The sequence below is a fragment of the Crinia signifera genome, chromosome 12, assembly GCF_055691185.1.
Source record: "Crinia signifera chromosome 12, ASM5569118v1, whole genome shotgun sequence".
In the NCBI taxonomy this organism is placed as follows: domain Eukaryota; kingdom Metazoa; phylum Chordata; class Amphibia; order Anura; family Myobatrachidae; genus Crinia; species Crinia signifera.
The window spans coordinates 21,121,054-21,409,411 of NC_139228.1; the positions used below are offsets into that span (position 1 = coordinate 21,121,054).

The following is a 288,358-nucleotide window of genomic DNA, read 5'->3' on the forward strand; positions in this document are numbered from 1 at the left end:
TAATGCTAACCATTACACCATCCGTACTGCCAACCATATGTAAGGAAACGGAAAATGCAGTATATCTGGGAGTACTGGGAAGAAGCTCAGCAGATGATCAGCAGGTGGAGAGTATCCAGCACTCAGGATAAATTGTGTTACCTAGGGGATGCATTCCTGCACTGTAAAGGTGAGGCCACCTCGTGGAATCTGCTGGGGGAGCCAGAGTTTGTAGAATTCACAGAGGAAGTGATTGCTACAGTGACCCAAATGCTACAAAGAGGACAATATTCTGAGGCTGAAGGACAAGTCCATATTAAATTGATGTCCCAGATAGAGCCAGAGGAAAGGTCCAGAATGGGGCTACTGCAATCTGGGCAGACAACCGAGGGGTCCGCCACAGACTTATCTGGTACCATGAGAGAAGGGTCGTTTTTAGGGGGCCCCTAACTGCCCTTGAAGAAATGAGTATGGAGGAGCTGATAGCAGAATGTCAGCTGCGAGGTATACCCATCCAATCCTGCACGAGCAGGAAAATCATCCAGCAGATCCTTCAAGATCAGGGGGATCCTACAAAAGCATTTGCCGATTATCGGGCATGGATCCTTAATTTCAGTGCACAGCTGAGTGTGTGGGAACAATTGGAGTGTCTGGAGGAGTGCTTTATTTTGGCAGAGGAAGAGGCGGTTGATCACGGGCTCCTGGACACCCCAGCATGGCAAGACCAGTGTCACAGGGTGGCTGATGAAAGGCACCGCCTGCAACAGCTTCTCCCACAGCCTAGGGAAGAAGCTGCTCAGTGTTCTATACAGGGGGAGGTTATCCCCAAAGTGAAGAAAGTGAGGCCTCTGATCCGGGGTGGGCATCGTACTACGCTATTGTGTGGACTTATACAGGTTTCTGCTATCACTGCTGTGTGTAGAGAGATAGTTTTGTGATTTGGAACTGCGATGCTAAAAGGACTTGGACTGCTACCTGGATGTTTCTATGCTACATTTTGCCTCTTGTTCCTGTCTTTATCTACTTGTGTGTGCTGTGAAAAAATAAACCGTATTTTGGTTTGATCTGCTCGGTGTCTGAGTGATTAGGGACCCCCGTAACCTCACATGTACAATGGAGCATCAAGTTGTGGGGCATATGTATAATGGAGCATCATGTGTGTGGCATATGTATAATGGGCATCACAGTGTCCAGCATATGTATAATGGGCATCAGGGTGTGTGGCATATCTATAATGGAGCATCACAGTGTGGGGCATATGTATAATGGAGCATCACGTTGTGTAGCATATGTATAATGGAGCATCACGGTGTGTGGCATATGTATAATGGGCATCAGGGTGTGTGACATATGTATAATGGTGCATCACGGTGTGCGGCATATGTATAATGGAGCATCACGCTGTGTAGCATATGTATTATGGAGCATCACGGTGTGTGGCATATGTATAATGGGCATCAGGGTGTGTGGCATATGTATAATGGAGCAATCACGTTGTGTGGCATATGTAATAATGGAGCAATCACGTTGTGGGGCATATGTATAATGGACATCATGTGTGTGGCATATGTATAATGGAGCAATCACGTTGTGTGGCATATGTATAATGGAGCAATCACGTTGTGGGGCATATGTATAATGGAGCATTATGTTGTGGGGCATATGTATAATGGACATCATGTGTGTGGCATATGTATAATGGGCATCACGGACTGCACTATTGGGGTCATATGTGTATCTGGCACTATTTGGATATGTTGAATAAGAGTGTCCTTAATAGAGATGTGCGGTGGCCACTTTTTCGGGTTTTGGATCTGGATCTCCCTTCGTGTTTTGGATCTGGATTGGTTTTGGCAAAACCACCCTTGTGGGTATTGGTTTTGGATCTGGATTTTTATGAAAAAATGCTAAAAATGGCTAAAATACCAGAATGTGGGCCTGTTTTTGCCCCTAAAGTATTATTGACCTCAATAACATTAGTTTCCACTCATTTCTAGTCAATTTTGATCACTTCACAGCTTACAAAATTGTTTAAATTTACTGTAGTTGGGCCAAAAGGGTATACTGAGGTAGCTGGATGACTAAGCTAAGCGACAGCAGTCGGCATCACATACATGTGGACCTTACACTTCCAACCTGGCAGAGCGGCACTGCAGGGGCGGACAGGGTGGCAGTTTAATAAACTATTCCAAAAAAAGAGAAATGCTCCAAAGAGCAAATACAAAGAGGTATCTGCATTGTCATGACTGGTGGTAGAAGCTTCAGCACTTTTATCAGGTTGCTGATCTCCCACTATTTCCTCCTCCATCATCCTCCAAAAATGTGTTTTTATTTTATTTATTACTTTTATTTATTTTTCTTACTTTACACTGGACACAGCCTGTCACACTGGACACAGCCCCTTGGACACTGGACACTGCCCCTGGACACAGCCCCTTGACAATGGACACAGCCTCTGGTTACAGCTCTTGTACACTGGACACAGCCCGTCACCCTGGACAAAGCCTCTGGACACAGCTCTTGTACACTGGACATAGCCCCTGGACAATGGACACAGCCTCTGGACACAGCTCCTGTACACTGGACATAGCCTTCACACTGGACACTGCCCCTGGACACTGGACACAGCCCGTCACCCTGGACACAGCCCCTGGACAATGGACACCGCCCGTTACCCTGGACATAGCCGTCACACTGGACACAGCCTCTGGACACAGCTCCTGTACACTGGACATAGCCTTCACACTGGACACTGCCCCTGGACAATGGACACAGCCCGTCATCCTGGACACAGCCCCTGGACAATGGACACAGCCCGTTACCCTGGACACAGCCCCTGGACAATGGACACAGCCCGTTACCCTGGACACAGCCCCTGTACACTGGACACAGCCCCTGTCACACTGGACAATGGATATATGTGACACTGGACACTGGATATATGTTGTGAGTGACTCGTGACACTGGACAATGGATAAGATATAGGCCGTCACACTGGACACAGCCCCTTGTATTACTGCAGCCCCTGTACACAGTGTACTACTCAGCAGCACTGCAGCCCCTGCGTGTGAGCACTGCAGCACTGAGTTAGTTAGTTAAATCACAAAAACCTGACCCGCTCATCTCTAGTCCTTAAGGATGTTGTGATATCTCTATCTTTATGGGGTGAATATGAAGGGCGGGTAGTACGTGGAGGTAAGGGGGAGATAAGCTCTGAAAATTCATGTGACACAGAGTAACAATAGGCATGGGGGTGAACCTCGGTGGTGGCCATTAGTTGATTGCCCTCCGGGTTAGGGAGAAGGAAGAAGAAAGGAAAACCGGTGACTATATTGTTTTTACTCTGAGATGCAACGGCGAGGCAACAGCTTGACTCTGAGCTGCAACGGCTTGACTCAGAACCGCAACGGTGAAGCAACGGCTTGACTCAGAACCGCAACGGTGATGCAACGGCTTGACTCAGAACCGCAACGGTGAAGCAACGGCTTGACTCAGAACCGCAACGGTGAAGCAACAGCTTGACTCAGAACCGCAACGGTGAAGCAACAGCTTGACTCAGAACCGCAACGGTGATTCAACAGCTTGACTCAGAACCGCAACGGTGAAGCAACGGCTTGACTCAAAACCGCAACGGTGAAGCAACGGCTTGACTCAGAACCGCAACGGTGATACAACGGCTTGACTCAGAACCGCAACGGTGAAGCAACGGCTTGACTCAGAACCGCAACGGTGAAGCAACAGCTTGACTCAAAACCGCAACGGTGATGCAACAGCTTGACTCAGAACCGCAACGGTGATACAACGGCTTGACTCAGAACCGCAACGGTGAAGCAACGGCTTGACTCAGAACCGCAACGGTGATGCAACAGCTTGACTCAGAACCACAACGGTGATACAACGGCTTGACTCAGAACCGCAACGGTGAAGCAACGGCTGGACTCAGAACCGCAACAGTGATGCAACAGCTTGACTCAGAACCGCAACGGTGATGCAACGGCTTGACTCTGAGATGCTAAAAGGACTAGGACTGCTACCTGGATGTTTCTATGCTACATTTTGCCTCTTGTTCCTGTCTTTATCTACTTGTGTGTGCTGTGAAAAAAATAAACCGTATTTTGGTTTGATCTGCTCGGTGTCTGAGTGATTGAGGACCCCCCTAACCTCCCATTTGGGGGCAGCGACAGTGGGATCATTCAGACACCAACCATCGATCACAGAAAGCACAGAGAACAGAGGATCAGACCATATGTAAGGAAACGGAAAATGCAGTATATCTGGGAGTACTGGGAAGAAGCTCAGCAGATGATCAGCATTCCTGCACTGTAAAGGTGAGGCCACCTCGTGGAATCTGCTGGGGGAGCCAGAGTTTGTAGAATTCACAGAGGAAGTGATTGCTACAGTGACCCAAATGCTACAAAGAGGACAATATTCTGAGGCTGAAGGACAAGTCCATATTAAATTGATGTCCCAGATAGAGCCAGAGGAAAGGTCCAGAATGGGGCTACTGCAATCTGGGCAGACAACCGAGGGGTCCGCCACAGACTTATCTGGTACCATGAGAGAAGGGTCGTTTTTAGGGGGCCCCTAACTGCCCTTGAAGAAATGAGTATGGAGGAGCTGATAGCAGAATGTCAGCTGCGAGGTATACCCATCCAATCCTGCACGAGCAGGAAAATCATCCAGCAGATCCTTCAAGATCAGGGGGATCCTACAAAAGCATTTGCCGATTATCGGGCATGGATCCTTAATTTCAGTGCACAGCTGAGTGTGTGGCAACAATTGGAGTGTCTGGAGGAGTGCTTTATTTTGGCAGAGGAAGAGGCGGTTGATCACGGGCTCCTGGACACCCCAGCATGGCAAGGCCAGTGTCACAGGGTGGCTGATGAAAGGCACCGCCTGCAACAGCTTCTCCCACAGCCTAGGGAAGAAGCTGCTCAGTGTTCTATACAGGGGGAGGTTATCCCCAAAGTGAAGGAAGTGAGGCCTCTGATCCGGGGTGGGCATCGTACTACGCTATTGTGTGGACTTATACAGGTTTCTGCTATCACTGCTGTGTGTAGAGAGATAGTTTTGTGATTTGGAACTGCGATGCTAAAAGGACTTGGACTGCTACCTGGATGTTTCTATGCTACATTTTGCCTCTTGTTCCTGTCTTTATCTACTTGTGTGTGCTGTGAAAAAATAAACCGTATTTTGGTTTGATCTGCTCGGTGTCTGAGTGATTAGGGACCCCCGTAACCTCACATGTACAATGGAGCATCAAGTTGTGGGGCATATGTATAATGGAGCATCATGTGTGTGGCATATGTATAATGGGCATCACAGTGTCCAGCATATGTATAATGGGCATCAGGGTGTGTGGCATATCTATAATGGAGCATCACAGTGTGGGGCATATGTATAATGGAGCATCACGTTGTGTAGCATATGTATAATGGAGCATCACGGTGTGTGGCATATGTATAATGGGCATCAGGGTGTGTGACATATGTATAATGGTGCATCACGGTGTGGGGCATATGTATAATGGAGCATCACGTTGTGTAGCATATGTATAATGGAGCATCACGGTGTGTGGCATATGTATAATGGGCATCAGGGTGTGTGACATATGTATAATGGAGCATCACGGTGTAGGGCATATGTATAATGGAGCAATCACGTTGTGTGGCATATGTAATAATGGAGCAATCACGTTGTGGGGCATATGTATAATGGACATCATGTGTGTGGCATATGTATAATGGAGCAATCACGTTGTGTGGCATATGTATAATGGAGCAATCACGTTGTGGGGCATATGTATAATGGAGCATTATGTTGTGGGGCATATGTATAATGGACATCATGTGTGTGGCATATGTATAATGGGCATCACGGACTGCACTATTGGGGTCATATGTGTATCTGGCACTATTTGGATATGTTGAATAAGATAATAATAATAGAGATGTGCGGTGGCCACTTTTTCGGGTTTTGGTTTTGGATCTGGATCTCCCTTCGTGTTTTGGATCTGGATTGGTTTTGGCAAAACCACCCTTGTGGGTATTGGTTTTGGATCTGGATTTTTATGAAAAAATGCTAAAAATGGCTAAAATACCAGAATGTGGGCCTGTTTTTGCCCCTAAAGTATTATTGACCTCAATAACATTAGTTTCCACTCATTTCTAGTCAATTTTGATCACTTCACAGCTTACAAAATTGTTTAAATTTACTGTAGTTGGGCCAAAAGGGTATACCGAGGTAGCTGGATGACTAAGCTAAGCGACAGCAGTCGGCATCACATACATGTGGACCTTACACTTCCAACCTGGCAGAGCGGCACTGCAGGGGCAGACAGGGTGGCAGTTTAATAAACTATTCCAAAAAAAGAGAAATGCTCCAAAGAGCAAATACAAAGAGGTATCGGCATTGTCATGACTGGTGGTAGAAGCTTCAGCACTTTTATCAGGTTGCTGATCTCCCACTATTTCCTCCTCCATCATCCTCCAAAAATGTGTTTTTATTTTATTTATTACTTTTATTTATTTTTCTTACTTTACACTGGACACAGCCCCTTGGACACTGGACACTGCCCCTGGACACAGCCCCTTGACACTGGACACAGCCTCTGGTTACAGCTCTTGTACACTGGACACAGCCCGTCACCCTGGACAAAGCCTCTGGACACAGCTCTTGTACACTGGACATAGCCCCTGGACAATGGACACAGCCTCTGGACACAGCTCCTGTACACTGGACATAGCCTTCACACTGGACACTGGACACAGCCCGTCACCCTGGACACAGCCCCTGGACAATGGACACCGCCCGTTACCCTGGACATAGCCGTCACACTGGACACAGCCTCTGGACACAGCTCCTGTACACTGGACATAGCCTTCACACTGGACACTGCCCCTGGACAATGGACACAGCCCGTCATCCTGGACACAGCCCCTGGACAATGGACACAGCCCGTTACCCTGGACACAGCCCCTGGACAATGGACACAGCCCGTTACCCTGGACACAGCCCCTGTACACTGGACACAGCCCCTGTCACACTGGACAATGGATATATGTGACACTGGACACTGGATATATGTTGTGAGTGACTCGTGACACTGGACAATGGATAAGATATAGGCCGTCACACTGGACACAGCCCCTTGTATTACTGCAGCCCCTGTACACAGTGTACTACTCAGCAGCACTGCAGCCCCTGCGTGTGAGCACTGCAGCACTGAGTTAGTTAGTTAAATCACAAAAACCTGACCCGCTCATCTCTAGTCCTTAAGGATTTTGTGATATCTCTATCTTTATGGGGTGAATATGAAGGGCGGGTAGTACGTGGAGGTAAGGGGGAGATAAGCTCTGAAAATTCATGTGACACAGAGTAACAATAGGCATGGGGGTGAACCTCGGTGGTGGCCATTAGTTGATTGCCCTCCGGGTTAGGGAGAAGGAAGAAGAAAGGAAAACCGGTGACTATATTGTTTTTACTCTGAGATGCAACGGCGAGGCAACAGCTTGACTCTGAGCTGCAACGGCTTGACTCAGAACCGCAACGGTGATGCAACGGCTTGACTCAGAACCGCAACGGTGAAGCAACGGCTTGACTCAGAACCGCAACGGTGATGCAACGGCTTGACTCAGAACCGCAACGGTGATGCAACGGCTTGACTCAGAACCGCAACGGTGATGCAACGGCTTGACTCAGAACCGCAACGGTGATGCAACGGCTTGACTCAGAACCGCAACGGTGAAGCAACGGCTTGACTCAGAACCGCAACGGGGTGATGCAACAGCTTGACTCAGAACTGCAACGGTGAAGCAACGGCTTGACTCAGAACCGCAACGGTGAAGCAACGGCTTGACTCAGAACCGCAACGGTGAAGCAACGGCTTGACTCAGAACCGCAACGGTGAAGCAACGGCTTGACTCAGAACCGCAACAGTGATACAACGGCTTGACTCAGAACCGCAACGGTGAAGCAACGGCTTGACTCAGAACCGCAACGGTGATGCAACAGCTTGACTCAGAACCGCAACGGTGACACAACGGCTTGACTCAGAACCGCAACGGTGTAGCAACGGCTTGACTCAGAACCGCAACGGTGATGCAACGGCTTGACTCAGAACCGCAACGGTGATGCAACAGCTTGACTCAGAACCGCAACGGTGATGCAACAGCTTGACTCAGAACCGCAACGGTGAAGCGACGGCTTGACTCAGAACCGCAACGGTGAAGCAACGGCTGGACTCAGAACCGCAACAGTGATGCAACAGCTTGACTCAGAACCGCAACGGTGATGCAACGGCTTGACTCTGAGATGCTAAAAGGACTAGGACTGCTACCTGGATGTTTCTATGCTACATTTTGCCTCTTGTTCCTGTCTTTATCTACTTGTGTGTGCTGTGAAAAAAATAAACCGTATTTTGGTTTGATCTGCTCGGTGTCTGAGTGATTGAGGACCCCCGTAACCTCCCATTTGGGGGCAGCGACAGTGGGATCATTCAGACACCAACCATCGATCACAGAAAGCACAGAGAACAGAGGATCAGACCATATTATTATTATTATTAACAGTTTCTTATATAGCGCATACATATTCCGCAGCGCTTTACAGAGAATATTTGATCATTCACATCAGTCCCTGCCCCAGTGGAGCTTACATTCTATATTCCCTACCACATGTACATGCACATGCACACACAGACATTCTAGAGTTAATTTTTTTAGCAGCCAATTAACCTACCAGTATATTTTTGGATTGTGGGAGGAAACCGGAGTACCCGGAGGAAACCCACGCAAGTACGGGGAGAATATACAAACTCCGCACAGTTAGAACCATGGTGGGGATCGAACCCATGACCTCAGCGCTGTGAGGTGGTAATGCTAACCATTACACCATCCGTACTGCCAACCATATGTAAGGAAACGGAAAATGCAGACACCAACCATCGATCACAGAAAGCACAGAGAACAGAGGATCAGACCATATGTAAGGAAACGGAAAATGCAGTATATCTGGGAGTACTGGGAAGAAGCTCAGCAGATGATCAGCGGGTGGAGAGTATCCAGCACACAGGATAAATTGTGTTACCTAGGGGATGCATTCCTGCACTGTAAAGGTGAGGCCACCTCGTGGAATCTGCTGGGGGAGCCAGAGTTTGTAGAATTCACAGAGGAAGTGATTGCTACAGTGACCCAAATGCTACAAAGAGGACAATATTCTGAGGCTGAAGGACAAGTCCATATTAAATTGATGTCCCAGATAGAGCCAGAGGAAAGGTCCAGAATGGGGCTACTGCAATCTGGGCAGACAACCGAGGGGTCCGCCACAGACTTATCTGGTACCATGAGAGAAGGGTCGTTTTTAGGGGGCCCCTAACTGCCCTTGAAGAAATGAGTATGGAGGAGCTGATAGCAGAATGTCAGCTGCGAGGTATACCCATCCAATCCTGCACGAGCAGGAAAATCATCCAGCAGATCCTTCAAGATCAGGGGGATACTACAAAAGCATTTGCCGATTATCGGGCATGGATCCTTAATTTCAGTGCACAGCTGAGTGTGTGGGAACAATTGGAGTGTCTGGAGGAGTGCTTTATTTTGGCAGAGGAAGAGGCGGTTGATCACGGGCTCCTGGACACCCCAGCATGGCAAGACCAGTGTCACAGGGTGGCTGATGAAAGGCACCGTCTGCAACAGCTTCTCCCACAGCCTAGGGAAGAAGCTGCTCAGTGTTCTATACAGGGGGAGGTTATCCCCAAAGTGAAGGGCCTCTGATCCGGGGTGGGCATCGTACTACGCTATTGTGTGGACTTATACAGGTTTCTGCTATCACTGCTGTGTGTAGAGAGATAGTTTTGTGATTTGGAACTGCGATGCTAAAAGGACTTGGACTGCTACCTGGATGTTTCTATGCTACATTTTGCCTCTTGTTCCTGTCTTTATCTACTTGTGTGTGCTGTGAAAAAATAAACCGTATTTTGGTTTGATCTGCTCGGTGTCTGAGTGATTAGGGACCCCCGTAACCTCACATGTACAATGGAGCATCAAGTTGTGGGGCATATGTATAATGGAGCATCATGTGTGTGGCATATGTATAATGGGCATCACAGTGTCCAGCATATGTATAATGGGCATCAGGGTGTGTGGCATATCTATAATGGAGCATCACAGTGTGGGGCATATGTATAATGGAGCATCACGTTGTGTAGCATATGTATAATGGAGCATCACGGTGTGTGGCATATGTATAATGGGCATCAGGGTGTGTGACATATGTATAATGGTGCATCACGGTGTGGGGCATATGTATAATGGAGCATCACGTTGTGTAGCATATGTATAATGGAGCATCACGGTGTGTGGCATATGTATAATGGGCATCAGGGTGTGTGACATATGTATAATGGAGCATCACGGTGTGGGGCATATGTATAATGGGCATCAGAGTGTGTGGCATATGTATAATGGAGCAATCACGTTGTGTGGCATATGTAATAATGGAGCAATCACGTTGTGGGGCATATGTATAATGGACATCATGTGTGTGGCATATGTATAATGGAACAATCACGTTGTGTGGCATATGTATAATGGAGCAATCACGTTGTGGGGCATATGTATAATGGAGCATTATGTTGTGGGGCATATGTATAATGGACATCATGTGTGTGGCATATGTATAATGGGCATCACGGACTGCACTATTGGGGTCATATGTGTATCTGGCACTATTTGGATATGTTGAATAAGAGTGTCCTTAATAGAGATGTGCGGTGGCCACTTTTTCGGGTTTTGGTTTTGGATCTGGATCTCCCTTCGTGTTTTGGATCTGGATTGGTTTTGGCAAAACCACCCTTGTGGGTATTGGTTTTGGATCTGGATTTTTATGAAAAAATGCTAAAAATGGCTAAAATACCAGAATGTGGGCCTGTTTTTGCCCCTAAAGTATTATTGACCTCAATAACATTAGTTTCCACTCATTTCTAGTCAATTCTGATCACTTCACAGCTTACAAAATTGTTTAAATTTACTGTAGTTGGGCCAAAAGGGTATACCGAGGTAGCTGGATGACTAAGCTAAGCAACAGCAGTTGGCATCACATACATGTGGACCTTACACTTCCAACCTGGCAGAGCGGCACTGCAGGGGCAAACAGGGTGGCAGTTTAATAAACTATTCCAAAAAAAGAGAAATGCTCCAAAGAGCAAATACAAAGAGGTATCTGCATTGTCATGACTGGTGGTAGAAGCTTCAGCACTTTTATCAGGTTGCTGATCTCCCACTATTTCCTCCTCCATCATCCTCCAAAAATGTGTTTTTATTTTATTTATTACTTTTATTTATTTTTCTTACTTTACACTGGACACTGCCCCTGGACACAGCCCCTTGACAATGGACACAGCCTCTGGTTACAGCTCTTGTACACTGGACACAGCCCGTCACCCTGGACAAAGCCTCTGGACACAGCTCTTGTACACTGGACATAGCCCCTGGACAATGGACACAGCCTCTGGACACAGCTCCTGTACACTGGACATAGCCTTCACACTGGACACTGCCCCTGGACACTGGACACAGCCCGTCACCCTGGACACAGCCCCTGGACAATGGACACCGCCCGTTACCCTGGACATAGCCGTCACACTGGACACAGCCTCTGGACACAGCTCCTGTACACTGGACATAGCCTTCACACTGGACACTGCCCCTGGACAATGGACACAGCCCGTCATCCTGGACACAGCCCCTGGACAATGGACACAGCCCGTCATCCTGGACACAGCCCCTGGACAATGGACACAGCCCGTTACCCTGGACACAGCCCCTGGACAATGGACACAGCCCGTTACCCTGGACACAGCCCCTGTACACTGGACACAGCCCCTGTCACACTGGACAATGGATATATGTGACACTGGATATATGTTGTGAGTGACTCGTGACACTGGACAATGGATAAGATATAGGCCGTCACACTGGACACAGCCCCTTGTAGTACTGCAGCCCCTGTACACAGTGTACACAGCACTGCAGCCCCTGCGTGTGAGCACTGCAGCACTGAGTTAGTTAGTTAAATCACAAAAACCTGACCCGCTCATCTCTAGTCCTTAAGGATGTTGTGATATCTCTATCTTTATGGGGTGAATATGAAGGGCGGGTAGTACGTGGAGGTAAGGGGGAGATAAGCTCTGAAAATTCATGTGACACAGAGTAACAATAGGCATGGGGGTGAACCTCGGTGGTGGCCATTAGTTGATTGCCCTCCGGGTTAGGGAGAAGGAAGAAGAAAGGAAAACCGGTGACTATATTGTTTTTACTCTGAGATGCAACGGCGAGGCAACAGCTCGACTCTGAGCTGCAACGGCTTGACTCAGAACCGCAACGGTGATACAACGGCTTGACTCAGAACCGCAACGGTGAAGCAACGGCTTGACTCAGAACCGCAACGGTGATGCAACAGCTTGACTCAGAACCGCAACGGTGATGCAACAGCTTGACTCAGAACCGCAACGGTGATACAACGGCTTGACTCAGAACCGCAACGGTGAAGCAACGGCTTGACTCAGAACTGCAACGGTGATGCAACGGCTGGACTCAGAACCGCAACAGTGATGCAACAGCTTGACTCAGAACCGCAACGGTGATGCAACGGCTTGACTCGGAGATGCTAAAAGGACTAGGACTGCTACCTGGATGTTTCTATGCTACATTTTGCCTCTTGTTCCTGTCTTTATCTACTTGTGTGTGCTGTGAAAAAAATAAACCGTATTTTGGTTTGATCTGCTCGGTGTCTGAGTGATTGAGGACCCCGTAACCTCCCATTTGGGGGCAGCGACAGTGGGATCATTCAGACACCAACCATCGATCACAGAAAGCACAGAGAACAGAGGATCAGACCATATGTAAGGAAACGGAAAATGCAGTATATCTGGGAGTACTGGGAAGAAGCTCAGCAGATGATCAGCGGGTGGAGAGTATCCAGCACACAGGATAAATTGTGTTACCTAGGGGATGCATTCCTGCACTGTAAAGGTGAGGCCACCTCGTGGAATCTGCTGGGGGAGCCAGAGTTTGTAGAATTCACAGAGGAAGTGATTGCTACAGTGACCCAAATGCTACAAAGAGGACAATATTCTGAGGCTGAAGGACAAGTCCATATTAAATTGATGTCCCAGATAGAGCCAGAGGAAAGGTCCAGAATGGGGCTACTGCAATCTGGGCAGACAACCGAGGGGTCCGCCACAGACTTATCTGGTACCATGAGAGAAGGGTCGTTTTTAGGGGGCCCCTAACTGCCCTTGAAGAAATGAGTATGGAGGAGCTGATAGCAGAATGTCAGCTGCGAGGTATACCCATCCAATCCTGCACGAGCAGGAAAATCATCCAGCAGATCCTTCAAGATCAGGGGGATCCTACAAAAGCATTTGCCGATTATCGGGCATGGATCCTTAATTTCAGTGCACAGCTGAGTGTGTGGGAACAATTGGAGTGTCTGGAGGAGTGCTTTATTTTGGCAGAGGAAGAGGCGGTTGATCACGGGCTCCTGGACACCCCAGCATGGCAAGACCAGTGTCACAGGGTGGCTGATGAAAGGCACCGCCTGCAACAGCTTCTCCCACAGCCTAGGGAAGAAGCTGCTCAGTGTTCTATACAGGGGGAGGTTATCCCCAAAGTGAAGGAAGTGAGGCCTCTGATCCGGGGTGGGCATCGTACTACGCTATTGTGTGGACTTATACAGGTTTCTGCTATCACTGCTGTGTGTAGAGAGATAGTTTTGTGATTTGGAACTGCGATGCTAAAAGGACTTGGACTGCTACCTGGATGTTTCTATGCTACATTTTGCCTCTTGTTCCTGTCTTTATCTACTTGTGTGTGCTGTGAAAAAATAAACCGTATTTTGGTTTGATCTGCTCGGTGTCTGAGTGATTAGGGACCCCCGTAACCTCACATGTACAATGGAGCATCAAGTTGTGGGGCATATGTATAATGGAGCATCATGTGTGTGGCATATGTATAATGGGCATCACAGTGTCCAGCATATGTATAATGGGCATCAGGGTGTGTGGCATATCTATAATGGAGCATCACAGTGTGGGGCATATGTATAATGGAGCATCACGTTGTGTAGCATATGTATAATGGAGCATCACGGTGTGTGGCATATGTATAATGGGCATCAGGGTGTGTGACATATGTATAATGGTGCATCACGGTGTGAAGCATATGTATAATGGAGCATCACGCTGTGTAGCATATGTATTATGGAGCATCACGGTGTGGCATATGTATAATGGGCATCAGGGTGTGTGGCATATGTATAATGGAGCAATCACGTTGTGTGGCATATGTAATAATGGAGCAATCACGTTGTGGGGCATATGTATAATGGACATCATGTGTGTGGCATATGTATAATGGAGCAATCACGTTGTGTGGCATATGTATAATGGAGCAATCACGTTGTGGGGCATATGTATAATGGAGCATTATGTTGTGGGGCATATGTATAATGGACATCATGTGTGTGGCATATGTATAATGGGCATCACGGACTGCACTATTGGGGTCATATGTGTATCTGGCACTATTTGGATATGTTGAATAAGAGTGTCCTTAATAGAGATGTGCGGTGGCCACTTTTTCGGGTTTTGGTTTTGGATCTGGATCACCCTTCGTGTTTTGGATCTGGATTGGTTTTGGCAAAACCACCCTTGTGGGTATTGGTTTTGGATCTGGATTTTTATGAAAAAATGCTAAAAATGGCTAAAATACCAGAATGTGGGCCTGTTTTTGCCCCTAAAGTATTATTGACCTCAATAACATTAGTTTCCACTCATTTCTAGTCAATTTTGATCACTTCACAGCTTACAAAATTGTTTAAATTTACTGTAGTTGGGCCAAAAGGGTATACTGAGGTAGCTGGATGACTAAGCTAAGCGACAGCAGTCGGCATCACATACATGTGGACCTTACACTTCCAACCTGGCAGAGCGGCACTGCAGGGGCGGACAGGGTGGCAGTTTAATAAACTATTCCAAAAAAAGAGAAATGCTCCAAAGAGCAAATACAAAGAGGTATCTGCATTGTCATGACTGGTGGTAGAAGCTTCAGCACTTTTATCAGGTTGCTGATCTCCCACTATTTCCTCCTCCATCATCCTCCAAAAATGTGTTTTTATTTTATTTATTACTTTTATTTATTTTTCTTACTTTACACTGGACACAGCCTGTCACACTGGACACAGCCCCTTGGACACTGGACACTGCCCCTGGACACAGCCCCTTGACAATGGACACAGCCTCTGGTTACAGCTCTTGTACACTGGACACAGCCCGTCACCCTGGACAAAGCCTCTGGACACAGCTCTTGTACACTGGACATAGCCCCTGGACAATGGACACAGCCTCTGGACACAGCTCCTGTACACTGGACATAGCCTTCACACTGGACACTGCCCCTGGACACTGGACACAGCCCGTCACCCTGGACACAGCCCCTGGACAATGGACACCGCCCGTTACCCTGGACATAGCCGTCACACTGGACACAGCCTCTGGACACAGCTCCTGTACACTGGACATAGCCTTCACACTGGACACTGCCCCTGGACAATGGACACAGCCCGTCATCCTGGACACAGCCCCTGGACAATGGACACAGCCCGTTACCCTGGACACAGCCCCTGTACACTGGACACAGCCCCTGTCACACTGGACAATGGATATATGTGACACTGGACACTGGATATATGTTGTGAGTGACTCGTGACACTGGACAATGGATAAGATATAGGCCGTCACACTGGACACAGCCCCTTGTATTACTGCAGCCCCTGTACACAGTGTACTACTCAGCAGCACTGCAGCCCCTGCGTGTGAGCACTGCAGCACTGAGTTAGTTAGTTAAATCACAAAAACCTGACCCGCTCATCTCTAGTCCTTAAGGATGTTGTGATATCTCTATCTTTATGGGGTGAATATGAAGGGCGGGTAGTACGTGGAGGTAAGGGGGAGATAAGCTCTGAAAATTCATGTGACACAGAGTAACAATAGGCATGGGGGTGAACCTCGGTGGTGGCCATTAGTTGATTGCCCTCCGGGTTAGGGAGAAGGAAGAAGAAAGGAAAACCGGTGACTATATTGTTTTTACTCTGAGATGCAACGGCGAGGCAACAGCTTGACTCTGAGCTGCATCGGCTTGACTCAGAACCGCAACGGTGAAGCAACGGCTTGACTCAGAACCGCAACGGTGATGCAACGGCTTGACTCAGAACCGCAACGGTGAAGCAACGGCTTGACTCAGAACCGCAACGGTGAAGCAACGGCTTGACTCAGAACCGCAACGGTGAAGCAACAGCTTGACTCAGAACCGCAACGGTGATTCAACAGCTTGACTCAGAACCGCAACGGTGAAGCAACGGCTTGACTCAAAACCGCAACGGTGAAGCAACGGCTTGACTCAGAACCGCAACGGTGATACAACGGCTTGACTCAGAACCGCAACGGTGAAGCAACGGCTTGACTCAGAACCGCAACGGTGATGCAACAGCTTGACTCAGAACCGCAACGGTGATGCAACAGCTTGACTCAGAACCGCAACGGTGATACAACGGCTTGACTCAGAACCGCAACGGTGAAGCAACGGCTTGACTCAGAACCGCAACGGTGAAGCAACGGCTTGACTCAGAACCGCAACAGTGATGCAACAGCTTGACTCAGAACCGCAACGGTGATGCAACGGCTTGACTCTGAGATGCTAAAAGGACTAGGACTGCTACCTGGATGTTTCTATGCTACATTTTGCCTCTTGTTCCTGTCTTTATCTACTTGTGTGTGCTGTGAAAAAAATAAACCGTATTTTGGTTTGATCTGCTCGGTGTCTGAGTGATTGAGGACCCCCGTAACCTCCCATTTGGGGGCAGCGACAGTGGGATCATTCAGACACCAACCATCGATCACAGAAAGCACAGAGAACAGAGGATCAGACCATATGTAAGGAAACGGAAAATGCAGTATATCTGGGAGTACTGGGAAGAAGCTCAGCAGATGATCAGCGGGTGGAGAGTATCCAGCACACAGGATAAATTGTGTTACCTAGGGGATGCATTCCTGCACTGTAAAGGTGAGGCCACCTCGTGGAATCTGCTGGGGGAGCCAGAGTTTGTAGAATTCACAGAGGAAGTGATTGCTACAGTGACCCAAATGCTACAAAGAGGACAATATTCTGAGGCTGAAGGACAAGTCCATATTAAATTGATGTCCCAGATAGAGCCAGAGGAAAGGTCCAGAATGGGGCTACTGCAATCTGGGCAGACAACCGAGGGGTCCGCCACAGACTTATCTGGTACCATGAGAGAAGGGTCGTTTTTAGAGGGCCCCTAACTGCCCTTGAAGAAATGAGTATGGAGGAGCTGATAGCAGAATGTCAGCTGCGAGGTATACCCATCCAATCCTGCACGAGCAGGAAAATCATCCAGCAGATCCTTCAAGATCAGGGGGATACTACAAAAGCATTTGCCGATTATCGGGCATGGATCCTTAATTTCAGTGCACAGCTGAGTGTGTGGGAACAATTGGAGTGTCTGGAGGAGTGCTTTATTTTGGCAGAGGAAGAGGCGGTTGATCACGGGCTCCTGGACACCCCAGCATGGCAAGACCAGTGTCACAGGGTGGCTGATGAAAGGCACCGCCTGCAACAGCTTCTCCCACAGCCTAGGGAAGAAGCTGCTCAGTGTTCTATACAGGGGGAGGTTATCCCCAAAGTGAAGGAAATGAGGCCTCTGATCCGGGGTGGGCATCGTACTACGCTATTGTGTGGACTTATACAGGTTTCTGCTATCACTGCTGTGTGTAGAGAGATAGTTTTGTGATTTGGAACTGCGATGCTAAAAGGACTTGGACTGCTACCTGGATGTTTCTATGCTACATTTTGCCTCTTGTTCCTGTCTTTATCTACTTGTGTGTGCTGTGAAAAAATAAACCGTATTTTGGTTTGATCTGCTCGGTGTCTGAGTGATTAGGGACCCCCGTAACCTCACATGTACAATGGAGCATCAAGTTGTGGGGCATATGTATAATGGAGCATCATGTGTGTGGCATATGTATAATGGGCATCACAGTGTCCAGCATATGTATAATGGGCATCAGGGTGTGTGGCATATCTATAATGGAGCATCACAGTGTGGGGCATATGTATAATGGAGCATCACGTTGTGTAGCATATGTATAATGGAGCATCACGGTGTGTGGCATATGTATAATGGGCATCAGGGTGTGTGACATATGTATAATGGTGCATCACGGTGTGGGGCATATGTATAATGGAGCATCACGTTGTGTAGCATATGTATAATGGAGCATCACGGTGTGTGGCATATGTATAATGGGCATCAGGGTGTGTGACATATGTATAATGGAGCATCACGGTGTGGGGCATATGTATAATGGAGCAATCACGTTGTGTGGCATATGTAATAATGGAGCAATCACGTTGTGGGGCATATGTATAATGGACATCATGTGTGTGGCATATGTATAATGGAGCAATCACGTTGTGTGGCATATGTATAATGGAGCAATCACGTTGTGGGGCATATGTATAATGGAGCATTATGTTGTGGGGCATATGTATAATGGACATCATGTGTGTGGCATATGTATAATGGGCATCACGGACTGCACTATTGGGGTCATATGTGTATCTGGCACTATTTGGATATGTTGAATAAGAGTGTCCTTAATAGAGATGTGCGGTGGCCACTTTTTCGGGTTTTGGTTTTGGATCTGGATCTCCCTTCGTGTTTTGGATCTGGATTGGTTTTGGCAAAACCACCCTTGTGGGTATTGGTTTTGGATCTGGATTTTTATGAAAAAATGCTAAAAATGGCTAAAATACCAGAATGTGGGCCTGTTTTTGCCCCTAAAGTATTATTGACCTCAATAACATTAGTTTCCACTCATTTCTAGTCAATTCTGATCACTTCACAGCTTACAAAATTGTTTAAATTTACTGTAGTTGGGCCAAAAGGGTATACCGAGGTAGCTGGATGACTAAGCTAAGCAACAGCAGTTGGCATCACATACATGTGGACCTTACACTTCCAACCTGGCAGAGCGGCACTGCAGGGGCAAACAGGGTGGCAGTTTAATAAACTATTCCAAAAAAAGAGAAATGCTCCAAAAAAACAAATACAAAGAGGTATCGGCATTGTCATGACTGGTGGTAGAAGCTTCAGCACTTTTATCAGGTTGCTGATCTCCCACTATTTCCTCCTCCATCATCCTCCAAAAATGTGTTTTTATTTTATTTATTACTTTTATTTATTTTTCTTACTTTACACTGGACACAGCCCCTTGGACACTGGACACTGCCCCTGGACACAGCCCCTTGACAATGGACACAGCCTCTGGTTACAGCTCTTGTACACTGGACACAGCCCGTCACCCTGGACAAAGCCTCTGGACACAGCTCTTGTACACTGGACATAGCCCCTGGACAATGGACACAGCCTCTGGACACAGCTCCTGTACACTGGACATAGCCTTCACACTGGACACTGCCCCTGGACACTGGACACAGCCCGTCACCCTGGACACAGCCCCTGGACAATGGACACCGCCCGTTACCCTGGACATAGCCGTCACACTGGACACAGCCTCTGGACACAGCTCCTGTACACTGGACATAGCCTTCACACTGGACACTGCCCCTGGACAATGGACACAGCCCGTCATCCTGGACACAGCCCCTGGACAATGGACACAGCCCGTTACCCTGGACACAGCCCCTGGACAATGGACACAGCCCGTTACCCTGGACACAGCCCCTGTACACTGGACACAGCCCCTGTCACACTGGACAATGGATATATGTGACACTGGACACTGGATATATGTTGTGAGTGACTCGTGACACTGGACAATGGATAAGATATAGGCCGTCACACTGGACACAGCCCCTTGTATTACTGCAGCCCCTGTACACAGTGTACTACTCAGCAGCACTGCAGCCCCTGCGTGTGAGCACTGCAGCACTGAGTTAGTCATACCCCTTTCACATCGCACTTTTAAAACGGTATATTGCCGTTTTTTTCCCTTTTTAAAACGTTTAAGGGTGCACTGTGAATGCACCACAGGCAATTTACCGTTTTAAATTAACTGGCATTTCGAACCGTGTAAAAAGCAGAGTCCTACACGGTTCCGTGCCGTTTTTTGTGCAATGTGAATGTGTACAGTTTGTCTGAAACGGTATTTCAGGCAAACTTCACAAGCACAAGCACAATCCCACTGCTATACAATAGGTGCGCGCCAGTGGTGTCCAGGTGTGCACCACTGGCGCAGCACCTCTACGGGACACCCCCGTGACCAGCTTCTGTCCCCCCAGTCGTTGTCCCCCCCCCTGTACCTGTGCTCCGGCGATCGGTTATCGTCCGTACAGGGCTGCTCCTTCTCATCCGTGCCCAGCACACTGCCATCCTCTGGGGCTTTGCCAGAGGAGAAGTTTGTGTGGCCGCTCCTCCTAAAGGCCCCGTCCCGGTACTGGGGGGACGAGGTGTCATTCTTCTCCTTCTCACCCACTTGGCACTTGTTGGTGTCCATGGTGTGAGTGCAGGAGGCGGCGAACATGCAGTCTCCCCTCTGCGCCTCTGCCCCTGCGCTCAGCTGCTCCAGCGCCTCCATGCTCAGCCCCAGGGACACGGACACCGCTTTGCAGATCTCCTTGGCACTGTCAGAGATGCCCTCCACGGCCAGCGGGTAGCCTTCCTTGGTGGCGTGCTCTGAGCCGACCTCCTCGGTCTCCAGCATCCCTTCCCGGTCACCCAGGATCTCCTTCAGCTCCGTGGAGCAGCCGCTGAGCTGAGGGTACTGAGAGACCTCGCTGCGGGGAGCTGCCTCTGGCTGCGCTCTCCAGCCGGGTGATTGGCTGCCTCGGGGTTCGGACCAGGCGGAGAGGGGCTGTGGCTCCGGGTGTTCGCTCCAGCTGGAATGTGGGTAAGTGGCTGCTGGCTCTCCCCAGATTGGAGCCGGCTGGGACGCCTCAGGTGCGGCTGCTGCTCTGCGCTCACCTTGCAGCGCCTCCCGCACGCTCAGAAAGAGGTTCTCAAAGGCTCCCCGTATCATCTTACCGGGCGGCTGCTTGTATACCCCCCCGAGCCCGATGTGCACCTCCATCGCCCTCCCGGGGTCAGGGTGAGTGCCAAGGAGAGTGCCCGCCCACCCCTCTGCTACTGCTGCTTCCCCCGTATAGTGGCCGCCGGCTCCCCCCCCCCCCCCCCCCCCCCACACACACACAACCCACAGTGGCTCTCACATAGCACTTGAAACGTGTTCTGGATGAAACGTTTCAAGTGCTATGTGAATGACACTTAACCGGTATTTGAAACGGTAATCTGGGTCACTGTTAAGGCTCTGACCCGTTTTAATTACCGTTTTAAAATACCGGTTTTTAAACCGTGTCTGCGATGTGAAAGGGGTATTAGTTAAATCACAAAAACCTGACCCGCTCATCTCTAGTCCTTAAGGATGTTGTGATATCTCTATCTTTATGGGGTGAATATGAAGGGCGGGTAGTACGTGGAGGTAAGGGGGAGATAAGCTCTGAAAATTCATGTGACACAGAGTAACAATAGGCATGGGGGTGAACCTCGGTGGTGGCCATTAGTTGATTGCCCTCCGGGTTAGGGAGAAGGAAGAAGAAAGGAAAACCGGTGACTATATTGTTTTTACTCTGAGATGCAACGGCGAGGCAACAGCTTGACTCTGAGCTGCAACGGCTTGACTCAGAACCGCAACAGTGATGCAACGGCTTGACTCAGAACCGCAACGGCGAAGCAACGGCTTGACTCAGAACGGCAACGGTGAAGCAACGGCTTGACTCAGAACCGCAACGGTGAAGCAACGGCTTGACTCAGAACCGCAACGGTGAAGCAACGGCTTGACTCAGAACCGCAAAGGTGATGCAACAGCTTGACTCAGAACCGCAACGGTGATGCAACAGCTTGACTCAGAACCGCAACGGTGAAGCAACGGCTTGACTCAGAACCGCAACGGTAAAGCAACGGCTTGACTCAGAACCGCAACGGTGATGCAACAGCTTGACTCAGAACCGCAACGGTGATACAACGGCTAACCGCAACGGTGATACAACGGCTTGACTCAGAACCGCAACGGTGAAGCAACGGCTTGACTCAGAACCGCAACGGTGATGCAACGGCTTGACTCAGAACCGCAACGGTGATGCAACGGCTTGACTCAGAACCGCAACGGTGAAGCAACGGCTTGACTCAGAACCGCAATGGTGATGCAACGGCTTGACTCAAAACCGCAACGGTGAAGCAACGGCTGGACTCAGAACCGCAACAGTGATGCAACAGCTTGACTCAGAACCGCAACGGTGATGCAACGGCTTGACTCTGAGATGCTAAAAGGACTAGGACTGCTACCTGGATGTTTCTATGCTACATTTTGCCTCTTGTTCCTGTCTTTATCTACTTGTGTGTGCTGTGAAAAAAATAAACCGTATTTTGGTTTGATCTGCTCGGTGTCTGAGTGATTGAGGACCCCCGTAACCTCCCATTTGGGGGCAGCGACAGTGGGATCATTCAGACACCAACCATCGATCACAGAAAGCACAGAGAACAGAGGATCAGACCATATGTAAGGAAACGGAAAATGCAGTATATCTGGGAGTACTGGGAAGAAGCTCAGCAGATGATCAGCATTCCTGCACTGTAAAGGTGAGGCCACCTCGTGGAATCTGCTGGGGGAGCCAGAGTTTGTAGAATTCACAGAGGAAGTGATTGCTACAGTGACCCAAATGCTACAAAGAGGACAATATTCTGAGGCTGAAGGACAAGTCCATATTAAATTGATGTCCCAGATAGAGCCAGAGGAAAGGTCCAGAATGGGGCTACTGCAATCTGGGCAGACAACCGAGGGGTCCGCCACAGACTTATCTGGTACCATGAGAGAAGGGTCGTTTTTAGGGGGCCCCTAACTGCCCTTGAAGAAATGAGTATGGAGGAGCTGATAGCAGAATGTCAGCTGCGAGGTATACCCATCCAATCCTGCACGAGCAGGAAAATCATCCAGCAGATCCTTCAAGATCAGGGGGATCCTACAAAAGCATTTGCCGATTATCGGGCATGTATCCTTAATTTCAGTGCACAGCTGAGTGTGTGGGAACAATTGGAGTGTCTGGAGGAGTGCTTTATTTTGGCAGAGGAAGAGGCGGTTGATCACGGGCTCCTGGACACCCCAGCATGGCAAGACCAGTGTCACAGGGTGGCTGATGAAAGGCACCGCCTGCAACAGCTTCTCCCACAGCCTAGGGAAGAAGCTGCTCAGTGTTCTATACAGGGGGAGGTTATCCCCAAAGTGAAGGAAGTGAGGCCTCTGATCCGGGGTGGGCATCGTACTACGCTATTGTGTGGACTTATACAGGTTTCTGCTATCACTGCTGTGTGTAGAGAGATAGTTTTGTGATTTGGAACTGCGATGCTAAAAGGACTTGGACTGCTACCTGGATGTTTCTATGCTACATTTTGCCTCTTGTTCCTGTCTTTATCTACTTGTGTGTGCTGTGAAAAAATAAACCGTATTTTGGTTTGATCTGCTCGGTGTCTGAGTGATTAGGGACCCCCGTAACCTCACATGTACAATGGAGCATCAAGTTGTGGGGCATATGTATAATGGAGCATCATGTGTGTGGCATATGTATAATGGGCATCACAGTGTCCAGCATATGTATAATGGGCATCAGGGTGTGTGGCATATCTATAATGGAGCATCACAGTGTGGGGCATATGTATAATGGAGCATCACGTTGTGTAGCATATGTATAATGGAGCATCACGGTGTGTGGCATATGTATAATGGGCATCAGGGTGTGTGACATATGTATAATGGTGCATCACGGTGTGGGGCATATGTATAATGGAGCATCACGTTGTGTAGCATATTTATAATGGAGCATCACGGTGTGTGGCATATGTATAATGGGCATCAGGGTGTGTGACATATGTATAATGGAGCATCACGGTGTGGGGCATATGTATAATGGGCATCAGGGTGTGTGGCATATGTATAATGGAGCAATCACGTTGTGTGGCATATGTAATAATGGAGCAATCACGTTGTGGGGCATATGTATAATGGACATCATGTGTGTGGCATATGTATAATGGAGCAATCACGTTGTGTGGCATATGTATAATGGAGCAATCACGTTGTGGGGCATATGTATAATGGAGCATTATGTTGTGGGGCATATGTATAATGGACATCATGTGTGTGGCATATGTATAATGGGCATCACGGACTGCACTATTGGGGTCATATGTGTATCTGGCACTATTTGGATATGTTGAATAAGAGTGTCCTTAATAGAGATGTGCGGTGGCCACTTTTTCGGGTTTTGGTTTTGGATCTGGATCTCCCTTCGTGTTTTGGATCTGGATTGGTTTTGGCAAAACCACCCTTGTGGGTATTGGTTTTGGATCTGGATTTTTATGAAAAAATGCTAAAAATGGCTAAAATACCAGAATGTGGGCCTGTTTTTGCCCCTAAAGTATTATTGACCTCAATAACATTAGTTTCCACTCATTTCGAGTCAATTTTGATCACTTCACAGCTTACAAAATTGTTTAAATTTACTGTAGTTGGGCCAAAAGGGTATACCGAGGTAGCTGGATGACTAAGCTAAGCGACAGCAGTCGGCATCACATACATGTGGACCTTACACTTCCAACCTGGCAGAGCGGCACTGCAGGGGCAGACAGGGTGGCAGTTTAATAAACTATTCCAAAAAAAGAGAAATGCTCCAAAGAGCAAATACAAAGAGGTATCTGCATTGTCATGACTGGTGGTAGAAGCTTCAGCACTTTTATCAGGTTGCTGATCTCCCACTATTTCCTCCTCCATCATCCTCCAAAAATGTGTTTTTATTTTATTTATTACTTTTATTTATTTTTCTTACTTTACACTGGACACAGCCCCTTGGACACTGGACACTGCCCCTGGACACAGCCCCTTGACAATGGACACAGCCTCTGGTTACAGCTCTTGTACACTGGACACAGCCCGTCACCCTGGACAAAGCCTCTGGACACAGCTCTTGTACACTGGACATAGCCCCTGGACAATGGACACAGCCTCTGGACACAGCTCCTGTACACTGGACATAGCCTTCACACTGGACACTGCCCCTGGACACTGGACACAGCCCGTCACCCTGGACACAGCCCCTGGACAATGGACACCGCCCGTTACCCTGGACATAGCCGTCACACTGGACACAGCCTCTGGACACAGCTCCTGTACACTGGACATAGCCTTCACACTGGACACTGCCCCTGGACAATGGACACAGCCCGTCATCCTGGACACAGCCCCTGGACAATGGACACAGCCCGTTACCCTGGACACAGCCCCTGTACACTGGACACAGCCCCTGTCACACTGGACAATGGATATATGTGACACTGGACACTGGATATATGTTGTGAGTGACTCGTGACACTGGACAATGGATAAGATATAGGCCGTCACACTGGACACAGCCCCTTGTAGTACTGCAGCCCCTGTACACAGTGTACACAGCACTGCAGCCCCTGCGTGTGAGCACTGCAGCACTGAGTTAGTTAGTTAAATCACAAAAACCTGACCCGCTCATCTCTAGTCCTTAAGGATGTTGTGATATCTCTATCTTTATGGGGTGAATATGAAGGGCGGGTAGTACGTGGAGGTAAGGGGGAGATAAGCTCTGAAAATTCATGTGACACAGAGTAACAATAGGCATGGGGGTGAACCTCGGTGGTGGCCATTAGTTGATTGCCCTCCGGGTTAGGGAGAAGGAAGAAGAAAGGAAAACCGGTGACTATATTGTTTTTACTCTGAGATGCAACGGCGAGGCAACAGCTTGACTCTGAGCTGCAACGGCTTGACTCAGAACCGCAACGGTGATACAACGGCTTGACTCAGAACCGCAACGGTGAAGCAACGGCTTGACTCAGAACCGCAACGGTGATGCAACAGCTTGACTCAGAACCGCAACGGTGATGCAACAGCTTGACTCAGAACCGCAACGGTGATACAACGGCTTGACTCAGAACCGCAACGGTGAAGCAACGGCTTGACTCAGAACTGCAACGGTGATGCAACGGCTGGACTCAGAACCGCAACAGTGATGCAACAGCTTGACTCAGAACCGCAACGGTGATGCAACGGCTTGACTCGGAGATGCTAAAAGGACTAGGACTGCTACCTGGATGTTTCTATGCTACATTTTGCCTCTTGTTCCTGTCTTTATCTACTTGTGTGTGCTGTGAAAAAAATAAACCGTATTTTGGTTTGATCTGCTCGGTGTCTGAGTGATTGAGGACCCCGTAACCTCCCATTTGGGGGCAGCGACAGTGGGATCATTCAGACACCAACCATCGATCACAGAAAGCACAGAGAACAGAGGATCAGACCATATGTAAGGAAACGGAAAATGCAGTATATCTGGGAGTACTGGGAAGAAGCTCAGCAGATGATCAGCGGGTGGAGAGTATCCAGCACACAGGATAAATTGTGTTACCTAGGGGATGCATTCCTGCACTGTAAAGGTGAGGCCACCTCGTGGAATCTGCTGGGGGAGCCAGAGTTTGTAGAATTCACAGAGGAAGTGATTGCTACAGTGACCCAAATGCTACAAAGAGGACAATATTCTGAGGCTGAAGGACAAGTCCATATTAAATTGATGTCCCAGATAGAGCCAGAGGAAAGGTCCAGAATGGGGCTACTGCAATCTGGGCAGACAACCGAGGGGTCCGCCACAGACTTATCTGGTACCATGAGAGAAGGGTCGTTTTTAGGGGGCCCCTAACTGCCCTTGAAGAAATGAGTATGGAGGAGCTGATAGCAGAATGTCAGCTGCGAGGTATACCCATCCAATCCTGCACGAGCAGGAAAATCATCCAGCAGATCCTTCAAGATCAGGGGGATCCTACAAAAGCATTTGCCGATTATCGGGCATGGATCCTTAATTTCAGTGCACAGCTGAGTGTGTGGGAACAATTGGAGTGTCTGGAGGAGTGCTTTATTTTGGCAGAGGAAGAGGCGGTTGATCACGGGCTCCTGGACACCCCAGCATGGCAAGACCAGTGTCACAGGGTGGCTGATGAAAGGCACCACCTGCAACAGCTTCTCCCACAGCCTAGGGAAGAAGCTGCTCAGTGTTCTATACAGGGGGAGGTTATCCCCAAAGTGAAGGAAGTGAGGCCTCTGATCCGGGGTGGGCATCGTACTACGCTATTGTGTGGACTTATACAGGTTTCTGCTATCACTGCTGTGTGTAGAGAGATAGTTTTGTGATTTGGAACTGCGATGCTAAAAGGACTTGGACTGCTACCTGGATGTTTCTATGCTACATTTTGCCTCTTGTTCCTGTCTTTATCTACTTGTGTGTGCTGTGAAAAAATAAACCGTATTTTGGTTTGATCTGCTCGGTGTCTGAGTGATTAGGGACCCCCGTAACCTCACATGTACAATGGAGCATCAAGTTGTGGGGCATATGTATAATGGAGCATCATGTGTGTGGCATATGTATAATGGGCATCACAGTGTCCAGCATATGTATAATGGGCATCAGGGTGTGTGGCATATCTATAATGGAGCATCACAGTGTGGGGCATATGTATAATGGAGCATCACGTTGTGTAGCATATGTATAATGGAGCATCACGGTGTGTGGCATATGTATAATGGGCATCAGGGTGTGTGACATATGTATAATGGTGCATCACGGTGTGAAGCATATGTATAATGGAGCATCACGCTGTGTAGCATATGTATTATGGAGCATCACGGTGTGTGGCATATGTATAATGGGCATCAGGGTGTGTGGCATATGTATAATGGAGCAATCACGTTGTGTGGCATATGTAATAATGGAGCAATCACGTTGTGGGGCATATGTATAATGGACATCATGTGTGTGGCATATGTATAATGGAGCAATCACGTTGTGTGGCATATGTATAATGGAGCAATCACGTTGTGGGGCATATGTATAATGGAGCATTATGTTGTGGGGCATATGTATAATGGACATCATGTGTGTGGCATATGTATAATGGGCATCACGGACTGCACTATTGGGGTCATATGTGTATCTGGCACTATTTGGATATGTTGAATAAGAGTGTCCTTAATAGAGATGTGCGGTGGCCACTTTTTCGGGTTTTGGTTTTGGATCTGGATCACCCTTCGTGTTTTGGATCTGGATTGGTTTTGGCAAAACCACCCTTGTGGGTATTGGTTTTGGATCTGGATTTTTATGAAAAAATGCTAAAAATGGCTAAAATACCAGAATGTGGGCCTGTTTTTGCCCCTAAAGTATTATTGACCTCAATAACATTAGTTTCCACTCATTTCTAGTCAATTTTGATCACTTCACAGCTTACAAAATTGTTTAAATTTACTGTAGTTGGGCCAAAAGGGTATACTGAGGTAGCTGGATGACTAAGCTAAGCGACAGCAGTCGGCATCACATACATGTGGACCTTACACTTCCAACCTGGCAGAGCGGCACTGCAGGGGCGGACAGGGTGGCAGTTTAATAAACTATTCCAAAAAAAGAGAAATGCTCCAAAGAGCAAATACAAAGAGGTATCTGCATTGTCATGACTGGTGGTAGAAGCTTCAGCACTTTTATCAGGTTGCTGATCTCCCACTATTTCCTCCTCCATCATCCTCCAAAAATGTGTTTTTATTTTATTTATTACTTTTATTTATTTTTCTTACTTTACACTGGACACAGCCTGTCACACTGGACACAGCCCCTTGGACACTGGACACTGCCCCTGGACACAGCCCCTTGACAATGGACACAGCCTCTGGTTACAGCTCTTGTACACTGGACACAGCCCGTCACCCTGGACAAAGCCTCTGGACACAGCTCTTGTACACTGGACATAGCCCCTGGACAATGGACACAGCCTCTGGACACAGCTCCTGTACACTGGACATAGCCTTCACACTGGACACTGCCCCTGGACACTGGACACAGCCCGTCACCCTGGACACAGCCCCTGGACAATGGACACCGCCCGTTACCCTGGACATAGCCGTCACACTGGACACAGCCTCTGGACACAGCTCCTGTACACTGGACATAGCCTTCACACTGGACACTGCCCCTGGACAATGGACACAGCCCGTCATCCTGGACACAGCCCCTGGACAATGGACACAGCCCGTTACCCTGGACACAGCCCCTGTACACTGGACACAGCCCCTGTCACACTGGACAATGGATATATGTGACACTGGACACTGGATATATGTTGTGAGTGACTCGTGACACTGGACAATGGATAAGATATAGGCCGTCACACTGGACACAGCCCCTTGTATTACTGCAGCCCCTGTACACAGTGTACTACTCAGCAGCACTGCAGCCCCTGCGTGTGAGCACTGCAGCACTGAGTTAGTTAGTTAAATCACAAAAACCTGACCCGCTCATCTCTAGTCCTTAATGATGTTGTGATATCTCTATCTTTATGGGGTGAATATGAAGGGCGGGTAGTACGTGGAGGTAAGGGGGAGATAAGCTCTGAAAATTCATGTGACACAGAGTAACAATAGGCATGGGGGTGAACCTCGGTGGTGGCCATTAGTTGATTGCCCTCCGGGTTAGGGAGAAGGAAGAAGAAAGGAAAACCGGTGACTATATTGTTTTTACTCTGAGATGCAACGGCGAGGCAACAGCTTGACTCTGAGCTGCAACGGCTTGACTCAGAACCGCAACGGTGAAGCAACGGCTTGACTCAGAACCGCAACGGTGATGCAACGGCTTGACTCAGAACCGCAACGGTGAAGCAACGGCTTGACTCAGAACCGCAACGGTGAAGCAACGGCTTGACTCAGAACCGCAACGGTGAAGCAACAGCTTGACTCAGAACCGCAACGGTGATTCAACAGCTTGACTCAGAACCGCAACGGTGAAGCAACGGCTTGACTCAAAACCGCAACGGTGAAGCAACGGCTTGACTCAGAACCGCAACGGTGATACAACGGCTTGACTCAGAACCGCAACGGTGAAGCAACGGCTTGACTCAGAACCGCAACGGTGATGCAACAGCTTGACTCAGAACCGCAACGGTGATGCAACAGCTTGACTCAGAACCGCAACGGTGATACAACGGCTTGACTCAGAACCGCAACGGTGAAGCAACGGCTTGACTCAGAACCGCAACAGTGATGCAACAGCTTGACTCAGAACCGCAACGGTGATGCAACGGCTTGACTCTGAGATGCTAAAAGGACTAGGACTGCTACCTGGATGTTTCTATGCTACATTTTGCCTCTTGTTCCTGTCTTTATCTACTTGTGTGTGCTGTGAAAAAAATAAACCGTATTTTGGTTTGATCTGCTCGGTGTCTGAGTGATTGAGGACCCCCGTAACCTCCCATTTGGGGGCAGCGACAGTGGGATCATTCAGACACCAACCATCGATCACAGAAAGCACAGAGAACAGAGGATCAGACCATATGTAAGGAAACGGAAAATGCAGTATATCTGGGAGTACTGGGAAGAAGCTCAGCAGATGATCAGCGGGTGGAGAGTATCCAGCACACAGGATAAATTGTGTTACCTAGGGGATGCATTCCTGCACTGTAAAGGTGAGGCCACCTCGTGGAATCTGCTGGGGGAGCCAGAGTTTGTAGAATTCACAGAGGAAGTGATTGCTACAGTGACCCAAATGCTACAAAGAGGACAATATTCTGAGGCTGAAGGACAAGTCCATATTAAATTGATGTCCCAGATAGAGCCAGAGGAAAGGTCCAGAATGGGGCTACTGCAATCTGGGCAGACAACCGAGGGGTCCGCCACAGACTTATCTGGTACCATGAGAGAAGGGTCGTTTTTAGGGGGCCCCTAACTGCCCTTGAAGAAATGAGTATGGAGGAGCTGATAGCAGAATGTCAGCTGCGAGGTATACCCATCCAATCCTGCACGAGCAGGAAAATCATCCAGCAGATCCTTCAAGATCAGGGGGATACTACAAAAGCATTTGCCGATTATCGGGCATGGATCCTTAATTTCAGTGCACAGCTGAGTGTGTGGGAACAATTGGAGTGTCTGGAGGAGTGCTTTATTTTGGCAGAGGAAGAGGCGGTTGATCACGGGCTCCTGGACACCCCAGCATGGCAAGACCAGTGTCACAGGGTGGCTGATGAAAGGCACCGCCTGCAACAGCTTCTCCCACAGCCTAGGGAAGAAGCTGCTCAGTGTTCTATACAGGGGGAGGTTATCCCCAAAGTGAAGGAAATGAGGCCTCTGATCCGGGGTGGGCATCGTACTACGCTATTGTGTGGACTTATACAGGTTTCTGCTATCACTGCTGTGTGTAGAGAGATAGTTTTGTGATTTGGAACTGCGATGCTAAAAGGACTTGGACTGCTACCTGGATGTTTCTATGCTACATTTTGCCTCTTGTTCCTGTCTTTATCTACTTGTGTGTGCTGTGAAAAAATAAACCGTATTTTGGTTTGATCTGCTCGGTGTCTGAGTGATTAGGGACCCCCGTAACCTCACATGTACAATGGAGCATCAAGTTGTGGGGCATATGTATAATGGAGCATCATGTGTGTGGCATATGTATAATGGGCATCACAGTGTCCAGCATATGTATAATGGGCATCAGGGTGTGTGGCATATTTATAATGGAGCATCACAGTGTGGGGCATATGTATAATGGAGCATCACGTTGTGTAGCATATGTATAATGGAGCATCACGGTGTGTGGCATATGTATAATGGGCATCAGGGTGTGTGACATATGTATAATGGTGCATCACGGTGTGGGGCATATGTATAATGGAGCATCACGTTGTGTAGCATATGTATAATGGAGCATCACGGTGTGTGGCATATGTATAATGGGCATCAGGGTGTGTGACATATGTATAATGGAGCATCACGGTGTGGGGCATATGTATAATGGGCATCAGGGTGTGTGGCATATGTATAATGGAGCAATCACGTTGTGTGGCATATGTAATAATGGAGCAATCACGTTGTGGGGCATATGTATAATGGACATCATGTGTGTGGCATATGTATAATGGAGCAATCACGTTGTGTGGCATATGTATAATGGAGCAATCACGTTGTGGGACATATGTATAATGGAGCATTATGTTGTGGGGCATATGTATAATGGACATCATGTGTGTGGCATATGTATAATGGGCATCACGGACTGCACTATTGGGGTCATATGTGTATCTGGCACTATTTGGATATGTTGAATAAGAGTGTCCTTAATAGAGATGTGCGGTGGCCACTTTTTCGGGTTTTGGTTTTGGATCTGGATCTCCCTTCGTGTTTTGGATCTGGATTGGTTTTGGCAAAACCACCCTTGTGGGTATTGGTTTTGGATCTGGATTTTTATGAAAAAATGCTAAAAATGGCTAAAATACCAGAATGTGGGCCTGTTTTTGCCCCTAAAGTATTATTGACCTCAATAACATTAGTTTCCACTCATTTCTAGTCAATTTTGATCACTTCACAGCTTACAAAATTGTTTAAATTTACTGTAGTTGGGCCAAAAGGGTATACCGAGGTAGCTGGATGACTAAGCTAAGCGACAGCAGTCGGCATCACATACATGTGGACCTTACACTTCCAACCTGGCAGAGCGGCACTGCAGGGGCAGACAGGGTGGCAGTTTAATAAACTATTCCAAAAAAAGAGAAATGCTCCAAAGAGCAAATACAAAGAGGTATCTGCATTGTCATGACTGGTGGTAGAAGCTTCAGCACTTTTATCAGGTTGCTGATCTCCCACTATTTCCTCCTCCATCATCCTCCAAAAATGTGTTTTTATTTTATTTATTACTTTTATTTATTTTTCTTACTTTACACTGGACACAGCCTGTCACACTGGACACAGCCCCTTGGACACTGGACACTGCCCCTTGACAATGGACACAGCCTCTGGTTACAGCTCTTGTACACTGGACACAGCCCGTCACCCTGGACAAAGCCTCTGGACACAGCTCTTGTACACTGGACATAGCCCCTGGACAATGGACACAGCCTCTGGACACAGCTCCTGTACACTGGACATAGCCTTCACACTGGACACTGCCCCTGGACACTGGACACAGCCCGTCACCCTGGACACAGCCCCTGGACAATGGACACCGCCCGTTACCCTGGACATAGCCGTCACACTGGACACAGCCTCTGGACACAGCTCCTGTACACTGGACATAGCCTTCACACTGGACACTGCCCCTGGACAATGGACACAGCCCGTCATCCTGGACACAGCCCCTGGACAATGGACACAGCCCGTTACCCTGGACACAGCCCCTGGACAATGGACACAGCCCGTTACCCTGGACACAGCCCCTGTACACTGGACACAGCCCCTGTCACACTGGACAATGGATATATGTCACACTGGACACTGGATATATGTTGTGAGTGACTCGTGACACTGGATAATGGATAAGATATAGGCCGTCACACTGGACACAGCCCCTTGTAGTACTGCAGCCCCTGTACACAGTGTACTACTCAGCAGCACTGCAGCCCCTGCGTGTGAGCACTGCAGCACTGAGTTAGTTAAATCACAAAAACCTGACCCGCTCATCTCTAGTCCTTAAGGATGTTGTGATATCTCTATCTTTATGGGGTGAATATGAAGGGCGGGTAGTACGTGGAGGTAAGGGGGAGATAAGCTCTGAAAATTCATGTGACACAGAGTAACAATAGGCATGGGGGTGAACCTCGGTGGTGGCCATTAGTTGATTGCCCTCCGGGTTAGGGAGAAGGAAGAAGAAAGGAAAACCGGTGACTATATTGTTTTTACTCTGAGATGCAACGGCGAGGCAACAGCTTGACTCTGAGCTGCAACGGCTTGACTCAGAACCGCAACGGTGATGCAACGGCTTGACTCAGAACCGCAACGGTGAAGCAACGGCTTGACTCAGAACCGCAACGGTGATGCAACAGCTTGACTCAGAACCGCAACGGTGATACAACGGCTTGACTCAGAACCGCAACGGTGAAGCAACGGCTTGACTCAGAACCGCAACGGTGAAGCAACGGCTTGACTCAGAACCGCAACGGTGATGCAACAGCTTGACTCAGAACCGCAACGGTGATGCAACAGCTTGACTCAGAACCGCAACGGTGATACAACGGCTTGACTCAGAACCGCAACGGTGAAGCAACGGCTTGACTCAGAACCGCAACGGTGAAGCAACGGCTTGACTCAGAACCGCAACGGTGATGCAACAGCTTGACTCAGAACCGCAACGGTGATGCAACAGCTTGACTCAGAACCGCAACGGTGAAGCAACGGCTTGACTCAGAACCGCAACGGTGATGCAACAGCTTGACTCAGAACCGCAACGGTGATGCAACAGCTTGACTCAGAACCGCAACGGTGATGCAACAGCTTGACTCAGAACCGCAACGGTGATGCAACGGCTTGACTCAGAACCGCAACGGTGAAGCAACGGCTTGACTCAGAACCGCAACGGTGAAGCAACGGCTTGACTCAGAACCGCAACGGTGATGCAACAGCTTGACTCAGAACCGCAACGGTGTTGCAACAGCTTGACTCAGAACCGCAACGGTGATGCAACAGCTTGACTCAGAACCGCAACGGTGATGCAACAGCTTGACTCAGAACCGCAACGGTGATGCAACAGCTTGACTCAGAACCGCAACGGTGATGCAACAGCTTGACTCAGAACCGCAACGGTGATGCAACAGCTTGACTCAGAACCGCAACGGTGAAGCAACGGCTTGACTCAGAACCGCAACGGTGAAGCAACGGCTTGACTCAGAACCGCAACGGTGAAGCGACGACTTGACTCAGAACCGCAACGGTGAAGCAACGGCGTGACTCAGAACCGCAACGGTGATGCAACGGCTTGACTCAAAACCGCAACGGTGAAGCAACGGCTGGACTCAGAACCGCAACAGTGATGCAACAGCTTGACTCAGAACCGCAACGGTGATGCAACGGCTTGACTCGGAGATGCTAAAAGGACTAGGACTGCTACCTGGATGTTTCTATGCTACATTTTGCCTCTTGTTCCTGTCTTTATCTACTTGTGTGTGCTGTGAAAAAATAAACCGTATTTTGGTTTGATCTGCTCGGTGTCTGAGTGATTAGGGACCCCCGTAACCTCACATGTACAATGGAGCATCAAGTTGTGGGGCATATGTATCTGTCTTTATCTACTTGTGTGTGCTGTGAAAAAATAAACCGTATTTTGGTTTGATCTGCTCGGTGTCTGAGTGATTAGGGACCCCCGTAACCTCACATGTACAATGGAGCATCAAGTTGTGGGGCATATGTATCTGTCTTTATCTACTTGTGTGTGCTGTGAAAAAATAAACCGTATTTTGGTTTGATCTGCTTGGTGTCTGAGTGATTAGGGACCCCCGTAACCTCACATGTACAATGGAGCATCAAGTTGTGGGGCATATGTATAATGGAGCATCATGTGTGTGGCATATGTATAATGGGCATCACAGTGTCCAGCATATGTATAATGGGCATCAGGGTGTGTGGCATATCTATAATGGAGCATCATGATGTGGGGCATATGTATAATGGAGCATCACGGTGTGGGGCATATGTATAATGGAGCATCACGTTGTGTAGCATATGTATAATGGAGCATCACGTGTGTGGCATATGTATAATGGGCATCAGGGTGTGTGACATATGTATAATGGAGCATCACGGTGTGGGGCATATGTATAATGGAGCAACATGTGTGTGGTATATGTATAATGGGCATCACAGTGTGTGACATATGTATAATGGGCATCACGGTGTGTGGCATATGTATAAAGGAGCAATCACGTTGTGTGGCATATGTATAATGGAGCAATCACGTTGTGGGGCATATGTATAATGGAGCATCATGTTGTGGGGCATATGTATAATGGACATCATGTGTGTGGCATATGTATAATGGGCATCACGGACTGCACTATTGGGGTCATATGTGTATCTGGCACTATTGGGATATGTTGAATAAGAGTGTCCTTAATAGAGATGTGCGGCGGCCACTTTTTCGGGTTTTGGTTTTGGATCTGGATCTCCCTTCGTGTTTTGGATCTGGATTGGTTTTGGCAAAACCACCCTTGCGGGTTTTGGTTTTGGATCTGGATTTTTATGAAAAAATGCTAAAAATGGCTAAAATACCAGAATGTGGGCCTGTTTTTGCCCCTAAAGTATTATTGACCTCAATAACATTAGTTTCCACTCATTTCTAGTCATTTTTGATCACTTCACAGCTTACAAAATTGTTTTAATTTACTGTAGTTGGGCCAAAAGGGTATACCGAGGTAGCTGGATGACTAAGCTAAGCGACAGCAGTCGGCATCACATACATGTGGACCTTACACTTCCAACCTGGCAGAGCGGCACTGCAGGGGCAGACAGGGTGGCAGTTTAATAAACTATTCCAAAAAAAGAGAAATGCTCCAAAGAGCAAATACAAAGAGGTATCGGCATTGTCATGACTGGTGGTAGAAGCTTCAGCACTTCTATCAGGTTGCTGATCTCCCACTATTTCCTCCTCCATCATCCTCCAAAAATGTGTTTTTATTTTATTTATTACTTTTATTTATTTTTCTTACTTTACACTGGACACAGCCTGTCACACTGGACACAGCCCCTTGGACACTGGACACTGCCCCTGGACACAGCCCCTGGACACTGGACACAGCCCGTCACCCTGGACACAGCCTCTGGTTACAGCTCTTGTACACTGGACACAGCCTGTCACCCTGGACACAGCCCCTGGACAATGGACACAGCCTCTGGACACAGCTCTTGTACACTGGAGACAGCCCCTGGACAATGGACACAGCCGTCACACTGGACACAGCTCCTGTACACTGGACATAGCCTTCACACTGGACACTGCCCCTGGACAATGGACACAGCCCGTCATCCTGGACACAGCCCCTGGACAATGGACACAGCCCGTTACCCTGGACACAGCCCCTGGACAATGGACACAGCCCGTTACCCTGGACACAGCCCCTGGACAATGGGCACAGCCTCTGGACACCACCCCGGGACGCAGCTCCTGTACACTGGACACAGCCGTCACACTGCCCCTGGACACAGCTCCTGTACACAGCTCCTGTATACTGGACACAACCCCTGTACACAGCCCCTGTACACTGGACACAGCCCCTGTACACTGGACACAGCCCCGTCACACTGGACAATGGATATATGTCACACTGGACACTGGATATATGTTGTGAGTGACTCGTGACACTGGACAATGGATAAGATATAGGCCGTCACACTGGACACAGCCCCTTGTATTACAGCCGCCCCTGTACACAGTGTACTACTCAGCAGCACTGCAGCCCCTGCGTGTGAGCACTGCAGCACGGAGTTAGTTAGTTAAATCACAAAAACCTGACCCGCTCATCTCTAGTCCTTAAGGATGTTGTGATATCTCTATCTTTATGGGGTGAATATGAAGGGCGGGTAGTACGTGGAGGTAAGGGGGAGATAAGCTCTGAAAATTCATGTGACACAGAGTAACAATAGGCATGGGGGTGAACCTCGGTGGTGGCCATTAGTTGATTGCCCTCCGGGTTAGGGAGAAGGAAGAAGAAAGAAAAAACCGGTGACTATATTGTTTTTACTCTGAGATGCAACGGCGAGGCAACAGCTTGACTCTGAGCTGCAACGGCTTGACTCAGAACCGCAATGGTGATGCAACAGCTTGACTCTGAGCCGCAAAGGTGATGCTACAGCTTGACTCTGAGCCGCAACGGTGAAGCAACGGCTTGACTCTGAGCCGCAACGGTGAAGCAACGGCTTGACTCTGAGCCGCAACGGTGAAGCAACGGCTTGACTCAGAACCGCAACAGTGAAGCAACGGCTTGACTCAGAACCGCAACGGTGATACAACGGCTTGACTCAGAACCGCAACGGTGAAGCAACGGCTTGACTCAGAACCGCAACGGTGATGCAATAGCTTGACTCAGAACCGCAACGGTGATACAACGGCTTGACTCAGAACCGCAACGGTGTAGCAACGGCTTGACTCAGAACCGCAACGGTGATGCAACGGCTTGACTCAGAACCGCAACGGTGAAGCAACGGCTTGACTCAGAACCGCAACGGTGATGCAACAGCTTGACTCAGAACCGCAACGGTGATGCAACAGCTTGACTCAGAACCGCAACGGTGAAGCAACGGCTTGACTCAGAACCGCAACGGTGAAGCAACGGCTTGACTCAGAACCGCAACGGTGATGCAACAGCTTGACTCAGAACCGCAACGGTGATACAACGGCTTGACCCAGAACCGCAACGGTGATGCAACGGCTTGACTCAGAACCGCAACGGTGATGCAACAGCTTGACTCAGAACCGCAACGGTGAAGCAACGGCTTGTCTCAGAACCGCAACGGTGACGCAACGGCTTGACTCAGAACCGCAACGGTGAAGCAACAGCTTGACTCAGAACCGCAACGGTGAAGCGACGGCTTGACTCAGAACCGCAACGGTGATGCAACGGCTTGACTCAAAACCGCAACGGTGAAGCAACGGCTGGACTCAAAACCGCAACAGTGATGCAACAGCTTGACTCAGAACCGCAACGGTGATGCAACGGCTTGACTCTGAGATGCTAAAAGGACTAGGACTGCTACCTGGATGTTTCTATGCTACATTTTGCCTCTTGTTCCTGTCTTTATCTACTTGTGTGTGCTGTGAAAAAAATAAACCGTATTTTGGTTTGATCTGCTCGGTGTCTGAGTGATTGAGGACCCCCGTAACCTCCCATTTGGGGGCAGCGACAGTGGGATCATTCAGACACCAACCATCGATCACAGAAAGCACAGAGAACAGAGGATCAGACCATATGTAAGGAAACGGAAAATGCAGTATATCTGGGAGTACTGGGAAGAAGCTCAGCAGATGATCAGCGGGTGGAGAGTATCCAGCACACAGGATAAATTGTGTTACCTAGGGGATGCATTCCTGCACTGTAAAGGTGAGGCCACCTCGTGGAATCTGCTGGGGGAGCCAGAGTTTGTAGAATTCACAGAGGAAGTGATTGCTACAGTGACCCAAATGCTACAAAGAGGACAATATTCTGAGGCTGAAGGACAAGTCCATATTAAATTGATGTCCCAGATAGAGCCAGAGGAAAGGTCCAGAATGGGGCTACTGCAATCTGGGCAGACAACCGAGGGGTCCGCCACAGACTTATCTGGTACCATGAGAGAAGGGTCGTTTTTAGGGGGCCCCTAACTGCCCTTGAAGAAATGAGTATGGAGGAGCTGATAGCAGAATGTCAGCTGCGAGGTATACCCATCCAATCCTGCACGCGCAGGAAAATCATCCAGCAGATCCTTCAAGATCAGGGGGATCCTACAAAAGCATTTGCCGATTATCGGGCATGGATCCTTAATTTCAGTGCACAGCTGAGTGTGTGGGAACAATTGGAGTGTCTGGAGGAGTGCTTTATTTTGGCAGAGGAAGAGGCGGTTGATCACGGGCTCCTGGACACCCCAGCATGGCAAGACCAGTGTCACAGGGTGGCTGATGAAAGGCACCGCCTGCAACAGCTTCTCCCACAGCCTAGGGAAGAAGCTGCTCAGTGTTCTATACAGGGGGAGGTTATCCCCAAAGTGAAGGGCCTCTGATCCGGGGTGGGCATCGTACTACGCTATTGTGTGGACTTATACAGGTTTCTGCTATCACTGCTGTGTGTAGAGAGATAGTTTTGTGATTTGGAACTGCGATGCTAAAAGGACTTGGACTGCTACCTGGATGTTTCTATGCTACATTTTGCCTCTTGTTCCTGTCTTTATCTACTTGTTTGTGCTGTGAAAAAATAAACCGTATTTTGGTTTGATCTGCTCGGTGTCTGAGTGATTAGGGACCCCCGTAACCTCACATGTACAATGGAGCATCAAGTTGTGGGGCATATGTATCTGTCTTTATCTACTTGTGTGTGCTGTGAAAAAATAAACCGTATTTTGGTTTGATCTGCTCGGTGTCTGAGTGATTAGGGACCCCCGTAACCTCACATGTACAATGGAGCATCAAGTTGTGGGGCATATGTATCTGTCTTTATCTACTTGTGTGTGCTGTGAAAAAATAAACCGTATTTTGGTTTGATCTGCTTGGTGTCTGAGTGATTAGGGACCCCCGTAACCTCACATGTACAATGGAGCATCAAGTTGTGGGGCATATGTATAATGGAGCATCATGTGTGTGGCATATGTATAATGGGCATCACAGTGTCCAGCATATGTATAATGGGCATCAGGGTGTGTGGCATATCTATAATGGAGCATCATGATGTGGGGCATATGTATAATGGAGCATCACGGTGTGGGGCATATGTATAATGGAGCATCACGTTGTGTAGCATATGTATAATGGAGCATCACGTGTGTGGCATATGTATAATGGGCATCAGGGTGTGTGACATATGTATAATGGAGCATCACGGTGTGGGGCATATGTATAATGGAGCAACATGTGTGTGGTATATGTATAATGGGCATCACAGTGTGTGACATATGTATAATGGGCATCACGGTGTGTGGCATATGTATAAAGGAGCAATCACGTTGTGTGGCATATGTATAATGGAGCAATCACGTTGTGGGGCATATGTATAATGGAGCATCATGTTGTGGGGCATATGTATAATGGACATCATGTGTGTGGCATATGTATAATGGGCATCACAGACTGCACTATTGGGGTCATATGTGTATCTGGCACTATTGGGATATGTTGAATAAGAGTGTCCTTAATAGAGATGTGCGGCGGCCACTTTTTCGGGTTTTGGATCTGGATCTCCCTTCGTGTTTTGGATCTGGATTGGTTTTGGCAAAACCACCCTTGCGGGTTTTGGTTTTGGATCTGGATTTTTATGAAAAAATGCTAAAAATGGCTAAAATACCAGAATGTGGGCCTGTTTTTGCCCCTAAAGTATTATTGACCTCAATAACATTAGTTTCCACTCATTTCTAGTCATTTTTGATCACTTCACAGCTTACAAAATTGTTTTAATTTACTGTAGTTGGGCCAAAAGGGTATACCGAGGTAGCTGGATGACTAAGCTAAGCGACAGCAGTCGGCATCACATACATGTGGACCTTACACTTCCAACCTGGCAGAGCGGCACTGCAGGGGCAGACAGGGTGGCAGTTTAATAAACTATTCCAAAAAAAGAGAAATGCTCCAAAGAGCAAATACAAAGAGGTATCGGCATTGTCATGACTGGTGGTAGAAGCTTCAGCACTTCTATCAGGTTGCTGATCTCCCACTATTTCCTCCTCCATCATCCTCCAAAAATGTGTTTTTATTTTATTTATTACTTTTATTTATTTTTCTTACTTTACACTGGACACAGCCTGTCACACTTGACACAGCCCCTTGGACACTGGACACAGCCCCTGGACACTGGACACAGCCCGTCACCCTGGACACAGCCCCTGGACAATGGACACAGCCTCTGGTTACAGCTCTTGTACACTGGACACAGCCTGTCACCCTGGACACAGCCCCTTGGACAATGGACACAGCCTCTGGACACAGCTCTTGTACACTGGACACAGCCCCTGGACAATGGACACAGCCGTCACACTGGACACAGCCTCTGGACACAGCTCCTGTACACTGGACATAGCCTTCACACTGGACACTGCCCCTGGACACTGGACACTGCCCGTTACCCAGGACATAGCCGTCACACTGGACACAGCCTCTGGACACAGCTCCTGTACACTGGACATAGCCTTCACACTGGACACTGCCCCTGGACAATGGACACAGCACGTCATCCTGGACACAGCCCCTGGACAATGGACACAGCCCGTTACCCTGGACACAGCCCCTGGACAATGGACACAGCCCGTTACCCTGGACACAGCCCCTGGACAATGGGCAGAGCCTCTGGACACCACCCGGGACGCAGCTCCTGTACACTGGACACAGCCGTCACACTGGACACTGCCCCTGGACACAGCTCCTGTATACTGGACACAACCCCTGTACACAGCCCCTGTACACTGGACACAGCCCCTGTGTACTGGACACAGCCCCTGTCACACTGGACAATGGATATATGTCACACTGGACACTGGATATATGTTGTGAGTGACTCGTGACACTGGACAATGGATAAGATATAGGCCGTCACACCGGACACAGCCCCTTGTATTACTGCCGCCCCTGTACACAGTGTACTACTCGGCAGCACTGCAGCCCCTGCGTGTGAGCACTGCAGCACGGAGTTAGTTAGTTAAATCATAAAAACCTGACCCGCTCATCTCTAGTCCTTAAGGATGTTGTGATATCTCTATCTTTATGGGGTGAATATGAAGGGCGGGTAGTACGTGGAGGTAAGGGGGAGATAAGCTCTGAAAATTCATGTGACACAGAGTAACAATAGGCATGGGGGTGAACCTCGGTGGTGGCCATTAGTTGATTGCCCTCCGGGTTAGGGAGAAGGGAGAAGGAATAAGAAAGGAAAACCGGTGACTATATTGTTTTTACTCTGAGATGCAACGGCGAGGCAACAGCTTGACTCTGAGCTGCAACGGCGATGAAACGCAGGGCTCTGAGCTGCAACGGCTTGACTCAGAACCGCAACGGTGATGCAACAGCTTGACTCTGAGCCGCAACGGTGATACAACGGCTTGACTCAACAACTTGACTCTGAACCGCAACGGTGATGCAACGGCTTGACTCAGAACCGCAACGGTGAAGAAACGGCTTGACTCAGAACCGCAACGGTGATACAACGGCTTGACTCAACAGCTTGACTCAGAACCGCAACGGTGATGCCACAGCTTGACTCAGAACCGCAATGGTGATACAACGGCTTGACTCAACAGCTTGACTCAGAACCGCAACGGTGAAGCAACGGCTTGACTCTGAGATGCAACGGCGAGGCAACAGCTTGACTCTGAGCTGCAACGGCGATGAAACGCGGGACTCTGAGCTGCAACGGCTTGACTCTGAGATGCAACATCGAGACAACAGCTTGACTCTGAGCTGCAACGGCGATGAAACGCGGGACTCTGAGCTGCGACGGCTTGACTCAGAACCGCAACGGTGATGCAACGGCTTGACTCTGAGCCGCAACGGTGAAGCAACGGCTTGACTCTGAACCGTAACGGTGAAGCAACGGCTTGACTCAGAACCGCAACGGTGTTACAACGGCTTGACTCAACAGCTTGACTCAGAACCGCAACGGTGATGCAACGGCTTGACTCAGAACCGCAACGGTGAAGCAACGGCTTGACTCAGAACCGCAACGGTGATGCAACGGCTTGACTCAGAACCGCAACAGTGATGCAACAGCTTGTCTCAGAACCGCAAAAGTGATGCAACGGCTTGACTCTGAGATGCTAAAAGGACTAGGACTGCTACCTGGATGTTTCTATGCTACATTTTGCCTCTTGTTCCTGTCTTTATCTACTTGTGTGTGCTATGAAAAAAATAAACCGTATTTTGGTTTGATCTGCTCGGTGTCTGAGTGATTGAGGACCCCCGTAACCTCCCATTTGGGGGCAGCGACAGTGGGATCATTCAGACACCAACCATCGATCACAGAAAGCACAGAGAACAGAGGATCAGACCATATGTAAGGAAACGGAAAATGCAGTATATCTGGGAGTACTGGGAAGAAGCTCAGCAGATGATCAGCGGGTGAAGAGTATCCAGCACACAGGATAAATTGTGTTACCTGGGGGATGCATTCCTGCACTGTAAAGGTGAGGCCACCTCATGGAATCTGCTGGGGGAGCCAGAGTTTGTAGAATTTACAGAGGAAGTGATTGCTACAGTGACCCAAATGCTACAAAGAGGACAATATTCTGAGGCTGAAGGACAAGTCCATATTAAATTGATGTCCCAGATAGAGCCAGAGGAAAGGTCCAGAATGGGGCTACTGCAATCTGGGCAGACAACCGAGGGGTCCGCCACAGACTTATCTGGTACCATGAGAGAAGGGTCGTTTTTAGGGGGCCCCTAACTGCCCTTGAAGAAATGAGTATGGAGGAGCTGATAGCAGAATGTCAGCTGCGAGGTATACCCATCCAATCCTGCACGCGCAGGAAAATCATCCAGCAGATCCTTCAAGATCAGGGGGATCCTACAAAAGCATTTGCCGATTATCGGGCATGGATCTTCAATTTCAGTGCACAGCTGAGTGTGTGGGAACAATTGGAGTGTCTGGAGGAGTGCTTTATTGTGGCAGAGGAAGAGGCGGTTGATCACGGGCTCCTGGACACCCCAGCATGGCAAGACCAGTGTCACAGGGTGGCTGATGAAAGGCACCGCCTGCAACAGCTTCTCCCACAGCCTAGGGAAGAAGCTGCTCAGTGTTCTATACAGGGGGAGGTTATCCCCAAAGTGAAGGAAGTGAGGCCTCTGATCCGGGGTGGGCATCGTACTACGCTATTGTGTGGACTTATACAGGTTTCTGCTATCACTGCTGTGGAGAGTGATATTTTTGTGATTTGGAACTGCGATGCTAAAAGGACTTGGACTGCTACCTGGATGTTTCTATGCTACATTTTGCCTCTTGTTCCTGTCTTTATCTACTTGTGTGTGCTGTGAAAAAATAAACCGTATTTTGGTTTGATCTGCTCGGTGTCTGAGTGATTAGGGACCCCCGTAACCTCACATGTACAATGGAGCATCAAGTTGTGGGGCATATGTATAATGGAGTATCATGTGTGTGGCATATGTATAATGGGCATCACAGTGTCCAGCATATGTATAATGGGCATCAGGGTGTGTGGCATATCTATAATGGAGCATCATGGTGTGGGGCATATGTATAATGGAGCATCACGTTGTGTAGCATATGTATAATGGAGCATCACGGTGTGTGGCATATTTATAATGGGCATCAGGGTGTGTGACATATGTATAATGGAGCATCACGGTGTGGGGCATATGTATAATGGAGCATCACGTTGTGTAGCATATGTATAATGGAGCATCATGGTGTGGGGCATATGTATAATGGGCATCAGGGTGTGTGACATATGTATAATGGAGCATCACGGTGTGGGGCATATGTATAATGGGCATCAGGGTGTGTGACATATGTATAATGGAGCATCACGGTGTGTGACATATGTATAATGGAGCATCACGGTGTGTGGCATATGTATAATGGGCATCAGGGTGTGTGACATATGTATAATGGAGCATCACGGTGTGGGGCATATGTATAATGGAGCAACATGTGTGTGGTATATGTATAATGGGCATCACAGTGTGTGACATATGTATAATGGGCATCACGGTGTGTGGCATATGTATAATGGAGCAATCACGTTGTGTGGCATATGTATAATTATTTATTTATTAACAGTTTCTTATATAGCGCATACATATTAATGTATTAATTACATATTAATTACAATTAAACATATAATGGAGCAATCACGTTGTGGGGCATATGTATAATGGAGCATCATGTTGTGGGTCATATGTATAATGGACATCATGTGTGTGGCATATGTATAATGGGCATCACGGACTGAACTATTGGGGTCATATGTGTATCTGGCACTATTGGGATATGTTGAATAAGAGTGTCCTTAATAGAGATGTGCGGCGGCCACTTTTTTGGGTTTTGGATCTGGATCTCCCTTCGTGTGTTGGATCTGGATTGGTTTTGGCAAAACCACCCTTGTGGGTTTTGGTTTTGGATCTGGATTTTTATGAAAAAATGCTAAAAATGGCTAAAATACCAGAATGTGGGCCTGTTTTTGCCCCTAAAGTATTATTGACCTCAATAACATTAGTTTCCACTCATTTCTAGTCAATTTTGATCACTTCACAACTTACAAAATTGTTTTAATTTACTGTAGTTGGGCCAAAAGGGTATACTGAGGTAGCTGGATGACTAAGCTAAGCGACAGCAGTCGGCATCACATACATGTGAACCTTACACTTCCAACCTGGCAGAGCGGCACTGCAGGGGCAGACAGGGTGGCAGTTTAATAAACTATTCCAAAAAAAGAGAAATGCTCCAAAGAGCAAATACAAAGAGGTATCGGCATTGTCATGACTGGTGGTAGAAGCTTCAGCACTTCTATCAGGTTGCTGATCTCCCACTATTTCCTCCTCCATCATCCTCCAAAAATGTGTTTTTATTTTATTTATTACTTTTATTTATTTTTCTTACTTTACACTGGACACAGCCTGTCACACTGGACACAGCCCCTTGGACACTGGACACTGCCCCTGGACACAGCCCCTGGACACTGGACACAGCCCGTCACCCTGGACACAGCCCCTGGACAATGGACACAGCCTCTGGTTACAGCTCTTGTACACTGGACACAGCCCGTCACCCTGGACACAGCCCGTGGACAATGGACACAGCCTCTGGACACAGCTCTTGTACACTGGACACAGCCCCTGGACAATGGACACAGCTGTCACACTGGACACAGCCTCTGGACACAGCTCCTGTACACTGGACATAGCCTTCACACTGGACACTGCCCCTGGACACTGGACACAGCCTGTCACCCTGGACACAGCCCCTGGACAATGGACACCGCCCGTTACCCTGGACATAGCCGTCACACTGGACATAGCCTCTGGACACAGCTCCTGTACACTGGACATAGCCTTCACACTGGACACTGCCCCTGGACAATGGACACAGCCCGTCATCCTGGACACAGCCCCTGGACAATGGACACAGCCCGTTAACCTGGACACAGCCCCTGGACAATGGACACAGCCCGTTACCCTGGACACAGCCCCTGGACACCACCCCGGGACGCAGCTCCTGTACACTGGACACAGCCGTCACACTGGACACTGCCCCTGGACACAGCTCCTGTACATAGGCAGTGATGACCGGAGCATCAATTGGCTATACAGGCAAGGATGACCGGAGCATTGATTGGCTGTATAGGCAGTGATGACAGGAGCACTGATTGGCTGTACAGGCAATAATGACTGGAGCACCGATTGGCTATACAGACATTAATGACCGGAGCATCAATTGGCTGAACAGGCAGGGTGCCTATCTGATACATCTCTTAAGTAAAGTTCCTAGCTGCATAGTGCCATTCCAAGCATCCTGCTAGACAGAAGCAAGAGCCATAGGACTGACAAGTGCCATGTTGTCTTGGTGGCAGCACCCCTAAGATTAAATGTATTGCATTCCTGCCTACTCTCCTGGAATGGCTGGGAGGCTCTCAAAAATCGTGTCTTCCTCTCAGGCCCCCAGAAAGGTGGACTACCCCCTCCTTCCCCCTTGGCAAATTGTGTCATTGTGGTCCTGACCCCCACTGTGCAATGCCTGTCATACCAACAATAGAACCTGGAACCATCGTTCTACTTGGAAAACTCCTATATCATACATGGCCAATCAGCCACTGCCGGTCAGGTGCCCTTATATTGGTTCTAATCCAATTCTCCAGGGACCAGTGACATCACCAATGCATTAGAACCAGTGGTGGTTTTTAGCTATGGGCTGCAGGGCTGCTTGTCAGTCCCCCAAGGCAGTCACATTGGGAGGTGTTTCTTCCCTCCCTCCCTCCGTGATGCCTCTATATGCGCAGCTGTGGGGCAGCCTGTAAAAATGGGTTCTTTGCATGCGCAGTACCGCAGACTCTACTGCGCATGCGCCGGACCCGGGACGTCAATACGATTCTATGGGTCTGCTCCCGAAGCAACCCATAGATCTTGGGGTCAGCATGCGCAGTACCGAAGAGGCTAATGTGCATGCGCCAGTCATGATCGGGACAAGCAGGTGGCAGCGGCGGTGTTGGACCTGCAGGGACCAGCTGGGGCGGCAACGAAGGGGGGGGGGATCGCGGCAGCAGCTCCCCTCCGCCGAAGGAAGAGCCGACACTGATTAGAACCTATGTAGTCACTAGGTCTCCATGACATCATACAGTCATAAATACTGGCATGCCAAATGATACATTTTATCACCATGGGCTCATCATGCAGATTAAGATGTGGATGGGATCTCAAATCAAGAGATGCATTTCCAGCTTGCTAAGCAGATAGATAGGAAGCTGTAGGCATTTCAGGCATTTAGAGTATATAATTAGTTTTTGCTTAGCATTTTCAGAGCTAAATAAGCTTCTTTTTTCTCTCGTATAGATAAAAATAAACATGAATTAATGACATCCTTTGAATACTGAGAGAGCCTGGAGGATTATTTGTTGCAAACTGATTGACTGTGTGGACACCACAAAATATCAGTAGGTTGCTCTTGATATGGAAATTTGTTTTTACTCTGTGCATACGGTGTCGTGCTATAGTACCTAACATGCATTTCTGGTGGTGAAAAAAATGATTTCCGTATTTTCGGCAAAGGTTCTGAGCTCAAAACTAGGGCTCCCCCTCCGAATCATAAATTCACCGTAAAGCTGTGCACACAGATTAGACCATAAAATGACCGATTTTGCACATCCCAAAGATCAGGTATTTGCAGCCCTGCCAGAGTGAAATCTGGCCCGATGCAAGCCTGCAAAATCCTTAGAACGACTTGAAAAAAAAAGGATTGCAGTCCTGCGAATAGTTGCAAATCCAAATATTTTTTGCCAGTGTGTACAGTCTGAGCGTACTCAGTGGCTGCGATAAAAATAGGCTAATCGGGGCTGTCACACCCCTTCCACTCAATCAATTGGGTATGCCTGTGTTTTTCCTGGCACTCCCAGAAAACGGTCAGTTACAACCTACAAACGCCGGCTTCATGTCAAGAAGGGGTGAGCGGTTGGATGCAGGAGATTTGCCCACTTTTCCAGGTGGTTGGGAGTGACCCCTGATTTTTGTGAGCCTCCTGGACATTCCAGGAAATTTGGCAAGTGTGTTTTATAGGAGATGGAATAATAAAGGATTACCATACTTTACAACTTTAGAATCCCACTAGTCAGGATGCCTGTGCCCAAAAAAGGGTGCGGCCTCTCACAGGGATGCTGTGGCAACGAGCCACCCCCCCATTTTTCATCACTACAGGGGCATGGCGCCCCATCCCCTTTGTCTCAGTGAACAGATGCTGTGCACATGCATACAGCCTCTATTCCCCACTGCTCTGCTGAGCAGAGCAGTGGTGGCAGGCACCGGTGACTCCTAACTTGCCCCGCACCGCGTGACCCTGTCGGCCCCTGGCGGGACCATCCAAAGAAAACCAGGACAGTTGGGAGGTATGAGTTTACTATTCAATCAAACTCAGCATCAGTGATGGTCAGATGTGACAACACCTGCGTATGACATTGCCGACGTAAGCCTTTATTCCGCGCATGTGCGCCCTACAAATGCATTTTTTTTTGCACAGACTACAAATAATGCATCCATCCAACCCATCCAAGTCCTTAGATGCTGCAATCTCACCACAAAGAGAGGGACGGCAGCTCAGCGGCTTGTCAGAGGTCCCTGATATCACTGTTGGGTATTGTTGACTGTTCAGGCATTAAAACGAAGCTGGCTGATGCTAAACAATTTACCCAGGAAGCGTCTAGACAGTGACAGCTTCTATTCCCAGCATGAAAGGCGCTGTAACACTCTGTAATGAAGTCTAAAATCTACTTGGTGCTGCGCCAATGCATAACCACATGTTAGGCAAATTCTGTTCCTAACAGAACCAGTGAAGCTTAGCAGGTAAAGAAAAACATTTCCTCGCCCCGCGACTGAATGACAAGTCTGTGTGTTGTCAGTAGGCTTCCGGTGCCAGAGGACGATCATATAGTGATGTCACTGAAGATGTGCACAACGGCCTTTATCAAGAGCAGGGCCTAGGCAATGTGAATGCACAGCGTTACCGCAATGTTAATGACAGGAACCACAGTTATGTCCTCACGACCAACTGCAATGTGCAATATTTGGATATGGGGCAGAATTCTATTTACTTCATTTGTTTTGTTGGTTTCTCTGCTCAGATCTCAGGCATGGGGCAGACGTTCTCATAGACTATGGGGGAGATGTATCAAATGTTGCAGGGAGGTAATGTACCTGCCAATCAGCTTCTATCTGCCATGCTGCAGGTTGTGGTTGAAATAGGATAGTTAGGAGCTGATTACTTGGAATTTTCTCTCCCGATTTACAAGATTTGATACATCTCCTTTTATGGTGTGTACACAGAGTCAGATGTGCCTTAAGATGCGATCCACGATCCAATCTGATCGGGATCGGAACGCAAGGCACATCCGATTTGCATACAAGTCTGACTATATAGTGCAGATCTGCACTATATAGTCAAGGCAGACAAGACTTTCTGCTTTGCGATACGTGAATGGGCATCGGGATCGCAAGGGTTAAAACCCTTGCGATCTGCATCCAATTCCGATCCGATGTTGACTATATCGTCAACATCGGAAGGCAAATTGTACCGTGTGTACACACTATTAGATTTCCATTGCTAAGGCTTCCTTTACTGGGAAACGATTGTAGATAGGTAAAAGACCAACGCAACGATTGTAGATCGGTAAAAGACCAACGCAACGATTGTAGATAGGTAAAAGACCAACGCAACGATTGTAGATAGGTAAAAGACCAACACTTGAACAATCTATTGGTAGCACACATGTATGCATAAGACATAGGTTTCAATAGGGTGTTTGAAATGCTGTGTTTGTAAAATTACAGGAGCTGATTGGTAGGTACTTTCAGCGGCATCATCCGCAGCACAGCTTCTCTCCCCAGCTCAGCACACGCTGCTCAGTGCTGTGTGCTGAGCTGGGGAGAGAGACCCCTGCACCGGCAGCCTGTCCTCTCTCTCTCTCTCTGCCTTCCTTGGTTTTTATTTTTATTTCACAGGGGCGTGACCATGCTCCATCCCAAAGGCCTGCCCCCACCCAACAGCCACGCTCTCTCCATTTTTACCAGTGCTAAGGCGACCTGTCAGCATCCCTGGGAACTTAATGCCAACTGTCCCGAATTTCTTGGGACTGTCCCATTTATTTGGGCAGCAGTGTCCAGCTTTCGATGGGTGGGGACAGTCTGGAGTTCCCCCAGCCCCCCACCCCCCCCCCCCACCCCCGCCCTCCTCGACCTTTTATGAAATGCCGCCACATTCTATTTGTCAGTTTGTGTATACCTTTTTTCTGCACCTGCTGTCTCACAATGCCCCAGTAACACATATATATTTATTCTGATCGTAAACAAATAAATGTATTTTGGAAAGTGTGTAATAGGAGAACACTTTTTTAACATGGAATTTGTCATTACAACACCACACCACCATCTAGTGGCATTTCTAAGAACTGCATCTTTTTAAATGTCATCGTTACCATACTGGAATATTGTCACTTGTGACAGCCCAGCACCATCTAGCTGCATTTGTTAGAATTGCATGGTTTTTTTTTTTTTGTAGGGGAATGTTTTTTTTGTTTTTTTTTTTAAACTGCACAGAGTTGGGCACAACACTGGTGAGGGAGGTCAAGTGAGGCCTCCTCACCTTGTGGTGGGGTTTGGCCTGAGTAGCCTAAAACTAGCTATCTGATAGATCTGATCCCTAATGTGGGAAGGAGTTTTTATGTTGGTGGTGCTCCCCTGGTGTCCAAATGTACATACAAATATGGAAAGAAAAAAAAGAAGACTCTTTTGCGGGGGGCACTCTTGAGATGTTTGTAACGTTATCTTAAAACGTTACTTTTACTAGATATTATTAAAAAGAATGTGCTTGAGACGAAACAGGGCAGTCTTAGTTAACCAACCTATATAATTACCAATACGAACTGTGAGCTTGAAAGTATATAGGCTGTGTTCTGGTGGTTTGGTTCTAAGATTGGGTTACCAGTTTGTAGTGAGCTTGTGAATATACTCTGTGCAACTGGCAATGTTGGTTCAAAGGTTTAGAACCTTGGACAGATGGTGCACCTAGCGCAGCTAAAAGCTTAATTAGCTAGGGCCCTTTAAGGCAAATGATAGAAAAAATATTATCTTGGTTTTATTACCCTATGAAGGCTGCAGATGTAAAAGCACTTGAGCAGAAGGTGTACACATAGTTTATCTCTCTACACACCTACCTGACCCTGTTTGGATACAAACTGCCAAAGAACAAGCATACTGAGCCGTAACAATCAGGTCCCTCAGTTATCCTATGTATGCAGCAGATTCTTTGATAAGTGCATATTATACATTACCCCTGTAGCTTCTGACACTGAAGCTACTTAATTACTCTACCTACTAAATTCATTTTCTGACTATCTACTAAAGTGCAGTCTCGAGGGGGAATAGGGAGAGGGGAGTTGGTAATCCGCACACAAATCACCATAGCAGTGGAGCTTTCAGGCGGCGGGACTTCGCAGCAGCAGTGACTTTGAAACACTGGATGGCCCTCTGATTGGCTGAGAGAGCTCTCAGCGGCCTCAGCCAAACAGAGGGCCATCCAGTGTTTCAGTCATCTACTGCCGCTGCCGAGTCCTGCCGCCTAAAAGCTCCACCACACCAGTCCCCGCTACACAGCTGCCATGCCTCCCCAGCATTAAGGTACCGGCTCCCTGCCAGCGCTCTGGTTCCCATCCCGGCCCCGCTCCCCGAACCCACCGCTGATTGCATTCGAGCAATCACATGTGGTTAAAAACCACATGTGATTGCTCATGCAATTCGATAAATATTATGTACAGCTCATAATATCTATCGATGCGACATTTGACGGCGTGCCTGCGCATCGCGTCGAATGTCAGCTTAAAAGTGCATGCAATCATTTGATTTAATGGCCAGATGTGGCCGAAATGAAATGATTGCATGCGATATCTCACATATGCATGGGCAGCATTCCTGTCGCTGCACTTTGATAATATGTTTCTGCGCTTCTTCTACAAGCCTAGTGTGTTTGAATGATACACTGTTTCAAATTGATGGCAATTAGTTCAGACAGATATCTGTTGTATTATTCATTTATTTTGATACACTTTTGTAGAGGCTGTTGTTACTTTTTATTTGTAACAATTTACCTGCACAGTATATTCAGTTCTTATTAAGCTTTTAGCTCCACTAGGCGCAAATCTATTCATGGTTCTAAACCTTTGAACCAACATTTCCAGTTGCACAGCATATATTCACAAGCTCACTACAAACTGGTAACCCAATCTTAGAACCAAACCACCAGAACACAGCCTATATACTTTCAAGCTCACAGTTCGTATTGGTAATTATAGAAGTTGGTTAACTAAGACTGCCCTGTTTCGTCCCAAGCACATTCTTTTTAATAATATCTAATAAAAGTTAAGTTTTAAGATGACAACGTTACACACATCTCAAGAGTGCCCCCACAAAAGAGTCTTCTTTTTTTCTTTCCATATTTGTATGGGTTTTTTTTAAATGGGGCTTAATTCAGACCTTATTGCAAAGGTTTTTTTTTTTTGCAAATGGATAAAACCCTGTTGCACTGCAGGTGGGGCAGATGTAACAAGTGATGAGAGAGTGAGAGTTGTGTGGGGTGTGTTTGAACTAAAATCTAAATCGCAGTGTAAAACTAAAGCAGTTAGTATTTACCCTGCACAGTATCACACTAACTCAAACAGATCTAACTCTCTAACATGTTACCATCTGCCCCACCTGCAGTGCAGCATGGTTTTGTCTTTTTTGCTTAAACAGCAGCTTTCAATCAGGTCTGAATTAGGCCCATGGTCACTTGTATCAGCCCTCGGTGCTTGGGTAGAGCATACGAAGTATCAAAATGTCCGTGACACGTCAGCATTTTTGTCACCTCCCTGAAACAGTCCCTTCCTGTCAATCACTCTGCTTTTATATTCTCACTGCAAGTGGTAATACAAAGTTACATTGGGGCATGTAAATGGTTGTCTACGTACTCTCAGCACTGCATACCAACATGAATTAGGCCTTATGTCTACAGTGGAGAACCTTACAGTTTCTACCCATAGGTTGGTTAATTGGCACCAGTGTATGCTGGGGTGTAGGCTCCTCCCCCTCCTCAGGCCACGAAGAGGGTGTACGGTCGTTGGACCGATGCACCAAAGGTCGACATGCATTGCGTCAACCACTGAAGTTCGACATAGCTTAGGTCAACATGGCTAGGGTCCACATGAATGAAAGGTCAACACCAGCATTAGGTCAACAGTCAAAAAGGTCAACATGGGTTCTTCACCTTTATTTTTTATTTTTTTTCAGCTGATTGACAGGCGGCATTTCATGCCCTACCATCCACTAGGGCATGGAGGGAGAATATAATAGTGTGCCCGAAGCATGGCAAGTGAAGAATTTAGCTCCACCTGTGGATCTTTTAAACTATACCAGTGAGTAATGAGTGCACCTGTGCACCTGCTGGGTCAGCTGGAAAATGTGAACTGTTGGTAGCTCTTGAGGACTGGAGGTGGCTACCACTGATCTAGTGTATATGGGGCCAGAGCCGGTGCTAGGGTGTCCGGCGCCCTCCTGCAAACCATACATTTTGCGCCCTTTCACATTGTAACAAGCTGCAGCCCGATTGTGGGAGCGTATGCAACATGCGATCCTATGGAGGATCTCGGTTGCACGTACATGTATGCAATGCATACACCATCTCAGTGCTGTGTCTGCAATATTTTGCAGGCACTAAAGGTGCCCATACACGCTACGAGAATCGCATACGTTATGGGCTAGATCGCCTCGCATCACACGGCATGCATGCAATGTGTTGCGATATGAAAGCAGTACATATTTTTTGTACTGTGCGATGCGATGCCCGCAGGAGCACACATCGCATTGCATGCTGCTATTGCAGTGTGTATGGCCACCTTTAGGCACATAACCCAGCCCATTATTTAAAAAGTGTCTAAATTAATATTAAAAAAATCTACAATTATTTAAAAAATTGTTATAAACATGTATAATAAAAGACTCACTGTTCTTTTGCTGTTTAACTCTTGTGCAGTCCCTCCTCTTCAATCTGCGTAGGCAGGACACTGAGGACATCATTACACCCCTCTCGTGACTGAGGGGGAATGGAGGGGAGAGAAGGAAAAGATGGAAGAAGAGGGGAGGAGATAGAGGGGGCGGAGTGTTGAGGACTGGCAGTGGCACAGCACACTGAGAAGAGGGAAGGAAGGGAAGGCGGCACTGGTGCTTGTTTGTCATTTGATTGACAGCTGACAGGCGCAGGGAGCAATGGGTAGGGGGCGGATCTGTACATGACATGTCGTACAGGCATTCACAGACAGCACTACATGCAGAGGCGTAGGGAGGGCGGAGCCACCGGAGCTCATGCTCCGGGCGACAGTTGGTGGAATGGCGCCGCCGGCCCGTCCCCCCTCCGAAAATGATACCTGCAAGTATATCATACAGTAACGCCGGGCAGCTTGTGCCGGTGGCTGCCCTGGCCGGCGCCTGCCTCCTGCTGCCCTGCTGCTGCTTGGTCCGGCTTCCGGGCAGTGCAGCAGCACTCCAGACCCCTCAGGCTCCCCTATCAGTTTGTCTCTGAAGTAGCTCCGACCCCAACTGTGCTCTCTAGTTCCTTCCTCCCTTCTCGACGTCCTCCTCCTCCATCCTGCCTGCTTCTTCCACTGGCACTGCAAGGCAGGCACTGCAACTACATGCGGAGCACAAGACAGAGGTACTCCCAAATCAAACCACCTGCAGTCTCTCACTTTCCATTAAATTTTGCTTCAGCCCCCTCCCCCACATGTGCTTATGTGAAGACATGCTGGGTGCTGCTGCAGCTTCTCTTTGACGAGCAGCAGCAATATTATTATACTGAAATAACTTGTTTCAAATGTTTTATTTTCTTTTAATATGTGTTTATCTGTCTTAGCTGTAGAAAAGTAGTATTTGCTGAAAAATGGCTTGCTGCGCCACGTTGTAACCATTCATAGGTGGTGATTATGGTGTGTCACATTGTATAAGGGCATTATGGTGTGTCGCATAACGTGTAATGGCATTGTGGTGTGCGCATAATGGGGGGGAGGCATTATAAATTTTGCTATGGGGCCCACAAAGTTGTAGTTAAGCCACTGCCTGGAGGAGAGTAATAAACTTGAGGTTTGGGGGATTCGTGGGGCCAGGGGGAGGGGGTGGGGGGGATGTTACAGTGTCTTATATATCGCAGCAGATTCCTTTACAGCGTCTTATATAGCGCAGCAGATTCCGTTAAAGCGTCTTATATAGCGCAGCAGATTCCGTTACAGCGTCTTATATAGCGCAGCAGATTCTGTAACAGTGTCTTATATAGTGCAGCAGATTCCGTTACAGTGTCTTATATAGCGCAGCAGATTCCGTTACAGCGTCTTATATAGTGTAGCAGATTCCGTTACAGCGTCTTATATAGCGCAGCAGATTCTGTAACAGTGTCTTATATAGTGCAGCAGATTCCGTTACAGCATCTTATATAGCGCAGCAGATTCCGTTACAGCGTCTTATATAGCGCAGCAGATTCTGTAACAGTGTCTTATATAGCGCAGCAGATTCCGTTACAGTTTCTTATATAGTGCAGCAGATTCCGTTACAACATCTTATATAGCGCAGCAGATTCCGTTACAGCGTCTTATATAGCGCAGCAGATTCTGTAACAGTGTCTTATATAGCGCAGCAGATTGCGTTACAGCGTCTTATATAGCGCAGCAGATTCCGTTACAGCGTCTTATATAGCGCAGCGGATTCCGTTACAGTTTCTTATATAGCGCAGCAGATTCCGTTACAGTTTCTTATATAGAGCAGCGGATTCCGTTACAGTGTCTTATATAGCGCAGCAGATTCCTTTACAGGGTCTTATATAGCGCAGCAGATTCCGTTAGTGTGTCTTTTATATAGCGCAGCGAATTCCATTACAGTGTCTTATATAGCGCAGCAGATTCCGTTACAGTGTCTTATATAGCGCGGCAGATTCCGTTACAGTGTCTTATATAGCGCAGCAGATTCCGTTACAGTGTCTTATATAGTGCAGCAGATTCCGTTACGGTGTCTTATATAGCGCAGCGAATTCCATTACAGTAACTTATATAGCGCAGCAGATTCCGTTACAGTGTCTTATATAGCGCGACAGAGAGCGTTACAGCGTCTTATATAGCGCAGCGGATTCCGTTACAGCGTCTTATATAGCGCAGCAGATTCCGTTACAGGGTCTTATATAGAGCAGCGGATTCCGTTACAGTGTGTTATATAGCGCAGCAGATTCCGTTAGTGGCTTATATAGCTCAGCAGATTCCGTTACAGTGTCTTATATAGCGCAGCAGATTCCGTTACAGTGTGTTATATAGCGCAGCGGATTCCGTTACAGCGTCTTATATAGAGCAGCAGATTCCGTTACAGTTTCTTATATAGAGCAGCAGATTCCGTTACAGTGTCTTATATAGCGCAGCAGATTCCATTACACTGTCTTATATATTTCAAATGTAACATGCCAACACATGTTAGCCACGCCCCCAATTCATTACCGGAAGGAGGGGGGGGGCGCGAAATATGCCCTTGCTCCGGGCACCATGGCACCTAGCTACACAGCTGACTACATGCCTCAGTGCAAGTGTCCGTGAGGAAGAGGGGGCAGGTCGCAGAAGGTGGACAGTGTGTGTGCGGTGCAGGGAGCTGCCCAGCCTCTCCATACTGCTGCCTGCTGTCAGACAGGCACTGCGGGTGGCATGTAAACAAGAGAACCAACCTAGGTTGGTATGGAGCGCCTGCTAAGAGTGGTTTAATCAGACCAGCAGCTGCTTTAGGGAGTAGTCAGCTCCCAAATGCATAAGAAAAAACAATAGAAAAATAAAGCAGCGCTGAAATTACAATGTAAGATTTATTGTACACAATAATGAAAACATATATTAAACATTAAAAATTGAACCATTGGCATGTGCAGATATAAAGATATTGTTGGACCCAATAAGTATAATCACCGGTAATTGAATGGTGTTTTTGACCTGCTCTGATCCTGGGAAAAGGCTGGAGAGTCCTTATTTGCCACTTGGTGGTTTCCTGATGCTGTTATCACGGACTACAACTGATGGCATAGGTGGAATTAGCCTATCAGGAGTCCCACTTCTGCGAGTGGTCAGGTATCCAACGGAATTGATGTGGCTTGAGACTTCCAAGATGGTGGGCATCCGATCAGGTGATTGGGCAGGTGGGACAGTCCTTTGGCAGGAAAGGTTAAAGTCCTTGGGTGATTGGGGTCCAAACAAAGGGTCACCAACGCGTTTCGCAGTGCCTACTGACTGCTTTGTCAAGGTGTCCATTGGGGTCTGTGGATGCCATTTATATACCTGGCTTCCCTTAGGTTCATTTGCATACCGAATTGGTTCAATATCACACAAAATATAAAAAAAACATAAAATAAACCTACTCGGAGACAATAGAATTAATCACTTATCTAAGATATATATTTATGACACAATTCGATTATGGCAAAGATGAGAAAAAGAGAGAATAAGATATATTAACGTTTATATCACTACCGGGTCAGTGCCCTGTCATGGACTGATCCAATTACTTCCGGGTCAGAATTTATTATTGATAATAGTTATATGTTTCCCAGTGTACTGGGCGGCGTTTAAGCACTCATTATGTAGGATAGGTAAAGACAATCTTTTCAGATGTTGTTATTCCTCCCGATCGCACACAAAATGTGTGTTACGGGGGTATTGTTTATCTCTGCCCGGAAGTGATGTCACATCTAGCATCCTGGTTGTCATGGATGCAGATGCATGAACCCGGAAGTTTGTCGGTGCGCACGCCACATCCGGCTCATGCGGCGTCACGACACCCATTAGGTCAGGACGTGAATACTCCGGCAGGTAATACCGGAAGTATCGCTGCGTTGTTATGGAGTTATCCGCGTCATTTCCTGCGTGTGACACGCAGAGGGATTGACTATATCCTGGTTTTTGGAACGCAAATAGAATTTGGATCATATATCGACCTGTTACTTAGAGCAAAGTTACTATAAACAGTTATATTACAAATCAGTGTTCAATTTTCTATGCATTTCTATACATAAATATAAGAGGGAGTTTAATCAAGGTAATTCATTTCTTAGTTATTTCGTAGATGGTATAGACGATATTATATACACATTATATACAGAGAAAAAGATATGGAGAGAAAGATATATTTATCCATTTTATTATTTATTATAATTTCATATATACATTTTTACATTAAGAAAGGAGCAAAGAGGAACATAGAGGAACATCTCAGACTGAGCAGACTGATATGGATAATGTAATTGTACAATATTTATTTATTGACTTCATTATATTTTTAATTGCATGATGTTAAAAAATGGGAAAAAAAATAGAAATGCGGATGCGATGACCCGATTTTTCCATAGGAATCAATGTTAAAATGGACTGAGTCCATTTTAACATGGAATTCAATGGGAAAAAGGGGTCCTTTTCATACCCCTACTATCCAAGTGGGCATGGAGTTGGATATAAACCTGTGGCGAGCGTAGCGAGCCACCGAGCCCGAAGCGTGGCGAGCGAAGCGAGCCCCGCGAGGGGACGGTATTCCGTGTCCGCTCGCCACGCTTCAGGCTCGGTGGCTCGCTACGCTCGCCACAGGTTTATATCCAACTCCATGCCCACTTGGATAGTAGGGGTATGAAAAGGACCCCTTTTTCCCATTGAATTCCATGTTAAAATGGACTCAGTCCATTTTAACATTGATTCCTATGGAAAAATCGGGTCATCGCATCGCATCGCATCCGATGGTCGCATGCGATGCGATGCGATGTCCCGATCCGACCCGATTTAAAAATCGGATGCCCGGATAACTCACAAGTACCCAATATATTAATGGAGCAATGGGTGATATTTCTCATAGAACTACATTCAACTCTAGCGAGTCATTCAGTCCTTTCGGATAGAGGGAATTAAATTTGAATATCCAATAGATCTCTTGATTACATAAAATCTTAAATCTATTCCCACCCCGTTTGGAGATATCAATTTGTTCTATACCCACAATACTTAACCCCTTCCTGACACAGCATGTTTTTGCCTTCCTGACAGAGCCCTTTTTTTCAAATCTGACATGTATCACTTAAGTGGGGATAACTTTTTTTTGCTTTTACTTATCCCAGTGATTTTGAGATTGTTTTTTCGTGACACATTGTACTTCAAGTTAGTGGTAAATTTTCGTCGATACAGTCTGTGTTTTTTTGTGAAAAATACCAAAATGTCGGAAAAAAATGGAAAATTTAGCAATTTGCAAAATGTTAAATTTTCTGCTTGTGAGACAAATAATCATACCACTCAAAATAGTTAATAACTAACATAGACCATATGTCTACTTTATGTTTCCATCATTATTTCAACTTCCTTTTAATTTTTTTGGACACTAGGAGGCTTACAATATGAATAGCAAATTTTCAAATTTTCAAGAAAATTTCAAACACTGTTTTTTTTAGGGACCAGTTCAGTTCTGATGTGACTTTGAGGGACTTGTATGTGAGACACCCCCATAAATGATGCCATTTCAAAAACTGCAACCCTCACAGTATTCAAAACAGCATTTTGGAAGTTTGTTAACCCTTTAGGTGTTTCACAGGAATTAAAACAAAGTGTAGGTGAAATTTCAAAATTTCATTTTTTTTTTGCAGATTTGCAATTTTAATACATTTTTCTAAGGAACACAGTACATTTTACTAGAGAAATGTGACTAAAAATTGATTCCCCCAATTCTTTTGTTTTCATAAATATCCTATATGTGGCCCTAGTGTGCACGTTGACCAAACCACAGGCTTCATAATAGAAGGAGCACCTACTTGATTTTGGAGCCTCCTTTTTAGGAGATTATTTTTTAGGCACCATGTAGGTTTCTAGGCACCATAAGATGCTAAAAGTTAGGAACCCCCCCACAAGTGACCCCATTTTGCAAACTACACCCCTCAGGGAATTCATCTAGGGGTATAGTGTACATTTCAAACCCCCAGGGGTTTCACCAATTTTGATACAACTGGGCTGTGCAACTGAAAAATTACATTTTTTACACAAAAATGCAGTTCTGGCTCAAAATTTTTCATTTTCACAAGGAATGAAGGAGACAAAGCACCCCAAAATCTGTGCCCCGATTTCTCCCGAGTACGGCAATGCCTCACATGTGACCAAAAAATACCAGTTGGGTGCATGGCAGGACTCAGAAGGGAAGGAGTGATTTTGGGATTTTGCAGCTCAGATTCTGGTGGAATTTTGGTGGGTGCTATGTCGCATTAGCAAGACCCCCAAAGCACCAATACAGTGGAACCCCCCCACAAGTGACCCCATTTTGCAAACTACACCCCTCAGGGAATTCATCTAGGGGTATAGTGTACATTTCAAACCCCCAGGGGTTTCACCAATTTTGATACAACTGGGCAGTGAAAATGAAAAGTTACATTTTTTTACACAAAAATGCAGTTCTAGCTCAAAATTTTTCATTTTCATAAGGTATGAAGGAGAAAAAGCACCCCAAAATCTGTGCCCCAATTTCTCCCGAGTACGGCAATGCTTCACATGTGACCAAAAAATACCAGTTGGGTGCATGGCAGGACTCAGAAGGGAAGGAGTGATTTTTGGATTTTGCAGCTCAGATTCTGGTGGAATTTTGGTGGGTGCTATGTCGCATTAGCAAGACCCCCGAAGCACCAATACAGTGGAACCCCCCCACAAGTGACCCCATTTTGCAAACTACACCCCTCAGGGAATTCATCTAGGGGTATAGTGTACATTTCAAACCCCCAGGGGTTTCACCAATTTTGATACAACTGGGCAGTGAAAATGAAACGTTACATTTTTTTACACAAAAATGCAGTTCTGGCTCAAAATTTTTCATTTTCATAAGGTATGAAGGAGAAAAAGCACCCCAAAATCTGTGCCCCAATTTCTCCCGAGTACGGCAATGCCTCACATGTGACCAAAAAATACCAGTTAGGTGCATGGCAGGACTCAGAAGGGAAGGAGTGATTTTTTGGATTTTGCAGCTCAGATTCTGGTGGAATTTTGGTGGGTGCTATGTCGCATTAGCAAGACCCCCGAAGCATCAATACAGTGGAACCCCCCCACAAGTGACCCCATTTTGCAAACTACACCCCTCAGGGAATTCATCTAGGGGTATAGTGTACATTTCAAACCCCCAGGGGTTTCACCAATTTTGATACAACTGGGCAGTGAAAATGAAAAGTTACATTTTTTTACACAAAAATGCAGTTCTGGCTCAAAATTTTTCATTTTCATAAGGTATGAAGGAGAAAAAGCACCCCAAAATCTGTGCCCCAATTTCTCCCGAGTACGGCAATGCTTCATGTGTGACCAAAAAATGGCAGGACTCAGAAGGGAAGGAGTGATATTTGGATTTTGCAGCTCAGATTCTGGTGGAATTTTGGTGGGTGCTATGTCGCATTAGCAAGACCCCCGAAGCACCAATACAGTGGAAGCCCCCCACAAGTGACCCCATTTTGCAAACTACACCCCTCAGGGAATTCATCTAGGGGTATAGTGTACATTTCAAACCCCCAGGGGTTTCACCAATTTTGATACAACTGGGCAGTGAAAATGAAAAGTTAAATTTTTTTACACAAAAATGCAGTTCTGGCTCAAAATTTTTCATTTTCATAAGGTATGAAGGAGAAAAAGCACCCCAAAATCTGTGCCCCAATTTCTCCCGAGTACGGCAATGCTTCATGTGTGACCAAAAAGTGGCAGGACTCAGAAGGGAAGGAGTGATATTTGGATTTTGCAGCTCAGATTCTGGTGGAATTTTGGTGGGTGCTATGTCGCATTAGCAAGACCCCCGAAGCACCAATACAGTGGAACCCCCCCACAAATGACCCCATTTTGCAAACTACACCCCTCAGGGAATTCATCTAGGGGTATAGTGTACATTTCAAACCCCCAGGGGTTTCACCAATTTTGATACAACTGGGCAGTGAAAATGAAAAATTAAATTTTTTTACACAAAAATGCAGTTCTGGCTCAAAATTTTTCATTTTCATAAGGTATGAAGGAGAAAAAGCACCCCAAAATCTGTGCCCCAATTTCTCCCGAGTACGGCAATGCCTCACATGTGACCAAAAATACCAGTTGGGTGCATGGCAGGACTCAGAAGGTAAGGAGTGATTTTTGGATTTTGCGGCTCAGATTCTGGTCGAATGAATGGTGGGTGCTATGTGGCATTAGCAAGACCCCCGAAGCACGGTAAAATGATGAACCTAATAATCCATAGATGTGTGGTATATTTTAAAACACTCCTTTATACATAGGCCGGGTTTGTCGGGGCAAGTGTCACACTGGAAAATAGTTTGCTTTCTTATTCCCTTTTTATGGCAAACTTTGCACCTTTTTTGTGTCCTGCCCTTTTTTCCAGTGGAGGGGATTTCATCAGGAAAATGCTGCCCTGGTACAATACGGGGGCCAGTACTAGAAGTACTGGGGCCCTCTGCCTGCTGGTTCCCAAATATTAGGCCCTTTATGACTTCCTCTTGAAAGTGCATAAATGTCCCCCTCTGGCTGGTAGAACGGAATAGCACGTAAGCGTTATACAGTGCCATCTGGATGATATACACGGCCAGCTTCTTGTACCAGATTTTTGTTTTCCGCAGGGCACTGTACGGCTTCAGTACCTGATCTGAAAGATCCACTCCGCCCATGTACCTATTGTAATCCAGGATACAATTAGGTTTTGAGGTGTGGGTACTGGTACCTCGTACAGGGACGGAGGTGGTACTGTCTCCGTGAATTGTTGTCAGTATAAGGACATCCCTCTTGTCCTTATATTTGACCAACAACATATTTTCGGTGCATATTCCCCTGCTTTCACCCCTTCTCATTACTTGGGCAATGTGCGTTTTTGGGAGGCCTCTTTGGTTCTTGCGCACAGTACCGCAAGCTGCTGTACCTCTTGAACCAAGGGCCTTAAACAGGGGGATGCTGGTGTAAAAGTTATCCACATAGAGGTGATAACCTTTATCCAGGAAGGGGTGCACTAAATCCCAGACAATTTTTCCACTAACACCTACGAGGGAGGGGGGGCATTCTGGCGGTTCAATTCTTAATTCCTTCCCTTCATATACCCTAAACCTGTGGGTGTACCCTGAGGTGCTTTCACACAGCTTATACATTTTTATGCCATACCTTGCCCTCTTACTGGGAAGGTACTGGCGGAATTTAACCCTTCCTTTAAAATGTATAAGGGACTCGTCTATGCAAATGAATTTATCTGGGATGTACATCTCTTCAAATTTGGCACTGAAGTGATCAATGACCGGCCTGACTTTGAATAGCCGGTCAAAGGTGGGATCATCTCTGGGTGGGCACTGTGCATTATCGTTGTAATGCAAAAATTTAAGGATTAACTCAAAACGATTCCGGGTCATGGCCATACGGTAAAGTGGGGTGCTGTACAGAACATCTGTACTCCAATATTGCCTAATTTCTGGCTTTTTTACTATGCCCATATGAAACACCAGACCCCAAAACGTCATCATCTCTACTGCATCTACAGGGGTCCACCTAGCAAATGATGACGTGGGGTTTTGAGCAATAAACTGCTGGGCATATAAATTAGTTTGGTCCACCATTAAATTTATAAAATCATCAGAGAAAAATAATTTGAAAAAGTCAATTTCTCTGAGACCTGTGGAATCAAATTGGATTCCTGGAATGGCCAAAAACTCAGGAACCTGGGGCTCAAAATTGTCTGGTGGTGGGGTCCATACGAGATCAATTATTGGGGGGGGGTCTCAGCTGCTCTACGGGGGCGTCTTTGAGGGGGTCCCTCATCACTAGAGGAGGAAGAGGAGCTTAAGATGAATCCTTCAAATTCCCTGCTTGCCTCACTGGCTGTGTCAGAGTCAGAGGCAAGCATGGCATATGCCTCCTCCGCTGAATACATTCTTCTGGATGACTGGGATGACATTTGGGATGACATTTGGGATGCCATTTTTATTTTTGTGTTTCTGGTAGTGAAATGTTTCAACACGTGTATAGTGTAGGGGGGGTACAAACTTTATTTCAATGTAGTATGTAGTGTGTAGTGTGTATGTAGTGCAAAAAAAAAAAAAAAAAAAAGGTCCTGCGCCAAAAATTGAGCACAGATGTTGGTCAGTAACGTCCGTCACTGAACAGCGCTCAAAGGCAACAGGAATTTGATCAAAAAAATTTGATAAAAAAAATTAAAAAAAGACCCCACAGCACCCTCAAAAAAAAAAAAAAGGTGATCAGTGATGCGACACTGATTACCAGTGAGGGGCAGCAGGTGCACAACCTTTGGTGCAACTGACAGTGCAACTGGCAGGTATATATAAAAAAAAAACCTCTGCACCCCCAAAAAGTTGCTGATCACCTCAGATATAGTGATCAGCACAAAAGGGGGGGGCAGCAGACACAAAATATAGCACTCTCTATCACTCTCTGTCACTATCTCTCTCTATCTCTCTCTATCTCTCACTATCTATCACTATCTATCACTATCTATCACTATCTATCACTATCTATCACTATCTATCACTCTATGACACTGCAGCAGCAGCAATGACAGTTATATATATAAAAAATAACCCCTGCACCCCCAAAAAGTTGCTGGGGGTGCACAAAAAGGGGGCAGCAGACACAAAATATAGCACTTTCTATCACTATCTCTCTCTATCTCTCACTATCTACCACTCTATGACACTGCAGCAGCACTGGTATATATATAAAAAAAAAACCTGTGCCCCCAAAAAGTTGCTGATCAGTTAATTTATACTGATCAGCACAAAAGGGGGGGCAGCAGTCAGTTGCACACGCAGTACAGCTGTATATATATAAAAAATATATAGCACAATCTGTCACTATCTCTCTATCTCTCTCTATCTCTCTATCTATAACTCTATCACACTGCAGCAGCACAAAATGTAGCACTCTCTGTCACTAGCCCTCTCTATCTCTCTCTATCTCTCTCTCTCTATCTCTCTCTATCTATAACTGGAACACACTGCAGCAGCACAGCAGCACAACACAGCACAGCACAACACAGGAAGTCACAAGCTCCAGGAACGCTACAAGCTGTGATCAGGTAAGTATTTTGCAAGGATCAGGTCAGTAAAACGGCAGATTGGCACGGTGACCGCACTGCACGCAATTCCAGACCGGAATGGCGTCTGCAGTGCAGTCACCGTTAGTTTAAATCCCCCTCCATGGCTGTGATTGGTCCGTCGGTCCGACGAACCAATCACGGCCTTTGGGGGCGGGTTGGGTGAGGTGGGGGTGACACCAGTGTCACCCTTACACCCCGTGGTGATTGGTGCTGTACTTTACAGCACCAATCACCACCGATCCCTGTGTCACCGGCGAACGTTATTCGCCGGTGACACAGAAAACGCTGTAATTGGCTGTTCACACTGAACAGCCAATCACAGCGATCGCCGACGGGGGGGCGGCATCGCAGCCCCCCCTGGGCATGCAGGGACATGTCTGCTGTCAGGGACAGCAGACATGTTTAAACTGTCACCGCGTCTATAGACGCGGTGACAGTTAAATGGCATGACGTACATTTATGCCATGTGTCGGGAAGTACATCCCGGCCATGACGTAAATGTACGTCAAATGTTGGGAAGGGGTTAAATCTTTAGGATCGCTCCTATGATGCTCAGCAAAATGGCGGACACACGATGTAGTAAATTCTTGTTTATGATATTTCTACGATGCTCGAGGAACCTCACCCTCATGGGTCTAGTGGTTCTACCCACATAGTGTAACCCGCATGTGCAAGTCAATAAATAGATGACATAATCACTATTGCAATTTATAAAGTTTTTAATGGTATAGGGATTTTTTTCCCCTTCTATAGGGATCAGTTTTGTTTTGTTTAATAAAAATATAAACGTTAATATATCTTATTCTCTCTTTTTCTCATCTTTGCCATAATCGAATTGTGTCATAAATATATATCTTAGATAAGTGATTAATTCTATTGTCTCCGAGTAGGTTTATTTTATGTTTTTTTTTTATATTTTGTGTGATATTGAACCAATTCGGTATGCAAATGAACCTAAGGGAAGCCAGGTATATAAATGGCATCCACAGACCCCAATGGACACCTTGACAAAGCAGTCAGTAGGCACTGCGAAACGCGTTGGTGACCCTTTGTTTGGACCCCAATCACCCAAGGACTTTAACCTTTCCTGCCAAAGGACTGTCCCACCTGCCCAATCACCTGATCGGATGCCCACCATCTTGGAAGTCTCAAGCCACATCAATTCCGTTGGATACCTGACCACTCGCAGAAGTGGGACTCCTGATAGGCTAATTCCACCTATGCCATCAGTTATAGTCCGTGATAACAGCATCAGGAAACCACCAAGTGGCAAATAAGGACTCTCCAGCCTTTTCCCAGGATCAGAGCAGGTCAAAAACACCATTCAATTACCGGTGATTATACTTATTGGGTCCAACAATATCTTTATATCTGCACATGCCAATGGTTCAATTTTTAATGTTTAATATATGTTTTTATTATTGTGTACAATAAATCTTACATTGTAATTTCAGCGCTGCTTTATTTTTCTACTGCGGGTGGCATGTAGGCTGTGTGCTCTCGCGGTGCAGGGAGCAGCTCTTTATACTGCCGCCCACCCGCTGTCAGACAGGTGCTGCGGGCGGCGTGCAGGAGGCAGTGACAGTGAGGGCTGAGGCAGCTTTAGCAGATCAGGGAGGGAGACAACGCCTTTTCAGCATGGCGCCTCCCTGCTTTGCAGGAGCTGCTGTGTGTAGCGCCGGCCCTGTATGGGGCTTTACTCTGTCAGAGAAACGGGGTCTGTTCTGTTTGTATTGTAAGTGCAATGCTGCCATCTACTGTGAAATAATATATTGCAATGCAAAGCATTCGTCTATATTTTTGTCTAGTGTCCATTTGTGTGTCTCCAAAACACTGCCATCTGTTGGCAGCGAGTGAAACTACATCTCTTTCTCTCTCACCACAAGTGGTACTTGTGGTGCAGTCTTTGGGGCATATGTAACAAGGTCCAAGTTTGCTGTAGGTGCACGATGCCAGAAAATCTTGGACTTTTTTTTTTTTAAGTGACAATCATTTACAAGGCAAGTCCATGCCTTGTAAATAATTGCCATTTAAAAAAAAAAAATAATTCATCAGGCCCTATTACATATGCCACTTTGTCTACAGACTGAGATAACTTCCAATATGATTGTAGAAACAGCTATTGTCTATACCGTATGCATGATACCCATTATGACAATGTTACTGAATTTAAATAAATAAGTAAACGTTATTGACAAATATAAAGTATTGTTATATTTACTATTTGACTTAAGGTTTGTTTCTACAGACTACCCTTAATGATTGACAATTCTTCAGCTTTTCCAATGCTATATGTATCCATGGCAACCACAGTCATATAATCAGGGGACTTGAGCTCTGTTTTCACTGTGAAATCATCCCACTCTGTCATATTTGTTTGCCCTCCAGAGAGGTATTGTAAATGACATGAGGATAGCTAAGAAAAACTACCCCTATTCATGGTCAAATATACTTACAGTAACTTGCTATTTCCATAAAAATGTATTTCTGATGCTGACAGTGTACATCTCAGACAACCCCATGTGTATGGTCCTTAACTCTAGCTGCGCTCAACAGCGAGCTTTGTAAATAAGGTGTACTGAGTTTAGGCAACAAATACACTCTAATTTACATAACTCTTATAAAATAAGGTTTATAGCTGGCCAAATCACAAGAAAAGTCACAGTGAAGTTGATTTAAGCCACCGTCCGGCTAGAGTGAAATCCTGCCTTGCGGATGTGCCTTGGATGTGTACAGCTACACATCCATTTGCATTCATGCCAGTATGTCCAAAACCTATATCGTAACAGGCTCACCATCGGATGCTTTTTACACTAGGCACAAGTCATCGCAGATGCCGCGCAGCCGTGGACTTACTCGGCAGTGCGATGGAAAAAGGCAAATCCGGCCTGGAGCTTACGTCACACACCCTTCTCTAACCGCCTTTGGCACGCCTGCCTATTCCTGGTCACTCCCTGCATTTTTTCGGCACACCCAGCGTTTTACTAAGCAATCCAATGAAACCTACAGTTACCTCGAGGACTGGAGTTGGCTACCACTGGTCTAGTGTGTATGGGGCTTTACTCTGTCGGAGAAACGGGTTCTGTTCTGCTTGGATTGTAAGTGCAATGCTGCCATCTACTGTGAAATAATATATTGCAATGTAAAGCATTATCTTTATATTTGTCTAGTGTCCATTTGTGTGTCTCTGAAACACTGCCATCTGTTGGCAGCGAGGGAAACCACATCTCTTTCTCACTCACGCTTGCACAAACACAGAGGCAATCACAAGGTAGCAGACTAGCTTTCGAAGCATTAGCTTCAAGCGGGCTTACTAGTTATTTATAACATGACACAATTAAGGCCTTGTATGCGATACCTCGGCAACTGCCTGGTGGGCAGCTGGACCGCACACAATACATCAAATGTATCATATGCAACCCACAGCAAGTGATGCCGTATACTCCCGTATCCAATTAACAATATGTGCAGCACTTGCGAACACCAGATCCAATCAGATGCACACGGGACCACGCATCGAATCTGATAGGATGTCAAACACATCCGATATGGCCGATCTGTCGGAATCCGGTGAAAGGTGGCCACATCAGACAAGTGTATGGCCAGCTTAAGAATACTTATAATCATTGTCCTGCCCTGGCAGCATAATATATATTTTCAAGGTGAGGGTTTCTGAAGCAAGTCCAGGCATTCTTACTATAAAATGCATAAATATTGGCGGGCACCACGTTTCCGGAGACTTGAGCATGGGCAGTAGACTGACACAATGCCAGAGTCAATGGTACAGCGGAGAGAAGAGAGACCACCCGGACTCTGCACACAGGCCACCTCCTATGTTAAGGTGCCCCTGGGTAGAGGATGACAGTAAGAGGACAGGAGGAGGACAGAGAGTGACAGGGAAAAACAGTGGGTGGCAGGGGCAGCAGTGGAAATCCTCAGGGGCCCTGGTGCACTGCACCTGCTGCACCAATGGAGCTCCGCCTCTGGGCAATTCTATCAACATGGTCAGCATGAAATTAAAGGGGGCATTTAAATTGTGGTCAAAGAAAGGAAATTGCCGCTGCCCCAGCATTTATACGCCAGCAGCTGCACTGCATCTCGCAACCTTCGCTTGCCTGTGACCAAGTCCCGAATTTGGTGTCAAAATGCTCGCTACCCTATAGGGCTGTTCTGTGCCAGTTATGTCTGCTGTAAAGTGCAGCTGTTGCAACGCTGATTTGGCTGAACAGAATTCCCCTCAAGGATCTACATTGGTTTTACAATTACTTTCACTGTAAAATACCACGCCAAGCACCAGCTATGCCCACTGATCACTGTTAATAGTGGATAGCCGCCACAGCATGTGAAGTGCCGGAGCCCCCTTCATTGCGGCACCCGGTGAACGTGACACCCTAGCCCCCTTATTGCAGCCCTGTTCCTAGTGCAGGGCTGGGCAATAGTGGCCCTCCAGCTGTTGATGAACTACACATCCCAGGATGCTTTGCATTAGTTTTGCTATGTGGCCATGCTGAAACTGATGCAAGGCATGCTGGTATGTGTAGTTCATCAACATCTGGAGGGCCGCTATTGCCCAGCCCTGTCCTATTGGCTACAGGATGCCGAATCCCGTAGAACACCTGCACATTGACTTTGCACACCTGAGTTTTCCCGGTCGCTCCCTGCATTTTTTCAGCCCACCCAGCGTTTTACTCAGCACGCCCACGAAACCTCCAGTTTCCACCCCCACCTGCCCACTGCATTTCCATCACCTTGTGAACGGACAGTGATCAGAAAAAGTTGCAGAAGTTCATCGCTGTCAGGTGTAAGACAGGCGCATACACATACGCAGTCTATTTGTAATTAGCAAACGTGCGAATTCGTGCCCATGGGGGTCAGGTATGAATGACCCCCCTCATATTATAATTATGTTCCATATTATATGAATTGTTATATCAATTGTATGTGCTGCAAAATACAAATCTTAAATCCTCACTATTCATCTGTCAGAGAAATGGGTCTGTCCTGTTTGTATTGTAAGTGTAATGCTGCCATCTACTGGGAAATAATATATTGCAATGCAAAGCATTATTTATAACATGACAGAGTAAAGGCACTACACTACTCCGGGCAGCTGGGCTGCAGGGCAGGTGGGCCACATATGATACATCGTATGTGGTCCTCTAGCATATGATGTATTGTATGCAACCCACAGCAAGTGCTGCCGGACCCTTTCTGATCCGATTAATCTAATGCATACCTCCCAACTTTCCGACTCCATTGAGCAGAACATCTGCGCGTGGCGTAGACGCATGCCCGACATTTGGGGGTGTGGAGTGATGTCTACAATTTGCATCATGCCCCCGTTTTGACGCTGTTGGGGAGTCTAGACATGCCCCCAGCCCCTCTGGCTGACTCTGTGACAGGGGAGACTCCCAAAAATGGGACGTTGCCGTGGAAAGCTGGACAGTTGGGAGGTATGCTTCTGTGCAGCCCAGAGAGGAGACTTACGCCCCGCCCCATGAAGAAAAATGACCCGATATGCCAATCTCCGCAGAGGGGCGGGGCTAAACGACAGATATTTTGACACTTTAGCCCCGCCCTGGAGATCGGCAGGTAAGGGTATTTAAACGCTGCGGTCAGGGGGGAGGAAGCCGCAATCAGGGGGGGAGCAGGGGTCCCCCAGAATCAGGGAGGGTTGCCCACCTTTCTGGGGGGCCGGGAGGGTGACCTGATTTTCGGGACCCTCCCGGCCATTCCGGGAGGGTAAGCAACCTTGGTGTATGGCCAGCTTAAGAATACTTATAATCAAAAAGTTCTGGAATAAGATTGTAAATTTCATTAACACCGCATTTGATATACGTGTTACGTTACACCCCTTTCCCTTATTTGCTTAGATAGGCATTATAACCACCATGTCCCCTTATTAACTATCTTGTCCCCCCCCACCCCCCCCCCCCCCTCGACAGCATTACTCCTCTTTCTAACCCGAACTATGTCATATGATAAATACATTGTCCAGCTACACTCCTCTAACCCGTTCAACTTCAGAAGACGATGGGGCCCTTTTGAAGAAGATCATATCACGCGACCCTCACCTTGAGCTCTCCTTTTTATAATGTTTACAATATGTGATTACTTTCTATGTGTCATACTCTCTCCAAGATGTTTCAAAAACAACAAACCAATGCTAATATGTACTATATCCAACCCCCTATCCCCCCTCCCCACCATACTCTGATTAATATCATTGCAAATGTTTATTTGTTCACTTTTTGCTATATAATCATTGTCACTACAGAATATGTGTTCTATGTCTGACCGACTTTGACATGCAGCGTGGAGGCACTCTGGTATCTCGATATGGGTCTACGTCAACTAAATACCCAGAGTGATGATTTTAGTACCAGAGACTTATGACCCGGCTTATTATGATATTTTCTGTCTCAACATATTGACATTGATATTTAAAGTTCCATTTTCATTTGTAATGTTGGAAAACTCAATAAATATATATTAAAAAATAAAATAAAAACTTGTATAATCATTGTCCTGTCCTGGCAGCATATAGATTTTTAAGGTGAGAGTTTCTGAAGCAAGTCCAGGCATTCTTACTATAAAATATATATTTTGCATACCTTTTTCCACCCTCAGGTCACGCACCCCCCCAACAAATTACCTCCGAAAAATCAATGCTAGTTTGTAATTGTAAGAGTGCAAGGGAAATTCACAGGGCAAAATTGTTGTAAAAATGCCTCGAGTTGGACTAATGGGATTTATCAATCCAGTAAGTCAAGTGGACAATGTGCATGGGCAGTAAATTATGACACAATTCCAGAGTCTAAGGCACAGCGGAGAGGAAGGGGCTCTCCCGTACTCTGCACACAGGCCCCCTCCTCTGTTAAAGTGCCCCTGGGTAGAGGGCAGAGGCGGATTGGCCCACCGGGAAACCAGGCCATTTCCCGGTGGGCCGGACCAGATTTCACACTGGCTGGACCGTTTACCTTGGTTCCAAGCGGCCACAGCCAAGCCTGGTCACAAACGGCAGCATTGCCCAAAACAAATATGGGTGCCACATATATTGTATGCAGCGGCCATATTTGTTTTGGGCTATGCTGCACTGTGTGAGCAGCTGCGGCCGCTGGATGTCGACAGAAGTGCGGCAGTGGTGAGTAGTGTCCGCACCCCCACCCCCGACCCCCCGACCTGTACTGTCAGCACCCGCAGTACCCCCCCGGGCTGTAGCGGCAGCAACCCCCGCCGCGCTCCCCCCCCCCGTGAGTGTTGTCCGCGCCCCCCTACCCGGGCTGTACTGTCAGCACATCCCCCCCCCCGGGGGCTGTAGCGTCCCCCCTTCCCGGGCCGGATTTCAATCCCAATCCACCCCTGGTAGAGGGTAACAGTAAAAGGCCAGGGGAGGCAGAGTGTGATAGGGGGGGGGGGGGGGGGAGTGGGTGACTCAGGGGTACCAGTGCACTGCACCTGCTGCACCAATAGAAGTTCCGCCTCTGGGCAAATCTATCAACATGATCACAAGAAACTAGGGGGGCAATTCAATTGTGGTAAAAGAAAGGAAATTGCCGCTGCCCCAGCATTTATACGCCAGCAGCTGCACTCATCTCGCAACCTTCGCTTGCCTGTGACCAAGTCCCGAATTTGCACAAAAGTGCTCGCTACCCTATGGGCACCAGCTATGCCCACTGATCATTGTCAATAGTGGACACAGCATGTGAAGTGCTGGTGCCCACAGGTAATTGCATTCCCCTTCATTTCGGCACCTGGCACACGTGACCCCCTAGCCCCCCCTTGTTACGGCCCTGTTCCTAGTGGCTACAGGATGCCGAACCCCCTAAAAAACACCTGCAGATTGACTTTGCTTGATATCAACCTATGTTTGCAGAGCATTGTGGGGTAACTTTAATAAGATGAGACTTCTATTGAATAACAAAATGCCCAATTATCTTCTAGAAGGTGCAGAATAAATAAGAAGTAGAACTGTCATCTTTGTAAATATACCCATGACTCTTACAAAAAAAAAGTTTTAGTATAATCGGACTCCTATTCACATTCAATCAGTTTACTGTCGAAACTGTCTTACAGATACTACGGGTCGGTGGGAATAGTATTCGATCATAGATACGATGGAATGACAGAAAGACTTTCCATAACGCGGGTCATCACACATGGAGAGATCCAGACAGGATAGGCATAGCATTGTAAATGAGGTATTATCGCAGTCCCTTAGGTTACAGACATATTAGAATACATTTATTAAGGGTAGTGTTAATTATGGACATTATTAATAAGAATAATGTTGATCATAGTTCTTATTATGAATATTATTACGATTATTATTATTCACTTACAGTATAAGCAATATTGTACTATGGAATTTCCTAAATTCACCACTAGATGGATTCTTCTCATTTCCCTGTTCTTTCTATGTGATCAAAGTTGTGATATCTACAGTAAACTCTACTTAAAGTGAGTGACTCTAAAGGCCGATACACAATAGCTTACCTCCCAACTGTCCTGATTTTCACAGGACCATCCCATTTTTGGGATGGTCCCACTATGCGTCTATTCACGGCAGGCAGGTGGACAAGGGGATAACCCCAAGGTAGCAAAATAGGTGTGTGGCCTCACAAGGCCATTATGCGCACTAATACTGCTTTCACACCGCAAAACCTGCTTAGACCCGGTATTTAAAACGTTGTTTTTTTTAAACGGGTCAGAGCAAGTTTAACCCCTTTCAAATACCTGGTCTAAAGAAGGTTTGCGGTGTGAAAGCAGCATCAGATTCAACCCGTTTCACCCATATAAACCTGGTACCTGGGCAGCTTGGTCCCCCCCTCCCATAGTACCTGGGCAGTTCGGTCCCCCCTCCGCTAGTACCTGGGTGGCACAGTCCAACCTCCCCCCCCCCTCCCTTGGTACCTGGGCAGCTCAGTCCACTCCACTATGCTCTGCCTGGATCAAGGCAGCCCTCCCCGCCCCCCCCGGTACCTGGACAGCCAGCCGGTAATCCAGGCAACATGTGTCAATGCCTTGCTGTGGACAGGGGAGCCGGGATCAGATGCTGCAGCAGGGGAGATGAGACCCTGGTCCAGGGGTGATGAAAGGGGCTGCAGGGGGCAGGCACTCCTCCAGTCTCCCCAGTGCCACACAGCGCAGGGTCCCTTCGGGGAATGTGAAATGAGCGGCGGGTCCCTGCGGCGGATGGAAACTAGTACCACAGGGACCCCGCCGCTTATTTCACTTTCCCCGAAGAAGCGTGAATCATTAACAATATATAGGGTACCCTTCTGAGCGAAAGCTTTTACTTTCTTATCTAATGTGTATGTGGCTTTACTGTATACATACTGTACATACATACATACACACATACAAACAGTATTTACATATGCTTTAAAACAAATGATATTTTGTCCTCAGATTAATTAGATAACTGGAGGTAAAGGATATGCTGACATTATGTTTAATAATTCAGCCTAAGCTGCAGCAGGATAATATATAAATGTAGTGGACTCAGGGTCGGCGCCACCACTAGGCAAATCTAGGCATTTGCCTAGGGCGCCAGCCACTGGAGTGCGGCACTTCGCCCCTCGCCTCTCGCATGGAGGCTGCAGGGGTGTCCGTGCCGGGTACCTGCGGCACTGTGTGATCTGGCGGTGGGGTCCCTGCAGTGATGCACGCTATCCGGCAGCCAGGCGGCGGCGCGGGAAGCGCTGCTGTGTTTGAAAACATTCCGCATGCTGATTGGCTGAGATTCAGCCAATCAACGTGCGGCGAGTTTTCAAACCCATCAGCGCTTCTTGCGCCGCCACCTGGCTGCCGGATAGCGCGCATCACTGCAGGGACCCCGCCGCCAGATCACACAGCGCCGCAGGTAGCCTCCCCCCCGTAGGCACCGGGGCGCCTCACCCCCCCTCGCCTGGGGCGCTCCGGTGCCTTGCACCGGCCCTGAGTGGGCTTTTACGAGCATATCTATCAATATTATTTTTAATAAAATAATACCACACCCTTTTCAAAATTATTTCAGTAGCACAGATGGAGGAACATTCAAATAAATCTCCCGAAGTCCTTAAATTTGCATTTTCTTTAGTAAAGAGATCACATTTCCCATACTTGTAAAAGGTAAAATTGATCTACTCAAATGATCTAAAATATAATTGTGAAAAAATCCCGAAGGGAGCCCTGCGATAATAATGCCATCTTCAGATGGTCAAATTATGGCTGCCCCCGATTCACCTACTCTAGCTCAGCCTAGCCGCATGTCCGGCCATAGTTTTAGGGTATTATACCCCGAGAAGAACTGGGAGAGGAGTCACAGGGACAGAGCTTTCTCACAAGAGTCCCTGCATTCAATAACCGATACATCCTTGCCATGTATTAAAATCTCTGTGAATTTGGGCAATTATAGGACACAGCCTACCGACAATGGAGATGCAGATTGTGATAAATATGCCCCTTAATGAGACCAGAAGTGCAAATTGGGAAAAGGATTCTGAAATGTACATTCTGCATTCTACTATACAACAGTAGGTGTCTACATAACTCCATACTTATCTCCTGTACAAAATAAAAAGACTGTATGCAGCAATTCAGAATATGGATGGGAAAGAAACGGTCATATATTCTATTAAATTTATATCCACCAGTAGATAATAAGACGTTTGTGCTATATGTTGTATAAAGCACTTACTGAGGTGGCCTTAAATACATGCATTTGGCTGAAGAAAACTTCATTCATCTTGGCTTTTCCTTACGCTCAAGTGCCTCATTCAGACCGGTTAGCAAGGCTGCAAGTTTTTCAGATGGACAAAACCATGCTGCACTGCAGGTGTGGCAGATGTAAGATGTGCAGAGAGATAGATTTGAGGAGTTATTTTGTCTTTGTGCAGTATAAATATTGGCAGCTTTATTCTTGAGCCGGGTACACACTAGTAGATATATCTACAGACGGATCAGACTGCGTGTTCTCCATACACACTGCCCCATCCGTCGGCACTGACATCCCAAATGGGTGGGCGCATTTGGTTTTGCCCATCGGAACTCATCCTCTACAGCAGAGCATGGTGGTAGGTTCATTCATCTCGCTATGGATACTTTGTACAATAAAGCCGCTCTAACAGGCAGTGGAGGGCCTGTGCATGTACAGCGTACCAAACATTGGTACGTTGTGTGATGCCCGCTACTATCAGGCCTGATGGGCGGAAGCGGTCAGGACCTGTTCTGGTGAAAGAGTGAAACTACATCTCTTGCTTACACACAGAAGGGAGAAGACTAGCTTTCTAAGCTTTTGCTTTGAGCGGGTTTTCTAGTTTTTATATATTGGATATATTTTATTAATTTTTTTTTGTTAATTTTGATCCAATTTTAATTTTAGAACCTGTAGAGTGCTCATATTGATTGTTTTTAACCCTAATAATCACTCTGGTGCCTTCGTAGGATTTACTAATAGTGTACCATATACAGCCGCATGCAAGCGGCACCTGGTAAACAGCATCACAATAGTAGCAGAGGTGAATTCAACATTTTAAAAATTTGTCATAAGGGTAAAAATACATATATTGAACATACCTTAAATAAGTCACCACACCACGGGTAATTACCTGAACAATAGGAACCGGTGTGCAGGCATCCACAAATGATGTCATCACCTGGCGCAGTTGTCACGTCTGCAATAATAACAAAAGATCAAACCTTGAATAAAAATAAATAATAAAACATAATGCACTGTAAAAATATAGATGCAGATACACTACTGAGTTCCTGTGCCACTAGCAGACAACCATATTGCTAACCATAGGTGTGTGCACCTTGAGTGTTAGAGGTGCACAGGCACCCCCTAATGCTGTGCCCCACCCTTATGAACACCTCTGCCGCTAACAATACCAGCAATACCCTTAACCAAAGACTTTTGCTTTTTAGAACTGTATTCCATTTAAAGAAGCGCCCATCAATTATATGTGTGTTTGCATTGGTAATTGTACTAGACCATTGTCATATCACTAAATACCTGCGTCATCCATATATGTTTAGGACTGTATTTGCAGTACTGTTACACAGAGTAATTAGAAGAATACAACTGAAATAGGCAGGAGATTTTGGTGCGATTTGGAGTGCCAATAGATGATGGAAGACACATCTGATTGGCGGAGTTAGACACGCCCAATAGGTGGAGCTATGCACACTCCTTTGACGGTGCACCACCTAATAAAATGTGCTGCGATAGCCTGTGTTGCTAACGCATACCTCCCAACTGTCCCGCTTTCCGTGGGAAAGTCCCCTTTTAAGGGGACGTTCCTGCATCCCGCACGGGGTCGGCAGTGTCCCACGCCGCAGGGGGGCAGTTGAGTCCCCCCCGATTGCCCATGAATAGACGCTGTGCGAATGGTCTACAGTGAGGAAAACAGGGCATGGCCTCATGGGGTGGGGTGACACGCATATAGGTCACGCCCCTTTTCTGCTAGGCCACACCCAAAAAATTTCCAGCGGGCGTGAGCGTCCCTCCTCCTCCCTCCTCAAAGTTGGGAGGTACACAAGAAACAGCGGAGACCTAAAGACTCATTAAGTCCCTTATTAAGGGTCATAGGGGGTTATTCACAGTTGATCGCTGTTGTGGTCATTTGCAATCCTATCGATTATCGAACGACTGTGCGTAGATATGGATTGTAAAATAGCAGAAAAAATTGCGTATGTATCAAACAGCAATCCCCTCTCAATTTGACTGACAGGAAGTCGCGTTTGGTGGTGGAAACTGCCCGTTTTCTGACAGTATCCGAAAAAATGCAGGCGTGTCCAGGCGTTTTGAGGGAGGGTCTGTGACATCAGCACCGGCCTCGATCAACCTGTCTCTGGCGCAGAGTTGTGGAAGGGTCAGAGTTCCTCATATTTGCACAGACTGGAAAAATCATTTGATGGGGAGGGAACTGCGTATGGATTTGCAGATGAATGGTGAGGTTTTTGCCAAAATCTTAAAATTAGCCTCTTGTCTCTATTGCCACTGTACATTAGCAGAGTGGTGAGCAATGGGCCCATTACATGAATGCACGAGTGCATAAGGCGACCATTGTGTCAGGCTTGAGCGAACATCCCTCGATCTTGTCACTTGTGTACTGAGAATACCGCATGGAAGGCATTACCAGCAGCATCTGGCCAAAACTGTCCTAGACAAACCACACTGGCTCAAATCACATCCAAATGCAGGAGGCTCCAGATGCATATCCATAAGGTCAGTGCACAAACGTCCATGGAATATGGGAGCAGAGGAGCCACTAGACTCAAAACCTCACTTGGGGCGAGATGTACTAAGCCATGAAAAGTGATAAAATGGATAGTTATAAACCACCAACCAATCAGCTCCTACCTGTCATTTTTCAAACACAGCCTGTGACATGGCAGGTGGGAGCTGATTGGCTGGTGGTTTATCACTCTCCATTTTATCACTTTTCAAGCTTAGTACATCTGGCCCTTGGGCCGGTATCATCATTAATTGGACACACCACAACACTTTGCCAATGCCAGCCACCTATCCAATGACTTAAGGTACGTCAGTGTATATAAAATTGTATTTATATATATTTGTTTTAGGAGATTGGGGTATGGGTGCCCTATCCTGGATTAGATGGGAGCTTCCAAACACACAGCAGCCAGGAAAACCACCCCATCCCAGAGCTTTGATGCAAATAAATCCTAGCCCATCTAGGCACAAACTACACAAAACAGATTCCTTCTTTCAGGGTGACAGTGGCGTAAGTTCGTCCCAGTTGCCCGGAGGCAAGATAAATATTGGTGCCCCCTCAACACACACATACACACCACCTTATATAAATATATGTATGCAAGTTATCTGTAAAGCGCTGCGGAATATGTATGCGCTATATAAGAAACTGTTAATAAATAAATGTTATGGATATTATGTTTAGAATAAAGAGAGTGTGGCATCTATGGTCCTGCTAGGAGGAGGAGACAGCCACAGAAGTGATATAAGCGGCTTTCAGTTAACTGATTCAAACTCACAGTGCAGGAGAGGTGCCCCCTTGGGAGCAGGAGCCCGGTGGCAGATGACTCCATTGTCTCCCAGAGTTCTGCCTCTGGGGCCTAATGCCCCTACTCATCTCAGAATGCCCTGCAACAGTTTTAGCATGGTCAAATAGCAAAAATGCAGCAGGGCATGCTGGGATAAGTAGTTCAACAACAACTAGAGAGACAAAGGTTCCCCAACCCTGCCCTAAACCAAGCCCTGGCACAACTGTTATCAACCTATTACATGAGCAGCCACTGATTAGCCTGCTCTCCAGCTTAAAGCCTAAAGACCCAAAATGGGACTTGAGAATAGAGACCTCCCTTCTTTCTCACATCCATGCCCCAATGACCCTTATCCGGCTTTTACAAAAAGTCCAAAATCTCTCAGCTGATATAAATATAATATATATTACAATATATGACATATGCATGTAACACAGTTTACCCATTTAAGGAAAAATACATGATAAAGATATATTTTCTTTAACAATTTTCAACATTTGAAACTTTAGGCAGAAAAATGAAAAAAAAAAATGAAACTTTACAAGACACCTGACGGATTAGATCTAACTTGGAGCAATTTTTGCCAAGAAGAAAAAAGATTTTAATGAACAGTCATGGCCCAATTTTATTTCGTTTGGAAGGTATACGTAGATGTAAGATGGGAAGGCTTGTTGACCGCATAATTCCCAACTAATCGGCATGACAATAAAAAACTAAAACAAGTTTAATATATAATTAACAATATTTGATCGAAACAGAACAATTTTGTAGTTCAAAGTAAGGTGCAGAAGAAATTGGGATACTGATTAGACTTCTGATTTCTTTTTTATTTCACCGACGTGGCAGCAAAAGACCCCGTGGGTTAGTTTATAGCCTGCGTGCGCACTGTGTAATCTAACCAACAAGATTGATCCAGGTCAGGTATTAAGAGCTAAAATGGATTAAACAAAAGGCATTCCCCTTTTAACAAGAAGGAAAAAAACTTCAAAGACGGGATTTGTTTCTGTTAGGACAAAGGAAGTGGATTTACAAACTGCCTTGAGGCACACCCCTCTGTGGCTTTCAATTTGCTCAACTCGGAATTAAGAGGTTGGGTTCGCAAAAAGAAAGAAAAAAAAATCCCTTGGGCAAGAACTTTAGGTTAACAAGATAAAATTGAAAATGTTTCCTCCTTATTAAAAAGACAAATGAGGGTTCTGTATAGTTTATTACCGAAAAACACAATATATCCAAGAGGTCCTTTACAGAAAACTATGGCCTGTAATACCCTTGGAAGAAGAGTTTTTTTTTTATTGCTTTTTTTTTACTTACCCTATCTACTCACACGGCCAGTTACAGTATAATGCACCTCATTTTAGGAAAATAATCACCCATGAGTTACTGAGTTATTGAGTAACACTAAATACAGAGGAGAGTTCTTAGGTTGCTCTCCAGGCATTGGATGTTGATGGAGGGTTTTGGGATTTTGAGATGTGTTTTGGGCTTAAATGGTATTTGGGTAAATTGACATTACAGAGTTGGCTTATGGAGCCTTACCTGCACCATACACCTCCCCCAACATGACCCATTCCAGGAGGGACAAGATGCTCTGTTCCTGGACTTTTGTTGCAGCACAGTCAAAAATTCAGATAAGGGGCCCCCCACCAACTGCCACCTCAAACACCACAGTCCGGGACTCACTGGCAGGTGTGGCTCCCCTATTTGAATTTTGGATAGTGGTGCAGTCCCAATTATGCAACTGCCACAGAAGTCCAGGAGCAGAGCATTCTGTCCCTCCTGGAATGGGTCATTTTGGGAGGTATGCCTATTGGGTATGCGGTTGATAGGGTAAACAGGGGTTTATTTACGAAGGTGGAAGTTCTATTTAAGATGGGATGTTGCCCATAGCAACAAAACAGAATCTACTTCATTATTATTTAGCACAGGGCCGGTGCTAGGGTGTTCGGCGCCCCCCTGCAAACTAAAAATTTGCGCCCTCAATGCTTGCTGAAGGCGCACAATGAAAAAAAACATAATGGGCTTAGTAGCAGCAATGCCATATGTAGACATTTTGGTGCCCTGTGTTAGAAAACTAATTGGTACCCCCCCCCCCCCACACACACACACACATGCAGACACCAAAACTAGTGATAGCGTGCGCCTTAGGCGCGCAGGAACATTTACAACGTAAATCCTATTACACATGATTGCCACACACTGTAGTGCCCAGAACACATTGTCACACACTATAATTCCTATTACGTTTTAACCCACTGTAATGCCTATTACATATTATGCCACAACCGTAATGCCTATTATATATTATACCACACGCCAAAATGCCTATTACATATTATACCACATACCGTAATGCCTATTATATATTATGCCACATAAGTGGCGCTTGCCTATATGCTCATTGCCAGGAGTTACATGCTCATTGCCAGGGGTTTCTTGCTCAAATACAGGGGTTACATGCTCCTTTCTAGGGGTTTCATGCTCGTTGCCATAGAGTTACCATTAAACGCTTATATGGTAAAGGTAGATAGCAGTTTTGGCAGTACTGGGGCAAGGAGGGGGTTAGGGTCAGGCAATATATATTATATATCTATCCTACATTTAATTTGTGTGGTTTTAGATAAGCCTATTTACTTGCTTTTAAAATAAGCAGCTTATCAATTATAACTCTGCTTTCCCTGGTGGTCTAGGGCATGGGTCCTCAAACTGCGGCCCTCCAGATGTTGTGAAACTACAAATCCCAGCATGCCTTGCCACAGTTTTGCTATAAGGGAGTGTAAAAACTGTTGTAAGGCATGCTGGGATTTGTAGTTTCACAACATCTGGAGGGCTGCAGTTTGAGGATCCATGGTCTAGCAAGTGTTTATTACCAGACAACCTACCCCTCCCCCCTTTCCCAGCAGTTTTGGGGTTGGTGGCAGCCAGCCCAGTACACCTACCCTAGGCAGTGAAGCGAAAGCAGGGCTGGTCCATGCAGGGCCGGCGCTACCCGCTCAGCAAAGCCTGCAAAGCAGGTAGGCGCCGGCGCCTGAAGGCGCTACCCCCCCCTCCTCCGATACTGTAGCTTAGCTCCCAGCTGCCGCAGCCTGCGCCTGTCAAAGTATATGACAGGCAGCAGTGCCGGCAGCAGAGCAGAAACATGGTCTGGACAGGAGGGAAATTGAATTCAATTTGAGCAGCAGCCGCGGACCTACCCGCTGAATGACGCTGCCCGACGTCATTTCACTGTGCCGGCGCGCACAGCATTGGGGGGCATCGGGCGGCCGCAGCTGGAGTACTGGAGCAGGTTGACTCGTCGATGGCTGGATGCAATGCGGGAGCCAGGACAGAAGGCCACGCTGGCAGGCACCTACAGTACCTTAGGTGAGAGACACCATCTGTATACAGAGGTGGCAGTGGCACTCACAGGGTTAATTAGAATCGGTTGAGAAGTGTCTATGAGTGTTTATTCTGTGAGTGCCACTGCCACCTCTGTGTTATGTAGGCTTGTCTGGCATCATCATCTGAAGCAAGCAATGAGTTAGAACTGGAATGAAGTTTTCAAACCATCTCTCATCTCCTCTGTACAGGTACATGAATGCCATTTTCCAAAAACCTGATGCTTTTCATTTAAAAGAACAGTCTGCAATGGAAATGTGTTTTGCTACTGGGAGCCTACAACATCCCCCACCTTTAATCAGATAAGCTGAGCAATGTGTGCAAACACCAACCCCACCCCCTGTACCAGCTGACCTAACTTTCCTTTAAAATGGGAAATTTGGAGAAGCCTGGCAAAGGCTTGCCTGGCATCATTGGAAGCAAGTCATCGAAAGCAAGCAATGAGTTAGAACTGGAGTTTGGACTGGATTTGGACATAAACCGAAACACTGCCACATTTTATTTTGCTTTTCCCAAATTACTATCTGTCTCCGCCTCTGAGCTGAGGAAAGCTATGTATTACTCTTTGTTTTACTGTTTCTTTACAATGATCTTCATCATATACCTCTACCCCCACTGTATGCAAAGCCTGTATGCTGTTCCTTCACTGATTGCACACCCCGCCAGCAACAAGCTGGCAGGGTGTGTCAGCTTTGGAAGAAAAGTGGTTCATAAATACAAATATTATTATTACTGCTGCCTTTGAGCAGCATGATCAAGATGGCGCCGCTGATGGCTGCCTAGGAGCTGTGCAGCTCAGTCAAATATATTCCCTGTGTTATAACTGTACTGTCTGCTTGTATTGTTACCTACCTGGCTGTTTCAGCGACCAGTGGCGCCGCTGATGGCTGCCTAGGCACTGTTCAGCTTGGTGGGTATGTGTTCCCTGTGTGATAACTGTACTGTCTCTGCTTAATGTTACCTACCTGGCTGTAGCAGTGACCAGTGGCGCCGCTGATGGCTGCCTAGGCGCTGTGCAACTCGGTGGGCATGTGTTCCCCACATGTAATGTCTTAATGAAATGTATGTAATGCCTTCTCCCCCCCCCCCCTTAATCCCTGCTTGATGCTGCACTGTAAATCCACAAAAAAATCCTAGTGTGCGCAAGCATACATGGCCAATAAAGTTGATTCTATTCTATATATATATATATGTCCCCCTATCCACAAACATAGTTTTTCAGGCAGTGCTTGCTTAAAAGGGTTTTGTATATTTTCAAAGTGAATCCAAAACTGCATGCATGGACCAGTATAAACATTAGGGCGGAGTGAAAAAACTGAAATTGAGAAATTCAAAATCGGCTAGAGTGGAAAAGTTGTGACTTGACTTGAATAAGAAACGTGCAAAAGCATTTTGATCTGAGTCAACATCTTCTGTTCTGGCAAGAGGCCTGAAGTTTCACTTTTTTGGTGAAAATGATGAAAACTATGAAGATGCTCCGATCTAGTTAAAATTATGTCAGGATGTCTTAGAGTGGTTCATTAATATACTTTAGCATAGTAAAAGAGAGTACGAGATTGTCCTAGTGCAAAGTGACTGACTTTGGTGGGAGAAAAAATCCCTAATAATTGACCCATTTTCATGGTCACAATTGTGAATATTGTGTGTTTTCTCCTGAACGTGTTTATAATAGAAGAAGCACAAATACTCTAAATGGAATTTCGGTGACACTGTGTGAAATATAACACTGCATAATAGCCCTTAATCAGACCTGATCCCAGTACAAATTTGTTCTCAAAATGGGCAAAACAAATGCTGCATTGCAGGTGGGGCAGATGTAAAGTGCTGAGAGAGTTAAATTTGGGTGGTGTGTGTTGAAACCGAAATCTAAATTACAGTGTAAAAATAATGCAGCAGGTATTTACCTTGCACAGAAACAAAATAACTCACACAAATCTAAAGGTGGCCATACATCTACAGATCGATTGTCAGATTGGGCCGGTTGGAACAAACAGATGGTAATATCGGAATGACAGTTTTTCAGCATTTCAAAGCAAATGGTCAACTGTCATTTGCTCTCATCTTTTACCAGGATTTTGTTCCAACCAGACAGATCGGACAATAAATCTGTAGATGTATGGCCACCTTAAATCTCTCTGCACATGATACATCCACCTGCAGTCCAGCATTTTTTTGCCCATTTTGAAAACAAATTTGTACTGCGATCAGGTCTGATTAAGGGCCATTGTGCAGTGTTATTTTTCACACAGTGTCACTGAAATACATGAAATTGGATTTATGCTGCTCTCTTTGCAGTGCATATACAAAGATAGACAATCCTGTGTATATAAATAAGAAATAACTGTTGCAGTCTGTTATTGAAAAACAGTAACTGTTACAATAAGTATTACAAGTAAGTGTAAACTGTCTAATGTATCATTTTACATATCAATTCTGTTTATTGACAGAAAAACAGTGTTGCATCCCCTATGCTGGGAACATGAATGGGCTGCATTACAGCATATAATTATGCCAAAGATAAGCCAATATATTAACTGTTAAATACGTTGAAGTGTATTATGATGTAATAAATTGTAAGCTTGCAGCAGGGCCCTCTAACCCCCAAGTCTGTCTGTCATTACCCAGTTTGTTTTATCACTGTCTACTATTGTAAAGCGCAACGGAATCTGCTGAGCTATATAAGAAACTGTAAATAAATAAATAAATAAATAAATAAATAAACAAATACATCTAATGTTTAGGGGGAAAAAAAACAAGAACATTGATTCAAAAAATAACAGGTTAATCATTCTATGAGTGGTGTCCAGCAGTACATATATGCCAATCACTGTGTTCATTTCTAGGCAGCAGGGCCGTCTTAACAGCAGTGTGGTGTCAATGTCGAGTTTTATACACGCCATTTTAGGATAGTATGGCCGCCATTTTGGTTCGCAGAGTTGCGCAAATAAAGTATACATACCCGAGTCTGTGTGACAAAGTGGACCAGAAGCGCAGCCATACTATTACACATAAATTCACAATACCATATTTACACCAAATAAAATATAGTTAATTAAAGGTTTAGAGCACTACACATAGTTTAGTCAGCATTACATACTTCTGTCTGTATAATGTTTGGTACCGTTACGTTCCGTTTCCCCTGCGCAGTATTCCGGTCATTGCGAATAATTCGCAATACATACGGTCCGATAATTACGGACAAAATCCATATTCCCAAGACTGTTTCTGTTAAAATGTGTGTTACAAAAGAGTCTAGTTATAACCGGTTCTTGCTGCTATTTACGACCCCTGGCGACGATGCCAACACACAAAGGACTCCAAAGTTCACTCCCCCCCTGCACCTTTACAAACCAGTTGTATTACTTTGCCCCAATCACAGAGGACTGGACATTCGAACCCTGACCAATAGGAACGGCCTTTGACCTCCCCCTTCTGACCCTATAAGTTAGGTAACCCAGGGCAGCCTCGGTCACTTCGGCACAGCTTCTTTCCCTGACCATTGACCGGGCTATAGTTCAAAATTGAACATAGCGAGCTCCGACCGGACTGCGCTGCGCTATTTTCCCTGACGGTAAACATTTGTATTCCCCTTTTATGTAATGTGGCTGATTATGATTGTATCTGTTTCTGCATCTTTGTAAGTGTTTTAAAGTACTTATTATTGTTAGAGAATTGCATCACGTGTTACCCTGTGTTATTCCTGTTTCTGTAATCCCCTTTTGTCCATTAGGGACTAAATACACTATTTACGGAGTTCCTATCTCCTCACCTTTATACTGTGGTCCTGTCTATTATTCGCATCTAGCGATAAGGTATATTACGGACACTGTCCTTAAAGGTGTATTCGCAGATTAGAGACAAAGTACTGCGAAGGGATCTCTTATTAATGCATTGGTTCTTCCGTGTATAATACACGATAAAGGTACGCTACGCTGCGCTACGTTTTGTTCGCACGTAGCTAGGAATAAAGGGTACACAGGTTACGGACATAATACGTAACCTACGCTTTTCACTTATTGTTCTTTGATCATAATAAATCAGTATTGAGAATTGGGGGCTGCGTCCGGCCGTTTCACACTCTAGAGCTCGGTACCAAACGCGCGGCTTGACCTATACCAGCAAAAGGGTGGAAGTATTTATTATCCATTGCTGGATCGGCCAGGTCCGCGGCGGTGCAGGGTTCGAGAGGTGCTAGCGTTTGAACTCGGAGTACAATAAGTGAAATCCAAGGAAACATTAAGTCACGTGTTTTAAAGTATATTTAAGTGTTTAGTAAACTGTACTTCTGCCTGCCACAAGTAGTTTAACGGGGTATAGTGTCTTGAGTTGCTTGTTTATCACAGTATATGTGCCACGTGCAATAAGGTTCGCACACGTGGAGACAAAGGCCTGTGTTTATTATAGTACATAGAGGATCCCTTCTGTGCAAAACTATAACTTTTATTGTTAGTTACTGCAGGGCCAGGGACTCTGCCACGTGGCGATAAGTTCTGGGCCTTCTACAGTAACGTGAAGTGTCTATTGTGTATTACGCAAGGTGCGCGCGCACGTGCTTGCATTGGGAAATTTTCGCATCTTTGTACGTAATTTACGGATTGAGTGCGGGATTTATTTCGCATCTTTATACGTAACTTTCGGACGGAGTTAAGGGATTTATTCCATATTTATGCGCAATCACTGCGTATAGCGAAACCCGAGCGCTACCTTGGAAATACACTATAGAACACGTGGGTGGCCGATTCATCGGCGGCCTGTGAACAGGTTTAACAAAACAAACGTACACACGTGGCGGTTCACTGGCACTGCACATGCAGCACACATAGGAACCCAATGGTGAACAGTATTGAATCACTAGCTTTATTTAAAACAGTATAGTAATATACTGTGGATAAGGCGGGGATTAATAAGAGAAAATAAGTTTTTCTTTTATTGTTCATTTTCTCAGAAACAAGCAACTCAAACATTATTTTAATAGATTCCTATAGCCATTTAAAAGGGATTTATACCTGCATAAGTATCTAGTGAGAAACTACCAACCTGGGAAGATTTTTCTGTACAGAAATATTTCAAGTTTAAGCATAAGACCAAGGTGTAACTAGCACCCAGTGTGAAACAAAACTGAGGTGAACGGGTGTGTGACGCAGTCCAGGGTAGGACAGGAATCGCAGTCCAGTGTAGGACAGTCCGGTGTAGGACAAGGTGCACGTGACGACGTGCCCATAAGAACTGCCCCTCCCGTGGAACTACCTATTTTGATCCACCGGGAGGGTACAAGAAGCTAAATCGGAACCCAGTGATCCGATCAGCTGCTTTAGAAATACCAGTTTTTGGGGATACAGGAAAAAACAGTTTTGTTGTGTCCTGGAAAAATTTGGCCGCACCTTGCAAGTTGACTAGTAGTTCGCTACTAGCCGAAAGACTTGGTGATTGAGTATATTACCTCGTACCCTTCGCGCCTCACTTGATTGTGGCACCGCTCTAGGTCGCTGAGGAGGAGTGTCTTGGGAGCTACTCACGATATAAACGACCCACCGGTGTCTACTAGTTGTGAACGTTTATTCCTGTAACCATGGGTAATAACGGGTCGCACAGGGATGCCGTGCTAGTTAGGGAGGAATCTAGTCGACCCAAAGGGTCGGCAGCTTCCATAATGTGTTGGAGCACAGTGAACGAGCAGTTGTTTACCAAAAGAAATGAAAAAAGATTGACACAAGGCAGCAAGTTAGAATTTCCCAGTGTTGGTGGTTTCGATCCAGAAGTCTTATCAGCAGTTAGAGATCAGAAATGTTTGCTCTTGCCATTTGAGGAAAGAGTTGAACAGAATGAATGTCTAAAATTGTGGCAGAAGGAAAGTACAATCCAAAAGGAACATAGTTATCTGTCAGATGCAAGTATAATCAGCCACAGGAATACGAATGTTTCCACTCCCCAATATGTAAAAAAGGGAACAATTCAAGTCCGAAGTGAAACCAAAAATAACCTGAAAATGAATGTCAGCAACTCGGGGGTTTGTTGTGTTCCCGGCTGTGACCGTGGTGGACCAGTGGAGGGCGCTGTGTAGCAGAATACAGGGGGTTTGACGATTGACATGCACCAAGGGACAGGAGCACAGCAAACCAGAGTGTTGGCGGAGACCAGGAACAGGGGCGCGGAGTCTAACCTGCCAGCGGTGTTCACCAGGGAGTCCCGCAAGGAACTTTGGGCTTAGCTGCGTCTGACAGGCAGGTCGCGGCCCCCTGCCCTGGTCCTCTGGACGCAGGCTGGGAGTGAGGTCACAGAAGGTATGAGAGAATGTCTTTTGAGACGGCTTGAGAGCCGGTGATGACAGTTGGCAGCCTGGGAGCTGCAGGATGGCCTGGAAGCCAGAGGTGACGACCTGGGAGTCGTTGTTATACGATGTCGATGACCAGGAGAGAATAACAAAGTCTCTGGGGGCACTTGTGGTAAACAGTTGACACGGGATGTTGACAACAGATAAGCCTGCGACAATACTTAGAAGCAGCAACTGATGGATGTCCGGGATGACACGGATGTTGTTAGTCAATGGAGGACGACAGAAGCTGAGTGTCGACTGTGGTGTAGACAGTATCTGTCGACAGATCAGGACAAGATGGTGTAAGTCTCTGATGGTGATAGCTGGCTTAGGAGCCAGAGAGGTGCTCAGCAAAACACCTGATACTCGACTGCAGGGATGATATCGCAGGAGTCTTCTGGAGATGGAATGAACCAGGTAAAACAATAACAATAGCTGGAGAAACGCTGGAGACAAGGACACAGGTAAACCTGGATATCCTAGAGCCTTGGGAACTTCCTCTGAACACAGGAGAACTCTGTAACAGGTAAAACAGTTGTTCAAGGCAAGGAATGAAGGCCCAGGGCCTGAGTTATATCCCCCTTGCCTTTCTGTGATTGGCTGCCAGCCGCAGCACTAATCAACACTGGGGAAAGACAGACACACCTGATTACTGCACAGGTGTGTGTGGGTCAGGGATCAGGCTGCAGAACTCAGGGAAGTTCGCTGGAGACTTAATCACTGGGAATGCAGGGCAGCTGCAACAGCAGCAGCTAGGAGCAAACAGGCATAGAAACCTCAGAAACTGACTGAACCAAGTCAGGTTCATGACAATAAATAACTTGTGTACTGTTTTTACCCCCTATAAGCAAGATACAGAAGATCCACAGGAGGGATTCCTGATTCCTGACATCAGCCATCCCTTGCGAAGCTAGCGGAAAGGAGAGAGAGGCTGAGATAGCCCAAGCTGCTGCTGCCAATCTGGTCGAGGAGATGGCTGATGCCAGGAACACAATTGGAGACACAGGTAAGTACACACAACACAGCACAGAGATAGTTATTCCTGGGATGTTGTCCAATGGTGCAGGGGGGATACAGATCCACCCTCTGCACACAGTGGAACCTCCTTGTGGACGGGGAGACAGGGATGAGGTAATGCCTGTAAAGGATAGTGACATGCACAATACGTGGACACGATTGGAACGTCATTCAATCATCAAAAATTTCCCTGATCCCAGCAAAGATCTGGCAAAGTGTCAGAAATTTGTAAGGGAACGGGGAAATTCAGATGAGCCCACCAATAAGGATTGGCGATGCATGTTGAGAGCTTGCCTCTCTTCACACATAGATGTCCAGAAATTCATTCGAGACAGTGGTGTGGAGGGCGATAAGATTTTAACTGAACAGGGCAACCAGGAAAATATACGCCTAATAAATATACAATTGGGTGTATGTTTCCCAGCGACGGTTGAAAATACTCTGATGTTCACCATCAAACAAAAAGATGGTGAGTCTGCCAGCGGATATTTCAACCGTGCTTTGCAGGCGTTGCCAAAACACTCTGGTATCCCCAACCCCAGGGACAACATACATCTCAAGGGAGTGATTGTCTCTGTGCTGATACAAGGTCTTAGGGAAAATCTGAGAACCAACATAGAAACCATTCACCCCAACTGCAGACAGATGACAATACATACTTTAAAGAAATCTGCTGTTGATCTGGACAAACGATTTATGACAGAAAGACAGACTAACGGCAAGCAGAAACTGACAACAGCCGATAGTCACACTTTTAGTAAGGATCCAACCAATAACATACCACACCCAAGGCAAGACACGGTGAGGCAAAAACAAACCGTATGTTTCAACTGTGGAAACAAAGGACACATAGCCAGACATTGCAGGGTAAGTAACCATAGGAAACATAACACATATGTAAGTAACTGGGAGACACAATGGGAGAAGACAGGTAGGTCTCAACACATAGCCATAGCCCCACCTAGTAGCCAACGCCGCCCTAAGCATGACACATATATGCAAACAGGGAGTAGGACACACATACACCCTACAACCAGGTAACGTGAGACAATATCTGAGGGAGGAGCCTCAGATATGGGTAAGTGAAATGGTTTAAATGTAAAAGTTTTTTTTAATTAAACCCGTTAACAACATTCCCTCCTGATCTAGGTTGTGCCAAGCAAATGGCAGTTACAATTGGGGTAACAGGAAAAGTGCAGCATTACCATTGGTAAAAAAAAATAGAGATCATAATCGGGCCCTTGCATATCAAATGCTCTGTCTTATTGACTGCAGCGGCTACGATTGACCTTCAAATTACAGAACTACCTTGAAATATAAGCTATGTCTGCTGCTGGACTCCAGAGAATTCATAACTTAGAGACAACAGGACCAGTATGCATGAACTAGATGCAAAATTGTTAGATATACCCCCATGACTAATGCTGCACTGTACTGTTATAGATTTTTTTTTACCCATCTAAGGTAGCTAAAAACTACAGCACAAATACCGAGTTCCCTTTGAACTAAAGATGGGCAGGACACAGGATTAATGGCAACGATAGCTTCAAATAGAAACCCATTTAAAAACAAAGAGCATAGCGCCCCAAAGTACAGCTTCACCATTTGAAACCTGAGGTTGAGCTGGAAAAATACCAAGTGAAATAACAAGGTTCCCAAAAGAGAACTTTTAGCTAAATACCCCTAGACACAGCCCATAGTCACAACCACACTGGGAAAGAGAAAGAAAGGGAGGGCTTACAAATCAGAACAGGAGTTGAAAAGGGTAAGAACCGAATAGTTGAGAGCCAATTCCCCCATAGTGCCAAATCCTGGTGTCATCCAAATAAAAGAGAAATTTTCTGTTGAAATAAATGTACACATAACTGTCATTAATTTTTTCTACCCTTTTGAGTTTCTCTCTCTCTCTTTTTCCATTTTTTTCCTTCCCCTACTCTTCTGTACCAGAAACTTTAGAGAGCCACCAATCCCCTCCCCCGAGTCTTGCAAGATCGCACACTGTCCTTACGGCCCACCAATGGGTTGTTACCAATACAATGGGTTAATGATCTATTGTTATGTCCTTTTCTCATCCACAACACCAGCAGATGGCGATAGACAACTTCTGGTGTATCCTCCTGAGGCAGGACATAAGGTATCTCAGGACGGATTGCGGTTGTGCCTGAACAGGGGGGGGTGGAGGGGAAAATCTGGGACACATTAGTAACCATAAACCCACAAATCATAGAAAAATAGTTAGAAAAATCTGTCGCACTCCCAGCAGAGAAATACAATTGTGAATATGCGGTACCCCATAAAGCGAGTAGTCACAATATATATATTTTTCAGTAAATTTTGAACAAAGTCCCAGTAACCGTAAGCATTGCTCCTTATGTTACCCAGGGCAACCACAGCCACCATCTTGTGAAAAAGCAGTCCAAGAAATGCACAAAGCATTCCCCTTCTACAAAGGAAAAGGGTTGTAAAACGCATTTACATATAAATAGGTGCAATCCCAAAACCCATGTCTTCACAGACAGATGTGGAGAGTAAAGAAGGAGAAACAGGCCTGATTACAGCCTTTTGCCATGGGTATGACTGACACAAGAGACCATGTGATTTAGAATATTAGACCTGCTGAGGGGGCGACAGATATAGTGACGTAAGAAACCTGGTGATGCCAGCCTGACCAATGTCGTACTGCAGTGTACAATTAAACCCAATTACTCGAGCACTTCCTACTTGTCTACACAGTGTAGTTGCCATAGCACTACCAGTAAACAAAACTGAGAATGTGGTGTTGGGGTGTGTTTTAACTGGTTATGCTCCTCATATAGTCTGGACACTCCTAAAATTCTGCCTAAACATGTGAAAAATATTCATCAGCCAAGTTCACTAAATGGGAACTTGCATTGATGAATTCTATAAATGTTACCAGTAAAATGGGTAATATTGTAAACCCAGCAATACTCTTACCAGGTGTTCCCCCCAAGGCACAAAGGGTGGATTGGTGCTGAGGTTGCTGGAATGGTGGAGTTTAGTGGGAGCCGAGACGAATATGATTGCATGACATGTTTGAATCAGACCTTTGCAGCATGCCCCCAAAGGGTGGTAACAACCCATTGGAAGAGGTAATTCATTTTTTTTCTCTCCCTCGTTCTTTCCACAACACTGAGAGGGGAAAATTGTACACTGGCTATACCGTAATAGATGGAAAAGGCATAGTAGAGGCTGAACCCATTGGACGTCTCACTCAGCAACAGCAGCCTCATTAGTAGTACTGCGGGCTGAGAGAAAAACAGCCAATATTCATGCCGACTCCAAGTACGTTTGTTGGGGTAATGCAGAAGATCTTAGGCCCTATGGCGCCTCAGAGATGTTTTGTTTCAGTAGCTGGCACTCCAGTGGCGCAAGCATTGTAAGTTTAAAGGATTCCTGACAGCCACACAGCTGCCGGACAGAGTGGCTGTTAGTGTAAAGTCCACACCTTCGATAAGGATTCAGTGTCACTTGATAATGAACATGCTGGCAAGGCAGCTGGGTGAGCCATGCGCTCTGCGGATAATGTTTGTGTTCCCCCTGTAAAAATCAGTGTATTCACATAGAAATACAAGATTTGTGTCCCCTGCAGGAGAAGCAGTCTGGAAGCCGAAGGGATGTGGACAGGAATAGAAAAATGGACAAGGAAAACCAATGACTCTGAGAACATGCCAAACTGTAGAGATAGCCCAACTGTAGAGATAGCCCATGGCCTGACTTGTCTTGACAGGGAAGGTATGTGGAAAATTAGTCCGAAATTACTGGTGTGCCCACAGACAGGTAAGACGACAGGATCATGCCTTACTTGTCTGGGGAAAGAAACTGGAACGGCTGTTCCCACAGAGCCATCTCCACATCCCTCCTCCAGCAGGATCCTCTGCAGGTAATACAAAATTGGCTTTGTACAGTCCACTCTAGAAGCGTTCTAGTTATTTATTTACTTATTTTATATATATATATATATATATATGTGTTGACGTTTGTGTGTATAGATATGGCAGCCCAGAAGCACCCCTGAGTATGCAAATATATATGAAAGGTTTTAAGTCATGTGTAAACCTCTAGGGACTGATGGTACACCCCACAATCTCTTTTGTAGTAGTAGAATCACTCTCAGAACTCCACCTCATTTGTCCCCATCGAAACATTGCTTGGCGGGCAGCCACACGTTATGGTAATCACACAAGGAGATCCTAGACCACACCACGGAAAAAAGTAATGCAAGTGATGTATCCACACCTGGAAAACTGCAGCAAAAGGACTTTGTTGACACCTGTTGTGAACTGTCATAACCATGAACCAGGAGATGTTGTTGTTTCCCCTGCTTTGCCATATACAGGTTGCTTGATAGACCTTTGGAAAGAACCACCCCAAGTCTTGTTGACCAGCACTACCTCAATAACAAAGTTGCAGAGAGAGAGATTCGGGTACGTTCGTCCTACTGCCGAAAGACCAGAAACCCAGAAGGTCCTTACATTCAAGGGCGAAAGAAAGAAATCGCTAGAGGCACCATTTCGGGAGGACTGGAGAGCAGCTAAGGTCAAGCAACCTGTACAAGCTACAAAAGGGACTGTGACACACCCCACTGGTAACAGGTTGGAAGGATCACTAACAAGTTTTTTTCCTTTCTCAGTTTTCTCTATTATTTTGGGTCCTATTCTTGCCCCCCCACTATCCGTTCTTATCTTCAAAGTCAAGGATACTGCTGTCGCACTGCTGCCAGGTATTGGACAGACGATACAGAGTTCTGAGAGTGTGTTACCCGTCCCAGTTTAGGTCAAGGTAGAATCTATAAGCTTGACACGTTACCCAGGACCGGATGTTTGATAGTGATAATACCAGCATACTTAAAAGCATACCAAAAAAAAAGAGAGACAACAAAGAGTTCAAGGGTCCGTTGTCACAAACAACACCTACCAAAGGATGCCATATCTGAAAAACAATTGTATATAGTGTAACCTCCCCTGTTTTTATTTTTATCCCAAGATTTGTACATTATCCTTCGTCACCCTGAGTAGATTGTTCGATAAATGTGGCCCATCATTTATCCATGATCCTGGATCGGCCAAAGAGCAGATGGTTTACTCCCCTTATATGTTTAATAACTGATCCCAATTTCTCTGTTAGGATTATGAATTTCTGTGTTGTTATGAAAAATGTTTGTACTGTGACAGTTTTATATTTACTGTCAAAGGGTGTACTGTCAATGTCGAGTTTTATACACGCCATTTTAGGATAGTATGGCCGCCATTTTGGTTCGCAGAGTTGCGCAAATAAAGTATACATACCCGAGTCTGTGTGACAAAGTGGACCAGAAGCGCAGCCATACTATTACACATAAATTCACAATACCATATTTACACCAAATAAAATATAGTTAATTATAGGTTTAGAGCACTACACATAGTTTAGTCAGCATTACATACTTCTGTCTGTATAATGTTTGGTACCGTTACGTTCCGTTTCCCCTGAGCAGTATTCCGGTCATTGCGAATAATTCGCAATACATACGGTCCGATAATTACGGATAAAATCCATATTCCCAAGACTGTTTCTGTTAAAATGTGTGTTACAAAAGAGTCTAGTTATAACCGGTTCTTGCTGCTATTTACGACCCCTGACGACGATGCCAACACACAAAGGACTCCAAAGTTCACTCCCCCCCTGCACCTTTACAAACCAGTTGTATTACTTTGCCCCAATCACAGAGGACTGGACATTCGAACCCTGATCAATAGGAACGGCCTTTGACCTCCCCCTTCTGACCCTTTAAGTTAGGTAACCCAGGGCAGCCTCGGTCACTTCGGCACAGCTTCCTTCCCTGACCATTGACCGGGCTATAGTTCAATTCTGAACATAGCGAGCTCCGACCGGACTGCGCTGCGCTGTTTTCCCTGACGGTAAACATTTGTATTCCCCTTTTATGTAATGTGGCTGATTATGATTGTATCTGTTTCTGCATCTTTGTAAGTGTTTTAAAGTACTTATGATTGTTACAGAATTGCATCACGTGTTACCCTGTGTTATTCCTGTTTCTGTAATCCCCTTTTGTCCATTAGGGACTAAATACACTATTTACGGAGTTCCTATCTCCTCACCTTTATACTGTGGTCCTGTCTATTATTCGCATCTAGCGATAAGGTATATTACGGACACTGTCCTTAAAGGTGTATTCGCAGATTAGAGACAAAGTACTGCGAAGGGATCTCTTATTAATGCATTGGTTCTTCCGTGTATAATACACGATAAAGGTACGCTACGCTGCGCTACGTTTTGTTCGCACGTAGCTAGGAATAAAGGGTACACAGGTTACGGACATAATACGTAACCTACGCTTTTCACTTATTGTTCTTTGATCATAATAAATCAGTATTGATAGTGGGCACCTGGGCAAAGCAATGCACTGGGGCCCTTATCCATTCTCGCCTCCTAGGGGTGGGGGGTGGTATCAGCAGCAGCTTTGATGTCCCACACTCTATCTAAATACACTCTATCTAAATTTCAAAACACAGAAAATGATGTGGAAGATAGATCTGATGTGGAAGATAGATATGATGTGGAAGATAGATATGATGTGGCAGATAGATATGATGTGGCAGATAAATATCATGTGGAAGATGAATATTATGTGGAAGATGAAGTTCAGCATTACCAGATACATCATGATGTGATACACCATCATCATGAATACCAGCACAGAGAACATGAGGCTGAACACCACCACAGAGAGCACCAGCACGGAGAACATGAGGCTGGACACCACCATAAAGAGCACCAGCACGGAGAACACAAGGCTGAACACCATACAGAGCATGGCAAGAAAGACCAAAAGCCAGCAAAAAAAGAAAAAAAGCCTGTGACAAGCAAGATGGTCAAGAAGCCCGTGCAGAAGCGACCCATAAAACAAGCAGCACCAAAGAAACCAACAAAAGCAAAGGTCTCCAAAACCGCCAAAAAATCCAGGCGCTAAACAAAGAGCCAAGGGGTCAAAAGAACAACCAGCCCCTCTGTACTATCTAGGTGCAATATTTTATACAATAATGTATACAAAAGTTGTAACGTTAATGGACACCTTTATTCCTAATGCTGCTGCCGCTCCCTAGAGCTGGTATTGGTGAGACTGGTCACCTGCTTCTAACTCCAGCAAGCCGATACCATAGCCTAGATCCTGCGGCTGATTCTGATGCTGGGCCTGCTACTCATCTGTGATAATACCTGCTCAGATTGAACTGGAATGCCAACTGGGGATTAGGGCTACTGGCGACACCCCAAAAACAAAAACGACACCAGGCAGCCACCTCACGGGTGTTTTGGAAGAGCTGCTAATTATTCTGAAAATGATGACTGACATAAGTTGAACTAAGTTTATTACCTTGAAGATTTAAACCCGGGCAACGCCGGGTACATCAGCTGGCCAATAAATGAGCCTTGGCCAATAAATGAGCCTTGGCCAATAAATGTGATTCTGTTTTGGGGCACTCGGATCTACTTGCAGAATGGATTGTAAATGTAAAACTTATACAGTGTTTCCCATTTAAAAAAATCAGGGCATAAATCTACTTAAATGGTCTGCTCAAAACACAACAACATAACACGATACAAATGTGGTGTTGTGGTGCAATTAATACCAAAGACTAAATATTACTACAGCCAGGACACAACCTTGTGTCTTATCTGTAATCTAAAGGGCAAGGAGTGTAACCTAAGCCAGCCGAAGTACAATATTACATTCACTGTATCACATCAGATTGGAATAAGGTTTTATAGTCTGTTTCATAATTAAATACCATATAAACAGTGAGTAACGCTGCTATGGGTCCACCTTCACTGTCACAGTTACATGTGTTATATACAGGGGTGTAGCTACCATATGTGCAGGGAGTGCAGCTGCTATGGGGCCCAGAGCTGAGAGGGGCCACCTTCCCTTTCACAGTTACATGTGCAATAGAAATGTTTTGCCATTGGGCGATACATAGAGGCCTTTACACGCTTTTTCCTGGGGGCCTTCAGTATATCTCATTTTTAACTGTTCACACCTGTTGGGATAAGTGGTGTCCTCAGTGCCCTTTACAATTTAATATATAATTATTAGATATCATTCAGTAATGATATATTTCAGGAAGCATCTTCAAGACACACACATACCTGGAACAGTATGTCTACTGGCACAGTGTGTCTAATGGGCTCTACCAGGCACAGTGTGTACAAGTGGCACTGTGTTGTATAATGTGAATAACAGACACTACTGTATGGTGTAATGTGAATTGTTACTATTATGTGGCCACAGCCCTTTCCCTATGAAGCCACGCTCCCCATGAAGCTATGCCCAAGGCATTTTTGATGCCTTGGGCGTCCACTCGCCCTATTTTGAGTATGGGGAGGGCACCAGTATGTCTAGTTACGGCACTACCCATCAATGCTGGTCTGGGGTCAGGTGGATGAGACAGTAAAGAAAGAGAATATATTTGAGGACTGTACAGTGGGGATGTGATTGGATAGGAAAGGTTTATGAAGGTTAATTGGGCGGTTCTGGAATATAAAAAGCTGCCTGAAGAGGTGAGTTTTCAGTGAAAGCTTAAAAGGTGTGAAGACTAGAGGAGAGTCTTATTGTTTGTGGGAGGGCATTCCACAAATAGGTAGAATGAGAACCAAGAAAGGTACTGTATGTGTGCTGTAAACAGAGAAGAGAGTGGTAAACAGATTTGCATATTGGTACAAAGGTTAACGGCCAGGATTATTATTATATTTGTATAGTAGATACTGGTTTGGTGGACTAGAATAACAGTCATCTGCCTTGGGACGCTTGCAGGCTTGGCTGGGGGCCCGGAAGTTACTGGGAGGGAGGAGGAAAAGCTTCTTCCTCTAGCAATTTCCAGAAGCGAACAGTGGCCCTGGTGGTGCGCATCTGACGGCCACACACTGATTGTGCTTATACAGTCAGTCAACCGCGCACCACTGGCGCTGTTATTAGCTTCCGAAACTTATTACTAGAAGTAGTGGCTTCTCCTTCTCCTTCCCAGCAAGTAATGGCCAGGCCTGAAACTGTTAGTTACGCCACTGATCATGGGATAATTCTTGGTCTTCCTAAAACGGACAGTCACGAATGGCTCTGGTGACTACAAGATGGCTGCCTACACTATGCGTGTGGACTCCAATCTGCTTATAAAACATCACCTGGATCACACATCTTTACACTATTTGTTATTGTGACATCACTGTTGGTCAAAGTGCCTCCTAGCCAATTATGGGCTATTGTAGCTAACAACTTCTAGAACAATAATTATTTTCTATTCCTTCACCAACAGATTGTTATCCAGAGGTGTTTTAAGAGAGGAGGGGGCCCATGTGCAGGCTCCGATTGGGTCTCCAGCGGTGCGGTAAACTGGCATTGTGCCAGAGTCTACTGAGCATGCACAGGCCTCTTAGAACATGGCACCCATACAACATTTCTGGGGACAACTCTATTGCACATACGAGAATCACAACCATTCTCCAACAACCTTTGCAGCCAGCGCCGGACTGACTGAGAGGTAAGTATAATTAAATGGATGCCGCGTGTGTGATCAGTGGGCCCCCTAGACTCAGGGGCCCTTGTCCCCGGCACCCTTTATAAAATAGGCCAGTGCAGTTATCCATGCTCTATAAATGTAGGTCCGTAAGACTCAATCCAACAGGTGCAGTTCCTGGGAGGCAAAAGTTAAATATTACCGGTCACGTTATAATTGTGTTGTTTAGATGTAATTATATCCATATCACAGACAGTAAATAATAAATGTATTTTCCCTAACATTTTATTCATGTTCATTTTTAATACGGCAAACTTAGAAGTCATTTAATCTCTCAGCAAATTGAGCTGGTAGGGGGTTCTCTGCATAGTGGATAGCAACTTATTAATTCTAGTCAGCCCCGATCGTACAATTAGTCACTGTTTGCAGCTGGAAATGTTTTATTAATTTTCCTCAGTTTTCTCAGTTTAAATTAAACAGTATGAAATAGTGTTTTCCCCCCACCCTCAAACACACTTCCTGCCCACAAAAATACATGCTTCTGGCTATGTCAATTTTCCTTCTTGATTAAAGTACCAGCGGGCAATTAATAATTTAATGCATTTTAAAGTACTTTTTTTTGGAGAAGTCATTTGACTAGTCAGACCTGTACATTGAAATTGATTGTGGGAGAAGATTTAAAGGCACTTCTCCTGTAAATCACGGAACCATACAGAAAGAAGAAGAAATAAAAACAGTTAAATGTGTTTGTTGGACTGTAGAGCCCTCCCGTCTTGGCAAATAAACCAGAACTTATCTTCTGCCTCTGAGGACAGTTGCAATATGGAAGAGCAGGCACCCGTAATGTCTTTATATAGACAGGTCTGTTCCATCAAATGTATAGGAGCTTAAAGTGGCTTATCTCTAAACGGTAATCCTGGGACAAGATGGCCTCTCTCTGCATTACAAAAGCAGCTCGCTAATCAAGAATGAAATTTGTTGGAGTGTGTTAAGTTGCAGAGAAAGGTTGAATATCGGAATTCTGCAATTTATGCAATGTTTTTTTCTAGATGACAGACATTTATGAAAAAATAAAAAAAACACAAGTGCAGGGAAAAGTAATGCAGCCAGTGTAGAAGGTTTTAAAGTCTGAAGCATGGGGACTTCTCTCTCTGTCAAAACAGGTGGGCCAATATTCGTAGAGGTAAATAGTAAATGATGTGGATCTTTAAACGGGGTACGTACTGAAGGAGTGGCGGTAGGTCTGCACCGGCAACCCAATCGAGGGAATCCCTACAGGGGTTGGGTAAGGTATACTTATCATTACCCCCCCTCCAAATCCCTGATACTCCCTATCCACAGCCTAATGCTCCCCCCTGCAGTCTAACCCTAATGAAATATGCTCATGCCAGACTGGGCTTTCCCATTGCAGCAAATAGCGGGACTGTGGAGAGGAGGAGGGGCTACATGAGTCTCCAGTACCATTCATGAGAGTAGGCAAGTAAAGTATGGATTACGTCAGTAGGCCCATTTACTACTATTGGAATTAGGTGCAACATTTGCATTGGGCTACAGCAGCTAGAGTGAGAGCCGACTTCCAGATTTTGCCAAGACCACCAAATGTGTTTTAGGTCTGGATTTTTTTTTTCAAAAAATTGATAAAAACAGCTTAAGGTGCCCATACACTAGTAAGATTTATCTTCAGATTTGGCTGGTTGGAACAAAAACATGGTTATGGATGAGTGACAGTTTGACAGTTTTCCAGCATTTCCAAGCAAATGGTCAACTGTCATTTGCTCTCATCCATACCCCTGTTTTTGTTCCAACCAGACAGATCTGCAGATAAATCTGCGTGTGTATAGCAACATTTATATGACCAAATGCAGAGGTGGTCCAGCACACACAAGTTGCACATAAAAAAACAAAACACACACACTTTTTTAAATATTTTACACAAATGACACTGTGGGGAGTCACACCTGATATATTTATGTGAATAAAGGTACAGTGGGGTACAGAGCACACAGGCAGGGCCGCCGAGAGGGGGGGAGCAGGTACTAAATACCCGGGCTTGCTGGTCCGACCCCCCCCCCCCTTCCCCCTTCACCTCTACAGCATGTGCTGTGCTGACAGCAGGCTCAGCATGAGCGTCTCACTGACAGCGTGAGAGCTCAGAGTCATGCTGAGCTTGTTGTCAGCACAGCACAAGCTGTAGGTATGTGTACTGCTGCTGAGGAGGGGTGGACAATAACATTGCCCCCTCGACTTTAGAGTGTTTTTCACCCCCTCTAAACAATTTGGCGGGGTGTTGCCTATTCGCGGGAGGTGGTCATGCCCCCGTGGTTAGGCCATGCCCCCAAAATTTTACCAGGGCCCGGCATACCTCTAGGCGGCCCTGCACACAGGTTATCAGTTTTTCTTTTACCGTTTAACCTTTTTTTATTTTCTTGCAAATAACTCACACTGCAGAGACGCAGCACTTAAATTTATATGAGCGTAGTTGGAAACAGCACTTAGGGACACAGCGCAGCACCAGTGTGACGTACTTTGCTTCCAAGCTCCAGCAACAACAAAAAAACCCAATGACTTGCTAACTGCCTGTTCTGTATCTAGCTTGAGCAATATTAACAATAAGGGAACTGCAGTGGACAGATAGGTCAGCTCAGCCACTGGAATGAAGTTTGCTTGGATTCAGCACAGACTGTAGGAGCATACACCTCTCCATTAGTCTTATGTGACATGGCACCTAAATAATTGTGGGAGGGACTTATATCGAATCCAAAACCCATGCAAATCCTACACCGGGATGGTGACACTTTGCCTCGATTTGGAATCCAAGGTGGAAAAAACCAAACTGCAGCTCATATTGTCCTGGAGCCCAGCGGTTCGGGTCTCCAGGGGCAACAGAGAATCTCTCACTAGTGGAATAATTAAAATCGGGGGTGTGCCACAAGGCCTGCTCTGCCTTACCATCAGCTCACAGCCCTTCTTAGGGGCTCTATCTGGTGCATAAGGTGTCCCAACATCCAGTGATGCCTTTTATTAAACTAGCCTTAGTGACTAGAGATTTACAAGGATCTTTTAGGGATATATATTGACTTTCATTAAGCAGCACCCACCCTATGGAATGCCCTCCCATGCACAACTCTCCTCCAGCCTCTAAACTTTCAAGCGTTCCCTGAAAACTCACCTCTTCAGGCAAGCTTATCAAATTCCTGAACCACCCACATAACCTTCAAAAGCTTCCATTCTAATTACATCCCACCTGGACTGTTCTTGTTAGTTTGCTAGGACTGCCTATAGATTGCGAGCAGGGCCCTCCAACCTCTATGTCTGTCTGTAATCACCCAGTTTGCCTTATCACTGTGGATTCCAATTGTAAAGCGTAACGGAACATGCTGCGCTATACATAAGAAACTGTAAATAAATATATAACAAGCAGTAAGCAACTACTGAATCATTTCTAACTATATAGACCTTCTGGGTTTTATTAATGGAGGTGGGAGTTCTATTTAAGATGGAACGTTGCTGTGGGAAACTAATCAGAATCTATTTATTTAGCACATTCTAGAAGATATTAGATAGAATCTGATTGGTTGCCCATAGAACTCCAATCTTAGTAAATAAACCCATACCTCCCAACTTCTGATGACATGAAATAGGGACACTAGGGGCTTTGCCGCGCGAGCGCCCGAAAAGCGGGTGGGGCGTATGCAAATGAGGGTGCAGCTTATGCTAATTAGCCGCAACCTCATTTTCATACGAGAATAGATGCTGTGCGCATGCGCACAGCGTCTATTCTATTAGATTGGGGGGTCTCCCAACTGCCACCCCCCGCAGCGGGACAATGCCTGCCACGGGTGGGACAGCGGGACAGGACCCGAAATCGGGACTGTCCCGCTGTAATCGTGACAGTTGGGAGGTATGTAAACCCCTTTGAGAGACAATACAGTTACATATAGAAATGCTCAATCCCGGGATTCGACTCCCAATTTTATAAAAAGCCCCCTCCCCCACAAGCATCCGTGCCACATTACATGTGCAGTGGCAGGCGGTGCAGTCGGGAGGCAGCAATGGCGCGGCCTGTGATCACGTCATGCTGCGCAGAGCCGCACGTCCGGGTCAGGATAGCCAGATAAGCGGATGCTCATACACTGCTGGCATTAGACTGTGTATTCATATATATTATAAAACAAACTATTTTTAAACCTCATTAATAAAACATAATTGTCGCATGACTTAAGGTCAAGATCTTCCCAGTCCGTTCAAAGGAGTAAAAAGTCAAAGCATTTCCTTACTAAGAGGTTTTGGTCACAAAGAAGCGAGAATTTGCAAACAAGGTTTTTATGCTTAAGAGATGTTGCTGGGATTATACAGCATGACACTGAGCTAATATATCCTGACAGCACTAATGTAGATATTGAAGCGACTGGCTATTCTCAGGAGAACGCAGCGGCCAGTGGTGTGGGCTGAGTATCACTGTCTGTTTCACACATCTAAGAGAGTGGTGTGTACACCAACTAGGCACCTCAATTCACTTAGTGCAAGATGAAATGGCAGCTGCTTCGGCTAGATAAAACATGGAGTAATAGGATTAATGCTGACTATGACTGTGTAACAAAAAGGTCATTTTAACAAATGTCATTCCGTGGGGAAGCGGTAAAACAGAAGGTGCATTTCATTTGCATTTGCTAGGAACCAAATTTTTAAAAAAAAATCAAATATTTATTGTATTTCTTTTGATTATTATATTTGATACGGTTTTGTAGATTTATCCAATTTATGCTTGTGTTGTTCGTTTATAAAGAGAGGACTTAAAGTGACGGCAGCAAAGTTTCTGGGAGAGTGCACTCAGAAGCGGAGATGATAGCGTGGGGCGTTTCACAGTGCAGCTTTATTGACAATGCAGGCTGGCGGTATACAAAAGGTATCCATGGCAACTGCACTATCACTGAAAAGTAAATAAACAGAATAATTGAAAAAAAAAAAAGAGGGGGGCAACTAGAACCACAAAAAAAGGAACTGGTAAAACAACAACATTACCGAGAATAAATCTATCATAAACATTTGGATGGTTTTAATTTTATTTCAACAAAATGTCCTACTCTGTTTGAGATAGTTCCAAATAGGGTGGCTAATCCCGGGATCGGGATTGGTGGGATCCTGGGATCTGGGGCCAAAATTGCTGGTATTTTGGGATTAGACTGCGGATGCGCAAATGCCGGGCAGTATCTAAGCATTCGCTAAGACGCTGCCTGGCTTTTCCCGTGTATGACTGTGCGGCTCTGTGCAGCATGACATGTAAAAGGTCACACTGCACAGGCCGCTCAGACCCCCCGGCCACATTGCTTGCCCTCCATGGCTCAGCCCCCTCCTCCCGCACTGCCCGCGCCCTGCAATCTGTCAGCTGCATGCCGCTCCTCCTGCTCGCCCGCCCTTCCGGCGCCCAGCCACACCCGCCCATGTAAGTGAATATGAGGGGCCTGTGGGTGTTTTTTTTTAATTAGTGAAATCAATCCCGGGATCCCAGGACTGAGCATTTTTCAATCCCGAAATCCGGAAAATGAAATAGGTCCACATAGCTAAGGCAGACTGGGTTGGAATGTCGACATTAGGTCGGCAATGGGAAGATCTGCCGTCATAAGGTCAACATGAGTTTGTCATGTTTCTTTGGAGCCGATGGGCAGCATTTCATACCCTACCATCCACTTCAGTGTGGTGGAAGAATATGCCCAAAAGCATGGCCAGCGCAGCGAGGGGATGCGATACACTTAGACAGTGTCCATGTTGACTATGTCAACATCCGGCCCAAAAAACCCTGACCACCTTCAGTGGTCCACCCAATGCATGTTGACCTAAATAGGCTCAACCGAATTACCCATAACCCCCTTCAACATTGAGCAAAAGCAATACTGAATACATACTGCCTGCACCAAAACACAGTCCTCCTACAATATATATATTACCAATGAGCGGAGCTTGAAGAATTGAACTGGAAGATAAGACATTGAGTGATCTTGGTTTTATTAATCAGCGCCGTTCTAAAATCACTAGCATCCTCCTAATTACCATATTAATGAGGACACACAGACTATTTTGCTATGTAGGCACTCATCCAGAATACTTTCAAGGCCTAATTGCTTGACACTATGATGCGCCGTACAACTGTTCTTTTTGGACATGTTACAATATGAGTTAATTGCTGAATTTTCGAATATTCAGAAGGACTTTTAGGTTATTCACGCTAGTTCAGAGGAGTCTGATGAGCAGAAGTGTATAATAAAGGGACTCGATTGCTTATTGCACTGCTAGCTGCTAAACTCCATAAAAATATAGTAAAACAATATTTATGTGTTACAGATATAGGTACTTGAGTATTATAGCGGCGCCCACGATTTCCATCGCGCAATGTTTTCATCGCATTGCATGCCATGCACCTGATGGCATGCGATGCGATGCGATTTTTGCCCCTATACGATGAAAGATTGTATAAGCACCCTAAAGGGTGCTTTTAAGCACCGTAATGGATGCTTACAATGTTAAATGCACCCCCACGCCACCCCCCCCCCCACTATAAACGTGAACCCGAAGCGCGGCGAGCCGGCGAGGGGCAGCGGTACGCGTCATTCGACCTTTTCATACCCCCACTATCCACGTCAGCGTGGAGTTGAGAATAGAAAGTGTGGCGAGCGCAGCGAGCCAGGGAGCCCGAAGCGTGGCGAGCGCAGCGAGGGGACGCGGATACCTTCACAGGTATCGGAGTCTCCTCGCGGCCTTCACAGGTATCCGCGTCCGCTCACCACGCTTCGGGCTCGGTGGCTCGCTGCGCTCGCCACACTTTCTGTTCTCAACTCCACGCCGACGTGGATAGCGGGAGTATGAAAAGATTGGAGGACGCGTACCGCCGCCCCTCGCGGGCTCGCTGCGCTCGCCACGCTTCAGGTTCACGTTTTTAGTGGGGGGGGGTGCATTTAACATTGTAAGAACCCATTAGGGTGCTTATACAATGTTTAATCGCATCGCATTGTATGCCATTGTATGCCATATACAATTTTAAAATTGTATGGCATTGTACAATATCGCATCGCATACCATCGTATGCCTTATGGTATGCGATGCGATGGGTGCCGCCAAAATACACAAGTACCCAGATATACATACACACACAAATAAGCTCTCTGTACTGTTGTAAGCAGGGGGACTTCAGTGACGCCATGACCTCTAACTATTTAGCCACACACCCTTTTTGGTCTCTTGGCTATACGCACACACAAACACACACACACACACACAATGCATTTGAATCGCACTGAGCTTGCCTACTACGGGGAGTATCCAATCCGGGATTCGGACTGTTGGTATACCGTGCCGTTTTCGGTTCTTCTGACTGTAACAACAGCCGGTATTCAATGTTCCGGTTGGCCAGTGTCGGCAAGTCAGCGGATGGGCGAAAACAGCAGTGGATTGTCAGAAAAAAACATCTGACGGCCTTAACTGTAGCATTGAATAGGTGAGTGCCAATATTTTCCCTGTTGGGAAATACCGGCACCGATTGAATACCACCCAAAATCTCTAAGGGGTAAATTTTCTAAAACGGGCGTTCTGTTAAAGATAGGATTTTGTGACCAATCAGTATCTATCATCTTCTAGACGGTGCTAAAAAATAATAAGTAGAATCTAATTCAGGCATGTCCAACGTTGGCCCTCCAGATGTCGTGAAACTACACATCCCAGCATGCTTTGCCACAGTTTTGCTATTAGAGAATGCTAAAACTATTGCAAAGCATGCTGGGATGTGTAGTTTCAAAACATCTGGAGGGCCAACGTTGGACATGCCTGATCTAATTGGTTGCTATGAGCAACATCCTTTTTTCAATATAACTCCCATCTTAGTAAATTTACCCTTAAATGTCCAGGAAGCTACAATATTTTGAGGAGTCCTCCCAGACCCATGGGAGAGTAGACCCATGGTCCTGGATTATTTCCAACTCCACACTGAAGTGGATGGGGTTTGTTTGATATGTATTATCATGGCACGGGCATTCTGATGTGTGGTGCCATGAAACATGGCATTCGGCAGTAGCGGGCAGGTTGGCCAACCTACACTTACTCCTTGGACATCTTCTGGAGGATGACCATAATAAGGAAGCAAGTATGGTCTGACTCATTTCAATATTGACAGACACTTAATATTGATTACTAAACAATAGGAGTAAACCTTCCATTGTAGATAGGAGTTAGAAGGTTCTTATATGACATGACCTTGAGGTCCAACTGAAGAGAGAGAGGTTACACCACGGTCTAAGACACTACGGGGTCAGAGGTGGATGATGTTTGTACAGTTGTGAGATAATTTGCTTTTGTGTATGAGCAAAACATTCTGTAAAACCGGACAGTGCATGCTTTCTATTGGCTGTAGGCAGGGACTGGCCTTGCGTATGGAGTCCACCAAACCCCGCTCGGCAAACGACCGCCCCCCTGCCGCCCCCTCAAAGTGCGGCTTCGCCCGAACAGCTGCAAATGGATGTTTTGCATAAACATCCATTCGCATGGCTCGGGTAACCGCCCACATCTTTCGATGGTCACCGACCATCGAATGATGTTTAGCGTGCACGCATATATAAGTGACTTTTCAGTTGCGGATATATGCGTGCACGCTGGCGTGGATACGGCCGGGCAGCTGACATCCGGTGATGTCAGCCACCCGCCCCCCACACCCGCGTCACTGCCTTATTACCATGAGAACGCCCAGCGTTCTCATGGGAACGCCCATGGAACGCTGGGCGTTCCCATATGGTAATGGGGCAGCCTGGCGCCCCCCGCCCATCTCCGCCTCCCCCCCACGCCGGCATGGGTGCGTGCACCCGGCGACCCGAAAGGTCGCCGTGGGTGCACGCACCATACGCCTGCACATGCGCAGATACCCGCCTGCGCATGCGCAGACGCCCAACATTGGTACTGCGTGCGTACCGATTGGATCTGAATCAGGCCCGGAGTCTATTATAAGCACGGTTGCCGCAAAACTGGTGCCTACTAATCATCTCTTTTGGAGGCCTAACCCACCCAATTGTGACTAAACCTTACAAAAACTTAAATCATGTGTTGACCTTTTTTGTGTAGACCTTATGACAATTTAGGTCAACGTTTTGACTCGGTCGGTCGACCACCTAGCGTTGACTTTCTATCTACGTACCCTCTGCTATCCGGATAACTTGGAAAATGGTCATAAAGGCACAGAATAAATTGACGGGAATGAGGTTAAGGGGACAGGTGACTAAGTGGGTGCTAAAAAATATTTTAGGAAAACCCTTAAGTATACGAGGGTAAAAGAAGAACAGAGTAAAGGGAAAAGGGGGGCGGTGATGTAGAAATTGGCCAACTGCTGGGTGGAAATCTCTCTTCTTAATCTTCATTCTTACTGCGTTCCGTGCGGCAGATATTTCCATTTCTCACGCGGGGTGCTTTCTACGCATAAAAGACAATTGACCAAAACACTTTTGTGCTTTGTCAGTTAAATGAATTTTTGCCCTTTTCTGCAACATTTCTGATCACATTTCATGGTATTCAGAACGTTATGTAATGTCTTTATCATTTTGTTATGTACATTTGGAAATAACTTACTGTGAGCTTTTCTGGTTTAATACAGCGCCTTGAGCGGTAGTAAGTTAATTATCTCTCCTTTTGGTGTTATAAATGGCTGTTCAATGACACTGTCAGTAAGTGGAATGATCCAAATTACTTTAATTATGGAGTAATTGCACAAAGTGATGGTAATTAAATCTTGATCAGTTTAAGTAAGTGAGAGAATTAATTGCTCCAACTTAGAATGCAGAACACAACAGTTTAGTTCTTATCGTTGATATAATGCAGACAGTTAATGAGTTTTCTGTGTTGCTGTCACCTTAGAGGAAGGTAGGACGGAGAGCATGCTGGGAGAAGATTGTTTTTATAACAGGATGACATCAGACAAATCCTTTGTGTGCATCTAGCGGACTTAATTGTTGCAAACATATCACATTTGTGTGTAGGAATATAAAATGACAGTTAACATGGATCTCAGAGCACATTTGTAATATAGTTATTCAGTCACTTATGTTTTAAACAGAGCTTAAATAGGCTAACAGTGTTCTCAAAATCTTATGTGAATCTTATGTAAGGAGCCCATACACGGTCCGTTGTGTATGGCTCCGTTCTGTACTATGCGATGCGCGCTCCCGCGCATCACATAGTACGGTACAAAAAGTATGTGCTGCACATACTTTTTGTACTAGCTATACATCGGATCGGATCGCAGTGCATGCACACTGCATGCACTAGGGATGCGATCCGATGTGTGCTGTTTAAGCACACAACGGATCCGATTAACGGACCGTGTATGGGGGGCTTAAGATTATCTCAATAATAATAATAATAATAATAATAATAATCTACCAGTAATGCACTAAACAGATTATTCTAGCACACACTGCTGTTACGTGTAATTTATTAATCACCGGTTGGGCAACAAGTTAATATTTACTAAACTACTATGTTACTTTATAGTGCTGGCCAATCCAGTCCTTGTTTTCCAGACCACCTAGTTGGTGCGTAGGTATAGTGATTACTAACGGTCACATTTTTCAAACATGCTGCATTCATCCTGTCCGACACATTCTACAGATCCACAGGTGGTCAGACACTGTTGGTAGATCATGAGGGCCACATCTGCAGTATATAAATGGAAAAACTCCACAGTTCTGTCCATTGTAAGTAAGCAATTTATAAACCCCAAAAGTCAGCGAGACGTAACACAACATCTCTGTGGTTGTTTTATGAATTTTATGTTCTCTGCAGTAATGAAAAGTATCTATAAACCCAACGTAGAACATTTTAATCTCAGGTACAGTAATCTGCAAATTAAAAACTTGTTTGGGGGCTGCTTCCTCCCCTTCCACCTGCTAGGATACATCAGTTTAAACTTTAATAAACCCATAAATGACAATAAATTAGAGACTGAACCAGAATGGTACCCAAAAAAAAAAAAAACCTGTATGGAAACACCACGCTAATACAGTATCCCTCAGATGGATTGTGAAAAATGAATTAATGGTGAACACCAGAAATACTGTCTTTGCCTTCTGCATGGTCCTGGTATCCAGTGTCCCCCAGATTGCACAGTGGCGCTTTAAGAGAGGAGGAGAATCGTGTGCAGCCTCCTTCATTTGGGCCACAGCCCACTTTCTTCTGGCCACAGCTTCCCAGCATGCAGTGCAGTAGCTCAGACTCTACTGCTCATGCACGGACCTCTGAAAAAATGGCACGGCAGCCATTTTTTGGGCGATTCTGCCAGCGCTGCTGCCTTCATCGCAGGACTCAGGTAAGTATTAAAAATGGGTGCAGCGTGTGCGGTGTGGGCCCCCATGGAACTCAGGGCCCCATGTGCGCTATACACATTACACCCTATCTGAAATTTTGCACTTGCTCTCCTGCGTATGAATAAGAATGGGTTGTGAGGTTGACAGTTAATTGGTCGACAGGCAATCGGTTGACACTTGAATATGTTGACATGGTCAAAAGGTCGTCACAAGCAATAGGCTAACATGCATAAGGTCGACATGAGGTTTTTTTTCTCATTATTTTGGGTGTCTTTGTCAACATAGGTTGACATGAACTCTGTATAAGTATACCGTGTCCGCTCACCATGGTTCGTGCACCCTACCTCGCTGCGCACACTATTATTTTCCCCGTATATGTCCACTGGGAAGGGAAAGTATAAAAAAACTCATATCAACCTATTGCTTGTCCTTTACACCATGTGGACCTATGCATGTCGGCCATTTTTCATGTGTCAAACTATTGCCTGTCTCCCAATAGTACTCAACTTAATGGCTGTCAACCGAACGACTGCATCCCTCATGAATCTGGGATGCACCGGTGAGCATGCCTATCATAAAATTAAGTACGTTTCTATTTAGGGCATGATTCAGTAGCGCCCGCTAAGCAGCGTACATTCACTGCTTAGCGAGCAGGTAAATGCCACCCATTGAGTGAATGATTGCCTACACCCCGCCACCCCTAAATCCCCTCAGTAGCATGCCAAGGGATGTGTCTACTTACACATCCATTCACATATGAGTGTACAGGGTAAAAATCATTCGATGGTCACCGATCATCGAATTATTTGTTGTCCGTTCGAAGACCTCACTGAAGACGGGCTGACATGTGCCATTGGCCGCCCGCCACATGCAGGCTTCGCCACGCCTGCGTTCGCACAGCAGCCCCCTGTCCACCCCCCGCTGTGCGAATGCCTCACCGACAGTGATAGTTGCCGATGGCTTTCGCACAGCGGCCCAGCACATGGGTTATATTCGCAGATACGTATACACAGAGCTGCGCAACGTTGCCTGGACTGAATACACTACATATACAAAAAGAGGGAAATGAGTGTGACACTTCTTCTGGCGCAGCAGCCGAAGACAATCTCAATGTTTGGTGAGGAGACACCCCTCCCCCAACAACATATACAAAGAAAGAATTTCAAACAGAGATATCTTGGCGCTTATACAGGTTATTACTTCCCTTTGGGTGGGTAATTCTTTTCAAGATTGGATCTTCTGATGTAGGTAGGTCCAATTCTTTAATAGAGAGTCCTCATATTCACAAATCCCGTGTTAAATATGGGGGAAAAAAAAATACATGAAACAATGTTTTTAGGAAAAGTTCCAAAACACATGTGTTAGAATCTTGAGCTGTTTTTTTCACCCATGTGATTGGGCCTATGGAGCTTGTGTTGACAGACCCGTCACCAATATATGAGGGTTTTCGTACCCAACTCACATGGATGATGAACAACAAACACCTATCAAGGTATCTTTATGTATGGAATGATTCCCAAATGATATATATTCAAATTGGACAGTGCAAAAATGAGGTGCATACCCCAACTCACTCAGCAGGGTGTTATTATGTTCCCATCAAGGTATCTTTTAAGGAGACCAGGGCAATGGAATTACCACAAGACACTTTATTCAAATCGGACAGTGCAAAATGAGGTGCATACCCCAACTCACTCAGCAAGGTGTTAGTACGTTCCCATCAAGGTATCTTTTAAGGAGACCAGGGCAATGGAATTTCCACAAGACACTTTATTAACAACGGTCCTCCAACAACAGGATACACCGTAAAATAAACAATAAAAAATGGTGAGGACCACAAATGGTTCCAGATTTTTCGATTAGGCAGATGTTTAAAAAACAAAGTCTACAACCTGGGGTGGTATCCGGACTCGCTTCCCAGGCCGCCTTGACTTAGAGCCGTGTTCTCCAAACTGGATCCAAATGGTGTCCTTCTTCTCTGCTCCCCTACGCGTTTCGACCCTACCTGGGTCTTTATCACCTTGATAAAGACCCAGGTAGGGTCGAAACGCGTAGGGGAGCAGAGAAGAAGGACACCATTTGGATCCAGTTTGGAGAACACGGCTCTAAGTCAAGGCGGCCTGGGAAGCGAGTCCGGATACCACCCCAGGTTGTAGACTTTGTTTTTTAAACATCTGCCTAATCGAAAAATCTGGAACCATTTGTGGTCCTCACCATTTTTTATTGTTTATTTTACGGTGTATCCTGTTGTTGGAGGACCGTTGTTAATAAAGTGTCTTGTGGAAATTCCATTGCCCTGGTCTCCTTAAAAGATACCTTGATGGGAACGTACTAACACCTTGCTGAGTGAGTTGGGGTATGCACCTCATTTTGCACTGTCCGATTTGAATAAAGTGTCTTGTGGTAATTCCATTGCCCTGGTCTCCTTAAAAGATACCTTGATGGGAACATAATAACACCCTGCTGAGTGAGTTGGGGTATGCACCTCATTTTTGCACTGTCCAATTTGAATATATATCATTTGGGAATCATTCCATACATAAAGATACCTTGATAGGTGTTTGTTGTTCATCATCCATGTGAGTTGGGTACGAAAACCCTCATATATTGGTGACGGGTCTGTCAACACAAGCTCCATAGGCCCAATCACATGGGTGAAAAAAACAGCTCAAGATTCTAACACATGTGTTTTGGAACTTTTCCTAAAAACATTGTTTCATGTATTTTTTTTTCCCCCATATTTAACACGGGATTTGTGAATATGAGGACTCTCTATTAAAGAATTGGACCTACCTACATCAGAAGATCCAATCTTGAAAAGAATTACCCACCCAAAGGGAAGTAATAACCTGTATAAGCGCCAAGATATCTCTGTTTGAAATTCTTTCTTTGAATACACTACATAGTGTATGATCCCGAATCAGACCCTTAATTCACGTTGTGGCTATGAATTGCTAATTATTCCATCTCCGCACTTTCACCTGAAGGGCTGGGATTTGTGTATTGGTCGTGGTGGAGACAGCAGACGAAAGTTTTGCCTGGTACTGAGAAACCTTGTACCAACCTCAATCTCATTCCCTCCCTCACTCTCCCCCTCTCTCCCATTCTCTCTCCCTCTCCCCCATTCTCTCTCCCCTCTCATTATCTCTCTCTCTCTCTCTCTACTAGTAGAGTGCAATAAATATTAGTCCATTTTAGGAGATTACGTTCTGCTAAACTAAAACAGATTCCGTAGGTTGGTAACCCCTCTGATCTAACAACAAAAAGGCTCACTTCAACCTGCAACGTGCTAATACTCAGCCAGAAGGTCCCTTATCCTTTCCCATGTTTTCCAATGCAGAATGGATTATATCTGTATTAATCTGACATTAGTATTAAAAGTAGTATTTAATGCATTATTCTCCATTAAGGGGGCATTAGGTTGGAGGGCTTTCTTTGTTTTTAATAGTAAAGCATATGTTAAGTTTGCCTCGAGCACAAATGTACGAGAGAAAAAAATCCGCGTAGATAAAGAGATGGCAGATTATCGATGGCACCGCCGTATTTTTCCTCTTACATTTCGGAGCGCAGCTTTGACGGATATACATGTACTGATCAGAAGGACGAGAGATTAAAGAAATGGACGGGACAAGTGACAAACAGGCTTCACGATGACACTTTGTCTGATCTGATGGTGCACTGTAATGCATCGGTCACATCTGCTCGGCTAAAGGCGAAGCTTACAGATTTTAAAATAAGTATTATTTTAGCCCTAATAGGCTAATTAATTAAATGAGGATATAAAATGATTCACCGTTGTTTCTGTATGAAAATACCATGCTTTATATTCTATCGCTCTTAATTCATACACATTTTAGAAATAGTGTAAAGATTTTGGAGGGGTTTAAGGTTAGAAATGTGGGGAAGGGTCAATGAAGAATAACGATGCATAAAACGGACATTTCCATTCTGGTAGGAGTTCATGAAGCTAAACAATAATACGGAGTATTACTTACCTGAGGTCAGGTGTTCTTCCAGATCTGGTGAGCCCCCTGTAGTACCATGGGTGCTCTCCTTGCTTCATGCCAATGGGAAGTTCACATAGGAAGGACACGGACAACAGGTGTTCCTCCAGATCTGGTGAGTCCCCTGTAGTACCATGGGTGCTCTCCTTGCTTCATGCCAATGGGACATTCACGGACAACAGGTGTTCCTCCAGATCTGGTGTGTCCCCTGTAGTACCATGGGTGCTCTCCTTGCTTCATGCCAATGGGAAGTTCGCAGAGGAAGGACACGGACAACAGATGTTCCTCCAGATCTGGCAAGTCCCTGTAGTACATGGATGCTCTCTTTGCTTCATGCCAATGGAAGTTCACATGGGAAGGACACGGACAACAGGTGTTCCTCCAGATCTGGTAAGTCCCCTGTAGTACATGGATGCTCTCTTTGCTTAATGCCAATGGAAGTTCACATGGAAAGGACATGGACACCAGATGTTCCTCCAGATCTGGTAAGTCCCCTGTAGTACATGGATGCTCTTCTTGCTTCATGCCAATGGAAGTTCACATGGGAAGGACATGGACACCAGATGTTCCTCCAGATCTTGCGAGTCCCTGTAGTACATGGATGCTCTCTTTGCTTCATGCCAATGGAAGTTCACATGGAAAGGACACCAACAACAGGTGTTCCATCAGATGTGGTGGGTCCCCTGTAGTACATGGTGCTCGCATTGCTTCATGCCAATGGGAAGTTCACATGGTAAGGACCCAGACAACAGGAGTGCAGAAAAGTCCATCTTAGCAGCAATTCTGGTTCGCTGATACAGGAAATGGTGGACACAGTTGGGATGGAGCGGTTCCTGGAGCACAGGAAAATTCAAGAGATAGTATATTTGAAATCTACAAACCAAGAAACATAGGGAAGAGATGTAGCAATCACTGCAAATGCCATTATCAGCCTACACTAAAAGAGGTGATGAGCCACCTGCTTGTGTGGAACACACAAGCTCAGAACGTGTTGCTACAAATGAAGGTTTTCCCCTGACACATGTGCAGCACAAACTGTAACCCACAAACCATCCCTGTCAATCAATCTGCATATAAATGCAGCGGCATAACAGAGGCATCAAGACTCATACGCTGTGCTACTGAGAAACATGTGAAGTATAAAAAGAAAACCCCTTATCAACGGTGTAAATATTGAACATACAGCTCTGAATCAGGCCTCAGAATAAAAAATATCCAAATAAATCACCCTACAAGAGTAAAGAATCCATTCTGCGGTACAAACATTTTTACTAATAACATTACAATAATAAACAATTGATATCAAACAACTTCTTTGATAGTCTGGGTCACAGGTTCTCAAAGTCGGTCCTCAGGACCCCACACAGTGCATGTTTTGCAGGTCTCCCCACAGAATCACAAGTGAAATAATTAGCTCCACCTGTGGATCTTTTTAAATGTGTCAGTGAGTAATGAGTGCACCTGCTGAGTGCCATGGACACCGTGAACTGTGTGGCGTCCTGAGCAGGGCCGCCAAGAGAAATCCTGGGCCCGGTAAAACAATCTCCTGGGGCCCCCACGGACAGAGCTCCCCACACACTGTGCTGGTGCTGCCTCCCCCAAGCCATCGCAGGGTCTGCAGACCTGTTGTTCCGCTGTTGCTCCAAAGGCGTTTACAGGGACAGTGCGTGCCAAAGGCGCGCACCAAAAATGTATGCAATAATGCCTATTACACGTCACACACCCATTACATATTATACTACATGCCATAATGCCCATTACACGTTATGCCACACACCGTAGTGCCCAGTACACATTATGCCATACACCGTAATACCTATTGCATATTTTACCACATGCCATAATGCCCATTACATGTTATTCCATGCACCATAATGCTCATAACATATTATGCAACACACTGTAATGCCTATTACATATAATACCACACATTTTATGCCACATAAGTTCCGCTTAGGGGTTACATGCTCTGCCATGGGATACATGCTTTGCCAGGGGTTAACATGCTCATTGTCATGGAGTTGCAGTACATGCACTGTCAGGGGTTACATGCTGACTTCCAGAGTTGGATCTCAGCCCAGCAGCATGCAGGGAGGCAGCAGACACAGAGCACCCAGCCACCCACCTTCTACCTTGGAACACAGTGACCTGGACAAGGGTGGGGAACAAGGTCTGGGACTGCTGGGCTGGAGACATGGCACTGGCATCTACTGCAGCTGGCATTTTTCTGTTCCAGCTCCTACCGGCACCCAGGGACTACATACTCAAAGTATTTAAGTATCCTCCTATTGCCGAGCCACGGTAAACTCCTGAGTCACATAATGGGCTCTCAGCAGGCCCTGGAGCCAGAGAGCAGAATGGTTCATAGAAGGACCTCTGTAATGCTGCCGCCCCCACGCCAGCCCACGTCCGTGCTCCCTCTGCCTCCGCTACACAGCTCTGGTGCACTGGGCCCCCCCTGACAGGCCTGGGTGAACTGTACCTGCTCCCCACCCCCCACCCCCCCTCTCGGCAGCCCTGGTCCTGAGGACCAAGTTTGAGAACCACTGGTCTAGATCAAATCGCTACAAATCGGCATATCCATACTTTTGGATACAATCAAAATGTACTTGATTATAAATATCAATATATATTACTTGAGTATTTGTCAACATATTTCTCTATAATCCATGTACAGTATACTGCACACTTGGAACCTCACCATCGATGGCAAAATGAATAACCATTGTAACCAAACCTTCAATGGTTCTGATGTTTCAGTATTGGATTCCCACCCCTAGTCTGTAGTGGGAATATCATACAAATAGAGAACTCACCAGATGAGACCGCAGCAGGGAACTTGACTCAGGTGGACTGTACATACACCGATTACAAATCTATAAAAACTAAGTAGAACAACAATATTTTTTTTAATATGGACTAGATACATCCAAGTCTTCCTTTATAGCCAAACATAAGTACAGAAAGTGGAACAAAAAAACCAAAACATTTTATTTGCACCCCTCTCACTATGGCCCTTATTCTGATCTGTGCGGATATTCCCGCATTCTTACGGTGCGGTCCGCACGCCACGGTGTTCTGCCGCGTGCGGCCATCGTCCGTAGAAACGCCCACGGGTCCTCCGCATTCGGACGGACTCACTCTTTAAGAACAGGGCGTGTTTACGGACGACATACAAACCATGCGTGTGCGGGAGAAACACTCAGATTCTGCACGGTATTACAGAGTATTACAGAGTATGCTCGGGAATACCGCATCCGAACGGGAGCCAAGCGGTGCTACCGCACGTAAGCGGAGTATTTACGCCAAACAACCCACTATTATGTATCTTCTGCAATACATCACATGACCCACTTATTCAATTACCTATCCTCATAAAAAACTTCTTATTTGGAATTGGAATCAATTAGATGCCAATATATCCTTACAAGCATGCCTAACACATGCATTGCACACATTAACCCTTACAGCAATTGAAGTGCAATGGTTTCAATTAAAGCACTGACAAGCGTCCTATTAGTGAGTAATGCGTAAAGGAGTCGATTCTATTGGGTTCAGGTGTTAATGCTTGTAGTCATTAGGCGTACGTTCGCCTACCGCATGAACGAGTGGTGTCCGCTAAGCAATAGTACACTTGTGGACACCGCACATTTCTGCCCTTTTTGATCGCGTGCATTCGGAGTGCTATCCGAATGTACGCCCCCCAACATAAGTGTACTCCCCCGTATCCGCCCATGTTTCCGCCCCGTTTTGCCCACTTTGAAACTACGCCCATGTGTCATTCCGCATGACGCCCATAATACGCCCATATTTCCCGACTGATTGCGGGGAACAGTTTTGGACGGGATTTGGCCGAACTGGTACGGAGTCAAGGCGTGGCACATGCGCGTTGCGTTCTCCACGCATGCGCAGACGCCGAAAACACGCGATCCGAAAGTATGCGGTAAAGTCCGCGTCAATCAGAATAAGGGCCTATTTGAGGACCTTAGGGCAGTCGCGCAGTGGGGGGTGTTTACAAATACAGCCTAGCAGCCAGGTGTGAATCAGGCCCTTAGTTTTATGTTCTCAGAACCTCACATATACCCCCCCCCTCTCAAATAGAAGATATTGCTCTTTGAAGCACAAGCATTGTTTCCCTCTACACATATTAGATTAAACATGCACTTAGTATCCTCGCTGAGAAATGCCATGGTTATTGAATAAATTTAATGTATAAATAGTTCTAACATTATATTGTTCCTTTTTTCTCTCTTCTTTGATCACTGTTACATTTTACATAACAATCAATTTTACTGTATGGAATGTGTAAGGCTTAGCTCTCTTCTACTAACAAAGTTACAGAATCTAACTGTATTTAAAATGAATTAGTTACGTAAATGCCGTCAAAACCTCTCCCCCTCCCCCCCACATGGCAAATGAGTTATTTTTTGTATTATTCTTATCAATAAAGAAGCAAAGTAAAGTTTGACTAAAGCTTACAGCTAATTGAATAGTATTTTCTCAGTCAGAATTGGTTCTGGAACATTGTTTGTATTTATTTACAATAACTGTGCTCATTCAACTTTGTAATGACACTGCTACGGGTGAGCAGAATTTGCTTTAAGTATTACCACCCAAATAAAGTCTCACAGGAGTAAATATGCGAAAAAGCACATTAAAAAAAGCACTTCACTAATGACTAGGATTAGAAAACTCAGTTTCTTTATGTTGTCAACCATATTGCTCATGAATTTATAGAAGTTCATTTCTCTTTTAGAGGAACGATTTAAAATGTGTGCGCTCATTATACAAATTTCCATCCAAATACAATTAATGTTAATTAAAAAAAAAAAATGTTGGAAATGTATTGTTAGGATGACTGGGAAGAATAACGCATTCACGAGTATTTTAATATTTTACAAGTGCGTAAGGTGAATTGTGCAATGGATGAATACATTAGGAGATGCTTTTAATTAATGCAAAAGTGTGGAACGGGTCCTTGCAGTGGGGGGGGGGATGGGGGACTGTGTGTAGGAAAATAGGGGGTGTCACCCCCATTTTCTGTCCGTGGAAAGACTAAGGAGTGTGTTGCAAAGTGGGTTTACTTGGCTGCAGAATGTCCTCTACAACTGCAGTATCAGAATGGTCGGACTTTACTCAGGCTTGCAGTCAACAGAGGAACATCTACCCTAAGGTGTCAGTGGGGCAACTCAGAGGATGGGGAAACAGAGGAGAAATTACCGGCTTACTAGAGGTTGTTCAGGTTTTCAGTAGTTAATCCTTCAAAGGGCTTCAACATTTATATAACCTACCTGTGGTTGTATGGTGCACAGGGCATTAGGTCAACCACTATTGGTCAACAGGCCAAAGGTTGACACAACAAAAAGGTCAACATGCATTATGTCGACATAGGCAAAAGGTCGACCTGATTTTTTCGCATTTTTTTTTCTTTTTAAATACTTTTTTAATATATTACCATCCCAGTCGACATGGAGGTGGAATAGAATAGTGCACTCGGCACAGTTACCAATGCATGGCGTGGTGTCCATGTCAACATACAAGAAAAAATGCACATCAACCATTTTCATGTTGACATTTTGCGTGTGTCAATCTTTTGTGTAAAGCGACCAATAGTGGTTAACCTAATGACTGACGACCTTTGTACTGTCTACAAGTGGGATGCAGTTAATTTGCCGGCGGTCGGGATCCCGACACTGGAATCCCGACCGCCGAAATCCCGAAACTTTCTCCCTCTGTGGGTGTCCACGACACCCATAGAGGGAGAATAAAATAGCGTGCCGAGCGTAGCGAGGCACCGGGCCCGCTGCGTGGCGAGCGCAGCGAGCCCGCAAGGGGGGGCGATCCATGTCCCCCCCTTGTCGGGATTTCGGCGGTCGGGATTCCAGTGTCGGGATTCCGACCGCCGGGATCCCGACCGCCGGCAAATCGTATCGGATCCCTACAAGTCAACCCATACCCTTACAGAAACGTGATCCCATTTTACAGTATAAGGTTCTCTTATATATTTTGCATTGAACTTTCTAAATACACCCTACACTTATCCCCACAGGTTTGTATTGTATAAGAGGAGACAATGTTCCAGAATCTCTTGTTCTGCGAATACAGAAATCAGTTTATGCGGCGTCTCCTTCACAAATCTCACTAGTCAGATACTGATTAACACAACGGCGGTCAAGTAGAGACTGTTGGGACTGGCAGGTCTGTTTGTTGCCAGTCAACATGCCCATGGTCAGGCGAGGCATGGCAGATTCATTAATATCCAATGGGGCCTACACACGAGGAGATTTCAGGGCATTTTCTAAGCGACATCACTTTATCGCTTAGAAAATGCCCCATACATCGCGCCGTGCGTAGGGCCATAGTGATAGCGATGCGCAGCTCCTTACGTCGCTAACGCCCGGCGATTAACCCCTTGAGTGGTACGCCCAGAGATTTTCCGGGCTCAGCTGCGCTGCTGCAGCGGGCTGTCCCGGAAAATCTCCGGGCATACCACTAATATACAATAGGTGCGCGCCAGTGGTGTCCAGGTGTGCACCACTGGCGCAGCACCTCTAGAGCCCACCCCCTCCGCCACAAACCTGCAGTCCCCCCGTCCCCCCCATCACCTTTGCTCCGGCGATCGGAACGCCGGAGCTCCCCTGACCCGCCCATCACTTCTTTTACAGTGACGACGGCGGCAGGCTCGGGTATGGTCGGCGCAGCTCGGGGGGGACTCGGGAGCGATCAGGCACCCGAGTCCTCCCGAGCCACGCGAACATCCCCCAGCCTGCCGCTGACGTCACTGCTGAATAACGCCGGAGCAGAGATGAGGGAGGGGGGCTTCCGCAAAACCCACCACTCAAGGGGTTAATATCCAGCATGCAGGATATATCTATAATCACCAGCCAGGGCTCACCGGAGAACACCGGTCCTGACAGATCGCTCAGCACACATCACTGTGCAACATTGATGAGATCGATCCACAGTCACCCCGCATGTAGGCCCCTTCAGTCATGTTCTGTGTCACATGCAAATACATAAGATTAAAGAAAGCCACATTGGTAGACAAGAGATTAAAGCAGCGATAACACGGTTTAAGATGATGCTTTTAATGCAACATATTGACTGAAGGGAGAGTATATATTTTCAATATTCTGATACTGTGCCAACTCCGTGTGTGTATTGGATCTGCTATTGGATACAGCTTCAGTGTGTCCCCGCATGCCTGTGCTATGACCCACTCTGTAGTTTCCTGCAAACAGCAGTCACTACAGTACTTGTGCCTATTTGGATTAGAAGATGAATTAAGCTGGGAAGAATTCACAGTTCTCAACAGCGCCATCTGCTGGCAGCCTGCAGAGTCCACTTCTATAACTCAAAGGTATACTACTCTTTAATTGAAGTTTTCAATGGCAAATTAACTAAACTAGCGCTAATCTTGTGACTGAATAATGACAGCTGACGTTAGAATCACCTTAGGGCCTTGATGGCTAACCTTGACACTCCAGATGTTGTTGAAGTACACATCCCAGCATCAGATTTAGCATTGCCAAATAGCAAAACTGAAGCGGAGCATGCTGGGATGCAGAGGCAGAACTCTGGGAGGCAATGGAGTCATCTGCCGCCAGGCTCCTGCTCCCAAGGGGGCACCTCTCCTATCTTGCATGCTTGAATCATTTAATTGAAAGCCGTCTATAATGGTTCTGTGGCTGAATCCCCCTCCTATAGACGTCAAACTCTTGTTATTTTCAACATAATATACATAACATATATTTATATAAAGTGTGGGGGGAGGGCATCAATTTTTATCTTGCCTCCGGGCCACTGGAACCAACTTACACCACTGCTGGGATGTGTAGTTCAACAACAGCTGGCGTGTCAAGGTTAGCCATCAAGGCCTTAGGGCAGTGGTTCCCAACCCTGGTCCATACCTCCCAACTTCTGGCCGGAGGAAATAGGGACACTCGCGCGGCGAAGCTGCGCGAGCGCCCGAAAAGGGGGCGGGGCGTATGCAAATGAGGACGCGGCTTATGCTAATTAGCCGCGACCTCATTTTCATACGAGAATAGACGCTGTGCGCATGCGCACAGCGTCTATTCTACTAGATTAGGGGGTCTCCCAACTGCCACCCCCCGCAGCGGGACAATGCCTGCCGCGGGTGGGACAGCGGGACAGTACCCGAAAATCGGGACTGTCCCTCTAAAATCGTGACAGTTGGGAGGTATGCTGGTCCTCAAGTACCCCCAACAGTGCATGTTTTCCAGGTCTCCACACACAAACACAAGTGCTATAATTAGCTCCACCTGTGGATCTTTTAAAATGTGTCTGAATAATGAGTGCACCTGCCGGATGACCTGGAAAACGTGCACTGTTCGGGGTACTTGAGGACCAGGGTTGGGAACCACTGCCTTAGGGCATGCCTGGCCAACCTGTGGCTCTCCAGCTGTTGTGGAACTACAAGTCCCAGCATACCCTGCTACAGTTTTGCCATTAAGGAATGCTAAAGCTGTGGCAGGGCATGCTGCTGGGATGTGTAGTATTCACAACAGCTGGAGAGCCACTGGTTGGGGAAGGGGAGATGGCTAAGGTAAACAGGGTTGGAAGGTCGACACAAGCATTAGGTCAACAGTGGGAAGGTCGGCATGTGCCGACAGGTGGTATTTCATGCCCAGTGGCATAACAATAGTCCCGCAGACCCCGCGGTGGTGGGAAGGCGCTGAGAAAGTGTGGGCACCGGGGATCTGCGGCGCTATCGCTGCATTGCCCTTGGGATCTGCCTTATTCAACACCCCCCCTGCTTGCCGCTCCTGGGACCCGCAGATCTACTTGTCTGCAGTACCGGCGATCCTAGTGGCGTCTGTTATTAATGAAATAGTCCGCCCCCTTAAAGCAGACTCCTTAAAAATGGTCTGCTGTTAGGGGGCAGCCATTTTGTGAAGGTCATTTTTATTTAATTTGTGCACACTATTTTATTCTCCCACCACAGCATAGTGGATGGTAGGGCATGGAAGGAAATACCACCTGCCGGCACGCCGGCTCAAAGAAAAAAGGTGAAAAACCCCATGTTGACATGTGGTCGACACTGCTTGTGTCGACCTCATGACCTGTCGATCTAAGCCCATGTCGACCTTTGAGCTGTCGATCTTGGCCCATGTCAATCTTCAGTGGTTGACCCAATGCATGTCGACCTAAAGTCCGTATTCCCATCAGGGCTGGGGCCAAAATTGAAACTGTCCAAATGGGTCTGAGGGGTGAATTTATGAAGCTTGGAGAAGTGTTATCTATCCCCATAAAGAACGTTATGAGCAAGGTGATAGTGGTTCATCCAATCAGCTACAATATGTAAATTGACAGGTAAGAGCTGATTGGCTGAACCATTATCACCTTACTCATAACGTTCTTTATGGGGATAGATAACACTTCTCTAAGCTTCATAAATTCACCCCTGTATTGGCTTAGTAATGAATGTATTAAACCAGGAATGTCCAAACTGTGGCCCTCCAGCTGTTGTGAAACTACATATCCCAGCATGCCTTGCCATAGTTTAGCATTCCCTAATAGCAAAACTGTGGCAAGGCATGATGGGACTTGTAGTTTCACATTAGCTGGAGGGCCATAGTTTGGACATGCATGCCTGTATTAAACATTAAAGAAAGTCCGTTACAGAAAGGAACACACTGATTGGCCGTTTGGTGCCATCTCCATGCATACTGATGTTTAGCTTCAGCTGCACAGAACTAGCCACGCTGTTGCTGAACGGTCAGGCTGCAACCTCCCCCGTTATACCACTAGGGTGTGCTATAGTGTCAGCGATGTGCCCCGCTTCCTCCGTATAATTAACTTCTGCGCAAGGATCCTAATCCCGGGGCTCAAAAAGATCAAAGAATTTAAAGGCTCCAAATATTTAAGGAAAATGCATTTAATCTGGTTCTAGACACAAGCCATTGTATTTAAAATATAATAGTCCATGTTTCAATTAACCTGGCGCAGCCCTCCATAGCCAGAGTACAATATAAGTGATAAGGATGTCAAAAGTTACTCAATAGCTCGTTTAATGTAATTACAAGCTATTGGTTTGCTCATTCTCATATGCATACTAATAGGACAACATTCTTAATTTTCTCTGCAGGTTCATTATAACTTCTGCAGATATCGTTTAAATGGGAAAATTGTGTTTATCTGTAATTAGTTTTGAAGCCATCATACTCCTGGTAAAAGTCATTTAACAAGAAGTTATTTATAGATGGGTATTGAAATGACAGGGACATTCATTTAGGAGTATCGCTGATACGGGGTCACCTCTGCAATACCTGCTCGACACTCGTAAGCTCTCCAGTCCTTCATTTGTATTATCATATGCTCTCCAATTCGGAACAAATTCTATTGACGGACTTTGTGACATCATTAGTAGCTAAACATATAGATAAAGATGGAGTTAGTGAACGGCCGTGGGCATCTATTACTTGTTTTATGGTCGCCGACAGGTTGTCCAAGCCCCGGTAAAATAGAGGGGGCGTGGCCACTGGTGGGGCAGAGCCTCCAGGAGGGGGTGTGGCCATGTCCATATGCAGCTGCCTCTCTCTCCAGCTCAGAACACAGCACTGAGCAATGAATGCTGAGTTAGGGAGAGACGATGTGCTGCGGCTGCAGCCTGTCATCACTCTCCCCACTTCCCGGCTCCCTGCAATAGGGGAGGGGGGACCTGAGCCTGGCTAAAAAGTCCCAACTCCTCCCCCCTCTCAACGCCATTGATGGGTGCAACTCGAAATAGGAGATTAATGATGTTTCCCATAGCAACCAATCAGAGTCTGTCTATAATTTTCTAGGATGCAATAGAGAAATTATATAGTCTGATTGGTTGCTATGGGCAACAACACCTCTTTTCATTTGCTTTCGTTAATTTACCCCAATGCTTTTACATCCATGACTAGTTACCAGCCCATCAAAATGACGGAACAACATAACAGGAATGTCAGCGGCACCTGACCTGAGCGTCACTTGAATTGCTCCATTGGGCGCCATCTAGTGGATGCTAATGTGCATAACATTTGGCGTTAATTATATATATATATATTAAAAAAAAAAGTGTTTCCATGATATGTTTACAGATGCCGTGGCATACCCGCAGCGCCAGCAATAACGCAACAGTGGCTGCCACTAAGCTTTTGCTTACAAATGTCATAATACAAAAACTACAGACACAATAAGAGCAACAAATAAATAAAATAAACAAACAGTTGAGAATTATTGACTCAATTAAATGAGTGGGAAGACAGTTAAGGCCCCCATACACTAGCCGATTTTGGTCAGATTTAGGCCAGATCAGTCGGATCTGGCCTAAATCGGACCAAAATCGGCTAGTTTTGATGTCCCCTCAGATCCGATGCGCGGTCCCGTGCGCATCGGATCTGCGTCGGGTGGTCGGACCTGCTGCACGTCCGACCACCCGACTTGGGACCTAGTGGGGCGGTGCGGCGGTGGAGGGAGCAGGGGGGGCTGGGGACGCTGCGAGGGACACAGGCGGCATAGAGCCGGGCGGGGGGAGCCGGGAGCTGTCAGCACTGAATAAAAAAAAAAAAAAGCCCATACAATGAATGGGCGGCCTGTGATTGGCTGAGCGCTCTCTCAGCCAGTCAGCAATTGGCTGAGAGAGAGCTCAGCCAATCACAGGCTGCCCATTCATTGTATACAGTAGGCTTTTTTTTCTAGCACTGACAGCTCCCGGCTCCCTCTGCCCGGCTCTATGCCGCCTGTGTCCCCCATAGCGTCTGTGTCCCCCGCAGCGTCTGTGTCCCCGCAGCGTCCCCAGCCCCCCTGCTCCCACCAGCAGCCCCCCCCCCCCCTGCTCCCCGGGTTTTTTACATGTGATAAATCAAGACGATTTATCACATGTAAAAAATGGCACATCAAGTGCCAATCTAATCAAGCTCCCCCGGGGAGCAGCCGGGGAAGCTCAGGGGGAAGTCGGGGGCGACTTGTCCTAAGGACAAGTCGCCCTAGTGTATGGGGGCCTTTAGTGGCAATAGACACATTCTCTGCAAAGAGGAACAGAATATTGGTTATGGTTTCAAGTAAATGAAGAAATGCCCTTTAAAAGTGGTCAGTGGCTGTTAAGTCCAAAGGTTCTGGTGGGCAGTTCAAGCCATGGCATATACTAGAGGGCCTGATGAATCAAGCGTCAAAAAGTGATAACATGGAGAGTGATAAACAGCCAGCCAATCAGTGCCTAACTCCCATGTTACAGTCTGGGTTTGAAAAATGACAGGTAGGAGCTGATTGTTTATGGTTTAGTGAATGGCAAATGGCCTGATTCATGTTTGTAAAAAAAGAGCAAGTAATTCTATGTATGGAACAAACCACGTTGCCACGCACGGGGAGCAAATACATTTATATATTTCTGTGCATGGTAAATACTGGCTGGTTTTGCATGTAGTCCACAAATGTTAGACACCTTTATTTGTACACTGCAATTTATATTTCAGTTTGAACAAACCCCACCAAACTAACTCTCTCTCTGTACTGTACATTACATCTGCAGTGCAGAATGGTTTTGCCCAGTTGTGTACTTTTTTGCTTTACTTACAGACCTGAATCCAGACCAATGTTGGGCATCATACCCATGACATCACTGAGGTGGTTTCAGATACCCATTTTAAATAGCAAAGCGGGGTCAGACACTTTCACATCAAAACCGCCCATTATGTAGAGGGTGACCCAGGTTTAACCCTTCTTATAACCCGGAACGAATTGCTGGGTTGCTTTCACACCACACCTTGGGGCAGATGTATTAATCTGCCTATAACGTTTGGCGAATAACGAGTCCCGCTTCTCCAGCATAACGTGGAGAAGCGGGCAAACGTTATAGGCAGATGTATTAAGCAGATAAGGAGAGCCGTTATCCCCAGCGTGAATGGCTCTCCTTATCGGCTCCCTCGCCGCCCCGCACATGCGCACTCGCAGTCCCCCCCCCCCCCCGGCTTTCTGGGCATGCGCGAGATCTCGCTTAAACCGCAAGAGGCAATTAATCCCTGGGGGGGATTGCAGGGGACAGCCCCGCCGATCGTAACTCGGCGGGCTGTCACTAGCGCACGTTAGGTGCGCTAGTGATACATTAGGGAAATCGTAATCCCCCCCAGTTAACCAGCGTTAAGTGCATTTTTGCACTTAACGCTGGTTCATACATCTGCCCCCTTGACCCAAGTCCATACGTCACCAACCCGCCAATAACCCGGGTCTGAGGTGCTATGTGAAAGGGGTAATAGATAGATGTACACTGGATGCATAATCATGATTGATACTAAGTGGTATATTCAATTGCTGTTGGAACTGCCGTCTGGTCGGAAAGATGTCAGTTTCCGACTTGAATAGGTTGGAAGGGGTTCCAAACTATTCACTTAAGGCTTTTTTTTTTTTGACTGGTCAGAATGACGGAAATCACTTTGATTGGCGGAATAGCCACTGATCCTAGTGCTTTTGTCGGAAATGACCCCGTTTCCAACAATATTGCTGCCGGGGAGGGTGAGAGCAGCTTACCTCTCGCCTCCCACCATCGCTCACCTGGCCCTGGGACCGTCCACGTCAGCAGCAACAGCCGAATCCGACAGTTGGATTTCTCCGCTGACTGAATAAGTAGTGTTGGGTCCATTCCGACAAATGATCGTTGGAATGGATCCGACACAAATTGAATATACCCCATATTCTCAATGGGGTTGCTGACCACAGGCAATTAACTGATTTTCTCATTATCCAGAAAGTTCCAAAGACAAGTCCATATTTGTTGTCATCCTATATAAGAAAAGACTAAATCACTACTCCTCATCTATATGGAGGGAATTCAAGGGTTATGCATGCCAGCAGACAGTAGATCATGGGTGGGCAACACCCTTGGGCCACTTGTGGCCCGTGAACAGCTCCTGACTGGTCCGCTGCTCTGCACTGCTGTATGTGTGTCCGATGGTGGCTGAGTGTGCGTGCGGGATAGTCTGGTGCAGCTGACGCTCACCCTGTTCGTAGCAAGCTCTAGGCGTGGCGCATGCGCGAAACACACACACACACACACACACCTGCCATCAGACACACATACAGCAGCGCTGAGCTGCCCACCCCCTGCATGTCAATCCAATCGCAGCGCTGCCGCCGAGGACGGTTGGGTCACAGTGACTGCATGGGGTGGCAATCAGTGCCATTTTTCAAGGTTGGCGCGCAGGAGTTTGGAATATCTAAAGAGGGGCAGGTGTTTGGCATTACTAATGGGGGCAAGTGTGTGGAATAACTAACGGGGAGCTGGTGTGTGGAAATGTGGGGGGCATGTGCGGCATTACTAATGAGGGCAGGTGTTTGGCATTTCTAATGGGGGCAGGTGTGTGGAATTACTAAGGGGGAGCTGGTGTGTGGAATTACTAATGTAAGGGGCAAGGGGCCTACTATTGTGTTGCATGATGTAAAAGGGGTATATGGTGTGCCACCATACATTCAAAACCACACCTCCTTTTGAGTGACCACACCCCCTATTTCTGGAGTGCTGCCCTCGACTATCAGCTGGAAGTATTAAGTGCCCCCCCCCCAGCTGAAATAATTGCCCACCCCTGCACTAGATGGTGATTAATGGAGCAAGTCAAGTGTTGCTCCATTCGAGAGCTCACAGCCGCCGATGCTGATATTGCGATTCTGTAATTCTATCAGGCTGGTAACTAGTGCACACAGAAATGAACACCCGATGCCTCATCTATATGATGTGAAGTGAAGCACTGCCAAACAATGTAATAGTTATCATCTCTTCTAGTTTCTGGGTTTTCTTATTGAAAAAAAGTTTATGGGTTTTTCCCAATGCATTTACAGTAAGTTAAATCAGAAACATGAAGACCTTCTTTTTTTAGGGGTGTACAACATTTTGGGAATGTGCACTTGGGATACGGTCATTTGGTCTACAACATGTTGGTCGACAAGCATTGGGTCGACATGGTTCTAGGTTGACATGGATCAAGGTCGACAGGTCATTAGGTTAATACAAGCATTAGTTACACAGTGTCTAGGTCGACAGTCAAAAGGGTTTTTCACTGCTTTTTGAGCCGACATGTGCCGACAGGCGGTATTTCATGCCCTACCATCCACTAGGGCGTGGCGGGAGAATAAATAGTGTGCTATGCTCAGCAAGTCACCGTGCCGAAGCATTGCAAGCGATGCAGTGCAACTGTGTCCATGTCGACATTCAGGTTAAAGAAACAGTGAAAAACCCCATGTCAACATTCTGACTGTTGACCTAGACACTGTTGACCTGTCGACCTAGAACCATGTCGACCAACATGCTGTAAACCAAATTATCCCAACCCGTGCGTTTTAGGTGCGTTAAAACTTCTGTGTGAAGCTCAGGACATCAGTCTGAACTTAGTCCTGTTCATATCCTATATGCTGTATAAAGTATGGTACGGTACCGTCGGGAGATCATTTAAAAAAATAATAGAAATATGCCATTATCTTGCGAATTAGTTCTCTGTAGAAGAAATCTCACTGTGTTTCCTATACAGTAAAATTGAGGAAACCGCACCCCCTAGTCCTGATCATTAGATTTACTTGTTTGTATTCTATATAAATAATTAGAGATGTGCGGGCTCGGATATCAGAGATCCGAGCCCCCACGGACGTCATCATTCCGAGCCCGATTCCGAGCAGCGCTCGGAGATTCCCGCCTGACTCGGTCCGTCCGCGTGATTAGAACGTCATCTCCCGGCGTCGGATTTCGCGAGGCTTTATAAGCAGCTGCCGCGCCCCCGCCATCTTCACTCCAGTTAAGTAGTGGGTTGGGAGAGGGTGTGTTGGTGCTGCTGCTGGGGCTTAAACTTGAGCTTGTCCTTGAGCTTTTGCAATCGCTGGTGCTGTCTCTCAGTGCTGCTGTGTAGTAGTCTAACTGTGTACTTGTAGTACTACTGTCTCCTCTGTGCGGTCTACCTCTGGTGTGCTGTGCTGCCTGTAATTGATTATTTTATTTGCTGGGGCTGTCTCCCTCAGTGCTGCTGTGTACTCTGTTCTCAGCTTAGGACAACAGTCTAACTGTGTACTTGTAGTACTACTGTCTCCTCTGTGCGGTCTACCTCTGGTGAACTGTGCTGTAATTAATTATTTTATTTGCTAGGGCTGTCTCCCTCAGTGCTGCTGTGTACTATGTTCTCCTCTGCTTAGGAGAACAGTCTAACTGTGTACCTGCCTGTAGTACTGTCTCCTCTGTGCTGGGGCATACCTCTGGTGCTGTGCTGTGCCATTTATTATATATATAATTATTAATTAATTATATTAAATATAAATATATATATAGTCCACTGGTGCTGCACTGCTGCCTGCACTGAATCTGCCAGTCTGGCGGTCTGTGGTCTGGGGCTCACTGGCTAATAAATAATTAAATACTGCCTGCCTAATAAATAATTAAATACTGCCGTATATCTCTACCTTTGTGGTCTGGGGCTCACTGCCTATACTGCCGTATGTACCGTCTGGTCTGGGGCTCACTGGCTAATAAATAATTAAATACTGCTGTATATCTCTACCTTTGTGGTCTGGGGCTCACTGGCTATACTGCCGTATGTACCGTCTGGTCTGGGGCTCACTGGCTAATAAATAATTAAATACTGCCTGCCTAATAAATAATTAAATACTGCCGTATATCTCTACCTTTGTGGTCTGGGGGTCACTGGCTATACTGCCGTATGTACCGTCTGGTCTGGGGCTCACTGGTTAATAAATAATTAAATACTGCCTGCCTAATAAATAATTAAATACTGCCGTATATCTCTACCTTTGTGGTCTGGGGCTCACTGCCTATACTGCCGTATGTACCGTCTGGTCTGGGGCTCACTGGCTAATAAATAATTAAATACTGCCGTATATCTCTACCTTTGTGGTCTGGGGCTCACTGGCTATACTGCCGTATGTACCGTCTGGTCTGGGGCTCACTGGCTAATAAATAATTAAATACTGCCTGCCTAATAAATAATTAAATACTGCCGTATATCTCTACCTTTGTGGTCTGGGGGTCACTGGCTATACTGCCGTATGTACCGTCTGGTCTGGGGCTCACTGGTTAATAAATAATTAAATACTGCCTGCCTAATAAATAATTAAATACTGCCGTATATCTCTACCTTTGTGGTCTGGGGCTCACTGCCTATACTGCCGTATGTACCGTCTGGTCTGGGGCTCACTGGCTAATAAATAATTAAATACTGCCGTATATCTCTACCTTTGTGGTCTGGGGCTCACTGGCTATACTGCCGTATGTACCGTCTGGTCTGGGGCTCACTGGCTAATAAATAATTAAATACTGCCTGCCTAATAAATAATTAAATACTGCCGTATATCTCTACCTTTGTGGTCTGGGGCTCACTGGCTATACTGCCGTATGTACCGTCTGGTCTGGGGCTCACTGGCTAATAAATAATTAAATACTGCCATATATCTCTACCTTTGTGGTCTGGGGCTGACTGGCTATACTGCCGTATGTACCGTCTGGTCTGGGGCTCACCGGCTAAAAAATAATTAAATACTGCCTGCCTAATAAATAATTAAATACTGCCATATATCTCTACCTTTGTGGTCTGGGGCTGACTGGCTATACTGCCGTATGTACCGTCTGGTCTGGGGCTCACTGGCTAATAAATAATTAAATACTGCCGTATATCTCTACCTTTGTGGTCTGGGGCTCACTGGCTATACTGCCGTATGTACCGTCTGGTCTGGGGCTCACCGGCTAATAAATAATTAAATACTGCCTGCCTAATAAATAATTAAATACTACCGTATATCTCTACCTTTGTGGTCTGGGGCTCACTGGCTATACTGCCGTATGTACCGTCTGGTCTGGGGCTCACTGGCTAATAAATAATTAAATACTGCCATATATCTCTACCTTTGTGGTCTGGGGCTCACTGGCTATACTGCCGTATGTACCGTCTGGTCTGGGGCTCACTGGCTAATAAATAATTAAATACTGCCTGCCTAATAAATAATTAAATACTGCCGTATATCTCTACCTTTGTGGTCTGGGGGTCACTGGCTATACTGCCGTATGTACCGTCTGGTCTGGGGCTCACTGGTTAATAAATAATTAAATACTGCCTGCCTAATAAATAATTAAATACTGCCGTATATCTCTACCTTTGTGGTCTGGGGCTCACTGCCTATACTGCCGTATGTACCGTCTGGTCTGGGGCTCACTGGCTAATAAATAATTAAATACTGCCGTATATCTCTACCTTTGTGGTCTGGGGCTCACTGGCTATACTGCCGTATGTACCGTCTGGTCTGGGGCTCACTGGCTAATAAATAATTAAATACTACCGTATATCTCTACCTTTGTGGTCTGGGGCTCACTGGCTATACTGCCGTATGTACCGTCTGGTCTGGGGCTCACCGGCTAATAAATAATTAAATACTGCCTGCCTAATAAATAATTAAATACTGCCGTATATCTCTACCTTTGTGGTCTGGGGCTCACTGGCTATACTGCCGTATGTACCGTCTGGTCTGGGGCTCACTGGCTAATAAATAATTAAATACTGCCATATATCTCTACCTTTGTGGTCTGGGGCTGACTGGCTATACTGCCGTATGTACCGTCTGGTCTGGGGCTCACCGGCTAAAAAATAATTAAATACTGCCTGCCTAATAAATAATTAAATACTGCCATATATCTCTACCTTTGTGGTCTGGGGCTGACTGGCTATACTGCCGTATGTACCGTCTGGTCTGGGGCTCACTGGCTAATAAATAATTAAATACTGCCGTATATCTCTACCTTTGTGGTCTGGGGCTCACTGGCTAATAAATAATTAAATACTGCCATATATCTCTACCTTTGTGGTCTGGGGCTCACTGGCTATACTGCCGTATGTACCGTCTGGTCTGGGGCTCACCGGCTAAAAAATAATTAAATACTGCCTGCCTAATAAATAATTAAATACTGCCATATATCTCTACCTTTGTGGTCTGGGGCTGACTGGCTATACTGCCGTATGTACCGTCTGGTCTGGGGCTCACTGGCTAATAAATAATTAAATACTGCCGTATATCTCTACCTTTGTGGTCTGGGGCTCACTGGCTATACTGCCGTATGTACCGTCTGGTCTGGGGCTCACCGGCTAATAAATAATTAAATACTGCCTGCCTAATAAATAATTAAATACTGCCGTATATCTCTACCTTTGTGGTCTGGGGCTCACTGCCTAAATACTGCCGTATATCATTATCTACCTGTCTGGTCTGGGGCTCTCTGCCTAATACTGACGTACCTGTCTGGTGTGTGGCTCACTGCCTAATACTGCTGTATCTGTATAACTGCCTGCTGGTGCATACTCACTGACATATATAATTGCACACCAGTGGCGCTGTTCTGTGACATAACTCCACAATAATAATGGAGATCCAAAATATGGAGGTTAACAAACAAAGGAAAGATGAAGATGCACTTCCTCATAGTTCTGAAGCTGCTGCCACTAGTCATGACATAGGCGATGAAATGCCAACAACGTCGTCTGCCACGGCCGATGCCCAGTGTGAAGGCAGAGGGCATGTACAATTGAAACCAAACTTCCGTAAAAGGAATAAAACTATGAAATGTAAATCGTTGGAAGAGAAACTTAAACTTGGCAATATGCCATTTACGACACGGAGTGGCAAGGAACGTCTAAGGCCATGGCCTAACTTCATGACTAGTGGTGCAGCTTCAGATGACGAGGAAAGTCCTCCTCCTCCTCTCTCCCCGCCCAATAGGAAATCAAAGAGAGTTAGGCTGACACCGACTCAAAAAAGTCTGACAAAATTTCTGAAAAAGAAACAGAAAAAAATTCAGAAAATAAATCTGGAAATAACTCATCCTTCTAAAGACATATCCCAAATCCCCACAGAGAGTCCGAGGGTGGCGGTGGTTGTGATGCCGGACCTTCCTATCACTGTACGTGAAGAGGTGGCTCCTTCCACCATTTGCAGTATGCCCTCTGCATATGCTGGAAGGATGACCCACAGTCTAGTTCCAGATTTTATTAGTGAAGATGATGTTGTACACCAGGAGGAGGATATTGATGTAGCTGTCACTGAGGAGGAAGTTGTCGAGGAGGATGGAGACTTGGTTTGCTTAAATGACGCACCAGGGGGGAATGAGGCACCTGTGGTGGAAAAAGTTGTTGTCCATGGGATGAAAAAGCCCATCGTCATGCCTGGACAAAGGACCAATAAATCCACCTCTGCGGTCTGGAATTTTTTTTATCCGCATCCGGACAACAAAAGTATTGCCATTTGTAGCTTATGTAAAACTCCAATAAGCAGGGGTAAGGATCTTGCCCACCTAGGGACAACCTCCCTTCAACGTCACCTAAAGAAGCGTCATGGTTCAGTGTTTAGTCCAGAAAGTGCGGCTAGCAGTCCAGCGACACCTAAATCACTTGGTCCTCCTTTTGGAGCCAAATGCCTGAAAAGCACACCACCAACTCCCTCCTCGACAAATTCCTCCTCGATCCGGATAGGGGGGAGTCCTGCAGTCCATCTCACCTGCATGAATGACTCCATAGATTCCTCCGGAGGATCCTGCAGCACTACGCCTACTACTACTACTACTGCCGCTGCTGCTGCTGCTCCTGGAAGTCAGAGGGGAAGTCAGTCATCATCCCAGAGGGGAAGTCGTAAGACCGCTACGTCTTTCACTAAGCAATTGACCGTCCAACAGTCATTTTCCATGAGGATGAAATACGACAGCAGTCATCCTATGGCAAAGCGGATAACTGCGGCCTTGACAGCTATGTTGGTGTTAGACGTACGTCCGGTGTCCGCCATCAATGGAGTGGGATTTAAACGGTTGATGCAGGTATTGTGTCCCCGGTACCAAATCCCGTCTAGATTCCACTTCACTAGGCAGGCGATACCCGCGATGTACAGGGAGGTCAGAAAAAGTGTCCTCAGTGCCCTGAAAAATGCGGCTGTACCCACTGTACACTTAACTACAGACATGTGGACAAGTGGATCAGGGCAAACTAAGGACTATATGACTGTGACAGCCCACTGGGTAGATGCATCGCCTTCCGCAGCAGCAGCATCTCCTGCATGTCAGCTCCTTCTTAGGCAGGCTACGCTGTGTATCACCGGTTTCAAGAAGAGGCACAACGCCGACAACCTCTTAGAGAAACTGAGGGAAATCATCTCCCTGTGGCTTACCCCCCTTAGACTCTCCTGGGGATTTGTGGTGTCGGACAACGCCAGTAACATTGTGCGGGCATTAAACATGGGCAATTTCCAGCACGTGCCATGTTTTGCCCACACAATAAATTTGGTGGTGCAGCATTTCATAAAAAATGACAGGAGTGTGCAGGAGATGCTTGCGGTGGCACGCAAAATTTGCGGACACTTTCGGCATTCTGCCACAGCCTGCCGAAGGCTGGAGCGGGAGCAAAAACTCCGCAACCTGCCCTGCCATCAGCTGAAACAAGAGGTGGTGACGCGCTGGAACTCCACCCTCTATATGCTGCAGAGGATGGAGGAGCAGCAAAAGGCCATTCAAGCCTACACAGCCACCTACGACATAGGCAGAGGAGCGGGGCTGCACCTGACTCAAGCGCAGTGGAGGCTGATTTCCGTGTTGTGCAAGGTTCTACAGCCGTTTGAAGTAGCCACACGTGAAGTCAGTTCCGACACTGCCTGCATTAGTCAGGTGATTCCCCTGATCAGGCTGTTACAAAAGCAGCTGGAGAAAGTGAAGGAGGAGCTAAAGCGGAGCGATTCCGCAAAGCATGTCGCTATTGTGGATGAAGCCCTCCATACGCTTTGCCAGGATACGAGGGTGGTCAGTCTGTTAAAGTCAGAGGAATACATTTTGGCCACAGTGCTCGATCCTCGGTTTAAAGCGTATGTTGTGTCTCTGTTTCCGGCGGACACAAGTCTACAAAGGTGCAAAGACCTGCTGGTCAGGAGATTGTCATCTGAAGGGGACCGTGACATGGCCCCAGCTCCTCCTTCATTTTCTCCCCCACCTGTGCCTGTGAGGAAACAGCTGCGATTTCCCACACAACCCGCTGGCGGGGATGCAGGGCAGGCAGGAGGGAGTTTGGACATCTGGTCTGGACTCAAGGACCTGCCAACGATTGCTGACATGTCTACTGTCGGTGCATTGGATGCTGTCAACATTGAAAAAATGGTGGATGATTACTTTGGTGACAGCATCCAAGTAGACATGTCAGACAGTCCTTACCTGTACTGGCAGGAAAAAAAGGCAGTTTGGAAACCCCTGTACAAACTGGCTCTATTTTACCTGAGTTGTCCCCCCTCCAGTGTGTACTCCGAAAGAGTATTCAGTGCAGCGGGGAACCTGGTCAGTGAGCGGCGAAGGAGGTTGCTCCCGAAAAATGTTGAGAAAATGATGTTTATAAAAATGAATTATCACTTATTCAATGAAGAGCAGGAATTGCCTCCAGAGATTATAACGGGACCTGTGATTGTGGAGTCCAGTGGGGACGAATTGATAATCTCTGAGAATGAGGAAGTACACACTGAAGGGGGCGAGGAATCAGAGGAGGAGGAGGAGGAGGATGATGATGATGAGTGACGATGACATCTTGTTACTGTAGAGCCAGTTTATACAGGGAGATATTATGAATTGTTTTATTTTTTTGTGGGGGCCCAAACAAACCAATCATTTCAGCCACAGTTTTGTAGGCCCTGTCGCTGAAATGTTTGGTTTGTTAAAGTGTGCATGTCCTATTTTCGCAACATAAGGGTGGGTGGGAGGGCCCAAGGACAATTCCATCTTGCATCACCATTCATTATTCCTACTGCTGAGAGTCATTCATATGTGGGACTTGTCTTTTCAATGCATACAACTGTTTGCATTCCACTTGATTGCTGCACCTTCATGGGTGAGAATGTGATCTCCCTGACCTGGGGGACTCAGGGCTGGGGCAGGAAGGCTCAATTACACTTCTTTTTTTGGGCGGCTAACCTTTTTTTACCTGTCTGGTCTGGTGCCCACTGCTGAGAGTCATTTTTAATGAGGGTATTGTCTTTCAAATGCATATAGCTGTTTGCATTCCACCTCATTGCTGCACCTTCATGGGTGAGAATGTGATCTCCTTGACCTGGAGGAGTCAGGACTGTTGCCGGAAGGCTCAATTACACTTATTTTTGGCCGGCTACACTTTTTTTTACCTGTCTGGTCTGGTGCCCACTGCTGACAGTCATTTTTAATGAGGGTATTGTCTTTCAAATGCATATAGCTGTTTGCATTCCACCTCATTGCTGCACCTTCATGGGTGAGAATGTGATCTCCTTGACCTGGAGGAGTCAGGACTGTTGCCGGAAGGCTCAATTACACTTATTTTTGGCCGGCTACACTTTTTTTTACCTGTCTGGTCTGGTGCCCACTGCTGACAGTCATTTTTAATGAGGGTATTGTCTTTCAAATGCATATAGCTGTTTGCATTCCACCTCATTGCTGCACCTTCATGGGTGAGAATGTGATCTCCCTGACCTGGGGGACTCAGGGCTGGGGCAGGAAGGCTCAATTACACTTCTTTTTTTGGGCGGCTAACCTTTTTTTACCTGTCTGGTCTGGTGCCCACTGCTGAGAGTCATTTTTAATGCACATCAGGGTCAGGATCAGGCACATCATAATTAATAATCAATCAATCATAATCAATCAATCATAATCAATCAATCTATCATAATCAATCAATCATAATCAGAATCAAGCCTGGGCGGCTGCAATTAAAGTTCTTTGTGGGCGGCTAAAGTTTTTTTTAGTTTTCCAGTTACTGCAGTTTTATACATAGCTTGGTTTTTGTAAGTTGAAGACTTGTCAGTGCAATTTTCTTTTACAATATCCTTTATCTTTGCATGGACTTTGTGTATTTGGTTAGCATTCTGAGGTGTACACTGACTGCCTTCACCTTGAGCATGATCAGTTTCTGAAGCGGCAAAAATCCTTTTGTTTTGAAGATAGTCACTTTCTTTGCCGTTAGTTGTACAGGCTGACCTACTAACAGACACAGTTGCTTCGGAACAAGTTGTTGGAAATTTTTTAGGAGATAAAGCTGTACAAACCTTCTGGCCCCCCTTTTCAATTTTTAATTGATTTGCAAACATTTTGTAGTATTTGTCATATGTGCATAGCCTTTTAGAGAGAACTGCTTTTTCCTCATCAGATAACCTTTGTAATGATTTGACCTTCGCATCTCTCTCCTTTTTATTTAATGACAAGAACGATGAATACTTCTTTAATTTCTTCATCAACTGTTCTTTATTCATGAAATGGTCCGATAAAGCCTTTCCTCAAAACTTAAGTAAAGTTATGTTTCCTTGATAATACTTTCACAGCTCACAAAATTCTCATCACTGGCTTCCTTTTCTTTGCCACTTGATACCTTGTTTTCACAATAAAGATTGATTTATTTTTGATGACCAGTTGGGTACAATTAGTTACACATCTTTTTGGGCGGCTAAACTTTTTTGGGGGAGGCTGCATTTAAACTTCTTTGGGGGCGGCTGCAATTAAACTTCTTTGGGGCACAGGGGCACAGGGGGTATCCTGTAGTGGGCTGCCACACATTTTTTTAAATATGGATCTTTCAGCACAGAGACAAACTGCACATCAGGGTCAGGATCAGCCAGGTTGTTAAACGGGGTTTCGACCACTGTTGGAGCACTCCTCTTAAAGTAATCTTTTCACGAGCGTCCATCACTTTGATAGGCTTGTCTCCTGCCATGATCTGTTGCTTATTCGAATTCAGCATTTCACGGGCGTCCTGCACTTTACCCCTTATGCGGAAGCGAGCATCTTTGGCCACCAACTTTTCACGGGCATCTTTTATCCCTAGTTTTTGGCGTGCATCAGTCACACCAATTTTCTGACGAGCATCAAATGTTCTCTGAAAACTGGTGGCAAGTGGACGATTGTTCACAGATGGTTGGAGTCTGGATCTCACGTTTCCTATACCTCCCCTGTTACTGACCCTGCGGTACATCCCGGTGCCCACGGACATTCCCCGTTTCCTGATCAGTTCATCCAGCGACACGTCGGCCATATTCCTCCAACCACACAGCTGCTATATCTAATTTGATAAAAATAAAAATAATACTTGTGCTGTGTGGGACTGTAAAAAAGAATTCCATGCTGCTTGTGCACTGACGTCTGCCACTGAGTGCCACGGCCGAACAGTACCTAATAAGAAAATTAATTATTATAAATTCTGCTGGTGCACAATACTAGTATTGCTGACGTATCTACCTGTCTTGTGCCTAGTACTACTGTCTTATCTACCTGTCTGGTGCCTAGTACTGCCATATCTACCGTCTGGTCTGGGGCTCACTGCCTAATACTGCCGTATCTACCTGTCTGATCTGGGGCTCACTGCCTAATACTGCTGTACCTGTCTGGTCAGGGGCTCACTGCCTAATTTTTTTTGGAGCCTTGAGACTTTTAGGGATGCTGTACTAGCCGACACCTTTAGGTGGACTCTGGTCTGTCTTGTATCAAGCACAGTGGTCTCATGTGCATGAGATTGTTCTCTGTCCTCTTTTAAAATTGTGTCACCATCTTTATGGGTGAGAATGTGATCTCCCTGACTTGGGGGAGTCAGGGCTGGGGCAGGAAGGGTACAGGCTGAGTGGGGGTAGGGCACCCTTGTACTCTGCTGCTTTTGCCGGCTCCGGCCGGTAGCGTCTCCCTGGTGTCTCCCTGGTGTCCCTGGTGTCTCCTCCGGCACAGTTTCATTTCACCTCTGACCTCTCCTTTTGCGCTCCTGTGCCAGTGCCCCTGTAACTGTGTGGTGCAAAATAGTACCTGAATCTGGAGCTGATTACGGCGGCAGCTTCTGGATTCCTCACGGCTTCCCTCTTGCCTCCCTCATGATGCTGGCTGCTGGCTCTCTCTGTGTGCGCTGCTGTCCATCACCGCCGGGTCTCCTGCACGGAAACGCTGCCCGGCTCTCTCCTCTCTAGCGGGTCTCACTTCTGCACGCTTCCAGGCTGCGCACTCTGCTGCTCTCCTCTCTGTGGATCTTTAGGGTGCCCAGCCTGTCTTCTCTCTCTAAGCACGTGTCATCCTCTCTCACGCTGCTGCAAACCCTCCTCCGGCACAGTTTCATTTCACCTCTGACCTCTCCTTTTGCGCTCCTGTGCCAGTGCCCCTGTAACTGTGTGGTGCAAAATAGTACCTGAATCTGGAGCTGATTACGGCGGCAGCTTCTGGATTCCTCACGGCTTCCCTCTTGCCTCCCTCATGATGCTGGCTGCTGGCTCTCTATGTGTGCGCTGCTGTCCATCACCGCCGGGTCTCCTGCACGGAAACGCTGCCCGGCTCTCTCCTCTCTAGCGGGTCTCACTTCTGCACGCTTCCAGGCTGCGCACTCTGCTGCTCTCCTCTCTGTGGATCTTTAGGGTGCCCAGCCTGTCTTCTCTCTCTAAGCACGTGTCATCCTCTCTCACGCTGCTGCAAACCCTCCTCCGGCACAGTTTCATTTCACCTCTGACCTCTCCTTTTGCGCTCCTGTGCCAGTGCCCCTGTAACGGTGTGGTGCAAAATAGTACCTGAATCTGGAGCTGATTACGGCGGCAGCTTCTGGATTCCTCACGGCTTCCCTCTTGCCTCCCTCATGATGCTGGCTGCTGGCTCTCTCTGTGTGCGCTGCTGTCCATCACCGCCGGGTCTCCTGCACGGAAACGCTGCCCGGCTCTCTCCTCTCTAGCGGGTCTCACTTCTGCACGCTTCCAGGCTGCGCACTCTGCTGCTCTCCTCTCTGTGGATCTTTAGGGTGCCCAGCCTGTCTTCTCTCTCTAAGCACGTGTCATCCTCTCTCACGCTGCTGCAAACCCTCCTCCGGCACAGTTTCATTTCACCTCTGACCTCTCCTTTTGCGCTCCTGTGCCAGTGCCCCTGTAACAGTGTGGTGCAAATTAGTACCTGAATCTGGAGCTGATTACGGCGGCAGCTTCTGGATTCCTCACGGCTTCTTCCGGAGAACCTGTGGCAGGGAATGGCACAACCCAAGGAGAACCCACAAAAGACAAGGCTACTACGGCTAGCAGCAACAAATATTTATTTAAAGGAGATATGTAAATGGGTTGCTGCAATACACTCACGTACTTATGCAAAACAGTCACTTTATATCATTCAGTAATTAAAGCTATAACTAATCAATGACCAGATTAAAGAGAGAACGATTACGCAATAAATTACATCACAACAATAACAATATGACAGAATAATATTACGTCACAACATGTCCGCCAAGTGGCGCTATGCACCCTATATACACTGCGCGGTAGTCCCTGGTGCAAAACAACACAGTTCCTGAATTTGAATAACGGTCCCGCGAAGGAAATCCTCACAAGGTGATTAGGCCATAACTTAGTGTGCACACTACTTTTATGTATAACAAAAGTGATCAAAAATCCTCTCTAAGAGGGGCAGGCAGATTCCCATCCCTTAGGGCAATCTCCTGTATCAGAGGCAAACAGGCAGTCCTGTTAGTGGGGGTATCCAACACCCCAGTACCTGAACAATCAGCTGCAGTTGCCAGCTCCTGCTGGTCACGACTCCTGGCTGGCCACTGCCTGTCTTGGGTGCTGTGTGGTCCTCTGGGTGACTCCCAGATGGGCGGCAATGTCCCTCTCTGCCTAGTTCCGTGCTGTAGGTCTCTGCAGTCACTCCTACTGGGCTCTATCTCCCTTCACATGCTGCTCACCCCTTCTTCTGGTCAGCAGTGCTGGCTGTCATTAACTGCTGGGTCCTTGCTCCCAGTGCCTGGTCTCAGATGTGTGCTTCTCTCTGCACAGCATCTCTGTCTGCATGCTTCCTGGCTCAGGATACAAGCTCTTCACCCCTCTGCACACTTTCTCTCTCTCTCACACACTGCTGCTGGGATCACCTCTGACCTCCCAGCTTCCTGTCTCATGTGCAGGGGAGCTGGGACACTAGGACACTAGCTGAGTCTGTTAACCCCTCACAGACCTGCAGCTTCCACAAGCAAAGGAGGTTTTCCTCTGAGCAGCATTGGCTGCAATTAAAATCTCTTTGGGGGCACAAGAGTACACCAGGGGTGGACTGCCACACTCCCTGGGCAGCCAATCAGGGGGGTGTCAGGCTCCCTGCACGTGGACTGAGCTGGGGCTGTTTAACCCCTCACATCCCTGCAGTTTTCCTCTGAGCAGCATTGGCTGCAATTAAACTTCTTTGGGGGCACTCCAGGGGCACAGGGGGTATCCTGTAGTGGGCTGCCACACAAGCCCATTCACATTTTTTGAAATATGGCTATCCACAGGTTGTTCAGTCTGCCATTTGAGATTGGGATCTTTCAGCACAGAGACAAACTGCACATCAGGGTCAGGATCAACCAGGTTGTTAAACGGGGTTTCGACCATGAATCAATCACATCAAAAAATTAATTAATAATCAATCAATCATAATCACAATCAAGCCAGATAGGGGTCTTGTTAAATATTAAACTGACCAAAACAGATACACACACAACTAATACTGCCTCATCTACCTGTCTGGTCTAGTGCCCACTGCCTAGTACTACCGTATCTACCGTCTGGTGCCTAGTACTTCCTAGTACTGCCTTATCTACCGGTCTTGTGCCTAGTACTGCAGTATCTACCGTGTGGTGTCTAGTACTGCTTCATCTACCTGTCTGGTCTGGTGCCTACTGCTGAGAGTCATTCGTATGAGGGACTTGTCTTTTAAATGCATACAACTGATTGCATTCCACTAATGAGAGTAATTGATTGCTGCACCAATCGCCCACTGCTCCTCGGCTGCACTGTGTAAACAGTGCACAATCAAGCCAGATAGGGGTCTTGGTGCTTGTTTTGAGGTTGTAGCAGGGGAGTGCAGCTACGAGTCGTAACACCTTGAGAGAAGATCAGTACTTCTCTTACGGCAAAGGACATCCTCCTCGACAGAGCGCACAGCTTCACAAGGGACGCATGTGAAGCAGTGAGCAAAGGGAACACCCGCCTAGCGAGCCAGATCACCTGAATCCACCCTAGCGATCAATAGAGTTACAGAAGTCGCAGCCAGATAGAACTCTTCCAGCTGCCACCTAGTCATTGATTAGCCCCCTCCACTCCACCCATTAGGCAATGATTGACGAGACGAATGGTAATAATAAATAATAAATGAATCACCAAATTAAAAATCAGATGAAATTAATTATAAAAATAATCATAATCATAATCAAGACAGATAGGGGTCTTATGAAATATTAAACTGACCAAAACAGATACACACTCTGCACCATCGAGCAGGTGATCACTGACATGCCAGGTGCAACGGTCTTTAGCACCCTGAATGCCAAGTGTGGGTTTTGGCAGATCCCTCTGGACAGAGCCTCTTCCATGCTTACTGCCTTCATGACCCCTATTGGGTGCTACGTCTTCCTACGCATGCCCTATGGCATCACCACGGGCAGCGAAGTTTTCCAGCGCTGCATGGAGCAACAGTTCGCTGGCTCTCCCTTTGACATCATCGCTGTCTGCATCCTCCTTATCTGCACAGCCGGGTCCATCAGTTACTGCCACTGCTGCAACCAATGCTAGTGATGGTTACGCATGCCCTATGGCATCACCACGGGCAGCGAAGTTTTCCAGCGCTGCATGGAGCAACAGTTCGCTGGCTCTCCCTTTGACATCATCGCTGTCAGCTTCCTCCTTATCTGCACAGCCGGGTCCGTTAGTTACTGCCACTGCTGCAACCAATGCTAGTGATGGTTTACATTACATTACATCTTCCATCTGCCACCTTAAAATTGATTAGCCCACTCCCCTACACCCATTAGGCAATGATTTAAGAGACGACTGGTAATAATAAATGAATAATAATCACAAAATTAAACAATCAGATTACATTATCACACAATCAAGCCAGATAGGGGTCTTGTTGGATGTTAAAGTGATCGAAACAGTTACACACTTGCAGACAAACTCTGTGCTGCACAAAATGCCCACCGCTCCTTGGCTGCACATGGTAAACAGTGCATGATCAAGCCAGATAGGTATCTTTTATGGGCCTATTTTTTTAAACTGCCATCATGTCTGCCGCTGCAGTGCCACTCTTACATGAGCCACGTGTTTGTGCCGCACACTTGTGTGGCTTAGCATAGTTATCCAGCTACCTCAGTGCAAACTTTGGCAATAAAAACAATATTGTGAGGTGTGAGGTGTTCAGAATACACTGGAAATGAGTGTAAATGAATGTTATTGAGGTCAATATAGTGTAGGAGCAAAAAAAACACAAAATTCTGCAATTTTTGCTGTTTTTAGGCTTTTTTAACAAAAAAATCAGAACCCAAAACCCAAATAAATCCAAACACAAAACACTTAGGAGGTGTTTTGCCAAAACCCATTAGAACCCAAAACCTCAAGGTAATCAGAACCCAAAACCCAAAACCCGAAAAGTGGCCGGTGCACATCTCTATAAATAATGCACTGTAAAATGACTATCAGTGAATGCTTCTATCCAATAAGCAATGGCCGTATTAGCAAGTACAAGATCATAAAAAAACACAGCAAAAGTAAAAGTAAACAGAATCACTGAATGGTAATTAACATTGCAGCGTCTAATTAGGAAACGTATGAACGCAAACATGAGGCCATTAAGGCTCAATTAGCACAAAGCTCTGTTGTCTTTTTCCCCCCTAATCTACATCTTTCCAAACTGTGGGCATTAATGAGCAGGTTGCAGAAGAAGCATTTTGAATATAGAGCTTTTTGTTTTATACTTTTTTTTTTTTACTTATGTACCATCTGGTTCCCAATATTGTTTTAGTCTCTACAAAAGGACATTTCTTTCAAATCTAAACTGAGGAGGTGACACAAAGATACACAGTTGAAGCCGCAGGAGTTCTAGGTACGCGGCAGATAATTTAACCCCTCCCCCACATGGCTTATACCACCCCTCTACTTACCCAAGTGTTGCAACCTTATAAGTGAGGACATGGCTCATAAAGCTTGCTAGTATAGCCACTTATTGAGCCTTTCCCGGGCAGCCAGATTACCTCCACAGCAGTATACCTGCTTCCAGCTGTTCCCCATATGAAAGTCACAAGTACCTTATATGCTACAATTTAAAATTCCTGAATATGAACACTTTAGAAGGTTCCATGCGGTGTGTGTGTTACTTTGTCAAAAATAAAATAGCACTAATAAAGTTATCTTAGAAACGTTCTGCAAAGCTTTCTTAAACATTTCACAGCTATCGCCATAAATAGTGAATATACTAATAATTCAAGATTTATTTAATGTCTGCAATAGGCATGGAGTGGGTTAAACATTCAAGGCTGTTGTGTGACCTAGGGAAGCATGTGACTAGGGGGTCCAATAAGGACTTATGGAAGGGCAGTGTTAGCTGGGATATCAGTGCAGGAAAGGGAGGAGTCTTCCTCTCTTTCCTGAAAGTTTTCCCGCCCTTCCTCCCTTGTGTTGTTATGGTTGGGTGGGTGTTTAATTGTGTTGGCTCATAGGTGGGAAAGAATGGCAGGTTAATAGAATTAGTTCTTATTCAAATGATGATGCTACGTATATTTTTGATTTTCGGTGCGCTCGCCTCTAATTGGCTTAGGCCTTCGCTGGATCACTCGCTCGGGGACAGCGACCCCACCCTAATCTAGCTTAAAAGTGCTAAAATAAATCAGCTAACAATTTCTGCCAAACCTTAAGGTGCCCACACACGCACCGATTCCGACGGTGCGATACTATGCGATGGGGTGCGCGCTCCCATGGCACCTCATCGCACAGTACAAAAAGTATGTGCTGCACATACTTTTTGTACTAGCTTTTTATCGCATAGCATCGCATGCACAAGGCATACGATGTGATGCTATGTGTGCTAGTTAGGCACAGAACGCACGCCAGGATCGATGCGTCTGTGGGCACCTTAAGTCTCCGAGTCTTTATTTCAGGTTTAGTTTGTAAGTTTTGAAATGTGAAAGTATATACATGCTAGAGGTCACACACATCAGATGCTAGGATGTTTAATTAAAAGTGCTTAAATTAAAATACATCCAATTCATCAAACATTTATGAAGTATCCGTGGTGGGAGAGGAAACATAAGAGGGATTTATAAACAATTCATTCATCGATTGCAAATGTAAGTAGAAAAGAATAATATATATATATATATATATCAGGAAGGACAGAAAATATATCTAAAGCTGTGTACACACGGGGGCGATAGGGGCTGAAATTGCTGGAAATATGGTCGCTGGCGACCATATTGCCAGTGATGGGAGTGTGCCCCGGTGATAAATCGCCGGGTGCACGCTCCCGTTTTTAGCCCCGTTGTAATCGCTGGTTACCTCTGCGGCACCGCCCGGCAGAGGTTCTCTTTCATCAGCGACCATCTCTGGTCGCTGATGAAAAGGAGAAACTGAGCAATATATTGCTAAAGGTGCATACACACGGGGGGGGAGATATATTGCTAGCAATATATTGCTGAGCAATATATTGCTCAGTGTCTCCTTTTCATCAGTGACCAGAGATGGTCGCTGATGAAAAGGAACCTCTGCTGGGGAAGCCGCAGAGGTAATTAGCTGGTTGCAGGAGCTTGCTCCTGCAACCAGCGATTACAATGGGGCAGAAAACGGGAGCGCGCACCCGGCGATTTATCGCCGGGGCACACTTCCATCACTGGCAATATGGTCGCCTGCGACCATATTCCCAGCGATTATAGCCCATATCGCCCCCGTGTATACACAGCTTTAGCCATATATTGCTAGCAATATATGGCTGAGCAATATATCTCCCCGTGTGTGTGTCCACCTTTACTTTCCAAACCATCCCGAAACGGCCGGGAGGCTTTCTAAAATCGGGTCCACCTCCTGGCCCTCCGGGAAGGTAGGCAAGTCTTCCACTTTTCCCCGCACTCCCCTTACCTGCAGCACCAAGTCCGGGATTTTGCGGGTTCACGACAAAGAGACGAGGCTAAAATGACACGAATCGCATCATTTTGCATGACTTTAGCCCCTCCCCCAATCTGTGGACCCAGGAATTGCTGCGTTTGATTGGCATGGGGGTTTGCTGACATCAGCCAAGTCCCGCCCCTCCTGGCAGCAGTATCTGGTCTCCTTTCCGGGCTTCTCCCGGAGAGGAGAGAAAAAAATCGTTAAGTATGACATTTACTGTATAACACAATAACAGATTCATTGCATTACAGTTAAAATATTAGCATCATACAGTATGTTACCAGTCCATCAACATGACTAAACAACATAAAAATAATGTCAGCGCTGGGGGCTGTGCGTACCGGAATGAAGCAAAACTTAAATTGCTCTGTTTTGCCTCCTCCCCGCCCCCAATGACACACCACTGCTCCACCTCCCCACCCCTGTGTGACATCAGCAACCCAGCTTATTGCCAGGTCGCTGAGGGAAGCTTCTCCTGGCAAATGCCGGATCGCTGTAGGGGCAGAGCAGTGTCCAAATCCTGGTGCGACCTGGCACTTGGGAGGTGTAGAAGGTATCTCAGTGCAGGTTTTAGTGATATTCAGGCTTCAGCACAGGTGTTTAAATCAAAATAGCTGAAGTACTAATTTAATAACCTGTGCTAAAGCCTGGATATCACGGAAACCTGGAGTTAGTGTGCCTTGAGGACTGTGGGTCGCTTAGACACGGATCACTCCGTGTGTATAACTTGAGCGACGGCAATGCGCGGGTCTGCGTAAGCACCGTCTTTTCTGCTAGATCATGGATCTTTGCCTATACACAATAGGCAAAGCCCCACTCTGCACAGATTGCTCAGCACATATCACGGTGTGTGCTGAGCGATCTTGCTTAAGCCATCACTAAGCACGGGCTTATAGTCAGTAATCAGATTGCTGTCATTTTTCTAGTACACTATATAAAATGAAAGCAGCCGTTTGATTTGTCGCTGAGGTTCTGACTGCCCTTTTGTAAACGTCCTATCAATTTTCAAATACGCTCCTGAAACATCACTTTAAACACTCTCCACACATGATACATAATAACCACACTGGTACATGCTATAGATGTATACACACCTGTGTTCTGTGATAATCAGGTGACAAAAGGTCTCAGTCATTAGAGATAAACACAAATTGCAATGTCCACATTACTAGTTTCAAAGCTGCTAATTAGATGGAGAAATTGATTTTACAATAGGATGTAAGGCCTGTTCCTCTGGGAACTCCCCGTCTGTTTTCTGTAGCCAGAAATAACATTCCTCAGGGAAGCAATATTGCAGTAATAAGCAGAGACAGGAAGTCAACACCTGAGGCAAAAGGGACAGGTACGGTGAATTCATTATCAGCCAGAAAAGTGTCTAATGCAATAAATTCATTAAGTGAAACATTATGTGAGTGGTTATACAAAAGTATTCTAGAATATTTAAAAAGTTAATCACACAAATAGGAGCTTTCTATATAACTGGAAGGAGCCAAACAGGTTCTTAAGCGATAGTTTTGAATGAATAATCACAAATCTTTAAAGGTCACTACCACTGCACCCGGGTAGTGACATCACTGTAAATCCATATTATGTTACACAAATAATAGATAGGAGCACAGAGAATATGCTGCAACCCTCAGGCAAGGGCGTAACTACCATAGGTGCAGGGGGTGCAGCTGCTATGGGACCCAGAGCTGAGAGGGGCCCACTTTGCCTGTCAAAGTATCATGTGTTGTACACATTTTCAGCATTAGGTGATAAATAGGGGCCCTTACAAACTTTTGCTATGGGGCCCACATGTATCTAGTTAGGCCACTGCCCTCAGGCATTCCCCACCACAATCCTCAACTAACAGTCCAGATTATCTGGATATCCAGGCTTCAGCACAGATGACTTAATTAGTACTTCAGCTATTTTGAATTTAAATACCAGTGCTGAAGCAGTGCTGGATCGTTTGGTCTACAACAACTAGGTCGACGTGGGTCTAGGCCGACATGGTTCTAGGCCGACATGGGTCTAGGTCGACATGGGTTTTTTCACTGCTTTTTGACCAGAATGTCAACACAGTCGACATGGACACAGTTTGAAGTGCACCGCTTCGCTCGCTTTTCTTCGGGCGCGGTGCCTCACTGCGCTCGGCACACTATTTTATTCTCCCACCACGCCCTAGTGGATGGTAGGGCATAAAATACCGCCTGTCGGCACATGTTGGCTCAAAAAACATTGAAAAACCCCATGTCGACCTTTTGACTGTCAACCTAGCCCATGTCGACCTAATGTCATGTCGTTGGGTACAGATGATACTCTAGGCTTAGCTACAATTACCAAGAAGAAGGCCCATCCAAAGGCCGAAACGCGTTGGTGAGAAGCAGACACCACAAGCGAAAAATCCCTTCACAAAACCAGCAGAGCGAGACGGCGCATCCCGTCAAACCCGCTGAACCCAGAAACCAACAGCTGGAGAAGACGCGGTAGACCCCTACAAGCGCTGCAGACGGAGAACAACGCTGACGTAGCGAGGCAACCAGGAGTGGAGCCAGACGACCCGGGCATCGGAGCGGGGCAAGGTGAGTATTGCGGCACTGTCGGCAAAGGCAGCGAGCGGCCAGGTGCTCTACAGCACCTCCCGCTGTGCACCCCTTATGTCAGAGGAACCACGCACACCCCCCCAGAGGTAGGCAACCGGCGCAGCAAACCCCGGGCGAGCGGCACTGTAGAAGGCCACCAAAGGAGGTGTGGCACACAGTCTTTCCTCCGGTTCCAAGCACCGAACCCTGACCCGCCAACACCAGCCCTGCACCTGGTCACACCTGCACACCCAACTGGGGACACAAGGAACATCCTCCTACCAGCAACATCCGCCCGCACAGCTCCCGTGGACCCTAGCCCAACAACATCAGAACGGGCATAGCACTAGGGAGAGGCATTGAGAGGAACACATGCCACATCCAGGGCCGGTGCAAGGTTTCTTGGCACCCTAGGCAAATTGTCAGCGCACCTCCCCCCCCCACTAGTCGGGGGACTACAGATAGGCTGTGGGAGGGGGGGATATGGTTAGGCTGCAGGGAGGGTGGGTTTGTCAATTAACAGGGGGGGTTGCAGTTAGGTATGCTGTGGGGCAGGTGGTACGCTTTAGGTGGTGGACACAGGGGTTAAGTTTATGAACTAGCATGGAAGGTTAGGGTCATGCTGTGGGGGGATGGTTAGGGTTAGGTTGGAACGGCAACAGAACTATTGGGGCTCGGTACACTAATATCTGTACCCCCCACCCCCCCAACCTTGACATACATACTTGACATACACATTAATAGTGTGTGTATAAATATATATATATATATATATATATATATATATATATATATATATATATATATATATATATATATATATAGATAGATATAAATAATATACACACACATATAGATACTTAGAAATATACATGCACATATAGATATCTCTATCTACAGTATATGTCCAAGTCAGCCGGCAGCACTATATGAATGAACTGGCTCCGGTGCCAGGAAGGAGGGGACTCACCACAGCCGGGAAGTCTATGCTTCCTGGGAGGGTCCATGCTGTGGCCAGGCTGCAGGTGGCTTCTCTGCGCTTGGAAAAAACCTGAGCCCAGCGCTGACGGGAGACTGTAGTCTCACAGCCAACTTGCTGGGCGCCGTGCAGGCTCAGCTCTACTCCTCCTCGGCTCCGGCGGCAGCAAGAGCCGGTCAGCGGTATGACCGGAGTGACACCTCATGCAGCTGCGCCAGTTAGAGGGTATGGGGCGGGGGGAGGAAGTCTGGAGGAGGTGGTTGCTGCAGCCGGCATGTGAGTACCGGCGAATCGCGGGACTCTTCTGGTGGTGCCGGGAGGGAGGATAAACAGAGGGGGGTGGATGTGCGGGAGAGGAAGGGCTGAGCTGTACTACTAATAGTTTATACTATCGGCAGCGTGCGGTGCCGCCCTCCAGAGGGCACCGCCCTAGGCAAATGCCTAGAGCTGCCTAATGGTAGCTCCGGCCCTGGCCACATCTTCACCCCAAAAGAGGACCGCCTTTAACCCAACCCCCCACCCCAGACCCAAAGGACCCCCCAACCTCCCGAACTTATCAACCCCATCCACACACCCAATATACCCACCTGCTATTGTGCACAACTGTATTCATTTATGTATTTCTATGCTGCCAGCATTGTTTTGGGTAATTGATACAACTCAGTGACTACAAATAGCGTGCTAGTTTTGGTAATTGTAGCTAAGCCTAGAATATCATCTGTATCCAATCATATTGTTTATTTATCCACAGTAAAGCAATTATTTGTTCACATTAACACCAAGCCTCTGTCATTTATCATCCACACCACATATGAAAAAGGAGCGGAGCGCAGCACAAATACCAATCTAAGAATTTGCCCACTACAAGCCGTATAGGTCAAAACGGCAGGTGCTGCAGCTAGCACCAACCGAGTACAGTGCGCGGATAAACCCCTATTTACTAATGTCATGTCGACCTAGAGGCGTCGACCCAATGCTTGTCGACCTAATGACTGTATCCCGCCCATACAGGTTTCGATTTTAGCGTGCTGTGTGATTTTGGCACTTGTATGGGATGAGATGCAATGTACTGTACTGTGCGATGCAATGTACTGTATGATGTGATGCGATTTTAGCCTTTTTTTTATTATATAATGACCTTATGGTCACTAGATACATCACATCGCATCGCACTGTACTACAAAAGTGATGCGATGTAGCACAAAAAGAACTGCCTGCACATACTTTTTGTGCTATACAATATCGCACTCGCTGGGACGCGCATCGCATCCCCACAGATATACGGTGCGATTCTAACCACATGCGATGCGTTTTGAACTTAAAAGTTCAAAACGCATGCGATATTCGCAACGTGTATGGGCACCTTAAAACCTGCACTATAAAGACCAGTACACACGGGGTGATAACATCAGACTAGAGATGTGCGGCGGCCGCTTTTTCGGGTTTTGGTTTTGGATCTGGATCTCCCTTCGTGTTTTGGATCTGGATTGGTTTTGGCAAAACCACCCTTGCGGGTTTTGGATCTGGATTTTTATGAAAAAATGCTAAAAATGGCTGAAATACCAGAATTTGGGCCTGTTTTTGCCCCTAAAGTATTATAACCTCAATAACATTAGTTTCTGCTCATTTCTAGTCAATTTTGATCACTTCACAGCTCACAAAATTGTTTTAATTTACTGTAGCTGGGCCAAAAGGGTATACCGAGGTAGCTGGATGACTAACCTTAAGGTGCCCACACACTAGAAAGATCTGCGATCTTAAGATGTGCGCATAAATTAGCCTTCAAATCTTTTGTCCGATCTGGACAAAAGATTTCAGGCAAGCGCACATCTTTACCAAAGATTTTTCTTAAGATCCCGTGTGCGTTCCTATGGATCTTTTGTTAAATCTTCTGATCTTTTGTGCAGCACGTAAGATCAGAAGATTTAGCAAAAGATCCACGGGAGCGAGCATCGGCCGATTTTCGACCGATTATCGGTAAATATCGGCCCAAAAATCGTTCTAGTGTGTGGGCACCTTTACACTTCCAACCTGGCAGAGCGGCACTGCAGGGGCAGACAGGGTGGCAGTTTAATAAACTACCCCAAAAAAAGAGAAATGCTCCAAAGAGCAAAAAATACAAAGAGGTGCAAGAGGAAATTGTCCTTGTTTCCGTTGTTTGATTGTACTACCAGAAGGGCTACCATCATACTGAGACGCTGTACCATCAGTCAGAAACAAAGGCCAAGGCTTAGCCTTTCCTTCCCACTGCTTGTGGCGAATGGCATATTGCCAATGTTATGCTTCTCTGTAGGTAACTTTACCTGTTTGGATTTTGTATGGACCTTTGTAAAATGACATTTCTGCTTTGATTTCACATGGCCTCTAGGCCTTTGACCATCGGCCTTGTCATGACTGGTGGTAGCAGCTTCAGCACTTCTATCAGGTTGCTGATCTCCCACTATTTCCTCCTCCATCATCCTCCAAAAATGTGTTTTTATTTCATTTATTACTTTTATTTTTCTTATTTTACACTGGACACTGCCCCTGGACACTGGACACTGCCCGTTACACTGGACACTGGATACAGCCCATCACACTGGATACAGCCTATCACACTGGACACTGGATACAGCCCGTCACCCTGGACACAGCCCCTGGACAATGGAGACAGCCCCTGGGCAGCTCCTGTACACTGGACACAGCTGTCACACTAGAAGTCACACTGGACACTGGATACAGCCCATCACCCTGGACACAGCCCCTGGACAATGGACACAGCCCCTGGGCACAGCTCCTGTACACTGGACACAGCTGTCACACTGGACACTGCCCCTGAACACAGGCCGTCACATTGGACACTGGATACAGGCCGTCACCCTGGACACAGCTCCTGTACACTGGACACAGCCGTCAAACTGGAGACTGGACACAGCCCCTGGGCACAGCTCCTGTACACTGGACACAGCCATCACACTGGACACTGGATACAGCCCATCACCCTGGACACAGCCCCTGGACAATGGACACAGCCCCTGGGCACAGCTCCTGTACACTGGACACAGCCGTCACACTGGACACTGCCGCTGGACACAGGCTGTCACACTGGACACAGGCCGTCTCCCTGGACACAGCCCCATGACAATGGAGACAGCCCCTGGACATAGCTCCTGTACACTACACAGCTGTCACACTGGACACTGGATACAGCCCGTCACCCTGGACACAGCCCCTGGACAATGGACACAGCCCCTGGGCACAGCTCCTGTACACTGGACACAGCCGTCACACTGGACACTGCCGCTGGACACAGGCCGTCACCCTGGACACAGCTCCTGTACACTGGACACAGCCGTCAAACTGGACACTGGACACAGCCATCACACTGGACACTGCCGCTGGACACAGGCTGTCACCCTGGACACTGGATACAGTCCGTCACCCTGGACACAGCCCCTGGACAATGGACACAGCCTCTGGACACAGCTCCTGTACACTGAACACAGCCGTCACACTGGACACTGCACCTGGACACAGGCCATCACCCTGGACACAGCCCCTGTCACACTGGCCAATGCACCCTGTACACTGAACACAGCCCCTGCACACTGGACTTGTGTACAGTCAGCAGCCCCTGATCGAGTGAGCACTGCAGCACCAAACAAAAGCGCACAGCACAGAGCACAGATCCCAACCACCCTCTTCCCTCTCCTATAATGGAGTGAAGATGGCGGGGCGCGCGTGCGTCTTATATAGAATCCAGATCCCGCGAGAATCCGACAGCGCGATGATGACGTTTTGCCTCGTTTTCGGTCCGGAATTCAGACGGGAACTTCAGAGTCGGCTCGGATCCCGCCTCGGATCGTGATGTTCGGGTGGGTTCGGATCTCAAAGATCCGGACCCGCTCATCTCTACATCAGACTAACTTTCCTCCAACCATCCAACTAGTTGGTTGGATGGAATAAAAACCTGGTACTGGATAGGAGCAAATGTAATTTGTAATTAAGTCATTTGTTTCCCAATTTGGAAAATGGACAACAACTGTCACTCAGACAATGTACTGTAGTTGGACCTATTTCATTTAAACCGTTTCACTGAATGTTTTTGTCCAATTCTCCTGAGTTTGTGAGCAAATTGCTTATTGGCATTTGCCCCCATACAGTTCCAGATTTTCAGTCCAACCAACCAACTAGTTGGATGGTTGGAGGAAAGTTGGTCTTTTGAGTGTCCAGCATAATTCTAAAGGTGGCCATACACACGCAGATTTATCTTGAGATCTGGCTGGTTGGATCAAAAACATGGTTATGGATGAGAGCAAATGACAGTTGACCATTTGCTTGGAAATGCTGGAAAACTGACAAACTGTCACTCATCCATAACCATGTTTTTGTTCCAACCAGCCAGATCTGAAGATAAATCTTACTAGTGTATGGGCACCTTTAGTGATCTGAGGAGATCACTTAGAAATTAAGCACACATGGTCCCATGTGTATACCATACTTGCCTACTTTTGAAAGGCAGTTTGAGGGAGATTTGCACCGAGCGCACGCACCATTGAAGGGGCGTGTCATGTTTCAACCAAAGGGTATATATATATATATATATATATATATATATATATATACACACACACAATTTATAAAACTTTAAGTGCCCCTTGTAGGAATACACAGGCAGGCAGACAGCTAGTGGATTACTGGGCACATGTCCATGACAGGACAGGACATGAGGGGTGGAGCAGGTATTGGGTGCCAGTAGGGGGTGGTGGGAGAGAGGAACAACAGTAATAGATCATGAAGCGGGCTTAGTGGGTGGGGGAGCTGTACGTTGGTTAGACTTACTACTGCAGCTGCCCCTCCTTACACTGCTGAGTCTGACACTCGTGCTCCCGCTGCCCGGCTCTCCTGGTCCTTCCTGCCGCTGCCGCACCTCGTTCTCCCTCTCCGTTGCCTCTCCTCCTAGCACTCTCGCTCAAGCTGCTGCTGCCGCCGCCACTCTTGTTCCTGTTCCTGCTGCCGCACCACATAGATTCTCCGCACCACGTAGAGCCCCGCGGTGTCAGGCATTCAAATATCGTGAGGGACATAAGGACAGCACAACTTCGCGCACGCAAGCCCGTCCCCAGAACATCGCGGTCGCGCATGCGCAGTCAGGTTTTTTATGGAATGGGACAAAAACCGGGAGGAACCGAGGGGTTTGCGGGGGAGCGGGAGGATGATTGAAAAACCGGGACCCTCCCGCTAAATGCGGGAGGGTAGGCAACCCTGGTGTATACCTCCCCAGCAATGGCTATGTGCGGTCCACACATCGCAATTGCCAGACTAGATCTTGACTGAATGCTGTCAAAATCTAGTCAGATCACCAGTTTTCTCTCTAGAGAACACTGACCCGCACAGATCGCTCAGCAGACAGCGGTGGTGCATCACGTGTGCTTAAGCACATTGCTCAGCATGGGGCACCCGTCACCCTGTGTGTACAGGCCTTTAGCATGCCTTCAGGACCAAGGTTGGGAATGCCTGCTTTATAGGCTAACATTCCACGATCAGTGCCATATGAAGGGTTCCCAACAACCCAGGATCTTAACTACCAAAACACCTGCTCCTGTCAGAGTTTGATGGGATCACTATTGGTCAACAGGCCATAGGTGGACACATGAAAAAGATTGACACAAGAATAGGTCGACATAGAAAAGGTCCGCTTGAGTTTTTCATGTGTTTTGTTTTTTTCAAAATAGGACTTTTTTCATCCAAGTAGACATAGTTAGATAAGAATAGTGTGCCCGAAGCATGGTGCGCAGAGCCAGCTAAACGAGGGGACGCAGTAAACTTACACCATAAATGGAAGTGTAAAAGTGTAAAAGAAAAATATATGAAGAAATGCCATGCATTTATTTTACATGTTGTTTATGGCAGGGGTTCTCAAACTCAATCCTCAAGTACCCCCATATTTTCTAGATCACACTGCAGGTGCACAGGTGCACTCATTACTGACTGACACATTGCAAGATCCACAGGTGGAGCTGATTACTTCACCTGTGATTCTACGTGGAGACCGGGAAAGTGTGCACTGTTGGGGGTACTTGGGGACCGAGGTTGAGAACCACTGGTTTATGGCACATTTACCCTTAGTATTCTGAGTATCAGAAACACACCAGCCAATGGGCCTAATTCAGACCTGCAATTACTTGTGAAAATGAACCAGATCAGTAAATAGCTGTAAATCCATTTGCAAGTCGCTCAGCGTGGAAGGATTTTTCCAGTGTGCGCAGTCTGTGCGTAGCCCAGGACTTACTCGTGACATAGAAACCGTTACACACCTTCCCCTACAATTTCTGGGCACACCTGCATTTTCCCTGACACTCCCAGAAACACCCACAAACGCCGGCTTCCTGTCAATCAACTGGCTTACGGCCAGCGATAAAAAATAAATAAGCAAGTTTTTATCACAGGACGGCCTCGTGCATGCAGACTATGGGCCGTACGCATACACAGTCTATCAATTATCACTCGGCCTGCACATTCGCAGCCATGCAATCTGGTCTGAATAACCCCCAATGTTGCAAGCGCTCTGGCATAGTATACACTGCATCGGTCAGACATGAAAGGCCCGGGCCAAGAACCACTTGCTGCAGAAGGCACACAGTTATTAAGTGCAGTACAAAGAAAAACACACCTATATTTGTGGTGACTTTAAGGGTGCATCTCCTCTCCAGCAGTGCATTGGCAACCATGCTTGTTCCAGTGGACATCTCTACTGAGCATGTTCGAGTAACAGCCACTGCGCTATTTTCCTGGGGATTTCCACCTGCAACGTTAGATTCTGGAGGGGTATGTATATTTATATGGGTGCAGGCTATGCGGAGTGGGTCCCTCCTGCACCACAAACCATGCAGCCTTCATAGATATACCAATGGTCCCAAGCCTTGTATAAGGGCGTACAGATGTTTTTACACATCAAAAACACATATTTGCACCAGACCTGAGATGTGATATATACTAGTTCTCACACACTCACCTATACATCTGTGTCCTCTGGAAGTCACTCTGTTGCCCTGCTAGACTCATTGTAAAATGCGATCCTATCACCTGAATGTATTGTCTCCCGCTCACAAGGACAGGGCTCTGAAAGGAGAGTATCTCTGCAATGTGATGCCCCGGGGGGGTCTGAGCATGCGCGGTTAGTGCTGCTCCCCCGCCGACCCCGCTACCGCCACCTCAGAATGGCGGTAGCCCAGGGATGTGAAGCACTGCTGCCAACTGTTGATACATGTGGCGGTGCAGGAGGGCCTGCTGCGGTCCCTACCTGTAGGGACCCCAATAGTGATACTATTTGCGGCTAACCGTTTTAGATGGATTTAGCCATAAATATTGAATGATAATTGGGCCCCTAACGGAGGTGTAAGGTTGGGCTGCAGGAAGGTAAGGTTACAGATAGGGGGGGTGAGAATATTTGCCACCCAGATGCCATCATTCTGTGCATTGGGATGCCACTCTCAGTCTTCTGATTACCGGCATCCCAATGTCACGATCCTGTCTACCCTCATGTTATTCTGATAACCTGCTTAGCACTTACCTTAGGTTGCATTGTAGTCAGAGTGTCCCCAGACTTGCTCCATTCAGATTGCATCTGCACTGCCTTCAGTGAGGGTCTGAGTGCTGCTGCCTCACTGATTGCACACCTGTGGAGGTCCCGGTCTACAGCAGTGATTACAGACTGTTAACTCATTGAGTGCCTGGTTGCTAAAGTAATGCAAGCACCTTCTGTTTTACACTGCATGTATCCTGCAGTGTTCTCTCCATTATAGGCACAGAGTCCAGATGTGACATCCTTCTCATCTGTCCTGTAGTAGTAGTCACTTACTTCTGTTGGCAATTGGTTCCGGAATCCATATCTAGTATCAGGGCCGTTTCTAGAATAATTCGGCTCCCAGTGCGGAACAGTTAACACAAGCTTACGGTTGACATGGTCGACACTGAAAAGATCGACATGGGTTTTTCACATTTTTGGTGTCTATGTCGACATGGACACTATATAAGTGTGCCGCATCCTCTCGTATGGCACGCCATGCTTTGGGCAGGATTATATTCTCACTCTGTGCCCACTTGGATAGTAAAGTATGGACCAAGTAATCTACACAAACAAAACATGAAAAACTGGTGTCAACCTTTTGAGTGTTGACCATGTCGACCTGCTTGTGTCAACCTAGACATTTTCGACCCAGGAACCGGATACCTCATGCTTTGTGACTCTCCCTGACCTTTCTTGGGCAGTTGGCAGGTACGGTATGTTTTCTCTCCACTGTGGGGGGAAATCACACGTACATGATTGCTGGAAACCCTGCACAGAAACTACAATGTTGAAAAAAAAAACCATCAAACTTAAATAAACATAAGCCTGCAAAGGCAACAATGATGATTAGCCAAATTAATAGCCGATTACCAGGCAGTGCCTTGTAAATAAGGTGAAGTAAAAATATTTTAAAATATTTTAAAAAGATAAATAAAATAAAAAAAAAAACAGAAAATCACAGATATTAATTATTATTTTTTTTACCACAAGATCGAAAATACCATATGCAATCTGCAGGTGGAGATGTTTGGTCCTCGCAGGACGCTGTAAACCACGGAAGTATCTTCTTATCACGTGGTGGACGCTGCAACCCGGGCAACTGGTCACCTGACCGGAAAAGAAACAGCCGATCTTCTAGGTTCGTTCATGCAGCATGTAGCAGGTCGCTGCCTGTAAGTACGACATGTAGGTGGGCAAAGTATTGCTGTCTACTGACTGCCGACCAGAGGCATGCTGGGAGTTGTAGTTCTGTTCTTTCGCTTTCATCCCACTTCTATGACCTAGGTAGGCAGTGTGTGGGGTAATGTATGCACAGTCCTGGCCTGACTCCTGTCAATTCCTATTACAGGGACATGCAGGCTGGCTGCTTTCTGCTGAGTGACTGACCACAGCCAGTGAAGAAGATGAGGGTGGTGAAACTTGGAAGTGCAGCTTCTGATGGCGCCTGCAGCCTGGCTGTGTTCACCTGCGTGTTTGCGGTCTACATTAAAACTTTACACCCATCAGTCGCTGGAGGGGACTCAGGTATAGTCACCATGTGATACTATGGTTTGCAGAGCGCAATGTCATTTGGGTAATGTTTAATCTGCCTAATGTTTTCTACTCACTAGAATGGGTCATAGGGTCGACACCTGAAATTTGTCGACAAAGCTAAGGTTGGAAGTTTGACTCAAGTGTCAGGTGGAAAATGGGACAGTCAAAGTTTTTCAGGTTTTTCTTGCTTGTCCCGCATTTCGACATGGACAACATATCAATCAATGTACCGCTGTGCTCGCCATGCTTCGGGCATGGTGCCTCACTGCACTCGGTGCACTATTATATTATTTCTCTGGTACTTGTTTCCTAGCACGACGCCCATCATATGCCATCGCATACCACTAATTAAGGTATGCGATGGGACCTGATTTTCGGGTCTTAAGACCGCACTGTACAATTTTAATATCGCATTGCATGCCATTACAATGGCATGCGATGTGATCAGACCTGATTTTTAATTGTACAGGCACCCTGATGGGTGATTACTATGTTAAATGCACTCCCATTGTTAACGCCACCCCCACTATCAACGCCAAACCGAAGCGTGGCGAGCGCAACGGTACGCGTCCTCCGACCTTTTCATACCCCCACTATACACGTCGGCGTGGAGTTGAGTTTATATAGTGTGGCGAGCGCAGCGAGCCACCGAGCCCGAAGCGTGGCGAGCGCATGCGGAATACATGTGAAGTAATCCGCGGGGCTCGCCACACTATATAAAATCAACTCCACGCCGACGGGGATAGTGGGGGTATGAAAAGGTCGGAGGACGTGTACCGCCGCCCCTCGTGGGCGCCATGCTTCAGGTTGGCATTGATAGTGGGGGTGGCGGTAACAATGGGGGTGCATTTAACATAGTAATCACCCATCAGGGTGCCTGTACAATTAAAAATCGGGTCGCATCGCTTGCGATGCGATCGATACAATGGCATAAGATGAAAATCATGGGTGCCGTGCTAGGAAACAAGTACCATTTCTCTGTGCCCTGGTGGATGGTAGGGTATGAAATCCCCCCTGGCAGCACAAGTCGGCTAAAAAAAACGTGAAAAACTCACATCGACATTTTGACTATCAACCTAATGGTTGTGTCTACCTTAGCCGTGTTGACTATTTCATGTGTTGACCTGTATCCCGGAATATACATATATACATTCATCTGCTATACAGCACCTGGTTTTCTGTACCTTATAGAGTACAATTATAGAACCATACCATCAGTCAGCCAAACTACCTGCCTTCCATGCTGCCCCCTCCCACAGTAGAGGGAAGCAAAGTAGTTATGTATGACCTCTGCTGGACAACTTATGGAAGAGGTGGATGTCTTTAGCACAGATGAGTGCCATCATTCTGGTCCTTATTCTGGTCGGTGCGGATATATCCGCGTGCGTTCGGCCCGCCGATGTTTTGTGTCTGCGCATGTGCAGAGGCGTCTCTGCGCATGTGCAAGCGGGGCGTACGGCCAAATCCCGCATGATATGTGAACACTCCGAACAGGGGGTGGAGAGGGGCGTGAAGGGCTATTTGGGCTCATTACCATATGCATACGCCCCGCGTTTCATGGGCGTTCCCATGCAAACGCTGGGCGTACGTATGGTAATGCGGCCGTGACGCACGTGTAGGGGGCGGACATATGACATCGCCGGATGTCAGCTGCCCGCCTAGATCCCGGCTTTTGCACGGAAAAATGTCCGTGTGGTCTGAGGTTGCGGGAGCTGGTGGAGCACTCGGTCCTGCATTCAATGGTCTGCGACCATCGAATGATGGGGGAGGTTCCCTTAGATGGAGGAGGCGTATTCCGTGAAAAATACACGTGCGGTCCGTTCGGCCAGCTTCTTACCGCGTACGGACGGAGTTGGCGATCCGTATGGAAGGCGGGGTTTCGCACGCACGGTCCTGGCCGCATAATCGGATCCGGCCGCACCGATCAGAATAAGGGCCTAAGTGTGATGTCAGGAACAGAGCATTTGTGTCTGATGGAGGGGGTCATGCTAGAGCAGGGGTAGCCATCTCCAGTTCTCAAGAGCTACCAACAGTTAATTGGGCAGATGTATTAAGCCTTAACAAGAGATAAATGCAAGTGTGATAAGGAGAGAGAAACGTCCAGCCAATCACCTGCTAACTGCCATGTTACCGGTTGTGTTTGAAAAATGTCAGTAAGGAGCTGATTGGCTGGACGTTTATCTCTCCTTATCACACTTGAATTTATCTCTTGTTAAGGCTTAAAACATCTGCCCCATTGTTTTCTAGTTCTCCTCACAGAATCAAGTAAAGTAATTAGCTCCACCTGTGGATCTTTTACAACATGTCAGTGAGGAATGAGTGCACCTGTGCACCGTCTTGGTGATCTGGAAAATGTTGGTAGCTCTCAAGGACTGGAGTTGGCTACTCCTGTACTAAAGCAGGGGTTCTCAAACTCGGTCCTCGGGACCCCACACAGTTCACGGTTTCCAGGTCACCCGGCAGGTGCACTCATTACTCACTGACACATTTTAAAAGATCCACAGGTGGGACTAATTATATTACTTGTGATTCTGTGAGGAGACCTGCAAAACATGCACTGTGTGGGGTCCCGAGGACCGAGTTTGTGAACCTGTGCACTAGAGGGTATATATCTAGCTATGACTTTTTGTTTCTTAATACATGACTATGTGAGTGTTTTCTTTCATCTCTCCATCCTACTTTTACCTGTATATGCCTATCTACTTAAGGAAAGCCTGAAAGTTTTATTATGTTTTTTTATAGTGTGAGTATATTATGCAGTGCTGTATATGTTATATTGGAATGTCCAATTTAACTACAGTGTGCACTGTAGAAATTAACCCCTTACCATCTGCACTATAACAGGTATACTACTGATTAAGAAAACTTTTCAGTGTTTTTTTTTTTTTTTTAAATCTCTGCCCTAATTAACCAGCCTCCATTTTCAGAAGTATGGCCAATGGGTATAGAGGTAGTGATAATCTAAGGGTAATTCCTTGTGACTCACATTACATTTCATGTTCATTTTTAGAAACTTTAGTGGGGTGTGGTATAAATGACCAACAGTCGGGATTCCGACAGTCATTACTCAGACGTCGGAATCCGGACTGCACAGCGGGGGGAGCGCAATGAAGCCCCTTGCGGGCTCGTTGCACTCGCCACGCTGTGCTCGCCACGCTGCGGGCACGGTGGCGAGCTGTGCTCGCCACCTATTTTATTCTCCCTCTATGGTGGTCGTGGACCCCCTCGAAGGAGCAGTCGGGATACCGACGTTGGAGGAATGACTGTCGGAATCCCGACTTTCGGGGAGCCGTCCGGCACCCATTTAGTGCACTACACACACAAATGAGGCCTGATTACCTGTGACAATGCATACAGCTGGTGATGATAGCCAATTCCAGTTGCTACCACCTTGCTCCATTGCTGCACCCTGCATCTTTCAAGAATCTTGCAGTTGCCTGAGGTGTCGCTCACCGCTGTGGTGATTCTATAACATGTCAGGTCTGCATACCAGTGCTGAAATACAGCCCACACTGTGCTAGAAGCGCCACAGCAGAGAGCGACACCCCAGGCAGGAAAGAGGAACTATACAGGTTTTAAAAGATGCAGGGTGCTAGAATGAACACGACTCACTAATACCCCTTTCACACTCGCAGAGCCGGGTCATACTCGGGAATGTTTTCCCGGATGCTTCCCGGGACGCTACACGGGAATGTACCCTTTCACACTGCACTCAGACCTGGGATCGAACCCGGGAGAGTTACATTCACACTGATCCCGGGAAATCCCTGCAAATACATATGCATGTCATTAGAAATGGACTCCAGGGCTCTGAAAGATGACATCAGCATTTGTGAGCCCAAGAAAGCTCCAATCGGCAGCTTTTTTAAAGTCCTGTGTACCCAATCCCAGGTACGGGACCATTCACACTGACCGCATCCCGGGTCAATTCCGGAATCTACCCAGGTCAGGACCTGGGTAGTAATCCCCGGATACTCATACCGGGATATTCTTTCAAGACCCTTTCACACTGAGCTAAATCCCGGGTCGATGCGCGTTCATGTGCGAAAACCCGGGATATTTTTGCAAGTGTGAAAGGGGTATTAGTATTCACTAATATTGCACTTCAACAACTTCCCAATATGTTCAATGTTTACACAGTAAAAACACAGTTTAGTTGTAAAACTTTTGTTATTTTAATATGAATGAAAACCAGAACAGTGTCTAGAGGGTTACCATATAATTTCCACAAAATTCTTCTATTTTCTCAAATCAAAATAAAGAAAATGTTCTGGATGTCCAAACCGTAATAAAAACCAAAGCATGGAGTTAATTTTATAAAGTGTAGCAAGCAATCGAGCCTGAAGCATGGCAAGCGGACGCGGATTACTTGACGTGTATTCCGCATCCCCTCACCGAGCTCGCTGCACTCGCCACACTTTATAAAATCAACTCCACGCTGACGTGGATAGTGGGGGTATGAACAGGTCGCTATGCCACGATTCGGGCTCACGTGGATGGTGGGGGTTTGAAATGGAGGCACTTGCCAGTATGTAATATGGAACACTGGCAAATGTGTCCTTTATTGTGCATGAGATGCACTTGCCATCTCCCTGAAGTGGACACGGGCAGGGTTGCCGTACCCTGCTGCACAAATTACTGAGACGCTCGTGCGTCCGCCAGCACTGGGAATCTGGCGGTTACCGGCGCTGTGTGAGAGGCGCTCACTATGCTTGCCAGGGACGCCGGGGACAGAGCTGCAGCTCGTGGTGACAGTACGGTGACTACACTGCCTGACGGGAACACTACGCTGACTACGCAGGGCTGCCGCTGGGACACTACGCTAGGCTGCCTTTGGGCTACGCTGATAGCGTAGCCTGCCGCCATGAAACTACACAAGTGCCAAATTAACTGTCGGCACGCACCTTCAGTGCAGTCGTTTCCAGCCGCATTGATGGCATGCAGATTTGACTTTTTTTAAAAAGTGAAAGGATCACATGCAATGTATGAGAGATTACAGTCTAGAGGAGTGGGGTATAACTGTGAGTAATTGGGAGATATGGAAGGACAGGTGGCATGAGTTAAGAGTGTGATGTGAGCTTGTAGACTTGAATAAATAGGTGAGTTTTCAAAGCACACTCAAAATAATACAAAGTAGTATAGAGTCAGTGAGTAATGAGTACACCTGCTAGGTGACCTGGAAAGCATGAACTGTTTGGGGTCCTGAGTATCGTGTATTAGAAACAATGGCGTGGGGCAGTGATTTTCAAGTACCCCCGCCCAGGCAATGTTTTGTGGCTTTCAAGAACAAGTACAAGAGAGGTAATGTATTTAGCTGGGTTCGTAATTATTCTACCTGCTTCCAACTCCTCAGTACATAATTTGTTTTAAAACCTGGGAGTTGAGGCTCAGACCCTAGACCAGTGTTTTTCAAACACTGTGCCATGTCACACTAGTGTGTCTTGAGCTGTTCTCAAGTGTGCCCCCAGATCTAGAGATGCCCAAACCAGTATACAGCCACCACCAGTCCAACTGGTATGTGCTGGTCTCTTCTTTTCATGCAAAGGGCCAATGTATTTTATTTTTGTTACCTGTGGGGACCAATAGGTTTGTATTTTTTCCTGGGGGGGGAGATAATGAAGTAGTCGAAATAAGCAGCAACATTGATTATAGATTTAAGATAGGAGAGGCAGGTAAAAAAGTAAGGAGTTGGTTGCTGTAGTAGGGATAAGTTTCTGGAACTATGGGTTAATAATGCCCTATGTACCATGGATTTCTGAGAATGGCTTTGTTGTGGGCTGTGATTGAATAGCTCCAGTAAATGCTACAAATCTGTGGTTATTCGTTGATTTAGTCTGGCGCTTAGACATGTTGAGATGAAGGTGGCACTGGGATAACCAGTAAGAGGTGGGATAGAGACATTTGGAGATGTAAGAAAGATTGGAATGAGAGAGGTCCATGGACGAGTAGTATTTTTATGTATCATTACTGGAGAGGTGGCAATGCAGACCAAATGGGTCTGCTGATGGGATCGCCAAAGGAGAAGGCGCAGAGAGGAGAAAATAAAGAGTCTTCGGGTCACCAGCTGGAAGAAGTTTAGTAGGGAAAAGTTAGAGTTGGATGTAGAGATGGAGAAATAATGGTTAGAAAAGTAGGACAGCCATTAGAGGTCAGTGTCACGGAGCCCAAGATAAGTTAGGGTTTGATGTAGGAGATGTGATCAGGTTCAAGAGGAGGTGGAGAATGTAAAAATGACCCTTTGTTTTAGCAGCAACAAGGTCATTAGTAATTCTGATGGCAGAATATAGTGAGCGAAAGCCAGATTGAAGCAGGTCAATAAAGGTGCCCATAGACTGGGCCGATTTCAGCTGATCGCGGTGGATTGGGCCAAGCAATCAGCCTAAATCGGATGTGTTTGACATCCTCCTCTGGTCCGATGTGCAGTCCCGCGCGCATTGGACCTGAGCCCGGAAGTCAATCCTGCTGCCGTTCAACCTCCGATTTAGCCCCACTCTCGGGAACGGGGTCGCATGTGATAGGACCGCATGTAATCCTGCCGCCAGGGGCGGCTCATGGGGGATTGGATGACCAGACACTGCTGGGAAACATCACAGTAGTGTATGGCCACCTGAACCTTTTGCAGTCTAAATATTTTTTTGCAATACAAACAGTCTTGTTTAACTGTTTAAATTAATTGTATTTTTTTTTTAATTATTAAAAAATGCTCTTCATATAATGTTGAGTGATGTTCTTATTTTAAAGTGGCTCACCATTGGTCTGCTACTAGCGCTAAGGCTGTTGAGCCTGACTAGACTTGGACTTGAAAGGGTTTAAGGCAGTTCACACCAACTTGGATTTACAAGTACAACTATCCACTCTTAAGCTGTATTTGCTGCTACGTTTATATGGAGGTCTTTTGTGTTCAGATATTGGAAATTAATTGTATGGCACAAACAAACTGTTCCTTTTCATAAACTAATAACTGTAAAAAAAAAAAAAAAAAAAATTCTTGACGACCAAAAATCCATAAAATGAATTCATGCCTGTTTTTGTTCCTTGATTTTATTCGGAGGGAGCTTTCATTGTTATTGGGGTAACTGTGCAACTAATTTACTGGATATAATTGTAGATGTAACAACCACTTTTCTGCTATTGAAAAATATTGCTGTATGTCAATATTCACAGTGCACAATACAGCAAGCCACTTTTGTGTGTTCAGCGGTAATGATTAACATTACGCTTATTTAAATAATGCATAATTACCACGGGCTAGAGAGATGTTACCTGGAAAGAGCCTTGCAGAAAATTGCCGCTAGTGTATTGTTTATGTACATTAAGTGTAGAGTTCCTTCAGCCACTTCCCATGTTGACATAATTACTGCCTGTGTGCCCTGTGCTGTCCTTACTACAAGTTCACCTCCAGCTTTGTTTCCATTTCAATTTATTTTACCGTGACGGATTGCAAGCTCTTTAGGATAACAGTATGGTATTCCTTTTTACAAAAAAAAATATTTAAAATTTAAAATCTAAACTGCCAAACATAACGTACAAGCGAGAGATGGAATCTGCTGCAACTGCTCCCTGTTCTTCTGTGGCTATGATGCACCAATCAAATGAAATAGCGACGGTATGTTTGTCATAATTACTATTCTATTATTCCGTGCTTTCTTCTACCCCCTGCTTTCTTCAGCATATTGTTTATCGGCCCCCAACCCATTCATGTTACCGGCTGGTGTTTAATAAAGAGCAGGTGCTTGCAAGAAGACTTAACGGGGGATAAATCAAGGAATGCCTACTATAAGTATGTTGTGTCCTTTAACTCAAAACAGCAGCTTAATGTATTAAGAAAGTCAACTTCAGTAGAATAATTTGTTCTATACTAACAACTTTCTCGCCTCTCAACTAAAATTAACTGCAGCCAACAAAATGCTTTGCCGTACACTGAGAATTATATACTTTGTCGATGAGGATGCATGTATTGGGCAGGGATGAATGTCGTCTTCTACCGCAGGAATATGTGATTGGGCTTCCTCACTGCTTCTAGCCTAAGGCATGGGTTGGCAAAGCATTGCCATGTTTAGCAACTGATGCGCAGTTTACCTGGAGGATTTTCGCACTGCGGATGTGCACTGTAGGTTATTTGTATGAATACCACAATATAAATGACAAGGACCAATGGTTGTAGTGTATAAAGTATAGTCCATTCATAAAAAATAATGAAAAGAAAATATAATTGTGTAGAAAGTCTAATAAGAATGGTATGAAGCTGTTTCCAAAAACCAGAGTTGAATAATTACACTCTGGGTTGTGATTCTTATGGGACCACTGTTGTGTTGAAATAGTAACGTCTGCTTACATTAAACCAAACATCACCATACATATAAAGGGGTTGGGATCGTTTGCTCGAATGCATTATGGTCGAATGTCATTACATCGAATCCATTAGGTCGAATTGCTAAAAGGTCGACATGATTCTAGGTCGACATGGGAAAAGGTCGAAATGATTCTAGGTCGAAAGGTCATTAGTTCGACAGGTCATTAGGTCGACAGGGTCATTAGTTCGACATTGTCTAGGTCGACATTCACAAAGTCGACATGGGGTTTTTCACTGTTTTTTTACCTGAATGTCAACACAGTCGACATGGACACAGTTTAAAGTGCACTGCATCCCCTCGCATCGCTCGCTGCGCTCGCAATGCGTCGGGCACGGTGCCTCGCTACGCTCGGCACACTATTTTATTCTCCCACCACGCCCTAGTGGATGGTAGGGCATGAAATACCGCCTGTCAGCACATGTTGGCTCAAAAAACAGTGAAAAACCCCATGTCGACTTTGTGAATGTCGACCTAGACAATGTCGAACTAATGACCTTGTCGACCTAATGACCTGTCGAACTAATGACCTTTCGACCTAGAATCATTTCGACCTTTTCCCATGTCGACCTAGAATCATGTCGACCTTTTAGCAATTCGACCTAATGGATTCGATGTAATGACATTCGACCATAATGCATTCGACCAAATGACCGCATCCCATATAAAGGTATCTTTTTTTTCCCAATATACGTCTATTACATAGGATCTCTAAGGATGCTCACACGTATGCTTACTTGTGTCACACCAGGGGACTCAGTCGACAAGACTGAGACCTCTGGTGGGGACCTGGACCGGTACCTGAACCGGGGAGGTTGGAGAGGACCCCTGCGCATGAACTGCGCGACAGTGCACCCAGAGCCAATAAGAAGTCAGAGGTAAAAGTACAACCAGATTTATTATGCAGAAGGTTGTAATGATACAGGCAGTAAAGTATGCAGGAGTAATGACAGTTCATGCAGATTGCAATACTTTACAGGTATGATGAATGAAGTATCGATGGTGGAACATCGGATGGATATCGGATATGGAGACTGTGGGTCCGGAATGACGGACGGCAGATAGGAGCTTGACTGTGGGTCCGGAATGACGGACGGAAGCTTGACTGTGGGTCCGGAGTGTCGGACTATCGATGGTGGAACATCGGAAGCGGATGATGCAGGAGCATCGGAGGACCAGAGTCCTGGAGCTAGGCTGGATCGCTGGGCTGACGAGGCAGGCTCACAGGTGATGGAATAACCTGGATATCAACAGGAGATGGAATAACCTGGAACGCTCTGCAGAATGGGAGACAACACCAGCGGAGAAATACACTTGCACGGAGACAAGGACAGCTGACCATATACAGGAGACAACTGAAGCACTAGCATTGATCTGAGAGCTCCCAGCATACTTATACCCACTGGGTGGCCAGGATTGGCCGGGCAGGTATGACTGGGAGATCAGATCACACAGGATTGGATGGGAATGACATGTGACTGGGAAAACATGGCAGCCCCCATGTCAGGCTATGGCGGGAAAGTATGTTTGTGCACACCATGCTGGATACTGGGAGCAATGGCGGCGGACAGGTGGATTGCCGTGCACTGGGTACTGTCACTGGGGACAAGGAGAGCGGTGCGCCGCGCAGCCGCGGACTCAGCAGCGCTGAGCAGACTGGAGGATGGCAGCGGTGATGGCGCACGGCAGACAGGACGCCGGCAGAGGTGACGTCTGGACCGCAAGCTGAACCTGCGGAGGCACTTAGCCGGTAAGAAAGTCTGTCTGAGAGCTCGGATCGTGACAGCACCCCCCCCTTTAAGGGTGGCCCCAGGACACCTTTTAGGCTTGCGGGGAAACTTGGAGTGGAACGCCCGGATGAGTCTGGGAGCATGGACATCGATGGCATTGGTCCATGATCGCTCTTCGGGGCCGTAGCCCTTCCAATCGATCAAATATTGCAGACGACCATATCGGATGCGAGAGTCCAAGATCTTACTGACCTCATATTCTGTTCCACGCTGGGTGCAAACCTTAGGAGCCTTGGGGAGCTTGGAATGAAAGCGATTCAAGACCAGCGGCTTGAGCAGCGAAATGTGAAATGTAGCTGGCACTTTCAAATAGGGCGGCAACTTGAGCTTGTAAGCTACTGGATTGACGACTCGCTCAACTGGGAAAGGACCAATATATCGGGGAGCGAACTTCATCGATGGCACTCTCAATCGAAGATTCTTGGTTGACAACCAGACACGATCTCCGGGACGGAGGGCTGGCACAGCTCTGCGTTTCCTGTCGGCAAATTTTTTGTACCTGCTTGAAGCCTTCAGAAGTGAAGAACGAATGAGCTTCCAGGATTTGACGAATTGCCGGATGGTCGTGTCGACCGCTGGAACAGAGGACACAGGTTGCAGAGTGAAGTCAGGAACTCGAGGATGAAACCCATAGTTGGCAAGGAATGGAGTGACATTAGATGAAGAATGATATTGGTTATTATGGCAGAACTCTGCCCATGGAAGGAGTTGAGCCCAGTCATCTTGGGAAGAAGAGACATATGTGCGGAGAAATGCTTCAAGGTCCTGATTCACCCTCTCCGTTTGGCCATTGGTTTGAGGGTGGTAGGCTGTGGAAAACTTTAGCTTGATTTGAAGCAGGGAGCACAGGCTTCGCCAGAATTTGGCTACGAATTGGACTCCTCTATCGGAGATAATTTCAAGAGGCAGTCCATGAAGCTTGAATATCTCTTTGATGAAGAGCTGGGACAGCTTGGAAGCTGACGGAAGACCGGTGAGGGGAACGAAGTGAGCCATCTTGGTGAACCGATCAACAATCACCCAGATGGTGGTGAACTTGTCAGACTCTGGAAGATCAGTTACAAAGTCCATAGAAATATGCGTCCAAGGACGATGTGGCACTGACAGTGGCATCAATTGCCCAGGAGGAGACTGACGACTGATCTTGTGCTGAGCACATTTAGCACAAGAGGAAACAAAGTCCTGTACATCCTGTTTGAGGGACGGCCACCAGTAGGACCTGGTGATAAACTCGTAAGTTTTCTGAATGCCTGCATGGCCAGCGAATTTTGAAGCATGCGCCCAACAGAGCAACTTCTTTCTTAGAGCTGGCTTTACATATCTTTTCCCTGTAGGGGGCGTGAGATTAGAAACTCTCGTTGCGGAGAAGGCCACTGGATCAATAATGAAATGTTGATGTGTGGACTTTGACTCACTTTCTTGCTCCCATGAGCGGGAAAGGGCATCAGCTTTTCGGTTTTGTGTCCCTGGACAGAACGACAGCTTGAAACGGAACCTGGAAAAGAAAAGTGTCCATCTGGCTTGACGGGGATTTAAGCATTGAGCAGACTTGAGATACAGAAGATTCTTGTGGTCTGTGATAATTGTGATCTCATGAACAGCGCCCTCTAGAAGATATCTCCACTCTTCTAATGCCAACTTGATGGCGAGAAGCTCTTGGTCACCGATGGCATAGTTACGCTCTGCAGGCAGGAACTTACGGGAGTAGAACCCACAGGGATGAAGACGACCATCGGGCGCTTTCTGCGAGAGGACTGCCCCAACACCCACGGAGGAGGCATCAACCTCGAGAATAAAGGGCAAGGTGGTATCAGGTTGTCTTAAAACAGGAGCGGAAGTGAACCTCTGTTTCAACAGATGGAAGGCTTCGATGGCTTCTGCCGGCCACTTCGCTGGATTAGACCCCTTTTTAGTCAAGGCAGTGATGGGAGCCACAATAGAAGAGAAGTTACGAATGAATTTTCTGTAATAATTGGCAAAACCCAGGAAACGTTGAATACCTTTCAGCGAAGAGGGAATTGGCCAATCTTGGATGGCCTGCAGTTTTCCTGGATCCATTTGAAGACCGGAACCGGAGACAATGTACCCTAGGAAGGGTATAGACTTCACCTCGAAGACACACTTCTCCAGTTTACAGTAGAGATGATTAGCTCGCAGCCGGGACAGAACCTCTTTGACCCAATAACGATGTTCTGTGATGTTATTGGCGTAGATTAAAATGTCATCGAGATATACAACTACATGACTGTACAGAATGTCCCGAAAGATCTCATTGACATAGTGCTGGAACACGGCTGGGGCATTGCTGAGCCCAAAGGGCATGACGAGGTACTCATAATGGCCGTCTCTGGTATTAAACGCCGTCTTCCACTCGTCGCCCTCTCGTATGCGGATGAGATTGTATGCACCTCTCAGATCGAGTTTTGTAAAGATGGTTGCACCGCTGACACGGTCAAACAGCTCGGTGATGAGAGGCAACGGATATCGGTTCTTTACTGTAATGTCATTGAGGCCGCGATAATCAATGCAGGGACGTAGGCCTCCATCCTTTTTTTTGACGAAGAAGAATCCTGCGCCAGCAGGAGAAGTCGAAGGACGGATGAATCCCTTTGCCAGATTTTCCTTGATGTAACTGGTCATGGCTTGAGTCTCTGGAAGAGAGAGAGGATAGGTTCTACCTCTGGGTGGTTCTTTGCCTGGGATGAGTTCAATAGGGCAATCCCACGGTCTGTGAGGAGGTAGGACATCAGCGCCAGACTTGCTGAATACATCTGAGTACTCTTGGTAGGGAAGAGGCGGAAGGTCTGCTGCATCGGCTGAAGAATGACGAGCTGGGAGTACCTTTTGGAGACAGGTACCGGAGCAGGAAGGATCCCAGGAAAGGATTTCAGATGTCTTCCAATCAAGACGAGGATTGTGAAGACGGAGCCAGGGTAAACCCAGAACCAGAGCATGAGTGGCTCGGGGTAAAACCAGGAAGGACAAACGTTCAGTGTGCAGGACTCCCACTTTTACTGTAAGTGGCAAAGTTCTGCGGGAGACTGTCGCATCAGGAATCCTACTGCCATCCACAGCAGTAAGGAAGACAGTCTTGGAAAGACTTTCAGTGGGCAACCCCCACTTGCGGACCAGTTCTGCGGTAACAAAGTTGCCAGCGGCACCGGAATCAAGAAGCGCGGAGACAATCTTGAAATGCTGACCAACTTGTAGGGAAACTGGAAGGACACAATCGGTTGCTGATGGAGAGGACTTAATTACTCCTAGCCTACCCTCTCCTTGACGGGCTAGGAGGAGGAGTTTTCCTGACGCTTTGGGCATGCAGAAATTTGATGTGCAGGATCGGCACAATACAGGCAGAGCTGTGCCAACCGTCGACGTCGACGTTCTCCTGGAGACAAGCGGAAACGGTTTATCTCCATTGGTTCTTCTTTGGAATGGACCGCAGGAGCAGTGGGTAAAGAAGGCGGAGGAGTTGGCACTTTAACTGGAGCGCTCTTGTGACGTTCTATAGCCCTTTCTCGGAAGCGTAGGTCTACTTTAACACACAATGAAATAAGGTCACTTAGACCTGAGGGTAAGTCTCTTGTAGCAAGTTCATCCTTGATACGATCGGATAGGCCATGCCAGAAAGCTGCGTATAAGGCCCCATCACACCAGGAGAGTTCAGACGCCAGAATCTGGAACTGGACCAGATATTGCCCGACGGAACGGGATCCCTGTCTGAGACGGAGGAGTTCAGTGGAGGCAGATGCTGATCGCCCAGGCTCATCGAAGATACGCCGGAATGTTGACACGAAGTCCTTGTAATTGGACAGGATGGCATCAGATCTTTCCCATAAGGGAGATGCCCACTCTAGTGCCGCTCCACACAGGAGGGAGATGATGTAGGCGATCTTGACCCTTTCAGTAGGGAAGTTGCTGGGTTGCAGCTCGAAGTGAATCTCACACTGATTGAGAAAGCCTCGACAGGTCTTGGGGTTCCCATCATACTTGGTGGGGACAGACAGATGAAGGCGAGGTGCAGCAGCCATTACAGGAGGATGAACGGGACTTGGAAGTTCTCTGACAGGCTCAGGGCCACTGAGAGTGGTCTGTAACTTATCCAGCCGGGAAGACAGATCTTGCAGGCAATGAATCACTTGGCTCTGCGCAGCCTCTTGCTGATCCAAGCGAACAGCCAGTTGCTGTACAGGGCTGGGTGGAGAAGCTTGGTTTGCGGCTGGATCCATTTGGCTAGTGCTTACTGTCACACCAGGGGACTCAGTCGACAAGACTGAGACCTCTGGTGGGGACCTGGACCGGTACCTGAACCGGGGAGGTTGGAGAGGACCCCTGCGCATGAACTGCGCGACAGTGCACCCAGAGCCAATAAGAAGTCAGAGGTAAAAGTACAACCAGATTTATTATGCAGAAGGTTGTAATGATACAGGCAGTAAAGTATGCAGGAGTAATGACAGTTCATGCAGATTGCAATACTTTACAGGTATGATGAATGAAGTATCGATGGTGGAACATCGGATGGATATCGGATATGGAGACTGTGGGTCCGGAATGACGGACGGCAGATAGGAGCTTGACTGTGGGTCCGGAATGACGGACGGAAGCTTGACTGTGGGTCCGGAGTGTCGGACTATCGATGGTGGAACATCGGAAGCGGATGATGCAGGAGCATCGGAGGACCAGAGTCCTGGAGCTAGGCTGGATCGCTGGGCTGACGAGGCAGGCTCACAGGTGATGGAATAACCTGGATATCAACAGGAGATGGAATAACCTGGAACGCTCTGCAGAATGGGAGACAACACCAGCGGAGAAATACACTTGCACGGAGACAAGGACAGCTGACCATATACAGGAGACAACTGAAGCACTAGCATTGATCTGAGAGCTCCCAGCATACTTATACCCACTGGGTGGCCAGGATTGGCCGGGCAGGTATGACTGGGAGATCAGATCACACAGGATTGGATGGGAATGACATGTGACTGGGAAAACATGGCAGCCCCCATGTCAGGCTATGGCGGGAAAGTATGTTTGTGCACACCATGCTGGATACTGGGAGCAATGGCGGCGGACAGGTGGATTGCCGTGCACTGGGTACTGTCACTGGGGACAAGGAGAGCGGTGCGCCGCGCAGCCGCGGACTCAGCAGCGCTGAGCAGACTGGAGGATGGCAGCGGTGATGGCGCACGGCAGACAGGACGCCGGCAGAGGTGACGTCTGGACCGCAAGCTGAACCTGCGGAGGCACTTAGCCGGTAAGAAAGTCTGTCTGAGAGCTCGGATCGTGACAACTTGGTATTTCTGTTGATCCTCATAAAATGGTTTCTTTTGGATCCTCAGGTTCAAGAAAATTACTCTGAGTATTCCACAATACTAATTTATTGTTAAAAATGAATAAAAAATACAAAATGCAAGATATCACACCAAGATGGTACAGGGATCTAAGAATGGGCGATAGTGGACACGGACTCGCTCACCCTATGTAGGTCCTAATACAGGACTGATATCTATATCAGTTGGAACGCACTAGCGGGCCATACTTCCTGATGAATGGAACGCAAGGAAGTAAATTTTGATAATCTGACCACATAATCCGGAAGTAAAAAACCGGCATACACTCGCCGGACCCCAAACGCTATACCCGGAAGTACACTGAGGATATATCACCATCAGATATTCCTCTTTCCTTTGCAAAGTGCAGCGCGATCGTATGCGCTGCTATACAAACACATAACATCCAGCACTTTATCTATTCAGATGAGAAACCGTTGATATGCGGTTCAACTGTGTTCCATTCAACCGGAAGTGCGTCACCGGAAACCCGGAGACGCATCTGACCTCTCTTATTTTGATATTATATCATTTACGTTTTTTTATTACTTCTAAGCCTCGTTTTATAACTTTAAAAACATTCACATGCTCTAGTCTGTCTTCTACTCATACTGATTAGGTTTTTAATATGTTTTATGAAAGAAATAAGATTGATTAAACTTACACAGTTGTGCACAATATTCCTATTACCAGGGGTATTTATACCCTGACTCTGTACCTAGCAAACCACCTTGAAAAAGCTGCAGGGGCAGCGAAACGCATTGGCCAGTGGTACACCCATCCAGATGCCTTCTACTATCCCTTCCAGTACAAGCCTGCCAGCACCATTCCAAGTTTGGGAAATTTACCAGAATTGCTTCCACCACCTCAGGTGCAGGATCCCTAAGACAGGCATCATTCGTTTTGTGGAGGAACGCCACCTCTCTTAATATCGCCAAGTCAGGATTCCCATCCACAACTCTTTCCACATTCAGTATGGAATAACTCCATTTACCACCTATTGGAGGCAATACAGCGAGGAAGCATCTCACCTCATTGTTTCCCTAATACAATTGGAATATCATCCTTTTGGGCCCAAAAGAGGACAGGATACACCTGGATTAAGGTGACTTTTGGGGACATCACCCACATATTCAAATACCGCAGCACCCCTTTATATCCATGTAAATCCACATTTTATGCTTTTAGCTATATAGCTTTATATATATACTACCCCCTTTTTTTTTTTTTTTTAAAGGAAAGGAATTCCTTCCTTTCAAAATAAAATAATTGTTTTTATATTAAGTATAACACCTGTTACTATTTTATAGCGCAACCACCCTTCCTTTCTTTCCACATTGTAAGCAGATGTTACTATTTCAACACAACGGTGGTCCCATAAGAATCAGTTTCACAACCCATTGTGGAATTATCCATCTCCGGTTTTGGAAACTGCTTCATACCATTCTTATTAGACTTACTACACAATGATATCTTCTTTTCATTATTTTTTTATGAAAAAATCTTGGGAGGAGAATCTGAAGCAAAAGTAAGAACGGACTATACTTTGTACACTACGACCATTGGTCCTGGTGGTGAGAGCGCAATTGAGGAGAATATTATATTTGTTTTTGTATTTGTATGAATAGTTGACCTTGTCTAGGTCGTCATGCACAAAGTTGTCCTAGACAAAAGATTGACACAAAACGTCAACATGTGGACTCCAAATTAGTGTACAGCATCCCCTCTCTACACTCAGCCCCTTCTACTTTTCCTAATTTGCCAATATGCAAGTTGGCCCATCTACCGAATGCACGTGTGTTACATGGGAATAGGAGGTTTTTTTGTTGGGCTGGTCACTGAGGTGGTTCACCTTTTAATTGTGAAAGACGAGATCTTGGACATAATGCTGATCCAGCTGTCTGTCCTATTATAAATTATGACCACTAATGTGGAGCGTGGTATTCCATGTAATACTAGTTAAAAGCCCATCAAAATGACAGCAGGGCGATGTTGGCTAAAAGGTATCATCAAGCAGCTCAAAAGAAAATCCAGAAAGGATGAGAGCGAAATTTTGGAAGGGTTAAAAAGCCATTTCTAAGGTTCTGGGACTCCAGTCAACCACAGTGAGAGGACTTGGAACAGTGGCGGATGTTTGACCTACTAAAATTCCTAGTGGAGCAAATAAATGGCCAGGACCTCCATAAAAGAACCCAAATAAACAGATAAGGCATCTTGCCTCATTGAATGACAGAATTCATGAATCCAAGAGCGAAACAGGGCAAAAATGGTGTCCATGGGAAAGCTGATAACCAAGAGGAACATTAAGGTTTGTCTACCATTTGCTACAAAAACAGAGACACATTGATGGGTCGAAATGGAACTTAATGGAAGACATGAGTTCTAATTCATGTAGTATTAAGCTAACACTGCATTCCACAAGAAGAACTTCATTCCCACATACGAACGTGATTATGGTAGTGTGATGGTGTTGCTGTTTCAGGACATCGACTACTTGCCATAAATTAGGAAATAATGAATTCTGTGCATTACCACAATATTGTGAGGGAGAATGTCATGTCTTCATTCCGTGGTGGAAGCTCAAGTGCAGTTGGGTTATGTAACAAGACCACTTTCTGAAGCAGAAGAAGCCACCTCTGAATGGCTCAAAAGAAATGACATTACAGTTTTGGAGTGGCCTAGTCAAAGTCCTGACTGAATGATGGTGCAGCCAATCCACTCCCAACTGTCATGTTTTTCCAAAAACATGACAGGAGATTATTTGCTGGAGCACCATTTATCGTATGCAATGAGTTTTAAATAGTTAAAACTCACTGATAAATGAGCTCCTTTGAACTCTCTTCATGCTTTGATACATTTCCTCCTTAATTCTTGTAGCTTTCAGGATAACTGTACTCTGGTAAAGTGTTCCCGGGACTACTATTTAATGTGTGACCTAATGCGATTATTTCCTTTTTAAAATACTTGCTCATGCAATATCTTGTATTTACCACCTACAATATACATATACCATTTTAAAGCTTCGAAACTGGCAACAGAAATGATTGTATTCATGTGCCCCTCCCTTTTTCCTGTAAGTCCCTATGGTGGTTTAAATAAAATAACTTCGCCAACATGAACTAGTGGCAGACAAGGGTGGGAGTGTCAGGACCAATCACAAGCTGAACCTCCCAACTGTCCCGCTTTTCAGGGCCGCCCCACATCCCACCCAAAGCCAGGAGTGTCCCACAGTTGGGGTGGGGGAGGGGATTGGGTTAGTTGGAAGTCCCTCCTGCCTCAGTGTCTATTCAGAGTGACCGAGGGCATGGACAGCAGTCTACACAGCGCTGGTCATGCCCCCATAGTGACAGGAAATGGGTGGGTGTGGTTCTGACGCGCGAGTCTCCCTATTTCCAAAGAGTTAATGTTGGGAGGTATGCACAAGCTACTATATTGTTGCGTGGTACCACTGCTTCAGATCTGACTCAGTACAGTGATACATTAGAAATATATTTTCTGTGGGTGGCGGTGTAGCTTTCATTTGCTTCTATAGAGTATATACATATAATGATAAATATGCAATTAGCCTAATTTCTTAAACTGAAAGAAAGTGCATTTGGTTATTGCGTTTTGATTAAACTGAAACAATAATACAGCACACACTATATTTATGAAATGCTTCTCCGTTCAAACTAAATCGAAAGTGGGAGGAATTTCTAAGAAAATTTCACGCTGCTAAATCTCTCTAGATTTATTTTTATCAAGTCAAATTAATGCAAAATCCCAGTGCCAGCCTTTGAATTTGGAAAACTTTGGAGGAGGGTCATTCCCTAATGGTAATTATTGGTTTTACATTTATTTTTTCACAGGGGAGCTCATCACAGCCGCATACGAGCTTGGAGTAAGTATTAATTTTATTGTTTAATCAATGCTCTCATTAACAGTTTTAGGAATTAAGGAAGTTTAATTAAGCATGGAGCAAAGTAGATTAATTTATTTTCAAACCACAGTTTTACTAACTTATAAGTACAGTATGTGACAATTTACTTTAAGTTTTAAATCCAATTAAACAAAATTATAAAGCAAAGCTTTCACTGTATACAGAGGCATGGCTTATTATCAACCCAAAATGTGTATAAGCTAGGGAGAATGAAATAAATCGGGTTAACAGTTTTTAATAAGTTTTATTATTTAATAAACTTAATTATGGTGTCCTGATCCCTTTAGGTAAGACCCAAAGTCTGTTAAAGTGGCACTAATCTAGAGACAGTGTGGTCTTTACATTTTTATTAATCAATACCAGTTTTGTGGAGGATGACCCTTTTTTGAAGAAACGGAGGGCTCCAAGCTAATTTGATACAAGAGCCTCAACAGCTCAAATTTGTTAACCTCTTTATTTGTGTCTTATCTTATTCTTTATATTGTGTTTTAGAATTGAATCCCTTAAGTCAGGCATGCCCAAATTATGGCCCTCCAGCTGTTGTGAAACTACAAGTCCCGTCATGCCTTGCCACCGTTTTGCTATTAGGTAATGCTAAAACTATGGCAAGGCATGCTGGGATGTGTGGTTTCACTACAGTTGAAGGGCCACAGTTTGGACATGCCTGCCTTTTAAGTACAGGGTTATTTAACCCTTGAGTGCCGGCATCTCTGTGAGATGCGCAAAATACCTGCTAAAAATGCCATCTTTGTTCACATTTATTATATAAAATCAAATAAAAAATATATTCCTATATAAGGTAGACCTTTAAGGGTCATTATGATGAATAAAAATGTTGCTTGCCAATTTTCAAACTTTGACAAATTCACTTGGCGCTCAAAGGGTTAAGCAATAGCCTAACGCCAGTGTGAGATAAGTGGAAACATTTTTTACAGCTAAAAAAATATATTTAAAAAATTCCCACTGGTGCACATAATCTCCATCAAAGCTATGAATGCCCATGTATCATCACTTTCTGTTTCTCATATGTTTACATCTTTTAGGTCTTTTAGATCATTTTTTTTTTTTCTTTTTTTTTTTTATAAACAATATTCCTGTGAATTTAGTTTTTTGTGTGATGCGGGGGTGGATGGAAAGGCCAGCAGTGTCTCGGCAAACAATCAAAAAGTAGACGCATGTAAAAGTAGACCTGAGTTTCTAAAGTTTATGGTCAATGTAGACAAGTGCTGACATATACCCCCAATTAGTATAGCTCGTACCCCTGCATGGCACTACTGATCCTAATTGGTCGCCCTGTAGATGTTAAAGCAGGGGTAGCATACTCCAGTCCTCGAGAGCTACCAACAGGTCACGTTTTTCAGCTAATCTCACAGGTACACAGATGCACTCACTACTGACTGACACATTTTAAAAGATCCACAGGTGAAACTAAATACTTCAATTGTGATTCTGTGTGGAGACATGGAAGAAGTTAACTGTTGGTAGCTCTCGAGGACTGGAGTTGGCTACCCCTGTGTTAAAGTATAAAAAAAAGTAAATAACGAATAAAAGGTGAAAAAGTCATGTTGGCCTTTTCATGTTTCGATCTATTTACTATCATCTTTTTGGTGTCCACCTATTGACTGTTGACCTAGAAATTGCAGACCAATCAAGCATACCTTGTGACGCTAATGAGGTACAAGTGTAATGTGTTTCCTAGGAGAGATGTTGGTAAGGTCAGTTGAACTCAAACCCGGTCCCCAGTACCCCAAACATCCCCTGGTTTCCAGGTCACCCAGAGGAGCACAGGTGCGCTCGTTACTCACTACCACATTTTTAAGCGTTTCAAAGATGGAACTAATTATTTAACTTGTTATTCTGTGATGAGACCTGGAAAACATGGTTGTTGCACTGGTTGTGCTCCTGAGGACTGAGTTTGAGAAGCTATGGGTTAGGCAAACAATGTTTTTGAAAACAAGCAGTGACCTGAAAATGGGAGGTAAGGAATTAAGAACACTTAGAGGGCACATAATCTCTCTGACTCTTGAAATCAGAATTCCTTAGCAGTGTCATTAATTAAACTAAATGAAGGTTAATTTGTGTTTGGATGCTACTGACTTGCACTGTTTGTGTACATCAAAGAGGACAAAAATTTGGATCAACAACAAAAAAATACTATTATCTGCTCAATATATACAATGCATTGGGCAATCAACATTATTTAGAAAGTCTATTTCATTTTAAACTTCATTTAGATTAAAGGACTTTGGTGAGATGTTGATGTCTATAATTAATTGCTGGAATTGAGGCAGTAGCCTCCGGGTTTCCAAAAACTAAGGACTAAATCTCGGAAACGTCAGTACTTCCAGTAATCTATAAACCATTACATTTGTCCCTTTGTGTTGTGTTGTGACTGTAAGGAATTATAGTCGCTATAATTCCTTACAGTGACTATAAAACATTTTCATTAATTCTTTAATTTTTTATTTTCTTATATCCAAATGTATTTATTAGGGAACTTTTACAACTCATCCATACAAAATGTCAACTTAAAAAAGAAGAAAAATTAATAATGAAAAGGCTAAAGCTGTTATTTACAGAATTAAATAATTGATTACTTCAGTACTTACCTCTCTGTTTAATACTTTTTGGAAGCTCCAGAAGTTTATAAATTTATATTCTTCCTTGTAGTGTTGAGTGGACTCTGTTATTCTGGACCCAGAAAATTGGTGAACAGCAATTTTCAAATTCTTCCGCATATTCTCACGGTCATGCCTTTTGACAAGTTTGAGATCAAAGAAGCATCCCCGTAGCATTATACTGTGAAAAATACATCCCAATCAGCAGATTTAAGGCCCCCCACACACTGGGCCGATTTAAACCGGCTTTCATCGAATTGGGACGATATGTCGTATGAAAATAGGCCAAACCAGATGTGTTTGACATCCGATGCGCCTTCCCGTGAACATCGGATCGGAGTCTACAGATCATAGGTGCAGCACATATAATCTGTTGAATTTTGATGAATCAGTGACACAGTGCAGTTGCTTTTTAGCCACCGCGATGCATCGCACCCGATCCGTAGATGTGTGCCATCCGCCTGTAGCCTGAAGCACGCTCCCCACTCTCTCTCCTTTCCTCCTCCCGACAAAGTGGTAGCGCATAGCGGTGCTGTAGCTGGCGGGCAGAAGATTTGAGAACTCCCATTCAAAAGAATGGAGGCCACTGGTTGGCTGAAAGAGCTCTCTCAGCCAATAAGCGGCCCCCATTCTTTTGAATGGGAGTTTTCAAACCTCCCCCATGCTGGCAGCTCCTCAGGGGAGTTAAAGGGAAATCAGGTCCCCCTTGTCCCTCTGACATGTCAGACCTGTGTATGGGGACCTTAAGATATTTAAATAGTACACATTTAATGTATTTATGTAATCTTCACTTTTGTTCAAACTTCTGTAAAAGGTATTTTATTTTTTAGATATCTAGTATCCAAAATGACATTGAAGATTAACTAGTTTATCTATCCTGCTTCTATCAGGTTGCTCATCCTCCTGGATACCCCCTGTTTACTCTGCTGGCTAAACTAGCCATAGTTGTGTTACCAGTCGGCTCGGTAGCTTACCGTGTGAACCTTCTATGTGGGCTTTTTGGAGCAGCTGCTGCATCTCTGTTGTTTACTGCAACTTCCAGGTAACTAACGTTTCAATTTTTTTAAAGAGTTTGCCTACTTTTAATTGAAAAAAATTAAATGAGCATTGGTTTTGTCTATTTTTGAGCAGAAGCCTTAAATCAGGGGTGGAGAACCTGGGGCCATATGCGGCCCCCGTAGCCAGTCTGAGTGGCCCTCCCACCCGCCTGACGGCTTTGCCGGGAGTCAAGTACAGTGGAATTCTTGCAAGAGGTCGGTAGTTCTCGTGAGATTCCTCTTAATCAACAGCATCTGGACACTGTCAGTCCTATTCAGCGGCAGCCGCCGGAGCGTGGGACGGCTGCAGCAGGACAATTTGTAAGAGAAATTTTTACATATGGCCCCCAAAGGCTTTTTCCCCCCCCCATACAAATGGCCCTTGGCACAAAAAAGGTTCCCCACCCCTGCCTTAAATGATCCTTTATTAATTTCTTGCCATTATCTAATAATGCTATGTAACATCTTTTTTTCCATAAAAAAATACTGCTTTATTTCTTATTTCACTCTATATTCCGCTAATGTATAACAGACTCCTAAGTGTATGTGGTTTTTATTTGGCTACTCAGTTGGAATTTTTATTTTATACATTCTGTGGCTGTTCTGTGGGCTTCATCCAATTAGGTGTGAGACTGCGAAAACAGGATTGTTTCATGAAACTCGTACACTTTGCATGAACGTGCACACCCGAGCAATGTAAGATCAAATTATAATTACCTATTTGCAGTGTTCACAGCCAGGCAGGGGAATAGTGAGGGTGGAGTTTGAGGTCCAGGTGTTGACAGAAGGCAATGGCTCACTCTGTAAAAGACTGGGTGTCAGGATTTGGGGTAGGAGGAGAGGGCTTGAAGAGAGGGAAGTGGTGGCCACCACACTGCCTGCATGTTCCATGTCACTGACTGCAGTGCAGGGAGTACAGTGTGGGGTTTGCAGGTGAGGTGAGTAGTCTGTTGAGTTCCTGGCTGTCGAGTATCTGCCTTCAGTGATATGGAACATTCAGGCAGTGGGGTGGCCGCCCCTACCCTTTCTTTCAGTCTTTTCAATCTAGCCGCAGAGGCCTATCCTGTTAATCACATAGAAACTCCACCCCTCCAGACTAGAACGAGTAGCCACTTCCCTCTTCTTGGTTAGAATAGATGTATATATGTTTGTGGTGGGGGAGGGGGGTGTTTTGCTATGATATGAGTCTGCTCCGTGTGTTATTGCTCCACGTTACACCTCTGCAGCCAGGGTGTGACCATTTTCTTAAAAATGTGACCTGGGAGAAGTACATTAAAAAAATAGGGAGACCTTCCTGGACCCCCAAAAAGTGACTTTGTTATCAGAATCCCATACAAGGCTGTTAGTGGACCTAAGGAAAGTATTGAAGACTCTTAAAATGTGTTTTCAAATATTAATTAAAACATTTTAACTTTTAATTGTAAACCTATTATTAAATGCAAAAACTATTTTTTTGTCTTTTAAAAAAAATAAAAATTTTACAAAGCCACTATTTTTACACCCCAATAATTACATGTAATTATTGGCCCATTTAAGCTAATTGACAGCTTCCAAATGCCTAATTGGTCATTAGGGGTGATGTCCAAGGGTTTCTTAGGCAAGTCCAAACATTTTTTACATTTTAAAATAATGATTTTTCCTACCCTCAGGGGCATGAAAAACACTTATTTTTTTTTCCTCTGAAATAAAACAATGCAAATTTGGAATCTGTGTTCTAGGATGGAGTCTGTCGGAGAACAAATACTTCTCAGTAAGCACAACCTATGTGTGTTTTGGATTTAGCGCTGTTGCAGGGACCCCTTTACTCACGCAGATCCCATTACTGACTTGGAATATTAAACATGGGTTTAGCCAACGTTGCACCTAATCAGACCATACTTCCGGGAAAATCCTGCCTCTACACCTTTCAAACTAGATCCGTGTCTGCAGCGTGGTACAGAGCAATGTCCCCTGGTCCTACGTGGGTCACACCCAAGTGAATCCTATTTCATAACTAGGGTTCTACCTAGGTCATATAACCTGTGCTGATGCATTCACACCAACATACAATGCACAGGGATATTCTTTACCATGCTATATCTTATTCTGCATGCGATTACCTCTGCCTGGTCTCTTGTTTGGTGACGTTGTACCATGAAAAAGGCAGCAGAGCTTGTTCTCCAGTGTCTGCTGACTAGACTAGATGACTAGAATTGCAGCAGATAGACAAGGGTTGCTGGAGAGGAACCATAGGCTTCAGTAACTCAAGATGGCATATGTTTGTCTAGGCCATATCTTCTCAGAAGGACTCTCATCAGAAAGGCAATACCATAATATAGAAGTTATTTCACTCTCCCGTGTTGAAGAGTGACTTGGTGGTGAGTGTAAATAGTTTTATTTTCTTGGCAATAACTTGAAGAGGGAAAAAAATTGCATTTAACGTTACTTGGGGATTAAAGAATACACTGTATACAAACTCAAGATGAATATTGTTTTCCTTCTAAAGGTACATACACACTGGGCGACTTTGAGCTGAAAGCCACTCAAAACAGCCTGTTTGAGTGGTTTTCAGCTCAAAGCCGCCCAGTGTGTATGCCCCGACAATGAGCGCTGCTGCGCCCTCCCGCATCATCGCCGGGAAAGCCGCTCATCTGCTGGTTATACCAGCAGATGAGCGGCGTTGAGGACGGCTTTGCATAGCTCTGCACTATACAACGCCGTCCTCCCCCCTCCGTCGGCGCCGGGCAGGGAGAAAGCCGCTCAGTGTGTATGCATGTGATTGACATCATCGCTGTCCATACATGCTGGGCATAGTCGCCCAGTGTGTATGGACCTTAAGTGTAAAGTTACTGTTGGAGGCTGAAATTGAAAATCCAATTTACACCTATTTAGAGTGTGGATGATTTTGTAAATGATCATATCGACCTGTATAGAATGCAGTCGACCATAATGTTGGCACTGACATGTTGACATTGTAAATGACAACAGTCGTCATGTATGCAATCGAAATTTCCGTAGACTTCTTTCTTTTAAGTGTAACTTTAGCTGTTTAACAGTGTACACCCCATAAACCTAATCTAACCCAAACTGCAACCTAACCCTAACAGTACTCTAACGCTAATTGCAGCCTAACCCTACTGTGACACTAATCCTGAGAGTACTCTAACTCAACCTACTCTAACTGCAGCCTAAGTCTAATCTAACCTTAACTCTAACAGTACTCTAACCCTACCTGCAGCCTAACATTACTCAAACCCTAAACGCATTAGGTCAACTGTATCCCTAATCGCAGCCTAATCCTAACAGTACATGAACACAAACTGCAGACTAACCCTATTCTAACTCTCAATGCAATCTACGCCTAATCTAAATTTAACCAGTTCTGGTTTTGCGGATCTCATTGTCCATAAGTAATTTGATTTGGTCCTAGACCATACACTTGTGACACATGCCATCCAGGTTGGGAACAACTGAGATACTATTAGAATGTTCACATTGTTATCTCAACCTGTAGCAACACATATATGCCTCTAGAACAGTGGTTCTCAACCTTGTTCCTCAGAACCCCCCAACAGTGCACATTTTCCAGGTCTCCACACAGAATTATAGGTGGAATAATTAACTCCACCTGTGATCTTTTAAAATGTGTCAGTGAACAATGAGTGCACCTGATGGGTGACCTCGAAAACATGCACTGTTGGGGGGGGTCCTGAGGACCGACGGTGAGAACCACTGCTCTAAGAGTTCATATCTCCAGCTTGGTGGCAGAAAGACAACCGCTACAGTCCCTGGAAGAGTTGAAATAGGTCTTTATTGAATTTTAACAACTGCGCAGGATCTTTGCTTCATTAATGGAACTACAAGTGCATGCAAGCCAGCCCTCCTCCTAGCACAGTTACAGCTATTTTCCTAGTAAAATGCATGCTCCAGGGTAAAAACGAAAGGGTATTTTTTATCAGTAATCATAGTTACTAATGATTGTGAAATTGAAGTTCACATCAGTCGCTTACTTCACCATGATAAAATTGCTTAGCATCGTACACTTTCCATTGTACTTGGAGGGGGAAAACAGACACAGAAATGTGAACACATCAGATATGTTAGTTTATCGCCACATTAGCCAATCTTACTAATTGGGACGATAGCTTTGATGGTGCTTTTAGTGAGCTGCCAAGACAGCCTTTCGAGCTGCCACAACTGCCAGTTTCGCTGTCTTTTTGATGTGCAAGCTTATTGATCCGTGAAAACTAGATCTTTCTGAACTTTTGTTTTAAACTTCGGCTGAACTTGACCACCCACTAAAGTAAGAATGTCTTCAATTGACACTTTCCGAGATGATGCCAGAACCACAGAGTACTTAAGGGCTGAACACAGACATATTTTTTTCTTTGTCAACCTCATCATGGAAGCTTTTCAGTAGCTGCTACTTATACTACAACACACAAGTCTTTTGCTTCCTACATGTGGTTTTATCACAAACATATATTATAAGGGCACAGTTATATTAAGACTGAAATAAACTTCTACCCATAGTCATGTACCTTGGATGATTGTGTCACCGGGGGATATCCAATTGCGTGTGGATCATAGAGTTGACAGTGATTAGGTCACCCCTAAGATCCACAGTCATCGGGTCGACATGAACAAGGTCGATGTTATCTTTGAAGTCTGTTTGTAGATTTAACTACAAGTAACTTGATTTGGTCGAGTCTGTCGCCATGCTTCTAGCCAGATGTCTTGCTCCGATACCGCACAGATTACCGTTCTCAGTCGTAGTCCACTTGGATGGTAAAGTGTGATTTTTTTTTTTCTTTTTTTTTTTTTTTAAATTTAAACTCATAACTTCCTTTTCATGTCTCGACCTATTGTACATGTCGATCAATAGTTGTCAAACTGTTCACTTTCAACCAGATGGAAATGCCTATACAATTAGCCCTTAAATGTAGACTTGAGGGACCAGTCCAATCCATAGTTTTTTAGTGGTATTCCCACTCATGCTTGTAACACAAATTTTGGTTGCCAACATTTACAGAACATAAAGAAATCCTTTATGTTCATACACTGCAGGTTTCATGATAGACATTAGCATTGAGGCAATGCATGTTCCCTTATTTGCATTGTGTTGTTTTATTATTGCAAAGCATTGTGTGCAATGTCAACAGGCGCTCTGCTGTGCCCTTTGTTTTGCATACAATTGTATCCAGAGAGCAGCTTTGTGTTCTACACATGGGGCGATTTGCTGAGCGTTCTGAGCGCTGTGTGCTGAGCGATCTGTCAGGGCCACTGGCCCTGCCCCAGTGATATTACTAGATTTATCCAGCATGCTGGATATTAATAGTCGGGAGATAGCGACGCGTTTGTCCACGCATCATTATCGCTATGGCCCCTACACACGGAGCGATGTAGGGACATTTTCTAAGGGATCTAGTTAGATTGTATGGAAAATACTCTGAAATTGCCCCGTGTGTAGACTCCATAACTCCTGGACTTAAAAGCAATTAAAGTACATTTCATTCATTATTAGTCTGTGTCGGAAGGCGAAGTGCTTTAAAAAATATATATATATTTTTATATGCTGTGCTAAATGGGTATAAAGCCCAGTACACACTGGCCCTTATTCTTGTTCACTTGCAAAGTAAAATTCCTTCTCAAATGGACAAAACCATTCTGCACTGCAGGTGGGGCAGATGTAACTTGTGCAGTGAGAATTAGATTTGGGTGGGGTTTTACTTCAAAGTGAGATCTATATTGCAGTGTAAAAATAAAGCAGCCAGTATTTTCCCTACACAGAAACAAAATAACTCACCCAAATCTCTCTGCACGTTACATCTGCCCCCCTGCAGTGCACATGTTTTTTTTCCATTTGAGAAGGAATTTGCCTTTGCGAGTGAACCAGAATAAGGGCCACTATATGACACTAATGACCCTCTGCAGTGCTAATATTGACGATATCGGCAATGCTGCGGGTGGAAGTTATAGAGCGTACACACTGTATAATATCGTTCAGTGAACGTAGATTGCTGCATATCCAAAATTGACCAGGATGTTCTGATGACTTGTCTGTGACTATGACCGTGTACCTTTAACGATATTGATCATACACACTGCCCTTTTTTTTCTAAAACGATATCGCTCAGAAGGAGTGATATCTTTATAAAAATTGGGTACTGCGTATGGAGCTTTAGGGGGATATTCAATCGCCGTGGGGGAGATGCTCGACGGGCCCTATTCAATGCTGTCTTCCCCGACAGCATTGAACAGGGTTTCCTGGCAGAACGAGCCCGACATCTCTAGCTGTCGGGCTCGTTCTGCCGAGAACAGCCGGGAAGTGACGAGCTGCCGGCTGCATCTCGTCACTTCCCGGCCGCAACTCGCGGCCACGCCCCCTTCTCGTCCCGCTGCAGGCGGGACATTGAATCCCGCCTGCATGTTCTCGGTCGAGCTGACCGAGAACGGGACTGGGTCACGGCAGGCGAGCAAGCTCGTCTGCCGTGACCCGAAGATTGAATACCCCCCTCAGTATCACTCTGTTCACTTAAAATCAATAAAAGATAAAATAACTCAGGAAACCTATTTTTAATAATTTATCCTATACACAGGTACACATGTTAGTCCTACTACGTTCCGTATGGAAAAAAAAAATCGTATTTTATATGCTAATTCTAAATTTGTGTTCTAGTTCCACATTTTGCCAGGCTACTTACTCTTTCTCAAATGAGATTGTTATTCTGTTAAATGATAAAAAATTAGGAAGAGTTTATTTCCCATTTTTATTTATTTTTATTTATTTTTAAAGATGGTGGAATAATGGAAATTAATTATATCCCGTTTCCATTATTGAGTTTTGTATTTATTTTATAAACTGTACCCACCTCCAGAAACCTCTCTGATGGGTTTATAATGCTGTCAATTGTTATTTTTTTGGACATCTAACCCTTCCTGAGTGGAAAACAATTTGGATCACATGATCCTGGGATTTTGTTAACCTTGCTTTGCTTTGATGTGGACATTTTTCAGACTCCTAACCTTGGTCTGACCCGTATTTGAGAGGATTATTGTGCAAGATACAAACATTTTCTAATTCCTTTTATTCTGCTCAAAGTAGGGCATAGATTATAAAGGAATGCCTATCATATAAACCCACTATCAGATGGGTATTTATTATTTACTCTTTGTGTACCTGTAAATTCCCTTTTTTTTTAATGGAATATATTTAAGAATTATTATTTTTTTTTGACCATTGCAAATTGTTATTTTTTTTTTTCTATTTAACCTGTCTTAGGTTTATTCTTCTTTTAGACTTTACAAAAAAAAAATTAATTGAAGAAAAATACATTTAAAAAAAGTTGTACATTTTCCATGTAGTGGGTCTTGATATACCCCCTGACAATAATATTTTAGAACATTCTAACTTTGTTAATAAGCTTTGTGATTGTCTCATGCTTCTATTATTTAAACATCAACACAGCCCCCCTCCCCCAGTTTTTTCGTGTATGAATTTTAATTGCAACAGTAGACTGCTCCGATAACTGGTGTTGTCAGAGATGCAACCTTTTGTCAGACCTGACAACAATTGATAATGCTAACGCTATGTCTCCTGCAGATTTAAATATGAAAATAGTTCTAATATGCTGAATACAAATAATTGATGAAGTACATGTCCTTGGGGAACATCACAGTTCAAGTGGCAAATTTGTCTTGTCAAACAAAAGACAGCCCTCGGTAAAGAATAAACCATCTCTATGGTAATGGTACTAACAACGCCCTATTGATTGAGTGGAGGAAGACATTATACAATGTCAGATGGGTTGTTACAATTTAATTTGTCTTGTGACCTGAACTTAACCTCTGGAACCTCTCTACTGTGAACATAAATTCACCAGCAGGGCACGTTTTCTGTAGACATTACAGTGAAGGATTAAAAAGAAGGGGGGAAAAAAATGATTGTGTAATATCTGTACCTTCTAGCAACTGTGCCTTTTGTAACTGAGACATGCCAGGACTCCACAGCCAGATCACACAAGGTTAATTTAAGTCTTAACCAGGCAGGATTGGTGTTTCTGCTCTGAAGTACTTGCTGAAACTGACTTTCTTTAAGTAGTGTATATTTCTAGCATGTAAGTAACCATAGAGCATTTGCGGGATTTTAATAACCTATAGGTAGTAAAGTGGAGATGGGTGTGAATTATTAGGTCATCAATATGAAGGTCGAAGGTTATTAGGTCAACCGCTATTGCAAAGGAAAAAGTCGATTTTTTTTCACATTTTTGTGTCTAACGCAGGGGTAGCCCACTCCAGTCCTCAAGAGCAACCAATGGATAACTTTTTCCATGTCTCCTCACAGAATCACAAGTGTAGTATTTAGCTCCACCTCTGGATCTTTTAAAATGTTCTAGTCAGTAATGAGTGCACCTGTGTACCTGCAAGGTGAGCTGGAAAACATGAACTGTTGGTAGCTCTCAATGCCTTGAGTTGTCTAACATGTCCCCTCGCACAGCTAGCTTTAGTTGGCACACTTTACCATTCTGAGTTGTACTCCACGGGAATCGTAAAGTATGAACAAGTCATCTGGATCAAAATAAAAATGGTGGAAAACACGTCGACTTTATTTTATGTGTCGACAACTGTCATGGCGACCCATTGCTTCGGTCAACATTTTTGTCAGTGCTGACCTAGTGCTCGTTGACACTTTAACCATGTCAATCTTTACCCTGCTGACCTATTGACTGTCAACTTAATAACCAGAACCACTACAGATGTCTATGGGTCTATTTTATTTAATTACAGTTTCTAATATAGCGCTGCAGATTCCGCTGCGCTTTACAATGGTAGACAGTGATAAAACAAACTGGGTAACGACAGACAGACTTGGAGGTTAGAGGGCCCTGCTGTAAGCTTACAATCTATAGGGATATAGGAGGGAAACACAAGGACAGGCACCAGTAATATCATAGCAGTCCCACCAAGTTACAAGTCCAGAAGGGAAGCTATATAATACATAAGTGCCTCAGGTACTTAGTCTTGGAGAGAGAGAGAGAAAGTTGTTGGATATAAATAACAACCAATCGGTTTCTAACGGTCACGTTTCAAGTGGTGTTTGAAAAACGGATGGCTGTTTATCTTTGGTTGCATATTCAAACACTGCTTGAAATGTGGCAGTTAGGAGCTGATTGACTGTTACTTTACCTATGGCCACTTTATCTCTTTCTCTGATGCAAATTACTTAGAACCCATAGAGTTTAAGCTGCACATAGGATTTCGACAGTACACTGTTTAGGCCAATACATAAACCGTGTGTGTGGATAGTTAAAGGTTGCATTCGTTCCTGGTTTCAAAGAGACTAAAATGTAGACTAGCTTAGATCAGAACTGTGTTCTGGTTGCCTTTTAAACCCGTTAGACTCCTATAATGCAAATATATAGCACACACGAGTAACCATGAGACATGTAGGATGTTTAATGTTTCAAACATTGCTGAACATGAATCATCTAATTGACTGTGCTAACTTGCTATTAATCATATCTGTACACTAGTAATTGTGTTTGTATAATCTTTTTTTTTTTAGATGCAGCAATCTGAATCTTATAATTCAAATTTATTGGGCTAGGTTGTGATTATTGTGGTTATTTTTTGATGCGTTTTGTTTTTTAATTATTATTTTGGTACTTGTTTCCTAGCACGGCCACCCCGATTTACATCGGGGTGGTCGTGTCGGAAAAATCGGGTCGATCGCATCGCATGCGATTTGGTCGCATGCGATGCGATCGACGCGACCGACCGATTTTCGACCCGATTTTTTCATTGAATGAAATGTAAATCGGGTCCCTGGGACCCGATTTTACATTGGATTCAATGTAAAATATTCCCAACCCCCCCAAATTTAATGGCGTAAACCACCACCCCACGATAGACGCCAACCCGAAGCGTGGCGAGCGCAGCGAGCCCGCGAGGGGCGGCGGTGCGCGTCCTCCGACCTTTTCATTCCCCTACTATCCACGTCGGCGTGGAGTTGAGAATAGAATAGTGTGGCGAGCGCAGCGAGCCACCGAGCCCGAAGCGTGGCGAGGGGACGCGTATACCTGTGAAGTTATACGCGTGCGCTCGCCACGCTTCGGGCTCGGTGGCTCGCTGCGCTCGCCACACTATTCTATTCTCAACTCCACGCCGACGTGGATAGTAGGGGAATGAAAAGGTCGTAGGACGCGCACCGCCGCCCCTCGCGGGCTCGCTGCGCTCGCCACGCTTCGGGTTGGCGTCTATCATGGGGTGACGACGGGGACATCTATAATGTGAAATGGGTCATATTGGCCCATTTCACATTTTTCACATTTTCTCACGATTTCAATGTTAAAAAATATTTTAACATTGAAGCCTATGGAAAAATCGGGGGCATCGCGTCGGGACCAATGTTAATGGTCCCGACCGACGCGATGCCCCCGATATTTTACCTTTCCCGACACGATTTCAATGTTAAAATATTTTTTAACATTGAAGCCTATGTAAAAATCGGGGGCATCGCGTCGGCCGCGTCGGGACCAATGTTAATGGTCCCGACCGACGCGATGCCCCCGATATTGTGTCCTAGCCGGCAAAATGGACCTGATTTCAAAGGAAATCGGGTCCATCGTATGGATCGTGTACCTTAACTTAAAGGTACACGATCCATAAGATTGTGGCCGTGCTAGGAAACAAGTACCATTATTTTAAAGGTGAGCATAACATTGATTTAACATTTGATGGTTTCATTGTTATAGGGCCCAACGTTCTTTCTGGCTAGGATGCAAACTAATGCCCCTTTCCCACTGCAGGCTTTACACGGTAAAATGCCGTTTTTTTAGCCTTTCTAAACGGCTAGAGCTGCAGTGGGAAAGCTCCAGGTTGCTTTACCCGGGTAACAAATACCGGTATTTGTTAACTGGGTAAAAAGCAGTGTTTTACCCGTGTAAGAGACGTTTTTTTGGCAATGGGAAAGGGTTTTAAACGGTATTTAGAAATAATAATAAAGGTTAAGAACATGATTGGTGCATGTGATGTTTTTAATGACAGGCAAGGTTTACTAGAGAGTTTAAACGTGTTGCTTTGTGGTTTACACGGGTAAGTGTGAATGGGACATTTACTGCTTTTAAACGGTAAATTACCGTTTAAAAGCTGCAGTGGGAAAGGGTCTTTGTGGCTCTTACCCGGGTAAAGACCCATTTAAAAAAAACGGGTCTTTACCCGGGAAGCAGTGGGAAAGCAGCATAAATTAATATTGGTGTGTACTGTAGGTTTTGTACAGAATATAGATTGTAAGCTCCACTGCGACGATGTAAAAGATTTAAACACTCCCTGGAATATTGTGCATTCGAAGGAATACAGAGTTTATGTAAGTTTATATATTTTTTTAAGTGCATATTTTAAATAGTTTGCCGTATACAAGATAGTGCAATGTTATTTTTCTTTTATAAAAAGGTATACAGATTTGAATGTATAAAACAATTTAAACATTCGAAATGTCAATTACTGGTGGACTGTAATGTACTCAAGTAACTGATACATCTCCAACATAGTACAATATAGAATGGATTACAACTGAGTAATGTAAAAAAAAAAATCAAGTTTTAATAGAAAAAAAAAATCAGGGTTTTCAGTAATTTGCCGAAACTGCTGTGTCTTCATAAATTAGATTTTTTTTTTTTTTTTTTTTATTCTAAAAATAGAAAACGATTACAATAAAATATTATAGTGGCAATATATTTAAGTAATATAGCTTTTTAAATATATTATTTGTTGCTAAGAGAATGATGCATTTAAAAAGTAATCTTTATTTGAAAGCAGAATCTCTTTCATTCCCGGTAACTAATCCGGGCTTTTTTTTTTTTTTTTGGAGTACAGTACATTTAAAAAGCTCAATTTGCATAATATACTGAAGTAGACTCCTTTTTTGATGGATTAAAAAAAAAAAAAAAAGTATACAAACTCTCTTTAAAAAATATGGAGTGTCTTCTGACAGCTAGTCAGCGTTAAAATTAGTTCAAGAAAATGTTAATAACAGGCTGCCTAGCCTAATCCCTTTGATATCACCAGGTATCCTCCTGCTCACGGGTTAATTGCTTTAAAAAGCAAAGGCAATATTCTGAACGGTGGGCTGCTTCACCTTTTCACAGCTGTTACCATTGAGTGACAACTAAATCCCATATGTAAGATGAGGAAGAGCTCAATCTCCAATTGGGAGAAAATTTATGTAAACCGCAATCCCTTCAGAATGTGCGGAAGTCATAGACTTTCTTGATTTACTCTGCTTTTCCCGAAAAGCCCTTTTGTTCCCTTCTCTAAGTCCCATCAACCCTTTGTAGCAGAATATCACAGTGGCTGCAGATAGCATTTATATATTTCAGCTATCATAGCTGCGATTAATGGCACTGCTTATGAGTCAAGTCTGATAACGGCGCAGCTCTCCACTCAATTTCAGATACTGCTAATGGAATCTGTCTTCTCCAATTGTAATATGAGCAGGCCTAATTTGCTATGGAGCTTGGAGCTGTCATCAGTAGGGGATTGTGGGGTCAGCTGGGAGCTGCCAGGTTTTTGCCCCGCAGCTTGTATCTTTTTCTTTGAATAGCACAGCCCCCTGCCTGCCAGTTAGCTGATAGGCCGCCATGGGGCTTATGCCACTTCATACAATAGGACAGGGCTGCACAGGCTGACTTTTTATAATTGTGAAGTGATCTCATATTTCCACAGCCACTGTGCTGCATAATTTCTAATAAGTGGTTTTAAGAAATGTCAGATTATGAAAAGTTTCCTCAATTACAAAAACTTATAAAACATTTAAATAGCTAAATCTGTTCCCTGCAGAGTTTTTTGCTGCTGGAACTGCATATTATTTATCGTGGTAATGGAGATAAATGCATACGTTTTTGTGAAAAGGTTTTTTTTTTCCTTCTAATTACTAATATACAAATAAAATGAGAGCTTGAGGCTAGCATGGAATTTTCTATGCCGGAGCTGTTCTCAATCTGACAAACGAGGGGTTGGAAACAAAAATTAATTTACATTTTTTATTGCAGTCTTTAATTTTGTTACCACTTGAGTGAACATTTCAATAAGAGTATTCAAATGCATGGCTGAAATGTGGTAAGGAGTATGTTATTTCTGTGCGAGGCAGGCCTCTTTCTTCAAGTGAGTTTGTTCGAACATGGCTGCTGTCTTGTTAGAAGCTCCCAGAATGCCATGCAGCTGTGTTAACTGAAAGCGAGATAAGGAATGCACTTTGACCTATGACATGATACGAATAAAGTGTGTCCCAGATTCAAGATCAAAATTTGTCCCTGATTCTGCTATAACACATTACCATCGCAGTACCATTAAGGTGGATTTGTGGGTCAGGGTGCCACTAGGCACATTATTGGCTGCCACCCCCACCCAACATTGGCTGCTCCCCTACATCTCCTCTCTGTTCCCTTTATTTATGAGAGTACTAATCTTCCCCCACCTGACCACCTGCACATCTATCCGCCACCTGCTATCCCACCAACTGCAAAATGTAAAAAAGGAATTGTCTGGCCACAATGTGGCTACATCAGGCCAGCAGCATTCTGGAGTTTTGATGCTCTATAGCAGGGGTGGGGAACCTTTTTTGTGCCAAGGGCCGCTTGTATGGGGAAAAAAATCCTTCGGGGGCCATATGTAAAAATGTCTCTTACAAATTGTCTTGCGAGAACTACCGACCTATCTAGAGAATTCCCCTTTATTTGACTCCCGGCAAAGCCATCTGGTGGGTGGGAGGGCCACTCAGACGGCTACGGGGGCCGCATACGGCCCCAGGGCCTGAGGTTCCCCACCCCTGCTCTATAGCATGCTGTGCTGCCCTACCAGCAAAAGGCAACTTAATGCATGTGCCTCACTTTCTTGTGTGAGATCCCCAACAGGTACCACCTGTTCTAATCAGTTCCTATAAAGTGCTTTACATATTGACCCTGATGACTCCTCCTCTTTTCTCTATTAACCCCTTCATGACAGAGCCAGTTTGTGCCTTCATGACAGAGCCCTTTTTTTCAAATCTGACATGTCTCACTTAAGTGGGGATAACTTTTTTTTGCTTTTACTTATCCCAGTGATTTTGAGATTGTTTTCTCGTGACACATTGTACTTCAAGTTAGTGGTAAATTTGGGTCGATACAGTCTGTGTTTTTTTGTGAAAAATACCAAAATATCGTGAAAAAATGGAAAATTTAGCAATTTGCAAAATGTTAAATTTTCTGCTTGTGAGACAAATAATCATACCACTCAAAATAGTTAATAACTAACATAGACCATATGTCTACTTTATGTTTCCATCATTATTTCAACTTCCTTTTAATTTTTTTGGACACTAGGAGGCTTCAGATATGACTAGCAAATTCTCAAATTTTCAAGAAAATTTCAAACACTGATTTTTTTAGGGATCAGTTCAGTTCTGATGTGACTTTGAGGGACTTGTATGTGAGACACCCCCATAAATGATGCCATTTCAAAAACTGCACCCCTCACAGTATTCAAAACAGCATTTTGGAAGTTTGTTAACCCTTTAGGTGTTTCACAGGAATTAAAATAAAGTGTAGGTGAAATTTCAAAATTTCTTTTTTTTTGCAGAGTTTCAATTTTAATACATTTTTCTAACGAATACAGTAGATTTTACTAGAGAAATGTGACTAAAAATTGATTCCCCCAATTCTTTTGTTTTCAAAAATATCCTATATGTGGCCCTAGTGTGCACTTTGACCAAACCACAGGCTTCATAATAGAAGGAGCACCTACTTGATTTTGGAGCCTCCTTTTTATGAGATTTTTTTTTAGGCACCATGTAGGTTTCTAGGCACCATAAGTGCTAAAAGTTAGGAACCTCCCCCACAAGTCACCCCATTTTGCAATCTACACCCCTCAGGGAATTCATCTAGGGGTAGAGTGTACATTTCAAACCCCCAGGGGTTTCACCAATTTTGGTACAACTGGGATGTGAAAATGGAAAATTACATTTTTTTACACAAACATGCAGTTCTGGCTCAAAATTTTTCATTTTCACAAGGTATGAAAAAGAAAAAGCACCCCAAAATCTGTGCCCCAATTTCTCCCGAGTACGGCAATGCCTCACATGTGACCAAAAAATACCAGTTGGGTGCATGGCAGGACTCAGAAGGGAAGGAGTGTTTTTTGGATTTTGCAGCACAGATTTTGGTGGAATGAATGGTGGGTGCTATGTTGCACCAATACAGTGGAACCCCCCCACAAGTCACCCCATTTAGCAAAGTACACCCCTCAGGGAATTCATCTAGGGGTATAGTGTACATTTCAAACCCCCAGGGGTTTCACCAATTTTGGTACAACTGGGCTGTGAAAATGAAAAATTACATTTTTTTACACAAACATGCACTTCTGGCTCAAGATTTTTCATTTTCACAAGGAATGAAGGAGACAAAGCACCCCAAAGTCTGTGCCCCAATTTCTCCCGAGTATGGCAATGCCTCACATGTGACCAAAAAATACCAGTTGGGCGCATGGCAGGACTCAGAAGGGAAGGAGTGATTTTTGGATTTTGCAGCTCAGATTCTGGTGGAATTTTGGTGGGTGCTATGTCGCATTAGCAAGACCCCCCAAGCACCAATACAGTGGAACCCCCCCACAAGTCACCCCATTTTGCAAAGTACACCCCTCAGGGAATTCATCTAGGGGTATAGTGTACATTTCAAACCCCCAGGGGTTTCACCAATTTTGGTACAACTGGGCTGTGAAAATGAAAAATTACATTTTTTTACACAAAAATGCAGTTCTGGCTCAAAATTTTTCATTTTCAGAAGGTATGAAGGAGAAAAAGCACCCCAAAATCTGTGCCCCAATTTCTCCCGAGTACGGCAATGCCTCACATGTGACCAAAAAATACCAGTTGGGTGCATGGCAGGACTCAGAAGGGAAGGAGTGTTTTTTGGATTTTGCAGCACAGATTTTGGTGGAATGAATGGTGGGTGCTATGTCGCATTAGCAAGACCCCCCAAGCACCAATACAGTGGAACCCCCCCACAAGTCACCCCATTTTGCAAAGTACACCCCTCAGGGAATTCATCTAGGGGTATAGTGTACATTTCAAACCCCCAGGGGTTTCACCAATTTTGATACAAGTGGGCAGTGAAAATGAAAAATTACATTTTTTTACACAAAAATGCAGTTCTGGCTCAAAATTTTTCATTTTCAGAAGGTATGAAGGAGAAAAAGCACCCCAAAATCTGTGCCCCAATTTCTCCCGAGTACGGCAATGCCTCACATGTGACCAAAAAATACCAGTTGGGTGCATGGCAGGACTCAGAAGGGAAGGAGTGATTTTTGGATTTTGCAGCTCAGATTCTGGTGGAATTTTGGTGGGTGCTATGTCGCATTAGCAAGACCCCCCAAGCACCAATACAGTGGAACCCCCCCACAAGTCACCCTATTTTGCAAAGTACACCCCTCAGGGAATTCATCTAGGGGTATAGTGTACATTTCAAACCCCCAGGGGTTTCACCAATTTTGATACAAGTGGGCAGTGAAAATGAAAAATTACATTTTTTTACACAAAAATGCAGTTCTGGCTCAAAATTTTTCATTTTCAGAAGGTATGAAGGAGAAAAAGCACCCCAAAATCTGTGCCCCAATTTCTCCCGAGTACGGCAATGCCTCACATGTGACCAAAAAATACCAGTTGGGTGCATGGCAGGACTCAGAAGGGAAGGAGTGTTTTTTGGATTTTGCAGCACAGATTTTGGTGGAATGAATGGTGGGTGCTATGTTGCACCAATACAGTGGAACCCCCCCACAAGTCACCCCATTTAGCAAAGTACACCCCTCAGGGAATTCATCTAGGGGTATAGTGTACATTTCAAACCCCCAGGGGTTTCACCAATTTTGGTACAACTGGGCTGTGAAAATGAAAAATTACATTTTTTTACACAAAAATGTACTTCTGGCTCAAAATTTTTCATTTTCACAAGGAATGAAGGAGACAAAGCACCCCAAAATCTGTGCCCCAATTTCTCCCGAGTACGGCAATGCCTCACATGTGACCAAAAAATACCAGTTGGGTGCATGGCAGGACTCAGAAGGGAAGGAGTGTTTTTTGGATTTTGCAGCACAGATTTTGGTGGAATGAATGGTGGGTGCTATGTCGCATTAGCAAGACCCCCCCAAGCACCAATACAGTGGAACCCCCCCACAAGTCACCCCATTTTGCAAAGTACACCCCTCAGGGAATTCATCTAGGGGTAGAGTGTACATTTCAAACCCCCAGGGGTTTCACCAATTTTGGTACAACTGGGATGTGAAAATGGAAAATTACATTTTTTTACACAAACATGCAGTTCTGGCTCAAAATTTTTCATTTTCACAAGGTATGAAAAAGAAAAAGCACCCCAAAATCTGTGCCCCAATTTCTCCCGAGTACGGCAATGCCTCACATGTGACCAAAAAATACCAGTTGGGTGCATGGCAGGACTCAGAAGGGAAGGAGTGTTTTTTGGATTTTGCAGCACAGATTTTGGTGGAATGAATGGTGGGTGCTATGTTGCACCAATACAGTGGAACCCCCCCACAAGTCACCCCATTTAGCAAAGTACACCCCTCAGGGAATTCATCTAGGGGTATAGTGTACATTTCAAACCCCCAGGGGTTTCACCAATTTTGATACAAGTGGGCAGTGAAAATGAAAAATTACATTTTTTTACACAAAAATGCAGTTCTGGCTCAAAATTTTTCATTTTCACAAGGAATGAAGGAGACAAAGCACCCCAAAGTCTGTGCCCCAATTTCTCCCGAGTACGGCAATGCCTCACATGTGACCAAAAAATACCAGTTGGGCGCATGGCAGGACTCAGAAGGGAAGGAGTGATTTTTGGATTTGGCAGCACAGATTTTGGTGGAATGAATGGTGGGTGCTATGTTGCATTACCAATACAGTGGAACCCCCCCACAAGTCACCCCATTTTGCAAACTACACCCCTCAGGGAATTCATCTAGGGGTATAGTGTACATTTCAAACCCCCAGGGGTTTCACCAATTTTGATACAAGTGGGCAGTGAAAATGAAAAATTACATTTTTTTACACAAAAATGCAGTTCTGGCTCAAAATTTTTCATTTTCACAAGGAATGAAGGAGACAAAGCACCCCAAAATATGTGCCCCAATTTCTCCCGAGGACGGCAATGCCTCACATGTGACCAAAAAATACCAGTTGGGCGCATGGCAGGACTCAGAAGGGAAGGAGTGATTTTTGGATTTGGCAGCACAGATTTTGGTGGAATGAATGGTGGGTGCTATGTTGCATTACCAATACAGTGGAACCCCCCCACAAGTCACCCCATTTTGCAAACTACACCCCTCAGGGAATTCATCTAGGGGTATAGTGTACATTTCAAACCCCCAGGGGTTTCACCAATTTTGGTACAACTGGGCTGTGAAAATGAAAAATTACATTTTTTTACACAAAAATGTACTTCTGGCTCAAAATTTTTCATTTTCACAAGGAATGAAGGAGACAAAGCACCCCAAAATCTGTGCCCCCATTTCTCCAGAGTACGGCAATGCCTCACATGTGACCAAAAAATACCAGTTGGGTGCATGGCAGGACTCAGAAGGGAAGGAGTGATTTTTGGATTTTGCAGCTCAGATTCTGGTGGAATGAATGGTGGGTGCTATGTGGCATTAGCAAGACCCCCGATGCACGGTGAAATGATGAACCTAATAATCCATCGATGTGTGGTATATTTTGAAACACTCCTTTATACATAGGCCGGGTTTGTCGGGGCAAGTTTCACAGTGGAAAATAGTTTCCTTTCTTATTCCCTTTTTATAGCAAACTTTGCACCTTTTTTGTGTCCTGCCCTTTCTTGCAGTGGAGGGGATTTCGTTGGGAAAATGCTGCCCTGGTACAATACGGGGCCCAGTACTAGAAGTACTGGGGCCCTCTGCCTGCTGGTTCCCAAATATTAGGCCCTTTATGACTTCCTCTTGAAAGTGCATAAATGTCCCCCTCTGGCCGGTAGAACGGAATAGCACGTAAGCGTTATACAGTGCCATCTGGATGATATACACGGCCAGCTTCTTGTACCAGATATTTGTTTTCCGCAGGGCACTGTACGGCTTCAGTACCTGATCTGAAAGATCCACTCCGCCCATGTACTTATTGTAATCTAGGATACAATTTGGTTTTGAGGTGTGGGTACTGGTACCTCGTACAGGGATGGAGGTGGTACTGTCTCCATGAATTGTTGTCAGTATAAGGACATCCCTCTTGTCCTTATATTTGACCAACAACATATTTTCGGTGCATATTCCCCTGCTTTCACCCCTTCTCATTACTTGGGCAATGTGCGTTTTGGGGAGGCCTCTTTGGTTCTTGCGCACAGTACCGCAAGCTGCTGTACCTCTTGAACCAAGGGCCTTAAACAGGGGGATGCTGGTGTAAAAGTTATCCACATAGAGGTGATAACCCTTATCCAGGAAGGGGTGCATTAAATCCCAGACAATTTTGCCACTAACACCTACGAGGGAGGGGGGGCATTCTGGCGGTTCAATTCTTGAATCCTTCCCTTCATATACCCTAAACTTGTGGGTGTACCCTGTGGTGCTTTCACACAGCTTATACATTTTTATGCCATACCTTGCCCTCTTACTGGGAAGGTACTGGCGGAATTTAACCCTTCCTTTAAAATGTATAAGGGACTCGTCAATACAAATAAATTTTTCAGGGATGTATAGCTCTGCAAATTTGGCACTGAAATGATCAATGACCGGCCTGACTTTGAATAGCCGGTCAAAGGTGGGATCATCTCTGGGTGGGCACTGTGCATTATCGGTGTAATGTATAAATTTATGGATTGCCTCAAAACGAGTCCGAGTCATGGCCATACGGTAAAATGGGGTGCTGTACAGAACATCTGTACTCCAATATTGCCTAATTTGTGGCTTTTTTACTATGCCCATATGAAACACCAGACCCCAAAACGTCATCATCTCTACTGCATCTACAGGGGTCCACCTAGCAAATGATGACGTGGGGTTTTGAGCAATAAACTGCTGGGCATATAAATTAGTTTGGTCCACCATTAAATTTATAAAATCATCAGAGAAAAATAATTTGAAAAAGTCAATTTCTCTGAGACCTGTGGAATCAAATTGGATTCCTGGCATGGCCAAAAACTCAGGAACCTGGGGCTCAAAATTGTCTGGTGGTGGGGTCCATACGAGATCAATTATTGGGGGGGGGGTCTCAGCTGCTCTACGGGGGCGTCTTTGAGGGGGTCCCTCATCACCAGAGGAGGAAGAGGAGCTTAAGACGAATCCTTCAAATTCCCCGCTTGCCTCACTGGCTGTGTCAGAATCAGAGGCAAGCATGGCATATGCCTCCTCCACTGAATACATTCTTCTGGATGACTGGGATGACATTTGGGAGGACATTTGGGAGGACATTTGGGATGCCATTTTTATTTTTGTGTTACTGGTAGTGAAATGTTTCAACACGTGTATAGTGTAGGGGGGGGTACAAACTTTATTTCAACCCGGGGGGTATGTAGTGTGTATGTAGTGCAGAACAAAAACAATACTTTATACAAAAAAAAAAAATGAAGGGGTTAAAAAAAAAAAAAATTGAAGGGGTTAAAAAAAAAAAAAATGAAGGGGTTAAAAAAAAAAAAAAAGGTCCTGCACCAAAAATTGAGCACAGATGTTGGTCAGTAACGTCTGTCACTGAACAGCGCTCAAAGGCAACAGGAATCTGATCAAAAAAAAAAAAAAAAAATTGATCAACCCTGTGCCGAAAAAGCTGATCAGTGATGTACGTCACTGATCGGCGCACAGTGGCCACAGGACACCCACAAAATCAGTGTGTGTAAAAAAAAAATTAAAAAAAGACCCCACAGCACTCACGAAAAAAAAAAAAAGGTGATCAGTGATGCGACACTGATTACCAGTGAGGGACAGCAGGTGCACAACCTTTGGTGCAACTGACAGTGCAACTGGCAGCAACTGACAGGTATATATATAAAAAAAAAACCTCTGCGCCCCCAAAAAGTTGCTGATCAGCACAGATATACTGATCAGCACAAAAGGGGGGGTAGCAGACACAAAATATACACTCTCTATCACTCTCTGTCACTATCTCTCTCTATCTCTCTATCTCTCACTATCTATCACTCTAGGACACTGCAGCAGCAGCACTGACAGTTATATGTATAAAAAAAAACTGCACCCCCAAAAAGGGGGGGTAGCAGACACAAAATATACACTCTCTATCACTCTCTGTCACTATCTCTCTCTATCTCTCTATCTCTCACTATCTATCACTATCTATCACTCTATGACACTGCAGCAGCAGCACTGACAGTTATATATATAAAATAAAACCCCTGCACCCCCAAAAAGGGGGGGTAGCAGACACAAATCTCTCTATCTCTCACTATCTATTACTATCTATCACTATCTCTCACTATCTATCACTATCTATCACTATGACACTGCAGCAGCAGCGACAGTTATTTATATATAAAAAACCCCTGCACCCCCAAAAAGGGGGGGTAGCAGACACAAAATATAGCTCTCTCTGTCACTATCTCTCTATCTCTCTCTATCTCTCTCTCTATCTCTCTATCTCTCTATCACACTGCAGCAGCAGCAGGAAGTCTCAGGAAGTCAGATCCAGGAAGCGTCCAGCACGCTACAAGCAGTGAGCAGGTGATCAGGTAAGGTATTTGCAAGGATCAGGTAAGTATTAGCAAGGATCAGGTCGGTATTCACGGCAGACAGGCACGGTGACCGTTCTGCACGCTATTCCAGACCGGAATGGCGTCTGCAGCGCAGTCACCGTTAGTTTAAATGTCGCGCCTTGGCTGTGATTGGTCCGTGGGTCCCACGGACCAATCACAGCCTTGGGGGCAGGTGGGGTGAGGGTGGGGTGAGGTGTCATCGTCACCGATGACCCCCTCATGCCCCCTGACGCCCGGCGGTGATTGACACCTGTGTTACCAAGCGTCTGATTCGCTGGTAACACAGGAAAACGCTGTGAATGGCTGTTCACACTGAACAGCCAATCACAGCGATCGCCGACGGGGGGGCGACATCGCAGCCCCCCCTGGGCATGCAGGGACATGTCTGCTGTCAGGGACAGCAGACATCGTCCCTCTGTCACTGCGTCTCGAGACGCAGTGACAGTTTAAAGTCATGACGTATATATACGTCATGTGTCGGGAAGTACTTCCCGGCCATGACGTATATATACGTCAAATGTCGTGAAGGGGTTAAGGACGATGCAATGGAGGTAGTTTTTCAAAGTGCTGCACAGTGCAAAACACAGCTTGCTTTACATACGTGCTACTGTTTGCAGATAAATGACATCCCCAAAGAGACCACATTTAATTTTATTAATAACATCCACGAAGATCTGCAGATGACACTTGCCTGGAGATGTCACTCCCACCTTGTGGTGTTGGATGAAATTCGGAGTGTTCCCTCCGGTTTCTTTGCCAATTTTTCTTCTTCTAACCTTCCTATGTAACTGTGATTTTGTCTGAAGCCTTCATACACCTTCTTTAAAACTTTGAGTGGTTTTGGGTATGTTCCGATTCATCCAGCTGGTATGCTCATTATGTATACACTCCTTTTCCGAGTTATAGTACTTCTGGGATTTAACTTGGCCAATTCCTGGCCGCTTTGATCAAGATCTCAGATGTATCCAGAGCCCTCAATCCTTTTGAAACTCATTTGTCCACTCGAGCACCTTCTCACTCCATGCACACATTACATATTAAGATCGTCTTCCATAAACTCCCCTCTTTAGATCTAGCATGGGAGAGCGAGACCTCCACAATGTGGTATCCATGTTTGATATGGAACCAAATCTTCCAAATCACAACTCTCTACAAGGTGTTATAAACACCCCAGTATACAACATAAAGTGGGGTATGGATCATAGAACAGATGGTGTGTAGGTGTACACCAAAAGGTTGACATGCACAAGGCTGACATTGACAAAAGGTCAACGCAAACAAAAGGTTGACTTGAGGTTTTCACATTTTATGCTGTCATTGTCGACCCCTGAGCACTGAACCCCCCAATTAGTGTAATGCATTGCTCTCGCCACTCGCTATGTTTTGGGTCATGTGCCTTGCTCTGGTATTACTGCGCTCGGCACAGGTCTTGGCGTCTTAAAGTAACCCCGCTCAATCCCTGCAACCTCTCCCCTCTGTGACTACTCTGACTATTCAGGCTATAAAATTAGCACTAGTTACAAAAAGTGCTTGATTTTTATATTCCTAGGCCAAATAAACTCCCTAAAAAGAAACAAAAATCTCAGGTGCTCAAGAAAACTATAGTGCGATCAGTGATCCATCTGCCAGCACTGGGAGGAATGCCCGCCTCCAAAAAGTTATAGAGATAGAAGTTGGGCACTAGGCATATTTTTCTTTCAAGTGGCATAATCAGAAAATAAAATACTTAGGTATTTTCCTGGCTTTTTAAACCACATACTGTATGTGAGCTAATTGGACCCAAATATCCGATTCCAGTAATCTGGATCTAAGGTTGTTGGTTTTTTTATGTGTTTTTTTTTTAATGTTATTCTGCCAAATTTATGGTGACTTTTCAACTGCATATTGCCATTTGCATTACAGACATCTGGAAGGTATGTTGCATTATGGAGAGATTGAGGCGCAATTTCCAGCAATTTTGCCAATAGCCCTGTTCTGTTTTGTACGATGACTTGAAGCCAAGGAAATACTTGGAGCCTTGGTGATTAGGAAATACATTGGAATTGCACCAGTTTTCTTAATTGAATCCTGTTACATTTTAAGGGATGATGTTTTAATGCGTCTAGTAATTAGCATATGTCTGAAATATGAAGAATGAAAAACCAGGAGTTTTTTGCATGTAATATTATTGCCCTTTTAAATCCCACAACCAGACCCTTTGCCTTAGCAAATATGCCCCTTCGGAATAATAACAATCAATGATGGAGTGATGTCACAACCATTGTAACTTGGAAAACCTGAATTGACTGATTTCTAACGATTTGTGTTCTTTTTGCAAGATCCCAGTTTGGAACTTGAAGACCATTTAGAGTAGACTTTATGGGGAAAGTTACTAAGATGGGGGTTTTATTTCACTTGGGATGTTATGGACAACCAATAAGATACGATCTATTATTTTCTAGAAGGTGCTAAATATTCTGATTGGTTGCCCATAGCAACATCCCATGTGAAAAAACTCCCATTTTAGAAAATTTCCCCCTATGTATTCATTTAACAAAGTGCATTGAGTACTATTGGAGAAAGAGAGCAATTACAATTCTTCTTCTTCTTCTTACCTGGTTATAAAATAATATATTATTATACACACATTTGGAACGTTTATTTCAGATTTTCTAAAATATTTATATTAATTTAATTGAAGTTCTTTGATTAAAAATGTCATTTCTCCTATTCTATCCCATTGGTTTCTTATTTTTATTCTTTTGTGAACTCTCTAGATCAGGCATGTCCAACGTTGGCCCTCCAGATGTTGTGAAACTAAACATCCCAGCATGCTTTGCCACAGTTTTGCTATTAGAGAATGCTAAGACTATTGCAAAGCATGCTGGGATGTGTAGTTTCAAAACATCTGGAGGGCCAACGTTGGACATGCCTGCTCTAGATATAAAACAATACATCAATAGATCCTCTCAACTGCTCGGGCAGGGTAGTGGTAAAGGAGCACAGGTTCCAGAGCTATAGGCAGTGATAGCCCCAGCACTTTATGGATCAGAGGGGAAACCACATCCAGCAGGAGACTAGCCCAAAAATATGACCAGCCTACCCACGACTGCACTAATAAAGCTTAGATTGTGTTTGTAGTATTAAATTGTCAGGAATTAACATACGGCCGATGTAATAATTTAGCATTCATTTTTGAGTGGTGTAGACCTATGATAGCATAAATTGACATACGACCACATAAATGAACCCTTGTTGAGCATCTACTCTAGGAGAATTAATAAAGACATGGGCACGGTAGTAACCGAAACCAATACCAATTTGAGATCTCACTCTTACCATTGCTGAAGTTGAGTTGGGAAAACAATTCTCAAGGGGCATGTGTCGTAGAAGAGAGAGGCTTCAAATGTGATTGAATGCCAGTATTTTCCATAACCTGACCAAACTTGCAAAATGTTGGCGATTTTGTACTTTAATATGATTTTCATTAAAATAAAAGTAAAAAAAAAAGTAATTGTTGCAGCTACAATAAAAAAAAAATATACAAAGTATTTGTAACAGAAAAGGACTCAAAGGTAGCACAAAGTGCGGTGAAATTAGATCAGACCGAACTCTGATATTTGCTGTGCTGGGTCAGCAGAACCAAAGGATTAATAGTAAAATAATGATAATATAAATATTTTTGCATTTGTTTTTGTACAAAAAATACAATGGTTTAGGAGACTGAGAACGACATCCAGTGTGACGGAAAGGCAACAGTTAGTTGCTATATATATATTTTTTTATTGTCATAGTTAATTATTTTATATATGTATGTGTACAAAACCTTTTATATTCTGATTGAGTCAGAGGAAGCCTTGTAAACTTCCCATTAAAATCCTGCTATCCGCAAGTCTTTGTTTCCAATAGGAGCTAGCGTCATTAGGATTAGCATTTACATAAACCTCCGGTATGGGTAATTAAGCCATCCCATATTAGGTTGACATGCTTTGGGTTGACCACTGAAGGTCGACAATGGGATGGTCGACAGTCAAAAGGTTAACATGATTTATATCTGTTTTTGTACCTAATGTCAATAGTCAACATTGACACCATCAAAGTGTACCGCGTCCCCTCGCATGCTTCGGGCATGGTGCCTCACTGCGCTCGGCACACTATTTTATTCTCCCACCATACAGTAGTGGATGGTAGGGCATGAAATACTGGCTGTCAGCACAAGTCAGCCTAAAAAAAACTGTGAATAACTGTGTGTCAACCTTCCAACTAGGGTGGCCAATCCCGGGATTGGATTATCCAATCCCGGGATTTTCGGGATTAGACTGCGCATGCGCAGTCTAATGCCGGGCAGCGTCTGAACACTAGCTCAGAAGCTGCCCGGCTCCCGAATCCTGACCCCTGCGTGTGGCGATGCGTAGCGTGACAGTAGAGGTCACGCTGCGCAGCCTTCTGCTGTGCACGCCCCCTTCCAGTCTCCTCCGCACGTCGCCCGCCTACCTCTGCCCGCCCGCATCCTTTCCGGTCTGCGGCCTAAGAAGGAGGTGCACGAGCCTGGAGGCACAGTGCACCTCCGAACCCACTCCCGGCCGGCCGCCCGCTAATGTAAGTAAATGTGCGGGTCGGCCGGTGTGGGGGTGGGTATGTGTGGAGCAGAACTGTATTAGGGATGCCAATCCCGAGAATCCCGGGATTGAGCATTTTTCAATCCCAGATCCCGGGATTGAAAAAATGCCCCGGGATTGGCAACCCTACTTCCAACCCTGTCAACCTTAGCCATGTCGACCTTAAGTGGTCGACCCAATGCATGTCAACACAAATAGGGTCAGTCCACCAAATTACCTTATCCCTCTCCATTAACATATTTGTTTTACACCAAAGTTACCTTAAAGTAGTGATTTCCAAACTTTATTTTTATTAGTTTGGTTTCACTGTCTATGGAATGGCCCTGAAGTCATAATTGGAACGAACTGTTCATAAAGATAATTACAGGAATTAATATTTTTTAAAAGATTTTGTATATTATTAATTGCCACATGATTTAAACTTAATATTTACAAAAAAATTTTGCATGAAATATTTTTGTTTTTCTTTGGTTTAGAATTTTAGGAACAAACCTTCTACAAATTTCTCTGCAGCCATAGCCTTATCATATACAGTAGCTAACAGGCTTTGTTGTCTCATTCTGAATATTACACCTGGGTAGCCATCGAAAGGGCATATTGGCTAGGACCCAAATCTGAGAAGTACAAGTAGTAATAGCTGAGCCCTCAAGAGGAGTCGTAGTGCCGCATTAAGCATTGAGTGGAGTGCTATAGGAGAAATTAACCTCACTCACTGCATGGCATTCAGACCTACACAATAGAGGCGTTAAGGAGAATAGCATCAGGCGGCCCACAACTATTATTGCTGTGAAGGACTGGACATGTTTTATTTGACAAATCCTAGATAAAATGTAAAATAATTCTTGCATTAGCCGTTTACTTCCCTTTTATATTCTCAAACTGTATAGTAAACAGAAATATTGTATTTGGGTTTCATTGTGAACATTATATTGGTCTTCAAATTTTTATCGGATTTTAACTTTTTAATATATGCAGTAGTTTTGGATTTAGAAAAAATGGGTCAGGGTGAAAAAAATGGCAAGTCCAGTGTGAGACTGGGCCTTGAGAAAGTCAAGCCCCATACACACGAAGGAATATTTTAAACGTTAACGCTTATTTTGGCCCTTCTTAACGATATTGTTTTATATTAACGCTTTTAGTGTGTAGTTATCGTTAACGCTTATTTTGGCCCTTCTTAACGATATTGTTTTATATTAACGCTTTTAGTGTGTAGTTATCGTTAACAATGTGCTCTCCAGAGGGTCTTTAATGAACACCCCCTTCCTGATGTTGTGCTCTCTACATGCTGCTCAATCCTGGCTGTAGGGGATATTCAATCCTGGGTCACGACTGCCGGGCTGGACCGACACGTCATAAAGGGGGCATGGCCGTGAGATACGGCTGTGGATCGGCGAGCTGTGGCAGGGAGCTCGACAATCCACGGCCATTCTCGACAGAATGGGCCCGACTGCTTCTAAAGTCGGGTCCGTTCTGCCGAGAACCCTGTTTAATGTGGTCGGGAAAGACCACATTGAATAAGGTCCCGCCGCTATTTCGGCGGGTATATCGTCAACGTCTGCATGTTCAGTAGGGGACTTGATGACATAATTGAACTGTATTGTTAACAATATCATTGACATTATCGTTTGTAAACAATATCGTCTATTGCGTATGGGGCTTGAGTTTGGGAGTTGTTAGAACGGCAACTCACCCCTTTGTCTATTAATTTGCAGAATATTTAACAAAAATATAAACATTGTGTTTACAAAATGCTCTTTCCTGCGTCTTTGTATTCTGATCATGCTTGTAGATGATGGTAAACCTTAGTACCTTTTACTATATGCCAGTCGTTTACATTGTATTCGGTATATGACTTATAAGCCTACAAATCTCAAGGGCAGTTGGAACTGTGTAATGTTCTACACTGACAAAATGGTCTGCAGAAGCAGCGAAGAGGTTTGGGATGTTCAAAATTTCAATGTTGACCTGTTCTGTAGGAACACTCTAGAAAAGAAAGCGATCCACCATTTCCTAATTTTAAAAAGCTACTGAATATTTGAATATTTAAAAATGTATTTGAAAACGACAAACCGTGGAGAAATGTGCTGCAGTTTTTTTTTCCGTTGTTCTTAACAAATTGGGCAGCGTTCCTGCTGAGCCAAAAGTTTACAGCCATTGTCCATAGTACGGACACAATTAGGAGAGGATGCGTTGATAGACATCTGCTATAACAGGAAACCAGATGGCAGTATTTATTGAATAGTTTGTCAACTACTGTTCTATGTATGCAAATTTTTTTTTTTACCCATTTTTCTTTTGTTTCCGTAGAGCTCAATTATACATAATAAGCAAAGTAGTATGTGCATTGTGTGTAAGTTTTTTTTAGCTTTGAACTTATGTGTATATTTCATAGATTGTTGGTAGTGTCATGTGGCGGATTGCTTGGAGGAATACTCAGATACTGGGCAGACTGCTGGAGGGAACACTCATATTTTATAAACCGAATAAAGTCTTCCCTTGTGATGGATGTCCACCAGGATTGAGGGGCATCGAATCCATCGACCTTAGCAAGTCTGTGCAGACTGGGTCCAGAAAAGACGGCAAACTGCACTCATTAATGTTCTACACGGTACATTCTAGATTCTTCTAGTAAAAGCAGGGCCGCCGACAGGGGGGTGCCGCAGGTACAGCTGTCCCAGGCCCCGGCCTCTGAAAGGGCCCGTGCAGCTCATTTTGCCCACGGCACCACCTCCGCCTCTCCCCAGCTAGCCAGGCAGGCACTCACACCACACAGGGCAGAGCCCAGAACACGGCGCTCTGCAGGCTGAACTGTGCATGCACGATTGAGGAGACGCTGAGGGTAAGAAGGAGGGTGATAGTGCGCCACTGCCACCGGGTGAGTAATTGGGGAGGGGGGTGCCCGAATTTAAAATCAGTCCCGGGCCCCAAAATTCCTTGCGGCAAGTAAAAGATTTGTGGAAACATACTGAATACCTTTTTTTAGAAGGAACCTTCTATTATTGAGGAATTTGCCTAGCCGTGTGGCAAATACCTGACTTAAATTAAAGATTATTATCATCATGTCTTTAGATATACAATATTTATATTGGAGACCTAGGGGTTTAATTATTAAGGGGTAAATTTACTAAGATGGACATTCTATTGAAGATTGGATGTTGCCTATAGCAACCAATCAGATTCTATCTTCTTTAAAGTGCTAAATAAATACTGTAAAAGCACTTATTTTCGCGCGGCTTTAATTTTCGCGAGCCTTCCGTAATCGCGAAAATTAAAGCCGCGCGAAATATTTCCCTCCCTAAAGGGCGCATTTATCATTCTATAGCGATCCCGGCGTGATGACAACGCCGGGCATCGCATTGCGAATTTATCATTCTGGGGGTGCAGGGACAGGGCTCCGATTGGAGCCCGTCCCTGCGAAGCCCTAACCCGGATGCCGGGGAGTTAGCGCATGCGGTTATGCGCTGACCCCCGCCGACCCCTCTGACTGCACTGCCCCGCTCGGCAGTGCGATGTGCAGCCATAGGCTACAATGGGCTATCGCCATATCAGAATGCCGATAGCCCAGGGGTGCGATGCCGGGCTGCCCGATGCTGATACATCGGGCAGCTTCGCATCCCCCATAGAAACCTATGGGGGATGCGACCGGTAGTTATTCGTGAAATTTTCCACTCGCGAAAACGCTGATTCCTTCATTATCGCGAAAATTACTACTCGCGAAATTAAGTGCTTATACAGTAGGTATAATCTGATTTGGTTGCCATGGTCAACAGCCAATCTTCAATAGAACTGCCATCTTTGTATAATTACCCCTAAAATTCCGATTTTTAAAGCATAACCCTTTAGAATGTGTTTATGCCCGATATTTAAAAGGGCAATGTTTTTACTAGCTGTGTCTTACTAGTGAAAGTTATTGCCCTTTTTAAATATTGGGCATAAACCTGCTCAGAAGTGTCTGGCTTAACAGCTCTTCTCCAAATAAACCCTCTACTCTACTACAGTACTTTTTCTAGGTTATCAAAGATGCCTATGATAAGGGGCAAAAGTTTTTTGCTTTTTATTGCTTTAAGTACAAAAAAAATACATAGCAAGATTGGATTCTAAGTTTTTAGAATTGCCTATTATGGTTTTGCTGCGAAATATCAACATAACGTCAACATGGTTATAATGTCAGTATTCATCATGTAGAGATCAATGAAATATTGACATGTTAGAAAGTGGGCCCCGTGGTCATTGACTGAGCTCCTCTAGAATTCCGCTAATTATGTTTACTCTAATAGTGTGTACACACGGTGCGATATGGCTTCCGATGTTGCCGATATAGTGAACATCGGAAGCCATATCGCATGCTGATTGTGTGCTTTTTTTTTAGGGCTTGCAAGCCCGATGCGCGCTCCTGTGTGAGCGAAAATCGGCAGCCAAATAGAGAGGGCAGGCAAGACTATATAGTGCAGATCTGCACTATATAGTCTAAATTGTACCACACTCCATGCATGCCGTGCGATGCGAGTCCCAATGCGATCTGATCGCATCGGTACTCGCATAGCACGGCATATCTACTGTGTGGACACACCTTAACTCCTTCCCCTGCAATATGACCCTCCTGTCTGTAGCCTGTCCCCAGTATCAACGGGATGCGGTCATTCGTCAGAATGCATTTAGGTCTACAGTCATTAGGTCGACCCCACTAGGTCGACTGACAGGAAGGTCGACCTGACTTAAGGTCGACATGGGCCAAGGTCGACATGACTTAAGGTCGAATTTGCATAAAGGTCGACATGAGGAAGGTCGACTGGTCATAAGGTCGACATGGGTTTTTCACTGTTTTTTGAGCCGACATGTGCCGACAGGCGGTATTTCATGCCCTACCATCCACTAGGGCGTGGTGGGAGAATAAAATAGTGTGCCGAGCGCAGCGAGGCACCGTGCCCGAAGCATAGCGAGCGAAGCGAGCGATGCGAGGGTCCGATTCTCATTGCCAACTGTGTCCATGTCGACTGTGTCGACATTCGGATCAAAAAACAGTGAAAAACCCATGTCGACCTTATGACCAGTCGACCTTCCTCATGTCGACCTTTATGCAAATTCGACCTTAAGTCATGTCGACCTTGGCCCATGTCGACCTTAAGTCAGGTCGACCTTCCTGCCAGTCGACCTAGTGGGGTCGACCTAATGACTGTAGACCTAGAATCATTCTGACGAATGATCCCAACCCGTATCAACATTGTCGGATGCCTGCCAACATGTTAATCAACATAACTGGGCATTGTGGCGTCAACATTGCTAATGCTAACATTTTAATTGTCAATGTGTAGACTACATCTTGCATATTTTATGTCACTTAATAGATTTCCAAATTTTTTGAATTAATGCAGCCCCAATGTTTACAATGTACATGATATAGCTAGTAGAGTCCTACCGTAGTGCGCACTATCCCTTAAAACATAACTTGGGAATTAAGATGAATACAGGTGTTAACCAGGCCCACTAATAAACATTCTAGTATCTTGGGACCTGATGGAGTTGGGTGAACTTGGGATACATTGGTTGTAAAAGACTTACAGCACATATTCATCTATCATGGTATAATATCCAGGTGCGTCTTGTTATCCTTTGCATATTTTGGCGATTGGGGTAAAACCTCCAAGGATTCCTCGTCCAAACAGAGAATATCATCCTGTGATTCCACACAGCAGTTAGTTTTTTTTTTTTTCCAGAGCTGAGCGCTGTTGTGCGAATTTGTAATCTGTTCAATTATCAAATTACTTTGTGCGCGTACAGGTCATAAATCGCATGAACAAGCCAAAATTGCAACAAAAAATCTACTCCAATCCCCTTGCGATTTGACTTATAGGAAGCCAGCGTTTTTACTATGAGTTTCCGAAAAACGCAGGCATGCCCAGGCATTTGAAATCTTTTATGTCGGTGCCGGCCTCGATCAGCCTGAAGAGCTACTCACATTTGCACAGACTAGAAAAAGCATTTAATGGTTCAGGAATTGCGTATGAATTTTTCGGGTGAATAGCGATATTTTTGCAATTCACTCACAGATTTGCACAGGGCGGGTTTTCTTTCTGTCTCGGCACCTTCTGTCTACTCGCAGTCATCTTCAACTTTGCAGATGAGCGATCAGGTCTGAATCAGGCCCTTAGTCAGTTATACTTGTAAAGAAGATGGAATAGTCCAATGATGTTGCCACCAAAAAAGAAAGAATGCTGCATGTGATAATATCAAGATAATGCGATAATTGTTAATGTAATGTATGCTTTTTTTTATGTGCAAAATTTAAAAATAAAGAAAAGTGAATTAAAAAAAAAAAAAAAAGAAAACCAAATGTAACCATGACTGTCTGTAGAGCAGTGGTTCCCAAATATGGTCCTCAAGACGCCCCCAACAGTCCAGGTTAAAGAGATATCCCTGCTTGTGCACAGATGGTATAATCAACGTGACTGAGGTACTAGTTAAGTCCCCTGTGTCTAAGCATGGCTATCCTAAAAATCTGGACTGTTGGGGTACCTTGAAGACTGCGTTTGGTAACCACTACTGTAGAGTGAGAATATAGATTTTAGTGGGGCAAAAATACAAGGGTTGATCAATAATTACCTGTGTTTGAAGACAGGTGGCATTGCTAAGTAAAGTTGTTATTACTATCGTGTACTACCATCTTTCAAACAACGCCATACCAAATTTCAGTTTGATCCATAGTTCATTTTTTCCACCACGACAATGCACCAGCTCCCATATACAGAATTGTTGCGGCCAAATTACATGAATCCGCTATGAATTGTTGCCGCATCCACCGTACTCACCCGACTTGGCTCCCTGCGACTTCTTTCTGTTCCCTAACCTGAAAACGTGGCTGGCAGGAAAAAAATTCAAATCAAACGAGGAGGTCATCGTCGAGACAGAAGCCTACATGAGTTTGACCAATCATATTTTTGAGAGGGTTTAAAGAAAGGGCAGGGACGTTGCTAAAAAATGCATTGTCCTGAAAGGAGATTATATTGAAAAATAAATAAAAAAAATGTCACAAATTTTCGTCTTCATTCTTAACACTTACTTACTTATTGATCCACCCTTTTATATACCATTTCCTATACTGGGGGAAAAAAATAATTTTGATGTAATTTGCTGAAGGAAAGCCACACACCTAGCAGTTAGAACCTAACCCAAGTAGGAAAAAGATTACCAATAGTGACCATTGACTAGACTAACGAGCCTAGAGTACGTGAAACGCCATGCTTGAGAAATGGTTTTTAAACTCTCTAGTACTGCTTTTACAATGCCTGAAATAACCTGACTTTTTGCTTGGTTTCCATGCAGTGCAAATGTAACCAGTTGAAATATGCCAGGTCGAGAGAACCCGCAAAGTGCTTAGGGTTGAACACTGATTCAACCCGACTCACGGTGAAGAGTAAACTGGTAACCTGGGTCAATCCGACCCAGACCTGCTCACTGCAATGAAATAGCCAGCGATGCGAGATAATCTCACAGAGCCAGCTCCAGACCCGAGAAGTTACACAAACCACAATTGGCAGGCCAGATCTACAGTTACTGGAGCTGTTTTAGGTTTTCAAACTAAACCAGTCTCTTACATTTCATTCACTGTAAGGGGAGTTCAGTTCACCCTGGTAAATTACCACAAATAATTGATCCCTGGGGTGTTTTGGCAGTCACATTTGCGAACACACGTGGATCCGGGAAATTCTCACACAATGGTGAGTACAAGACTGAAAGTAAGTAGATGAAAGTGAAGCTATTAAGTCAACTGTTCCCAAACAGACAAGGTTTTAAAGAGCTACATTCTAAAGCACAGGTGACTTGATTAGTACCTCAGTCAGTTTGCTCATACCTCTCAACATTCTTTCCCCAGAAAAAGAGACTCTCATGTGGGCCTTTGGTGTGCGCTCCCGAATAGAGGATGTGACCATGTATAAAAGGGGCGTGGTTTTACGGGAATACCTTGATCGCGAGCCACAATCCCGTTTTCATCACTTTGGGGGGTATTCCCAGCACTCTGAGCTGCTGGCATGGCTCGTTGACACTGCCGGTCCCGGTTGGGATGTGGGACAGTCCCCAAAAAATGGGACGGTCCAGCAAAAATCGTGAGGTTTGCCTATATATTGATTTGTATACTAGGTTCAGCTGTTGTAGCTGCACCATGCATGCTGGCAGTGGTTGTTCCACAAGGACTGGAAGCCCACTTGTGCCCTAAAACCGCTGTGTAATATCCTATCTAGTACAGGACAAAGGAAATCCTTTCTCTGATGCTTCTTTTTACCATTTGACATTGAATCTGCTTGTTCCCCATACATTCCAATCTGTTGTTCTCCTTATTTCTGCACTACAGTCTTGCTGTGGCTGCTACTCTTGTTCTCTTGTTCACCCCGACAATGGTCTTGAAAGATTAAAATTTCCTATTGTACCTTAAGGGCAATGCCACGGGTGCTAGGACGTTACACAGAGGATCTTTCAATTATTATGCACTGGTTTCTTTTTTAATTAATTAATATCGTCATGATATTGTGGAAATATTACATAGCAAACCAATGGCTCTCGGTAGCGCAGAATGATTGTAGCTATAATATAAAATGCATAACAAACAGGGTTTTTTTTGTAGCAAAAGCAGATTTCCTGTTATCTATCTTTGCAGGCTCTCTGGCTGTCATACGGCAGGAATCCTTGCTGCAGGGTTGTATTCATTCTCCCGTCTCACATGGCAGTGGTCCATTGCAGCAGAGGTTTTCAGCCTAAACAATCTGTTTGTGGTGATTCTTGTGGCGCTTACTGTGGAGTTTGGGAAGGCACAAACTGCAAGCGACAGATCAAAGGTAACATTTGTTTTATTGGACAAATAATACAATGCCAGGTGGAATTGAATCATTGAGTCGCTGCTTTTCACAGAACATCACAGATCGGAACCGGGCACAACGTCCTTAATTGTTTACTTGATACAAAAGATACAATAAAATGTACAACGTAGAAAACCTTCATTCATCCTTAATTTATGGTCATTGCACATCTGTCATTTCATTGCCAGCTTATGTGCTTTGCAAGCATGGAATTTTGATGTGTAGATGTTTGGTTAATAACCATAACATTGTTTAATATGACACCCCTTTCACACTGTCGCTTCAACATTGGTTTTTGCCCGGTTGACCTGGGTCACTGCTTATTCCCCGAAAAAAATAACTCAGGTCCAGGAATCCAACACTGGTAGCTTTGAGGGTTGGACGCGGGAAGGGCTCTAGTTAAGGGACTGTGTGGACCAGTAACCACGTACAGAATTGGAAGAGACATATTTCTCTGCTTTCTGCTAGCTTGGCACCACTGGGGGGTGTGATCTGGCATGAAGGGGTGAGTCAGAAGTAATTAATGCAGCACAGGGGGGTACGGCAACACAATCTTATCGTGGCTCCGCCACAATGTCGAGATTACTGCCACAGTTGTTCCAAATCCTTGGTCGGACCTATCATTTTGGTGTGAACGAGGTATTACTAAATATATATATATTTACTCTTTAAATAAGGGTGCAGCTAGATACATGGTCATGGCCTGTTAGGCTGGATACACATAAGAATAACTATATCACCATTCATAGTTCCATCTTTCATTAAATCTTTAATGTGTACAGGCAATCTGGGATGGTCCGGAACGAAGGGATATCACTCCGACCTTCGGCCTAATGCAAGGGTTTTCCAGGCCACCTGTGGATCTGTAGAATGTGTCCATTAGGAAAGAATGTAGCACATGTTTTAAAGAGTGACTGTTCGCATTGACTGCACCTGTGCTCTAACTAGATGGCCTGGAAAATGTGACCTGTTTGTAGATGTCGAGGGCTGGTTTGGCCAACCCTGTCCTAATGGGGTGCCTTGATCTAGTACTTCTCAAATCCAATCCTCTAACAGCATGTATTCCATATGTCCATGCTGGAACATGGGTGCATTCATTACTTGATATATTTTAAAAGAACCACTGGTGGTTTCAATCATTTCACATGTGACTCTGTGAGGAGACCTGAAAAACATAAACTGTTAGCATGCCCCAAGGACTGGGTTTGAGAGGTACTGTACTAAATTATACAGTAGGAGTCAGTTTGATCCTGTAAATGAACTGCGAGACTGTGTGGCCGCGGCCCGTCACTTCCGGCGTAAGTGATGAAGTCTCAGATGCAGCGGCACCAACGGTCACTGGCGGGCGACATGGAGGAGGAAAGTCAATTGGTAAGCCTATACATTACTTTTCACTTACTCCCCACAGCATGGATATATACATCGTTGGTCAACGTTTCGGCTCTTTTCTGAGCCTTTATCAAGACTTATTGACAGCCATATGGATACACATCAAGTGTCAAATCACCTATAACAATACATACAAAAAATATATGTGCATCAGTCCAAAGAGTTGCACAAGACATAATTCAGATAACAATGCATCACTTATACATATACAAGACTAACGTAGTAGCCATTGTCAATTTCCATTATCACATGAGATGCAAACTACTCATGCACCAAGTGCAAACATGCGCCTATAAAAAGTGCTAAAGTTCTTTTTTTAAACAAGAGAAGAAAGCAGCCATCAATTACTTCAAGGTGTATGATAGTTACCAGAGTCGGGTGGACGACATCTTAAGCCTCCTAGATTTTATATAGATGTATATATCTAGAATAGGGGTTCAGCGAACATATTTTCTACAGAGCCAACTTCAAACATGTTTTAAATATTTAGAAAGGTGGTCCTCATAAGAATTATTTAACAATTGTATATTCTTATAATAAGATTTTAACTTCTCTAAAAAGAGAGGAGTCAGCAGGCAGTACCCAGCGCGTTTCGTCGATGTGACTTCATCAAGGGTCTGAAGTGACTTCAAAATAAGGGTGTACTTCATAATTACCGACGATCGCTGGGTCTCCATTCGTATCTGAGTTATCAGAGATCTATATAATATTTGTACATGGTCAGTTCCATGGAAGCCTGGGCAACTGCCCCAACAGACCCAACTGTCAGGGAGAAAGGAGACCCGTAGGAGAGGCTGACTGGCCTCCAGGGTAAGTATAGGAGTGGGGGAGGGGCAGAGCCGTGACTGAGTAATGGGGGGGGGGAGCACAAAGGGAGTGGGTCAGTCAGAGAGGGGTGGGGCCAAGCAGGGGCAGAGACTGAGGTTGTACTACTTTAGTAAAAAAGCACCATAGTTGGCCATTTTTTGGTGGTCATATCGCATTATCCTAAAAATGTTGGAATTGTATGGTATCTGCAATTGCACTATTTTTGTTTTACATATTCGGAAATGCTATATAAAATGCTATAGGTTTTTTTATTTTATTATTTTTGTCTTCTAGATCTCTTTATATGGGGCATTTTTCTGTGGACTAAGTCTGTGTAACCAGCATACCATAGTGCTGTATATTATATGCATCGTATTGTGGGTTCTCGTACACCAGTCAAGGAACAAGGTTGGTGTTTCTTATGTATCTACACAGTTCTATGTTGTGCCGTATGTGACGGCCCCGCAATGCGGCAAACACTGGGCCTAATTCAGTTAGCAAAGCAAAAAACCACACCAATGGGCCAAACCACGCTGCTCTGCAGGTGAGGCAGATGTATCATGTGCAGAGAGATTTAGATGTGGGTGGAGTGTTCAAACTGAAATCTAAATTGCTGTGTAAACATAAAGCTGTCTAACATCTGTGGGCTACATACAAAAGCAGCCAGTATTTACCCTGCACAGAAACACTATAAATGTATTGGCTCCCCTTTCATAGCAACATGGTTTGTCTTTACTGAAACTGTCCCACAGTCCGTTCTCTTGTAGGCAGCAGATTTTTGGGACAACCGAAGGTAGCAAAACCTATACCAGTAAATGTATGCCTCTGCTCTTTTGTTAGATCCAAAAATAATTTATTAGGTAAAGTATAATAGTTATCTTTTTTTTTTACGTAGTACACACTATGCTGATAGGGTTTAACAAGGATTTCTGTAAAGAACGAGAGTTACCATCGTTTCCTGTATCGGGAAGCCGGTGGATTAGGCGCACAGCTTTAAAGTCCATTTTTTCATTTCTCCAATTGTACTTTTTGAATAGAACTAAATTTAACATTTAAATACTTAGATTAAAATACACTGATAATGCTAAATTGTTTACTTCCATTCTGCTTATTGAAGTATATATTTAAGTGTAGGCAGATAGTATGATTTAACCCTGCATAATGCCACTGCCATAGCATTTCTGGGTATGGTAGTTCCATGCCCACAGTAAAATGTTGCGAAAACACTCATGTAATAAATCAGGAACCTAAAAATGTTCCTGTGTTCCTGGTTTATTACATGAGTGTTTTCGCAACATTTTACTGCAGTGAAACTGATGAGTGACATCCTCATACATGTCACAATACATTTAGAACTCTTTTCCTCTCAATCTCCTGGCCTACGTAGTCACTGGCACTCTCTCCCCTTCTCCCGCCTCTTTTTTTCATCTTTTTGGTTTATATTACTTGTGTAGTTTCACGGTGGCAGTTACGTAGTCAGCGTAGTATCCCTGTCAGAATCAGCGTAGTGTTCCCGCGGCCAGCGTAGTTATCGTAGTCCGCTTCCTTGTCAGTATCAGCGTCATGTTCCTGCATCCTGCATAGCGGTACGTTCGCGGCTAGCCGCTGCTTACGTAGTTAGCATAGTCAGTCAGCATTACACAGTTAGCGTGTAGTCAGCATAGTCAGTATGTTCGCGGCTAGTCGGAGCTTACATAGTTAGCGTATTCAGTCAGCATTGTGTCACCACTTATTACATTGTGTCAGTTATGGCTGCCGAACCATTAACCATCTTCAACCTGCCGCAGACGAAGGAGGAGTCGGTGGAGTTTTTACAACGCCACCACTTGCTTCCAGAGACACAGACCTGTGTCAACGGACATCCCATGAGGCTCAATGTAAAGGAGCGCATGTGGCGCTGCCATATAAGAAGCTGTGGGAAGAAGGTCAGTCTTTGGGCCGCACAATGGTTTCGCAGATGTCACCTGACATTTCTGACCCTTCTGCGGTTCACATTTTCGTGGGCGGATGAGCTGACAAGTATTACATTTTGTGAGCGCCAGCTTATGATTTCAAACAAAACCGCTGTGATAAATAACAACCTTATGCAGGAGGCGTGTACCCTCAAATTGATGTCGCAGCCGCAATGCCGGATTGGCGGACCCGGCAAAATTGTTGAGGTGGAGGAAGTGCAAGAATCATGTTGGACGCATCCTACCTCAGCAGTGGCTCTTTGGTGGCATATCCTGTGAGACAGGTGAATGTTTCATAACACCAGTGGCCAGTCGTGACGCCAGCACCCTGATGTCCGCCATCCAGATGCATATTGAACCGGGTTCCACCATATACCAAGACTGTTGGCGCACGAACAACACACAACTTGAGCAGGCAGGGTACAATCATGAGCGTGTCAACCAAAGCTAGAATTTCATGGACCCAGACACTGGGGTTCATACCCAAAATATTGAAAGGCTCTGGGGCTCATGCAAGTGGAGGAACAAGAGCTAGAGGGGCACTGCACGTCAATACCTTGATTCCTACCCTTGGTGCAGAGAACGCTTTCTGGCGCATTTTGCATGCACTAACTCTGGTCTCAACGGCAGACAAACCAGCTGACAAACCTGTTGATGCAGCTGTGTCAACATCAGCTGTATCTGAAGGGAATGCAGAAAGAGAAGAATGTCTGTTTTTAGAGTTTATTGGACTTGTTATATGCTATTATTGAACATTGTTCATAGGTTTTCTTTTTTCTTTATTGTTTAATATAATCCAGTTGCCAGTTAACACATGTCATCATTACTGTTTCAGATGGATGATATGCCAGGTGTGAATGTTTTCTTTAAACACTCCCACTATCCACGTCAGGGGACGCAAATTACTTGATGTGTATTCCACATCCCCTCACGAGGCTTGCTTCGCTCGCCATGCTTCAGCCTCATTTTACGCGTCCCCTCGCGGGGCCCGCTGCTCTCTCCACGCTTTGGGCTGGTGGCTCATCTCCATACCGACGTGGATAGTGGGGGTACGAACAGGTCGAGAGGACGAGTAATGTGTCCCCTCGCGGGACTCTCTGCGCTCGCCACTCCGTGGAAACTGGTGGTTTAAAAAGGAGGCATTAGTATGTAACATGGAGCAATAAGAGACACACTTGTGCCCGCAGCCCCATTTGTGCACGAGACGTACGTGCTACCGAACCCCTAACCCCGTCTCCCTGAAGCGAACATGGGCAGGGTTGCCGTACCCTGACGCAATAGTTACTGAGACGCACAAGCGTCTAAAAACTTGTGCTTCTCAGGCAGATGGAGCGCCTCTTCGCCGGTACCCGCATGATTGCCTCTCCGCCGGCGTCCGCCAGCGCAGGGGATCTGGCGGTTACTGGCGCTGTGTGAGAGGTGCTCACTAGGCTTGCCGGGGACAGAGCTGCAGATCCCAGGGACAGTACCGTGACTACGCTGACTACGAAGGGCTGCTGCGGGGACGCTACGCTGATTAAGATAGGCAGCTGTTGGGCTACGCTGACAACGTAGCTTATCCTAGGCTAAAAACGTAGCATAGCCTGCCGCCGTGAAACTACACAAGTACATGGGTTTCTTTACTCTTTTAATCTTCTTGGACTCTTCCTTCCCCTTTACATCATCTTTGGATTTTCCTTACTGTTGTCGTCTTCTTGGACTTTCCCTCCCTTTCCCTTTTTGGCCCTTTTTGAACTCAACCGTTCTTGGCCCTTCTTTGACTCACCCTCACTTTCTTGGACTGACTCTCTCTCTCTCTCTCTCTCTCTCTCTCTCTCTCTCTCTCTCTCTCTCCTTGCTTAACTGATCAGAAGGCTCTTTCTGAATGGCTTGTCCTTCATTGGCTTTCTCTCCTGCTCACCCTACTTGCATTCTCTCCACCACTCACCCTTTTATTTTTACCTTTTTTATGTTCTGCTTTAATCCTTAATCTTCTCAACAATTTGCTTGCTGGCACCCACTCTGCTTGCCAGATATTACTCGATATCGATGCCAACATGGGGGGCATTAAGGCCAATAGTGCCATCAAAACTGCAAAACTAGAATGTGTTAAATACATAGGTGCTGAATCTTTTCCCAATTTTGTTGTTGAGTTCCGGATATTCACCATAAGCCTCATTCTAATGATTTTCAAGTGGGTTATCTCAGCCTCACAGTTATCCTACCTATGAATATCGGGGAAATGACTTAGGCGGAGGCAATGATACTTTTGTGGAGTCTTCACTAATAATATTGGCTTCACTTACAGTCTCCCTCTGCCATGCAAAAGAGATCAGTTTAAAGCAATTTCTAAATAATCCGCAAAGTCATGAGATTTGACAGCATTCACTGGGGCTTGTTACAAATTGGGAAATCGCCTATGTGTAGAATATTATTTGATGTATTCCAGCCTCTACTCAAAGTAACGCACTTCGTTCCCTGTGCAGGAATTGTCCTGGAGCTATTTACTGAAGTTAGGAGCATGTTTCACCGCAGGGCTATCGCCGTACTCGTACCTAATTATTTCTTCCTACTTGAATCACGCACGGTGGACTTGGGGAGACCAGACGACCATTCAAGGGTTTTTGACTCATTTACTTCGAGAGGAGTATGGCACATTCAGTCTAGTAAGAAAAACAATCTCTTGGTTTTTTTTTTGTTTTTTTGAACTTCAGAAAGAAGAACCTTAAATACAATATTAGCAGAAATTCTTTTCATTTTCTTTTTCAAGTGGTTAATCTGTTTAGCTGCAAATAAATCCCTACCTCTGATTAGTAGTCCGTGATGTTTAAAGGACAGTTTCAGAAGTGACTCTAGAATTGGTTTTATAAACACCCAGAAAATGATCAGGGTGGTATAGTCTTAGAATGTCAGAGAGCAGATTACCAGGATTCTGTGTAGCCAATGAGATGCTGGCATTTCTGTTCTACTTGTCTCCCATTTGCTACACAGTGTGTGTGTGTGTGTGTGTGTGTGTGTGTGTGTGTGTGTGTGTGTGTGTGTGTAATTTGGTTTACTTGTATTGCTATCTATTAGTTGAATTAGGGAGATAATAATTAGCTGTACAATGTTAATACTTTAATCAACCATATATTAAAGTTTTCATTTGATCGCATTTAATAATGTTACATAGCAAAGGAAGTATGGTTTATATGAAAGTGATTCTCTAAGGTCGATAGCCACACTCATAGTCCAGGTTTAAGGATAACCATACTTGAGAACAGGTGACTTAATTAGTACCACAGTTATTTTTAATAACCCTCTGTGCTCAAACATGGGTATCACAAATACCTGGACTGTTAGTATGACTTGGGAAACACTGACTAGCCTCAAGAAGTTGTACCCCGCGTTTAACGCTACCACAATGTTGTACAGTAGGTCTAAAAGCAGGGATTTACTTCTCAAGGCAAAGAAACCCTTCCATTTGTATGGGTGCTGCAAGAAAAGCTTACAGATGGCAATGTAAATACTGGGTAAGAGTAATTTTACTGTTTGTTTATAAATGCTTGGGATTGACACTGGTTACTAAGGTTTAGTTTACATGACTGGCTTCCAGAAATGTTGTTATCGTGGTGTTGTACATGGGTAGGGGAAGAACAAAGAGGTGCAGCATTAACTACTGGTTGTTACACTTGCTTTCCGCTGACCTTATACACGTCACTAAAGGATTTCTGTGCACTTCTTCACTAGGCGAAGTCAGAAATGGGATCTGGTATGAAAGACATTCTGATGTAAGAAAATAACACTTTAAATCTATCTATCTATCTATCTATCTATCTATCTATCTATCTATCTATCTATCTATCTGTGTATTTTTTTTTCTGTTTAAGAATATGGTCACGTGATTTTTAGCCCTATATAAGTGTTTATTTACGAAGCATCTGGTTGTTAAGCCCAACACTTGTGATCATGATTATGCCCGATATTTGAAAGGGCTTTTTTTTTTTTTTGCTAGCCATCTCTTGCTAGTAAAAGCATTGTCCTTTTAAAAATAATCAGATATAAACACCATCTGAAGCACACGGTTTTACCATCCAATGTTTCATAAATAAATGAGATGTAACTAGGACTCACCGGGAGACTATGCTAGTCAATATGATATGTGACACTTGTATATCTACTACTAGTGCATCACATTGCTTGTAAGACACATTTGTGGCAAAAAAGGACAACCAGTGCAACTGCAGTAATGATGTATGAGGACAAGAAGCGGGCAGCATCACAGCGGTCAGGATGAAGGCGTTGCCAAATCCGCAAAAGCATCAGGATGCCGACGATAGAATACAACAATCGGCATCCAATCAGTTAGTATGAGGATTGCTTACGGACAGGCCGGGGAGGGGGGATTAGGTTTAGATACTAATGGGGGAGGACTTAGGGTTAGGTTGCGGGGTAAGAGGTCCAGGTTTAGGTACTTACAGGGAGAGGGGAGGGTTGGCGACATGGTATCGGAGTTGGGTATTGGAACTAGAGGGGAATGTTGGGGTCAGGGCCTGGGGAGGGAAGGTCAGGGTTAAGCTGTGGCAAGGGAGAGTTATGGTTAAGGGGATAGGTGAGACAGGTATTGGTATTATTTGCATTGGGATGCCAGGGTCAGTCTTTTCACCGTCACAGTCCTCACCGCCAGGATATCATATGTATCCTGTCTCTAAGAGCATTATCAAGTTTCTATAGGAAAGATGGCATATCTATCTATCTATCTGTCTAGTATATATGTGTGTATTGTATGTAGCTGGCTACACCAGGTGGCTATTTGTTAAATCCTTGTCCCCTCTTCAGGTATCAGATGAATCACATGTGGGCAGAAGTTACCCCCCTGGCTGCAGGTTTAGCCCTGTTGGGGGTGATACTGTGTTGTATAAAGCGGTGAGTACTAAGAGTGTTTCTATCGTTGCTAAATTCTCCTTTTTATATTCTTATTGTAATTTGGGTACCCTAAATGACTACTACCCGTTCCTGTTGAGGAACAACAACATGGTCTAAAACCATATTAAATCTTGTTCTATATAGTTTTAGTTCTAGAAGGATCTTCTGATGCACAATTTCTGCTTTATAACTGAGTTATTGGGATCCAATTGCAGGGGACCGAATATTTCCATAGTTGGTCTACATGTCGCAATGCTGCTGTTCTATTCCTTATTTTTTGCATGGAGGGCAAATTTAGATATCCATAAACCTCTCTTCCTCGGTGTGGTAAGTTTATTCATTACATGAGTCACAAGTTAAATCTATGTTTTAATGCAGTTTAAGCAAATATATCACATTAAAAAAACTGACTGCGTTCAGACATTTGCACTACACTCTGACCAATCAACTTGTGTAGTTTCACAGCGGCACTTACGTAGTCAGCGTAGTGTCCCTGTCCGCATCTCAACCAGCGTCCCTGCCAGCATCAGCGTAGTGTTCCCGCAGTCACGTAGTCAGCTTGTATCTGCGACTGTGTGTATGTTCGCGGCTAACCGGAGCTTACGCAGTTAGCGTAGTCAGTCCGCGTTACGCATTGATCATTGTTTTCTTCTTTATGTCATTAAAATCCATTTAACAGTTAACAGGTGTCATCATTATTGTTTCAGATGGATGACATGACAGGTGTGAATGTGTTCCTAAAACACCCCCACTATCCAGGAAAACAAGCACAAATCATGGCGAGCGCAGTGGATTACTTGACGTGTATTCCGCGTGCGCTCGCCGCGCTTCGAGCTCATTTTCCACTTCGCCACGTGGGCCTCGTGCGCTCTCCACGCAATGGGCTTGGTGGCTCGCTGCACTCGCCACACTTTAGAAAATCAACTCCACGCCGACGTGGATAGTGGGGGTATGAACAGGTCGGGAGGACGCGTACCGCTTCGGGCTGGCATGGATAGTGGGGGTTTGAAAAGGACGCATTTGCCAGTATGTAACATGGAGCACTGGCAAATGCGTCCTTTATTGTGCATGAGGGGCACTTGCGCACCGCAGCCCCCACCCCGTTTGTGCACGAGACGCACACGCAACCGAACCCCTAACCCTGACCATCTCCCTAAAGCGGACACCTGCAGGGTTGCTGTACCCTGCCGCACAAATTACTGAGACGCACTTGTGTATGAGACGCTCGTGCGTTCCAGGCAGATGGAGCCTCTCCTCCGGCAGGGGATCTGGTGGTTACCGGCGCTGTGTGAGAGGCGCTTACTAGGCTTGCCAGGGACAAAGCTGGACGTGGGGACAGTACGGTGACTACGCTGCCTGACGTGGACACTATGCTGACTACGCAGGGCTGCCGCGGGGACATGTGTAATGTTATTGAGCACATATGTATGTATATAATATGTACTCCTTAACATTACACACCCAGGATTTTGGTCTGCAGTGTGTGTAAGTAGTAGTGTTTCCCATACCAACCAATCAGATACTATTACTTTCCCGGAAGTAAGACAGACCTGATATCTAGAATTTGGTTACTATGGGCAACACCACCATTTAAATATTTAGACCTACGGCTGGTAGTTTATCTCGTGACACTTTCACTTGTTTACAGTATATGTGTCAAGCCACACCACGTTATGCTTAATCTGCTTCTTTATACAGTCTGCTCTGAATGCTAAAGAGCTGAAAACCCTCTCTGCTCAGCAGATCATGTAACTGTGGTTGCCATGGTCACTTATCAATGTTCAAATTCTGCAGACCTATAAATCCTTTCTTCTTATATCCTGGGACAGATTTGGCTAGCATGAGTAAAGCAATCCATTGTAGTGATGTGCTTCTTTGTTCCATAGGTGGAAAGATTTTGGATGCAGAGCAATATTGTGATTTGTGTTCTGGCTGGGCTTGGCCTGGCTTCATTGGTCCGTAGCGTCCCCGCAAAAATGGCCAATAAAGAATTACTACTGTACACAGAATGGATTGTTGCTGTTGTGGTCATTATTCGTCAGTTAAGTTATAACTACAGGTACCTCTATCTTGCGTGTATTTTGTATGTACTCAGTAACGCTTAGTTGTACCATGGTTATCGAGCTAATTTCTTTTTGTAGCATCTGTGATCAAAGCAGCAATTACGTGGTAGATACATTTGCACGGAATATTCTGTTGTCAATGCCCCAAAACGCCACAATCTTACTGAGAGGGGATCTGCCTGGGAACTCCCTGCGTTATGTTCACTATTGCGAGGGATTTCGGCCTGATCTATCCTTAGTGGACCAGGAGGTAAGTGAAGATCACAGTGATTTATATTATTTACATGGAATAAAAAAAATAGCCAAATTTGATTTTACAGTTCTGAATCAGATGAGCGAGAGAACTGTTTTGCCTAGATGGCAGTGTGGCATTATGGGAATATTTATGGGTGTTCTGCAGATCAGTATTGATTCGATTGAGAACTACAATATTAGCTGCTGGATCTGCAGGAGAGTAAAACATGGCACGTGATGTAGTGAGCTTTGGAACGCCCCTCTGAGTGCTCTAACATCGCCCCCCTTGCCCCTAGGCCAGGCATGTCCAAACTGTGGCCCTCCAGCTGTTGTGAAACTAAACATCCCAGCATGCCTTGCCATAGTTGTAGCATTCCCTAACAGCAAAACTGTGGCATGGCATGATGGGAATTGTAGTTTCACAACAGCTGGAGGGCCATGGTTTGGACATGCCTGCCCTAGGCCTTCCCATGACGTTCACAGAGATTTAAAAAAAGAGATTATAATTTGCAGAAGGATAAATAAACCTATGAGGATCAATGAGGATGTTCATGCCCGAATCCTGACTGCCAGCATCCCAAAAGTAAAGGGCCATACACACGTGGAGATTTCGGCCCAAAATATGAACTATGTCGATGTCCCAATATTTATGGACCTTGACTGTATGTTAGATTTGTCGTGATTGACAACACAGATCTCCAAATATGATTAAATGTTTTTCAGGATGTATTCATGTTTTTTTATTATTATATGCCTATAATAATGGATAAAAAAAAATACCAATAAAACACGTGTTGTGTTGTGTTAACCATTGTCTTATATTTTCTGAGTCATTTACATTTTGCTATATAGGCAGCAATAAGAGTGTTACACGGGTAGTATTTAGTTACAATTCTAATCCCAGTCAGTGGCTTTCTGGCTGTGCTTCTGATTTCTGTCCCATTGTCCAAACTATGTTAACTCTAGCAGCCCCCTCCCTGCTGCTCCTCTCCCATTGTTCTTGCCTCCATTGTAGTATGGCTGGGATGTTGTTTACTTATTTCAAGAATGTCCGTCTGGTTTCTGAACATGATCCTGACACCTTCAATGCTATATCCCGGAATTAGGTGTCCATTTTTTATTGGGGTAATAGTTATTACATGGAAACCTAAGTAAATCCGGTCTCCTACAAGGTTTGAAGTTTTGAGCACTCTGGGTTCTTTAGGACTGGACTACACAGTCCATTTATTTGTGATTAAGGGGTCTGTTCATCATCCGGAGCCGATAATGAGGTACCCAAGTCGCTATGCGTTGCAGCGATGGATACATAATTTCCTGAGCAAATCAATATTGCTCTGGTATGGGTACAGCTGCCCCGAAAAGCAGCCATCAGTACTATCCATATACTCATTGGTGCATATCCATCCGAATGCGCGCGCAATTACCTGTTGCAATAAAAGTCTCATTCAGATTTGTAAGTAGGCCCAGTGGTTTACGTACATATCTAATGGCTGTGGGGCTATGCAAGTGCAAGGTCTGCTCTGCATCTGTTCTGTCCTGTCCCTGTCACCCGCAGCATGGTTGGCATTTCTAGAGCCGTACCATTTTAAAGGCCTATTGGTCCAGGGTCTCTATGGCCAGGCACAAGATTCCTGGTTGAATACCACCCTTTGTAGTAATGTCAGTGGCCGTCTCATGCATAGAATGTGGGATGTGTGTATTGGACCACAAATCCTTATGATAATTATCATGATCAAGAGTTTAGCCACAAATGATAATCCACTAACGAGTAGTGGGCGGATCCATACCATGACAATATAGGTCTAGGTCATGTAGATGCTAATGGCATTTCTCTTGCGTGTTGATATTGTGCAGATGATGACCTATGAATGGTATTTACCGAAGACCGCAAAGCACTTGAGGAGCATCCGTTTTCCAGGGAACCGTTGGAATCCGCTACAAACGTCACTTCCGGATGGAACAGTTACATTTAACCTTCAGCATTTTCTCAAAGTAAATGAACAGTAAGCATTCCATGTAATCGTTCACTTTTCCTGTGTCTATATCTTGATGGTTACGTTCCAAACCATGGCGGTCAAAGGTAAACTGCTGGCGTGTTGCCACTTAAACAGGTTACGTTTTCTGTCGGCCTGATAATTAGTTTAGCTACAGATGGAGCCGGCCTCTATCATCCAGGGGCTGGTGGTAGGATCGCCAACCACCAGCCCTGCCAATTGCCGGTAGGGGACGCGCACAAGACACGCACGCATCCCCTGCTAACAGAGCTTCCTGCCGGTCCCCGACACTTTCCCCCACCTCCCCGCTCCCCCCTAACCCTGTCTGTCTCCCTGAAGCGGAGACGGGCAGGGTTCGCGTCACATGTATTCAGTGCATATAAGACGTTTTGTTACCAATGTTACCAAGCTCATTTTCATATCCTTAGGTGACTTCTAAGTGTTTTTCATCTGTTTTCATTTGTTTTCTGCAGTAAGGAAACATATGTGTGCATAGGACTGAATGAAGGAGATCCGACGTGGAAGAAAACCCATTCTCTATGGCCGTGGGGGGCATGTGAGAAACTTGTCCCTAAAAATACGATTTTCAATGCAGAAGAGTGGATTACTCTTACCAGCAATCTGTATAACTGGACAGAGGAGTATGGGAAGTATGTGCAGTATCATGCAGTTTAGTTCACTGGTTCCGAGTCTGTTGGTTCTAGTCTTGTGTTTTGTTTAGGTTGCAGTAGTGAAACTTGTAGAGTTTGTGGCAGTAATATAAGGGAAGTGATAGCAATTTTTGGCCTGATTTTTTAATAATGTATGGCTACAGGGAAACTCTGGTCATCTAATAAATGGTTCATATTAAATATTTAATGAATATTCCTTTCCAACTAGGTTTGAGCATTCCTCCTGGGAAGCCATTGCTAATGAGGAGATGTGGGAAGCACGGTACGTATATGCAAACATTACCCCTTTTTTATGAAACCTGCATCAGCCTGAACTTCTTTTCATACATCTCACATGTGCTCATGGTCCATCAGGAACCATGTTGTTGTTTTGTTTTTTTAAGAAAATCTTTATTTTAATTCACAAATGAAGCAGTGGAGACATTAAAATGGGATGAATAGATCACGAGATCAATAAAAAAAAAACAGCTACTGTAAATTACAGCAGCAATTACTGTTCTGTATGTAATCAAAGCCACCATGTTGATTTCAATTTGTCATATGTTAGTGAAATTGGGCGATTGCATGCTGGGAATTCTAGTAAATCCCACGTGCTGTCCAACATCTGTATGGTGAGTGATTTGTTCTATAACGTGAGATATCGGAGCATAGAGTGTGATCATAGTAAGGGATTGGGCGTTCATATTATTCATAGCATTGGAGAGCACTATAGGTTTCAGATTATACAGTACATTGACTAGTTCCAAAATGACAGAACAACACAACAGTAATGCCAGCGCTGTTGGCTGCGCACGGCCAAACAGAGCAACACTTCAATCGCTCCGAATGGCACCATCTAGTGGTCGCCGGTGCCCACAACACCTGACCCCTCCTAGAGATGAGGAGCAGCCTTTTCTTATATAGGATACATTTATAAAGGTTATCTATTGTATAGCAACCTTATGAACTAGAAATTGCCTCAAAATTAAATTTCTTTTTGACCCCATCGTCTTTAACATATGCTGTTTTGCAGAGTAAAAACCTCTTTCTTTATCTTCGATCTGGCCGAGTCCACTCATCTGTCCACAGCGGTGAGAAATCAACTCTACATGTATTCTCACAAGGTAAAGTACATTGGTTACAGCTGGTCCGACACTGTGTCCACTGCAGAAGTTATGGTTGCTCAATTTGTACCATCATGCAGGTTCTTCATAGCTGTGTGAACAGTTACGCCATTGGGTGAGTGTGCGAGATCGCTATTCAATGTCCGTCTTTAGATGGACCCGCTGTACTGTGGTGGGAAGGAATATGGAGCTCACCCGTAGTGGTGCTCTACAAACAGAACTGCTCCGCCTAGTGAACAGCATTAGGCTAATGGAATGTGAGGGGGTTCGGTTCATGTGTGTTTTGATTTCAATGAAGTTGGGATGTGCATGGAAGAGGACTAACAAGAGGCTACACAGGTCCCCGAGTCAAAAGAATGATAAATACTATGTACTGCAATGACTCCAAGTGTATTTGCTTACATGCATCGGCGCAGTGGTCGGTTTGTCATCAAGCCAGGACGGTGTGTACTCAGCTTAAAAAAGAGTGTATAATTGTATGTATTTCTATAACACTTTATTTAACCCTTTGAGTGCCCACATCTCTGATAGATGTTCAAAATCTCCACCAAAAATTCCAGCATCGCTCACATTTGTTATAGAAATTCAAATAAAAAATGTTATGTGAAAAAGATTATATATTTCCTATATAAGGTAAACAATTAGGTCATTTTGATGAATATAATGGGGGTATTCAATCCCGGGTCACGACTGTCGGGACAATTCCGACATTCGTGACCTTGGCCTGTTATTCAGCAAGATTCAATGTCCCTCCTGCCGAAGGGGGCATGTCCACGGAAAACGTCCGTGGATCGTCGAGAAACGGCCGTGATCTCGACAATCCACGGCCGTTCTGCTTTTAAAGTCTGATCCGTTCTGCCGAAATGCCTTCTCAATGCGGTCGTGGAAAGACCGCATTGAATAGGCACCCGCCTCTATTTCCCCCATCGGAAATGGCAGCGGGGGATTGAATTCCTGCCCTAAATGTTTGCTTGGCAATTTTGAAACCTATTTTAACAAATTCATGTGGTGCTCAAAGGGTTAAACAGCAGCACACCAGGTAAAACTGCATAGAAAAAAAATACAATGGAAAGTAATAAGTGGTAAAAAGTCACACACTAGGAACACAAACCATGGCCTTTTTCCTCCTTTAAATACAAGTGATGAACCTTTTCTAAAATAAAATAAGTGACAATATAAAATCTTCAATACTTTTGTTGCATAATTGTGCACACCCCTAAACCAATACTTTTGCAGCGATGCCATTTGCTTAAACTATGACTCTTTCTGAATAAGTCTCTATGAATATTGCACACCTGGACGTTGCAGTTCTATCACACTGTTCCCTACAAACAAAAGGTCAAAGTTCTAGGTGGACCTCTGTGCGCAGGTCACATTATAAGATACCGGTGGCTTTCATCTTCCTGTTCTGAAGGCATTCCTTGGTTGAGGTGGATTTGTACTTTGAATTTTTTTTTTGTTATAAACTTTATTGAAGCGCACAGAAGAAAATTCAGTACAGACATTTTGTGCATAAGGTACAGCGTATAAACATGTAATGTTTAAAATAATAAAACCTATAAAGAAAACTTAAATACCAGTAGAAGTGACACCGCTTGGCATGGTGGGTCGCGTAGGTATTATTTCCATAGCGGCGAGTTCCCAGGATGGGAATTTAAAGTACTATTGGTGTGTATTATCAAAAGAAATCGGAGGATCCGTCATACACATATGGGTCTCATACCAGCGTGTACTCCTGGAAACATTTCCAGATTTTATGGTGTGTGGTTGAGTATCAATATAACTTTCCCATGTATTGAAAACATTTTCAGTGGATACATCCTTTCCCAATGATCCCTCCAACCACTCCATTTTAACAAGGGCGAAGCGAGGTGCGGTATGGTGCAGCCAAAACTGTAAAAAATTTTTTTAGCAATCGCTGATATAATAATCAATAATTTACGGACACCTGGTGTTATGTGAGTACCTGTAGGCATAATGCCAAATATTACCCATTTTGGGGGCTTGAGAACAATGCTGAAACCAAGTGTTGTGTAGTATGTCTCCACACCTGGGCCCAGAAACTCCATATTACAGGACATTTCCATAAGCTTTCCAACAGCGCTCCAGCTGTTGTGAAACTACACATCCCAGCATGCCATGCTAAAGGAATAGTATTCCATAATGGCAAAAGTATGGACGTGCATGCCGGGACTTGTAGTTTCACAATAGCTGGAGAGAACTGGTTGTATGGAAATATTGGGCCTCTGGGTAATTAGTTGCTCCCCCTAATGTGACCACATTCCAACACCCAGACACCCCAGCATTGTCAGCCGCTCTGGTTGGGATAATCATGGAATAAATCGTGAAATACAGCAGATCTGGTATAGAAGAACCGGTGTGTGTCCTTTAATATGTAGAACAATATCATCTCTCCAGTCAAGTGTCTTTTTTTTTTTTTTCTCGTTTTTCAGTTGTATAAAGAGGTCATTAGCAAACAAGATAATCACCCCGTCAACTGGCACAAAAACTACGCCATTGCCTGTGAGCGAATGTTACGTCAGCAAAGACCAGAGATTGATCCCGAAATGCTTCTACACGATGCCATCAAACACTTTTCTGCTTACGTCGGCAAAGCAAAGGATGACAGCCAGAAAGACGCAATACTGCATGCCATAGACTACTTCAAAGAGGAAGCCCTGCGACTTAAGAAAACAAAGGAGCGTTCGAAAGGAGATTCGTGACATCTCACCATGGTAGAGATTTGGAGCCCGATGCACAGAAATAGCAAAGTGCGGCCATTTTGAGGACCCAACCTGTACCAATGATCGTTCTGTCGAAATTCATTAGGTGCAGTTGACCGCTTGGAGATATAAATGAGGCAGCGGTTCTAAGCCAGACCAGTATGTAAATAAAAAGGCATCAATCAGTTTATGGTTTACAAAATGCCAGTGGTAGCAGACATTGTGTGTGTACTGTAGCCCAGTGGAAGAAGACATTTTGTGTATAGCATCTATTGTGTAGAGATGACCTGTTCCCTTTTATTAATTACCTCAGAGAGTAAGACTTTCTGCCTTTATAGTGGCCGTCACGAGCATGTTACCCCATTACTCTTAGCACTAGTCCCGGAATATATGGATTAACAGGTTAATAGGGGGCCAGATGTACTAAGCTTGAAAAATGATAAAATAGAGAGTGATAAACAACCAGCCAATCAGCTCCTGCCTGCCATGTCACAGACTGGGTTTTAAAAATGTCAGGCAGGAGCTGATTGGTTGGTGCGTTATCACTCCCCATTTTATTACTTTTCAAACCTAGTACATCTGGCCCAATGTGAGGAAATGGGCTTATAATTGTATATCTGCCCTGTGGCTAATCGAATCTGCCTCATAAACTGTGATACTGTACTTGGATGTTGTGTTCTGGAAAAATGACTACAGCTTATCTGTCTTTGAGCAGACCTGCCATCTCTGTGTAGAACATTCTGGTGTTGTACTACGTCTTGTTATATCGTCTCTTTACCTCTCCACAGGATGATAGGTGACCTCTCTATTTTTAAGATCTTAGAATGTCTGATGAATCTGCCTGCTAGGAATAAGCATTTCAGGCATGGGTAACTTGGGTGATCCTATAAATTAAAATTTCACTACAATATTTCTCAGGTATATGAACCTACTGTTTGGTTCCAAATCTAAATTGCTGAACTATCAAAAATTCATAAATATATATATGTAAGATATTTTATACATAGGCTAAACTTAAGCTTATGTTGCCTACCTCACAGCAAGTTCATAATGGAGAATCTTGGCGCTCTAGCTGTTGTTGAATTACACATCCCAGCATGCCCTGCAACCGTTTTAGCATGGCCAGATTGCAAAACTGTTGCAGGGCACGCTGGGATGTGTAGTTCAACAACAGCTGGAGTGTGACAGTTCGTCATCACTGTCCCATGTTATCAGCCAAGTCTCTGCTGTATTGACTATCACACCTTTTCTACAAATGCCAGTTATACTTCAATTTCCGTATATAATTGTGGATGTTTTGGGGAGTTTTTGTTTTTATAATATACTGTATATAAGGCAAACCTGTATTATACACTACGGATTAATGCTCCTTAGCAATAAATTTAAAATAAAAAAAATGGTTTTGTCGCTTTATTTTTTCGAAACGTTTCCATTTCCACAAAAAGGGGGAGGATGTACTAAGCCTGAGAGTGATAAAGTAGAGAGAGAGATATACAATTCCAGCCTAACTGCCATGTTACGGGTTGTATTTCAAAAATGACAGGAGATGATTGATTGGTAGTTTATCTCTCGGCAAAGCTTAGTACATCTGCTGCAAAAACTGTTTTTTTGATGGGTTAAGCAGTGTGTTGCCCAGTGTCTATTACAGTCTGGCTTGTACGTCCCATCACTTACAAGTGTGATGATTATTACCACCGTCTAGGTGGTATTCTCCTATGTTATCCAACACCCAAAGCCGAATCTGTGTTTGGTCATCTCGGTTACACCAACTCGTAACCTGGATCCTATTTTTACTTTCGTTAATTACTTTCATATTTATACTTCCTCCCATTTGTACGCCTGTTGATCTCGTCCTAATAATTAGCCGGCTCCCGCTGCCGCTGTGTAAAAGGAGACTTCAGAAGCTTCTTTTCTAAATGCATGTCTGTTTCGGGCATCTTTTATACGTTCTACCAAAAAGAGAACCGTACAAGAGAAAATGCTCATAATTGGTCTTTATTTTATTATGACAGTTAATTAATAGCAACCTGTTTTAATGAATAAAGTCACTCTGAGTCTTTCTGCATTTCCTAAGTACAAGGCAGAATCTGTAGGGATTCTTTTCTCCCAATTGTATGGCTTGTAGACTCCGAGCACTGTATAGACCTCTGTATAGAAATGCTTGCTAATGAAGAGGGAGGGTTAGAAGCTTGTCTACATTCATACATCAGTAGTGAGTCATTCGGCAAGAAAGGGCCCCCTTACCAGGCATAGTCACAGTTCCGTGGCATTGTACTAGCAAAAAGGCCCGATCAAAGGTCTCCTGCCGAGCTGGCATGGTCTCTTTCATACTACGACCATAATTAAAACCACTAATTCTCTTTTAAAATGCTGCAGGATGCCATATAGGCATCTGTCTGGAGTGTCCTTTGTGATGTCATAAGCTGTTAAGGACCAGTGCCGAGGGCTTTTGAGCGAAATGCCAGTCATGAAGGTGATTCAAGACAAGGGTGCGTCTAAAGGCTTGACAAGGCTTTGACTGCACAATTCGATCTGAATTTGTCCCTTGTCAGCTGCCAGTAAATAAATCTCAAAGAGGAGAAAGCTGAAGTTTCATTACCTGATCCACGGCCCTTTGTTGGATCTGGCATCACACGGGGGAAGCTCTTGCTTTGCCTTTCTCTAAATTTGAAGATGTCCAATGGAGCCTGCAGAGTCTGGACAGGGTTCAGAGCCGAATCTTTTGATGAGTGTCAATAGTTGTAACAGTTCAGCTGTTCGGAAGACAAATAAATGGAGGAGCTCATTAATTCCCCTTTTGGCTTTCGGTGGCTTTTTGCCCTTTTATCACCAAATTATTAGGCTCCTACTCATCTTAAAGAAAAAAAAATGGATGGAAGTTGTCGAGCGCTAATTGGCAGAGACTTTCATTCAGGGGCCGTGGACTTTAACTAACTTGAAAGTAACTTCCCTGCAGGGGAGAAGGGAAAAATAGGGCTCCTCCTAGAACGTTATCATTAAGGGTCAGGCTGGGTATATGAATGTATGTGCGATTGTGTGCATATGTATATATCATTTTATTTATGTGTACTATATAATATACACATGTGTATATATAATTTGCATACTACCGTTTAAAAGTTTGGGGTCACTTAGATGCTTTCTTATTCAATTACATTAAATTAATCAGAAATACACTCAATACATTGTTAATATGGTAAATGACTATACGAGCTGCAAACATCTGGTTTTAAAGGAATATCTTCATAGGTTTATAGAGGCCCATTTCCAGCAAAAATCACTCCAGTGTTCTAATGGTACATTGGGCCTTATTCTGATCGGAGCGGCCAAACGTGCGTACGTTCACAATTACCGCACGCTAGCCGTACGCGGCCGTTAGGGTTAAGTCCACCCACAAATCGGCCGCTTGCGTACGGGCAGAAATAACGTAGAAGGGGAGTGGTGTACAAATGAGCGTACGGCAACGTACGCGGTCGGCCCAGCCCTTACACTCCGTCGGCTAGCGTACGACTGAGCGTACGGCGCCGTCTACGGCCGTCTTTCCTCCGTCTCCCCACCGCCTTCTTGCGGCGATCTGAGCGTACGCCAGCTTGCACGGACGGGTCCCTATTGTTTTCAATGGAAAACTCAGCTTATGTCACCGCTCGTGAGAGTGAGCGTACGTCCGTGCACGCTGGCATACCCTTCACATATATGGACCTGCAAATCTTGCCTTTCAACTATAATTATGAAAATTAATTAATTGATTAAATTAATTAATGTGCAAAATAGTGGGCATGGCCTTAAAACATTGCTGAAACATCGTTTGTAGGTGTTAGATGTGGTTTATGTTATTGTATCCTAAATACAAAACCTATGTTAGTATTAGAGTGAACACGTTGACACATGTCGACTTGTGTAGATTGAGTGTGCTACTGCGTAAAGTCTATGAAAGCAGGTAGTGAATGTGTCTGTTTATCAAATACCTACCTTAGCGTATAAAAAGATTCTTACCTTAAATTAAACAAACCTTTAAATGTGGAGAAGTATAGAAACATAAGCTTCCAATGTGTTTGCGTGCTGCATGTGTGGCTTGCAGGCAGTGAAATCATGGTTTGGAGTTAATAGACTGCAGCATTGCTTATTACATTCAGGTGTATGTGTTTGAGTACTAATCAGCGTTAATTAGCCAACTCAGGCGCACGCTGGCAAGCGGTATCTGTAGGAGTGGTTTTAGCTGTCGGTTGGCGGCCGCCTGTTTGGTGTCCGAAACGAACGGTGCCTTAGTCGATCGTGCGGTAGTAGCACCGCTCATTTCTGGTGCACACCCCCGTGTACGCCCATATTTACGCCCATTTTCCCTCATTATTTCGGCCGCTCCCATCAACACGCCCCTATGCCGCCCCATTACCCGTACGCTCGCGTACAGGTTTTTTCGCACGTTGAGACCCCGGCCGTAAGCGTTGTGGAGTGTTCGCGCCGGCGCATTAGCGTATTTGCACATGCGCAGATCGTGAAAAACCCCGGGACGTACGCGTACGGCCCGGACGCTCCAACCAGAATAAGGCCCATTGTGTTTACTAATCAGATTAGACTAATGGGTGATTAGAAAACCCTTAAACACTTGTGCAATTATGTTAGCACAGCTAAAAATGGGTTTGCTTATTTTAGAAAACTATAAAATTGGCCTTCCATTGAGCTAGTTGAATATCTGTAGCATCAAATTTGTGACCCCAAACATTTGAACAGTAGTGTTTGTATGTATATGTATATTATTTTTAAATAATGGTTTTAGGTCCCATTTAGGAACAGGTGTGCAATACATTAAAAATCCCCTCTGGTATGCTAAATGTTAAGTATGTTAGTGGAAACGGCAGAAATTGGTTGGAAAATGGAGCTTCCCGCTGACAGGCTTTTGTGTATGTCATACCACAGCTGAGAGTCTGCTGCTACCTTAGCCCGCAGACCATTGTAATTATTTCCTGTCCTTTGATTTGGGGCCTGTTTAAATGTAACCACGTGATTAAAATAAAGTGTATAAATACAACTGCTTGCCATAAACACACTTAAAAGAAGACCTATATACAGGGGTGTCAAAAACTTTTTTGGGGTGTGTGTGTGGGGGGAATGTAATTTCTGTTTTACACCCCTATTTCACTGAATGTCACCCCATCAGGATGCCAGGTAAGTAGATGCCACCCCACCTACCTGATGACAGGTGTGTGTGTGTGTGTGTGTGTGTGTGTGTGTGTGTGTGTGTGTGTGTGTGTGTGTGTGTGTGTGTGTGTGTGTGTATGAATATAAATCTATTACCACTATTCAGGTAATTCATTTTCACCAAGATGTATTAAAAAATCCTATCCTGGGACAGGCTAAACAATGTCTCCCCCATCCCAGTAATGTGTAAACGAAAGTTATCACATCAAAGATCACGTTACTGTATATTGCGGACCTACTGCAGATGAGCGGTCATTAGAGAGTGCGTGCACCAGTGGGAGGGATCAGGAAAATCCTTCTCCAGGTAAATTATGGGATATATAGCTCATAGACTACAAGGGCTAATGCCATTGCTACTGTGATGCGAAGCAGGTGATGAAGACTAGATATATTTGGGTTATTTCTCAAAAAAAATATATATATATCGATAGATAGATATTATGCCCCAAATCCATAGCTGTAAAATGTGATTTACTTTATGTAGAAGAGGGGTATGGATCATTAGGTCTACAAGAGAATGGTCGACAAGCATTGTGTCGACACAATTAGGTCAACATGGGATTAGGTTGACACAAGCTTTAGGACGACATGGGCAAGGTCGACAGTCAAAAGGTGAAAAACACCATGTCGACCTTTTGACAATCGACATTGCCCATGTTGACCTAATGCTTGTGTTGACCTAGACCCATGTCGACCTTTCAGCATGTTGACCTAATGGTGTCGACCCAATGCTTGTCGACCTAATGACCATATCCCAGAAGGGGAAGGATACACTCAAAACACCCTGCCTGACTGTGCATGGAAGTAATTAGATTTTACAGGGGTCATTTACAGCTAAGGGGGGGTGCAGGGGGTGCTGTGAGGGAAGGCGGTGGGAGGACAAAGTGGCGCAGAGATACATATGCAGCGGCAGATGAGAAGGCTGCAGGACTGGTCCTAGAGGAGGGGTAGATGGGGGGAGGGGTAGATGGGAGGAGGAGGAGGAGAAGTGAGCCAGAGAAGAAGCGGTCCATGGCAACCACTCAGTAACTAGACACACAGTGGTGGGGCAGGAGCTTGATGCAGGGGGTAAGTAGTGGCCTGGAGGCAGCTGGAAAGAGGATATCCGGAGGGAGGAGGTGGAGCAGCCGCAATTGGGAATTACCTTCGTCCTGTCCGTATTAACTGTAGGTCCTCGCTGCGACCCAGTATTTTGGTGCTTCTCAAAAATTGGGGTTGGGGGTGCAAGTTGCCCCTTTGCAATGACTACCTTACATAACGCTCCCATGCACATGGCAGTGTAGTAAGCTGAGCGTGTATTCTGCACTTGTTTGGACAAACAGGAGTCCGCTTTTAGGTGTTGTATGTATTGTATTACCCTTCAGGCTCATCTTTCATTGTAGGAGTTGTATCCATTCAGCATTACAGATAAGGATCCCTCATTAATTCATACTACAGATCACCAAGATATAGAACATCTAATGGGAATACAGAGACTATATTATCTAGCATACAGTGCTGTACAATCACGCAGACATGTCCGTACTTACCCCAGTGTAGCTGACAGTATAACGTCTGTACCCGAAGCACACACTGGGGGTCAGTGTTACTGTCAGCTAATGAATGTGTTTAACACTATCACTGCCAAAGAGGATCTGGTTGTTTCTGGTTGGAATCCGTATTGTTGGAGTAGATGAGGGAAATTTACTAAGGTGGGAGTTCTATTGAATAGGGGATGTTTTCCATAGCAACCAATCCCATTTTATCTATTACCTAGAAGATAATAGAATCTGGTTGCTATGGGCAACATCCCATCTTCAATACAACTCCCATTTTAATAAATTTACCTCAATGTGTTCAATAGGGTATAGATCATTAGGTCGACATGCTTTTTAGGTCGGCATGAGTAAATGTTGACATGCAGGAAGGTCGACATAACTTAAGATCGACGGGGTCATTAGGTCAACATGGGTAAGGTCGACAGGGTCATTAGGTCGACATTGAAAAAGTAGAATTTTTTTTTTACCCGGAATATCAACATAAACACTGAAACGTAGCACTGCGTCCCGTCGCATGTCTCCCTGCGCTCGCCATGCGTCGGGCACGGTGCCTCGCTGCGCTCTGCACACTATTTTATTCTCCCACCACGCTCTAGTGCATGGGTCCTCAAACTGCGGCCCTCCAGATGTTGTGAAACTACAAATCCCAGCATGCCTTGCCACAGTTTTAACACTCCCTTATAGCAAAACTGTGGCAATGCATGGTGGGATTTCACAACATCTGGAGGGCCGCAGTTTGAGGACCCATGCTCTAGTGGATGGTAGGGCATGAAATACCGCCTGTCGGCACAATTTTTGCTCCAAAAACATTTTAAAAAGCCATGTCGAACTAATGACCCTGTCAACCTTAACCCATGTAGACCTTAAGTCATGTTGACCAAAATGCTGGTGACCCAATATGCACGTTTTTACCGGTCAAAAAATTGCACATTCAAAACAACCTTCACATGTTTTCTCATAGAAAACATCATATGTTGCAAATGTAATCGGGTAAGATTTTTCAAATCGCACCTTAACATGACCAAAAATCGCAAACTAAATAGACCAGGTCCAGTCTTGGCTCATTGCCGGTTCTGGTTCCACAAATATGGGGGGAAAACTTCTGGAGATCCCCTGTATTTAGGAAACCAACACCGGCCTCTTGGACCAGTCCTGGTTCCAAAAATATGGGGGACAAAAAGACTGGATCCAGCACCTGGCTTCAACAGCCAGCTGTGTCATGTCACAGCCAGGGGACACTTTATATACAATACAGGGCAGTAGAGAGCCTGGCGGGGTCCAGGTACTTTTTCCAGGGGGTGTGGCCCAATCTGACTGGTTGGAATGAAAATCTGTAAATGCCTGGGAACATTACAATCAACCATTTGCTCCCAAAAGCTGGATAATGAACAAAACAGCATAATTTTGGTAAATAAAAGGATTTAAGCAAATTTTCTGAATGACCATTTTTGTCTGTTTTCCATGTTTGGGAGCAAACGGTCAACTATCATTTAATAACAGAAATGACCAGATTTTGATCCTAACCAGTCAGATTGGAAATATAATCTTATACTTGTTAAACAGTATATTGCCGTTTTTTCCCCTTTCTAAACATTTAAGGCTGCAGTGGGTTAAAGATAACCGGTATTTCAACACGTTTAAAAAGCAGAGTCCTACAAATTTCAGAGCAGTTTTTTATGCAGTGAGAATGGCTCTGAAACGGTATTTAGTAAAAACATCAGATTACAGACCTGCGATAGGCTGTCCCCTGCATTCTGCCTTGAAACGTGTTCAGTGGATTAAACGGGTTGACTGATGTGAATGGTACTTAAACGGTATTTAAAACGGTAATCTATCGCAATGTGAAGGCTCAGACCGGTTTTAAATACCTTTTAAAAATACCGGTTCTTTAAACGTTTTGGCAATGTGAAAGCGATATTATAGTGTTGTTGTGCCACGACTGTCTGGCTGGCCCAACAGCCGCGACCCTGACCCCTTCTTGGTCTACTCGACTGAGATTTTGCAGGCGGGCTTCAATGTCCCGCCTGCCGCGGGTGGAGAAGGGGGCATGGCCGAGAGAAGCGGCCAGGAATCGGCGAGCTGCGGCTGTGAGCTCGTCAATCCCTGGCCGTTCTCGGCAGAATGAGCCCCACTGCTTGTGAAGTCGGGCTTGTTCTGACGAGATCCCCTGTTCAATGCTGTCAAGGAAGACAGCATTGAATAGGGCCCCACAGCCATCTCTCATGTCGGGAATAGCTGCGGGAGATTGAATACCCCCCTTAGAGTGAAATACAGAAAAAATAGCACTTTAAGCACCTCCCTGGCCACACTGCTGCCCAGCACACAGCAACATGTGCAGGGATTGCCATTGGTGCAGTTGTCCTCTAGCAATTACTGCAACCAGCCAAACTATGACATGGATGACCATCAATAGTTTTACCTATAGATGGCCATCCATCTTCTATTCGCGGGTGTTTGAAAAGGGGGCTGGACTAATTCTCGGGAACGGGGATTAATCGTGGGTTGCGGCAATGGTTTTTGAAACCATTTAAAACATTTTTTGTCTGTCGGGGGGGTTCTGGAAACTCAGAAACCCCCCCCCCCCCCTGTGTGCACCATTGAGCCTTACCTCTTCCTAGGACGCATCATCAGAAAAGTAATGCAAGTAAGATCATGACCCCTTGTGCCGCATTTCCCTATTAGAGCTACTGTACCCCGCTGCTTCCATGTAAGCAGCAGCGAAAGCTCCTCCATCTGAATCCGGCCCCTTGTACCGTATTTCACCTGAAAGAAACCATTTTGTAACATTAATTTACAAGTGATTATGAAATAATAATAAATAACATCCTCATCAGGGTGACCAATTCTCTTTAAATTCAACGCTAACTTATAAAAATTTGGATTTTCAAACTAGACCTAAACCTCAATGCTTGTTAACTAACCCACTTGTAGCAAAGCGTGTAACCTGATGTTTACATTGAAAATCTTAATAAAGAGCACGATCTCCCCTGATACTACTGCGAACAATAATCACGCTAAGTAGAACTTAATGAAATCCCCAGAGGCCATGTACCTTGCAGAAAGTGCATGCAGCTACAGCCAACACCTGCGACCTTGGTGAGGCCGAAGCCTATTCACAAGCGGGGTATTTTAGTCCTTGTAACCAAGCCGCACCTGACTTTAGTCTTCAGTTAAACATTTCCTTTTTTTTGTTTTGTTTTATTTTACTTTGATCAAACTTTGCTCTATCCAGTTGTTTGTGTTTGTGCTGTTTTATTTTTATTGAATTTTTTTTTTTAAATTAGGCCATGCCTTGTTCTGTACCACGGAGGAATTGCTGCTTCATTAGCATCTGTGCAGTAAAATACATTTAAAGTGGTATTATGCTAAGTAATTACTCCTACAGGATGAAAAATTAAAAATTCTTGCACAGCATGGAATTATTCTTGGCAAGCGTGGAGTTTGGTAGCAGATTTTCAATAGAACCACTTAACAAGTATGCATGGCAAGGAAATCATTACCAAAGGCAAATCCTCAGAGCAATATATATTGTTTGGCTGGATGAAATATTAAACCTGCTACAACAATTTTCATGCTTTGCATTCCTAAAGCAGATGTAGCGCAAGGATGCCAGCATTTAATAGGACATAATCTGACTTGTCTTGTGTACTCAACCCAGCAGAGGGCAGAACAGATTTTTAAGTGATGTGTGCTTGGGCCTTAGGAGACCCTGGTAAGGATTGTTCGGAAGGATACGTAGGCACAATGCTGGGGGTTGTAACGCACATCGGGCCTGATTCATTACCACTTGCTCAACTGCGGTCATTCTCTTAACGCCAGCCCCCTGCTGCCTCGGTAATATGGGGGATGTACGCGAGAAATTTCCCTTGCATGCGCCCGACCATCGAATGATTTTTCTCACCTTTGGAAATAAAAGTCAGCCCGAAAAAGATTGGACTGAGTCCGCTAAAGAAGGGGGCGGGCGCATAGTCATGTGATGTCAACTGTCCGCTCCCCCACCTGCCTGCGTTCCTAGGGGAACGCCCAGTATTTTAATGGAGACACCCATAAAGCGCTGGTTGTTCCCCTGCTCCGTCTCCATTTTAGCCCCCGGCCCTCCCTCTCCGCAACGAACGGCCTGGCGAGTGTGTAAATTGCCACAACTGTTCGGTGCCGTGGTTCGCACATGCACAAACCCCAACCGTCGGGATGGGACCAGATTTGGATCGATACAAGCGATTCTGAATCAGACCCATTATCCATTGTTATCATCTATTGTGGTACAAGATTTAGGGCCAGATGTACTAAGCTTCAAAAAGTGATAAAATGAGTGATAGCCAATCAGTTCCTGCCTGACATTTTTCAAACCCGGCCTGTAGCATTCATTTTCAATTTGCTAAACGCAGGTGACTGTTATTCTACATATTCAGGTATCTTGCAGTGGCGCACTCCAGGGGGGGGTCTGAGTACCCAGAACCCCCATCTGACAGAAGAGAGAAAGCAAACATGATATTATAAAGTCAATTGGGCGGAGCCAAGATGGCGGGATTCCATTATAATTGTCATTAAGCCCCATTCTCTTCCGATGCAAATCATGGAATTTTTGCGTGAGTGGGTGGGGCTTACTAGTATATAGATGCATATACCCCTGAGAAAATTCCTGCATTTACCCCTGTCTTAAGTAATCTACCAACTACAGTAGTTCTAGATAACTGAACGGGAGATGTATTAAAGTTTGGATAGCTATAAAGTAGAGAGTGATAAAGTAAACACCGAATGATATTGTTAACGATATAATTCAGGAGTAGATGTATATGAAGCCGTGATAAGGGAGGAGAAGTGATAAAGTGCCTGGTACTTTGGGGCAGATTTATTAAGCTCGGTGAAGTGATAAAGTGTCTGGTTTTTATCACCGGCCAATCAGCTCCTACCTGTCATTTTTGAAACCAAGCCTGTAACTTAACAGTCAGGAGCTGATTGGCCGGTGATAAAAAACAGACACTTTGGGGGAAATTTACTAAAGGAAATTTGTAAAACTAGGTGTAAAAATAGGTGTATTTGTATCCAGAAATACACTTATTTTTGAAATTTACTATCCCGAAAGTACGGCAATTCGTATTCGTATTGATGTGCTATCAATACGAATATGAATTGCCGTATTTTCGGGATAGAAAATGTTAAAAATAAGTGTATTTCTGGATACAAATACACCTATTTTTACACCTATTTTTTACAAATTTCCTTTAGTAAATTTCCCCCTTTATCACATCACCGAGATTAATAAATCTGCCCCTTTATCACCAGCCAATCAGCTCCTAACTGTCCCTTTTTAAAACCAGCCTGTAAGTTAACAGTCAGGAGCTGATTGGCCGATGATAAAGTACCAAGTGGTTTATCACTTCTCCCTTATCACTGCTTCATACATCTACCCCTATGTGATGTCACCGGGACCCCCACCGAACATGCAGTCGCTGATGACATTGTTCGATTGGACAGCATGTTCAGCTGAGCGGGATTACCATAAACAATCCGCTAGAGCGTGGATCGTTATCAATATAGTGGGTACACACTGAACGATATGCATGATGACATCACTAGCCATATCATCGTGCATAGCGTTCACGCAGATCGGATAGTGTGTACCCAGCTGCAGGAGTTGATTGGCCGTTACTATATCTCTCTCTCCAATCTTTGATACATCTCCCCCTGAATCTGTAGGATGAAAGATGGAGTCCATATTTGTTAATGTAAAAAAACAATTCAAAAAATTATAATATTGTAAAAAATGTTTTAATGTTTTTAGTATTTGTTTGATATGAGTTACAAAAACAGGAATGAATCATGTTTTCACTATCCTTCCTGTTTTTTGTGGTTTTTTTTGGCCAATAAGATATTTCCTATGTTGCACCTAATTGCCGAATAAACACCCCAAACCCTCAGGGATTAAGCCTGTGAGTGCCAACGTTGAGATCCTCAAAAAATATCCACCCAAAAAAATGCCAGCGCCGCTCACAGCGACTGTTCTTTTTGTCAGCGTAACATGAAGCTTAAATCTTCAGGAATGCTTAGCAAATTAATGAACCCTATTGCACTTTTTGGTCTATGCCGACACAATAACATCCTTATCATTTACTTTCCAAAATATAATCTCAGTACCCTTGTGAGTCTGCTCCTCTGCATCATTCTTTATAGCTTACAACAACAATGCGCTCCCCATCTCCTCCACCCCACGGTTACACCTGCTCCTCTCTCGCTTATTAAGCTTGGAGACTGGTGGTGGGTAATTTTATTCCTGCTGTAAAGTATATTGATTATTAGCAGTGGGGAGAGAAGCTTTTTTTTTTTTTCTGCCTATGTCCCATATTCAGCATATCAGATTTGCAGAACAAGCACCTGTTTAGATCACATGGGTAGCGTTTTAATTTACATTACACAGTGATGTCTGTTGTTTGTTTTTTTGCTTCTTATCCATTTACATTGTACTTTAATCTTCATGTGACTGGCATTACCTTACAATGTAATGTAGGTCATGATCATCAGCGTTGTCTGCAATGATTTCCAGTCTTTAAACAGATGGATTCTCCAGCACTTAAGATTTCTGATCGTTTTGTAGAACCGACCACAAATGAATTGTTGCCAAATGTCATCAATATATTTTAAATGTTTAACCATAGATATAACTGAACTTAATTGTTACCTGACGATTGTCAGTTACCAAAAACCTGAATATTACAGAGAAGGTGCATAATACCAAAGCATTCACAGCGTTGTTCCATTTTCCAGTTATTTCACCAAATCGTAGACCTGTTCACATGAAGAACCTTATTTGTCTTTGGGTGGTTACCAAGTAGCCTGTGTAGACAGCCGCAAGCATTGATATTATAGGTTGGCCAGTGAGTGTGATCAACATAGACTTTAACTTCCTCAATACCTAAAATCACAGGTCACATCAGTAAGGAAATTCTAATTAGGTAATTAACTACTAGTAGCATCCCTCATTCGCATTATACCATACAGCAGTGCACCTTATACATATTAAGCCATACAGTAGTAATACCCCTTATGCATGTTATGCCACACATCAGTGCACCTTATAGACAATGCCACACAGTAGTGCACCTTATACACATAACGCCATACAGTAGTGTCCCTTATGCACATTGCGCTACACAGTAGTGCACCTCATACATATAATGCCACACAGTAGTAGCATCCCTTATACACAAAATGCCACACAGTAATGTCCCTTTAAATATAATGCCACACAGTAGTGTCCTAATACACGAGAATGGGCATTAGGGAGACCTCCGCTTGTACACAGCCATTAAATATCATCAAAATTATTATCTCGGCGACATCATAAGGCGTCTCTGACAAGGCAGTTTATAAAATCAGCTTGTGCAGGCTGCAATAATATGTATTCCTGACAAACCTGTTGCCGAAGAACGCGGCTTGGTCAGCATAGTGAGGATGGGGGAAGGTATCTGCTGGAAATGGGATTTTCATCCTGTTTTGCAGTAAGCAGATCAAAGGAAATATCTGGTTGCTCGGAGGTCCAAATAAGGGTTTAATGACTATCCTTCTGCGTTCCACGTTTGCATTTGCAAGCGGTAAACAATGATTACTTGTATACAGATTATTCCTGCTTGCTCCTAGAACAATGTATACACAGGTCACACTGTAATATCTATATCTTTCCCATCTGAACTTTCTTTTGTGACCCTGTCTTTGGCACAAGGACTTTCTGTCTTTTGTGCCAACTCTTAATTGTGGCCAACTGGCAGTGATCTCTAAGATACTCTTAATAAACGTGCGGCCCCGGCAGCAAGGATCAACCTTTGAACCCGCTGCCTGTGAAGCAACCCACGACTCCCCAGCTGGAAGAACTACAAATCCATGCATGCCCTGCATGTTTGGCCAATGTATTGTAAAAAATCTCAGAAGGCCCAATCATACAGAGAAGCCCTCAGGCTCCGATTGGATACAGAGCAATGATCATTGTCCTCTGAAATCCTTAAAGTTTGCTCAGGCATACGTTTGAAGCGTGTGTAAGGTTCCGTGCTGGTATGCTGCCCAAGTTAATTGGAAATCTGGTAAATCTGCTAAAACATTTAGTGGTTGGATTTTTTTTTTCTCTGTTCGGCAAGTAACAGAAGTGCGGGGTTATCGTGCGTCTTTCAACAAGTTTAATTTCATTTGTAGATTAGTATTGGAAGTTGCATTTCCACTCTGTTGCATACTGGCCATCGCGGACACAAGACCTCCATTGTTCCAGGCTCTGGAGCATGGAGCGGCAGGTTGAATTCTTTAGCACCTGTCATTGTGGCAGTAAAGTCCGTTGTTTTGTACTGAAGGCAGGGATCATGTTAGGTGTCCCAGATAATGTTCTTGCAGGTGGGCCTGACAAATATTACTGAAATGCTGATTGCTTTTATTTCAAACGAAAAAATAAGCATTCAATTATTTGTAAATCAAATCTGATATATGGAGACATTTATTATGCTTGTCGATGTGGGGCTGATTCAAAGGTGGAGGCTGAAGCACAACCGATGTGTCACTGTATGCAGTGCAGCTGATGTAATGCAAAATCCACAAGAGGCATCTAAGTAAAAAAAGATGCCAAGTGCCGGCCCGAAGATGCAGCATCAGATCAATTGCAAGATCTTGGGTTATCTTGAGACAAGCGAAGTGCCATTGGTCTGCCAATGCCCCCAAATGCCGGAAGCATGCCATTTGTGGGACTGTATCTGCACATGCTCAATGTGGCTCCTGCACACACATATTCCAGTCATTAAATTAATCAAGTTTGTTGTCTGCTGTTGGAAAGGCCTGGGACCCATTCTCGGCAACATTTTCCTAATAAAATTTGGTACTTAGCACCTTTGTACGTACATTTGGATAATAAATCCCACAAATGCACCCTGCCCTGGCGTTATTGGATCACTTATAAGCAGGAGAGGATTGGGAACTAAAAGCGGCAACATGGGCAACATCAGAGATGGTGCTGGTGTGTGTGTGTGTGGATGATTTTTTGTCCCGTGCGGACACCTAGGGGGGAGCGGGGGAGGTTATTACCTGCTTAATTATAAGTATTAAGCGGGTAATAAGTCCAGAGTGGAAATAGTGTCAGAAACAAATAAAATCCCAGATAATTCAGGTAAATTATAGAGATCCTCTTTTTGCAAACACAGGCTCACAGCGGCCCTAGAGTCCAGACACAACTGATAATTCAGCACTGAGTGTTGTGTCAGACAGTCCTAGATACCCGACAGTCAGCCGTAGCTGGTGATTAGGCAAGTACCTAACACCTGACCACTGAGTCAAATTGCACAAGGAAGCTAGGGACCCCTGTTGGCAGAGAATGGGTACTGCTAGGAAGACCATTCTCTGCAGGGTTTGATCCAGGTGACAGAATGCTCTGCTGTGCTATGCTGTGGTTTCTGGACATAAATATGTGATCTGCTGTGCGTTTGTTTATCACGGCGCTGCCCATATCACTAGGGAACTCTCCTGGGAACCTGGTATAACCCCCCACCCCCTTCCTATTTGGGAGTCTCCTGTACATTCTGGCAGAGTATGTAAATGTTTGTACAGCCAGACTTCCAGCATTGCTACTATTCTTGATGGGACGCTGTGTGCCCGGTTTATACACAGGATTTTACCCAAACCTCGGCATCATTTTGTGCCAGCTGCTGAGAGCATGCCCTTTATTTTGTCGTTCTAATCTTCTCTTTATATGCGTGAGAAAAAAGCGAAATGATTATTTGGGATTTAAAAGAATATATCATTGTTGCGCTTTATTTAGTGGGTATGAGGAACCATTAAATGCATTAGACATCTGATTGCCGGGTATTGTTACAGACTTAGAATGGTCTGTTTGTGTTTCAGATTGTTGGTGTATGTGGGCTGCACTGCGCTCATGTGTTTCGTAGACAGGTGGCTCCTATTCCAGGTGGAAACTTTACACAGTACCGGTCAACTGTATTTGTACCAACTAGTGGATATTACTGCATGACTCAGTCACATAATACAACGATCCACTGCAAGCGGACACAAATATGCTGAGAACCTATTGTTTAGGTCACGGCCAGGGCTTAAAGTCGTTCTGTAGAGGGGGTGGAACTCATTTCCTTCTGCCACCTAATTACCCCCCCTCTCTTCCCTCCCCCCATTAGGCAGAGCCAGGGCCAGTGGTAGGGTTTTTGGCACCCCTCCCCTGCAGACTATAATGCTTTTCTGTTACGAGTCAAGGTGGAGGTTGATCTAGTTGCATATCACCATTACAGGTGGTGGAACACCCGTTCCCCCCCACACTTTAACCCCTGGTCAGGGCTAACTAACCTCAGTTTATAAGTTATCAGTTACAAATCAGACATGTACAGTACCTATCTGACTGTTGTGCGCATACGTACAATACGGTACATGTCCATTTGCTGCCTCTTGGGGAGGTGCAGGCGGGCGGAGGGTTGGTGACACCGGAACCGATCCAGAACATTAATACATAATTGCCTACCCTCCTGGAATGGGTGGATGCTCCAGAAAATTGGGTCCCCCACCCGGCCTTGTGGAAGGGTGGGCAAGTCTCCCTCCCCAATCCCCCCCCCCCGCACCCCGCAGCACCTGCCAGTCAAATACCGACATTTGCGTCTCTTTGGGGAAGGAAGCGGGGCTAAAATGACGCAAAATGTTTCATTTTAACCCAGCTACATCCCGGAAGAGCTGTGGATTGCGGCATTTGCTGTAATGGGGGTGGGGCTTGATGACTTCAAGCTCCATCCCCGCACCCGGAAGTCCCTCTGAGAGTCTCCTCTCCGGGCTTCTCCCGCAGAGGACAGCAGAGGATAAACAATAAGTAGGTAAGTATCACCTATCTATCTATCTATCTATGTATATATATATATATATATATATATATATATATACTGTGTGTGTGTGTGTGTGTATATATATAACGAAAAGTAGTGGTATTTTATCGCAAACAAAACTAAGTCCTCCCTCAATAAATGTCACTGAGTCCTTGAGTCCAAAATCAACTCTGTCTGTACTTTTTATGCACTCTCCCTCCGTTTCAGGGTGGCAGCACTCCTCCAGGGGAGGGGTTGCGGATTGGCACTGTGACCGAACAAACCCGCTACCCCCCCCCCTTCTTTCAATATTACGTTCCTGTCAGCGTAAGGTATCTATTACCGTCCCCCCTAAAAGTTTGTACTGTTTGAAACTTTGTATAGCTTAAAGGAGAGTCCGGGTGATCGAAAGTATAACTAGACATCCGGCAACTACTAGGAGTGTTTTGCGTGCAACCATGGTGACGGATGTTACCATGGAGAGGTAGCCGCGCACTCCGGCAATTACTAGGAGTGTATGCGTGCAACCATGGTGACGGACGTTACCATGGAGAAGCAGCCGCGCACTCCGGAAGAACGTGCGTGTCAGATACGCGGAAGTGAGAAGCCATGGTACGACTCTCACCCGCGTCTAAAAAACACGCGAGCCTGCTCAGTTACAAGTGGGCATATATAGAAAGTGTCGGTACACATGCGGTTTACCGCGATTGCGGGTGTTTTTAAATTTTCAAAGTTTGATATGTTTTAAAGAACCGGAAGTCCTTTGCGTTCCACTGGGACTTCCGGTAATGAGATTGTGCGTTCCATATAGTTTATCCCGGAAGTATATACCCGCGTGTGGCGGGAATCTTTGAACAGGAAATGGGTTGAATACAACCTATTTAAACAGGGCTTTGGAGTGAAGCAGTCACACTCCTGAGGAAGTCCAGCCGGAAGGGCAAGGACGAAACGCGTCGAGGTGACTGGTTCTGTCGTATTGGTGATGGACTGACTTCATCTTATCAGATAAGCTGAAAAAGAATTTGTTTATTGTACGGAGATTTTATTGTTTTGTGTTGGGAATAAAAATGGTGTAAAACTTTATTACACTATTCTCTCTGTTTTTGTTGCTCTTATCTCCCATACATGTGTACTTGAGAAAAAGGGTCCCAGTATTAAGCGAAGATCTTTCCTGGTGAACGGTGGATACTCATTTCTGATATTCGTGCAAAAAGCAGTAGTGGATTACCACCATTAACGATACTCCTTGAATTATTGGGGTGCTGTCAGTCTCCCTCTATGTGGTGGAGGGAAGAGTACGAACATTGATATATTGCACTAGGAGGCGCACATCTCACTTCTTGTTTTCCATATATATATATATATATATGTCTAGAGTCCGTGAATCTCCAAAACACTGCCATCTGCTGGCAGAGAGTGAAGCTACATCTCTTTCTCACACATGCACAAACACATAAGGTAGCAGACTAGCTTTCAAAGCTTTTGCTTTGAGCAGGCCTACTAGTGCACTAATATGAATTAAATGTACCTGCATGGTACAAAGGGGGAGATCTATCAAAGCTTGACGAGAGAAACTACCAACCAGTTAGCTCCTAACTTTCATTTTTCAAACACAGCATGTAAAGTGGCAGTTAGGAGCTGATTCGTTGGTAGTTTATCGCTCTCCAAGCTTTGATCAATCATAACCCACAGACTATAAAATGACAGTTAGAACTGAAGCTGATTGGATGGTACCTTATCCATACATGCCTACACTCCCAGAATGACGGGGAGGCTCTTGAAAATTGTGTGGCACTCCTGGCCACCTGGAAAAGAGGACAGGTCTCCCACAGGCAGCATACACTCCCTGTGCCCCGGTTCTGCTCCCACACACCCCTGTGGCCGCCCCGCTACAAGCTATAAACTGCGTCATTGTAGCCGCACCCCCTTTCCAGAGCAACGCCCCCTCTTGATCCGACCAGACTGCTCCGTCCCGGGGAGTCGTCAAGTATATATTTAACTCCATCTATGGTTTGAGACATCACAGTCTCCCGCTTTATAGTCTGATGCCCGAGCAGCTCATTTATCATCCAGGTATATGTAAATATCTGAGTCTGTATATCTAAACAGATCTGAGTCTGTGTTCATTATAAAGATACTTTTTTGGGGGGCAATTTATCAATAGTGGCCAAATGGCTCCCTGGTCATTCTGCAATTGTTCCAGAAAGTCCAATCTTGATGGCCTTTATTCAGATCTGATCGCAGTACAAATGCACTGCATGTGGGGCAGATGTAACATGTGCAGAGAGAGTTAGATTTGTGTGAGTTATTTAGTTTCTGTGCAGGGTAAATACTGGCTGCATTGTTTTTACACTGCAATTTAGATTTCATTTTCAACACACCCCAACCAAATTTAACTCTCTCTGCGCATGTTACATCCTCCCCACCTGCAGTGCACATGATTTTGCCCATTTTTCAAACAAATTTGTACTACCGTACAATCAGATCTGAATAAGGGCCAATGTGTGGAAGACGCAAAAAAGATCCCGGTATAATTAAATTCATCTTCCAAATCGGCATGATCTACAGTTGTTTGTGCAAAATGAATAGCTGACCTCTAGTCTTGTGCAATTAAGACCTAATTACAAGGAAGCGTGACCTCAGATACGATCTGTTTATTGCTGCATTGATTCTGAGCCGAACGTCCTTGTGCCCTCGGATGAGTCCTTTCTCTGAAGCTCTGTCTCGCTCACTGCGCTGCTAGGTGATTCCCCACTGAGACACACGTTTAATTTATATTTATGTTATTCATTACCTTTTTATCACAATAATGTGATCTTTTTAAGTTTTTCTTTTGCAGGTTACAGCATAAATGATTTACTCTCAGTGAAACGAAACCGATAACCTGTAATAAGAGTATGCATTACCGCTATTACAGCATTGCTGTGGAGTTGAACCCATAATCCGCTAACCCTTTCAGTGCCAGAGGAGTGGCAAATATTATAGATCGTTTTCAACCATTTGGCCAATCCTTGGGAAACCTGGATAACGGGTGGATGGCGGTGATCATCGTCAGACATAAGTAAAAAAGGACAGGAAGAAATGTTTTACCAAGACCACATAAATATTATATATCCACAAGTATTCTGTCCTCTAAAATATATCTCCCTTTAGTTCGGGGTTTTTATTTTCTTCATAAATATTGAAAGCCAGCGTTGTAGTTTAGGTTGACAATGGCCCTTATTCTGGTTCACTCGCAAAGGCAAATTCCTTCTCAAATGGACAAAACCATGTGCACTGCAGGGGGTCAGATGTAACATGTGCAGAGAGAATTAGATTTGGGTGGGTTATTTTGTTTCTGTGCAGGGTAAATACTGGCTGCTTTATTTTTACACTGCAATATAGATGTCACTTTGAAGTAAAACCCCACCCAAATCTAACTCTCTCTGCACATGTTACATCTGCCCCACCTGCAGTGCACATGGTTCTGTCCATTTGAGAAGGAATTTGCCTTTGCAAGTGAACCAGAATAACCGTCAATGCACAAGGTTGACATAGGCCTTTTGGTGTTGGGTGTGGCTTTTTAGATAGACAATGGGTCTGATTCAGTCCTGTTTGCTAGGCTACATATATTTGCATCCTAGTGAACAGGTAGATGCCATGTCTCCCCCCCCCCCCCCTTCCCACCGCCCGAATCCCCTCACGAGCCGCAAGGAGGAGTAATCAATCCACGATCGCTCAGCATCAGAAGATTTCTCCTGCCTTCGCTAACAAACGTCAGGCTGTACTGACTTCTCCAGCCCCCGCCACCTGCCGAATTCATGGCGAGTGCTGAGGTCATCGACACGCCTGCGCCTGCAGGGGTACGCATAGGATTTTTATTGGCATGCTGATAACACACTGGGCGTTACCCTACTTGCACCCCATGGCTGCCCCCCCCCCCCTCCTCCCCTCCTGAAGCGAACGGGCCGGCGAGTGTGAAAGCCGTTCGCTCCTGGGGTTTGCGCATGCACAAACCCCGACCATCAGGGACAGGGACTAATTCAGCCCGCTACGGACGGGTCTGAATTGCCCCCAATGTCTAGAGACAGGGTCGAATGGTCGACAGGAGCAAACGGTAGACCTGGGAAAGGTCGATAGGGTCAAAAGGGCAACATGAAATAGACACATAAAAAAAGGTTGACATGAGTTTTTCACATTTTTTATGTTAATGTTGACAACTCTCAACATGGACCCACATATAGGCCCTTATTCAGATCTGACCGCAGTACAAATTTGTTCTCAAAATGGTCAAAACCATGTGCACTGCAGGTGGGGCAGATGTAGCATGTGCATGTGCAGAGAGAGTTAGATTTGGGTGGGGTGTGTTGAAACTGAAATCTAAATTGCAGTGTAAAAATAATGCAGACAGTATTTACCCTGCATAGAAATAAAATAACTCACACAAATCGAACTCTCTCTGCACATGTTACCTCTGCCCCACCTGCAGTGCACATGGTTTTGTCCATTTTGAGAACAAATTTGTAGTGCGATCAGATCTGAATAAGGGCCATAGTGTAGCACGCGCCCTCATATGGCTTGCTACACTCGGCACACTTTTATATTCTCCCTCTATATCAGGCTTGTCCAAACTATGGCCCTCCAGATGTTGAGAAACTACAAGTCCCATCATGCCTTGCCACAGTTTTGCTATTATGGAATGCTAAAAATATGGCAAGGCATGCTGGGATGTGTAGTTTCACAACAGCTGGAAGGCCATAGTTTGGACATACCCAGTCTATACCGACATGGATGGTGAAGTAAGGACAAGCCGGTTTAACCCCTTCATGACAGAGCCAGTTTGTGCCTTCATGACAGAGCCCTTTTTTTCAAATCTGACATGTCTCACTTAAGTGGGGATAACTTTTTTTTGCTTTTACTTATCCCAGTGATTTTGATATTGTTTTCTCGTGACACATTGTACTTCAAGTTAGTGGTAAATTTGGGTCGATACAGTCTGTGTTTTTTTGTGAAAAATACCAAAATATCGTGAAAAAATGGAAAATTTAGCAATATGCAAAATGTCACATTTTCTGCTTGTGAGACAAATAATCATACCACTCAAAATAGTTAATAACTAACAAAGACCATATGTCTACTTTATGTTGCAATCATTATTTCAACTTCCTTTTAATTTTTTTGGACACTAGGAGGCTTCAAATATGACTAGCAAATTCTCAAATTTTCAAGAAAATTTCAAACACTGATTTTTTTAGGGACCAGTTCAGTTCTGATGTGACTTTGAGGGACTTGTATGTGAGACACCCCCATAAATGATGCCATTTCAAAAACTGCACCCCTCACAGTATTCAAAACAGCATTTTGGAAGTTTGTTAACCCTTTAGGTGTTTCACAGGAATTAAAACAAAGTGTAGGTGAAATTTCAAAATTTCATTTTTTTTTCGGATTTTCAATTTTAATACATTTTTCTAAGGAACACAGTACATTTTACTAGAGAAATGTGACTAAAAATTGATTCCCCCAATTCTTTGGTTTTCATAAATATCCTATATGTGGCCCTAGTGTGCACGGTGACCAAACCACAGGCTTCATAATAGAAGGAGCACCTACTTGATTTTGGAGACTCCTTTTTATGAGATTATTTTTTAGGCACCATGTAGGTTTCTAGGCACCATAAGATGCTAAAAGTTAGGAACCCCCCCACAAGTGACCCCATTTTGCAAACTACACCCCTCAGGGAATTCATCTAGGGGTATAGTGTACATTTCAAACCCCCAGGGGTTTCACCAATTGTGGTACAACTGGGCAGTGAAAATGAAAAAAAATAATTTTTCATTTTCACAGCTCAGTTGTATCAAAATTGGTGAAACCCCGGGGGGTTTGAAATGTACTCTATACCCCTAGATGAATTCCCTGAGGGGTGTAGTTTGCAAAATGGGGTCACTTGTGGGGGGGTTCCACTGTATGGGTGTTTCGGGGGTCATTCAACCAGAATCTGTGCTGCAAAATCCAAAAATCACTCCTTCCCTTCTGAGTCCTGCCATGCACCCAACTGGTATTTTTTGGTCACATGTGAGGCATTGCCGTACCCGGGAGAAATTGGGGCACAGATTTTGGGGTGCTTTGTCTCCTTCATTCCTTGTGAAAATGAAAAATTTTGAGCCAGATCTGCATTTTTGTGTAAAAAAATTTAATTTTTTACACAAAAATGCAGTTCTGGCTCAAAATTTTTAATTTTCACAAGGAATGAAGGAGACAAAGCACCCCAAAATCTGTGCCCCAATTTCTCCCGGGTACGGCAATGCCTCACATGTGACCAAAAAATACCAGTTGGGTGCATGGCAGGACTCAGAAGGGAAGGAGTGATTTTTGGTGGTGGAATGAATGGCGGGTGCTATGTCGCATTAGCAAGACCCCCGAAGCACCAATACAGTGGAACCCCCCCACAAGTGACCCCATTTTGGTCACCAGCTTTGGGAGGGGGGCTGGCGCTGCGGCTGGCGGGGGGGTGGGAGGGGTGCTGGCGCTGCGGCAGCCGGGTGGGTGGGAGGGAGGGGGGCTGCCGGGTGGGAGGGGGGGGGGCTGGCGATCGTTGGTGATCGGTGCGGTATACGCACACACACACACACACACATATATATATATATATATATATATATATATGTGTGTATATATATATATATATATATACATATATATACACACACATATATATATATATATATATATATATATGTGTGTGTGTATATATATATATATATATATACACACATTTGCACATTATTTTTTATTTTATTTTATTTTTCACTTTTCCAGCAGCAGCATGATGCTGCTGCTGCTGCTGCTGCTGCTGCGGGGGGGAGGGGGGAGGAGGGGAGCGCAGCGTGCGCTCCGGACGTAGCGGTGGAGCCGCTGGAGCTGCTGCTGCTGCCGGGTGAGTGCCCGGCGGGTGGGAGGGGGGTGCTGCCGCTCGGTGGTGATCGGTGCTGCACCGATCACCACCGTTTTCTGTGTTACCGAGCGGCTTAGCCGCCGGTAACACAGGAAACGCTGTGATTGACTGTTCAGATTTGAACAGCCAATCACAGCGATCGCCGACCGGGGGGGGCACCCCTGCCCCCCCTGGGCGACGAGGGGGGATGTCTGCTGTCAGGGACAGCAGACATCTCCTAACTGTCACCGCGTCTATAGACGCAGTGACAGTTAGAATCCATGACGTACATGTACTTCAAATGTCGGGAAGTACTTCCCGACCATGACGTACATGTACGTCAAATGTCGTGAAGGGGTTAAAACAAAAAGTTTGACTACAAGAAAACATTATAAAATGAGATTGGGCTCTAAACAGAACCCCGGCATTATTACACTATTAGTATAAATCTGGTTTAGATTTGATATACACAATCCATACCTCCTAACATAGCCCATTTCAATAGGAACAAAATGCTCTCTACCTGGACTTCTCTCTTTAATAGGTTCCAATTTGTTCCTTCCCACCCCCTCATAATACCCCTTCCCACAGCCTATCCCTGCAGCCTAACTCTAACACCACCTTCTAAGTGGCTAACCCTAACTATCCCTCCCTATTGGTGAATGGGTGCTTAGAAATCCAAGTGATTTTTGTAATTGAATCCATGCATTCTATGCAGCAGCCATAGATTTACATAAGTTCAATCAAGAAAGTGAAACACCCCAATGTATCCTCGCAACTCTCAGATGTCAAAACTGGCACGTATTATATGAGGGAAATATTTAGGTTAGGCCTATATACCATGATATGCCTGGCTCACAGTGTGGATCTTTGCATTGTATGATGTCCACTGAAGTGGACATATGATTTAACATCAAATGTGGAAAAAAATACATTGAATATTTGATCAAAACATCTACCATATTAGAGGGAGAATAAAATAGGTGGCGAGCACAGCTCGCCACCATGCCCGCAGCGCAGCGCGGCAAGCCCACAAGGTGCTTCATTGCGCTCCCCCCCGCTGTGCAGTTGGGATTACGACGTTAGAGTAATGACTGTCGGAATCCCCGCAGGGTTGTTCCTGGGTTCAGTCCGGGGACCTGGCTGGTGTGAATGGGGTAGGGCATATTTACCCAGGTTGGTGGTCCTCTGTGTCCTGTCCGGCCGGGAATCCACGCAGGTGGCGGGCACAAATGGCGGGACAGGCGGTGGATGATGATGATGCAGCTCTCCGGCGGCAGTGAGAGCTGCGTCATCTTCATCCGCCGCCTGTCCAGTCATTTGCGCCGCCGCCTGTGTGGATCCCCGGCCTGCCCAAGCAACCGGGGTGAGTATTCTCACCACCTCCTGCCCACCTCCGCTGCCATCCCACTGACTGCCCGACGCCATCCTGCTGACTGCCAGCCTCCTCCCCACCTCCTGCCGGCCTCCTTCCTGCCCCCTTCACACACCAGAAAATGCAGGGACTTTTCTGGTGTGAAAGGGTCCCAACCCGGGAATGTCCCTGCTTGTCCCGGGAATGTAATTCCTGGGTTTGTCCCTGCATTTCTGGCGTGAAAGGGGTATTAGAGAATCTCCTAATCTTTGAGTAAAATATTTTATAAATATCTCTTAAAAGCCCAGTGCTTGTGAAGTACTCCTTGCCATTTCATTGTCACCTTATTGTTTCTGTAGGAATTAAAACTGCCACTATGGGCACACCTGCTAGTTTTTGGAATCTGGTTGACATGGTCAAAAGGTCTACATGGCCAAATGGTTGACATATGAAAAGGTCAACGTGTGTTTTTGTGACCTTGTGCAGTCCATGTGGACCATTTGGTGTCAACTTACCATAACCCTAAATTTGGTAAAGCTCCTACCATGCAGTAGTGATGTCAAAAGATAGTTTCTATAGAGATAATGACTTATAAACAGCTGTCCACTGTAGTGGCCTCTATGCATGAACTTGATAATCATGCACTAAAGTTAGTTTGCCGGGTCAGTAATTATTCCATCTGCTTCCACAGACAGACATCTTCATAACCTCACCTGGTGAAGATACTTGAGGGTTGACATTGAGAGCCACTGCTCTAGACACGCGGTGGTCAATCTACTTGGATCTAAAGACATCAGTAGTGATCTTTGTCCAAAATAATGCCCTCAGTTTGAGCCTCTTCCTGGTGATTGTACGCTCACAGAATGAGTATAATGTAGTCACACAGTCAACAAAGCAGATTTCGAATGTCTGCACTCATTAGCTGAAACATTAGATTGACCTACAGTAGCTTCTGGTGAGAACACAATGTTTCTGCCCTGGTCTCCTAGTGATCTGACAGATATCCAGTTTATCGACTACTAGACCTACTGTAAATGACCGATATAGAAACCCCACCAGACATTTACAATTTATTCACAAATGTTTCAAGAGTTTATCAGAACAAAAATGAACAGTAACATAAATATTTTTGAATTTGATCACTGTTAGTTTCAGTGTTATTTGAAAATTGCTGAATCGAGTAGGAAAACTGGAAAAGACGTTTGGCCAGGTGACATTTATGGACTTGCTAGGCAGAAAATTTACGCTACCCAGTGTGCCACCCTGAATCAGGCCGATAGTACGGAACATTTCTTCTCTAGCCTATAAATAGGAGGGGGTAAAAAGTGCCAGGCAACATGGATCAGTTGTTATTAAACTGATATTTATCACTGAGCAATTTGGTGCCGTTTTAAATGTAAAGCTAATCCTTAAGCTGATATGTCAGTGTCAAAAGTGATGGGATTTTAAGATTCTCATTATGGCTATGAATTGTTCCTTTGTAAAGCCTCCATGTTAATATGTAGAACTGGCACACAAGAAGACGAATTTATTGTGCGGGATACATCGCTGCAGTGCTATCACAACCCCCCATCCCCCTCTGATGAAACCCCTTCTCTGCTTACTCGTTAATTTATTTTTCATTGTGCGAATGTCACATTCAAGAAGCCTGATTTATGTTTTTGTTGTTGTTTTAACTCGCAGTCCTTCCAATAATAATCCTAAATCATGTGTCGCGTAGTGTTGTTTTCTCATTAGTTTGGATGTTTATTATGTATCCGTTATGATTATGAATTCATAAAAAAAAAAAAGAACCTAGTGTTGAATCGCTGGCTGTTATCTTATTGTAACTAATGTATTTGAACGCAATTAAAATGCCCAGCGGGAACCAAAAATCCTCCCGTGGATCAGGCAAAGGGTCATAACCTGGAGTGTGCTATACGTGAGATTTTGTCTTTTTTCAGTCTGCCTATTTCAGTCATTGTTTTATTCTGTCGAATCCAGCCCCTGTTTGTAAGTTTTCTCCTCACAGTTTCTTTCATATCGAAATTCAGAGAAATTGGGGCAGTCTGTGCTAACGATCGCTGGTTGGCTACATGTAATAGTGGCAGCCATTTTGTGGCTGGCGCCATTGTGCTTGAGAATGCAGGCTATCGCTTCACAACACTTTGGTGCTGAAGATTTATCAAAGCTTGGTAAGAAATAAAGTGGAGACAGGTAAGGAACCAACCAATCATCACCTCACTGATTGTACTTCATCTTTCTCCAAGATTTTGTAAAGATATCACCTAAATCAGTGGCGTAACTACTGTAAGGCAGCCCCAGCTGCCGCTTGGGGGAGCAAGCCACAGTGGGGTCTATGTAGGCGCCAGCACCAACTTGACGAACTGACATGCTGCTGCCTGCCACTGCCCACTGGCCGAGCACCAGAGGCGAGTCAGTCGCAGAGTGGGTGCGGCCATAGCAGAGACGACAAATATCTCCACTGGCGGCCTGGGATGCGTCGGGAATCAGCAGTGTCTGCTGGTTTCTCTTCCTCTATCCTGCTTCAGCTTCTCAGTTATGTGTGTGACGTCATCAAGTAACACGCTGGGGAAACACGCTGTAGAGGAGCCGGGGGGGGGGGGGGGGGCACAAACTTTTTTAGCATGGGGGGGAGCAAAATTTATAGTTACGCCACTGACCTAAATGTTTTGAAATCATGAGGTATTACCTCATGGATTCTGTTCCTAATGAAATATTACAGAAAAGCTGCCTTCCTATTGTTTCCACCAATAAAAATGTCTGCCTACATTATGGTTTAGGTGGCAGAAGTCTTTAATGGAAGATGAAAACAGGACTTGACATTAATATTTTTCAAATAGAAATACTATACACAGGGGTGGATTGGGATGGAAAACAAGCCCTGGAAATTTCTGTAAGCAGCCTTCATCCGGGGTCTGAGAGGGGTGGAGTCTACTGAAGTGGTGGGATCCCACTGCGTAGGGCCTGTTTCTGAGTTGGAGACAGTTGCAGCCATCCTTGTGTCTTTGTCTGCGGTCGTGTCTGTGACTTTGGGACTGATTCAGGTTGGATCGGTAAGCTGCGAAGCTCAGTTTACCTAGCACCTGAGGCCCGCCCCTCTGAACACCCACCACCGATTCCCCTTGTTAACATGCAAGGGACAGGCTATGTTAACGATCGATGGTGGGCTACATGTAGTAGTGGCAGCCATTTTGTGGCTGGCGCCATTGTGCTTGAGAATGCAGGCTATCGCTTTACATCACTTTGGTGCTGAAGTGGAACAAAAACACACCCCCTGCATACCTCCGCTGCAGGAGAAATCATTCGATGGTCGCCGACCATCGAATGATTTCTCCTGCCTTCGCAAATAGAAGTCAGTGGAAATTCACTTTTATTTTGCGAGCACTGGGATGAAGGCGGGGCAGGCGGCTGACGTCCTATGACATCAACCCCCCATTCATGACTGCAGGACTTTCTTCGGCCTGCACCCACTCTGTGAAATGCCCTCCCATGCACAATAAGAGTCTCCTCCAGTCTCAAAGCATTCCCTGAAAACACACCTCTTCAGGCAAGCGTATCAAATTCTGGAACCCTCCAAATAGCCTTCATAAACCTTTGCTAAACAATTACATCGCCACTGTACAGTTCAAACATATCCTCCCTTATTTTCTCTTTCATCACTTTCTCATTCTCCAGACCAACAAACTGTGGAGGGAATTCATTTGTGTTGGTTGCCCCCTACTGTGCAGCTATACAAATGGGTGTTTATCAGGGCTATTTGATTGGTGCTACGATCAGACGCCTTTTAGCAATTAACACACCTGAAAGCACCATGCTTAACCGTGCAAAGCGGCTACACCCATACATAGTTCTCCTTTGGGTGCCTAAAGTGCAGGTTTAAGCTCTATGGACGCTTCATGCTTTTTTCACACTTCTGGAGGCTACAAGAAACAGTGTCTGTTGTGGCTAATGGACATCCGATCGGGCCAACAATTGAATAGTTCTAATAGGTGCACATTTTTATATATGCCCAGCAGGGGACGCATGTTACAATTAAATCAACCCTTATATGTCATAATGTGAATTGGGAGATCTATTTTGCACAATATATACTGGTAGCCCTACAATGTGACATAGAACCTTATTCTGGTTGACTCACAAGGCTGAAAATTTCACAGCCTTGCAAGCCCACCAAAGTCCACATGGAGCCCGCACGGCTGCTTGTCCCCTCTCACACGCCACGATCCCCCTGCACGGTCTGCGATTGGATGATTTGCATAATCATCCATTCACAGCCGGGAGAAATCATTCGTTGGTCACCGACATGTAGTTCGCCATGCCCGCGCGCATCCTGCATCTGCCCATGCGCAGAAATGCATCTGCGCATGCGCAGACGCAAAACATCGTACCGAATCAACTAGAATAACCCCCATAATGTGAATTAGGGCACTACAGTGGGCACAACATTAACCAAGGCACTGCAAAAGGGCATAGAAATATCTGCTGTGGAGAGCATTTGGACAGACTCTCATTCAAAATGTTGCCGGGGACCCACAAAGTTCTAGTTGCGCCCCTGCACAGTTACAGGCAGCTTGGCAGACTTCAATTAAAAAATGTAAATAGTATGTAAGAAATGTTACTGAATTTAAATCTCGTCAGTCTCCACTTTTAACCCATATCTGCTCCAATTATGAAATTGTTTTTGTCAAATTGTGGGAGGAGCTGCAGCTGTTTTAAATGTTACAGGGAGGGTATTTTTTTACTGTAGACTGTGAGGGTACCAATTGGAAATTTCAACCAACTACAGCTGCAGTGTTTCCGGTTCCAGGTGGCCACATGAGGAACAGTACTGCCGAGCATTCTTCTCTGTCCCTAACCCTATTCCAGGGAGGGTATGTGCGTCTGCCGCTCACCTGGGTCTGTGAGCACCGATCACCTTGCTCCTGGCGCCACCGCTGACCTGGCGCCACCGCTGACCTGCTCCAAAGTGCCACCCTCCAGTGGCCAGTACCCACAGGGAAATGCCTAAAGCTGCCGAGTGGTGGCGCCGGCCCTGCTTCTATCCCCTGCAGTCTAACCCTAGTCTTTCAATAGTCCCTAATCTCCCATTGCCAATTTGCCGCAACCTAACCATAACTGCTTACTGCGTCTTCTAGGTTACGTTTGTATGGGTGTGGTCCGACAATCAGGATTCCGACGCTCAGTATCTCGACTTTGGAATCCCGACTGCTGGTGCTCTGACAGGGGGGCTTCACTCGCCACAGGTTCTATTCTCCCTCTATGGGGGTTGTGGATCCCCACAAGGGAGAATAGCCCCTGTCAGTTGGGATCCCGACTGTCGACATTTAAACAGTCAGGATTCCGATGTCAGAGTACTGACCATTGGAATTCCGACTGTTGGGCAGTCATCCGGCACTTCTTTTGTATAACCCTTAGCGAAAATGTTGGGATTTCATTTGGACATTGCAAAAGTCAACATTGTGGTGTTGACCTTTTGATGCATCTCAGCTTTAAATTCACCTGGTAATATGTATGCTACAAACGCAAGGCCACCCCAGTTCCCATACATGGACACCTAGAATATGAGATACAGGAAATTATTTTCAGTGAGTGTCCTTCAAGTATTTATTTCACTGTGCAGAATATGGCCTGAGAAAATGTTTCTGCTCAGAATCTACTTTCTACTCGTTATTAACAACTTGGTAAACCTGGTGGATTTATTTGTCATGCTCAACAAGATGGAATGTGGTCAGGATCCCTACGGTTGAAAACCCAAGGGTCAGAATACCAACAGCAACATTCCGCTGGTCAGAATCCAGATAGATTCCATACCTCCCAACATGACCCTCTCCAGAAGGGACACCAGGCTCTGTTTCTGGACTTCCCTCTTCATTTATGATTACCATCACCTGTGCTGAACCACCTTTCTTATCAATTAACCTGTTTAAAATAGGTGATGGTAATCATAAATGAAGAGGGAAGTCCAGAAATAGAGCCTGATGCCCCTCCTGGAGAGGGTCATGTTGGGAGGTATGAGATTCATATGGTAAGTACTTGGGTTGGGTTAGGTTCTAGAAACACAATAGGCACCAGGGGAAGAGTTAGGGTTAAGCTGTGGCAACAAAAGTGTTAGAAATAGGGTTACCATACTCAAGGGACCAGATTTTAAACGTCAGGATTCAACTTTCAGCATTTTGACCTGTGTAATATTGATACCATACCAACAAGAAGATTAGTGGAACCAGGGTTTCAGCAAGTTTTTGGTTGTTGATATAATGCAGCATTAATTTTTCTTTGTAATCCCTTGAGTGCCAGCGTTGCTGTGAGAGACTTTCAAAACGTTCCCTAAAAATGCCAGCGTCACTCACAGCTTCACTTCAATTAATTGACTTCAGATCATTTGTGGAAATGACTAAAGCGATTCATATTCCTCTTCTACGACCCGGGCATTTTTTTTCTGTGTGGTACTACAAATATCAGCATTTTAGTTTCTCATCATGTTTATATTAAGGACCCAAATACCCCCCCCTTTCCCCGGCCTGGCGATTTCATTGTTAGTTTCCATTTCTAATGAACAATGGCATTATCAGACTTGTGAACCTCAGATCTGGAATCTGCATCTTTACCGAACATCCCATTAGATGCCGTGATTATTAGTGCAGCTGGGATTCCAAATAAACATTTGTAAAATTCATTTCAAAAGATGTTAACACCGGCAAAACCAACGTGGCCCAGAGGGATTATACAAATTTCCATGTCAAATATTTGAAGCAAAGCACTTATAGGGAAACTGTGTTTTTTAATGTTTTGATGCCTTTGATTACCATAAACTAGATTATTTTCTGAAATTACTTTCACACAGTGAACAGTTCCTATTGCATTCCATTCTGTGAGCTAGTCGGAGTGTGAGGTGAATAATATAAGTCTGGCGTATGCATTGTCTTTTGTTGTATTTAGTCATTTATTTTCCCCTTAGAAAGGGCACATCAAGTTTACATTGGGAAATATCTCCGATGCCAAGTCCCGGACTCTTACAATATGGCTGAATGGCGGTTTTGTTTGTTACCTAATGATAACGCTTTCTTTGATTTAGTACCTGTTTAATAATGCTTTGGGAACTTGTTTCCTAGCACGGCGCCCAGATTTCCTACGTACGGCACCGTAGGGAAATCGCATCGCATGGGCCATTATAGCGGCATGCAATGCGATTTTTGTAATGTAGTTTTTCCTATGCACATTGTACCCGACTATATCGCATCGCATTGCATCGCATGTCCCGCAAAATCGCATGCGATCGCATGCGATTTAATAGGATGTGCGATGCCATGAAATTAGCTATACAATAATATGATTGTATGTCCCAAAAATAGGTTTAACGCACCCCCCCACTATCCACGCCAGCCTGAAGTGTGGCGAGCGGCGGCGGAACGCACCCTCCGACCTTTTCATTCCCCCACTATCCACGTTGGCGTGGAGTTGATTTTATATAGTGTGGCGAGTGCAGCGAGCCACCGAGCCCGAGCGCACACGGATTACTTTACATGTATTACATGTTTCCTGAGCTCGCCACGCTTCGGGCTTGGTGGCTCGCTGCGCTCGCCACACTATATAAAGTCAACTCCATGCCAACGTGGATAGTGGGGTAATGAAAGTCAGAGGATGCGTTCCACCGCCCCTCACGGGGCTCGCAGCGCCCGCCACGCTTTGGGGTGGCGTGGATAGTGGGGGGTGCGTTAAACCTATTTTTTGTATATACAATCATATTATTGTATATCTAATGTCATGGCATCACACACCCTATAAAATCGCATGCGATTTTGTGGCAGATGCGATAGCCTGGGGCTGAAAGAGCAGTGAATAAATTACATAGGAAAATCGCATCGCACATTGCTTGGCCCTAAAATGTCCCATGCGATGCGATTTCCCTACGCAGAATAACCCACTAAACAAATTGCTTAGCGGGTGCGGTTCTAGGAAACAAGTACCATGCTTTTATCTCCCTGTCTTAACCCTTTCAGTGCCAACATCTCTGTGAGTGATGCGCAACATATCCGCTAAAAAATGCCAGCGCCGCTCACAGTTGTTATATAAATTCAAATAAAAAATGTTATGTAAAATAAGATTATATTTCCTATAGAAGGTAAACATTACAGGTCTTTACGATGAATAAAAAAGTTTGCTCGCCAATTTTCACACCTAGATTGACAAATTTACTTGGCACTCAAAGGGTTAAGAAGTGAGTTTGTTGGAGCGCAGCTGTTTTTCAATGCGAATGATTTCTTACAGAGCAAAGTTTTCTATATGTCAAGCCAATATGTCACTCACACAAAAAATGTGATCCAAGAAAACTTTGTCCTAATTACTTCCAGCCTCTTAAATACAAGCACGCCCCATTTGTTCTTAATGCCGCTAGAATTTCTTGTACACCTGATTTAACTCCTAATTGAAATCACAAATTCTTAAGGTGCGTACACACGGGAGGAGATATATTGCTCAGTTTCTCCTTTTCATCAGCGACCAGAGATGGTCGCTGATGAAAGGGAACCTCTGTCAGGGGAGCCACAGAGGTAATCAGCTGACCATATTGCCAGTGATGGGAGTGTGCCCCGGTTTCAGCCCCGTTCTAATCGCTGGTTGCAGGAGCTTGCTGCAGGTATTTTGCACATCAGGCACTCAAAGGGTTAAGAACCTCTGCTTGACAATATGTCTGGACGATATGGGCCCTTATTCTGATTGACGCGTACTTTCCCGCATACTTTCGGATCGCGTCTTTACGGCGTCTGCGCATGCGTGGAGAACGCCACGCGCATGTGCCACTCCTTGACTCCGTACCTGTTCGGGCAAATCCCGTACAAAACTGGTCACCGCAATCATTCGGGAAATATGGGCGTATTATGGGCGTCATGCGGAATGACACATGGGCGTAGTTTCAAAGTGGGCAAAACGGGGCGGAAACATGGGCGGACACGGGGGAGTACACTTATGTTGGGGGGCGTGCATTCGGATAGCACTCCGAATGCACGCGAACAAAAAGGGAAGAAATGTGCGGTGTCCAAAAGGCCACTATTGCTTTGCGGACACCACTCGTTCCTGCAGGAGGCGAATGGACCGCCTAATGACTACAAGCATTAACACCTGAACCCAATAAAATCGACTCCTTTACTCATTACTCACTAATAGGACGCTTGTCAGTGCTTTAATTGAAACCATTGCACTTAAATTGCTGTAAGGGTTAATGTGTGCAATGCATGTGTTAGGCATGCTTGTAAGGATATATTGGCATCTAATTGATTCCAATTCAAAATAAGCAGTTTTTTATGAGGATAGGTAATTGAATAAGTGGGTCATGTGATGTATTGCAGAAGATACATAATAGTGGGTTGTTTGGCGTAAATACTCCGCTTACGGGCGGTAGCACCGCTTGGCTCCCGTTCGGATGCGGTATTCCCGAGCATACTCTGTAATACTCTGTAATACCGTGCAGAATCTGAGTGTTTCTCCCGCACACGCATGGTTTGTATGTCGTCCGTAAACACGCCCTGTTCTTAAAGAGTGAGTCCGTCCGAATGCGGAGGACACGTGGGCGTTTCTACGGGCGATGGCCGCACGCGGCAGAACACCGTGGCGTGCGGACCGCTCCGTAAGAATGCGGGAATATCCGCACCGATCAGAATAAGGGCCATAGTGCTGATTGAATACAGCAATGGCATTTGTTCTCAGATCATTGTCTCTTTCACCTTTTTCTATTCTAGCGTCTAAATAGAAGAAAACTTGAGGCACCAAAAAAACCCACTTTTCCATCTTCCTGAAACTTACCAGCTCTAGCACAATTGCCGGAGAGGTTTGCACAGTAATCGAGTTCTTGTTAAGTGCATTTTGTATGCTATTACCCTTATCTAATGAGGAACATATCCACAGGCATCCAATGTACCCACATTCATAATTATAGGACTCTTTCAGAAAAATAAACGAAAATATATATATATATATAAATTCTGCAAAAAAATTACAATAGAAACCGATGCAATTTTTTTTTTTTTCCGTTTCAACTAGCAACTAATTAAGGGGCTATTAAATCAGAATGCTTCCCATAATTACCTAATGAGAAAATAATAGAAAGGGGCTTTTATAATCATATATATGTTCTCTGCGTTTTTTTTTTCTGTACCAAGGTACTTATTCTGCAGTGGAATATTCAGCTGCTGGAAAGTACTTGTGCTTTAAATTCAATAGGTGGGGTTTACCTTATATTCGGGTAATGACAAGGCAAAGTCAAAATCATTTAACTGCCCTATTCAAAAGGTTCCTTAATGTAGGCGTTACTTTAAACCCAGTGATTGACTAAGGTCTAATTTAGGCTGAAATATCGACATGAAAATGAAACATAGCACTGAGTGCCCCGCGTTCAATAATTAAAGTGTATAACTATATTCAGAGCATGGCTACATAATATGCTATGTTAATATACAGTTGCCTGCATGAATTATATGTTAGCGGTATTCTAAAAGGGAAAAAAATGTATTTAAGGTGGCTGCATCATCTCTCATGGTGTAATTTCACTGTTAAAGGCCTGTTCCATGTTAGTACATTGCGGATGTGTTAAAGGGACAACGTAAAGTGTGAGATCAGAACTCAGAGCTTTTCATTTAAACGAAAAGTGGAACCTTGTGTTTTATGCAATCCATGGGGAAACACGTATGTTTTTGTAAAGCCCCGTACTCACTGAGCCTCATTCAGAGCTGTTAGCATGGCTGCAGTTTTTGCAGATGGACAAAGCCAATAACCGGGCCTCCCACCTGGACGGCCGCTGATTGGCTGAGCGATGCTGTCGGGGGTAGCTCAAGGGCGATTTGGACCGACTTGTCCTTAGGACAAGTTGGACTAGTGTCTGGGGGCCTTTATGCTGCAAGTTTAGATTTCAGTTTGAGCACCCCGCACCCCTGATGCTCTGTATAGCCACCTAACCTGAGAATGGGAATGCGTTGGTACCATGGCTGCGTTCCTATACAGATATGGGCCGAAACTAACTGTAAGATCTCACAGTACATGACGTTGGCTTTCATTACATAAAATAATCTTCAATTACATTTTGCAGAATGTTTTTGTAAAACTAAATGTACTTTCTGTTGTCACAGATCCTGATAGTGATCCCTATGTTTTCTCCTGCCAATATTTACTTCCTGGTGTCCTTTGTCTATAAGATGTTTGCTATATGTGAGCATTTCGCTAAAGCCTTTGTGCAATATTGAGTCATCACATTTCTAGAATATCAAGTAATGGAATATGCTATGAATCTAGAGTATTAACCAACAAGGAGGCCAAGCCCAATTCAGGGTATCACCAGCTGTAAGGCACCCTTGCCATCAAACGCTTGTTCCTTGTGGCAACAAGGAGTTGTATACGCTCCATTCCCTTACTGATCTGCAATTATTTGTGTATATTTACTGACTGCTTACAATTAGCCATTGAATACTTAGTGGGCGATTCAATTGTGTGCCCCCCCCCCCCCCGACAACCAGTCGCAGCATTAGATGGCCACTAGGTGAAGCCCAATGAAGCAAGGCAATTGTTCTTTGGTGGGAGAAATGTCTTCTTTTAATTACCCGGAAATAGTGAAAAGTCCGTGGTTTGGGTGCCCCAACCCAGTCTACTCCTAACCCCGGTGCGGTAATTCATTGGTACCTGAAACAATTGAATTGCTATGTCTGGGGCCCATTAATTATCGTGATGCAAAAAACAATTGAATTCGTCATTTAGAGCGATATTCATAGCTAACATTGCCCTAGCCTAGACATCATGAAAGTAGACTCTCGAAAGTGAGAGTGTACCACACATGCTAATGTCACTCTATCCTGGGAATATTAGATTGGGGTGGCCATCGACCATCGATGATTTATAATCATCAATGGATCAGGGCCAATGTAGAATACTTTTGCCATCAATAGTGAAGAACCCTATGTTTCACCTCCATCTATGGAAAAGCATAACTGAAGTTTTTTATTGTTTTATTTTCCCCAAGGGGCTAGGACAGGGAGCATAGCTCCACCCCAACACCTGTGAAGCTCCACCCCCAGGTTTTGATTGGCCCATGGAACAATCAGTCAAAGTAAATGGATATACATTGATAAGTTAAAACTATCGATGGTCATCCATCACATAGTATGCTGCCATTGATGGCAGGTTACACTATCACCATCGATGGCAACCATATCGATAGCCATCCCCAATATTAGGTGAATATTTTATGTGGTCAATGAATAGACGTCTGTTTAATTCTACCACATGGTAATTGGAGCCCTATGGACATGTAGCTGTTGCGTTTATGTGAGGTAGCAATTGAGCGTTCCCTGGAATATCAAAATAAAATTGAATGCCTGCCTATTAACGGAGATCCTTTTAAGTTTTTTTTCCCCCTCCACTTTAGATCATCTGTAAACTTCAGTCACCAAAGTGTTAAAATGATCCTTCAATGTATCCATTTCCTTTGGGCCACAAGCTTCACTTTGCTGGAAAAGTGAAATAATGGACCTCAAAATAGTTCAAAAATGCTAAATAAGGGAATAAAGAATAAAAAAAAACCCGAACAGTTCAAACGCTTTGTTATATTACGGAGATTAGTGCAATTGCGTCGGGTCAATACATCACAGCAATAATGGAGGAGTTGATTCAGGGGCTTAGGGGATTTCGTGTTTGTTGGAGAACACAAATGAATGAGATCCCGGCTGGAGGTCTTCTGATCCTCTCCCAATCTTTGCCATATCAGATACCTTTAGATACTCAAAGCAGGCCTAGCGAGGACATTGACTCGTTGTTGACAAAACTGTGTCCTAAGCATTATACTATAAAAGATGTCAGGGACTAAAATAGTGTCATAAAATATACAACATTCAAACAAATCAAACAGAATAAAGATGGGGGGTTAAATGAACAAGTATTCCTCCGTGCCGTCAGGGGATCTCTATTTGCCTGAGACCTTTGTTGTTGCTGATCATTATTTTATTTCTTGATGGATATCAGTCTGTGCACTTGGATCGGATGTGATGGCAGGGCCATTATAAGTAATTGTAATTCAGTTTGTGTTTCTTCCATTACATGTGCCTGAACAAAACTAACAGAATGAATGATCTATGTAAAGTTCCTTCTTGTCTACTATCCTAGAGTGCTCGGGAGACCTACAAATTTTGAAGAGCGTTAATGGACACCCAAGAGATTAGGCCACCTTCCAACCCTTCCTCTTCCTCTGAGAAATAAGTGATACAATTTGCAGGAACTCATATAGTAGCCTTTATACCCCGCTGCACAGATAACTTTATAAGGCTATACACGGATATCATAGCGAGCTTGAGATCGTTTCCTGCTTACCGAGTCCACAGCTCTGGTTCCCTTAGGCAGAGGTCCCCTCACTGACGGGTTTCTGTCTATCCAAGGGATTGCCAGCATCTCCTCCTCTTCCTGGTGTCTGTGGCTTCCATAGGGACGCATGCACCGCTCTGTTTAAATAAGCCAGGTGGTATGACATTAGGGGGGTTATTCTGGTTAATTCCACCAAACCCTGAGCGGTGAAACCGGAAAAGGCCCACCCTTGCAGTGTGTGTTCGTACGCAGGGCCTTTGAATGGATGTTTAACATAAACATTCATTCACAGCCTGTGGGTGAACACCCATTTCATTCGATGGTCACCGACCATTGAATGATGTCGAACATGCACACATATCTAAGTGACTCTCAGGTCACTTAGATTTGCGTGCACCCTCGGGAGGAAGTGGGCGGGCAGCTGTCATCCAGTGATGTCAGCTGCCTGCCCCCGGCACCGACGTCACGGCCCAATTATTATGGGAACAGCCAGCGATAAATGGGAACCCCCATGAAACGCTGGGCATTCCCATGGGCACGACTATGCGCCTCCGCCCCATGCCCCCCGGCTGCAGCCTAACAGTCTGTTTGCTGTGGCTGCGTATGCACATGTGCAGAAATGACCTGAATATAGGAACCAAGGCAGAAGGCCACAACCTATGTATCTGGCTCAGTGAAGCCCAAACCACCCTGTGGAGGTCCCTAGAGAAGGTCATCAATGCATTAGGCTCCGTGCATCTGTTCTGGGTCTTCTTTCAGTGTCCACCTCTGGTCCCATTATATAAAAGTATTGTGTGTGTGGGATTATACTTATAATGTTGACATTTGACAGTTATGTCAACATTGAACTCATCCGCATCTGCAGAACATTGACATATTCACATTATTGACTTGTGAAATGTCGACATTCTTTATGAATCAGCAGCAGCAGGTTATGGTCGGGCTACATGGTTGGGTTAAAGTTGCCTACACACTTTTCAATTTCTCCTTCAATCCAACCAGTTGATCTGACATTGGTAGAGTATGTACGCTCACACGACCTTTGGTTTCCTCCAATACTGGCCATTTGGTCATGTCAAAATATTTTGAACTTGCAGAACAATTCGGAGACTTAATTGTCAAATACCCAACTAAAATAGAAGTGTGTGCGCAGAATTACAGCAAAATTGGGCACCTGTGAACACATAGACCTAGGTCTCGTGTATGATTGTGTCATCAGTGTGGCGGGAGTTGGATCCCCCAAAGGATTAGAAAAGTGTGTGCCCAACTATAGTCATACTTACTGCTGGAAGTGAATCAGAATATGAAGTGAAGTCAACTTGAAGTCACTACCGGATCCAGAAGACATTGTTGGAGCCGCCGGATATGCCACACCAGGTAATTTACTAGTGATGTTCCATACCAGGTAAGTCCCTAGTGGGTGGAGATCACTAGTGATGTTTTGTCACCATTTCATCAGTTTCAAAATGACTGTCAATGTGGACATTATGACCATGTTCACAGTGACAATATATACCATGAACGACACTTGGTAATTTTTTTAACTGACTCAGAATCGGGAGATCCCAAAAACAGGGTCTTATGCATAGGTTGTGCATTATAATGATTTCACATGAAGGGGAAATATTGTCACTCACCTATTCAGTGGCGTTCATGACAGAATTGCAGGGTATCAGATTCAACTTTTTTAAAAGTTGGATCTGTTTTGTTGGGACAATCCACGACTGTTTTTGGGCAATCCGCAGCCGTTTCCGCCGATCCGCGGACTTACCGACACTTGACAGCCTGAACATTGAATTACGGCTTTCGGGCTACAGTCAGAAGAAGTTGGAAGAACTGAAAACAGCCCGAGATTCCGACTGTTGGGACGTTACGACAGTCAGAATCCCCTATTAAATATCCCCTAAGTGACCCAGGTAATCTTTATGTATAATCCTTTTCCTAGGAAAAACATCAAAAAGCTGTATGCATGGGTGTAACTAAAGCCTAGATTCCAAATCTTTTGAAAAGAAACCCGTAAGTGTGGCAAGCACCCATTGGTTCAACAGACGACTCTCCAAATATTACAATCTTCCATGTCATAATAATGAGCTATGTCTTCCCATCTTAGAGCGGATATTTGGAGTTGGTTGATCATATGCCAATTTAATCTTAATGTTAATTCATTTCTGAGAAGTTAGTTGCAGAGCTGCATCTTTAAAAGTTGTTTAATATTTACCTGAAGGAGCTGGGCTAATATTCTGTGCTACCATTACGTGCAAGCCAAACACTCCTTAAGTATAAAACATGCTTAACCCCAGCTTCAAAGTAAACTCTCAATATTAAGTTTTAATCAGCGGAAATCATTTCTGTGTTTTATATTATGTTGTTTAAATAAGACTAAGTGACAATGCATTTAAATGCTGCTTTAATTTCACGCAGAGTAAAGGTTCCATGGTCCCTGTGACATTCGCCTAAATGTTTTTTGAAATTCTCTTTCCATAGTATACGAGATTAGTAAATATACTTGGTTGGGAATTATGATCATTTATACCATACCAGTGTATTCATACAACGACCAAGTATGAAGGTACAGTATACAGCTATGCCAGAGGCAGATATCATAGAATAGAAGAGAATTCCTTCTATTCGCCTCACAATGGAGAAATTTGCGTTGTTACAGCAAAGTTCATAGTACAGATACAGCTGCTCCTTGCGATTCGCCAATTGTCTGTAAAATCGCCAATCATCTGTAAAAGTTTGTCTGTATGTCCACACCAATATTTTAAAGATGATAGAATAAAAGTAAAATTTTACATATGTAAAAAAGTACCCCACAAAAAGAGAGTACTTTCACCTCTTCTCTTTCTAGCCAATCGTCATCCGTCAGTAGGCGGCGCGTACGCATGAGATGCTCGCATGAAGACGCCGCTGTTGGAGACAATTTACTGGGGGTGAAGTGACAGCCTGATCAAATCTATTGAAAAAAAATGTTCAAATCAATCACCCACCTTAAATCCTCCCTAGTCTGGGAGACCAGTTCTTTATACCCAGAAATGGTTTTTATATCTCTCCAGATTCCACTGAGATTCCTAAACTGGAGCTGCTCCTCCATCCTCCTCCTATAGCTCTCCTTCCCTTCCCTAATCTTCACCCTCAATTCCCTCTGCACGCAGGGCTGGCGCCACCACTAGGCAGGTCTAGGCATTTGCCTAGGGCGCTGGCCACTGGAGGGCGGCAGTCCGCCCCTCGCCCCCCGTGCAAAGGGGGTACCTGCTGCGCCGTCTAGGGAGCGGGCAGGGGGGGTCCATGCCGGCTTCTGACAGGAGCCTGCAGTGGTGTCCTTGCCGCGCGGGTACCTGCGGCGCTGTGTATAAAGCTGGTGGCGGAGGGGGGTCCCTGCAGTGAATAAGAAATAACTAGCGCTATCCGCCGGGCTATGCGGCGGCGTGGAAAGCTGAAACTTGTGTACCCAAGTTGACTCTGTTCTGTGACTACTCCTGTGGTTGTGTCCCTGCTGACTGAAACTTGTTTACTGAAGTTGACTATGTTCCGTGACTACTCCTGTGGTTGTGTCCCTGCTGACTGAAACTTGTGTACTGAAGTTGACTATGTTCCGTGACTACTCCTGTGGTTGTGTTCCTGTTCCTGCTGACTGAAACTTGTGTACCAAAGTTGACTCTGTTCTTTGACTATTCTCATTGCCTACTCAATCATGTTATTGGCCCAGATTTTTGGCCGTTAACTTGTTATTTGTATCTACAAAACCTCAAATCTATTTAGATTTATTAAATAAACCGTGATATGGTAGATAACAAAATAGACAGGGTTTTATTTGAAATCATATTTTTGTTTGCTTTTAAGCTACCGTAGTTTTTGAAAGTAACACACGGATTTAAGACTCTGCGTGTAATGTTTAAGACAAGACTCTGCGTGCAATCGCTTATTGCATTGTACTAATCACATAATTGCATGGTCAGTTACAAGGTAATTGCAGAATTATATTTTGATTAGAATGTATCCATCTCTGTAATTATTCATGAACACATGCAAATCAGCCAACAGTCATATTTAACCCTTCAGCCCCCAACCGACTGGATTTTCAGTAGCACACACTTGTCCACATTTATGAAAGTGTGTTAAAAAATTGGAACTAGTAATGGAACGATTTGCGAATCATAAATGTGGAAATCTTCATTGTTTTTCTTCTGATTTATACATGTATTACTGTTGTGCTAATAGTGCGGGTAAAGTTCTGTGACTTACAGCAAGCGACTGTGATTTAGGCACCAGGGTGACCTAATACTAGTGCCACCACTTGCCTTACAGTGATAGTTGGCAAACTATAGATCTTACTGTTGTGACTTATGTACCCAGAACCTATTCCTGGGTTGCCTACCCTTCCGGAATGGCCGGGAGGGTCCTGAAAATTGGGACCCCGTTCCGGCCCCCTGAGATTCTGCCCCTTTTCCATCCCGGTGATGGCCCTGCCCCCCTGCTTCACTGAGCTGGCTGCCCTCCCCGGAGAGGGCAGCCAAAAAGTTGGCAACTATGACCTATTCTGCTGGCTATTATGCTAAGCATGCTCCCACATAGTGACTAGAGTTTAGAAGAGACAGCCTATTCTGGTAGCAAGTTATGGGGCGTATTCAGAGTTGCCCAGAACACAAAGGGCAGTATTCAATGAGGCTGATTCGCCAGGTTTTTATGGCGATTTTGTGCTCTAAGGCGAATTTTTGACTAAAACGGTGAATCACCCTATTCAATGACCAGGTGGCGAATACATTTCAAGGTTTTTTTCGCCATGATTCACCGAGTAGCAATCGCTATCTTTTTATGGTGAAGTGGAATGTAAACTTTTAAAATAAAGTGTTTTGTTTTTTACATTTGGTGTCAAAAAATCAGGAATTTTATTCTGAGGAGGGGCATGCTATTTTTATTCATGTGCTGTAAGCATATGAATATATTTAATAAAAAATATATATATATATTTTTGGTACTTGTGTAGTTTCACGGTGCCAGCATGGCGCCGTGCTACTTCCGGGTGTACGCTCGCCACGAAATATGTCCAAAAAAGTAACTTAACTCCATGCCAACATGGATAGTTCATACCTCCACTATCCATGTTGGCATGGAGTTGATTTTAAATAGCGTGGTCGAGCGAAGCGTGCCCCGCAAGGGGACTCAGACGCACGGCGCCATGCTGGCGCCGTGAAACTACACAAGTACCATATTTTTTTTTACACGAGCAGCCAGCAGGGGGCCGGAACCGAGCCGCTCATTAGATATTCATATATTCACTGCACCCGATCATTACATATGCACGATCGGGTGCAGTGAATATCTGCTTCCCTGCTGGCTCTCCTGGGGGGCAGCCTGTGCTGCCTGGCACCCGGGGAGCCCACCTCCCCCCCCCCACAAACTTCTGGGGCAGGCAGGGAGACTTCCATCTCCCTGCCTGCCGCTGTCCTCAGGCTCCCTGCGGCATCCGCCGCAGGAGTTAAAATTCGCCGGTCAGGGGCAGCGAGCCCCTGACTCGTTGAATACTGGAGCCGGATTCGCTGCACGTCGTCATTTTTCTCATTGAAAAGGTTCTTGTATACAGCACATGTGAGTTTATGCATCATTGCTTGTGTCAGTTGGACTGAACTAATCTGGATCTCTCTCTGTGGAATAGGTTGTTCTGCAGCGGGTTCTGTGCAGCGACAAAGCTATTACGCTCATCCACCATGACTTGTGGTACTGTTAGGTGCAGTGGCAGAAAGGGGTTTTGCCTTGTGGGAATGCCTTGAGCTCTGTCCCTACTTGAGGGACATACCCAGTTCTATGTGAGCTGCTGGCCATGCCCCCAGTCCCTCTGTCTCCTGTAAAGAGACACATGAGCACAGCATCCATCCATCACTGAGTGGTTCTTGCAACTTGGGGCCTTTGGCCCATTTGAGACCGGTCAGGTCTGATGTTTGGGCTACTGCTATGCGCAAGGCCCAGCTGCGATCGACTTCGGCAAATATCTCTATTTGCAAGCCGATCACAATGTGATTGACAGGCAGTGGGCGTGTGGGTGCAGATCCCGGAAGTTTCATGGGTGTTCCCCCAAAAAAAAAGTTGGGAGTGTCCGGGTAAACGCAGGCGTGCTCATGCCTGCTGGGGGAGGACAGATGACATCAGTGGCCAGCCGGAAGCAGCTGTTTTTTTTCCACAGCTGCTGGAAAGTCCAGGGCTACACGTAGGCTGAGAACACCAGGAACAAGAGGCAAAATCATTCGATGATGAGTAAAAATCGAATGTTTTTGCTCTTTTTTTATGTTGCCTACATGTTATTGGTGAACTATTTTACCTAGTGGTAATCATATACCCGCCTGCCATGTATACTGATTTTTATAGTAAAAAAAATAATAAAATTTTTTCCTCTAGGCAGCCGGATGCGAATGGATGTGTACCTGTGCACACCCATTTGCAAGCTTTGCAAACTGCAAGGTGGGATTTTGCAGGGCAGGGGGTGTAGTCAGACCTGTGTGCACGTCGGCCGAATTCAGCTCTGTGAAAACAGGCCCGAATCGGGCCCCTGGGACACTGCTGCTCAAAAATCAAAAAAGGTACTGTCCTGCACTCTCGCAGATATCCTGCACACACGGCGGACTCTCATATTACCATAAGCTAGACATCAGATCGCTTAGAATTGGACCTTTCTGGAGTTTAATAAGCATTTATATAGAAAATGTACTTAAGTGGTCCAAAAACAGATACTTACATAATAAAATGATTCGGTGAGGGAACAGCCTCTGTGGAAATCAAAAGAATTTTATCTAAGCAAAGCTGGGAAGACTTCTCAAGCCTGACCACTATTGGCAAGTACCTTGGCTATAAAAACACCTGCATCTGTTCGGAGACTGAATTTCTAGGTCTCTGTTGCTATGGTGATTGGGGGGCATGAGATGAAACTACAGGGAAGCTTATGAACGGCAAACATTTGTTTATTTGTTAATGCTGCAGAAAAGTCAGCGTAACTGCTTTAAATGGACCCGTGCGAACCTTCATAATGTGCGTCAGGCTTCAACGCTCCGGTGAAGATGGAACTTGGCCCACTCTCCTTTAGAACGACGGCGGCATGTGTCACAATATCTGTCAATCAGCTGCCACTTCTCCGTCAACTATAAGGAGCATTATCAAAGGGAAAATCAAAGGCGGCTCACTACAAACATTATCTCGGCAAAGTTACATTTGATTTGACATGAAAATATTTGCTTTACGCAGAGGCAAATAAGCTACTTCATCTGGAGGCCTAAGCTGATCACACGTTCCTACAAGCCCACAAGCACTGGGGGATGACCTGCTGAAATGCCCCTTTCCTTCACAAACACAACACACAGACAACAGCTGGAATGATCAAATCAGATTCTGCTGCCTAATATGTAAAACTAGTCCAAACAATCTTGTCTTATGCATCAATTCCGCTGCTTACTGAGATTCATGTGTTCAGCAGAAAGAAAGTAATGCTTCAGTATTAATTTCTAGTCAAAATGTCGGCTTCTGCAATCACTTTGAGCTGTGACAGATTTTACTTTCACTTTGAGCTGTGACCGTTTTTAGCCCACAAACTCTCCACCCAGCGCCGATGCAAGACGACTCAGCGGCCCGGGGGGGGCGTCGCCCACCTGGCTGCTCCGGCCACCGGCGAGTCACTCTACGGAGATGGGGTGGTGCAGGCGCCGCAGCAAGTCAGCGGTAGTGCAGGTGACTTGCTCCGGTGCACGGGCGGGCGGGGGGGCAGCATGTCAGCGGTGGTGCGTGTGACTTTCTCAGGAGATGCACGGTACACGGACAGGAGGGGAGGGGGGTGCGGGTGCCGCAGCAAGTCAGCGGTAGTGCAGATGACTTGCTCCGGAGCACGGTCCATGGGCGGGGTGGGGAGGAGGTCAGCAAGTCAGTGGTGGTGCGGGTGAGCAGTGCTGGTGGGGCCTTAACTGGCTTTACGGGGGGGAGGAGGTGCGGACACCACTCACCTTGCTCCACGCCACTGACCTGCTCCCAAGTGCTGCCCTCCAGTGGCAAATGCCTACGGCTGCCTAGTGTCTCCAACCCACCCCCAGTCCCTATCTGCTCCTACCTAAAATCTCGGTCTTCACAGTTCCCTCTCTCCATATCCAGCAAAGATAGAATCAGGTCAGTGTCCATGCAATCACTGATTTCACTTTCTGGGGCCAATTCAGACCTGCTCGTTCGGCTGCGTGTACGGGACCACATCCATTCGCATGCGGCCGCACAGAGGAGAAATCAATTGATGATTTCTTCTCTGTCCAGCGCTGGAAGCCGCGGAGTGGCTCAGGTGTCACTTGGCGGCTGCACGGAACGAGGTGAATTCGGGGCGGGCGCTGACGTCACCAACCTACCCCGAGCAGGCAGCGGAACGTCTATGTTCGCTTTTCTATGGGCGCGCCCACTGTTTTTGTGGACACGCCCATGAAACCCTGGGGGTCCACCTAGGGGCGCCATCTGCCTACCACTGAGGCTGCAAGCGCCTTGTCAAAGAAAAACTTAGCCAAAGGCGCTCACAGCACATTGGTGACAATGCACATGCACAGACCCAAACCATCGGAGGATGGGCTGAATCGGCCCCTCTGTTATGACCTCTTTTAGCACACAAAGGTGTGTTTTAGTCCATCGATGGCCTCTAGTGGTCACTTTCGGTAGTTCACTTCATAGAGGTGAGGATAAGTTATGCTATATATATATATATATATATATATATATATATATATATATATATATATATATATATATATGTGTGTGTGTGTGTGTGTGTGTTTTATGTTTGCACATTTGATTGCCTTGACAAAGGGGCGCTGTAGCCCCGAAACGTTGGCCGTATTTATGCTATGAAATACACAAATTTCGGTACTTATGTATTATCTGGGCTCCCATGTTAAATGCACCCCATTTTTTCATACCCCTACTATCCAACTACGCATGGAGTTGATTTTATATAGTGTGGCGAGCGCAGCGAGCCACCGTGCCCGAAGCGTGGCGAGCGCAGCGAGCCCCGCAAGGGGATGCGGTCTCATAAGAAAAACGGGAGCCCAGATATTACATAAGTACCATATATATATATATATATATATATATATAGCACGGAACGCCAAGCACTTCCTCCGTAAATGTTGCTGTGTGGGTGCCCGCACTGGGGAGTATCATATAATCGATCAAGATGTGCAGCACTCCAGTCAGAATCATCCAAAAATCAGCTTTATTAGGAAACAACTAATAAAGCTGATTTTCGGATGATTCTGACTGGAGTGCTGCACATCTTGATCGATTATATATATATATATATATATATATATATATATATATATGTGTTTTATATACTATGTACAGCTTCCCAGTAAGCGTATTGTGCTGTACCTACTTACACTCCCAGAGGTTGCGGTAGACTCCCACTTTTTGGGGCATTCCCCTGTAACCCCATAGTAGTGGGTACTCCTCCCACAAGCGGGCAGGATACGCAGATAAAGCCAGGAATGGTGGGCCATCGACAAGGGGGAAAGGCTAATATGATACAAATAACTGTCATTTTAGCGCCACCCTCCTCCTCAAAGGTTCGCCATTCGCAAGATTTTCCATGTATGGGCCAAGGCCCAATGATGTGTCAGCTCCAGAGAAGTGTTTTAAAAGGTATTGAAGGTTTTGTGCCTCTTGCTGGACTTGTAGAAAATAATGTGAGTCACAAGGCACTGTACACAATACTGGATCATGTCAAATATTAAAGCATGCAAGCAGGGCCGTTTCTAGACAATTTTGCTACCAGGGCGAAGAAGAAAAAAATGCGCCCCCCCCCCCCTCCCCCTCCCCCTCCCCAGAAAATGTTAGCGAATAAATTGCGCGCGCCGAAGGCGCGCGCGGTGAAATAGGGGTGGGGCTTAACAAAACAGGCGTGGCTTAATGTTAAAAAGGGGTGTGGTCTAGCAGGAAAACAATCACCTTACATCTCACTTTTGCAACCTGCATGACCAGACATTGGTTACTGCAGGAATTGTCATTGTCCTTCCGCACTTAAGTTTGTGGGCTAAAAATATAAAAGGCCCACACAGTGACCTAGTACAACTCACAGATCAAGGCCAAACAATGACAGACTACTTAAATCATTATACACTGTTTATCCATGATGCCAATTACACATTACGCTACACACCATGATGACAATTACATATTACGCCGCACACCATGATGACAATTACACATTACGCCGCACAGCGTGATGACAAATACATATTAGGCCGCACACCGTGATGACAATTACATATTACACTGCACACCGTGATGACAATTACATATTACGCTGCACACCATGATGACAATTACATATTACGCTGCACACCGTGATGACAATTACATATTACGCTGCACACCGTGATGACAATTACATATTACGCTGCACACCGTGATGACAATTACATATTACGCTGCACACCGTGATGACAATTACGCATTATACCGCACACCATGATGCCCATTAGACCCCACACCGTGATGGCAATTACACAATACTCCCCACACACCGTAATGCCCATTACACATTATGCCCCACAACTGATGCCGATTACTAGTGCCAGATATGCCCCCACAGTGTCAGATATGCCACACATATATGCCTCTATAGTGCAAGGTATGCCCCCCAGTGCCAGATATGCTCCCACAGTGACACACATATATACCCCCACAGTGCCACATATATGCCCCCACAGTGCCACACATATATACCCCCACAGTGCCACATATATGCCCCCACAGTGCCGCATATATGCCCCCACAGTGCCGCATATATGCCCCCACAGTGCCGCATATATGCGCAGTGACAAACATGCCGCCACAGTGCCAGACATATATGCCCCAACAGTGCCAGACATATATGCCCCCACAGTGCCACATATATGCCCCCACAGTGCCACACATATGCCCCCACAGTGCCACATATATGCGCAGTGACAAACATGCCGCCACAGATATATGCCCCCACAGTGCCACATATATGCCCCCACAGTGCCACATATATGCCCCCACAGTGCCACACACATGCCCCCACAGTGCCACATATATGCGCAGTGATAAACATGCCGCCACAGTGCCAGACATATATGCCCCAACAGTGCCAGAGATATATGCCCCCCCAGTGCCACACAAATATACCCCAACAGTGCTACATATGCCCCCACAGTGCCACATATATGCCAAGTGACAAACATGCCCCCACAGTGCCAGACATATATACCCCAACAGTGTCAGACATATATGCCCCCCAGTGCCAGATATGCCCCCACAGTGCCACACATATATACCCCAACAGTGCCACATATGCCCACAGTGCCACATATATGCCCCCACAGTGCCACATATATGCCCCCACAGTGCCACTTATATGCCCAGTGACAGACATGCCCCCACAGTACCAGACATATATGCGCCCCCAGTGCCAGACATATATGTGCCCCCAGTGCCAGAACATATTATCCCAGCAGCAGCACAACTCACCGTTGTTGTTGTTGCTGCTGCCGGGGAGAGCACAGTTCAGGTCTCCGGGTCCCCCGCCGCCTCCATCGCCGCTGCTGCTTCCCAGGGGAGGAAAGGGGAGGGGAGCGCATCACGCAGCGCGTCTCTCCTTCCCCTTCACTTCACTATGTCGGACGTCCCAGACTCTGTGATTGTGCCGACAGACAATCATATCTCGCGGGCTGGCTCCTGATTGGCTGCCAGCCCGCGAGTTCTGTCAGTGAGTGAAGTCAGGGGAAGGAGAGAGTGAGACGCGTGATGCGCTCCCCTCCCTTCCGAACGATATATGCTGTGGCGGGGGCGGGGCACGGCACAGTTATAAGAGGAGGAAGGGGGGAGCTGCCAGGCGCCCCTGCTATTTAATAGAGGCGGACAAGCCGTGCGGCGCCCGGGGCAGCTGCACGGCTTGTCGGCCTCTAGAAACGGCCCTGCATGCAAGATGTGCTCTACCAATGTTTCAAAAACAGCTGGAAACATTGGGGTGCACACACTCAAACCTTTGTCAGGTAGTGTAGGTGCAGAATGATTGTGCAGGTGTGTTTTAGAAAGCAGTAAGTGGTGG

General features: G+C 45.3%; 1 protein-coding gene and 1 long non-coding RNA gene across 5 annotated transcripts; one reads left to right on the forward strand and one right to left on the reverse strand.

The window, feature by feature from the left end:
- Window positions 1-116,056: 116,056 nt before the first annotated feature.
- On the reverse strand, window positions 116,057-159,664 carry LOC146050438 (uncharacterized). Its single transcript, XR_014466309.1, has 3 exons — window positions 159,554-159,664; window positions 118,365-118,424; window positions 116,057-116,421 (listed from the first exon to the last, which is right to left on the reverse strand). It is a non-coding gene; the product is annotated as an uncharacterized LOC146050438 (long non-coding RNA).
- Window positions 159,665-160,576: 912 nt separating this feature from the next.
- On the forward strand, window positions 160,577-237,553 carry TMEM260 (transmembrane protein 260). Of its 4 annotated transcripts, none has more exons than XM_083166989.1 (17): window positions 160,577-160,688; window positions 160,899-161,074; window positions 180,403-180,434; window positions 183,982-184,133; window positions 219,099-219,276; window positions 221,788-221,901; window positions 225,911-226,090; window positions 227,154-227,194; window positions 228,243-228,329; window positions 228,545-228,656; window positions 230,216-230,388; window positions 230,471-230,642; window positions 232,481-232,629; window positions 233,094-233,270; window positions 233,500-233,553; window positions 234,304-234,394; window positions 236,848-237,553. In XM_083166989.1, exons 2-17 carry the CDS (start codon window positions 160,954-160,956, stop codon window positions 237,115-237,117), a joined length of 2,103 nt encoding a protein of 700 aa, XP_083023115.1. In that variant the 5' UTR covers window positions 160,577-160,688; window positions 160,899-160,953; the 3' UTR covers window positions 237,118-237,553. The 4 variants fall into 4 exon arrangements, with proteins under 4 accessions (XP_083023115.1, XP_083023117.1, XP_083023114.1 ...); XM_083166988.1 differs by having other exon boundaries at window positions 160,595-160,722; XM_083166991.1 differs by lacking the exon at window positions 180,403-180,434.
- The last annotated feature ends 50,805 nt before the right edge of the window (window positions 237,554-288,358 follow it).

Coding starts and splice junctions, on each gene's coding strand:
- TMEM260 (XM_083166989.1), top strand. CDS start 160,954: ATGAGGGTGGTGAAACTTGGAAGTGCAGCTTCTGATGGCGCCTGCAGC. Junction 219,277..221,787: donor CTGCAAGCGACAGATCAAAG/GTAACATTTGTT, acceptor TTTGTCTTCTAG/ATCTCTTTATATGGGGCATT. Junction 226,091..227,153: donor AGTATGGCACATTCAGTCTA/GTAAGAAAAACA, acceptor CTTCTTCACTAG/GCGAAGTCAGAAATGGGATC.